The sequence below is a fragment of the Oncorhynchus keta genome, chromosome 13 (genome assembly GCF_023373465.1).
Source record: "Oncorhynchus keta strain PuntledgeMale-10-30-2019 chromosome 13, Oket_V2, whole genome shotgun sequence".
Classification (NCBI taxonomy): domain Eukaryota; kingdom Metazoa; phylum Chordata; class Actinopteri; order Salmoniformes; family Salmonidae; genus Oncorhynchus; species Oncorhynchus keta.
Window position 1 is genome coordinate 35,574,363 of NC_068433.1, and position 288,358 is coordinate 35,862,720.

Sequence of the window (288,358 nt, forward strand, 5' to 3'; positions counted from 1 at the left end):
AGGGTTGAAACCTGCCTCGTCCACATATATTAGCTCCATGACTCTCTGAAAGAGACAAGACAAAACAATGTAGCACAGTACAAAAAGGAAGGGATCAGTCAATATGATGTAGCACCATACACTTCCAGATCCAGAACCAATGACAAGGATACTATAGCTTTCCTGCACAAATTCATATCTCAGTTGTTTTACACGGTCTGAGTTTCTTTCGAAAGGGACTCTACAGCTGCTTCATCCTGATTATATTGCGTTTCAGTAGACAGTACAGTGCAGAGAGACTCACTCTGTTGACGTTTTGGGATATGGTGTTCTCTGAGTCTGATACAGTTATTTGCAATGACCATATTTACAATGTGGGTCTCCTGCTCTGGGGTGAACAGTCAACCTCTTCCACCAGATACAGGTTTTCTTGCAATTCTGCAAAAACATTTGAATGGTTTTAGTGATAGAGCCTTCTCATTATGAAAGTACAGTACATATTACTGTACCAGTAAAACTACAGCATTTACAGTTACTGACTGGTTCTCCTTTCAAAATATCCAGATGATACCTGCAACAGTATAGCGGCCCAGATTTGTTTGAACCCGTTGCCCAGCCTCCCTCATGCTCATCCCATGGTTGACAACATGGTCAACCAGTCGTTCTGATTTCATCAGTTATTGTGTTCTGACTCCCCTTCCTCTTCCCCGTCCTCGCCTTCTCTCCCGTCCTACTTCACCTCTTCCTTATCCTCCTCCTCCTCTTACTTTTTCACCTCCTCGTCCTCCTCTTCCTCCTCTAGTTCTCACCCTTCTTACCCCTTCTTACGTCCAATATTGGCCTCCATTGCTGTCCAAACCAAATGTTTACCTGTGGCCTATATATAGTGCTCAAGCTCTGATTTGTAATTTAAGTCATTAATTAAGTGTTTTCACATGTGTCAATGTGAAAAGGCAATTGGTGAAATAATGTTACAATGTAGAGACCAATGTTTACAGTTTTGCTAGAAGTGTGTTATAAAATTATAAACTGAGTGTAAAGCAGAGAACATGCATTCAGTTTGGCTCACTTGGTAAATGCATTGGCTACAAGTGTTAATGGTTTCAGAGATAGTGCTTCAAGAATCACTGTTAGTGTTTAAGCATTCAGAAAAAAACTGTAATCAATCCAGATTGCACAATTTTCTTATTTTTAACATTTACGGATAACTGATAGAGGAATTCTAAATTCCTGTATGTTTTATAGACAAAACCAATTCGCACTCATTTCTAATTCATTAATGAGTTGTAAGTTCATTAATTATGCATGAAGTAGATTGAGACCAGTCTTAAAAGCCAAAGGTAACAGCGTTTATTACAAGAGAGTACTAAACGCATACACATATTTCCACAGGTTATAAACTGAAAATGACATCATCAGTTTCCCACCCTCTCTCCGATTCTCACAAGAGCCCATTGTTTTTAGGTCTGGAACTCTCCTTCTACTCCCCATAAAACTACATTCCAAACTGTCTAAAATATATACTTTTCTCCACTAATGGAACACCACCCAAACATTTCTTATCTGTCTGAAAAGCTATAGCATCTCTCACCCTTAAACCACCCGAGAGGCACAGACAATTAATTCGTTCTGCTTACATTTTCAGTAACAGCCAAGAACCAAGAACCCATGCATTTCATATCATAACATAATAGTATCAGAATAAATGGTTTTAATCAGAAATGTATATATAATTAATCATTTCAACTATAATTTCCTCTATCAATAACCAGGGGCACTCTCCAATGCTCAGACATAATTTACAAGCAAAGAACCCCCTACAAAAACTATTATAATCATTTAAAATAATTTAAAAAATAAAGCATTCATTTTTAGTGAGTCTGACAGATCAGAGGCAGGGATTTTCTCTTGATAAGTGTGGAAATTGGACCATTTTCGTGTCCTGCTGAGCATTCAAAATGTAACAAGCACTTTTGGGTGTCAGGGAAAATATTAAACAAGTACATTCAATTTTTACCTTTATTTAATGCAACCGCTGTGTCAGATTTCAAAAAAACTTTACGGAAAAAGCATACCATGCAATAATCTGAGTACGGCGCTCAGACACCAAACAAGTCAAAAAGATATCCTTCATATTGTGCAGTCAACAGAAGTCAGAAATAACATTATAAATATTCACTTACCTTTGATCTTCATCAGAATGCACTCCCAGAAATCCCAGTTCCACAATAAATGTTTGATTTGTTCGATAAAGTTAATCATTTATGTCCAAATAGCTCCTTTTGTTAGGGCGTTTAGTAAAAAAATCCAAACGCACGTGCAAGTCCAGCCGAAAGGTCGGACAAAAAGTCCTAAATGTTATATTACAGGTCATAGAAACATGTCAAACGAAGTATAGAATTAATCTTTATGATGTTTTTATCATAAATCTTCAATAATGTTCCAACCGGAGAATTCCTTTGTCTGTAGAAAAGCAATGGAACGCAAGCTAACTTTCACATGACCGCGCATCACGAGCTCGTGGCTCTCTGCCAGACCTCTGACTCATTCCCCTCTCATTCGGCCCCACTTCACAGTAGAAGCATCAAACAAGGTTCTAAAGACTGTTGACATCTAGTGGAAGCCTTAGGAAGTGCAACATGACCAATATCCCACTGTTTCCTTGATAGGCTATGAGTTGAATACCTACAAAGCTCAGATTTCCCACTTCCGGGTTGGATTTTTCTCAGGTTTTTGCCTGCCATATGAGTTCTGTTATACTCAGAGACAAGATTCATACACTTTTAGAAGCTTCAGAGTGTTTTCTATCCAAATATACTAATTGTATGCATATTCTTGCTTTTATAGCTGAGTAGCAGGTAGTTTACTCTGGGCACCTTATTCATCCAAGCTACTCAATACTGCCCCGCAGTCACCAAGAAGTTAAGGGAGAGAAATGTGTGACAGGAAAACACAGAGGACAATTGGACTATACATGACCTGACCTGGTTGGAACTCTGAAAAAATTATGACAGGAAAGAGATCCTGTCAAGGTCCCTCTAATCTCGGGAGGGAGGGAACGGTATGGAACTGCCAGCTTGGTAGTGATAAACGAGGAATGTGGACTGTGGGGAAAGATACTGTAATGGTTTTCGTCTTCCTCTTCTGAGGAGGAGTAGGAAGGATCGGACCATTGCGCAGCGTTGTAAGTGTTTGTCATATTTTAATTGAAAAAACTGAACACTACACAAAATAACAACGAAGAGAAAATGAAACAGTTCTGCCAGGTGAACCGACACTAAACAGAAATTAAACACCCACAACCAAAATGGGGAAAACAGGCTAACTAAAGTATGATTCTCAATCAGAGGCACGAACAACACCTGCCTCTGATTGAGAACCATACTAGGCCAAACACATAGAAATATAACAGCATAGAAAAAAGACCCCAACTCACGCCCTGACCAACCTAACACAAAGACATAAAAAAGGAACTAACGTGACAGATACATCCCACTGACTGTTTATGTATCTGCGTGTACGTGTAATCCCCCTACTGTTTGTGTGTCTGTGTGTGAGTGTAAGTAGGTGGGGGGGTCTTTGCATTTTGTCTTTGCATTTTGGACTTTAGAAAGTTTTCTAAATAAACCTTACGGAGTCTTTGCCTAATTATGATTAAATCCAGGGTCTTACATATCTCGGGGATTGGTCATAGCTTAAATAATTGTTAGTTATAATCATTGGGATGGAAAATTCTTGTGACAGTTCCCATGTCCTAATATGAAATTAAACTTAGTGCAAGGAAATTAGATAACGGTGGCTAAATGCCAGAGGGGATGCGTCATTAAGAGGAGTTACTATGGGTGTGACGTAAGGAGGAATAATGTATAAAACGTGTGTGCCAAGACTGGAAAGGCAGTTGTACTCATGAACCAGCTCGGCTTTTGTTATGTTGTAATAAATGTATATTTGAACTCACAGGCTCCGGTATTTGTGAAATATGATTGACGAATATTTCCACGACATAAATGACGATCTAGCCAGGAGTGGGGAAAAGGGACCAGAGACGGTGAAAATCTGCAGCTGTGAATGGGCTTCCTGGATGGATTACACAAAACACAACTTGTAAATAGAGTAAGTCGAGTGCTTACTTATAGTAATAGAATATTTTGTGTGGTCCGCTCTAGGAACCTGTTTCAGCTGTAGGTCACCGAGTGAGTCTCTCCAAATTTGACAAACCAAAGAATTATTGGGTGCTTTTGAGTTCAATGAAATGCATGCAAAATATTGGGTGAATAATAAAGCTTTTGAGGGTTGCAACTGTGAATATATAGTATAGTAATTGGTGTGTGACCATTGGAGCACACAACTCTCCCTCTCCGTCTGTCTTGACTGGCTCAGTTGTGTGGGGTTATTCCTCTGATTTGTTCAGACGGTTCATCTGACCAGATGCTCAGTCTGTTTAAGGTATGACTATGTTGTCTGATTTTGTTTGGCCAGATATGTTTGATTAGACCTGTATGAGTTGCGTGCAAACGCAGCCCATTTGTCTGATTCAATAAGTCCGAGTTGGTGAGTCATTCAATTTGTCCCGCTCGTGCAGTCGCTCAGCTGGGGTGGGTGATGATCTCTTTCAGGTTCTGTCTGCCCTGTTGACTGTTCTGTTCAATCTAGTTTGGAGTGGCAACTGTCTGCATGGTTGAATAAAATTAAAGAGCGCTTATCGTGTTGAGGAAGTGAATCGATGAGTTCTGCTTGGTTGGGTTAAATTCCTGTATATTATTGCCTTTTCTGTGTTGAGGAAGTGAATCGGAAATTGCAAATGTTAAAATCCTGTATAATATTGCTTTTCTGTGTCGGAAGTGGATCAGAATATGCAAAAAATTCCAGGTCACATGTAGCGTATGAGAAATCCTATAAGATTACTTATCGTGTTGACAAAGTGTATCGTTAATTAATGAAATAGGTGCAAATCCTGTATACTCAGGTCGCTTAGGAAAAGTGTGAAAGGTGTGAGAGTGAGTGTGACAGTTCTCTGCTGTTGTGGGATAAAAAGGTTGCGCACCTCTCTTGGTCTGATGAGGGGATGCATCTCATCCTGCACTAGGGGAGGCGAATGTGATTGGTACATATACCCATTGAAGGGGTATGATACTAAACGTTTGAACAGTTAGGATAAATTGAAAAATACATGGACATTATAGTAAATTAGTAATAAATGTCAAGACGATATTAGCAATTGCCTGGTGAGGCCATTAAAAATTGTATACTTTATTGAAAGGTGGAAGGATATACAGTATATAGAAATTGGAACATTTCTAGTAAGAATATACCCAAAAAGAAAACAATTATAAAAACCTAGAAACAGGGGCAATAGTCAGAGTACAGAAATCATAGAGAGAAAAATAACGTGGATATAAATAGGAGAGTATAGTGTGGTCATTTAGGGCTTGAACAGACCGTTAAAGATTTTTGGTCCTGGATCTGTAGGGAGAAATATAAGAGTAAGATAGTGGTTTTGATAAAGGGAATGGCACAATAAAACAAAACTAGGGAGCAATGAATAAATATGAATATCACAGGGAAATAGGGAGAGGCTTGGAAAATAGTTATTTTTAATAAAACCATGGAGTCGCTGAAAGAAGTGCACACAAATTCTACCACTTCGGCTCAAATATGAAAGAGCAAAATGAAAAATATTGGGCAAACATTTTCCTGCTAACGAAGAATTCAAATCAAATAAAGAATTTGGGGAAGCAATAATTAATTGGAACAAGCACGTAAAACCAGAATCAGAAGCTGAATATACAAGCGTATTGAAGTTAGCGTTCTATCAGCATCATTGTGCTAACCAGACTTTTTTGAGAATGGATTATGTAAAACGGTGTTTCAAAGCACTAGTTTGGAGGTACCAGAGTGCAGAATAACTGATGAGTTTACAAATACTCAGTCGGATTGAATATGGTCGGTGTCAGTAAACATCAGGGAAATAACGTAATTTGTATTATTGCAAGCAGCACAGTTAGTCACCAATGTGTTTAGCAAACAAGTAAAGAGCCTAACCAGCTTTGCGAGGTGAGTAGAATGGAGAGTGAAGATGTATTATCTTGTTATTATCTGGAGACCTATATCCATCCTGCCCTGCCTATCTAAGGTCTTCGAAAGCCAAGTCAACAAACAGGTCACTGACCATCTCGAATCCCACCGTACCTTCTCCGCTGTGCAATCTGGTTTCCGAGCCGGTCACGGGTGCACCTCAGCCACACTCAAGGTACTAAATGATATCATAACCGCCATCGATAAAAGACAGTACTGTGCAGCCGTCTTCATCGACCTTGCCAAGGCTTTCGACTCTGTCAATCACCATATTCTTATCGGCAGACTCAGTAGCCTCGGTTTTTCGGATGACTGCCTTGCCTGGTTCACCAATTACTTTGCAGACAGAGTTCAGTGTGTCAAATCGGAGGGCATGCTGTCCGGTCCTCTGGCAGTCTCTATGGGGGTGCCACAGGGTTCAATTCTCGGGCCGACTCTTTTCTCTGTATATATCAATGATGTTGCTCTTGCTGCGGGCGATTCCCTGATCCACCTCTACGCAGACGACACCATTCTATATACTTTCGGCCCGTCATTGGACACTGTGCTATCTAACCTCCAAACGAGCTTCAATGCCATACAACACTCCTTCCGTGGCCTCCAACTACTCTTAAACGCTAGAAATACAAAATGCATGCTTTTCAACCGATCGCTGCCTGCACCCGTATGCACGACTAGCATCACCACCCTGGATGGTTCCGACCTTGAATATGTGGACATCTATAAGTACCTAGGTGTCTGGCTAGACTGCAAACTCTCCTTCCAGACTCATATCAAACATCTCCAATCGAAAATCAAATCAAGAGTCGGCTTTCTATTCCGCAACAAAGCCTCCTTCACTCACGCCGCCAAGCTTACCCTAGTAAAACTGACTATCCTACCGATCCTCGACTTCGGCGATGTCATCTACAAAATTGCTTCCAACACTCTACTCAGCAAACTGGATGCAGTTTATCACAGTGCCATCCGTTTTGTCACTAAAGCACCTTATACCACCCACCACTGCGACTTGTATGCTCTCGTTGGCTGGCCCTCGCTACATATTCGTCGCCAGACCCACTGGCTCCAGGTCATCTACAAGTCCATGCTAGGTAAAGCTCTGCCTTATCTCAGTTCACTGGTCACGATGGCAACACCCATCCGTAGCACGCACTCCAGCAGGTGTATCTCACTGATCATCCCTAAAGCCAACACCTCATTTGGCCGCCTTTCGTTCCAGTACTCTGCTGCCTGTGACTGGAACGAATTGCAAAAATCGCTGAAGTTGGAGACCTTTATCTCCCTCACCAACTTCAAACATCAGCTATCTGAGCAGCTAACCGATCGCTGCAGCTGTACATAGTCTATTGGTAAATAGCCCACCCATTTTCACCTACCTCATTCCCATACTATTTTTATACTGTTTTTATTTATTTACTTTTCTGCACACCAATATCTCTACCTGTACATGACCATCTGATCATTTATCACTCCAGTGTTAATCTGCAAAATTGTAATTATTCACCTACCTCCTCATGCCTTTTGCACACATTGTATATAGACTCCCCTTTTTTCTACTGTGTTATTGACTTGTTAATTGTTTACTCCATGTGTAACTCTGTGTTGTCTGTTCACACTGCTATGCTTTATCTTGGCCAGGTCGCAGTTGCAAATGAGAACTTGTTCTCAACTAGCCTACCTGGTTAAATAAAGGTGAAATAAAAAAAATAAAAAAATAAAATGTAGCATTAGCTAAATTAGCTAGCCAACTTTAGCCAGTTAGCTTGGGTGCTTGACTGCCTTGTAGGAAAAAATATTTGGGATTATGATTAATAAAGTTTGGATCAACCCTGTTAATTTGCGTATTTTGGGGTTGAACAATCCTTGTGAGAATCAAGGATAGTGGATATTAGGTAACAAAGGAGAGTTAGTCAATTGGAAAGTAAGAATTTCGACCTTTGAATTGTTTAAGAATTGGCTGATGTATTTTCTACATTTGGTGAGTTACAGGTTAATCTTAAACTAGTAGATGTTTAATGAGTGGGAGACAGTGGTTAGTGATAAAAATATAGTCATGTTGATAAGCAGGATTGGTGTAAACGTAATGAGTGTTGACAGTATGTGAACAGTAATATGTTATGCAATATTTTAGTAATTTGAAAAGTTGATGTTTCAATACAAGGTTAAATGATAGAGGGATTGAGCCTTGAGATTGTAAAAAAGATTAACTGCAGTTGAAGGCAAGCAGGTAGTGGGATATTTTAAGTAGAGGCATGAGAAACATTCTTTGACAGTTTCTGATTATCATCCTCTGCTCTCATCCTTCTAGACCTATCGGCTGCCTTCGATACTGTGAACCATCAGATCCTCCTCTCCACCTTCTCCGAGTTGGGCATCTCCGGCGCGGCCCACGCTTGGATTGCGTCCTACCTGACAGGTCGCTCCTACCAGGTGGCGTGGCGAGAATCTGTCTCCTCACCACGCGCTCTCACCACTGGTGTCCCCCAGGGCTCTGTTCTAGGCCCTCTCCTATTCTCGCTATACACCAAGTCACTTGGCTCTGTCATAACCTCACATGGTCTCTCCTATCATTGCTATGCAGACGACACACAATTAATCTTCTCCTTTCCCCCTTCTGATGACCAGGTGGCGAATCGCATCTCTGCATGTCTGGCAGACATATCAGTGTGGATGACGGATCACCACCTCAAGCTGAACCTCGGCAAGACGGAGCTGCTCTTCCTCTCGGGGAAGGACTGCCCGTTCCATGATCTCGCCATCACGGTTGACAACTCCATTGTGTCCTCCTCCCAGAGCGCTAAGAACCTTGGCGTGATCCTGGACAACACCCTGTCGTTCTTAACTAACATTAAGGCGGTGGCCCGTTCCTGTAGGTTCATGCTCTACAACATCCGCAGAGTACGACTCTGCCTCACACAGGAAGCGGCGCAGGTCCTAATCCAGGCACTTGTCATCTCCCGTCTTGATTACTGCAACTCGCTGTTGGCTGGGCTCCCTGCCTGTGCCATTAAACCCCTACAACTCATCCAGAACGCCGCAGCCCGTCTGGTGTTCAACCTTCCCAAGTTCTCTCACGTCACCCCGCTCCTCCGCTCTCTCCACTGGCTTCCAGTTGAAGCTCGCATCCGCTACAAGACCATGGTGCTTGCCTACGGAGCTGTGAGGGGAACGGCACCTCAGTACCTCCAGGCTCTGATCAGGCCCTACACCCAAACAAGGGCACTGCGTTCATCCACCTCTGGCCTGCTCGCCTCCCTACCACTGAGGAAGTACAGTTCCCGCTCAGCCCAGTCAAAACTGTTTGCTGCTCTGGCTCCCCAATGGTGGAACAAACTCCCTCACGACGCCAGGACAGCGGAGTCAATCACCACCTTCCGGAGACACCTGAAACCCCACCTCTTTAAGGAATACCTAGGATAGGATAAAGTAATCCTTCTCACCCCCCTTAAAAGATTTAGATGCACTATTGTAAAGTGGCTGTTCCACTGGATGTCATAAGGTGAATGCACCAATTTGTAAGTCGCTCTGGATAAGAGTGTCTGCTAAATGACTTAAATGTAATGTAAATGCAATTATTGTCGCTTGGTTTTATAGTTAGGTAACACCAGTGAATTTGAGCAGGAAGTTCATGTATTCTAAAATGATAATCTGTTTTCAATACATGGAACAGTAATAAAAGTAGAATGAAATTAGTATTGACTATTAAACTGATAAGACAGCTCCAACTTTTTGAAGGTTCTACATTTGTTAAACAACAGTTTTATATTTTACTTAATTAATGCAACAGGTTACATTTTCCGTATTACCAGAAAGGGGTCCTGTGATTTTTAAAATTTTAGATGGAGATGATTACACTTAGAACACTGTATTATCTATGTGTCTTGAGTAGGATTCTTGCTTCCAGGACTGAAGTCCAATACAGAATGTACAGTTGAAGTCGGAAGTGTACATACATTTTAACTCAGTTTTTCACAATTCCTGACATTTAATCCTAGTAAAAATTCCCTGCTTTAGGTCAGTTAGGATCACCATTTTATTTTAAGAATGTGAAATGTCAGAATAATATTAGAGAGAATGATTTATTTCAGATTATTTATTTTATCACATTCTCAGTGGACCAGAATTTTACATGCACTCAATTAGTATTTAGTAGCTTTGCCTTTCAATTGTTTAACTTGGGTCAAACATTTCGGGTAGCCTTCCACAAGCTTCCCACAATAAGTTGGGTGAATTTTGGCCCATTCCTCCTGACAGAGCTGGTGTAACTGAGTCAGGTTTGTAGGCCTCCTTGCTCGTACACGCTTTTTAAGTTCTGCCCACACATTTTCTATAGGATTGAGGTCAGGGCTTTGTGATGGCCACTCCAAAACATTGACTTTGTTGTCATTAAGCCATTTTTCCACAACTTTGGAAGTATACTTGGGGTCATTGTCCATTTGCAACCAAGCTTTAATTTCCTGACTGGTGTCTTGAGATATTGCTTCAATATATCCACACAATTGTTCCCCCTCATGATGCCATCTATTTTGTGAATTGCACCAGTCCCTCCTGCAGCAAAGCACCCCCACAACATGATGCTGCCACCCCCATGCTTCACGGTTGGGATGGGTGTCCTTCGGCTTGCAAGCCTCCCCTTTTTATCCAAACATAACAATGGCCAATATGACCAAACAGTTCTATTTTTGTTTCATCAGACCAGAGGACATTTGAGTCACTGACGTGATCTTCCTGTTTAGATTGGCGGATTGCCCCCCCCTTGGTTTGTGCCGTTGCGGAGATCATCGTGGGCCATATACTCGGCCTTGTCTCAGGATGGTAAGTTGGTGGATGTGGTGTGGGGCTGTGCTTTGGCAAAGTGGGTGGGGTTATATCCTGACTGTTTGGCTCTGTCCGGGGTATCGTCGGACGGGTCCACAGTGTCTCCCGACCCCTCCTGTCTCAGCCTCCATTTATGCTGCAGGGTGCTAGGGTAAGTCTGTTATATCTGGAGTATTTCTCCTGCCATATCCGGTGTCCTGTATGAATGTCAGTATGCTCTCTCTAATTTTCTCTCTATATATTTTTCTTTCTCTCTCTCTCGGAGGACCTGAGACCTAGGACCATGCCTCAGGACTACCTGGCCTGATGACTCCTTGCTGTTCCCAGTCTACCAGGCCGTGCTGCTCCTGCGGCTATGGAACGCTGACCTGTTCACCGGACGTGCTACCTGTTCCAGACATGCTGTTTTCAACTCTCTAGAGACAGCAGGAGCGGAAGAGATACTCTGAATGATCGGCTATGAAAAGCCAACTGACATTTGCTCCTGAGGTGCTGACCTGTTACACCCTCGACAACCACTGTGATTATTATTATTTGACCCTGCTGGTCATCTATAAACATTTGAACATCTTGGCCATGTTCTGTTATAATCTCCACCCGGCACAGCCAGAAGAGGACCTGCCACTCCTCATAGCTTGGTTCCTCTCTAGGTTTCTTCTTAGGTTCTGGCCTTTCTAGGGAGTTTTTCTAGCCACCGTGCTTCTACACCTGCATTGCTTGCTGTTTGGGGTTTTAGGCTGGGTAAGAAGGGCTTTATAAATACATTTGATTGATTGATACAGACTCTGCATTGACCACTTTGGGAGAACAAGTACAGGCCACTTGCAAAAGTACATGGCAGAACAGGCAAGCTTTAAATTGGCTCTTGGCAGAGAAAGGTAGAGTTTGTGTTATGTTTGGAGATGAACGCTGCACCTTCATCCCCAATAACACTGCCCCAGATGGTTCATTACTAAGGCAATGACCAAGCTGAAAGGACTACGACAGGAATTAAAGGACAATGCTGGACATGATTCCCATGCCTGGGACTGGTTGGACTCAATCCTGGGAAAATGGGGTGCAAATGTTTACAAAAATGGCAATCATGATAGGCAAAGCACTAGTGGTGATGGGTGTTGTATTGTGTTTTATTTTACCTTTACTGAAATCTCTCCTCATTCAAACCCCAGAAAAACATATGACTGTACAAACGGTCATCACCAACCCATTTGTGGAGATGTTCCCTGTTCTTGGAGCTCCTGAACAATACACTGACAAAAGTGGAAAATGCCTATTGGGGTAGCTCCAGGGGGAGGATGGGGTTGTCGTACCTATCAAGAACAACATAAATTGTTATGTTGTTCTTCCTGACATATATCCAATTCCGGACTATGTCGTGGATCCTAATCCTGATCACAGGATTCAACCAATATAAGTGGTGCTCAAAAGACTGAAGAGAAGGAGATGGACATTATCATCATATTGAAACTTTGACTGCATTGTATCATAGGGGTGATTGCCCACTGTGTTGTGATAAAGAGCGTGTTTAGTGAATATGTATGATACTGTAAATGAAGTTAGACCTTCTGTTTATATGACCTCCTAGACATGTAAGTGACATAGGGTTTTCTGGTTACGAGAATCCACAGACCATGCCCTTAATCCTCTAACAGGTTTTTTCATTATTGACCTAATAGTTGTTAGAGAGGTGTCTATGAGGGTGTGTGTTTAGGTGTCATATTCAGAACGACATAAGGGTTGATGAGGTTTGGTTTAGTATTTTTGATTTTTATTGTTTTATTTTATTTTACATAACTGAAACTCTCGGTCAAGGCTGAGATATGCATGCATATACTTTTATACTGTATGTTGAAGGATAAATAGGCTGATCTTGAACTTCTTTCAGGCTCTGTGAGGGGTCTTGTGTCAGTGTGGGGCTTTTTAGCCCCAGAGGAGGGATATATTGGTAATTTTCCAGTACATATGTGGCAATTATTTAATTCAGAAGGAGCCAGTAAACTAGTGCACTCTATATGTGCTCTGGGTCATTAGACATGCACCCGTCTGGGGTTGGACACGACTGGATATTCCTGTAACTGTGTTATGGCCTACTATGCACTGTTGCTATGGTTACACCTCTTGGGGTTGTCCAGAACATGGGTGTCCCTTTCAGAGGAGTTAGCAGGATGACATGTCTGGTTATTTTTGTAAAGTACCAAGGACTGTGGCTAGGGTCCTACATGTATGCACCTCTCTTAGTGGAGAACAGGTCTGTCTATTTCTGTGGCTCTACGGGTTCCATGTCCTAATATGAAACTAAACTTAGTGCAAGGCAATAAGATAATGGTGGCTAAATGCCAGAGGGGATGAGTCATTAAGAGGAGTTACTATGAGTGTGACATAAGGAGGAATAATGTATAAAACATGTGTGCCAAGCCTGGAAAGGCAATTGTATTCATGAACCAGCTCGGCTTTTGTTATGCTGTAATAAAAGTATATTTGAACTCACAGGCTCTGGAATTTGTGAAATATGATTGACCAAATATTTCCACGACACCGCCTGTCCAAACTGAGCAGCAATTGGGGTAAAGGGCCTTGGTCAGGGAGGTGACCAAGAACCCAATGGTCACCTGGACAGAGCTTCAGAGTTCATCTGTTGAGATGGGAGAACTTTCCAGAAGGACAACCATCTCTGCAGCACTTCACCAATCAGACCTTTGTGGTAGTGACCAGACGGAAGCCACACCTCTGTAAAAGGCACATGACAGCGTGCTTGGAGTTTGCCAAAAGGCACCTGAAGACTCTCAGACCATGAGAAACAAGATTCTCTGGTCTGATGAAACCAAGATTGAACTCTTTGTCCTGAATGCCAAGCGTTACGTCTGGAGAAAACCTGGCACCATCCCTACGGTGAAGCATGGTGGTGGCACTATCATGCTGTGGGGATGTTTTTCAGCGGCAGGGACTCAGAGACCAGTCAGGATCGAGGCAAAGATGAACGGAGCAAAGTACAGAGAGATCCTTGAGGAAAACATACTCCAGAGCGCTCAGGACCTCAGACTGGGGTGACGGTTCATCTTCCAACAGGACAACGACCCTAAGTACACACCCAAGACAACGCAGGAGTGGCTTCGGGACAAGTCTCTGAATGTCCTTGAGTGGCCCAGCCAGAGCCCAGACTTGAACTCAAACATCTCTGGAAAGACCTAAAAATAGCTGTGCAGCAACGCTCCCCATCCAATCTGACAGAGCTTGAGAGGATCTGCAGAGAAGAATGGGAGAAACTCCCCAAATGCAGGTATGCCAAGCTTGTAACGTCATATCCAAAAAGACTCAAGGCTGCAATCACAGCCAAAGGTGCTTCAAAAGTACTGAGTAAAGGGTCTGAATACTTATGTATATGTCATATTTCCGTTTTTAAAAATATAAATTAGCAAACATTTCTAACCTGTATTTGCATTGCCATTTTGTGTAGATTGATGGAGGGGAACAATTTTATCAATTTCATGATAAGGCTGTAACCTAACAATATGTGGAAAGGGTCAAGGGGTCTGAATTAGAGGTCAGCCGATTAATCGGCATGGCCAATTAATTAGGGCCGATTTCAAGTTTTCACATCAATCGGTAATCTGCATTTTTGGACGCCGATTATGGACGATTACATTGCACTCCATGAGGAGACTGCGTGGCAGCCTGACCACTTGTTACGTGAGTGCAGCAAGAAGCCAAGGTAAGTTGCTAGCTAGCATTGAACTAATCTTATGAAAAACAATCAATATTCATATAATCACTAGTTAACTACACATGGTTGATGATATTACTAGTTTATCTAGCGTGTCCTGCTTTGCATATAATCAATGCGGTGCATGTTAACCTCTTGCTCCTTCCTACCTGACATGCAGGCGTCCCATCTAGACATCTATTTATATATAAATAAATAAATCTGGAAATGCAAATGCGCTACGCTAAATGCTAATAGCACTCGTTAAAACTCAAACGTTCATTAAAATACACATGCAGGGTATTGAATTAAAGCCACACTCGTTGTGAATCCAGGCAACAAGTCAGATTTTTAAAATGCTTTTCGGCTAAAGCATGAGAAGCTATTATCTGATAGCATGTAACACCCCAAAAGACCCGCAGGGGACGTAAACAAAATAATCAGCATAGTCGCTACACAAAACGCACAAATAAAATATAAAACATTCATTACCTTTGACCATCTTCTTTGTTGGCACTCCTAGATGTCCCATAATCACTATTGGGTCTTTTTTTCGATTAAATTGGTCCATATATAGCCTAGATATCGATCTATGAAGACTGTGTGATCAACGGAAAAAAATAGCGTCTTATAACGTAACGTCATTTTTTTAAATTAAAAAAGTAGACGATAAACTTTCACAAAACACTTCGAAATACTTTTGTAATGCAACTTTAGGTATTAGTAAACGTTAATAAGCGATCAAATTGATCACGAGGCGATGTATATTCTATAGCTGTACGTCTGGAAATAATGTCCGGGTAAATCTCAACCAAAATATCTGGTCGGAGACCTGAAGAAATGGGCTGTCTCTTCTTCGTTTGACCAAGAAACAAAGCCTAGGCAAATGACAAGACTGTTGACATCGTGTGGAAGCTGTAGGAATTGCAATCTCGGCTCCAGGTAATTTGCTTTCCCATAGACAATACATGATATATTTTCCAATTTTCAGTGATCAGATTTTCCTGCGCTTTTCGATGAAACGCACGTTCTGTTATAGTCACAGCCGTGATTTAACCAGTTTTATAAACGTCTGAGTGTTTTCTATCCACACATACTAATCATATGCATATACTATATTCCAGGCATGAGAAGCAGGGCGCTGAAATGTTGCGCGATTTTTAACAGAATGTTCGAAAAAGTAGAGGGTCGACTTAAGAGGTTAATTTATCATCGAATCACAGCCTACTTCGACAAACGGGAGATGATTTATCAAGCGAAAAAAAGCACTGTCTTTGCACCAATGTGTACCTCACCATAAACATCCATGCCTTTCTTAAAATCAATACACAAGTATATTTTTTAAAATCTGCATATTTAGTTAACTTCTTGCGTCGAGCCATCCCGGATCCGGGATCGTGAATACAGCCTCAAGCTCATTACCTTAACGCAACGTTAACTATTCATGAAAATCGCAAATGAAATTAAATTAATCTGATTCCCGGGACCACCCATACGTAGAATGTATGCACACATGACTGTAAGTCGCTTTGGATAAAAGCGTCTGCTAAATGGCATATATTATTATTATTATTATATTATTTGCTCTCAAGCTTAGCCTTTTGTTAACAACACTGTCATCTCAGATTTTCAAAATATGCTTCTCAACCATAGCAAACTAGCATTTAGCATTTAGCGTTAGCATTTAGCGTTAGCATTTAGCATTAGCATTTAGCATTAGCATTTTGCGTTAGGAGCTGGCAACATTTCACAAAAAACAGCAAAAACATTCAATAAATAATTTACCTTTGAAGAACTTCGGATGTTTTCAATGAGGAGACTCTCAGTTAGATAGCAAATGTTCAGTTTTCCTGAAAGATTAGTTGTGCAGGAGAAATTGGTCCGTTTTCTGCGTCATGTTTGGCTACCAAAAAAAAAAAAATTCATTCATCCAAATGTCAAACTCTCTTCCACATTAACTCCATAATTTCTTCTGAAACATGGTAAACGTTGTTTAGAATCAATCCTCAAGGTGTTTTTCACATATCTCTTCATGATATATAATTCCTGGAAGTCTCCTCTCTGTCTCAATCACATGGATGAATGCGAGCAGCTTGGAGATTACGCAACAATTTCAACAAAGGACACTGACACCCTAGAGCCACTCCAATTTGCTTACCGCCCAAATAGGTCCACAGACGATGCAATCTCAACCACACTGCACACTGCCCTAACCCATCTGGACAAGAGGAATACCTATGTGAGAATGCTGTTCACTACAGCTCGGCATTCAACACCATAGTACCCTCCAAGCTCGTCATCAAGCTCGAGACCCTGGGTCTCGACCCCGCCCTGCACAACTGGGTACTGGACTTCCTGACGGGCCGCCCCCAGGTGGTGAGGGTAGGGAACAACATCTCCTCCCCTCTGATCCTCAACACTGGGACCCCACAAGGGTGCATTCTGAGCCCTCTCCTGTACTCCCTGTTCACCCACGACTGCGTGGCCACGCACGCCTCCAACTCAATCATCAAGTTTGCGGACGACACAACAGCGGTAGGCTTGATTACACCAACATCCCATGATTGCCTAGATGCAATCTCCCTCTTGATTACCGGCCATTCCACTGAGCATTCCCAAGTTCTCTCCAAGTGCCCCAGCTCCTCCGCTCTCTCATGCACCAATTTGTACGGGCTGTGAGTCCTCAGGCTGGACACCCAAACAAGAGGGCACTATCCACCTCTGGCCTGCTCGCTCTACCACTGAGGGAAGTACAGTCTGCCTTAAAGGACAGCGGAGTGTAAATGTAAATGGGTAAGTCGCTTTGGACGACGAGACGGCCTACAGGGAGGAGGTGAGGGCCCTCGGAGTGTGGTGTCAGGAAAATAACCTCACACTCAACGTCAACAAAACTAAGGAGATGATTGTGGACTTCAGGAAACAGCAGAGGGAACACCCCCCTATCCACATCGATGGAACAGTAGTGGAGAGGGTAGCAAGTTTTAAGTTCCTCGGCATACACATCACAGACAAACTGAATTGGTCCACTCACACAGACAGCACCGTGAAGAAGGCGCAGCAGCGCCTCTTCAACCTCAGGAGGCTGAAGAAATTCGGCTTGTCACCAAAATCACTCACAAACTTCTACAGATGCACAATCGAGAGCATCCTGGCGGGCTGTATCACCGCCTGGTACGGCAACTGCTCCGCCCTCAACCGTAAGGCTCTCCAGAGAGTAGTGAGGTCTGCACAACGCATCACCGGGGGCAAACTACCTGCCCTCCAGGACACCTACACCACCCGATGTTACAGGAAGGCCATAAAGATCATCAAGGACCACCCGAGCCACTGCCTGTTCACCCCGCTATCATCCAGAAGGCGAGGTCAGTACAGGTGCATCAAAGCTGGGACCGAGAGACTGAAAAACAGCTTCTATCTCAAGGCCATCAGACTGTTAAACAGACACCACTAACATTGAGTGGCTGCTGCCAACACACTGACACTGACTCAACTCCAGCCACTCTAATAATGGGAATTGATGGGAATGATGTAAATATATCACTAGCCACTTTAAACAATGCTACCTTATATAATGTTACTTACCCTACATTATTCATCTCATATGCATACGTATATACTGTACTCTATATCATCGACTGCATCCTTATGTAATACATGTATCACTAGCCACTTTAACTATGCCACTTTGTTTCCATACTCATCTTATATGTATATACTGTACTCGATACCATCTACTGTATCTTGCCTATGCTGCTCTGTACCATCACTCATTCATATATCCTTATGTACATATTCTTTATCCCCTTACACTGTGTATAAGACAGTAGTTTAGGAATTGTTAGTTAGATTACTTGTTGGTTATTACTACATTGTCGGAACTAGAAGCACAAGCATTTCGCTACACTCGCATTAACATCTGCTAACCATGTGTATGTGACAAATGCAATTTGATTTGATTTGATTTTGGGCGGACCCCTGGTAAATGTAGTCTCTTATGGCCAATCTTCCAATGATATGCCTACAAATACGTCACAATGCTGCAGACAACTTGGAGAAACGGTAGAAAGGGCAGGCTAATTCATGGCGCTTTCACAGCCATATAATGAGACAATGGAAAACAGAGCCTCAAAAATCCTGCTCATTTCCTGTTTGAGGTTGCATCTTGGTTTCCGCCTGTAAGATCAGTTCTGGGGCACCCACAGATAATATCTTTGCGGTTTTGAAAACGTCAGAGTGTTTTCTTTCCAAAGCTGGCAATTATATGCATAGTCGAGCATCTTTTTGTGACAAAATATTGCGCTTAAAACGGGCACGTTTTTTTTATCCAATAATGAAATTAGCGCCCCCCTAGCTTCAACTGGTTAATATTGCCTGCTAACATTCATTTATTTTAACTATAGAAATCATGTAACTTCTCTTGCGTTCTGTGCAAGCAGAGTCGGTGTATATGCAGCAGTTTGGGCCGCCTGGCTCGTTGCAAACTGTGTGAAGACCATTTCTTACTAACAAAGACTGTAATTAATTTGCCAGAATTTTACGTAATTATGACAACATTGAAGGTTGTGCAATGTAACTGCAATAGTTAGACTTAGGGATGCCACCAGGAACGTAAATGTTAGCTTTTTTACATGGCACATATTGCACATTTACTTTCCTCTCCAACACTGTGTTTTTGCATTATTTAAACCAAATTGAACACGTTTCATTATTTATTTGAGACTAAATAGATTTTATTTATGTATTAAGTTAAAATAAAAGTGTTCATTCAGTATTGTTGTAATTGTCATTATTACAAATATATATATAGTATATATAGAATCGGCTGATTTAATCGTTATCAGCTTTTTTTGGTCCTCCACTAATCGGTATCGTATCAGCGTTGAAAAATCATAATCGGTCGACCTCTAGTCTGAATACTTTCCGAAGGCACAGTATGAATAGTGTGTAAATTGTATTTTGTTGTCTCTTGGTGTTTTTCCAATATACACAGAGTATACCAAAGATTAGGAACACCTTCCTAATATTGAGTTGCACCCCCCACCCTTTTGCCCTCAGAACAGCCACAATTCGTCTGGACATGGACTTTACAAAGTGTTGAAAGCGTTCCACAGGGATGCTGGCCCATGTTGACTCCAATGCTTCCCACATTTGTGTCAAGTTGGCTAGATGTCCTTTGGGTGGTTTTCTTAAATTCTTGATACACAGGAAATTTGAGCGTGAAAAACCTAGCAGCACTTTGTTGTGGTTAATTTCTTTGTCTCTCCTCATTTGATATTAAACTTATCACACAAGTCAGAGGTATACATAAACTAAATCTTTAATCACTTATTAATAAGAAAGCAGGTCAATACAACGCACACAAAAAAGTGAATAGATTGAGTGCTCTACGATAATGATGGCTGGTTGACAATTCACGATCAAATTATTCGTTGAGAGCCCAGAGACATAAGTACAAAAGTATTTTATAGCCAAGATACACCCCTTTCAACATACATGACGAACAACGTTGTGTATGTTGAATGACCCATATAGAATGGGTCACAAGGTTAAAATGTGTACGAAAGATACCTATTATACATAGCAGACAGTATCTGCAGTGTCTGGCCCGCCGACTCCAAACTGGAACCATCTCTCCCTGGTACGGTATAGAACAGAAACATAAACTCATGATCTGGAATGCTCTTTAGGTTTTACCACCCAAAATACATTGTAAATCTCCTGTCAGTGTTATCTCCCAGAGGCTCATCCTCAGTAGAACACACACACAATAGTTATAAGAACCCTCTATTCTGTTGCATAAAACAACCATTTGATGCAATAAAAGAATTATAACATAGTATTGCAATTTTGCTCTCACTCGCTGCAGTTCTTGACACAAACCGGTGCGCCTGGCACGTACTACCATACCCTGTTCAAAGGCACTTACGTCTTTTGTCTTGCCCATTCACAATCTGAATGGCACACATACACAATCCATGTCTCAATTGTCTCAAGGCTTCCTTCTTTAACCTGTCTCCTCCCCTTCATCTACACTATTGAAGTGGATTTAACAAGTGACAGCAATAAGGGATCATAGCTTTCACCTGGATTCACCTGGTCAGTCTGTCATGGAAAGAGCAGGTGTTCTTAATGTTTTGTATACTCAGTGTATAACTCTTATTTTATTATTTTATTTTTTTATGTTCATTTATTTATTTAATGTCCTCTGCTATAACTGTTCTGTACTTTGTCATGTATTTGTACCTTTTATGTGGACCCAAGGAAGAGTAGCTGCTGCATGTGCAGTAGCTAATGGGCATCCGAATAAACTAAACTAAACATTGCCTACACTTGAAGCCTGACCTAAAGTTAATGTGCTTTTGAGTGACATCTGCAGAACGGTTGAGGCTAGAAGCAAAATTCAGGTATGGGATCGTTCAACAGACGCTTCCGATGAACGCAAGCCTACATCTCCCGATGTGAAATTAACTCTTCACTGTGAGTACAAAGAACAAGGCCTTTCTTCCATAGAAAAAAAACATTACCGACAGCCCTCACATAACTATGAAGCATCCGTCATGACCTTACAGAGATGCTCAGTGTTGAGGTTCAGCTTACTGTGTCAACAGGAAATGGCTTAATTCATCCTCAACATGGTGCTTCATTCTTTCCCTGCAGTTACACAAAAAACTGTCTTCCATCCTCTGTAGAACGGTCAATTATTTACGTAAAGACAGTGCATTGTTAAAGAGTGTCCCCAAGAGGTGGTACATTGAAGTACAGCTTCCTGACATTATAGGAAGTGACTTAAACGGGGGTCATATGGCGTTTTCGAAAGGTTAAAAAGGTTGTACCTTCCCAAATTTGACATATTTGTGACCGGGGACCGTCATGACCTGACATATGAAATTTGAAGTCAATCGACCGAAAGCATTTTTTGACCTCCATTGGACACAATGATCTTGCAGTTCTAGAAGCTTGTTAGAATGAATTCTGAAGAGGGTACTGGTCCATTTTTTTTTTTAGATTGGCTGTCTGTCTGCCTGTTTGCCTGTGTGTCTCTCTGTCTGCCTACCTGCCTGCATGCGACTTCCTGTCTGCATATGCCTGTCTGCCTGCCTGTCTGTTTGCGTGTCTTTCACCAATTTCCCCATTGCAGCTTTCACCAATTTCCCCACCCAACTTCTTTGCCTTGAATGCAATGCATTGACTTATGCGTCAATGTTCTTGACACATATTTATGAGTCAATAGCCTGTCTGTGGAGGTTGGAGAGAGAGGAGGGAGCGAGAGATGGGAAGAGGGGGAGGGAAAGAAAATGAGAGAGTTAATGGAGGGGGAGAGAGAGAAGAGGGAGAGTGAGAAAGGGAGAGGGTGAAGGGAGGAGAGAGAGGAGGGAGGGAAGAGAGAGTCTACATGTCTGCCTGCCTGCCTTCCTGCCTGTCTGTCTGTCTGTCTGTCTGTCTGTCTGTCCGCCTGTCTGTGTTTCTGTCTGTCTGCCAGTGGTTCTGTCAGTGTGTCTTGTCTGTCTGCCTACCTGTCTGTTTGCCTGACTACATCTGTCTGTCTGTCTGTCTGTCTGTCTGTCTGTCTGTCTGTCTGTCTGTCTGTCTGTCTGTCTGTCTGTCTGTCTGTCCCGGGAGAAGTGAGTGTGTGAGAAGAGGGAGAGAGAGAAGGGGGAGAATGAGGAAAGGGAGAGGGTGAAGGAGGTGAGGGAGGTAGGGGGAAAGAGAGGAAGAAGGGGAGAGAGAGAAAGAGAGGAGCGAGATAGAAAGCGAGAGATATGAGGGGGGAGGGAGAGAGAAGGGAGAGGTTGGAGGTGGTAAAAGAAGGGGGAGGGAGAGAAAATAAGAGAAAGGGGGATAAAGATGAGGTTGAGAGAGACAGAGGAGGCAAAGAGAAGCAGGGAGGGAGAGAGAAGAGAGATGGGGAAAAGGGGGATGCCTCTGTCTGTGAGTCTCATCTTTTCCATTGACTGGAATGTATTGGCATAAGCTTCAATTGGTTCATCACTCATCTTTTCCCCACTGACTGCTATGTATTAACATAAGTGTCAACCTTGTGACCCTCATCTTTCCCATTAACTGCCATGTATTGACATAAGCATAAACCCTTTGACACTCATCGATTGCCATTGAATGATGTTCAAACCCCTGAGCTGACAAGGTACAAATCTGTCGTTCTGCCCCTGAACAGGCAGTTAACCCACTAGGCCAGACATGGGAAAACTACGGCCCGCGGGCCACATACGGCCCGTTAGGCTTTTTAATCCGGCCCGCCGAACTTGTCCAAATTATAGTAAAAACCTCCTTTTTTCCCCTTTCCCTGCAATGCCCACGTTTCCCCAATAGATGGCGCACTCAAAACACATTGACCGTTGTTGGAGTGGCGCGTATTTCTCTTTATTTCACTTTAATTTTCACTTTGTTTCACGTCACCATTAAGCCCTTCTGTGAAAATGAGCGGACCAAAGAGAAGGAAAGTGGACAGCAAATGCCGAGTGTTTAATAAGGAGTGGACAACAAAATACTTCTTCACTGAAGTCCGATCAACGGCTGTATGTCTGATATGCCAAGAAGCTGTTGCGGTTTTCAAAGAGTACAATATCAGCCGTCACTTTGCCACGAAGCATGCAAACTATGCTAGCAAGCAGTCAACACAAGAACGGGCGGCTACTGCTCGTTTACCTACTGAGGTTGGCAGCTAATTTACAACAGAACTTTTTTCACCGACAAACTGCAATTCAAGAGTCAAGTACCAAGGCAAGTTATTTGCTGGCATTCAAATTAGCAAAGGCTAGCAAGCCTTTCTCCGAAGGCGAGTTTTTGAAAGAGTGCATGGTAGAGACAGCAGGTCTCTTGTGTCCGGAGAGCAAAGCCAAGTTTGAAAAAATCAGTTTAGCACGCAGGACAGTGACTCGCAACTGATTGATGAAGATATAGTCAGCGAAAACAAAAAGGCGGAGTCCTTTAAGTTATATTCACTAGCACTGGATGAAAGTAACGACATAAAGACACTGCTCAGCTCTAATTTTTATCCGAGGGATTAACGACAGTTTTGAGATAACGGAGGAGCTTTTGAGCATGGAATCACTGAAAGGGAAAACGCGAGGAGGGACTTATATGAACAGGTGTCTGCTGTCATCGAGAGAATGAAGCTACCTTGGAGTAAACTTGCCAATGTCACCACGGATGGATCGCCAAATTTAACTGGAAAAAACATCGGGCTGCTGAAAAGAATCCAGGATAAAGTGAAAGAAGAAAACCCTGACCAGGATGTTATTTTACTTCACTGCATCATTCATCAGGAGTCTCTGTGTAAGTCTGTATTGCAGCTTAATCACGTCGTGGATCCAGTTGTAAAACTTGTTAACTTCATACGAGCAAGGGGACTTAATCATCGTCAGTTCATTAAGTTCCTGGAAGAAACTAATGCGGATCACCAGGACCTACTTTACCACTCTCGCGTCCGCTGGTTAAGTTTGGGGAAAGTGTTTCAACGAGTCTGGGAGCTCAAAGACGAGATTCGCTCATTTTTTAATTTAATGGGGAAATCCGAAGAATTCCCCGAGCTGAGCGACACAAACTGGCTTTGTGACTTTGCGTTTGCTGTGGACATATTTTCACATGAGAATGAGCTGAACGTGAAGCCACAGGGGAAAGATCAGTTTGCGCACGACATGTACACAAATGTGAGAGCCTTCAAATCCAAGCTGGTTTTATTCTCCAGGCAAATGTCAAACAAATCTTTCGCACATTTCCCCACACAAGCCGTGCAGAAAGAGGCCACCCGAAATGCGAAGAAATACTGCAAATCACTGGACGATCTGCACAGAGAATTTTGCCTTCGGTTCTGTGATTTTGAAAAAATTGACAAGTCACTTCAACTGGTGTCCTGTCCCCTGTCACAAGACCCCGAATCAGCACCGCAGGAGCTGCAATTGGAACTGATCGATCTTCAGTCTGACTCTGTCTCAAAGGAGAAGTTCAAGTCTCTTAAACTGAATGACTTTTACGCTTCACTTAACGAGACCGCTTTTCCAAACCTCCGGAGGACGGCGCAGAAGATGCTGGTGTTGTTTGGCTCGACCTACGTGTGTGAGCAGACGTTTAGCGTCATGAAAATCAACAAAGCCCATCACAGATCCAAGTTAACTGACCAACACCTCAGATCTGTCCTGAGAATTGCCACAACAAAACTAACTCCAGACTTTGATGCACTGGCAAAAAAGGGAGACCAACAACACTGTTCCCACTGAAATGGTGAGTTTTTCTGCTGTGTTATGAAAAAATGCATATGGAAAGTTTGGAAGTGCGTCTTTTAATTAAGAGCAATGTGCATTTACGCACAGCAGCGGTACAGTAGCTTAATTAACACGCCGCACATCGCTCTTAATTTAAATTTAAATTTTCAGCTGCAGGTAGGATATTTAATACAGCCTATGTCTGTGTGCTTGGCAACGATACACGTGTACTGTTTGCCCGTGAAGGTCGAGGGCGTCCGTGGCGAGTTTGTAGAGCGCGCGGTCAGGACAATCCATCCATGATTTTGCGGAGTTTAACACAAGTAGATATTATTGAGCTTGAGTATTTCGTTGTGTAATATTATGTTTTGAATGTTGAAAGTGATTCCATTTTTCAATAAATGTTGATTTCTTTAACTTTGCACCTTCGATTGAAACTTATTAAAAACAGACGCAATCTTGATAAATCACAGTGCGTATGTTATTTTAATCTATTTACATTTCCTCCTCCCAGTATCTGCGAAATAGTATGTAAATGCCATATCTTGCATATTCCTTGAGACAAATGTATTAACTGATAAGGGCTATTTTTCACATTTGAAAGACAGTTAATAAATTGGGTTGTAGTGTTCTTACTGTGCTATGAGGTTTGAACACACTACATTTAATGCTTTAGTATATCCGGCCCAAACACTCCCTCCAAATGCTCCTGGCCCGGCCCCTCTGTCAAATTTTAGAACCCATTGTGGCCCGCGAGTCAAAAAGTTTGCCCACCTCTGCACTAGGCCGTCATTGAAAATAAGAATTTGTTCTTAACTGACTTGCCTAGTTAAATAAAGGTTTAAAAAAAAGGGTCATGAAATATTGTGTGGATGAAGGGTGGGTGAGTGGCATGTGGGTTGAATAATGAGAAAACAATACCTTAAATCTATAAATGTCTCATTCTTGTGCAATATATATCTATAGTCTACGTTGAGGATTTTCTTTCATTTACATTTACATTTAAGTCATTTAGCAGACGCTCTTATCCAGAGCGACTTACAAATTGGTGCATTCACCTTATTACATCCAGTGGAACAGCCACTTTACAATAGTGCATCTAAATCTTTTAAGGGGGGGGGGGTGAGAAGGATTACTTTATCCTATCCTAGGTATTCCTTAAAGAGGTGGGGTTTCCGGTGTCTCCGGAAGGTGGTGATTGACTCCGCTGTCCTGGCGTCGTGAGGGAGTGTGTTCCACCATTGGGGAGCCAGAGCAGCGAACAGTTTTGACTGGGCTGAGCGGGAACTGTACTTCCTCAGTGGTAGGGAGGCGAGCAGGCCAGAGGTGGATGAACGCAGTGCCCTTGTTTGGGTGTAGGGCCTGATCAGAGCCTGGAGGTACTGAGGTGCCGTTCCCCTCACAGCTCCGTAGGCAAGCACCATGGTCTTGTAGCGGATGCGAGCTTCAACTGGAAGCCAGTGGAGAGAGCGGAGGAGCGGGGTGACGTGAGAGAACTTGGGAAGGTTGAACACCAGACGGGCTGCGGCGTTCTGGATGAGTTGTAGGGGTTTAATGGCACAGGCAGGGAGCCCAGCCAACAGCGAGTTGCAGTAATCCAGACGGGAGATGACAAGTGCCTGGATTAGGACCTGCGCCGCTTCCTGTGTGAGGCAGGGTCGTACTCTGCGGATGTTGTAGAGCATGAACCTACAGGAACGGGCCACCGCCTTGATGTTAGTTGAGAACGACAGGGTGTTGTCCAGGATCACGCCAAGGTTCTTAGCGCTCTGGGCGGAGGACACAATGGAGTTGTCAACCGTGATGGCGAGATCATGGAACTGGCAGTCCTTCCCCGGGAGGAAGAGCAGCTCCGTCTTGCCGAGGTTCAGCTTGAGGTGGTGATCCGTCATCCACACTGATATGTCTGCCAGACATGCAGAGATGCGATTCGCCACCTGGTCATCAGAAGGGGGAAAGGAGAAGATTAATTGTGTGTCGTCTGCATAGCAATGATAGGAGAGACCATGTGAGGTTATGACAGAGCCAAGTGACTTGGTGTATAGCGAGAATAAGAGAGGGCCTAGAACAGAGCCCTGGGGACACCAGTGGTGAGAGCGCGTGGTGAGGAGACAGATTCTCGCCACGCCACCTGGTAGGAGCGACCTGTCAGGTAGGACGCAATCCAAGCGTGGGCCGCGCCGGAGATGCCCAACTCGGAGAGGGTGGAGAGGAGGATCTGATGGTTCACAGTATCGAAGGCAGCTGATAGGTCTAGAAGGATGAGAGCAGAGGAGAGAGAGTTAGCTTTAGCAGTGCGGAGCGCCTCCGTGATATAGAGAAGAGCAGTCTCAGTTGAATGACTAGTCTTGAAACCTGACTGATTTGGATCAAGAAGGTCATTCTGAGAGAGATAGCGGTAGAGCTGGCCAAGGACGGCACGCTCAAGAGTTTTGGAGAGAAAAGAGTGGTGAGGAGACAGATTCTCGCCACGCCACCTGGTAGGAGCGACCTGTCAGGTAGGACGCAATCCAAGCGTGGGCCGCGCCGGAGATGCCCAACTCGGAGAGGGTGGAGAGGAGGATCTGATGGTTCACAGTATCGAAGGCAGCCGATAGGTCTAGAAGGATGAGAGCAGAGGAGAGAGAGTTAGCTTTAGCAGTGCGGAGCGCCTCCGTGATACAGAGAAGAGCAGTCTCAGTTGAATGACTAGTCTTGAAACCTGACTGATTTGGATCAAGAAGGTCATTCTGAGAGAGATAGCGGTAGAGCTGGCCAAGGACGGCACGCTCAAGAGTTTTGGAGAGAAAAGAGAGAAGGGATACTGGTCTGTAGTTGTTGACATCGGAGGGATCGAGTGTAGGTTTTTTCAGAAGGGGTGCAACTGTGCATGTCTCATTGCTTGAGTGTATTCTAGCCTATGATGAGTCTAGCCTATGATGAGTCACATGTTCTATATGTTTAGGGATGTACCATTTTTGCATAGGTCGACATATTGTGTTGGTCTGGGTTTGTAGCCATTGAAGTAAGCATATGTGCCTTTGCCCACACACAGATGTGAACACTTGGTGGATCCTACTAAACACACACACACACACAAACACAAACATTTTAGTTGCAGCCTTATTCTAAAATTGATTCAATTGTTTTTTCCCCCCTCATCAATCTACACATAATAACACAATGACAAAGCAAAAACAGTTATTTATAAATAAATTAGTTGTCATCAGTAATCAAATATTACTACACTACCAACTACTCTCCAATCCTGAAAATCCCTCCTGCGCTGGCTGAGATAACTGGATGTCAACACCCAGATACTCTCCAACTACTACAACTGACATATAGAGTGTGCTGACTTTCTGTTTCCTAGCCTGGTATGGGGGCTGTCAGTATTTAACAAGGGCATCCTCAGGAGGTGAGGATATGAACCTGGGGTCCAAGCTCTGCGGGCTGCAGTGCAGGGGCCATATTCACTACTCTCTTGAACTAATCTCATCAAACAAGTTAGAAACTGTACAAAAATAAGATATGTTTCAACATGAACATTTAGACATGGCCTGTCTTCCCTATAGGCCTAGGCCTACTTTAAAATGCAACAAAATGCAAACAATACATTTGTTGTTCGTCTTATGTCAATCGCCCACTGGAGTTTATACAGTGCCTTGCGAATGTATTCGGCTCCCTTGAACTTTGCGACCTTTTGCCACATTTCAGGCTTCAAACATAAAGATATAAAACTGTATTTTTTTTGTGAAGAATCAACAACAAATGGGACACAATCATGAAGTGGAACAACATTTATTGGATATTTCAAACTTTTTTAACAAATCAAAAACTGAAAAATTGGGCGTGCAAGATTATTCAGCCCCTTTACTTTCAGTGCAGCAAACTGTTCAGCAAACTCTCTCCAGAAGATTGTTGACCTAAATGACTAATGATGATAAATTACAATCCACCTGAATCAAGTCTCCGTATGTTGACCTCAGAGGTAAATGACTAATGATGATAAATTACAATCCACCTGTGTAATCAAGTCTCCGTATAAATGCACCTGCACTGTGATAGTCTCAGAGGTCCGTTAAAAGAGAGCATCATGAAGAACAAGGAACACACCAGGCAGGTCCGAGATACTGTTGTGAAGAAGTTTAAAGCCGGATTTGGATACAAAAAGATTTCCCAAGCTTTAAACATCCCAAGGAGCACTGTGCAAGCGATAATATTGAAATGGAAGGAGTATCAGACCACTGCAAATCTACCAAGACCTGGCCATCCCTCTAAACTTTCAGCTCATACAAGGAGAAGACTGATCAGAGATGCAGCAAAGAGGCCCATGATCACTCTGGATGAACTTCAGAGATCTACAGCTGAGGTGGGACACTCTGTCCATAGGACAACAATCAGTCGTACACCACACCATCCCCACTGTCAAACATGGTGGTGGCAGCATCATGGTTTGGGCCTGCTTTTCTTCAGCAGGGACAGGGAAGATGGTTAAAATTGATGGGAAGATGGATGGAGCCAAATACAGGACCATTCTGGAAGAAAACCTGATGGAGTCTGCAAAAGACCTGAGACTGGGACGGAGATTTGTCTTCCAACAAGACAATGATCCAAAACATAAAGCAAAATCTACAATGGAATGGTTAAAAAATAAACATATCCAGGTGTTAGAATGGCCAAGTCAAAGTCCAGACCTGAATCCAATCGAGAATCTGTGGAAAGAACTGAAAACTGCTGTTCACAAATGCTCTCCATCCAACCTCACTGAGCTCGAGCTGTTTAGCAAGGAGGAATGGGAAAAATGTCAATCTCTCGATGTGCAACACTGATAGAGACATACCCCAAGCGACTTACAGCTGTAATCGCAGCAAAAGGTGGCGCTACAAAGTATTAACTTAAGGAGGGCTGAATAATTTTGCACGCCCAATTTTTCAGTTTTTGATTTGTTAAAAAAGTTTGAAATATCCAATAAATGTCGTTCCATTTCATGATTGTGTCCCACTTGTTGTTGATTCTTCACAAAAAAATACAGTTTTATATCTTTATGTTTGAAGCCTGAAATGTGGCAAAAGGTCGCAAAGTTCAAGGGGGTCGAATACTTTCGCAAGGCACTGCAGTTTACCCTTTCCTCAACTTTTTTTTACCATCACTGATGTGAATACAGAATCGTAAGTAATATTCCAATTTTATTTTTTATTATTTAACCTTTATTTAACAAGGTTGGCCAGTTGAGAACAAGTTCAAATTTACACCTGCAACCTGGCCAAGATAAAGCAAAGCAGTGCGGAAAAAAACAACACAGAGCTACACATAAACAAATATATAGTCGATGACACAAAAGAAAAGAAAAATAGAAAAATCTATGTACAGTGTGTGCAAATGTAAAAGAGTAGGGAGGTAGGCAATAAATAGGCCATAGAGATAAAACAAAAAAATTACAATTTAGCATTAATACTGGAGTGATAGATGTGCAGATTTTGATGTGCAAGTAGAGATTACCTAGCAAAGACTTATAGATGACCTGGAGTCAGTGGGTTTGACGACGGATATGTAATGAGGGCCAGCCAACGAGAGCATACAGGTCGCAGTGGTAGGTAGTATATGGGTCTTTGATGATAAAACGGATGGCACTATGATAGACGACATCCAGTTTGCTGAGTAGAGTGTTGGGGGCTATTTTGTAAATGACATCACCAAAGTCAAGGATCGGTAGGATAGTCAGTTTTACGAGGGTATGTTTGGCGGCATGAGTGAAGGAGGCTTTGTTGCGAAATAGGAAGCCGATTCAAGATTTCATTTTGGATTGGAGATGCTTAATGTGAGTCTGGAAGGAGAGTTGACAATCTAACCGGGTAGGTATTTGTAGTTGTCCACATATTCTAGGTCAAAACCGTCCAGAGTAGTGATGCTAGTCGGGCGGGAGGGTGCGGGCAGCAATCGGTTGAAGAGCATGCACTTAGTTTTACTAGCATTTAAAAACAGATGGAGGCCACAGAAGGAGTGTTGTATGGCATTGAAGCTCGTTTGGAGGTTTGTCAGCACAGTGTCCAATGAAGGGTTAAATGTATACAGAATGGTGTCGTCAGCGTAGAGGTGGATCAGAGAATCACCAGCAGCAAGAGCGACAACATTGATATATGCAGAGAAAAGAGTCGGCCTGAGAATTGAACCCTGTCCGGACAACAGGCCCTCCGAATTGACACACTAAACTCTATCTGAGAAGTAGTTGGTGAACCAGGCGAGGCAGTGTCAGGGAACAATTACATACTTACCTGATTTGTTTGATATTAATAGTAAACGGTTATATATTTAACTAAGAGTAAGACTGGCCTGCTAATGCTGAGTTTTTATGGTGTCCACTCTAACTTCCTGCAGTTAGTCTGGGCATCTGGTTAAGGAAATGGGTTTTGCTAGGGATAGCTTGAGCTGACAATGACTTGTTGATAAAATTCGAAAAGCTGTCACGATAGACAAGATGCTTGGAAGTAAAACAACATCCCGTGCAGATTATTATTAGATTTTTATTATTTTTTATTATTATTAGATTATTATTGCAATAATTAATCGATGTTGAATAAAGATGATTGTTTGAATAATTGTCTAAGTCTCTCAGTACTGAAATTTCCACTACAGCAGTAATTTGAGAAGCCAAGGCTATTGAGTCAGCCGATAAGAATGCGGTGATTGACAGAGTCAAAAGCCTTGGCCAGGTCGATGAAGATAGCTGCACAGTACTGTCTTTTATCGATGGTGGTTATGATATCGTTTAGGACCTTGAGCGTGGCTAAGGCGCACCCATGACCAGCTTGGAAACTAGATTGCATAGTGGAGAATGTACGGTGGGATTCGAAATGGTCTGTGATCTTGGCTTTCGAAGACCTGAGATAGGCAGGGCAGGATGGATATAGGTCTGTAACAGTTTGTGTCCAGACCGCGGCAGCTTTCCAATCCTTGGGGATCTCAGATGATATGAAGGAGAGGTTGAACAGGCTGGTAATAGGGGTTGCGACAATGGCGGCGGACAGTTTCAGAAATAGAGGGTCCAGATTGTCAATCCCAGCTGATTTGTATGGGTCCAGGTTTGGCGGGCGCTTTCAGAACATCTGCTATCTGGATTTGGGTAAAGGAGAAACTAGGGAGGCTTGTTTCTAGCCAGGAGTAGCCAAGAGGAAGGCATGGCCAGCCGTTGAAAAATGCTTGTTGAAGTTTTTGATTATCACGGATTTATCGGTGGTGACCGTGTTACCGAGCCTCAGTGCAGTGGGCAGCTGGGAGGAGGTGCTCTTGTTCTCCATGGACTTTACAATGTCCCAGAACTTTTTGGAGTTAGATCTACAGGATGCAAATTTCTGATTGAAAAAGCTGGCCTTTGCTTTCCTAACTGACTGACGGCGTGTATTGGTTCCTGACTTCCCTGAACAGTTGTATAGGCTGTTACAAAACTGCATTAGTGTGTTTAAACACCACGTCTGATTTGTTAAGACTTTAAAGCAAGTTATCTGCAGCATTACATTCTATTCCAATTCCAACAATTACCATGGATCTATGTGCACGCCAGAGAATGTTGGATTTCAAAGTTCAAAGTAAAGTGGTCATGCCACTTAATTAATATGTGCTCTGCCAGCATTCTTGTTTTGATTGAAAGGCATGATTTGCCAGATTCTCGAGGCATGATTGTTTTTAAGTTGAATTTGGTTTAGAATTTGAAATTTAAATCAATATTCACATATATTATTTCACTCTGTGAAAATTGCAATGGGGAGACACCTGGAGCACACATGATGGAACAGCATTTTACTGACTGAAGACAGCATCCTTTCCTCTCCTCACACCACCTGTATTGTTCTTCTTTTCACTTCTCTGTGGATTAACAAGATAACTCAGGAGCAGACACCATAGGAACAAAGCCAGTATCACTTCCTCAAAATAGTCAGAATGACTCTCAGATAACTCATGAAATCAATAATAAATGTTGATGTTTTTGCCAAGGAGGCTTTAGTTGCGCAATTTTAGCTTAGGTGTTTGGTGCAGTATAAAAAAAAAGTGAAAAAAAATTGATTTGCTGGTAGGCAGGTATGTCTCACCATCTGTGTGTTCTGCTGTACAATTGGATAGAGCGCAATCACCGCAGCTGTTAATCCTGTATTAGTTGGCAAGTGGGCTGTTTATCCTGTATTAGTGGGCATTGTCGAAATCAAAACCTAACCCTCAAGGAAGTCCTGACAAACTGTTGTACTGAAATCTCACAAAACTCAGTTTTGGAAGATACTGACTTTATGACCAAAATTAACCTACTTGCACCTTTTAGTCAATGTTGGCACTTGAATAAATGTTTCAGACTAATGGGGATATTCTTTATCCCCTTACACTGTGTATAAGACAGTAGTTTTGGAATTGTTAGTTAGATTACTTGTTGGTTATCACTGCATTGTCGGAACTAGAAGCACAAGCATTTCGCTACACTCGCATTAACATCTGCTAACCATGTGTATGTGACAAATCAAATTTGATTTGATTTGATTTGATGTCACGTGCAGTTTTCAACGACAGAAGTTGGTTCTCGAGTTCTTGAAAGTGTACATTTATAAATATTAGTTTTCTTCCACAGACCAGGCTGAATTGAAACCTTCACCTTGTGATCCACTGAAGTCACCGGCTAAGGGTCCATGCAAAGGTCAGGAATCTCTGATTCAGTCAGTTATGTACAGTGCCTTGCGAAAGTATTCGGCCCCCTTGAACTTTGCGACCTTTTGCCACATTTCAGGCTTCAAACATAAAGATATAAAACTGTATTTTTTTGTGAAGAATCAACAACAAGTGGGACACAATCATGAAGTGGAACGACATTTATTGGATATTTCAAACTGTTTTAACAAATCGAAAACTGAAAAATTGGGAGTGCAAAATTATTATTGTTATATTATTCTATAGCTGTACGTCTGGAAATAATGTCCGGGTAAATCTCAACCAAAATATCCGGTCGGAGACCTGAAGAAATGGCTTGTCTCTTCTTCGTTTGACCAAGAAACAAAGCCTAGGCAAATGACAAGACTGTTGACATCGTGTGGAAGCTGCCGGTATTGCAACCTCAGCCCCATTTATTGTGGTTTGCCTTTATCAATGGGTTGAAGTGGCGGATGGATATATATTTCCATTTTCAGTGATCAGATTTTCCTGCGCTTTTCGATGAAACGCACGTTCTGTTATAGTCACAGCCGTGATTTAACCAGTTTTATAAACGTCTGAGTGTTTTCTATCCACACATACTAATCATATGCATATACTATATTCCTGGCATGAGCAGCAGGGCGCTGAAATGTTGCACGATTTTTAACAGAATGTTCGAAAAAGTAGGGGGTAGGAGTAACAGGTTAACAGCTTGAGAGCTAGCATATTGATTTCATTTTATTTGCGATTTTCATGAAATGTTAACTTCTTGCATCGAGCCATCCCGGATCCGGGATCGTGACTACAGCCTCAAGCCCATTACCATAACGCAACGTTAACTATTCATGAAAATCGCAAATGTAATGAAATCAATATGCTAGTTTCAAAATATTCTTCTCAACCATAGCAAAACAAGCATTTGTGTAACAGTATTGATAGCTAGCGTAGCATTTAGCGTTAGCATTCAGCAGGCAACATTTTCACAAAAACAAGAAAAGCATTCAAATAAAATCAATTACCTTTGAAGAACTTTGGATGTTTTCAATGAGGAGACTCTCAGTTAGATAGAAAATGTTCAGTTTGTCCAAAAAGATTCTTTGTATAGGAGAAATCGCTCCGTTTGGTACCAAAAAAACCCGAAAATTCAGTCATCAAAACGCATTAAAACGGGCACATTTTTTTTATCCAATAATGAAATAGCGCCCCCATAGGTTCAAGAGGTTAAATAAAGGTGAAATAAAATTTAAAAAATACTACATGCATCTGTATCTGACTAATCAGACTCATCTTCAGAGTCACAGTTCTGGCACACATACATTTCCTGGCCTGACACACTTCACCCAAGTCTCGTTTGGAAGGCTGTATGAAAATGGCTCCACACAGACGAGGCAGAAGCACTCCTCTTCATCTGATGATGACTCTTCTACGATTTTTTTTTTTTTAGCTGCCTTCTTGTTCTTTGCATATCTAGACTTTGACTCCCCTCCTTGCTTCCTTTTCTTCGGAAACAGCCTTTTGCTAGATTGTGTCTTATCCTTTTCCATTTCTAGTGCCTGCTTCACTGGTGTGTCAGTTCGAATTGCTGTTTTGTGTTGTTTTCTTCCTCTGCAAGCTGGTTTTCAGGGGCCAGCTTTTGAATATGCCCGGATGTCCTCTAGAGTTGGTAGTCCGCTGTCAGCAATGGCATTGCTGGACAAGGGTGTCACGACTTACGCCGAAGTCAGTCCCTCTCCCTGTTCGGGTACGTTCTAGCCATCGCTGATCCATTTTTCATTTTCCATTGGTTTTATCTTGTCTTCCTTCACACCTGGTTCCAATCCCATCAATTACATGTTGTGTATTTAACCCTCTGTTTCCCCTCATGTCCTTGTCGGAGATTGTTTTATTGTATGTGATCTGTAATGACTATGTGTTGGTGTGCGACGGGTTTTGTACCCACTTTGTTATTTGTATATATTTCGGTTTTTGGAGTTTGGTCAGCACTTATTAACGACTCAGTTTATACCAAGTTCATTCTCCTGCGCCTGACTTCCCTGCCACCAACACACACCCATTACAGAATCTCCGACCACAACTATGGAGTCAGCAGGAGAAGGTACCGCGGCCATTGAGGTGGAGGAGCGTGTCCAGGAGAATGCTGTTATGCTTCACCATCTTGGCGTCGCCATGGATCGCATTGTCCAGACAATGGACCGCTGGGAGAGACAGGGAGTTCTTCCAGCGCCTCCACCAGCACAACCGGGGTCTCTCTTGAGCGCCCCTTTCCCGCCTGAACCCAGTGGGATCCGCCTCTCCTTGCCCCAGGAGTACGACGGGAGGGCTGCAAACTGCCAGGGGGTTTTGTTACAATTAAACATTTATCTGGCCACCGTCCACCCGGCTCTATCGGACCGTGAGAGGGTGTCCGCCCTCGTCTCGTGCCTCACCGGTAGTACCCTGGAGTGGGCCAACGCCGTGTGGAGAGAGGGAGATGCGGCGTTGGACCAGTTTAAGGAGTTCACCCGCCGTTTCCGGGCAGTCTTCGACCGCCCGCCCAAGGGTAGAGCGGCGGGTAAGCGCCTTCACCATCTGAGGCAGGAGATGAGGAGCACCCAGGAGTTCGCCCTGGAGTTTGGCTGCCGGCTTGGGATGAACCCTGGCTGCCGGCGCGGGAACAACAGGGCCCTGATCGACCATTATCGCTGCAGTCTGCGCAATGACGTTTGTCGGGAGCTGGCCTGCAGAGACACCACCCTCACATTTGACCAGCTGGTGGACCTGTCCATCCGGCTGGACAACCTGCTGGCTACTCCCGGTCGTTCAGATCGGGGTCTGGTTGTTCCATCCTCCCCCACCACCTCTCCAATACCCATGGAGCTGGTAGGGGCGGTGCGCAGGGAGACCGGAGGTTGCTGCACCATCTGTGGCCGCAGAGGTCACACTGCCAGTCGGTGCCAGGTTGGTTCCTCTGGGAATCGAGGCAGCAGGCAGGGCGCTCTGGCGTCACCCCAGGTGAGCCGACACCATTCTCACACAGAGCCCTCTGTTGTACCTATGTTTGTGTCTGTTACGTTCCCTGAATATTCCTGAATTTTATTGATAGTGCTTTAGCCTATAGTTTAGGGATCCCTATTGTTCCCGTGGATGTGCCCTTCCCCGTTCACGCATTAGATAGTCGACCATTAGGGTCAGGGTTAATTAGGGAGGTCACCGCGCCATTGGGCATGGTGCCTCCGGGGTGTGATACGGATAGAATTAGTCTCTTCCTTATTGACTCTCCTGCGTTTCCCGTGGTGCTGGGCCTACCCTGGTTAACTTGTCATAACCCCACTGTTTCTTGGCGACAGAGGGCTCTCACGGGGTGGTCGCGAGAGTGCTCAGGTAGGTGTTTAGGGGTTTCCGTTGGTGCTACTACGGTGGAGAGTCTAGACCAGGTCTCCACCGTGCGCATTGCCCCTGAATATGCCGATTTGGCTCTCACCTTCTCCAAAAAGAAGGCGACTCAATTACCACCTCATCAACAGGGCAATTGTGCGATAGATCTCCTGGCAGACGCTGCACTTCCCAGGAGTCACGTGTATCCCCTCTCACTCCACAGAGACGGAGGCTATGGAAACATACGTCTCCGAATCCCTGCGTCAGGGGTACCTTCGGTCCTCCACTTCACCCGCCTCCTCGAGTTTCTTTTTGTGAAGAAGAAGGAGGAAGGTCTACGCCGTGTATTGACTATCGGGGTCTGAATCAGATCACTGTGAGGTATATCTACCCGCTACCGCTCATAGCCACAGCAATAGAGTCAATGCACGGGTCGTGCTTCTTCACTAAACTAGATCTCAGGAGCGGTTACAATCTGATGCGTATCCGAGAGGGAGACGAGTGGAAGATGGCTTTCAGTACCACGTCTGGGCACTATTAGTACCTCGTCATGCAGTACGGGTTGATGAATGCGCCATCCGTCTTCCAAGCCTTTGTAGACAAGATTTTCAGGGACCTGCATGGGCAGAGTTAGTGGTGTATATAGATGACATTTTGATATACTCCGCTACATGTGCTGAGCATGTGTCCCTAGTGCGCAGAGTGCTTGGTCGCCTGTTGGAGCATGACCTGTATGTCAAGGCTGAGAAATGCCTGTTCTTCCAACAGTCCGTCTCCTTTCTAGGGTATTGCATTTCCACCTCAGGGGTGGAGATGGAGAGTGACCGCATTGCAGCCGTGCGTAATTGGCCGACTCCCACCACGGTAAAGGAGGTGCAGCGGTTCTTAGGGTTTGCCAACTACTACCGGAGGTTTATCCGGAGTTTTGGTCAGGCGGCGGCTCCCATTACCTCACTGCTGAAGAGGGGCTCGGTATGCTTGCAGTGGTCAGCTGAGGCGGACATGGCTTTTTGTCACCTGAGGGCTCTGTTTACCTCAGCTCCCGTGTTGGCCCATCCGGATCCCTCTTTGGCGTCCATAGTGGAGGTGGACGCGTCCGAGGCTCTCTCAGCACTTGGGTACGCCACCAAAGCTCCACCCCTGTGCCTTCTTCTCAAAGAAGCTCAGCCCGGCAGAGCGAAACTATGATGTGGGGGACCGGGAGCTGATGGCAGTCGTCAAGGCCTTGAAGGCATGGAGACATTGGCTTGAGGGGGCTAAACACCCGTTTTTTGAGCATGTGCTATGTGTCTATGTATACTGGGGAAAGTTGTTACATGTGAAGACTTGCCCCAAGGTCATTGAGACAACTTGCCCCAAACTGACATGTGTGCTAATGTTGGCTAAATCTCAAGGTTAGCTCGACATAGGACTGCAGCTAAAGTATCAAAATACACATTATTGTCTCCTCTACTCAGTGCAAAATTATAATTTTGAACATTCATACCTAATAAAGTTTCATTGCATAAAATGTCAATTGCAGATGTTTTACTTTTGAAGGAGAAAAATAAGAAAATTGTGCTCACCTCAGATTAGTGTCCTTGACCACATGTGAACAGGAAGTTGACCATAGAACATGTAGTCACCTAAAGTAGCTAATTGATTTATGAGATAGTGCCTCTAGTGTTGGAGTTATGAACAGTTTGACAATGTACCTCGCTCTCTCCTAATACCCACGTTCCCATTGCAATTGGAATATATTTTCTGATTAAAACAACTTGAAAATATATTTAAGATTACTTGAGTCTTTGAAAACCATTCTCTATTCTGGACCGCTGAGCGCTCCCGTCATTAAGGGGACAAAAGGAGAGAGTGAGTCGGCGTATAGGGAGGTCAGACAGTTTCTGAGAATCTCATGTATTGCAGTGGTGTAGCAAAACAGTGAGCATAATCTTGCTTTGGGGTATGGGGGATTGTAGGGCGTCATCTATCTCACTGTTGGTTTATTAGCCGATGTGGTGTCCATTAAAAACTCCAATTAACGCATTCCACGATATCTATGATATACAATTAGTGGCTATAGAGGTCAGTACACAGATATCAACTGAAGTAATGTACTCAAGATTTTGATTATATATTTTTTTACTACGTTTTCAGCATGTATTGGTGCTACCCAATGCAAATTATTTTTTCAAAGGACCTACTATGTGCATGACATGTTTTATAGGCCTAATATATTACTATACTATATATTACTATAGCAGGCTAAAGACATGTCATTTAACGGTTTTCATCTTATTGCCAAACAAATCACTTTCAAACATAGGCCACCTGAGCATGTTCATCCTCACCAAAATAATTCCAGCATCCAAACAGTGCATTGTGCACTTGTGCTATTTGATCAATTGAAACATACATCTTGTTACAAAACACCCAAAAGTGTAATGACATTCAATGATTGTAATTGGACCTACACTTTTGTAGCCTGAATTAATTCATAAGTTTTGCTGACATAAGGAACTTTTTTTTGTCACCGGAAAAAGGGTAGTGATATGGGACTGTCCCAAGATGAAAAGTGCAGCCACATGGGGATGTTTTTTTTAAACCATGACAGTAGTGTTATTCATTTAATTTGGAATAAGCTTTTATTTGTATATATACCACTGTAGAAGTACAGATTGCATTTTAAACAAATAGGAGAATGGTTAAAATAGCATTATTTAGAGACCCGCCAAAGTTTGACTTTGTTACATTCAGGGGGGCTCATGTCTCATAGGGGGCCTGAGACCCACCTGCCCCCTCTAATTCGTGCACTGATGCTACCATTTCACTGATAGAGATATTTGAGTATACAAGGTTGCATGATGCTCTGGTTTAAACAAGAAGTCTGGCTGCCTTACAACAGTGACTTGATAGGAACTGAATGGTCTCCTATCTCTACTTCAAAGACACTTATCAAGGAGGTTAAACAAGAAAACTAGCCTGACAACTCACGGTAAATTCTTCCGTTGCTCTGTCGTTTGCTACATACTTTAGTTTGAGGCTGCCATTATAGATGTGGTAAAGTGATCAATAGAACAAAATTAAAACAATGGAAATGCCATGGAAACGCATGGGGGAAGATGCAATGACATGAACATTGTTTATATGTGTATTTCACACTATGTTTGGGTAAAAATCTGAGTAAAATGCTTGTATGGATGTCAACCCCAGTACATGTTCATGTCATTGTCACCAATCAACTCCATTAGAGTTCAAAACAACTTCGACAAACACCATTGATTTCTCTGCTAGCTACTGTACCACAATAGCCCACTGTTTATTTGCTTAAATCACTGAACACAACAGGCGTCTATTTGAGCCAAGCTTCAATTTGAGCCAGGCATTCATTTCGCTAATGCACATAGCTTTTGCTCATTTGAATATTTGTTAAATTCCAGAATTCACTTCCATCATTTTAATACATTTTCTCATTTCCTACACTGTGTTATCATTTACTTTTGTCTTAGTATGCCTGTTAAAAAATATATTTAAAAAACATTTTATTTACAAAAGCAACATTCTCCTCTGACTGTGCATTTCCGGCGGTTCTTACTTTCGCCACTAGAAGGCAATCGGCTGATTTCTGGGGGTCTGTACTCCGGAAGTTGACTGTTTTTGGAAATTCCTGGTAACCTCTATTAACAATTCATGTAGACTCTGCATTTATTTGAAAGGGACATTTATTTTCTGAAATGTGGGCCATTACCCGGCTATTAAAACGGACAAGTGGCTATTTGAGACTCAGTGTTTAATTAAAGTTTTATTGTATGCTACCAGCTTATACCAACAGGAGTTAGCATTTAGCAGTCACGTCTAAACTTGAAAAGGGACTACTTCTAAATGTTATGCAGCGAAAACAGCCAAATCAGACTTTAGTAACCACAGTGGGCCTGTTACAATACATCAATCACGACGGATTTGACGAATATCCACTTTGTTAGATCAAATTTGTTGAATGGGCACCAACCTGGCATCCTTCTTCTATCCCCCCCAGTCTGCTTTCCAGTGACCTCTTTACAGCATCTATTGAAGTCTTGTGGTGGGGATGAGGGGCGTTGTACAAAACAAAGTCTTCATCGATTGGATCATCTCTATCCAATCAAGAGTATTAAAGTCAATTACACATTTTCTAACTGGACACTTTACCCACGTGTGTTCTGGCTCTGGCCCAACCCATCGGTCTCGGGACCAATCAGACGGCCCCGAATGTGTTCGCATTCGGTGAAGGGTTGGGGAGGTACTTAGATCCAGATTGATAGTGGAGAAGAAATTAACGTCCGTGGGTGTGGCGTAGTGTTCGGCAGACCAAGCCAGGGTAGCCAGGCAACAAGAAAACATGCAACAAGGAAAAGTGAGGGGAACAGTTTGGTTCTCTTTACATGCCAAAAAGCAATCAGCACCATTCGAGAACACTGCACGTTCATTCTGAGAAAAATATTTACATTTTGCATCCCTGTAATCTAGTGAACAGTCTTAAAGGTAGACTTTGCGAAATGACATTGCCACCAGCAGCACATCAGATATTAAGATGAGTAGATGCCAGGCTTCGCCCTCACACAGTATCTGCTCATGTGCACAGTTGGCTTCACGGTAGCCAGGGCACCAAAACAGCAGAGAAGTTGAGCCTCACGCGCTTTGTTGTCGCTGAAATTGACCCTCGATGCAGTTTACTTTTTGCATCTGTTATATCGCTGAGTCTACCTTTCAGAATACCTCCTTCACAAAAATTCTGAACAAGAGTAGCATATAATTTAACTAAATTATAACAAACACAACTACACATAAAAATGTCTGTTAAAAATAATTGACCAGAGTTAAGATATGATGTAGGGCTATGGTTTTCATGTAGTTCGGTCTTTGCAGCTATTTTTCCTTTAGAGTTGGATAAATAAACTTACATTATTAGAAATATACAGTATTATATGGCATTCATCTTTACAAAAGCCAACATGGAGAATTGCAGACAACTTATCAATAATGGACATTTGTGTTTTAAGATTGTTATTGTAGAAAGTTAATCAGTTACACCATGACTAACTTCTCAATCTCAGCAGACAGAACAGTCTGTGCATTATTAGTTCATACATGTAGCTACATTGCTTTGTAACAAGACAAACATTTGTGCATTCATTGTCCATCTCTGTACCCCGTTATACAACCTGGGTTTCTCGGTTTTATTTATTATTATTGCAAATCATATCAGAAAGTGTATGATGCAGCAAAGAGGTCTCCCTGTATTTTCAGACAACAGATCCTATAGATAATTCAAAAAGCTTTATTGTCCATCCAATTTACAGTGGAAGAACAAGAATCATTCCTCTTCTGCTTTGTCTCTCACTTCTTCAGTCATCCCCTTATTTTCTGTGGCTAAGCCTGCAGCAGGGCTGGTGTCCTGGGAGTCAGCAGTGCTGGTGCCCTGGGAGTCAGGAGGGTTGTCTGGGGTATCTGAGAGGGGTTGGGGGGCCTCCTCGCAGGGAGGGTTGTCTGGAGTATCTGAGAGGGGTTGGGGAGCCTCCTTGCTGGAAAGGCTGGGAGATGATGTACCCCTTATTGATGGATCTACTGGTTCAGTAGCATCAGAAGGTAGTGAGTCTTCTTTCACTGGAGAAGTCTCTTCCTCTTCCATGCTCTCTTCTAAAGGAGGTATCCCTTCTTCCTCCATCTCTCCTTCCACAGGATCCATCCCCTCTCCAGTTCCTTCTTTCTCCATAGAAGGCATCCCTTCTTCAACAGGTGTTAGGTCGTCCTCGACAGGGGGCATATCCCCTTCGTTAGGAGCCATCCCATCGTCTTCCATCCCTTCTTCCATCTCATCCTCCACAGGGGGTATCATGCCCTCCTCTCTGCCCCCAGGGAAGCTCCTGTCTTGGTAGAGGAACTTCAGCTGCTCCTCAAAGTACTCCTCCAGGCTTAGTCCTGCACCTCCCACCTCAGTGTCTGCCTGTCAATGAAACAAAACTTTTATGAAGTCTTTTTACATCAGTAGTAGTCAAAGTGCTTTACAGTTACCCGAGCTCAAAGACCAAGCAAAGCAGAAGCGAAAGCAGAAGCGAAAGCACTGTCGTAGGGAATAAAATAGGAAAACATGCACATTACTGTATGCTATGTATATCTATCTAATTAAACAAAACAGAAGTGTAGTGTCTTTGTCTGAATTCTGTTAACACATTTTGGGCTGGTTTCCCCAGACCTAAATTAACTCTTCAACTAGACATTGAGCATACTTTTAGTCCATTCTAAATAGGCTTAACTTGGGTCTGGGAAACCAGGGCATATTCAGTTGTGGTCCAATGCAAAAAAATTAAAAATAATAATTCTATTGTGGTACGCAAACACAATAATCGATTCCAAGTTTGTCATACTGTGTGTCGTGTAGTCTTGCCGTACCTGGTAATACTTTGCACAGTTCCTGAATATGAGCCTGACATCCTTGACAAACTCCTCAGCACTGCAGTAACGTGGGCTCTCCTTAGATTCCAGCCTGCTCTTCACTATGGACAGGTCCATTGGAGTCTCAATCAGCTCCTTATACTCTGGGATTGACTGGACATATCAGATGGAGGAACCATCATTACTTAACTGTGATAAATTAACCAAAATGAATGGCAGTTGGTAATTGCAGTCTTACCGACGGTGAGGCAGGCTCCTGGAAATCTGTACTGAACTCGTTGCAGTAGATGCAGAGCAACAGTCTCTCACATTTCCTTTTATCAACTGGAGGGAATCCCTCTGATCCTGGCTCCTCCTTCATGGCTGGCAATTCTCCCTGGCTATCTGGGTTATACTCCATCTCAGGACTGGTCAGGTCACGACAGAACGAACAGAACCACTCACCACTGGAAACATAGGGGGGTTAGTGAATTCACAATATTGCAGTCTCTCAATATTGCAATATATATAATATATATTACAAAGTACTGCTAAATAAATCACCCTTCAGAGACAGCTGTATTACATTTTTAATTATATATTTATTTATTTTGCCCTTTTTCTCCCAAATTTCATGGTATCCAATTGGTATTAAGTCTTGTTCCATCGCTGCAACTCCCGTACAGACTCAGAGAGGCGAAGGTCGAGAGCCGTGCTTCCTCCGAAACACAGTGCGCGATGGGACAAGAACATCCCTGCCGTCCAAACCCTCCCCTAAACCGGACGACCCCGGGCTAATTGTGAGCCGCCCCATGGGTCTCCTGGTCGCGGCCGGCTGTGACAGAACCTGAACTCAAACCAGGATCTCTCGTGGCACAGCCAGCACTGCAATGCAGTACCTTAGACCACTGCGCCACTTGGGAGGCCCAGGTGTATTACATTTAACAGGCAGAGCAGGCAGGACGGTGCAGCTGTGAGTGGCACATAAAAATTTAAAAGTAGGTGTTAATTACCTGGGAGATTCTCTAAGTGCAGGTATATGACAGTTCAGATGGAAGACTTTGGGACATCGGTCACAGCAGAGCAGTTCTCCCCCATTCTGACACACAGCGCACCAGTCTTCATTGGGGTCGTCTTCAGGGACACCTGGGGCCTTTTCTGGGTCTGGTTGGGGGTCTGCCTCTAGCTCTACCTGGGTCTCTGGCTGGGTCTCCGGCTGGGTCTCTGGCTGGGTCTCCGGCTGGGGCTCCGGCTGGGTCTCCAGCTGGGGCTCCAGCTGGGGCTCCACCATGGGTGCTGGGAGAGATTGCTGCTGGGGCTGGGGCTTGGGCTGGATTCCTGTACTGCTGTCTGGCAGGCTGGCTGAGGCTCCAACACTAGACTGCACCTGGAGGATGGAAGAGAGACTAGGGAGATTCTATCATCTTTCATACATGATTGTATACAATATACCTCTTTCAAAGGCAAACAGAGATGGACACACAGAGTGTGTGTAAATGTAGTCATACATACAAAGCTGACTTCGTCATCGTCCTCTGGTTCGTCCTTGATGACGATGATTGGTCCGGGGGATGACCTTCGCCGCCGCTTAGCTGAGGAGTGGGGAGCCGCCGCATTAGGCTCTGTGCGCTTCCAGGAAGCAGACCTTCAACACCGAACCACAGATATTACAACCAGGAACACATCAACCTAATGGTACAGATATTACAGCCAGGAACACATCCACCAAAAGGTACATACTGTGACCTTGGTGTGGGGTGTAAAGAGGACAGCACCCTGTGGTGTGGGAGTGTGGTTCACCTACCCTATGTTGGCTTCAGAGGAAGATTTGGACATGGGGGAATTCTGTCTTCCTTGTGCTGAGGAGAGAAAGAGAAAGGGGTTTTATTGAGAATAAATTATGATTGGGCATGAATAGCTCATTTAAATATATTTTATGTTTGTTTTAAATGTAACAAATGACGGAAGTGTGAGGGTGAGACGCCTACCATGTCTGTCTGTGAAGGCAGTAGCTAGGCTCGGAGCATAACTAGCTCTGGGGTTGGGCATGGATAATGATGATGAAGCTCCACTGGGGTCATTCCTCCTCAGTTGTGCGGCTTCCATCATGTTACGCTGAAAACAACCAGAGTATTCTATTTCTCGTTTGTGTGTGTGTGGCAAATACACAACCATAGAGACATAAAATACATGTAAATATATTAAATAATGAGTTTCAGCTTCAGTTTACAGGAAACCGCATGTACCTGGTGTATAGAGGCTTGAGTGCTGATGGGTCCTGTGTTGGGAGGGGGTGCATGAGAGTAGCGAGAGGTACCCTGTAGCACATCCATTGGTTTGGGAGGAAAGCTGGAGTTGTGGATGAGATCCCTCAGAGACTAGAATGGCACAAAAGTCAGAGGCAAGAATTTTTCACAAGTCTTGCAATTTGAAGGCGAATTATGACAAAAAAATACTAACCAAGGATTACTACAGACAATAACACAACTCAGTAAAAATGAATGCCCTGAATATATTCTACCATGCCCAGAAATCTGCTCCTTTTATTCTTTGTCCCCAACGCTCTAGGCGACCAGTTTTGATAGCCTTTAGCCGCACCCTCATACTACACCTCCTCTGTTCCGCGGGTGATGTGGAGGTAAACCCAGGCCGTGCATGTCCCCAGGCACCCTCATTCGTTGACTTCTGTGATCGAAAAAGCCTTGGTTTCATGCATGTCAACATCAGAAGCCTACTCCCTAAGTTTGTTTTACTCACTGCTTTAGCACACACTAACCCTGATGTCCTTGCCGTGTCTGAATCCTAGCTCAGGAAGGCCACCAAAAATTCTGAGATTTCCATACCCAACTATAACATTTTCCGTCAAGATAGAACTGCCAAAGGGGAGGAGTTGTGGTCTACTGCAGAGATAGCCTGCAAAGTAATGTCATACTTTCCAGGTCCATACACAAACATTTCGAACTACTAATTTTAAAAATTACTCTCTCCAGAAATAAGTCTCTCACTGTTGCCGCCTGCTACCGACCCCCTCAGCTCCCAGCTGTGCCCTGGACACCATTTGTGAATTGATCGCTCCCCATCTAGCTTCAGAGTTTGTTCTGTTAGGTGACCTAAACTGGGATATGCTTAACACCCCGACAGTCCTACAATCTAAGCTAGATGCCCTCAATCTCACACAAATCATCAAGGAACCCACCAGGTAAACCACCATCTGTAAACAAGGGCACCCTCATAGACGGCAACATGACCAACTGGCCCTCCAAATATACCTCCGCTGTGTTCAACCAGGATCTCAGCGATCACTGCCTGTATCCGCTACGGATCCGCAGTCAAACGACCACCCCTTATCACTGTCAAACGCTCCCTAAAACACTTCTGCGAGCAGGCCTTTCTAATCGACCTGGCCCGGGTATCCTGGAAGGATATTGACCACATCCCGTCAGTTGAGGATGCCTGGTCATTCTTTAAAAGTAACTTCCTCACCATTTTAGATAAGCATGCTCCGTTCAAAAAATGCAGAACTAAGAACAGATATAGCCCTTGGTTCACTCCAGACCTGACTACCCTCGACCAGCACAAAAACATCCTGTGGCGGACTGCAATAGCATCGAATAGTCCCCGCGATATGCAACTGCTCAGGGAAGTCAGGAACCAATACACGCAGTCGGTCAGGAAAGCCAAGGCCAGCTTCTTCAGGCAGAAATTTGCATCCTGTAGTTCCAACTCCAAAACTTTCTGGCACACTATAAAGCCCATGGAGAACAAGAGCACCTCCTCCCAGCTGCCCACTGCACTGAGGCTAGGTAACACGGTCACCACCGATAAATCTATGATTATCGAAAACTTCAACAAGCATTTCTCAACGGCTGGCCATGCCTTCCTCCTGGCTACTCCCCCCACAGGTACTCGCCCAAGCCTCTCCAGGTTCTCATTTACCCAAATCCAGATAGCAGATGTTCTGAAAGAGCTGCAAAACCTGGACCCGTACAAATCAGCTGGGCTTGACAATCTGGACCCTCTATTTCTGAAACTATCCGCCGCCATTACCAGCCTGTTCAACCTCTCTTTCATATTGTCTGAGATCCCCAAGGATTGGAAAGCTGCCGCAGTCATCCCCCTCTTCAAAGGGGGAGACACCCTAGACCCAAACTGTTACAGACCTATATCCACCCTGCCCTGCCTATCTAAGGTCTTCGAAAGCCAAGTCAACAAACAGGTCACTGACCATCTCGAATTCCACCGTACCTTCTCCGCTGTGCAATCTGGTTTCTGAGCCGGTCACGGGTGCACCTCAGCCACGCTCAAGGTACTAAACGATATCATAACCGCCATCGATAAAAGACAGTACTGTGCAGCAGTCTTCGTCGACCTGGCCAAGGCTTTCGACTCTGTCAATCACCATATTCTTATTGGCAGACTCAGTACCCTCGGTTTTTCTAATGACTGACTTGCCTGGTTCTCCAACTACTCGGAGGGCATGTTGTCCGGTCCTCTGGCAGTCTCTATGGGGGTGCCACAGGGTTCAAATCTCGGGCCGACTCTTTTCTCTGTATATATCAATGATGTTGCTCTTGCTGCGGGCGATTCCCTGATCCACCTCTACGCAGATGACACCATTCTGTATACTTCCGGCCCTTCCTTGGACACTGTGCTATCTAACCTCCAAACGAGCTTCAACGCCATACAACACTCCTTCCGTGGCCTCCAACTGCTCTTAAACGCTAGTAAAACCAAATGCATGCTTTTCAACCGTTCGCTGCCTGCACCCGCACGCCCGACTAGCATCACCACCCTGGATGGTTCCGACCTAGAATATGTGGACATCTATAAGTACCTAGGTGTCTGGCTAGACTGTAAACTCTCTAGACTCATATCAAACATCTCCAATCTAGAGTCGGCTTTCTATTCCGCAACAAAGCCTACTTCACTCTTGCCGCCAAATTTACCCTAGTAAAACTGACTATCCTACCAATCCTCGACGATGTCATCTACAAAATAGCTTCCAATACTCTACTCAGCAAACTGGATGCAGTTTATCACAGTGCCATCCGTTTTGTTACTAAAGCACTTTATACCACCCCCACCACTGCGACCTGTATGCTCTAGTCGGCTGGCCCTCGCTACATATTTGTCGCCAGACCCACTGGCTTCAGATCATCTACAAGTCCATGCTAGGTAAAGCTCCACCTTATATCAGTTCACTGGTCACGATGGCAACACCCACCGTAGCACGCGCTCCAGCAGGTGTATCTCACTGATCATCCCTAAAGCCAACACCTCATTTGGCCGCCTTCCGTTCCAGTTCTCTGCTGCCTGTGACTGGAACGAATTGCAAAAATCGCTGAAGTTGGAGACCTTTATCTCCCTCACCAACTTCAAACATCTGCTATCTGAGCAGCTAACCGATCGCTGCAGCTGTACATAGTCCATCGGTATATAGCCCACCCAATTTACCTACCTCATCCCCATACTGTTTATATTTATTTACTTTTCTGCTCTTTTGCACACCAGTATCTCTACCTGTACATGACCATCTGATCATTTATCACTCCAGTGTTATTCTGCAAAATTGTAATTATTCGCCTACCTCCTCATGCCTTTTGCATACAATGTATATACTCTTTTTTTTCTACTGTGTTATTGACTTGTTAATTGTTTACTCCATGTGTAACTCTGTGTTGTCTGTTCACACTGCTATGCTTTATCTTGGCCAGGTCGCAGTTGTAAATGAGAACTTGTTCTCAACTAGTAAATAAAGGTGAAATAAAAAAAAGAATCATAACTGGTGCCTTTGCATCAGCTTGTCTCCATTTTATCACAACTGAAATAGCATGTTCTCAGTGGCTCAGTCTCATTGTACACCGTCTGATAACAACAAAGAGCAAATCTACAACTTAAAAAGGGATAAGGAATATTTACATATTTTTTAAAGAATAACACAAATACCTGAGGAGGGAATCCTGCGTTTTGCAGCATAGAGGTGGGGCTCCTGGGGTTGGGATGGGTTTGGGGCCCGTAACTCCGGCCCGGCTGCTGGATCTGGACCATGTTGGGGGGACCTTGCGACGGAGAACCCCCCTGGTGGGGCCTCTGTGGAGGGGGGCCCCCTGGCCCTGGGAGCTTCAGGCCCTGCTGGTACCAGGACCAGTGGTTGGGAGGGGGCTGTCCAGCCCTGTTGGGGTGCTGGGCAAGCTTCTCTACCTGCAGCTGGAGCTGAGCCAGGGTGCTCCCACGCTGGTGGGCGGAGGAGCCTGGAGGGAAAGCCCCGGGAGGGCCCTCTCCTCTGGGGCCGGGCTGGCTGGGGTGGCCAGGAGGGAAGCCCTGCTGCATGGAACTGGGCTGCCGACCAGGGATTCTCTCTACTGCCAAAGACCCTTAGGAAATACACAGAAACATGAAAAAAAAATCAACAATTCAACAAAAATTCAACAATGTCTGCATTTAACATCATGGGGATAATTTTGAATTATGCCTACAGTATCTGTCAGAACTGAAGTTTTGGCGTTCTTACCAAGATCGACATTTGAGGCCCAGAAACCGGAGCGACACTGGAAGCGGACTGAGCTCTGAGGGACGATGGATGCGTTACAGTTGGCCCTCATTAGGTAATGGATTTGGCAAAGAATCTGAAAGAAAAGGTTTCTGAATCACTCAAATTGAAGTAGTCTAATGCTTATGAAAATAACAAATTCAGTTTTCAATGTGAATTTCTACGCAACTGTCTGAACAATTTAGGTCAACATTGGGATTAAAAGGTAGGCGAAAATAAATCAATCTCCCCAGTGAAAGTCATGGTTCCTACCAGTCTCTTGCAGTACAGGAGAGCTGTGCCACTGTGACTGGCTGTGGCCCACTTGGTGAAGTTGATGACGTGATCTAGATGTCTGGTCAGGTGGCTGACATCTTCTTGTTGTTTCTTTAGTCCGACCTCATGGTCCTTCGTCAGTGTCTGACACAACCACCATGATTAGCACAAAACTACTTACAAATATGCTTACAAAGTGTGATTAGCGCCATGTCAGCAGAAGTGTACATTATTTTATTATGTGTTGGAATGACGTGATTGCTCATGTCCTGTTTAACAAGCATACCTCAAGTTGATTGACCAAGATTTTTCCCTTTCTGTTGATCTCCATGATCAAGTTGCAAATTGACTTCTTTATCTCATTGGTGACAGACTTGCGGTTTTCATCGACTTGCTGGAGTCTGAAAGAATAAAGATAGTAGAAAAGCAGGAAATTATGAGTTTGCCTGTAGTCAGTCATGCTATTGAACATGTCTATGTACATAACATATGAGTTTAGTTCACGTGTTTAGTGTATGTAATAAATTACCCATTGTTGATGCAATTGGACACTTCTTCTATGGCTTTCCTCTTCTCCTGTAGCTGATGCGTCATGTTTTCCAGGTGTTGCCTGTGGTTTCTGTAGGCGTCTTCAAGGAACTGGTAACTGGAGAGAAAATATATGCAGAGTGTAATGGGAAATTACTTGAGTAATTATTTTTCTGTATTTGATTTACTGGTGATATGGATTGATGTGTAAAAAACATGACAGTATGTGCTGGGAGACAGACAGATGCGTTCCCTTGGGGAAGGGAAACAGGAGTTAACCACATATGTTTAAGTACCATATCTAATTAAGTCATGTTGCACCTGTTAGTCTATAATTATCTGTTGTAACAAATTTACTGAGTTAAAGCTCATATAAGGAAATCAGCCAATTAAAATAAATTAGGCCCTAATCTATGGATTTCATATGACTGGGCAGGGAGCAGAGCCAAAGGGAAATTGCTAGCTACCATCTGTACAAAGGGCTTTATTACAGGCAGAAATACTCCTCAGTTTCAGGTGAAGAAGCCGGATGCGGAGGTCCTGGGCTGGCGTGGTTACATGTGGTCTGTGGTTGTGAGGCCGGTTTGACATACTGCCAAATTCTCTAAAACAACATTGGAGGCGTCTTATGGTAGAGAAATGAACATTCAATTCTCTGGCAACAACTCTGGTAGACATTCCTGCAGTCAGCATGCCAATTGCATGCGATATCTGTGGCATTGTGTTGTGTGACAAAACTGCACATTTTAGAGTTGTCTTTTATTGTCCCTAGGACAGGATGCACCGGTGTAATGATCATGCTGTTTATTCAGCTTCTTGATATGCCACACCTGTCAGGTGGATGGATTGTCTTGACAAAGGAGAACTGTTCACTAACAGGGATATAAACAAATTTGTGCACCAAATTTGAGAGAAATAAGCTTTTTGTGCATATGGAAAATGTATGGTATCTTTTATTTCAGATCATGAAACTTGGGACCAACACTTTACATGTTACATTATATTTTTGTTAAGTATAAGTTGATGTTCCGACCTTTGACCTGTTTAACTGCTAGTATCAAATGTCTGCCCGTGTTGAATGTTATGGTTAAAGTTTGACTGAGCCTAGGGCACACTGATAATGTAATGTATCTATCTGAGAGACAGATTCTGTAGCAGTTGATGTGACTTCCTTTACAAGCCTCTTGGGCTGTGTTTACAGAACCTTCGGTGCTATGTGATTAACGAATAATTAGAGGTGTTCTCCCTGAATTCTTGTAATAAACAAGATAGATTTGTATTGATATTATCAACGACTGCTCTCCTTGTTGTTCACCTAAAAATTCCCACAGAGGATTAATACCAACACATGAAGCACAGGTACAAAAACAATACTTCAAAATATAGAACCAGTTTGAGCATAATATTGACTATTGAAGGTTTCAACCCAGGCCTCCGATAGCTAGGTCTCGTTACATTAAAGTCGTTTAGCAGATGCTCTTATCCAGAGCGACTTCCAGTTAATGCTAGCAGATACAGCATGCTAGCAGAAGCCCATAGACTTCCAGTCATTGCGCTTACACTAGTTAGCATTGGCTTGCAAAACTAACTTCCTTCCTTCATACTGGACACAGAGCCATAAGAATTGTATCCACTAGTTCATCCGACTCTGGGTAAGTAGATAAGGGGTCTCATCATCAAAATCCCAAAGTATCCCTTTAAGGTAGCTAAGCACGACAAAAGAGATTCTCTGACACTAACCTGGAAACAAAGGGTGAATAAATAATGTGGTCATACTTGTGGTCTTTGTGCTTGAGCAGCTGACAGTCCCTGCATGTGAGACGGTCACAGGTCTCACAGAACAGTTTGAGGGGCTCCTGCTTGTGGATGTCACAGAACACTGGCTTCTGTGAGGACGCACCCACAGCCTCTGGAATAAAGACAAGAATTTAGCATATAACAAAATAAATCACTATGCATTTACCTGTCTACACATTTGTGATTTGGTTTCATAGATTTTGTTGTACCTACCACCTTCCTTGGCCCTGGACATTATATTTTCTTACAGTATACAATTCAGAAAGCAACATATTTTCATAGAGTAGGCTACCTGGGGACATCTCCTCCTTCTGCCGTATGGTATGATCCCTGGTGAACTTGACCCTCTGGTGGGCCTCAATACACGTCACACACAGGAACTCCACACACTCCACACAGAACCCCGTGGCCTCGGTGTTGTCATCACAACTCATACACACCTGGAAATAGGGAAGGGAGAACATATGAGCAAGAACTGGCTTTTGCTTGAATCCATGATTTTAGTCCTATGCAAGGCAACGTTTCAGTGGTGACATGGTATACAGTGCCTTCAGAAAGTATTCACACTCAACTTTTTCCACATGTGTTACAGTCTGAATTTAAAATGGATTAAATAGAGATCTGTTGTCACTGGCTTCCACACAATACACCATAATGTCAAAGTGGTATTATGTGGTATTATATTAGGTTAAATGTCTTGAGTCAATAAGTATTCAATCTCTTGTTATGGCAAGCCTAAATAAGTTCAGAAGTAAAAATGTACTTAACATACGTTGCATGGACTCTGTGTTTAACATGATTTTTGAATGAATTCCTGTGTACCCCACAATTATCTGTAAGGTCCCTCAGTTGAGCAGTGAATTTCAAACACAGATTAAACCACAAAAAAACAGGAAGGATTTCCAATGCCCTGCAAAGGGCACCTCTATTAGTAGATGGGTAAAAATGCGAAGCTGACATTGAATATCCCTTTGAGCATGGCAAAGTTATTATTTACACTTTTGCCTGTCAATACACCCCATCACTACAAAGGCACAGGTGTCTTTCCTAACTCAGTTGCCGGAGAGGAAGGAAACCACTCATGGATTTCACCATGAGGCCGAAGGTGACTTTAAAAAACAGTTTGAGTTTAATTGCAGTGATAGGAGAACTCTGACGATGGAGCAACATTGTAGTTCCGCCACAATACCAACCTAATAGACAAGAGTGAAAAGGAAGCCTGTAGAGAACAAAAATATTGCAAAACCTGCCTTCTGTTTGCAACAAGGCACTAAAGTAATACTGCAAAATATGTGGCAAAGCAATTAACATTTCGTCTTGAATACAGTGTTTTATTTGGGGCAAATCCAATACAACGCATTACTAAGTACTACTCTCCATATGGTCATGCATAGTGGTGGTTTCACCATGTTATGGGTATGCTTGTTATAGTTAAGGACTGGGAAGTTTATCCAGGATAAAAAAATAAACCGAGCTAAGCATAGGCAAAATCCTAGAGGGAAACCTGGTTCAGTCTGCTTTCCACCAGACACTGGGAGATTAATTCACATTTCAGCAGGGCAATAACCTAAAACACTAGGAAAAATCGACACTGGAGTTTCTTATCAATAAGACATTGAGTGCCGAGTTCAAGTTATTACTTAAATATGCTTGAAAATCTATGGCAAGACGTGAAAATGGTTGTCTAGCAATGATCAACAACCAATTTGACAGAGCTTGAAGAATTTTGAAAAGGATCATTGACAAATGTTGCACAATCCATGTGTGGAAAGCTCTTAGAGTTACCCAGAAAGACTCACAGGTGTACTTGCTGTTTCTACAAAGTATTGACTCAGGGGTGTGAATACTTATGTTGTCACCAAAGCTCCATCCATATACTACCCACCACTGCGACCTGTATGCTCTCGTTGGCTGGCCCTCACTACATATTCAGCACCAAACCCACAGCTCCAGGTCATCTATAAGTCTTTGCTTGGTAAAGCCCCACCTTATCTCAGCTCACTGGTCACCATAGCAGCACCCACCCATAGCACGCGCTCCAGCAGGTATATTTCACTTGTCATCCCCAAAGCCAACACTTATTTTGGCCACCTTTCCTTACAGTTCTCTGCTGCCAATGACTGGAATGAATATTTCTGTTCTCTACTTGCACATCTGCCATTCCAGTGTTAATGCTAAATTGTAATTATTTCGCCTTCATGGCCTATTTATGGCCTGTACCTCCCTACTCTTCTACATTTGCACAAACTGTACATAGATTTTTCTATTGTGTGATTGACTGTACGTTTGTTTATGTGAAACTCTGTTGTTTTTGTCGCACTGCTTTGCTTTATCTTGGCCAGGTCGTAGTTGTAAATGAGAACTTGTTCTCAACTGGCCTACCTGGTTAAATGAAGGTGAAATAAATGAAAAATTGAGTTTTGTATTTAATTTTGAATACATTTGTAACAACTTCTAAAAACATGTTTTCACTTTGTCATTATGGGGTATTGTGTGTAGATGGGTGAGAAAAAACAGGCTGTAACACAACAAAAGGTGGAATAAGTAAAGGGGTATGAATACTTTCTGAAGGCACGGTAAGTGTCCTGGGTCTCGGTCAGTAAGCACTTACTACCTGACCTTAACAGACAAGGATTCACCATCTGAAAAATGTTTTCCCCACTCGAGTGTACCATTTGTCACCCTTTATCTGATAACCAATATTAACGCACCTGACTGGTCTTCTCCACTGTGCTGCTGGGAACCTCCACAGAGTCCTTCACAAAGAAGTTATCAAGCACCTCCACCTCCCAGCACTCTTGTCGACAAACTGGGCAGCGGATCACATTGACTGGAGCCAGGGGAATAACATACACAGGAATGAGTAAGATATCTTCTAATATCAAGTTACAAAAGACATCTGCATTTTAATGAAAAGTTGCAATGATCATCCTGCACTTCAGTACAGTTATCAACTTCCCGATAAACAAACTGACGGATCTCACGTGGTTTCGAGTTGTCCGCTTGAAGTTGCGGGTCGCGACGTTGTTCACTGTTGACTAAGTTCCTTGAAGGGGGTGGAAGACACTTCTTGCAGAAAGAGTGGAGGCACGGCAGAAGTTTCGGCTCTCGATTGTGGAAATTCAACTTACAGACAGGGCAAGTGTCCATGAGACCGATGCTACCTCCTAGCTGTTTCGCCCTCTCCTCTTCAGCTGGCAAGCTCTCTGCCTCGTTTTCCACTATAATAACAAGGTCATCGTTGTCCACAGCAGCTTCTGGGCTCTCATCCATTGTCTCTGTTTTTGCTTTGTGCCTATTCAAGATGGACTTGAGTGCTTGGAAACCAGTCACTGTTAGCTAGCTAGCGGATACTAGCTAATGTTAGCTAGTATCTCTGCAGTCTGTTACAGTCTAAATCAGTTGGGCATATGCCTTGCTTGAGCAAAGTTCATGGTTCCTACATAATACTACCTCCCGAAATTAAACACAGTGATGGCAGGTTTGGCCAACATTAGTATAAAATCACAAATTGAAAGTGTTAAACTCTGCGGTTGGGAAGCTAGATGGCTAACGATAGCTAGATGACACAGTTGCTACCACGAAGGATGACGTAATTTAGTTATTAAATAGCTGCCTAGTGTCAATGAAACTGAACAATAGTAGAGGACACCGAATAGTAATTTTGTACAATAAACGTGCAATACAAACTTCTATCAATGGAAATTGCTAGCTACCATCTGTACAAGCAACATTCTTTCCCCCCCAAAAAAACACACACGGAGTGCCCAGCATGCACTCCGATATTTTATGGTACAGCGACCATTTCAGGCCAAAATAGCTTGTGAACTTCGAAAGGCGTTTTTAATTGTTCAAGGCAATCAACACAAGCAAATAAATGTACCAAGTAAAAAAAAACTGTTAATTTATTTGAATTCTTTGAATCGCTCCCAAAGTCCCTGCCAGCAAAACCCAGTAGCCTGGGGAGGAGTTGATCTCCTCTCAAATGTCCTCTCTGGACTTCTGTACCTGGACTTCCATATGTTGTAATATAAAACATATCTTCTATCTTCTACTGTAGAAAGGTGAATATTTTAAGAACGTTTGAAAGGCATATACTCAAATGTCTGTTTTGGTCTAATGAAACCATTAAGTATTTGATCAAATGTATTTTAGTAGTGGGCAAGTTCATTGACTGTCTTATTTTGTAATCATTGAGCCTATGTCAATAATGTATTTATTCAAATGTTATTCAAAATATGTAGCTGTGGAATACCTTCCATCCTCTGGAGCTGGTCAGACCTGCTTTAGAGAGAACACTGAAGACCTTACAGCTTGACTATGTGGGCCTATACATTGTTGAATTGGACACTGCCTTCAAGGTACAGCAATGACCCATGTCCTAACTGAATATTGAATACAATTCTATCACTACATTTCTACCTAAAACGTGTAGTTTCGTGAAGCCAGGAGACACATTCTACCCCAAGGCTGGAATGGGAAGTACTTATACCATGAGACAGACCTCTGTGCCACATGGAAGGTAAGCCAACTAGACCTGCAAAACAACCCCTGATTCAAATGAGTTCAAGGATGATCCGTGTCAGTTACTGATATACATTGCGCCACACTTGGTAAAAAAATATATTAAAAATGCATTCACCATTGTATTTTAAATTCACAAAGTGTACAAGACATCTTCAGCTTGTAGAAATACAGTTTTGTAAAAGCTTTATAGCGTTCACCCAAAGGTCAAGGCCAAGGCCATAAAGGGTAGTAAAATCCATCCTGCTCACTTTGCAGTGAAGGGTAAAGTCTGGTTCCTGAGCCTCCTGAGGGCATTGCAGTGCTTGAGGCATCACTACAGACCCGGGTTTGATCCCAGGCTGTGCGTTGCCTCACAATGACACCAGTAGTTTTTTTAAATTAAGAATCGATGGGTTTGCCAAGTTAATTTTCAAACATGCTGCTGTCCTAAAATCAAGCCTCCTTATTTGGTAGCAACACAACATGAAAACAACATGGTAGCAACACAACTTGGCAGCAGCCCAGGATACAAACATTATTGGGCACAAACAACAGCACAAAGGGCAAGAAGGTAGAGACAACAATACATCACACAAAGCAGTCACAGCTGTCATTAAGAGTGTCCATTATTGACTCTTTGAATGAAGAGATTGAGATAACACTGTCCAGTTTGACTTTTTGTTGCAGCTCGTTCCAGTCGCTAGCTGCAGCGAACTAAAAAGACGAGCGACCCAGGGATGTGTGCACTTTGGGGACCTATAACAGAATGTGACTGGCAGAACAGGTGTTGTATGTGGAGGATGAGGGCTGCAGTAGATATCTCAGATAGGGGGAGTGAGGCCTAAGAGGGTTTTATAAATAAGCATCAATCAGTGGATCTTGCGACGGGTATACAGAGATGATGTAACGGATCTCGTCCTCCTCTTCTGAGGAGGAGTAGCGAGAAGGATCGGAGGACCAATGCACAGCGTGGTAAGTGTCCATAATGTTTAATCAAAACACAACAGAACACTGGAACTAAACAATAGATGTGAATAAACAAAACAGTCCCGTGTGGCAACAAGCACTGACACGGAAGACAAACACCCACAACTCAAAAGTGAAACCAGGCTACCTAAGTATAATTCTCAATCAGGGACAACGATTGACAGCTGCCTCTGATTGAGAACCATACTTGGCCGAACACAGAAATCCCAAATGATAGAAAAACGAACATAGACAACCCACCCAACTCACGCCCTGACCATACTAAAACAAAGACATAACAAAGGAACTAAGGTCAGAACGTGACAGATGACCAGTTTGCAGAGGAGTATAGAGTGCAGTGATGTGTCCTATAAGGAGCATTGGTGAAAAATCTGATTGCTGAATGGTAAAGAATATCTAGCCGCAAATGAAGGCATTTAAGTCAAAATGACAATATCTAGCTAATATATAACAGAGTATTATTGCTGTTAGTGACTGGCTGCGAGAGCTTAGAGCATTTGTACTACTGTTTTTCAAGGCGAGAGGAATTAGCTAGCTAAATTATATCAAGTTACAGTTGCTATTATGTAAACTAGCTAGCCAGCCAACATAGGAGTAGATAAATATAGCCAAGTCTGTGGGTAAGCAACACACCATCATGAACTTAGTAATAATATTAAAACAAAATGAACATATTTGGAATGGAAGAAAACATATCTAAATATTATTAAGGCATGAATTCAACAGAGTACAGTGGGGCAAATTGAAAGTGTTAAACTCTGCGGTTGGGAAAAGTATTTAGTCAGCCACCAATTGTGCAAGTTCTCCCACTTAAAAAGATGAGAGAGGCCTGTAATTTTCATAGGTACACTTCAACTATGACAAACAAAATGAGAGAAAAAATCCAGAAAATCACATTGTAGGATTTTTAATGAATTTATTTGCAAATTATGGTGGAAAATAAGTATTTGGTCACCTACAAACAAGCAAGATTTCTGGCTCTCACAGACCTGTAACTTCTTCTTTAAGAGGCTCCTCTGTCCTCCACTCGTTACCTGTATTAATGGCACCTGTTTGAACTTGTTATCAGTATAAAAGACACCTGTCCACAACCTCAAACAGTCACACTCCAAACTCCACTATGGCCAAAACCAGAGAGCTGTCAAAGGACACCAGAAACAAAATTGTAGACCTGCACCAGGCTGGGAAGACTGAATATGCAATAGGTAAGCAGCTTGGTTTGAAGAAATCAACTGTGGGAGCAATTATTAGGAAATGGAAGACATACAAGACCACTGATAATCTCCCTCGATCTGGGGCTCCACGCAAGATCTCACCCCGTGGGGTCAAAATGATCAAAAGAACGGTGAGCAAAAATCCCTGAACCACATGGGGGGACCTAGTGAATGACCTACAGAGAGCTGGGACCAAAGTAACAAAGCCTACCATCAGTAACACACTACGCCGCCAGGGACTCAAATCCTGCAGTGCCAGACGTGTCCCCCTGCTTAAGCCAGTACATGCCCAGGCCCGTCTGAGGTTTGCTAGAGAGCATTTGGATGATCCAGAAGAAGATTGTGAGAATGTCATATGGTCAGATGAAACCAAAATGTAACCTTTTGGTAAAAATTCAACTCGTTGTGTTTGGAGGACAAAGAATGCTGAGTTGCATCCAAAGAACACCATACCTACTGTGAAGCATGGGGGTGGAAACATCATGCTTTAGGGCTGTTTTTCTGCAAAGAGACCAGGACGACTGATCCGTGTAAAGGAAAGAATGAATGGGGCCATGTACCGTGAGATTTTGAGTGAAAACCTCCTTCCATCAGCAAGGGCATTGAAGATGAAACGTGGCTGGGTCTTTCAGCATGACAATGACCCCAAACACACCGCCCGGGCAACGAAGGAGTGGCTTCGTAAGAAGCATTTCAAGGACCTGGAGTGGCCTAGCCAGTCTCCAGATCTCAACCCCATAGAAAATCTTTGGAGAGAGTTGAAAGTCAGTGTTGCCCAGCAACAGCCCCAAAACATCACTGCTCTAGAGGAGATCTGCATGGAGGAATGGGCCAAAACACCAGCAAGTGTGTGAGAACCTTGTGAAGACTTACATAAAATGTTTGACCACTGTCATTGCCATCAAAGGGTATATAATAAAGTATTGAGATCAACTTTTGTTATTGACCAAATACTTATTTTCCACCATAAGTTGCAAATAAATTCATAAAAATCCTAAAGGACAAATGTAGCCTACATTTTACAGTTTGGATGATTGTGTTATGCTGTAGCTACTTCAGTGAATGTCTGAACATTGCATCCAAAAATGAACTGGTCACATTCACGACATAACTTTGTAAGGACTGTGTTTGTGCAAAATATTTCTATGAAAAACCTGTGTGGCCAGCTCAAATGCTGACTGTTGCGTCAATCGAAACTGGACATTCTAAATAAGCATTCTAATCACACCCGTTTGTTGGTACCTGTGGAAAGGTTGCCCAAAAAAATCCATACAATTATCTTTGGTTAGTGGAGATGGAGACTGAAATTAAAAAATATGCTTAAAGTACTTTGCATCCTCAATTTGTAACAAGTTTCAGTAAATTATTTTTGGTAGTATTTCTATGTTGAAGTTTAAAAAATAATTTGGTGCCATGTTCCCATATTCCATCCAGTTCTCTTTATTTTTTTTACAATATATTACACTTGATCTTTATTGAATAAGTTCATAGTTTTCTTTTTCCTTATTCTGTTCCTTTATGGTTGTAACGGTCCTCTGATGAAGAAGGATCGGACCAAAGCGCAGCGTGGTAAGTGTTCATGATTTTTATTAACACTGAACACTAGAACAAAATAACAAAGTGAGAACCGAAACCGAAATAGTCCTGTCAGGTGCAGAACACTAAACAAAAAACAACTACCCACAAAACACAGGTGGGAAAAGGCTACCTAAGTATGGTTTCCAATCAGAGACAACGATAGACAGCTGTCCCTCAATGAAAACCTTACCCGGTCAAAACAAAGAAATACAAAACTGAACATAGAATGCCCACCCAAATCACACCCTGACCAAACCAAAATAGAGACATGAAAAGCTCTCTAAGGTCAGGGTGTGACAATGGTTCAGGCGGGGCTCGGCAGTCGTCGTCACCGGCCTACTAGCCGCCACCGATCCCTTTTTCGTTGTCTGTTTGTTTTGTCTTATTAGTTGCACCTGTCTATTTTTGTGCTTGATTGACTTCCTTATTTATAGTATGTTTACTCGCCCTTGTTTCGTGCGGGATTACTCATATGTTACGTGTGTATGTTTTTTTGTTGTTCGTGCTCTGGACCTGGTAACCTGTTGTGTTGGGTTGGTCCACATTTTCCGCGCCCTGGTTTGTTGGGCATTATTTTTCGGTGCGATATTAAAAGTGCACGTCTTCCTATGGAACTATATGCTGTCTGCGCCTGATTCTTCCCTCACGCACCAAGTTACCCGTGACAATGGTACTGTTTTTATGGCTATCTGTACTATTAGTCCTTCCATTTCCTATGGACTCTTTTGACCTGAATTGCTTTTGTTTTAGAGAATTGCATGGCCTCTAACGGCACATTTAAAAGTATTCCATTGATTAAAGGAATCTGCTGTACCTATGTTATGTTGGAATAAGTCATTTATACATTTTCGGTACTAATTCAAAACAAGTTATCATCCAATAGGCTTTGATTTAATTTCCAATATCCTCGCCTATGTGAAAATTCTATAAGAATAATATATATGCCAATTATTTGATGGTCCAACCTCATTCTGTCCCCTATAAAAATAGCCCACATTAACATATGTAGCCTAAGGAACAAGGTTCATTAAATCGATATCTTGCCAGTAAGAGATGACATCCATATTGTGACTATCTCTGAAACTCACTTAGAAACTACTGATAATACCTACAGTGGTAGCGATACTTGGTTATAACATCTACAGAAAATATAGAAATGCCAATGGGGGCAGTGTTGCGGTCTATATTCCTAGCCACGTTTCTGTAAAGCTTAGAGAGGAGCTCGTGTTAAATACTGTTGAAGTAATAGGGCTACATGTTAATCTGCCTCACCTAAAGACCATTCTTGTAGGAAGCTGCTATAGACCACCAAGTGCTAACAGTCAGTATCTGGATAACACGCAAAACACCCGTCTCAATGTCAACAGTGAAGAGGCATCTCCGGGATGCTGGCCTTCAAGGCAGAGTTCCTCTGTCCAGTGTCTGTTATTTTGCCCATCTTAATCTTTCATTTTAATTGGCCAGTCTGAGATATGGCTTTTTCTTTGCAACTCTAGAAGTCCAGCATACCGGAGTCGCCTCTTCACTGTTGATGTTGAGACTGGTGTTTTGTGGGTAATATTTAATGAAGCTGCCAGTTGAGGACTTGTGAGGCATCTGTTTTTCAAACTAGAAACTCTGTAGTTTTCCTCTTGCTCAGTTTTGCACTGGGCCTCCCACTCTTTCTATTCTGGTTAGAACCAGTTTGCGCTGTTCTGTGAAGGAAATAGTAAACAGCGTTGTATGAGATCTTCAGTTTCTTGGCAATTTCTCGCATGGAATAGCCTTCAAGAATAGACTGATGAGTCTGATGACATTTTGAGCCTGTAATTGAACCCACAAATGCTGATGCTCCAAATACTCAACTAGTCTAAAGAAGGTCAGTTGTATTGCTTTTTTAATCAGAACAGCAGTTTTCAGCTGTGCTAACATAATTGCAAAAGGGTTTTCTAATGATCAATTAGTCTTTTAAAATTTGGATTAGCTAACACAACATGCCATTGGAACACAGGTGTGATGGTTGCTGAAAATGGGCTTCTGTACACCTATGTAGATATTCCATAAAAAAAATCTGCCATTTACAGCTACAATAGTAATTTACAATGAATTTGATGTTATTTTAATGGACAAAATGCTTTTCTTTCAAAACAAGAACATTTCTAAGTGGCCCCAAACTTTTGAATGGTTGTGTCATAGAGAGGTAGGAATAGTTCTACCTCTCCTTGGTCAGCATGCAAAGCTGCACACAGCACAGTTTGATTAAGCTACTGATATTGCCAGTGGTTGATCTGAATGCAAAATTACTCTCCATGAAAAATGACATCAACACTCAGATCAAGACCAACCACAACACTGCACTGACCCTGGAGCAAATAAAGATGACGAACTTAGGGCAAGGATTTCTTTCCAGAGAGACATCAGGGATTGTAACATACTATGTTTCACGGAAACATGGCTCTCTCTGGATTTACTGTCTGAGTCCGTCCAGCCAGTCGGGTTCTCAGTATATCGCACAGTAAGGAATAAATATCTCTCTGGGAAGAAGAAGGGTGTTTCATGATTAACGACTCATGGTGTGATTGTGATAACATACAGGAACTAAAGTCCTTTTGTTCACCCGACCTAGAATACTTCAATCAAATGCCGACCATATTATCTCTCAAGAGAATTATCTTTGTTTATAGTCACAGCCGTGTATATCGCCCTCAAGCCAATACCCCGACGGCCCTCAAAGGACTTTATGCAAACTGGAAACCACATATCCTGAGGCCGCATTTATTGTAGCTAGGAATTTTAACAAAGCAAATTTGAGAAAAAGGCTGCCGAAGTTCTATCAACACTTTGACTGTAGTACTCGCGCTACTTAAACACTCGACCACTGCTACTTTAACTTCCGCGATGCATACAAGGCCCTCCTCCGCCCTCCTTTCGGCAAATCTGACCGCGACTCATTTTGCTCCTCCCTTCCTATAGGCAGAAACTCAAACAGGAAGTACCCGTGCTAAGGACTATTCAACGCTGGTCTGACCTATCGGATTCCACACTTCAAGATTATTTTGATCACACAGACTGAGATATGTTCTCGATCACAAGATGGCGCCGACAGAGATGGTCATCTGGATTCACGTCCTTAGGAAACTATGCAGTATTTTGTTTTTTAATGTATTATTTCTTACATTGTTATCCCAGGAAATCTTAAGTCTTATTACATACAGCTGGGAAGAACTATTGACAGAGAACACAGGTATAAATACACAAGGGATAATGGGGAAGATGGGCGACACCTGCCTGGTGGGGGGTGGAGACAAGCACAAAGACAGGTGAAACCGATCAGGGTGTGACAGTCACCGCCTGGTACGGCAACTGTACTGCCCACAACCGTCTACCCAATGCATCACCAGGGACAAACTACCTGCACTCCAGGACATCTTCAGCACCTGATGTCACAGGAAGGCCAAAAAGTTCATCAAGGACAACAACCACCCGAGCCACTGCCTGTACTGCCCGCTACCATCCAGAAGGCGTGGTCATCAAAGCTGGGACCGAGAGACTGAAAAACAGCTTCTATCTCAAGGTCATCAGACTGTTAAATAGCCATCACTAGCATATTAGAGGCTGCTGCCTATATACATAGACTTGAAATCGCTGGCCACATTAATAAATGGAACGCTAGTCACTTTAATAATGTTTACATATTTTGCAATACTCATCTCATATGTACACTACCGTACAAAAGTTTTGGGTCACTTAGAAATGTCTTTGTTTTTGAAAGAAAAGCAAATTTTTTGTCCATTAACCTCTCTCAACCACCCATCCCGGATCCGGTAAAATTGTCATCAGCAACGCTGAATAGCATAGCGCCACTGTCAAATAATATTACGAGAAAATATTTATATTCATGAAATCACAAGTGAAATATAGTGAAACACAACTTACCCTTTTGTTAATCACCCTGTCATCTCAGATTTTGAAATTATGCTTTTGTGTACGTTTATCGATAGCCTAGCATAGCATTATGTCCAGCTAGCAGCAGGCAGCTTGGTCACGAAAATCAGAAAAGCAATCAAATTAAATCGTTTACCTTTGATGAGCTTCTAATCTTTTCACTCATGAGACTCCCAGTTAGAGAGCAAATGTTCATTTGGTTCCATAAAGAGGATTTTTTATAGCCAAAATTCCTCTGTTTGTTCTTCACGTTTTGTTGAGAAATCCACCGGAAATTGCGGTCATGACAATGCCGAAAAATATTCCAAATTAGATCCATAATATCGACAGAAACATGGCAAACGTTTTTTATAATCAATCCTCAATGTGTTTTTCAAATATCTATTCGATAATATATCAACCGGGACAATTCATTTTTCAGTAGGACCGATTGGAATAATGGCTACCTCTTTATTTTACGCGAGAATCTCTCTGGGAGAATCAGGTGACCACTTGTGCAATATAGCCGCTTATGGGTATTCTTCAACATATATGCGTAAACCTACGACACAATGCTGTAGACCCCTTGGGGAATACGGACAAAAAGTCATCTGGTTGATAGTCCATTCACTGCTCAATAGGGACGCATTGGAACGCAGGGCTTTCAAAACAGGAGGCACTTCCGGATTGGATTTTTCTTAGGCTTTCGCCTGCAACATCAGTTCTGTTATACTAACAGACAATATTTTTACAGTTTTGGAAACTTTAGAGTGTTTTCTATCCTAAGCTGTCAATTATATGCATATTCTAGCATCTTGTCCTGACAAAATATCCTGTTTACTACGGGCACGTTATTTTTCAAAAAATGAAAATACTGCCCCCTAGTCACAAAAGGTTTAATCTAACTGCATGTAGCTCAGCCCCAGAGGCAAGGATATGCATATTATTGGTATAATTTGAATGGAAACCTTCTGAAGTTTGTGGAAATGTTAATTTAATGTAGGAGAATTCAACACAATAGATCTTGTCGTGGAAATCTCCTCTATTTACCAAATCATGAGATCAAACCACACACAAGTCAGAGTTAGTTGTCAAAGTCCATCTTTAATTATATGAGCTCTATCACAACCCTGTGACTCTCAGATCAATTCAGTGTCTATCAATTAATTCTTTGAAAGTCCCTTCAACATTTCAACTGAGGTCCTTTATAGCAAAGACACACACAGGATAAGACAGCATCGGCATAATTCATCGTTCAGCTTTGTCTCCTTTCTCAAACTCAGAACCATAAACCACTACGCCATATCAACAGGCATATATCAAATCCATCCTATCTTGACAAGATCACAGAGACACACTGACTGGCACACAGACATTGTGGAGCCAAGAGATACACGCTTGACCTCTCCCCTCTCTCCGGCCCAAACAACTTAGTCTTGACATAGAACAGATACTGCAACCCCGCCACAGTATTATACAAAAATAACATTCTGATGAGAAGTAACTTACAAACATATGATGAATATAAAACATCTTACCTATGTTACCAACCAATTCTGATTATTCCCCAACAATCTGGTGGAAGAAAAGATAAAGAAAGAGCATACGTTTTCTGTTTTTTTATTGTTGTAGCATCATCTTTCACATGTACTAGAATAGCCACACAGTCAGATAGGATGCTGCAGATAATGTTGATGGATAGCACAAGAGGGCAGCTGTAGGTGTGCAAAGTGTCAGACTGATAACTTCAGGAATGGGTGAGCTACATGACATTTAGCATGAAGTCACCCAGGTGTCTCACACAAGTTGCCCACCTATAACTATATACAACAGTGCAAATAACTATATACAACATATCAAAAAGCAATTCTAACACAACATTTTTTAAATGAAAAACAGGGGTAGTGTAACGATCTGGGTGTCGTGGGTGTGAAGTCAGGCGCAGGAAACAGAGTTCAAGGTAGTGCTCTTTAATGCACACACGGCGAACATAAGCCACCCCACGAAACACTGGGAGCTAAAAAACAAATGCCCCAAGCACGGGGACTAAAACAGTCCAGCAAAAACCCACGAACAGGAACAAACACGTTCAACTCCAACATACACAAATGTTACACAAACAATCCCGCACAAAGAAACAGGCGGGCCCGGCTGACTAATAAAGCCCAACTAATCACCACAATCCATAACAGGTGTAACCAATGAACAGACAAGGAGGGGGAAGAAAGAATCAGTGGCAGCTAGTAGGCCGGCAACGACAACCACCGAGCGCCACCCGAACGGGAAGGGGAGCCACCTTCGGTAGGAGTCGTGACAGGTAGACCCTTTGGAAGTCCTCTACACAATATTTTGCTGCCTGTGCCATGTCCCATAGCAGTCTCTTTCTGATGTAAAGCAGAGGCAAACTGAACAAGTGGTGCAGGTGATGGGGGACTTCATGCGACACAGAACACAACGACGCCTACATGCTGTGCCCTTTTGGCCCTGAGGCACAGTCATGCCTGCAGCAAATGAACTGTGGCATATGAACACCACTGGAGGCAGGAGTAGAGCTGGCAGAGGTAGAGTAGGGCAGAATGTGATGCAGTGGACTTTTTGCTATAGCAAGCAAGCTCCCGGATGAGCAGCTCCCTGAAGGCTAGCTGTGAGATGGGGGGCTGTCCACAGCTCTTCGCCATTTCCTTCTGCAGGATGAAGGAATTCACCACAGCAATGTCAATGAAATGGTAAAACAATGTCTTGTACCATTTCTTTGTCTTATGTAGAACATTGTAGTACCCTATCAGTGCATCTGATAGGTCTACACCTCCCATGCTCTTGTTGTAGTCCTTGATAGCTGCAGGAATGGGGACATTTTTGGTGGTACACCCGCTTCGGTGGGGGTATGGGCACCTTGGCACCATGGGCTCCCAGTCGGAGTCGCTATCACTGTGAAAGAAAACATTAAAAAATATATTTGTATTGTATGAGCCTTTTATCATCACATAAAATAAACAGATATGTATTGTATAGAGCAGAGGGAACAGTCACTAAGGTGAAGTGCTGTTCCATTCAACTCTGGCCATTGTTGTGTGCCTGCCCTCCCCCCAACAGCATCCAATGGCAATTTCATATGGAAATGTGGAGGAGTAGCAGGCGCAGTGGCCATGTGTGTGTTTGCTGTTCTACTCCATTCCATTTGAATAAAAAATTGAAAATATATATATCTGACATGGAATATATATATATGTATACAGTGGGGAGAACAAGTATTTGATATACTGCCGATTTTGCAGGTTTTCCTACTTACAAAGCATGTAGAGGTCTGTAATTTTTATCATAGGTACACTTCAACTGTGAGAGACGGAAACTAAAACAAAAATCTAGAAAATTACATTGTATGATTTTTAAGTAATTCATTTGCATTTTATTGCATGACATAATTATTTGATCACCTACCAACCAGTAAGAATTCCGGCTCTCACAGAGTTTGTTTTTCTTTAAGAATCCCTCCTGTTCTCCACTGCACCTGTATTAACTGCATCTGTTTGAACTCGTTACCTGTATAAAAGACACCTGTCCATCAAACAGACTCCAACCTCTCCACAATGACCAAGACCAGAGAGCTGTGTAAGGACATCAGGGTTAAGATTGTAGACCTGCACAAGGCTGGGATGGGCTACAGGACAATAGGCAAGCAGCTTGGTAAGAAGGCAACAACTGTTGGCGCAATTATTAGAAAATGGAAGAAGTTCAAGATGACGGTCAATCACCCTCGGTCTGGGGCTCCATGCAAGATCTCACCTCGTGGGGCATCAATGATCATGAGGAAGGTGAGGGATCAGGCCAGAACTACACGGCAGGACCCGGTAAATGATCTGAAGAGAGCTGGGACCACAGCCTCAAAGAAAACCATTAGTAACACACTACGCCGTCATGGATTAAAATCCTACGGCGCACGCAAGGTCTCCCTGCTCAAGCCAGCGCATGTCCAGGCCCGTCTGAAGTTTGCCAATGACCATCTGGATGATCCAGAGGAGGAATGGGAGAAGGTCATGTGGTCCGATGAGACAAAAATAGAGCTTTTTGGTCTAAACTCCACTCGCCGTGTTTGGAGGAAGAAGGATGAGTACAACCCCAAGAACACCATCCCAACCGTGAAGCATGGAGGTGGAAACATCATTCTTTGGGGATGCTTTTCTGCAAAGGGGACAGGACGACTGCACCATATTGAGGGGAGGATGGATGGGGCCATGTATCGCGAGATCTTGGCCAACAACCTCCTTCCCTCAGTAAGAGGATTGAAGATGGGTCGTGACTGGGTCTCCTATATATTTTTTCTTTATTTTTCTTTATTTTATTTCACCTTTATTTAACCAGGTAGGCAAGTTGAGAACAAGTTCTCATTTACAATTGCGACCTGGCCAAGATAAAGCAAAGCAGTTCGACACATACAACGACACAGAGTTACACATGGAGTAAAACAAACATACAGTCAATTATACAGTATAAACAAGTCTATATACGATGTGAGCAAATGAGGTGAGTTAAGGGAGGTAAAGGCAAAAAAAAGGCCATGGTGGCAAAGTAAATACAATATAGCAAGTAAAACACTGGAATGGTAGATTTGCAGTGGAAGAATGTGCAAAGAAGAAATAAAAATAATGGGGTGCAAAGGAGCAAAATAAATAAATAAATTAAATACAGTAGGGAAAGAGGTAGTTGTTTGGGCTAAGTTATAGGTGGGCTATGTACAGGTGCAGTAAGCTGTGAGCTGCTCTGACAGTTGGTGCTTAAAGCTAGTGAGGGAGATAAGTGTTTCCAGTTTCAGAGATTTTTGTAGTTCGTTCCAGTCATTTGCAGCAGAGAACTGGAAGGAGACAAACAACACACACACACACACACACACACACACACACACACACACACACACACACACACACACACACACACACACACACACACACACACACACACACACACACACACACACACACACACACACATTTAAGTCATTTAGCAGACGCTCTTATCCAGAGCGACTTACAAATTGGTGCATTCACCTTATGACATCCAGTGGAACAGCCACTTTACAATAGTGCATCTAAATCTTTTAGGGGCGGTGAGAAGGATTGCTTATCCTATCCTAGGTATTCCTTAAAGAGGTGGGGTTTCAGGTGTCTCCGGAAGGTGGTGATTGACTCCGCTGTCCTGGCGTCGTGAGGGAGTTTGTTCCACCATTGGGGGGCCAGAGCAGCGAACAGTTTTGACTGGGATGAGCGGGAACTGTACTTCCTCAGTGGTAGGGAGGCGAGCAGGCCAGAGGTGGATGAACGCAGTGCCCTTGTTTGGGTGTAGGGCCTGATCAGAGCCTGGAGGTACTGAGGTGCCGTTCCCCTCACAGCTCCGTAGGCAAGCACCATGGTCTTGTAGCGGATGCGAGCTTCAACTGGAAGCCAGTGGAGAGAGCGGAGGAGCGGGGTGACATGAGAGAACTTGGGAAGGTTGAACACCAGACGGGCTGCGGCGTTCTGGATGAGTTGTAGGGGTTTAATGGCACAGGCAGGAGCCCAGCCAACAGCGAGTTGCAGTAATCCAGACGGGAGATGACAAGTGCCTGGATTAGGACCTGCGCCGCTTCCTGTGTGAGGCAGGGTCGTACTCTGCGGATGTTGTAGAGCATGAACCTACAGGAACGGGCCACCGCCTTGATGTTAGTTGAGAACGACAGGGTGTTTTCCAGGATCACGCCAAGGTTCTTAGTGCTCTGGGAGGAGGACACAATGGAGTTGTCAACCGTGATGGCGAGATCATGGAATGGGCAGTCCTTCCCCGGGAGGAAGAGCAGCTCCGTCTTGCCGAGGTTCAGCTTGAGGTGGTGATCCGTCATCCACACTGATATGTCTGCCAGACATGCAGAGATGTGATTCGCCACCTGGTCATCAGAAGGGGGAAAGGAGAAGATTAATTGTGTGTCGTCTGCATAGCAATGATAGGAGAGACCATGTGAGGTTATGACAGAGCCAAGTGACTTGGTGTATAGCGAGAATAGGAGAGGGCCTAGAACAGAGCCCTGGGGGACACCAGTGGTGAGAGCGCGTGGTGAGGAGACAGATTCTCGCCACGCCACCTGGTAGGAGCGACCTGTCAGGTAGGACGCAATCCAAGCGTGGGCCGCGCCGGAGATGCCCAACTCGGAGAGGGTGGAGAGGAGGATCTGATGGTTCACAGTATCGAAGGCAGCCGATAGGTCTAGAAGGATGAGAGCAGAGGAGAGAGAGTTAGCTTTAGCAGTGCGGAGCGCCTCCGTGATGCAGAGAAGAGCAGTCTCAGTTGAATGACTAGTCTTGAAACCTGACTGATTTGGATCAAGAAGGTCATTCTGAGAGAGATAGCGGTAGAGCTGGCCAAGGACGGCGCGTTCAAGAGTTTTGGAGAGAAAAGAAAGAAGGGATACTGGTCTGTAGTTGTTGACATCGGAGGGATCGAGTGTAGGTTTTTTCAGAAGGGGTGCAACTCTCGCTCTCTTGAGGACGGAAGGGACGTAGCCAGCGGTCAGGGATGAGTTGATGAGCGAGGTGAGGTAAGGGAGAAGGTCTCCGGAAATGGTCTGGAGAAGAGAGGAGGGGATAGGGTCAAGCGGGCAGGTTGTTGGGCGGCCGGCCGTCACAAGACGCGAGATTTCATCTGGAGAGAGAGGGGAGAAAGAGGTCAGAGCACAGGGTAGGGCAGTGTGAGCAGAACCAGCGGTGTCGTTTGACTTAGCAAACGAGGATCGGATGTCGTCGACCTTCTTTTCAAAATGGTTGACGAAGTCATCTGCAGAGAGGGAGGAGGGGGGAGGGGAGGAGGATTCAGGAGGGAGGAGAAGGTGGCAAAGAGCTTCCTAGGGTTAGAGGCAGATGCTTGGAATTTAGAGTGGTAGAAAGTGGCTTTAGCAGCAGAGACAGAGGAGGAAAATGTAGAGAGGAGGGAGTGAAAGGATGCCAGGTCCGCAGGGAGGCGAGTTTTCCTCCATTTCCGCTCGGCTGCCCGGAGCCCTGTTCACACACACACACACACACACACACACACACACACACACACACACACACACACACACACACACACACACACACACACACACACACACACACACACACACACACACACACACACACACACGTTATGGGTCGTACAAATACATACACACACGCACACTATGGCCAGGTAGTGCACAACTGAGCAAGAGGACAGGTACATTAGAGTGTCTAGTTTGAGAAACAGATGCCTCACAAGTCCTCAACTGGCAGCTTCATTAAATAGTACCCACACCAGTCTCAACGTCAACAATGAAGAGGCGACTCCGGGATGCTGGCCTTCTGGAGGCCAGGTCATCTGATGCATCACTCCATCACTCTCCTTCTTGGTAAAATAACCCATACACAGCCTGGGGGTGTGTTGGGTCATTGTCCTGTTGAAAAACAAATGATAGTCCCACTAAGCGCAAACCAGATGGGAAGGCTTCTCGCTGCAGAATGCTGTGGTAGCCATGCTGGTTAAGTGTGCCTGGAATTACAAATAAATCATGACAGTGACACCAGCAAAGCAACCCCACACCATAACACCTGGTTCTCCATGCTTCACAGTGGGTACTACACATGTGGAGATCATCCACTCACCCACTCTGCGTCTCACAAAGACAGCGATTTGAACCAAAAATCTAAATTTTGGACTCATCAGACAAAAGGACAGATTTTCACTGGTCTCATGTCCATTGCTCTTGTTTCTTTGCCCAAGCAAGTCTCTTCTTCTTATTGGTGTCCTTAGTAGTGGTTTCTTTGCAGAAATTTGACCATGAAGGCCTGTCTCCTCTGAACAGTTGATGTTAAGATGTGTCTGTTACTTGAACCCTGTGAAGAATTTATTTGGGCTGCAATTTCTGAGGCTGGTAACTCCAATTAACTTATCTTCTGCAGCAGAGGTAACTCTGGTTCTTCCATTCCTGTGGCGGTCCTCATGAGAGCCAGTTTCATCATAGCGCTTGATGTTTTTTGCGACTGCACAAAGTTCTTGAAATGTTCTGGATCGATTGACCTTCATGTAATTAAAGTAATGACGGACTGTCATTTCTCTTTGCTTATTTGAGCTGTTCTTGTCATAATATGGACTTGTTATATATTCTGTATACCACCCTCTACCTTGTCACAGCACAACGGATTGGCTCAAACGCATTAAGAAAGAAAACAATTCCACAAACAAACTTTTAACAAGGCACACCTGTTAATTGAAATGCATTCCAGGTGACTACCTCATATAGCTGTGTATCGGCGTTCGTCTGTTGAAGGAGAAGCAGACCAAAATGCAGCGTGGTGGTTACTCATGTTCTTTAATGAAGAATAGCGATACATGAAATAACTATAAATATTACAAAACAACAAACGGAATGTGAAAACCTATACAGCCTGTCTGGTGAATAACTAACACAGAGACAGGAACAATCACCCACGAAAACACTCACAGAATATGGCTGCCTAAATATGGTTCCCAATCAGAGACAACGAGAATCACCTGACTCTGATTGAGAACCGCCTCAGGCAGCCATAGACTACGTCGACGCCCCACAAAACCCCAAGACAAAAAACACCACAATAACCCATGTCACACCCTGGCCTGACCAAATATATAAAGAAAACACAAAATACTAAGACCAAGGCGTGACAGAACCCCCCCCCCCCTAAGGTGCGGACTCCCGGACGCACCTCAAAACCATAGGAAGGGTCCGGGTGGGCGTCTGTCCATGGTGGCGGCTCCAGCTCGGGACGTGGACCCCACTCCATAAATGTCATAGTTCCTCCCCCTCGCGTCCTGGGATAATCCACCCTCGCCGCCGACCATGGCCTAATAGTCCTCACCCAGAACCCCACTGGACTGAGGGGCAGCTCGTGACTGAGGGGCAGCTCGGGACTGAGGGGCAGCTCGGGACTGAGGGGAAGCTCGGAACTGAGGGGAAGCCCGGGACTGAGGGGAAGCCCAGTACTGAGAGGAAGCCCAAGACTGAGAGGAAGCCCAGTACTGAGATGAAGCTCAGGCAGGTAGTTGGCTCCGGCAGATCCTGGCTGGCTGGCGGATCTGGAAGAGTCTGGTTGACTGGCAGACCTGGAAGAGTCTGGTTGACTGGCAGATCTGGAAGATCATGGCTGACTGGCAGATCTAGCTGCTCTGGCTGCTCCATGCAGACTGACAGCTCTGGCTGCTCCATGTAGACTGGCAGCTCTGGCTGCTCCATGCAGACTGGCAGCTCTGGCTGCTCCATGCAGATTGGCAGCTCTGGCTGCTCCATGCAGATTGGCAGCTCTGGCTGCTCCATGCAGACTGGCAGCTCAGGCTGCTCCATGCAGACTGGCAGCTCAGGCTGCTCCATGCAGGCTGACAACTCTGGCTGCTCCATGCAGGCTGACAGCTCTGGCTGCTCCATGTAGACTGGCAGCTCTGGCTGCTCCATGCAGACTGGCAGCTCTGGCTGCGTTGAACAGGCAGGAGGCTCCGGCAGTGCTGTAGAGAAGGAAGGCTCTGGCTGTGCTAAACAGGCGGGAGACTCCGGCAGCGCAGGAGAGGAGAAAGGCTCCGACAGCGCTGAACAGGCGGGAGACTCCAGCAGCGCTGTAGAGGAGGAAGGCTCTGGAAGCGCTGAACAGCCTGCTGACTCCGGCAGCGCTGGAGAGGCGAGGCGCACTGTAGGCCTGATGCGTGGTGCTGGCACAGGTGGAACTGGATAGAGAACACGCACAGGAAGCCTGGTGCGGGGAGCTGCCACCGGCGGACTGGTGTTTGGAGGTGGCTCTGGATAGACCGGACCATGCAGGCGCACTGGAGCTCTTGAGCACAGAGCCTGCCCAACCTTACCTGGCTCGATGCCCACTCTAGCCCGGCCAATACGAAGAGCTGGTATGAACCGCACCGGGCTATGCACCCGCATTGGAAACACTGTGCGCTCCATAGCATAACACGGTGCCTGCCCGGTCTCTCTAGCCCCCCGGTAAGCACAGGGAGTTTGCGCAGGTCTCCTACCTGGCATAGCCATACTCCCTGTAAGCCCCCCCCAATATATTTTTGGGGCTGACTCTCAGGCATCCATCCGCTTCGTCGTGCTGCCTCTTCATACCAGCGCCTCTCCGCTTTCATCGCCTCCAGTTCTTCCTTGGGGCAGCGATATTCTCCAGGCTGTGCCCATGGTCCTTTTCCGTCCAATATCTCTTCCCAAGTCCAGAAGTCCTTTGATCGCTGCTCCTCACGATTAACAGGGGGAGTTGGCTCAGGTCTGTCTCCTGACTCTGCCACACTCTCCCTGAGCCCCCCCCCCAATACATTTTTGGGGCTGCTTTTCGGGCTTCCTTGCCAACCGTGTTCCCTCGTATCGTCGGCTCCTATCTCGGGCTGCCTCTGCTCTCCTAAGTGCCTCCACCTGTTCCCATGGGAGGCGATCTCTTCCGGCCAGTATCTCCTCCCAAGTGTAACAACCTTTGCCATCCAACACGTCTTCCCATGTCCATTCCTACTTTCGCTGCCTGTTACCACGCCACTCGGTCCGGGTGTGGTGGGTGATTCTGTAACGGCGTTCGTCTGTTGAAGGAGAAGCGGACCAAAATGCAGCGTGGTGGTTACTCATGTTCTTTAATGGAGAATAGCGATACATGAAATAACTATAAATATTACAAAACAGCAAACGGAACGTGAAAACCTATACAGCCTGTCTGGTGAATAACTAACACAGAGACAGGAACAATCACCCACGAAAACACTCACAGAATATGGCTGCCTAAATATGGTTCCCAATCAGAGACAACGAGAATCACCTGACTCTGATTGAGAACCGCCTCAGGCAGCCATAGACTACGTCGACGCCCCACAAAACCCCAAGACAAAAAACACACCACAATATCCCATGTCACACCCTGGCCTGACCAAATATATAAAGAAAACACAAAATACTAAGACCAAGCTGGTTGAGAGAAAATCAAGTGTTCAAAGCTGTCATCAAGGCAAAGGGTGGCTATTTGAAGAATCTCAAATACATTTTGATTTGATTAACACTTTTTTTGGTTGCTACATGATTCCATGTGTTATTTCATAGTTGTGATGTCTTCACTATTATTCTACAATGTAGAACATAGTCAAAATAAAGAAAAACCTTTGAATGAGTAGGTGTGCCCAAACTTTTGACTGGTTCTGTATGTTGTGAAATTGTTAGACATTACTTGTTAGATATTACTGCACTGTCGGAGTTAGAAACCCAAGCATTTCGCTAAACCCGCAATAACATTTGCATACATCAAGTGTATGTGACCAATAAAATTGTATTTGATTTGAATTATAATCATATATTTTGTGGTTTTTCTTGTTTTGTTGTAAACTGTTTCTATTTTGATATTGTATAATGCAACTGAATTGAAAACTATCAGGGGGGCGGATGGATAATATTAATATGCATTGGCATATGGACACTTCTGGGGCGATTCTTCTAATCTGGTGAAACACCTGCAGTATTGTTAGTTGCGGTCCAACACCTAAAAGACACATCCTGGTTTTATGCCCTTGGGGGAATCCCTGATTTATGGCAGTCCAAATGATTAGCCAAGAAAGTAAGTTTGCAACGTAAGCCCCCCAACCCTCGTTTTTAGTCGAGTTTGCGAGTGTACAATTATGTTCACTCAGGGCCTGAAACTCCCCACAATTCAATTCACGACAATTTTACATCCACTAAGAAAAGTCAGCCAAAATTTCAAAACAAAAATGGAGCAGTCAACATACAAGTGTAAGTAAAAACTAATATAAAAAGGTTAGAACTTGTGCAACTAATGCACATGACGGCACAAACACGTCTCGTAAAAGTAATGTTTTTGTTTGGTTAGCTTTTGGAAATTGTAGAAATAAAATATTTTCCTTCTTCAGGAGTTCCAGCTAGGCAGGCTAACATTAGTTAGCTAATTAATTTGATATCTAACATACAGTAGTCGTATATTAATAATGATATAGTTAATATAAGTAGACATGCAATCATAATTGACTGTAGCGCATATAAAGCACCCACAAACTGCCGCTGTCTGAAAATACAATCATCCCGGGATTAACGAGTAACGAATTTCCGGGCAAGTGCGGTCCATATAAAAATAATTCATTCCTCCCACGCCCTGCAAGTGAATACTCGTCAGACGTCATCAGAAGTGTCCACATCATTTGAGGGCTGAGGGAATAAGGGTGTGTTTTACGTGTATGCACTGTATTTGTATGGAGTTACCGTTTTTATTATCATTACACACTAATGCTGTATATGTGCTTTCGGAGTTATCGGAAGTTAGTTCCGACTGGGAAGTTTCACTTTAACGACCCTACATCATATATATATATATTTTGTTTAGCTAACCCTCAATTGTTTTATATCTGCATACAAGTTGGAATTTGCCTACAAGTGTGAAACAACCAGGACAATGTGCGAGTTGTGACGTTTTACCATAACTTTTCAAACAAATTAACAAATTCGTTTTTGACAGCTACAATAGGTCTATGGGTAATGTAGATAGTTTGACCATATTTTCAATGTTAAGCAAACTAGCTAATATTTATCAGCAACGTTGTTTGAAGAATTGTTCAGACCAAAAAGCACATGAATAAAACAAAGTCGTATTTTCAAAATCAAATAGGAATCTCCGACGAGTACAGGAACGCAGCATAACCAAATGGCAAGGTGGTAATTACGAGTTATGAAGTCGTAAATACAATTTAGATGCATACACATGCTTTGAACTCGTTGAAACGTGATTGACAAATGGCCAACAAGCTGATCAACCGTAAACTAAAAGTACAGCTATCAATCATGCTTGTAAACCAAATATAGTGTTAAACATAATATATTCCTTTTATAAATAATGTTTAATTGTTACACTTAACTGACAAAAATTATATTATGGAGATAATTTCCTGAGGTGATATCAGAGTACATCATGGGGAGAATTCGGAGTTCATGCCGCGTTGCATACAACTGGGAACTCGGAAATCTCCGACATCAGTGTGTTCAAAACAACTGGCAATTCCGGAAAAATGTTTCGAGCAGGATAAATTGTTTTGAACAGTCATCCTACTCGGAATTACAAGTCGGAAAACTCTGGAATCCTACACTTCCCCGATTTGAATATCGTTTTTGACCTCGTTCTTTCCCGAATCCCAGTTGTCATGAAAGCACCACTGGAGACGATGGGGTTTTTCCCCACTTGGTTATAAACGTAGTAGTTCCTTACAAAACTACAACTAATTTACCATAAATGCTGATGTACATATCGGGAGCCATATGATTTTGTATAGAGGGAAATAGTAAGTAAAAACCATGGTTCTAGTTTTCTTGAAGCGGATGTGGAGGCGGAAGTGGAGTATTGGTATATTATTGTTACATGGTAGTAATATGGTCATTGCTAGTAAAAGAAAGCTGGGAGATATATCAATATTTATATATATATAAACACAATGTTTGAAAGTTAATAGCGTCGAGCAACATATGCATCTACTGAACAATTTTATACGAAATGTTTATCCTGAAAAATGTATATTCCTGAACTGTGCTAGCCCACTAAAGAAAGACACCATACGAAGTTATTCGCCAGCAAGCAGTCACAGCACAGTGTGGCTAGGCTAACTTAGCTAGCTAGGAAGTATCGTCGATTTTAATGACAACAGCAACTAGAAAAGTACTCGGGTGACACGAAGCAAAAGAACCGTGTGCATGAGAATGGTTTAAATTAGCTCGTTGTCTGGTTTATTGTGGAGCAAATAACGTATGTTGCTGCATCGGGAATGTCGACCCTTCACCTCCACGGAACCCCACCGCCTGTTGTATAGCGACGAGCTAGCTAACGTTCTCCTTCAATTGAATGGACGTCGCAGTGGACGTGGTTTGATCAACAATGTGCGCTAATTGCTAAGCTAACTGCTCAGGTTTCGATGTTGATGGTCACGAGCTACTCTTCGGATGAAGAGGGTCGCACTCATTTAGGCTGAACCTACTGAAGAACGTCATATTTAGATTGGATGACCACTAAGGCGCAACTTTAAATTGATAAAATTGCGAAATCTGGATGAAATAATGCATTTTCCTGGCACATGAAGATGTCACAACCAATGGATATTCAAAAGTGAAATCGCACATGATGGGAAATGTTTATTGGGTTAATATGGAGCTTAGAATAGTTATACATTACATTTTTTTTGGGGCCGTTTTTATTTTGTTGCGGGATCATATGTCCACATTTTAAAGGGGAGTGATGGCGCTTTTGACTGATGTCCTGCGCCCCAGGTAGTTCTCAGGCTTTCAGTTAACGTTGCTGTACTGGAGTGGTGGGGTGGACGCCGCCTGGCTTGGCCCAGCAATTTCCTAAAATTGGAATAGGACTGGAAATGTATTTTTGATCTTTTACAGTTTTGTCTTTGAGACGTCAACTCAACAATATTGTCATGTCGCCCAGCTGTTGGCATATCAAGAAATTGTCTTCATTGAAATTATTTTTCTTGAGACTTAACAATCATGAACATGAAGGAGAAGTTCCCGAAGCAACAATATGTGTGCTAATTGAAAGATAACCTAATCATGGACTGATGTCACACACAGATGTCAACACAATAGATTTTAAACACAAGTACTATTGGCTTTTTAAAGAAAATATAATTTGTGATTTCATCATGTCTGGTTTTGCTGAATTCGTACCCCCTCCCGAGTGCCCAGTTTTTGAGCCGAGTTGGGAAGATTTTTCGGATCCACTAGGATTTATAAACAAGATTCGACCTATTGCAGAGAGAACTGGCATCTGCAAAATTCGACCGCCAGAGGTAACCTCACTGTTTATGCTTTTGGAATATAACACATTGCTTCCATTTTAAGATTTACGCCTGCATTGGTTTGTGCCCTTGTTGTCATCTATTTATGGTATTTTCGGCCTAGCCCACGCACATTTTTTGTCGAGTAACGTCATTTCTCGTTTAATTTTTTATGTGTGGAGGTAACATTTATTGTCTGTTAATCAGTTTATTTGAACAATGATTTTGGATGTTTTATTTAGCCAAACAGTTAAAGTAAAGTCGTAATTTAAAACAGCGGCCTGATTCCAGACTCCCGTCTGACTCTTTTTTGTGTTTTTTTTTGTGTGTGTGTGTCTTCTGGACAGATCGCAACTGTTACATTCGGGATATCAAGTAACGTCCCACGAATTAGATGTCTAGATATTTTTTTTAAACTATTAACAATTTTATATACCAATTCCGAGTTGCTTTTCATTTGATGGCCTAGATTTCCAAGTCTTTGCTACATCATATGACTACAATATGAGCAATATCCATGTATGCAGCTGTGAAGCGTTTTATATATATATATATTTATTTATTTTCATGGTTTGGGATAGGCCTACAGTGGCAGGAAGTTAAATTAGTACCCAAATGCTCAACTTTTCATGTTTTATTGTTTGGCCTTGTGCAAATCAAATGTATGTCTAATATTGGTCTTATTCTCTTTTATTCCCATTTCCCACACGGAACATTTGGGTGATTAGGCTAACCCTCTTAATTTGGTCAATTTTGCACCCACACTTAAACTTGACAGTTGCTTCTGGGAGGTTTTCTTTTATTGCACTGTGCTCCAGTATTATTTGTCATTTGGGGTTAAGTCTGTGCCCATTTTAAAGCAATTAGACGACAGGGACTTAAATTATTATTTGTGTCATATCCAGTATTCTGGTATTTTTGGGTGGATTTTAGATTTTAATTTTTTTTTTACATCCAATTTCCTGGGCTGACGCTTTCCAAATCTGTATCCACACGTCCCTATATTATTTATGTGAAAAGGGGATTTGAATAGTATTATGAAATGTTTATTTTGAAAAGTATTTTCTATTTTTGTTGTTGCTTTTACTTCCACATTACTTAGTCATATGAAAATCTGAACCAAAGTTGTTCATTTGGTTTCCATTGTTCTCTTTTGTCTTTTAGGACTGGACACCTCCTTTTGCCTGCGACGTGCGCAACTTCCGCTTTACTCCCAGAGTCCAGAGACTCAATGAATTGGAGGTAAGTATACTGCACCGAGTTACAACACTGTGAAGGCTATATTGGAAATGCAGTTAGGTACCATGTATGTAGTCGTTATAAGGTATAGGCCTAAATAGGCAGTCATTGTACATAAGAATTTGTTCTTAACTGACTTGCCTAGTTAAATAAAAATATTTATTGCCTAAGTAAGTAGTCAGTCAGTAAGTAGTCAAATAAGCTAGTTATTCAAATGAGTTTGTCAGTCATATTATATTATTATTATTATTCACTGATGTATGTTATTTTGTATGTATGTTATTATATGTTATGTTTTGGTAGTCTGAATAAACATGTTTTTTTTGTGAGGTAACCTATACGTTGGTGTGGCTTGACAGTGCAGACCTTATGTGCATTGACTGCAGCTGCCGTCACATTTTTGGGGCAGCACTCTTGAATACAATGACTGAGTTAACCTGTTACTCCTACCCCCTACTTTTTCGAACATTCTGTTAAAAATCGCGTAACATTTCAGCACCCTGCTACTCATGCCAGGAATATAGTATATGCATATGATTAGTATGTGTGGATAGAAAACACTCAGACGTTTATAAAACTGGTTAAATCACGGCTGTGACTATAACAGAACGTGCGTTTCATCGAAAAGCGCAGGAAAATCTCATCACTGAAAATGCGAAATATAAAATGCGCCACTAGAACCCATTGTTGAATGTGAACCACATTAAATGGGGCCGAGGTTGCAATACCTACAGCTTCCACACGATGTCAACAGTCTTGTCATTTGCCTACGATTTGTTTCTTGGTCAAACAGACACGAGGCAGCGCAGTTCTTCCGGTCTCCGACCGGATATTTTGGTTGAGATTTACCCGGACATTATTTCCAGACGTACAGCTATAGAATATACATCGCCTCGTGATCAATTTGATCGCTTATTAACGTTTACTAATACCTAAAGTTGCATTACAAAATTATTTCGAAGTGTTTTGTGAAAGTTTATCGTCGACTTTTTTAATTAAAAAAAATTACGTTACGTTATAAAACACATTTTTTTTCCTTGATCACAGTCTTCATAGATCGATATCTAGGCTATATATGGACCGATTTAATCGAAAAAAAGACCCAATAGTGATGTTTATGGGACATCTAGGAGTGCCAACAAAGAAGATGGTCAAAGGTAATGAATGTTTTATATTTTATTTGTGCATTTTGTGTAGCACCGACTATGCTAATTATTTTGTTTACGTCCCCTGCGGGTCTTTTGGGGTGTTACATGCTATCAGATAATAGCTTCTCATGCTTTCGCCGAAAAGCATTTTAAAAATCTGACTTGTTGCCTGGATTCACAACGAGTGTAGCTTTAATTCAGTACTCTGCATGTGTATTTTAATGAACGTTTGAGTTTTAACGAGTGCTATTAGCATTTAGCGTAGCGCATTTGCATTTCCAGATGTCTAGATGGGACGCCTGCGTGTCGGGTAGGAGCAAGAGTTTAAGTTAAAAAATGTATTGTCTCAAACAAATATCCAGTGACAGTGCAGAGAGCCACATCAAATGACTGAAATACTCATAATAAACATTGATAAAAGATACAAGTGTTATGCATGGAATTATAGATTAACCTCTCCTTAATGCAACCACTGTGTCAGATTTCAAAAAGGCTTTACGGCGAAAGCACACCGTGCGATTATGTTAGGTTAGCACTTAACCACAGAAAAACATAGACATTTTCCAAAGAAGGAAAGGTGTCAAAGTCAGAAATAGTGTTAGAAATATTCACTTACCTTTTTTTTATCTTCATCTGGTGGCACTCCCAGGAATCTCAGTTCCACAATAAATGTTTGTTTTGTTGGATAAAGTCCATAATTTATGTCCAAATACCTCCTTTTTGTTTGCGCGTTTAGCCCAGTAATCCAAATGCTCAATGCGCGGTCGCTTAGTTCTGCCGAAAAGTAAAAAAAGTTATATTACAGTTTGAAGAATATACATGTCAAACGATGTATAGAATCAATCTTTAGGATGTTTTTATCATAAATCTTCAATAATGTATCAACTGGACAATTCCTTTTAGAAATGAAAAGGAACTTCTCACGGCCGCGCGCATGATTCGGCTCATGGCATTCTGCCAGACATCTGACTGAAACAGCTCTCATTCGCTCCCCCTTCACAGTAGAAGCCTGAAACAAGGTTCTAAAGACTGTTGACACCTAGTGGAAGCCTTAGGTAGTGCAATATGACCCCATAGACACTGTATATTCGATAGGCAATCACTTCAAAAACGACAACTCAGATTTCCCACTTCCTGGTTGGATTTTTTCTCAGGTTTTTGCCTGCCATATGAGTTCTGTTATACTCAGACATCATTCAAACAGTTTTAGAAACTTCAGTGTGTTTTATATCCAAATCTATTATGCATATTCTATATATGCATATTCTAGCTTTTGGGCCTGTGTAGCAGGCAGTTTACTCTGGGCACCTTTTTATCCAAGCTACTCAATACTGCCCCCCAGTCCCAAAGAAGTTAAAGGATATCATTCACTGGTTTTTGTAGGCTGTCTTTACTTTGATTTCTCCAAGGCTACAGCACCCAAAGCCACCTCTTTATATTCCTGTTTAGAGTTAAGCATGCCAGATTTCACTTGGAATTGACTTTCATGTGTTTGTACTAGAGGTCGACCGATTATGATTTTTCAATGCCGATACCGGTTATTGGAGGATCAAAAAAGCAGATACCGATTAATCGGACGATTTAAAAAAAATATATATATATAATAATATATGTATTTGTAATAATGACAATGACAACAATACTGAATTAACACTTATTTTAACTTAATATAATACATCAATAAAATCAATTTAGCCTCAAGTAGATAATGAAACATGTTCAATTTGGTTTAAATAATGCAAAAACCAAAGTGTTGGAGAAGAATGTAAAAGTGCAAAATGTGCTATGTAAGAAAGCTAACGTTTCAGTTCCTTGCTCAGAACATGAGATCATATGAAAGTTGGTGGTTCCTTCAATATTCCCAGGTAAGAAGTTTTAGGTTGTAATTATTATAGGACTATTTCCCTCTATATCATTTGTATTTCATTAACCTTTGACGATTGGATGTTCTTATAGGCACTTTAGTATTGCCAGTGTAACAGTATAGCTTCCGTCCCTCTCCTCGCTCCTCCCTGGGCTCGAACCAGCAACACAACGACAACAGCCACCACATCGAAGCGTCCCATGCAGAGCAAGGGAAACGACCACCCCAAGGCTCAGAGCGAGTGAAGTTTGAAATGCTATTAGCGCAAGCTAACTAGCCAGCCATTTCACTTCGGTCACTCCAGCCTCATCTCGGGAGTTGATAGGTTTGAATTCATAAACAGCGCAATGCTTGACGCACAACGAAGAGCTGCTGGCAAATCGCACAAAAGTGCTGTTTGAATGAATGTTTACACGCCTGCTTCTGCCTACCACCGCTCAGTCAGATACTTAGATACTTGTATGCTTATATGCTCAGTCAGATTATATGCAACACAGGACATGCTAGATAATATCTAGTAATATCATCAACCATGTGTAGTTAACTAGTGATTATGATTGTTTGTTTTTTAAAAGATAAGTTTAATGCTAGCTAGCAACTTACCTTTGCTTATTGCATTTGCGTAACAGGCAATCTCCTTGTGGAGTGCAACGAGAGAGAGGCAGGTCGTTATTGCGTTGGACTAGTTAACTGTAAGGCTGCAAGATTGGATCCCCCCGAGCTGACAAGGTGAAAATCTGTCGTTCTGCCCCTGAACGAGGCAGTTAACCCACCGTTCCTAGGCCGTCATTGAAAATAAGAATGTGTTCTTAACTGACTTGCCTAGTTAAATAAAGATTAAATAAAGGTGTAAAAAAATAAAATAAATCGGCGCCCAAAAATACCGATTTCCGATTGTTATGAAATCGGCCATACTTAATCGGCCATTCCAATTAATCGGCCGACCTCTACTTTGTACCGTTCCCTCACCTCTCCCATTGCTTTCAGGCCCTCACTCGGGTCAAGCTCAACTTCCTGGATCAGATTGCCAAGTTCTGGGAACTGCAGGGGTCCAGGCTGCGCTTCCCTCATGTGGAGAGGAAGATCCTCGATCTGTACCAGCTCAGCAAGGTAAGACCGGAGTCGGACCATTCACCTGAACAGTATACTGTTTTTAGAAACATGTGGTGTGTTTGTAAGTATGCTGTGATTTATTTATATCTTAGGAGTAAGTAAATCAAATCAAGTCAAATTTTATTTGTCACATACACATGGTTAGCAGATGTTAATGCGAGTGTAGCGAAATGCTTGTGCTTCTAGTTCCGACAATGCAGTAATAACCAACAAGTAATCTAACTAACAATTCCAAAACGACTGTCTTATACACAGTGTAAGGGGATAAAGAATATGTACATAAGGATATATGAATGAGTGATTGTACAGAGCAGCATAGGCAAGATACAGTAGATGGTATCGAGTACAGTATATACATATGAGATGAGTATGTAAACAAAGTGGCATAGTTAAAGTGGCTAGTGATACATGTATTACATAAGGATGCAGTCGATGATATAGAGTACAGTATATACGTATGCATATGAGATGAATAATGTAGGGTAAGTAACATTATATAAGGTAGCATTGTTTAAAGTGGCTAGTGATATATTTACATCATTTCCCATCAATTCCCATTATTAAAGTGGCTGGAGTTGAGTCAGTGTCAGTGTGTTGGCAGCAGCCACTCAATGTTAGTGGTGGCTGTTTAACAGTCTGATGGCCTTGAGATAGAAGCTGTTTTTCAGTCTCTCGGTCCCAGCTTTGATGCACCTGTACTGACCTCGCCTTCTGGATGGTAGCGGGGTGAACAGGCAGTGGCTCGGGTGGTTGTTGTCCTTGATGATCTTTATGGCCTTCCTGTAACATCGGGTGGTGTAGGTGTAGAGTTTGTTTTGGATTTTGTTTTAGGACAGTAGAGGTGCTAAGTGCTGGTGTACATTTGAATGTCTCCTTACTATTCTGAAAATATGCTTTTTGTGTGTGAGTCAACTATAACCATCTTACTAAAACACATTGTATTTCAGATAGTCTCCTCCGAGGGAGGCTTTGATACCGTGTGTAAGGAGAAGAGATGGTCCAAGGTGGGCAGCAGGATGGGTTTTCCCCCAGGGAAGGGTATGGGCTCTCTGCTGCGGTCCCACTTCGAGAGGATCCTCTACCCCTATGAGCTCTTCCAGTCTGGAGCCACGCTCACTGTAAGTGCTATTGGTCGACACATGCACACAAGAACATGTAGGCTCTGGAGTGTGAGAAATGTTTTTGTGATGTCAATAGTGGTAGTAAATTGTATCAGCCCTCTATTGGAAAATGTTAGGTGTGGATCAGCATAGGTTTGTGCTATGTATTCACACTTCTACATTCTTACAACTCATGTCAAAATACCCTGTCATGTAGTTATTTCCTTTTGTGCTTTGCCATGCTACATTCACATTTGTAACAGTGTTCTGTACAGAGGAGGCTGGTGGGAAGAGCTATAGGAGGACGGGCTCATTGTAACGGCTAGGACATAATCAATCCAGCCATTACAATAAGCCCATCCTCCTATAGCTCCTCTCACCAGCCTCTTCTGGTTCTGTATCACAACATGTAAGGGATAATTAACAAGGGGCTATGCGTTCTATGGAAAATAATGAACTATGTGGAAGGTGTGTTCCACAACGTGCTAGTGGAATGGAACTAACCTTCCACCGAGTTGCATTATTTTCCAGAGAAAGCATAGAGCCTCGTTGATTATCCCTTTCATTCCATGGTTATAATTTAACGCCTTTACTGCTTTAATAGCTAGCAAGTTTACTAGATAGCTACAGTAGTTGCCTTGGTAACCAAACATACTTGCTAGTTTAGCTAATCAAGCCATCTGTCCTAGCTTGCTATTATGAAAATATGTTTTTAGTTAGAATTTTGCTTTCAAAAGCAGCTCAAACACAGAACATGTAAGAATGAATTATAGCCATTGAATGCTACTGTGCACATATACCGTGCCTTATAGGGAATTATACAACGGGTGGGTCTAATGCTGATTGGTTAAATGCTCACTCCAGCCGGTGTCTAATTCCACAAGTTACCACCGGCTAAATCTATATTAAAATGCCTATTTACTCTGTTCCGTCTGACTACGCAATCCACTGTCATCAGCCCAGCCAGGCAAATTATAAACTTGATCTCACTATAAAAAGCATCTAGACATCCTCATTTCTTTTAGACTAACATTTAGTTTTCAACCACTGAGATTAGCATAAACCTTGCTGTCTGTCTCTCTGACATTTGCAACATTGTTTCAATATTCAAATTCGATCTCCAGCTGTCCATAGTAATGAACGATTAGGAGTCAGGACGAGACAGACAGGCAGGCAGGCAGCATTTCTCTGTCAGTCTACATCTTGAATCGGCTGGCATAATTTTTGTGGATATATACAAAGAAATGTCAATAGGTAAAACGAAGTGCCGCTAGTTTGCAGTCTTTACAGTGTAAGAATATTAAAAGATAAATACACAACGCAGAGGACGAAATGACGACTATGTTTAACACATTACCCATAGGCCTATTGTAGTTGTGGGAGAAATTTCAGAACAGGACTCAAAGCTACATGTGGCAAGTTCTCATTGGTCCGAATTGTCTATACATTGAGCCTGAAACGAGATATTTGACTATTGGCCCAATTTTACTGCAAGGATTTATAATTGGTCAACCACAGGCTAGGTTTGGGTTATAAACTACTCTTGTCTCTTTGTTCAGTGGAGAAAACACTGAGGACAGGGAAGAATGAACATCTACCATCTACTTTCCAGCATAACAACTATGATTTGTTCTCTTTGAATAAATATATTTTTCTCCCCCTGATTTGCTTTGGGGTCTGTTATTGAAGAATAACACCAACTGCTAACAACAGCAGTGATTGTGTTAGCTATGTTTTTGGCTAGCTCAAGTGTCCTGACGGGAAAGCAATTTTCTTTTGCCTGGCAGAATCGCGCCTCATTAGCTCATTGTTATGGATGTATCCAAATAAATGTCACTAGAAAACAGCTTATGCAAATGCAGTCACTGTTGTTTTTGACGTGACTGTAAGTTAGCCGAGTTGGTTAGCTACTAAACAAGGGATAAGAATGTTGCCACCCAGTATGGTGTTATGATGTGACTCTTTAATGTGATGACTGTCATTTTATAAAACCAAGTAACTATGTTGAATTATTACGTGTTTAAATTAATCATGTAATAATTAACTCATTAGCAATCTTCGGGCCCCATAGAAAGTTTGTTTAACTTCTCTAGGATAGGGGGCAGCATTCTGAATGTGATGAAAAGCATGCCCAAATTCAACTACCTGCTACTCATCCACAGAAGATAAGATATGCATTTTGGATTTGGATAGAGAACACTCTGATGTTTCTAAAACTGTTTGAATCATGTCTGTGAGTATAACATAACTTATTTAGCAAGCAAAACTCCTTTTCAATGGGTTTTCATTGGGAATCCAGATTTCTAAGGGACCTTCTTGCAGTTCCTACCGCTTCCACTGGATGTCAACAGTCTTTAGAAATTGGTTGAGGTTTTTCCTTTGTGTAATGAAGTACGGCCATCCAGAACGGGGGTAACTTGTAGTGTACTGTTAGATAAAGGCGCGTGACCAGAAAGATAGCTACAGTTGGTTTTCCTCCTGTATTGAACAAATGTATCGATTATATTACGTAAAAAAGTTGTATTACAAAAGTAGTTTGAAATGTTTTGCCAAAGTTTACAGGTAACTTTTGACATATTTAGTAGTCATGTTGCGGAAGTTGGAACCAGTGTTTTTCTGGATCAAACGCGCCAAATAAATTGACGTTTTGGATATATATCAATGGAATTTATTGGAACAAAAGGACCATTTGTGATGTTTATGGGACATATTGGAGTGCCAACAAAGCTCGTCAAAGGTAAGGCATGAATTATATTTTTATTTCTATATTTTGTGTCGCGGCTGCAGGGTTGAAATATGGTTTCTCTTTGTTTACTATGGTGCTATCCTCAGATAATAGCATAATTTGCGTTCGCTGAAAAGCCTTTTTGAAATCTGACATGTTGGCTGCATTCACAACAAGAGTAGCTTTAATTTGGTATCTTGGAAGTGTGATTTCATGAAAGTTGGGTTTTTATAGTAATTTATTTGAATTTGGCGCTCTGCATTTTCACTGGCTTTTGGCCAGTAGAGACGCTACCGTCCCACATGTCCCAGAGAGGTTAATGAGTTAACGTTTCTCGAATGAATCAAGAATATATCAGAATATATCGTTATCCTACCAGTCATCCATTAATTATTATTACCTCATCAGTCTCATTCTGAATGTTGTTGACTTCAAATCTGCACGAACCCTAGTCTAAATGTGATTCAGCGATACATAAATTGTCTTAATAAATAAATAATTAACTCAATCACACAGAATTACATTAACACACACACATGATGGATGATATGTTGATTACTCACATAATGCACAAGTCCCTAGTGGACTAACTCGATGACACAATGAAAGGGGTGGGGAAAGAAAGAGCGGGAGAGACAGAGGGAACCCATTATACATACATGTTGAAAATACGCTCTTTGTAAATATGGATATTTAGCACCCTAACAACCACTCATTCTAAAATAATTGCAATGTATGTCTTTGTCGTCTCTCTGTTGAAATTGCCCTGTTCATCTATTGGGAGTCGTTCAAAGTCTCTGGTTTGTCCACCAGAGGTCACAATGTCCTTTGTAGTAGTAGGCTTTCTTTGGTCTGGAAGTGTTTGTTAGAATGGAAACATCAAAGGTACACAATGTTTGTCTGCTGAGATCTTCCTTGTATCTTTGGTCAAAGTTCTAGACTACTTTACATTATCCAGCTGCAGACTGAGAATGTTTGGTATAGTCTTCATCTTTCTTCACGTGTCGAGTTTCAGAGGGTCTGACCATTTTCTGGTCTGGTAGATTCTAACCATTAGTGACGTCCGGCTCAACACCGTCTGCCTGCTTGGTTTATATTTATATTGCAACCATTTCAATGTGTAGCTACCACTCCACATTTTTCTGGTCTCAATGGTTGATTATTCAGGGACCACTTTCCACACCGGCAGCAACCCGGCATGTTTTGGTCTATTATGTTAATTCTTTAGGAGTCCTTTATAAGCACTCTGGCAAAAGGGGTGTTCCATCCTTTTGCCATAATGTCTGTACTCACGTGGGCATGTTTACTGACTGGGAGAAATTTATATCAAAAACCATTCTCATTTAGAAAGCTGAAATCACATTTTGTCTTCTCACAAATTGTTTCATATTTAATCATACATGTTATACAACATTTAGATTTAACTGTGAAAAACATTGTGGAACCTCCTTAAAGTTACAATGTTTCTGTTATAACCTCTTTAATGATGTCACAAAACAAATGATCTAACGTGGTTGTTCTTTTAACCTTTCTAGGGTAGGTGGGATGCTACCTGGCCAACATCCAGTGAAAATGCAGAGCGCGAAATTCCAAAATACTAAATTCAAATATTTAACATTCTTGGAAATAATAATTAATAAAGCTTAACTTGTTAATCCAGCCGCCGTGTCAGATTTCAAAAAGGCTTTACGGCGATAGCAAAACCATGCGATTGTCTGAGGACAACGCCCTGCATACAAACACATGAAAATCATATTTCAACCAGGCAGGTGCGACACAAAAGTCAGAAATAGCGATATAAAAATGCCTTTTGATGATCTTCTTCTGTTGGCACTCCAAAAGGTCCCAGTTACATCACAAATGGTCATTTTGTTCGATAATGTCCTTTATATCCATAACTCATTTTAGCTGGTGCACTTAAGTCAATAATCCACCCAGTTTCCCTCCATCAAAATGAATCCCAAACGTTACTAATAAACTTTTCCAAACAAGTCAAACAACATTTATAAGCAAACCTTAGGTATCCTAATACGCAAATAAACTATAACATTTAAGACTGAGAATCGTTGTTGTCTTTACCAGAGAAAAATACCAAGAATGCGCTTTCTTCCACGAGCTTGGAAACACTACAGCCAAAATGGAGCCACCTAGAAAAACAACCATTTCTGGGTCATTTTTCCAAAAAACAGCCTGAAACTCTTTCTAAAGACTGACATCTAGTGGAAGCCCTAGGAACTGCAATCTGGGAGGACATGGCCTTAAAATTAAAGTAATGGCCATTGAAAAAAGTACTAAGCCTAACATATTTGGGGGGGATGGTTTGTCCTCGGGGTTTCGCCTGCCATATCAGTTCTGTTATACTCAAGACATATGTTAGACGTTAGTGTTTAATATCCAAATCTACAAATTATATGCATATCCTAGCTTCTGGGCCTGAGTAACAGGCAGTTTACTTTGGGCACGCTTTTCATCCGGATGTCAAAATCAAAATACTGCCCCCTACCCAGAGAGGTTAATTGTCCAACCAGGGGGGGGGGGGAGAAATAACTCTGGACCACCGTTACTCCACACACAGAGATGCGTACAAAGCTCTCAATTTGGCAAATCTGACCATAATTCTATCCTCCTGCTTACAAGCAAAAACTAAAGCAGGAAGTACGAGTGACTCGGTCAATAAAAAAAGAGGTCAGAGGAAGCAAATGCTAAGCTGTTTTGCTAGCACAGACTGGAATATGTTCCAGGATTCTTCCGATGGAATTGAGGAGTACACCACATCAGTCACTGGCTTTGTCAATAAGTGCATTGAGGACGTCGTCCCCACAGTGACTGTACGTACCCCAACCAGAAGCCATGGATTACAGGCAACATCTGCACTGAGCTACCGCTTTCAAGGAGTGGGACTCTAACCCGGAAGCTTAGAAGAAATCCTGCTATGCCCTCCGAACATTCAAACAGGCAAAGCGTCAATACAGGACTAAGATCGAATCGTACTACACCGGCTCCGACACTCGTCGGATGTGGCAGGGGTTGCAAACTATTAGACTACAAAGGGCAGCACAGTCAAGAGCTGCCCAGTGACATGAGCCTACCAGACGAGTTAAATGACTTATCTGCTCGCTTTGAGGCCAGTTACACTGAAACATGTATGCATCAGCTGTTCCGGACGACTGTGATCACGCTCTCAGGAGCTGATGTGAGTAAGACCTTTAAACAGGTAAACATTCACAAGGCCACTGGGCCAGATGGATTACCAGGACGTGTACCTTGAGCATGCACTGACCATCTGGCAATTGTCTTCACTGACATTTTCAACCTGTCACTGACTGAGTCTGTATTACCAACATGTTTCAAGCAGACCACCATAGTCCCTGTGCCCAAGAACACTAAGGTATCCTGCCTAAATGACTACCAACCTGCAGCACTCACATCTGTAGCCATGAAGTGCTTTGAAAGGCTGGTCATGGCGCACAACACCATTATTCCTGAAACCCTAGACCCACCCCAATGTGCATAACGCCCAAATAGATGCACAGATGATGCAACTCTATTGCACTCCACACTGACCTTTCACACCTGGACAAAAGGAACACCTATGTGAGAATGCTATTCATTGACATCCCAGCGTGCAACACCACAGTGCCCTCAAAGCTCATTACTAAGCTTAGGACCCTTGGACTAAACACCTCTATAACACCCTCTATAACTGGACTTCCTGGAGGGCTGCCCCCAGGTGGTAAGAGTTGGAAACAAGGCATCCGTCACGCTGATCCTCAACGTGGGGGGGGCCTCAGGGGTTTGTGCTCAGTCCCCTCCTGTACTCCCTGTTCACTCGTGACTGCATGGCCAGGCAAGACTCCAACACCATTAAGTTTGCCGATGACACAACAGTGGTAGGCCTGATCACCAACAAACGACGACACCTTATGGTGCCAGGACAGCAACCTCTCCCTCAACATGATAAAGGACATGATTGTGGACTACAGGAAAAGGAGGACCGAGCAGCTTTAAATTCCTTAGCTTCCACATCGCCAACAAACTAACATGGTCCAAGCACACCATGACAGTCGTGAAGAGGGCACGACAAAACCTATTCCCCCTCGGGAGACTGAAAAGATTTGGCATGGGTCTTCACATCCTCAAAAGGTACTACAGCTGCATCATCGAGAGCATTCTGACGGGTTGCATTACTGCCTGGTATGGCAACTGCTTGGCATCTGACCGCAAGGCACTATAGAGGGTGGTGCGAACGGCCCAGTACATCACTGGGGCCAAGCATCCTGCCAGCCAGGACCGATATACCCCATTCGGCGCATGTGACAAATACAATTTGATTTGAAATGTTACTACTCCCTGCTCTATTCAACCATTCTCAAAATCTATCAACCAACACCTTACATCTGCCACAGTAACACCTACCTTACACCAACATTGTTTTGAACTGGGTAAGTAGTAGAGGTTATGGACCGATTTATGATTTTTCAACGCCGATACCGATTTTATTGGAGGACCCAAAAAATCCGATACCGATTAATCGGCAGATTTTTATTGATTTATTTGTAATAATGACAATTACAACAATACTGAATGAAAACTTATTTTAACTTTATATAATACATCAAAAATCAATTTGGCCTCCAATAAGTAATGAAACATGTTCAATTTGGTTTAAATAATGCAAAAACAAAGTGTTGGAGAAATAAAAGTGCAATATGTGCCATGTAAAAAAGCTTGAGTTTGAGTTCCTTGCTCAGAACATGAGAACATATGAAAGTTGGTGGTTTTAACATGAGGCTTCAATATTCCAAGGTAAGAGGTTTTAGGTTGTAGTTAATATAGTATTTATAGGACTATTTCTCTCTCTACCATTTGTATTTCATATACCTTTGACTATTGGATGTTCTTATAGGCACTAGTATTGCCAGTGTAACATTATAGCTTCCGTCCCTCTCTTTGCCCTTACCTGGGCTCTAACCAGGAACACATCGACAACAGCCACACTCGAAGCAGCGTTACCCATCGCTTCACAAAAGCTGCGGCCCTTGCAGAGCAAGGGGAATAACTACTCCAAATCTAAAAGCTAGTGACGTTACGCCTATAGGCTTGAAGTCATAAACAGCTTGCGAAGAGCTGCTGGCAAAACACACAAAAGTGCTGTTTGAATGAATGCTTACGAGCCTGCTGCTGCCTACAGTCAGACTGTCAGCTCAGTCAGACTGCTATATCAAATCATAGACTTAATTATAACATAACACACAAATACGAGCCTTAGGTCATTAATATGGTCGAATCAGGAAACTATCATTTCGAAAAAACAAAAGGTTTATTTCAGTGAAATACGGAACCGTTCTGGTATTTTATCTAACGGGTGGCATCCCTAAGTCTAAATATTCTTGTTACATTGCACAACCTTCAATGTTATGTCATAATTACATAAAATTCTGGCAAATTAGTTCGCAATGAGCCAGGTTTCCCAAACTGTTGCATATACCCTGACTCTGTGTGAAATGAACGCAAGAGAAGTGACACAATTTCACCTGGTTAATATTGCCTGCTAACCTGGATTTCTTTTAGCTAAGTATGCAGGTTTAAAAATATGTACTTATGTGTATTGATTTTAAGAAAGGCATTGATGTTTATGGTTAGGAACAGTCGTCCAACGATTGTGCTTTTTTCCAGCGTTGCAACGCAGGACACGCTAGATGAACTAGTAATATCATCAACCATGTGCAGTTAACCAGTGATGAACAAGGCAGTTTACCCACCATTCCTAGGCCGTCATTGAAAGTAAGAATGGGTTCTCAAATCAAATTTATTTATATATGTCACGCCCTGGTCGAAGTATTTTGTGTTTTTCTTTATGTATTTGGTCAGGCCAGGGTGTGACATGGGTTTTTGTATGTGGTGTGTAGCTTAGTGGGATTGTAGCTTAGTGGGGTGTTCTAGGAGAGTCTATGGCTGTCTGAAGTGGTTCTCAATCAGAGGCAGGTGTTTATCGTTGTCTCTGATTGGGAGCCATATTTAGGCAGCCATATTCTTTGGTTGTATTGTGGGTGATTGTCCTGAGTGTCTTGATGTCCTTAGTCTGTGTTAGTTTGCACCAGTTAAGGCTGTTTCGGTTTTCACTATGTTTATTGTTTTTGTAGAGTTTGTGTTTTGGATTCGTGTTACGGTGTGTAAATAAACATGGATCACATTATACGCGCTGCAGTTTGGTCCGACTCTCCTTCACCATTAGAAAACCGTGACAATATAGCCCTTCATACATCAGCTGATATCTCAAAGTGCTGTACAGAAACACAGCCTAAAACCCCAAACCACAATCAATGCAGGTGTAGAAGCACGGTGGCTAGGAAAAACTCCCCAGAGGGGCAAAAACCTAGGAAGAAACCAAGAGAGGAACCAGGCTATGAGGGGTGGCCAGTCCTCTTCTGGCTGTGCCGGGTGGAGATTATAACAGAACATGGCCAAGATGTTCAAAATGACCAGCATGGTCAAATAATAATAATCACAGTAGTTGTTGAGGGTGCAGCAAGTCAGCACCTTAGGAGTAAATGTCATTTGGCTTTTCATAGCCGATCATTAAGAGTATCTCTACCACTCCTGCTGTCTCTAGAGAGTTGAAAACAGCAGGTCTGGGACAGGTAGCACGTCCGGTGAACAGGTCAGGATTCCATAGCCGTAGGCAGAACAGTTGAAACTGGAGCAGCAGCACAGCCAGGTGGACTGGGGACAGCAAGGAGTCATCATGCCAGGTCGTCCTGAGGCATGGTCCTAGGGCTCAGGTCCTACGAGAGAGAGAGACAAAAGCCCCCACACCACTAGAGGGATATCTTCAACCACCAACTTACCATCATGAGACAAGGCCGAGTATAGCCCACAAAGATCTCCGCCACAGCACAACCCAAGGAGGGCGCCAACCCAGACGGGAAGATCACATCAGTGACTCAACCCACTCAAGTGACACACCCCATTGACTCAGCCCCTGTAATAGAGTTAGAGGCAGAGAAACCCAGTGGAAAGAGGGGAACCGGCCAGGCAGCGTCAGCAAGGGCGGTTCGTTGCTCCAGAGCCTTTCCGTTCACCTTCACACTCCTGGGCCAGACTACACTCTACACAGACTACACACACACTACACATATGACCCACAAGGTTGAGGCTGAGTCTGCATCTCTCACATGGGTAGGCAGACCATTCCATAAAAATGGAGATCTATAGGAGAAAGCCCTGCCTCAAGCTGTTTGCTTAGAAATTCTAGTGACAATTAGGAGGCCTGCATTTTGTGTACGTGTAGGTATGTACGGCAGGTCCAAATCAGAGAGACCGGTAGGAGCACGCCCATGTAATGCTTTGTAGGTTAGCAGTAAAACCTTAAAATTCGCTAGTGTAGGGAGGCTAGCACTGGAGTAATATGATCAAATTTTGGGGTTCTAGTCAGGTTTCTCGCAGCCATATTTAGCACTGAAGGTTATTTAGTGCTTTATCCGGGTAGCCGGAAAGTAGAGCATTGCAGAAGTCTAACCTAGAAGTAATAAAAGCATGGATACATTTTCCTGCATAATTTTTTGGACAAAACGTTTCTGATTTTTTTTCAATGTTACGTAGATGGAAAAAAGCTGTCCTTGAAACAGTCTGTATATGTTTGTCAAAAGAGAGATCAGGGTCCAGAGTAACACCGAGGTCCTTCACAGTTTTATTTGAGACAACTGTACAACCATCAAGATTAATTGTCAGATTCAACAGAAGATCTCTTTGTTTCTTTGGATCCGAGTTTAAAAGTAGGAAGTTTGCAGCCATCCACTTCCTTATGTTTGAAACACAGGCTTCTAGCGAGGGTAATTTTGGGGCTTCACCATGCTTCATTGAAATGTACAGCTCTGTGTCATCCGCATAGCAGTGAAAGTTAACATTATGTTTTCGAATGACATCCCCAAGAGGTAAAATACAGTGCCTTGCGAAAGTATTCGGCCCCCTTGAACTTTGCAACCTTTTGCCACATTTCAGGCTTCAAACATAAAGATATAAAACTGTATTTATTTGTGAAGAATCAACAACAAATGGGACACAATCATGAAGTGGAATGACATTTATTGGATATTTCAAACTTTTTTAACAAATCAAAAACTGAAAAATTGGGCGTGCAAAATTATTCAGCCCCCTGAAGTTAATACTTTGTAGCGCCACCTTTTGCTGCGATTACAGCTGTAAGTCGCTTGGGGTATGTCTCTCAGTTTTGCACATCGAGAGACTGAATTTTTTTCCCATTCCTCCTTGCAAAACAGCTCGAGCTCAGTGAGGTTCGATGGAGAGCATTTGTGAACAGCAGTTTTCAGTTCTTTCCACAGATTCTCGATTGGATTCAGGTCTGGACTTTGACTTGGCCATTCTAACACCTGGATATGTTTATTTTTGAACCATTCCATTGTAGATTTTGCTTTATGTTTTGGATCATTGTCTTGTTGGAAGACAAATCTCCGTCCCAGTCTCAGGTCTTTTGCAGACTCCATCAGGTTTTCTTCCAGAATGGTCCTGTATTTGGCTCCATCCATCTTCCCATCAATTTTAACCATCTTCCCTGTCCCTGCTGAAGAAAAGCAGGCCCAAACCATGATGCTGCCACCACCATGTTTGACAGTGGGGATGGTGTGTTCAGAGTGATGAGCTGTGTTGCTTTTACGCCAAACATAACGTTTTGCATTGTTGCCAAAAAGTTCAATTTTGGTTTCATCTGACCAGAGCACATTCTTCCACATGTTTGGTGTGTCTCCCAGGTGGCTTGTGGCAAACTTTAAACAACACTTTTTATGGATATCTTTAAGAAATTGCTTTCTTCTTGCCACTCTTCCATAAAGGCCAGATTTGTGCAATATACGACTGATTGTTGTCCTATGGACAGAGTCTCCCACCTCAGCTGTAGATCTCTGCAGTTCATCCAGAGTGATCATGGGCCTCTTGGCTGCATCTCTTATCAGTCTTCTCCTTGTATGAGCTGAAAGTTTAGAGGGATGGCCAGGTCTTGGTAGATTTGCAGTGGTCTGATACTCCTTCCATTTCAATATTATCGCTTGCACAGTGCTCCTTGGGATGTTTAAAGCTTGGGAAATCTTTTTCTATCCAAATCCGGCTTTAAACTTCTTCACAACAGTATCTCGGACCTGCCTGGTGTGTTCCTTGTTCTTCACGATGCTCTCTGCGCTTTCAACGGACCTCTGAGACTATCACAGTGCAGGTGCATTTATACGGAGATTTGATTACACACAGGTGGATTGTATTTATCATCATTAGTCATTTAGGTCAACATTGGATCATTCAGAGATCCTCACTGAACTTCTGGAGAGAGTTTGCTGCACTGAAAGTAAAGGGGCTGAATAATTTTGCAAGCCCAATTTTTCAGTTTTTGATTTGTTAAAAAAGTTTGAAATATCCAATAAACGTCGTTCCACTTCATGATTGTGTCCTACTTGTTGTTGATTCTTCACAAAAAAATACAGTTTTATATCTTTATGTTTGAAGCCTGAAATATTGCAAAAGGTCGCAAAGTTCAAGGGGGGGCGAATACTTTCGCAAGGCACTGTATATAGTGAAAACAATAGTGGTCCTAAAACGGAACCTTGAGGAACACCGACATTTACAGTTGATTTGTCAGAGGACAAACCATTCAGAGTCAAACTGATATCTTTCTGACAGATAAGATCTAATCCAGGCCATAACTTGTCCATGTAGACCTATTTGGGTTTCCAATCTCCAAAAGAATGTGGTGATCAATGGTATCAAAAGCAGCACTAAGGTCTAGGAGCACGAGGACAGATGCAGAGCCTTAGTCTGACGCCATTTTAAAGGTCTTTTACCACCTTCACAAGTGCAGTCTCAGTGCTATGATGGAGTCTAAAACCAGATTGAAGCATTTTGTGTACAATGTTTCTCTTCAGGAAGGCAGTGAGTTGCTGCGCAACAGCCTTTTCTAAAATTTGAGAGGAATGGAAGATTCGATATAGGCCGATAGCTTTTTTATATTTCCTGGGTCAAGGTTTGGCTTTTTCAAGAGGCTTTATTCCTGCCACTTTTAGTGAGTTTGGTACACATCCGGTGGATAGAGAGCCGTTTATTATGTTCAACATAGGAGGTCCAAGCACAGGAAGCAGCTCTTTCGGTAGTTTATTTGGAATGGGGTCCAGAATGCAGCCTGAAGATTTAGAGGCCATGATTATTTTTATCATTGTATCAAGAGATATAGTACTAAAACACTTGTCTCTCTTGATCCTATGTGCAGAATCAGGACAACTGAGCTTTGAAGGAATACGCAGATTTAAAGAGGAGTCCGTAATTTGCTTTCTAATAATCATGATCTTTTCCTCAAAGAAGTTAATGAATTTATTACTGCTGAACTGAAAGCCATCATCAACGGACTTGCCTTGTTAAATAAAGGTATAAACAAAAAACAACTGTCGCCCAAAAATACCGATTTCCGATTGTTATGAAAATTTTAAATCGGCACTAATTAATCGGCCATTCCGATTAATCGGTCGACCTTGAGTAAGCAGGCCTTCTCCTTCCTCTTGCTGATTTTTAACTACCCTACCCTCTCTCTCCCCCTCAGGGTATCCACCATCTGTACGAGGAGGGAGATGACGAAGAGGTGCAGGACGAGGGCATGGGGGAAGAGGAAGAGGAGGAGGATGAAGAGGACCGAGAGAGGGACAGCCTGAGTGACGGGACTCAGAATAAGGACTGCCTGCTCCCTGAGCGCCGCTCCCGCCGCCTGAAGTCCGAGGTCGGTGATGAGGTGATCACTGGAGACTGTTTTTATATTTTATTTGATCAGTTTTATTTTGATTTCACATGGTGATTTACAAAACATTATCTGCATTTTTACTCTTCTGTTTGTGGACTTAATGCACTGGAAATGCAATTGATGGAGATAGGTTCTCATTAGCAAGAGGGCCTTTGCAGCCTGTTTGCTGGCTCTGGATGCATTAGCTACATTCTCAATAGACAGAGAGCCTTAGCCTTGTGTGTATTGTCTGTCCATAACATCAACAGATACCTCTCTTCTTGGCAAGTCTGCTTGTCACCCTGTGTCATGGGGTGACATGGTTACTGTAATGGCATTATCTTTTCCTCTTATGTAATTCAGAACAGCCTATTTCTTATCACAAGTGCTTTAGAAAGTTAGGTTGGGGGTTGTAGTTTTATATGCTTCTAACTGAGATACTGTACCCAATATTGATCTAATGTATGGATATGCCAGGGTTTCGGTTTGGAAAATGTGACGCCGGACATTTGACCAGTAGCATTTTAAAACGTCTTAGGGAGGATGGTGCCCTTTTTTTTTTTTTTCAATTTTCGCCTAAAATGACACACCCAAATCTACCTGCCTGTAGCTTGGGCCCTGAAGCAAGGATATGCATATTCTTGGTTCATTTGAAAGGAAACACTGAAGTTTGTGGAAATGTGAATTCAATGTAAGAGAATAGATCTGGTAGAAGAAAACACAAAGGAAAAAAAAATCTTTTTTTTCTCCCCTACCATCTTTGAAATGCAACAAAGGTCCCATGTCTAGCCATCACTTTGGTTGTAAATCCAATGGTGTCCACAGGATGGCAGCAGTGTATGTGCAAAGTTTCAGACGGATAACTTGAAATATGAGCAAACTACATGACATTTAGTGTGAGTTCACCCAGGTACATTTGAGCAAATCGTGAAGGAGACATTTACATTCATATTACATTTTTCGGCAAGAATTACGTCAAATCTGTATACTTTGATTGAGCTTTTCCAGTAATAGTAGCCATATTATAGGCTCCACATTTCATAACTCTCATAATTCTTGTCATTTTTGTTCAAAAAGAAAAGACTGGCTGTCGCACAAGGTTAGCAGCTACATTTTGCGACAGATACGGGGTTCTGCTCATTGGCTATCTAGCTAGTTTTGTTTGACCCCGATTGGTGCTTATTTGACAAAGTCACAGTCCATCAAGTGAAGGTCCTTGAAATGCTTCTTACGAAGCCACTCCTTCGTTGCCCGGGCGGTGTGTTTGGGATCATTGTCATGCTGAAAGACCCAGCCACGTTTCATCTTCAATGCCCTTGCTGATGGAAGGAGGTTTTCACTCAAAATCTCACGATACATGGCCCCATTCATTCTTTCCTTTACACGGATCAGTCGTCCTGGTCCCTTTGCAGAAAAACAGCCCCAAAACATGATGTTTCCACCCCCATGCTTCAAAGTAGGTATGGTGTTCTTTGGATGCAACTCAGCATTCTTTGTCCTCCAAACACAACCAGTTGAGTTTTTACCAAAAAGTTATATTTTGGTTTCATCTGACCATATGACATTCTCACAATCTTCTTCTGGATCATCCACATGCTCTCTAGCAAACTTCAGACTGGCCTGGACATGTACTGGCTTAAGCAGGGGGACACGCCTGGCACTGCAGGATTTGAGTCCCTGGCGGCGTAGTGTGTTACTGATGGTAGGCTTTGTTACTTTGGTCCCAGCTCTCTGCAGGTCATTCACTAGGTCCCCCCGTGTGGTTCTGGGATTTTTGCTCACCGTTCTTGTGATCATTTTGACCCCACGGGGTGAGATCTTGCGTGGAGCCCCAGATCGAGGGAGATTATCAGTTGTCTTGTATGTCTTCCATTTCCTAATAATTGCTCCCACAGTTGATTTCTTCAAACCAAGATGCTTACCTATTGCAGATTCAGTCTTCCCAGCCTGGTGCAGGTCTACCATTTTGTTTCTGGTGTCCTTTGACAGCTCTCTGTTCTTGGCCATAGTGGAGTTTGGAGTGTGACTGTTTGAGGTTGTGGACAGGTGTCCTTTATACTGATAACAAGTTCAAACAGGTGCCATTAATACAGGTAACGAGTGGAGGACAGAGGAGCCTCAAACCTCTTGGAACTCTAGGGGCAGTATTGTCATTTTTGGAGAAAAAAAACGTTCCCGTTTTAAACGGGATATTTTGTCAGGAAAAGATGCTAGAATATGCATATAATTGACAGCTTCGGGTAGAAAACACTCTGACGTTTCCAAAACTGCAAAGCTATTGTCTGTGAGTATAACAGAACTGATGTTGCAAGCGAAAGCTTGAGAAAAATCCAACCCGGAAGTGCCCCAGGTTTTGAAAGCACTGCGTTCCAATTACTCCCTATATGGCTGTGAATGTACCATCAACGAGCTTACGCTTTCTACGTATTCCCCAAAGTGTCTACAGCATTGTGACGTAGTTTTACGCATTTCTGTTGAAGAATAGCCGTATGGTGGCACATTGCGTAAGTGGTCACATGGTGTTTCCTAGAGAGATTCTCGCGTAAAGTACAGAGGTTGCCATTACTCCAATCGGTCCTAGAGAAAAAGTAATTGTCCCGACGGATATATTATCGAATAGATATTAGAAAAACACCTTGAGGATGGATTCTAAACAACGTTTGCCATGTTTCTGTCGATATTATGGAGCTAATTTGGAAAAAAATTGACGTTGGGGTGACCGCAATTTCCGGGCGATTTCTCAGCCAAACGTGAAGAACAAACGGAGCTGTTTCGCCTACAAAAATAATATTTTGGGAAAAAATGAACTTTTGCTATCTACCTGGGAGTCTCGTGAGTGAAAACATCCGAAGTTCATCAAAGGTAAACGATTTAAGTTGATTGCTTTTCTGATTTCGGTGACAAGGTTGCTTGCTGCTAGCAAGGCATAATGCTAGGCTATTATAAACCTACACAAATGCTTGTGTAGCTGTTGGCTGTAAATATAAAATATTGACAGGCTGATTAACACAATGCGAAGCTGTGTCTCAATATATTTCATTTGTGATTTTCATGAATAGGAATATTTTCTAGGGATATTTATGTTTGCTGCGTTATGCTAATTCGTTTCAGGTGATGATTACGCTCCCGGATCCGGGATGGGTAGTATCAAGAGGTTTTAAAGAAGAAGTTACAGATCTGTGAGAGCCAGAAATCTTGCTTGGTTGTAGGTGACCAAATACTTATTTTCCACCATAATTTGCAAATAAATTCATTCAAAATCATAGAATGTGATTTTCTGGATTTTTTTTCTCATTTTGTCTGTCATAGTTGGAAGTGTACCTATGATGACAATTACAGGCCTCATCTTTTTAAGAGGGAGAACTTGCACAATTGGTGGCTGACTAAATACTTTTTTGCCCCACTGTATGCACTGACATTTGTTGTTTCTCTAAAATCTGCAATCGTGACACAAGGCGATTTACAACTGTCTCGTTGACGGGACACCTATCCCTTGTATTTCGACGGCCATTTTAGAAATTTACCGGAACCATATGTGATGGGTGCGTAACCTGATTAGGACGTTCACCCATGGTGTTCAGAATGACAGAAATCTCGTTTGGATTGTTGTACTTCATATTAATTGAACATGAAAGTCTAGGATTCAACGATGTGCAATCCTTCTTGCCGAATTCTGATGTGCTCTTTGAAGATGTTAGAATAAATATCCACCTTTCCTCTGCCAACAAGACGGGTAACGAATAGCAAGATTCCTAGCCTATTTCTTTCTCGACAAGATGACCAATAGAATAGGTAAAATTTTATCTTATGGGGGATAGCAGCAATATGATATTCCGCATAGAAAAGTTTACCTATGCTATTGGTCAGCTTGTCGAGAAAGAAATAGCCGATTCCAATCTGACTTTCGGACAGTTGTGGGATGATAGAACCAGTTGGTCTAGGCTACATAGGGAACTTTAAAAAGCAATTAGTCTGATGCAACAGGTCAGAAAATGTTGATAATCTATTTCTCGCAGATGACTCCGCGAGACTGTTCGTTCAATAGTTAATGCAATTGGCAAGAAAACACTGCTGTCAAAAAGGCACATGTGAATGGTTTGATGTGACAGAGATGAAAATATCCATTAGAAAGAGGGGAGATCTAATATGCAACAACGAGCTTGGGATGCTAATGTGACTACTATTGTGCCTTTGGTTACTGGACAATGAAAGAAAGTTGATATAAAATAATTGCCTTCATGGATATGGTCTGATTTTTGGCTAGGCTACTTTGAAGCAAGGTAAGACATGCCTCGTATTAAAACATACAGGTTTCAAACAATTAAGTATATTTTTTCAAAATGTATACTGCCCCCAGCTTATTGCAAAGTTGTGTGTGACACGCTGATGAAACCTGCCTTCCATTGCATATGCATTTGCTGTTTGAGATGCTGTAGCAGCTGCTCTCGTACTCTCTTGACTGATTTTTCCGCTCAAATGCTCTATCTACTAGAGGTCGACCGATCATGATTTTTCAACGCGGATGCCGATTATTGGAGGACCAAAAAAAGCCAAAACCGATTGATCAGACTATTTTTATATATATATTTGTAATAATGACAATTATAACAATACTGAATGAACAATGAACACTTTTTTTTATTTTAACTTAATATAATACATCAATAAAATATATTTAGTCTCAAATAAATAATGAAACATGTTCAATTTGGTTTAAATAATGCAATAAAGTAAAAGTGCAATATGTGCCACATAAAAAAGCTAACGTTTAAGTATGTTGCTCAGAACATATGGTAACTCGTGGTTCCTTTTAAACATGAGTCTTCAATATTCCCAGGTAAGAAGTTTTAGGTTGTAGTTATTATAGGGCAATTTCTCTCTCTACAATTTTGTATTTCCTGTACATTTGACTATTGGATGTTCTTATAGGTACTTTAGTATTGCCAGTCTAATCTCGGGTGTTGATAGGCTTGAAGTCAAACTGTGCAATGTTGCTGTTAAACGCAGTAAAGTGCTGTTTGAATGAATGCTTATGTGCCTGCTGCTGCCTACCACCGCTCAGTCAGACTGCTCTATCAAATAATAGACTTAATTATAATATAATAACACACAGAAATACGAGCCATTAATTTGGTCAAATATGGAAACTATCATTTTGAAAACAAAATGTTTATTCTTTCAGTGAAATACAGAAACGTTCTGTATTTTACCTAATGGGTGGCATCCATAAATCTAAATATTCCTGTTACGTTGCACAACCTTCAATGTCATGTCATCATTATGTAAAATTCTGGCAAATTAGTTTGCAATGAGCCAAGCGGCTCAAACTGTTGCATATAGCCAGACTCTGCGTGCAATGAACACAAGAGAAGTGACACAATTTCACCTGGTTAATATTTCCTGCTAACCTGGATTTCTTTTAGCTAAATATGCAGGTTTTAAAAAGAAAATCTGTGTATTGATTTTAAGAAAGGTATTGATGGTTATGGTTAGGTACACTCGTGCTTTTTTCTGCAAATGCGCTTTTGTTAAATCATCCCTCGTTTTGCGAAGTTTGCCGTCTTTGAAAGGAAGAAATAGTCTTCACACAGTTCGCAACGAGCCAGGCGGCCCAAACTGCTGCATATCCCCTGACTCTGTTGCACAGAACGCAAGAGAAATGACACAACTTCCCTAGTTAAAATAAATACATTTTAACAGGCAATATTAACTAAATATGCAGGTTTAAAAATATATACTTGTGTATTGATTTTAAGAAAGGTGTTGATGATTAGGTACACATTGGTGCAACGACAGTGCTTTTTTCGCGAATGCGCTTGTTAATTCACTCGTTTGGCGAAGTAGGCCATGATTCGATAAATTAACATGCACCGCATCGATTATATGCAACAAGCTAGATAAACTAGTCATATCATCAACCATGTGTAGTTAACTATGATTGTTTTTTAAAAGATACTTTTAATGGTTGCTAGCACCTTACCATGGCTCCTTGCTGCAATCGCATAACAGGTAATCAGCCTGCCACGCAGTCTCCTCTTGGAGTGCTATGTAATCGGCCATGATCAGTGTCCAAAAATGCCAATTACCGATTGCTATGAAAACTTGAAATCGGCCCTAATTAATCGGCCATTCCGTAATCTGTACGCATGTGATGGATAAGATGCATAACGAATATACTGTACACGTGCCAATTTTAATTCCACAACAGTATGCCAATTAACCTATAGACCGACAAGCATTTTTTTTTATTCTCCCGGACAATTGGCGCCGGCAAATTTATCCGCTTTTACATTTTTTTTTATCTACCGATAAAAAGAGAACTTACTGTATAGCAATTGTTTTGTGTATTTTGGCATAAAGACATCCAAATGACATCCAATACACAGCAACAAACATAAAGCCTACAGAGGTATCACCATTGATTCAATGATTATCCAGGCCCAATATCACATTACTGTTGTTGGCTACATTGTTATTTGAACAGCGACCCAGCTTCTGCACCTTCATCATTTCCAAGATTCCCCAGCTGCAGTCAATAGAACTAACTATCCATGGGGTCAGTGGTTGATGTTTGTCATTCCAACAGGATCTAACTGTTTCCTGGACATCTCTCCAGACTCTGCATCTGAAATAGGGAATAGGGTCTATGTAGTACACTACTTTGGGGCCTGCATAATGCTCTGGTCAAAAGTAGTGCACTATATAGGGAAAGGGTAACATTTTGGACTCATCCCAGGAATGTTCCCTGATGTTGTATTATGTTTTTGTCTCCTCTCCTAGCGGGAAAACAAAGAGCCCAAGACCATGCAGATCTTTGGCAGTGGTCCCAAGATGGTTGGTTTAGAGATTGTACCGTCTGGTAAGGAATTTATGCTGCAACGACAAGTGTGTTCAGGGATTTTTCGACGATAGAAACTTTAGGGCAGGCCGCCTAAGCAGTTTATCGGGACGCCTAAGTCCAAGCTATATTTTTTTATATACATTTTCGCATGTTAAAACGCTTTGTGTTTTTAAACAACTTAGACCACATATAAATTATGTCGGAAAGATAAATGCCCTATACAATGCATTTAGAATGTATTCAGACCCTTCACTTTTTCCACGTTTTTTGTTATGTTCCAGCCTCATCAATCTACAAACAATTCCCAATAATGACAAAGCGAAGATAGGTTTTTAACGTTTGCTTATTTACCCATAGTTATGAGAACAACAAGCCCCGTTAGCGGGACAACTTCCGGTGAAACTGCAGGACGCACAATTCAATTAAATAACATGGATTTGAAACATTTATGTACGTATAAATGTACATATAAATTCTTGTTAATCTAACTGCACTGTGCGATTTACAGTAGCCTTTACAGTGAAAACATGCCATGCGATTGTTTGAGGACGGCGCCCCAATATTTTTTTCATAAATTCACAAATAACATTTACATTACATTACATTTAAGTCATTTAGCAGACGCTCTTATCCAGAGCGACTTACGAATTGGTGCATTCACCTTATGACATCCAGTGGAACAGCCACTTTACAATAGTGCATCTAAATCTTTTAAGGGGGGTGAGAAGGATTACTTTATCCTATCCTAGGTATTCCTTAAAGAGGTGGGGTTTCAGGTGTCTCCGGAAGGTGGTGATTGACTCCGCTGTCCTGGCGTCGTGAGGGAGTGTGTTCCACCATTGGGGAGCCAGAGCAGCGAACAGTTTTGACTGGGCTGAGCGGGAACTGTACTTCCTCAGTGGTAGGGAGACGAGCAGGCCAGAGGTGGATGAACGCAGTGCCCTTGTTTGGGTGTAGGGCCTGATCAGAGCCTGGAGGTACTGAGGTGCCGTTCCCCTCACAGCTCCGTAGGCAAGCACCATGGTCTTGTAGCGGATGCGAGCTTCAACTGGAAGCCAGTGGAGAGAGCGGAGGAGCGGGGTGACGTGAGAGAACTTGGGAAGGTTGAACACCAGACGGGCTGCGGCGTTCTGGATGAGTTGTAGGGGTTTAATGGCACAGGCAGGGAGCCCAGCCAACAGCGAGTTGCAGTAATCCAGATGGGAGATGACAAGTGCCTGGATTAGGACCTGCGCCGCTTCCTGTGTGAGGCAGGGTCGTACTCTGCGGATGTTGTAGAGCATGAACCTACAGGAACGGGCCACCGCCTTGATGTTAGTTGAGAACGACAGGGTGTTGTCCAGGAGGTTCTTAGCGCTCTGGGAGGAGGACACAATGGAGTTGTCAACCGTGATGGCGAGATCATGGAACGGGCATTCCTTCCCCGGGAGGAAGAGCAGCTCCGTCTTGCCGAGGTTCAACTTGAGGTGGTGATCCGTCATCCACACTGATATGTCTGCCAGACATGCAGAGATGCGATTCACCACCTGGTCATCAGAAGGAGGAAAGGAGAAGATTAATTGTGTGTCGTCTGCATAGCAATGATAGGAGAGACCATGTGAGGTTATGACAGAGCCAAGTGACTTGGTGTATAGCGAGAATAGGAGAGGGCCTAGAACAGAGCCCTGGGGGACACCAGTGGTGAGAGCGCGTGGTGAGGAGACAGATTCTCGCCACGCCACCTGGTAGGAGCGACCTGTCAGGTAGGACGCAATCCAAGCGTGGGCCGCGCCGGAGATGCCCAACTCGGAGAGGGTGGAGAGGAGGATCTGATGGTTCACAGTATCGAAGGCAGCCGATAGGTCTAGAAGGATGAGAGCAGAGGAGAGAGAGTTAGCTTTAGCGGTGCGGAGCGCCTCCGTGATACAGAGAAGAGCAGTCTCAGTTGAATGACTAGTCTTGAAACCTGACTGATTTGGATCAAGAAGGTCATTCTGAGAGAGATAGCGGGAGAGCTGGCCAAGGACGGCACGTTCAAGAGTTTTGGAGAGAAAAGAAAGAAGGGATACTGGTCTGTAGTTGTTGACATCGGAGGGATCGAGTGTAGGTTTTTTCCGAAGGGGTGCAACTCTCGCTCTCTTGAAGATGGAAGGGACGTAGCCAGCGGTCAGGGATGAGTTGATGAGCGAGGTGAGGTAAGGGAGAAGGTCTCCGGAAATAGTCTGGAGAAGAGAGGAGGGGATAGGGTCGAGCGGGCAGGTTGTTGGGCGGCCGGCCGTCACAAGACGCGAGATTTCATCTGGAGAGAGAGGGGAGAAAGAGGTCAGAGCACCGGGTAGGGCAGTGTGAGCAGAACCAGCGGTGTCGTTTGACTTAGCAAACGAGGATCGGATGTCGTCGACCTTCTTTTCAAAATGGTTGACGAAGTCATCTGCAGAGAGGGAGGAGGGGGGGGAGGGGGAGGAGGATTCAGGAGGGAGGAGAAGGTGGCAAAGAGCTTCCTAGGGTTAGAGGCAGATGCTTGGAATTTAGAGAGGTAGAAAGTGGCTTTAGCAGCAGAGACAGAGGAGGAAAATGTAGAGAGGAGGGAGCGAAAGGATGCCAGGTCCGCAGGGAGGCGAGTTTTCCTCCATTTCCGCTCGGCTGCCCGGAGCCCTGTTCTGTGAGCTCGCAATGAGTCGTCGAGCCACGGAGCATAATAATAATAACGATGAAATATTAACTTTTGAAAATCTTCCTCTGATTTGTCATCCAAAGGGTCCCAGCTATAACATGTAGTGTCGTTTTGTTACATAAAATCCTTCTTTATATCCCAGAAAGTCTGTTTAGTTGGCGCCATCGATTTGAGTAATCCACTCGTTCAACATGCAGAGAAAGAAATCCCAAAATCTACCGCTAAACTTTGTTGAAACAAGTCAAAATACGTTTCTATTGACTTCTCAGATACCCTAAAATGTAATCAAACTGTAATATTTCAAACGGAAATAAGTAAGTTCAATACGAAAACGATATTAGCAGGTGCGTCTTCTCTTCATCACACGCGCATACACAAATTTCCAAGACTGTGTCCCTGTCGTAAAACGTATTATTATTATTATTATTATTATTATTATTATTACTTATTTTGGAAGAAACAAGCCTGAAACCTTGAACATTGAGTGCTGACACCCAGTGGATGCCATAAGAATTGCAAACTGGGAGCTAGATATCATTATTTCCCTATTACTTTCCATTGTAAGAGCATAGGCTCTCAAATCAGGTTGGTTTTTCTTTGGATTTCTCCTACCATATCTATTGTGTTATAATCTCCTACATTATTTTAACATTTCTACAAACTTCAAAGTGTCTTTCCAATGGTACACATTATATGCATATCCTGGCTTCAGGGCCTGAGCAACAGGCAGTTTACTTTAGGCACGTCAGTCAGGTGGAAATTGAGAGAAAAAGCCCCTAGCCTGAAGAAGTTAACCTCTGGCGCAGGCGTTCCGCTAGCGACCCACCTGGCCAACATCCGGTGAAATTGCAGAACGCCAAATTCAAGATACAGAAATACTCATTATAAACATTCATGAAAGATAAGTGTTATACATCGGCTTAAAGTTGAACTTCTTGTTAAGCTAGCCGCTGTGTCAGATTTTAAAAGGGCTTTACGGTGAAAGCATTCCATTTCGATTATCTGAGGACAGCGCCCTGCTTACAGAAGCATACAAACATTTTCAAGCCAAGGTAGAGGAGTCAGGAAAGTCAGAAATAGCAATACAATTAATCACTTACCTTTGAGCTTCTTCTGGTTGCAGTCACAAGAGTTCCTGTTACACAAATGTTTGTTTTGTTCGATAAAGTTCCTCTTTATGTCCCAAAAACTTTTGTTCAGTAATCCACTGGCTCAATGGCGGTCACAACATGCAGATGAATATATCCTAATAGTACCGGTAGAATTCGTCGAAACATGTCAAACGCTGTTTCTTCCTCGTTTTTCAGAATACAAGCCTGAAACAATGTCTATAACGACTGTTGACATCTAGTGGAAGCCATAGGAACTGCAATCTGGGTCTTAACCCAACACATACTGTATAGGCAGGCAGTTGAAAACGACACACATCAAAAATAAAAGTCAAGGGCTTGTAACTAAGCATTTCATGGTAAGGTCTACACTTGTTGAAATCACTGCATGTGTCAAAGTTTGATTTGATACCATTCCTACACTGAAGCATGGTGGTGGCAGCGTCATGCTTATGGGATGTATTTCAGCGGCAGGAACTAGTCGACCAGTCTGGGTTGAGGGAAAGCTGAACGGAGCAAAGTGCAGAGTTTCTTGACAACCTGTGACGGTTCACCTTCCAACAGGACAATTATCCTAAGCACACAGCCAAGACAATTGCAGGAGTGGCTTCAGGACAAGTCTCTGAATATTCTTGAGTGGCCCAGCCAGGGACCCCAAATTAGCTTTAAAACGGCAATATTTCCTTTCAGCTCCATGGCAAAATGTGTAGAATTGCAGAAAATGAACTTTTTAAAACTGCAAAAATCTATCTTGTGCGGCTGCTCGGCCATGGAAGCCCATTTCGTGTAGCTCCCGACACAGTTACTTTGCTGACGATGGCGTGCTGCATAAGATTTATTTAATACAAAAATACATATATTTAACCTTTATTTAACTAGGGAGGCAAGTTGAGAACAAGTTCTCATTTACAACTGCGACCTGTCCAAGATTAAACAAAGCAGTTAGACACAAACAACAACAGTTACACATGGAATAAACAAACGTACAGTCAATAAAACAACTGGATTTAATTTTGGATTGGAGATGTTTAACTTCTTATGGCTGGGGGGCAGTATTGAGTAGCTTGGATGAATAAGGTGCCTAAAGTAAATGGCCTGCTCCTCAGTTTCAGTTGATGATATATGCATATTATTAGTATTGGATAGAAAACACTCTGAGGTTTCTTAAACTGTTTGAATGATGTCTGTGAGTAAAACAAAAATCATATGGCAGGCAAAATGAGCTTTGTATGTACACACCAGAGTCCCCAATGAAATCCCCTTGAGATCTTAATGTTGCACTGTCTAGGGGTTCCACTAGATGTCAACCATCAATAGAAATTATAATGAGACTTCTATGGTGTTGTGGGGGTGAATGAGAGCAGAATCTGCAGTCAGATTGGCAGTCAGCCATTTTCTGATCATGCTTATTCTTCATGGTAAGAAGGAGAACTCGGGTTGGAACTTTATTGAAGCTATATGTTAAAAACATCCTAATGATTGATTCTGTACTTAGTTTGAAATGTTTCTTGTAATATAACTTTTTAACGTTTTTGTCGGATATAACGCTGACCAGAATGAGCGTTTGGATATGTATATCAAACGCGCTAACAAAATAAGGTATTTGGACATTATCGAACAAAACAAACATGTATTGTGGACCTGGGATTCCTGGAGTGCTTTCTGATATAGATCATCAAAGGTAAGGGAATATTTATCATGTCATTTCTTGTTTATGTTGACGTCAAGATGGCGGCTATTGTGACAAATATTTCTGAGCGCCGTCTCAGATTATTGCATGGCTGGCTTATTCTGTAAAGTATTTTTGAAATCAGACACAGCGGTTGCATTAAGGAGAGGTATATCTATAATTCCATGTGTATAACTTGTATTATCATCTACAATTATGATGAGTATTTCTGTTGAATGATGTGGCGATGCAAAATCACGGGTTGTTTTTGGAACTAGTGAATGTAACGCGCCAATGTAAACTCATATTTGGATAAATATGAACTTTATCAAACAAAACATACATGTATTGTGTAACATGAAGTCCTATTAGTGTCATCTGATGAAGATCATCAAAGGTTAGTGATTCATTTTTATCTCTTTCTGCTTTTTGAAACTCCTCTCTTTGACTGGGAAAAAAATGGCTGTGTTTTTCTGTGGCTATGTGGTGACCTAACATAATCGTTTGTGGTGCTTTTGCTGTAAAGCATATTTCAAATCGGGCACTGTGGTGAGATTAACAACTAGAATAGCTTTAAAATGGTATGAGATACATGTATGTTTGAGGAATGTTAATTATGAGATTTTGTTATGTTTTGAAAATGGCGTCCTACACTTTGACTGGTTGTTGTCAAATCGCTCCCGTTAACGGAATTGCAGCCATACAAAGTTAATGTGAGTCTGGAAGGAGAGTTTACCGTCTACAAATACCTAGGTGTCTGGTTAGTTGTCCACATATTCTAAGTCAAAACCGCCCAGAGTAGTGATGCTAGTCGACCGGGCAGGTCTTGGCAGCGATAGGTTGAAGAGCATGCATTTAGTTTTTCTTGCATTTAAGAGCAGTTGGAGGCCACGGAAGGGGAGTTGCATGGCATTGAAGCTCGTCTGGAGGTTAGTTAACACAGTGTCCAAAGACGGGACAGAGGTATACAGAATGGTGTTGTCTGCGTAGAGGTGGATTAAAGAATAACCAGCAGCAAGAGTGACGACATTGACGTATACAGAGAAGAGTCGTCCTGAGAATTGAACCCTGTGGCACCCCCATAGAGACTGCCAGAGGTCCGGACAACAGACCCTCCAATATGACACACTGAACTCTGTCTGAGAACTAGTTGGTGAACAAGGCGAGGCAGTAATTTGAGAAACCAAGGCTGTCGATAAGAATGTGGTGATTGACAGAGTCGAAAGCCTTGGCCAGGTCGATGAAGACTGCTGCGCAGTATTCTTTTATCGATGATGGTTATATCGTTTAGGACCTTGAGCGTGGCTGAGGTGCACCCATGGCCAGCTCAGAAACCAGATTGCATAGCGGAGAAGGTACGGTGGGATTCGAAATGGTCGGTGAGCTGTTTGTTAACTTGGCTTTCGAAGACCTTAGAAAGGCAGGGTAGGATAGATATAGGTCTGTAACAGTTTGGGTCTAGAGTCTCCCCCTTTTGAAGAGGGGGATGACCAGGGCAGCTTTACAATCTTTGGGCAACTCAGACGATACGAGAGGTTGAACAGGCTAGTAATAGGGGTTGCAACTATTGCGACGGATAATTTTAGATGGAGTGAGTCCAGACTGTCTAGCCCAGCTGATTTGTAGGTATCCAGATTTTGCAGCTTGTTCAGAACATCAGCTATCTGGATTTAGGTGTGGGAGAAATGGGGGAGGCTTGGGAAAGTTGCTGTGTGGGGTGCAGAGCTGTTGACTGGGTTAGGGGGTAGCCAGGTGGAAAGCATGGCCAGCTGTAGAAAAATGCTTCTTGAAATTCTCAATTATTGTGGATTTATCAGTGGTGACAGTGTTTCCTAGCATCAGTGCAGTGGGCAGCTGGGAGGAGGTGCTCTTATTCTCCTTGGACTACAGTGTCCCAAGACTTTTTGGAGTTTGTGCTACAGAATGTAAATTTCTGTTTGAAAAAGCTAGCCTTTGCTTTCCTGCCTGTGTATATTGGTTCCTAATGATCCTGAAAAGTTTCATATCGTGGGGGCTATTTGATGCTAATGCAGTACGCCACAGGATGTTTTTGTGCAGGTCAAGGGCAGTCAGGTCTGGAGAGAACCAGGGGCTTTATCTGTTCCTCGTTCTAAATTTAACGGGCATGCTTATGTAAGATGGTGATGAAAGCACTTTTAAAGAATAGAGGCATCCTCTACTGACGGAATAAGGTCGATATCCTTCCAGGTTACCCGGGGCAGGTCGATTAGAAAGGCCTGCTCGCTGAAGTGTTTTAGGGAGCATTTGACAGTGATGAGGGGTGGTCATTTAACCGCAGACCCATTACAGACGCAGGCAAGGAGGCAGTGATGGCTATGGTCCTGGTTGAAGACAGCAGAGGTGTATTTAGAGGGCAGGTTGGTCAGGATGATATCTAAGAGGGTGACCGTGGTTACGGATTTAGGGTTGTACCTGGTAGGTCCAGTGATAATTTGTGTGAGATTGAGGGCATCTAGCTTAGATTGTAGGACGGCCGGGGGTGTTAACCTTTCTAGTGCTGGCGTTCCGCTAGCGGAACCCATCGACAACATTCCGCTGAAAAGACAGCGCGCGAAATTCAAAATATATTTTTTAGAAATATGTAACTTTCACACAGTCCAATACAGCAAATGAAAGAAACGTCTTGTTAATCTACCCATCGTGTCCGATAAAAAAAAATGCTTTACAGCGAAAGCACAAGTCAAAATAACACAGCCAAAAAGCAGAAATATAGATTAAATTAATCACTAACCTTTGATGATCTTCATCAGATGACACTCATAGGACATCATGTTACACAATACATGTATGTTTTGTTCGATAATGTGCATATTTACATCCAAAAATCTCAGTTTACATTGGTGCCTTACGTGCAGTAATGTTTTGATTCCAAAGAATCTGGTGATTTTGCAGAAATACTCATAATAAACATTGATAAAAGATACAAGTGTTATTCACAGAATTAGAGACTTCTCTTTAATGCAACCACTGTGTCAGATTTGAAAAAAACTTTACGGAAAAAGCATAATCTGAGAACGGCGCTCAGAGCCCAATCCAGCCAGAGAATTATCCACTGTTTTGGAGTCAACAGAAGTTAGAAATAACACTATAAATGTTCACTTACCTTTGATGATCTTCATCAGAAGGCACTCCCAGGAATCCCAGTTCGACAATAAATGACTGATTTGTTCCATAAAGTCCATCATTTATGTCCAAATAGCCACTTGTTCACGTGTTCAGCCCAGTGATCCATCTTTATGAGGCGCGAGCACTTCGTTCAGACAAAAACTCGAAAAGTTCCGTTACAGGTCGTATAAACAAGTCAAACGATGTATGGAATCAATCTTTACGATGTTTTTAACATAAAACATCTAATGTTCCAACCAGAGAATTCCTATGTCTGAAGAAATGCACTGGAACGAGAGCTGTCGGGAGCGCGCGTCACGAGCCTGAGACACTCTGCCAGTTCACTGACTCAAACAGGTCTCATGTGCCCCTCCTTTATAGTAGAATCCTCAAACCAGTTTCTAAAGATGGTTGACATCTGGTGGAAGCCGTAGGAAGTGCAACTTGACTCCATAGACATTGTGTATGCGGTACGACAAGCTTTGAAAAACTACAAACCTCAAATGTTCCACTTCCTGGTTGGATTTTTCCAGTTGTGTTATACTCACAGACATTCAATTAGTTTTAGAAACTTAGTGTTTTCTATCCAATACTACTAATAATATGCATATATTAGCATCTGGGACAGAGTAGGAGGCAGTTCACTCTGGGCACGCTAATTCATCCAAAAGTGAAAATGCTGCCCCTTATCCCAAAAAGGTTAAACACTGTTTCTCATGCTTGTTCAATGAACCATAAACAATTAACGAACATGCACCTTTGGAACGGTCGTTAAGACACTAACAGCTGACAGACGGTATGCAATTAAGGTCACAGTTATGGAGACTTAGGACACTAAGAGAGACCTTTCTACTGACTCTGGGGAAGAAAAAAAAATAAAGATGCCCAGGGTCCTTGTTCATTTGCATGAATGTGCCTTAGGCATGCTGCAAGGGGGCATGAGGACTGTAGATGTGGCCAGGGCTATAGATTGCAATGCACGTACTGTGAGACACCGAAGATCAAATGTATTTATATAGCCCTTAAGACAGCGCTACAGGGAGACAGGACGGACAGCTGATCGTCCTCGCAGTGGCAGACCATGTGCAACACCTGCACAGGATCGGTAAATCTGAACAACACACATACAGGATGGCAGGTGTATGTAAACTTCTGAATTCTACTGTACATGCTTGAGGTCGACCGATTATGATTTTTCCACGCCAATACCGATTTATTGGAGGACCAAAGAAGCCGATACTGATTAAATCGGCTGATTTAAATATATATATATATATATATATATATATATATATATATAATTATTATTTGTATTAATGACAATTACAATAATACTGAATGAACACTTTTAGTTAATATAATACATCAATAAAATCAATTTAGCCTCAAATAAATAATCAAACATGTTCAATTTGGTTTAAATAATGAAAAAACAAAGTGTTGGAGTAGAACGTAAAAGTGTAATATGTGCCATGTAAGAAAGCTAATGTTTAAGTTCCTCGCTCAGAACATGAGAACATACGAAAGCTGGTGGTTCCCTTTAACATGAGTCTTCAATATTCCCAGGTAAGAAGTTTTAGGTTGTAGTTATTATAGGAATATTTCCCTCTATACCATTTGTATTTCATATACCTTTGACTATTAGATGTTTTTATAGGCACTTTAGTATTGCCAGTGTAACAGTATAGCTTCCGTCCCTCTCCTTGCCTCTACCTGGGCTCGAAACGGGAACTCACGGACAACAGCTACCCTCGAAGCATCGTTACACATTGCTCCACAAAAGCCGCGGCCCTTGCAGAGCAAGGCGAACAACTACTTCAAGGTCTCAGATCAAGTGACGTCACCGTTTGAAACGCTATTAGCGCACACCCCGCTAACTAGCTCAGGAGTTGATAGGCTTGAAGTCATAAACAGCTCAATGCTGTTTGAATGAATTGAAGACTGTTATATCAAATCATACTTAACCTCTCTAGGGTAATCTGGCCAACATCCAGTGAGATTGCAGAGCGCCAAATTCAAATACAGAAATACTCATAAAAATTCAGAAAACAAAACAGATTTTACATAGGGTTAAAGATGAACTTCTTGTAAATCCAACCACGGTGTCAGATTTAAAACATGCTTTACAGCGACAGCATACCTTAAGATTATTTGAGAACATAGCCCAGCTGACAAACAGTAAGCAGCCAAGCAGAAGCGTTACAAAACTCAGAAATAGAGATAAAATTAATCCCTTACCTTTTGTTGATCTCCATATGGTTGCGCTCAGAAGACATTAATTTACTCAATAAATGTTCCTTTTGTGCGATAGTCTCTTTATATCCAAAAACCTCAGTTTTGCTTGCGTGTTTTCTTCAGAAATCCACAGGCTCAAACGCAGTCAAAACAGGCATCCCAAAAAATCTAAATTGTATTCGTAAAATTCATAAACATGTCAAACGATGTTTATATTCAACCCTCCGGTTTGTTTTTTAGCTCAGATTATCTATAATATTTCAGGCGGACAATAACGTTGTCAATATAAAAGGTAAACAAGAAATGCACTCTCTCGGGATTGCGCATGAAAAAGCTCTGTGACATGTCAGGGTCCACTCATTCAAACTGGTCTTACTCCCTCATAAGAATACAAGCCTGAAACAAATTCGAAAGATTGTTAACATCTAGTGGAAGGCATAGGGACTGCACTTTGAGTCCTAAGTCAATAGATACTGTAATGGCATTGAGTAGAGGACAAAAAAACAAAATACTTCCTGAATGGATTTTCTCAGGTTTTCGCCTGCCAAATCAGTTCTGTTATACTTACAGACATTATTTTAACAGGTTTGGAAACTTGAGTGTGTTCTATCCAAATCGACCAGTGATATATATATATATATATATATATATTGCTTTTCATCCAAAATTCCTAATGCTGCCCCCTACCCTAGAGAAGTTAATTATAACATAATAACACACAGAAATACGAGCCTTAGGTCATTAATATGGTAAAATCCGGAAACTATCATTTCGAAAAGATAACGTTTATTCTTTCAGTGAAATACGGAACCGTTCCGTATTTTCTAATGGGTTGCATCCATAAGTCTAAGTATTCCTGTTACATTGCACACCCTTCAATGTTATGTCATAATTAAGTAAAATTCTGGCAAATTAGTTCACAACAAGCCAGGCGGCCCAAACTGTTGCATATTGCCAGACTCTGCGTGTAATGAACAGAAGAGAAGTGACACAATTTCCCTAGTTAAAAGAAATGCATGTTAACATGCATGCATGCATGTGTTCGTGCGTGCATACATACGTGCGTGCGTACATCCTTGCATGCCTTCGGAAAGTGTACGGACCCCTCGACTTTTTCCACATTTTTGTTACGTTACAGCCTTATTCTAACATTGATTAAATTGTTTTTCCCCCCTCATCAATCTACACACACAATATCCCATAATGACAAAGCCAAAACGGTTTTAGAAATTGTTGCTTAAAAACTGAGAATAAACATTTTATATAAGTATTTAGACCCTTTACTCAGTACTTTGTTGTAATCACTTCCTTTGGCAGTGATTACAGCCTTGAGGCTTCTTGAGAATGATGTTACAAGCATTGCACATCTGGATTTGGGGAGTTTCTCCCATTCTTCTCTGCAGATCCTCTTAAGCTCTGTCAGGTTGGATGGGGAGAGTTGCTGCACAGCTATTTTCACGTCTCTCCAGAGATGTTTGATCGGGTTCAAGTCCGGGCTCTCCCTTGGCCATTTAACTTCTTTCGGGTAGGGGGCAGTAATGGGTAGCTTGGATGAATAACGTGCCCAAATTAAGCTGCCTGCTACTCAGCTGTAAAACCTGGAATATGCATATAATTAGTACATTTGGATAGAAAACACTCTGAAGTTTCTAAAACGGTTTGAATGATGTCTGTGAGAACTCATATGGCAGGCAAAAACCTGAGAAAAATCCAACCAGGAAGTGGGAAATCTGAGGTTTGTAGTTTTTCAACTCAGCCCCCATTGAAGATACAGGGTGATATTAGTTTTGTTTCACTTCCCAAGGCTTCCACTAGATGTCAACAGTATTTAGAACCTGTTTTGAGGATTCTACTCTAAAGGAGGGGCTCATAAGGGCTCTTTGAGTGAGTGGTCTGGTGCCACAGCCTCGGTCTGGTGCGATCACTTGAAAGGTAGCTGCGTTCCACTTCATTTGTACAGACAACGGAATTGTCCGGTTGGAACATTAATGAGGTTTTATGTTAAAAACATCCTAAAGATTGATTCCATACTTAGGTTGGCATGTTTCTATGGGCTGTAACGGAACTTTTTAAACTTTTGGTCCGACGTTCGGCGCCACCTGAATACGCTTTTGAATTTGTTTACCAAACGCCCTAACAAAAGAAGATATTTGGATGTAACTGATGGACAGTATCGAACATATCAAACATTTACGGTGGAACTGGGATTCCTGGGAGTGCATTCTGAAGATCATCAAAGGCAAGTGACTATTTAAAATGCTATTTCTGACTAATGTTGACTACCCAATATGGCGGGTATATGTTTGGCTGCTTTGTTGTCTAAAGGCTGTACTCAGATAATTGCATGGTTTACTTTCTCCGTAAAGTTTTTTTGAAATCTGACACAGCGGTTGCATTAAGGAGAAGTTTATCTAAAGTTCCATGTATAATAGTCATATTTTTATCAATGTTTATTATGAGTATTTCTGTAAATTGATGTGGCTCTCTGCACAATCACTGCATGTTTTAGAACTACTGAACTTAGCATGCCAATGTAAACTGAGATTTTTGGATATCAATATGAACTTTATCAAACAAAACATGTATTCTGTAACATGAAGTCCTATGAGTGTCATCTGATGAAGATCATCAAAGGTTAGTGATTCACTTTTTCTCTTATTTCTGCTTTTTGTGACTCCTGGAATAATGGCTGTGTTTTTCTGTGGCTTGGTGGTGGCCAAACATAATAGTTTGTGGTGCTTTCACTGTAAATTATTTTTGAAATCAGACACTGGCTGGATTAACGAGAATTCTATCTTTAAAATGGTGTAAAATACTTGTATGCGTGAGGAATTTTCATTATGAGATTTTTGTTATTTTGAATTTGGCACCCTGCACTACGCTAGCTGAACCCCAGTCCTAGACAGGTTAAGGACATTCAGAGACTTGTCCTAAAGCCACTGATGCATTGTCTTGGCTGTGTGCTTAGGGTCGTTGTCCTGTTGGAAGGTGATCCTTCGCCCCAGTCTGAGGTCTTGAGCTCTTTGGAGCAGGTTTTAAAGAAACTCTGTACTTTGCCTTGATCCTGACTAGTCACCCAGCCCCTACCACTGAAAACATCCCCACAGCATGATGCTGCCACCATGCTTCACCGTAGGGATGGATCCAGGTTTCCTCCAGATGTGATGCTTGGCATTCAGGCCAAGGACTTCAATCTTGTTTTCATTAGACAAGAGAATCTCGTTTCTCGTGATCTGAGAGTCTTTCGGTGCCTTTTGGCAAACTCCAAGTGGGCTATCAGGTGGCTTCTGTCTGGCCACTCTACCATAAAGGCCTGATTGGTGGAGTGCTGCAGAGATGGTTGTCCTTCTGGAAGGTTCTCCCATCTCCACAGAAGAACTCTGGAGCTCTGTCATTGACCATTGGGTTCTTGACCAAGGCCCTTCTCCCCTGATTGCTCAGTGTGGCCAGCTCTAGGAGGAGTCTTGGTGGTTCCAAACTTCTTCCATTTAAGAATTATGGAGGCCACTGTGTTCTTGGGGACCTTCAATGCTGCAGAAATGTTTTGGTACCCTTCCCCAGATCTGTGCCTTGACACAATCATGTCTCAGAGCTCTACGGGCAATTCTTTCGACCTCATGGCTTGGTTTTTTCTCTGACATGCACTGTCAACTGTGGGACCTTTTTATATAGACGGGTGTGTGCCTTTCCAAATCATGTCCAATATAATTTACCGCAGGTGAACTCCAGTCAAGTTGTAGAAACATCTCAAGCATGATCAGTGGAAACAGGATGCACCTGAGCTCAATTTCAAGTCTCATAGCAAAGGGTCTGAATACTTATATAAATATGTTTTTATATATATATATATATATAAATATAGTCATTCCAAAACCTGTTTCTCTTTTTTATTATGGGGTATTGTGTGTAGATCGATTTTATTTTTATTTAATACATTTTAGAAAAGGCTGTAATGTGATAAAGGTGTCTCAATACTTTCCGAAGGCACTGTCTCTAGTGGATTTTTAGTCAATTGTTTGGCCAATAGACATGTTTAACTGAGATTTCTTTTGTCGAGGAGTCACAAATTTATATATATTTTTTTATGGTGCACCAAACACCTGTCTGATTCATATGTCTCAGTGGACTAATCCATTGCGGAGGCCTTGGGGATCTCACGGTCCATCACTCTAAGACGTGGTACTGAAATTGTAAATGGTTATATTATGCAAGAATAATGGTGCAACACTAACAGAGACATTTATCATAAAGTAATATTTTTTTCCCATAATGGATAGTGGTCACGAACAGTTCTGAAACAATCTTCAGTGCAGCGTTGAAATGGCGCCATTCCCTGTATGTTGCTATGTGCATAATAGCAAGTTAACCAGCATATTGGTGTTGAGAACTATGCGGCAGAGACAGTGGCGGAGTGAGGCGATGAGGAAACAACCCGTGCCTTAATTGACTTAGAAAATTGAGGCGAGAGGAAACCCCAACTTAATTGGGCCAATACTCAATAGCCTAACTGTTAAACATGCCTTAATTTATAAATAATCCATATATATATATCTACCAACAGAAGACAGATCCTGCTTTTGTTGCCTGTTTGAATGTTTGTTTAATATCCTTCTCTGATTTATGTGAGCACCAAGCCTCACACAACGCAAAATGTTGGGTAAAGCAATTTCACAATTTCGTCTGTTTTTAATATTTGTATTAAAGGTTTTAAAGCAGACTCTGGTATTACTTCATTTATTTAATGTTTACATTGTTCCAAACGGGCAGAACAATTATATTGTAATCTAACGGCACCTGTTTGGCATTCCCCTGTTCCCAAGTTTCTTTTTCATGTCCTCCGCATCCATTTTGCTGTTATAATGCTGGGCATTTGTTATAACCAGTTTATTGATGTGATTATGGTGGTCTGTAGGTCAGGCCCTATTGGTCATGTGGATGCATTGCACACATATTTCATGTAAAGAGAGAAAGGGTTGATGGAATAGGGAAGGAATGGTTTTCCTAAACAATTTCGGTAACAGAACTTCTCAGAGACAAGTAAGAAAAAAGAAAATTGACTGTACTTATGTTGCAGCTTCAGCGTGGACAGCACTATGAACACTTGCTGTGCTGTAGTGCCTGCTGGGAGAGGGAGAGAGTGATTTTAACACAGCGTGGACATCGGGTTCCCTTTTGAGTTGTTTGTATCTTAATTATTTCAACAAACACAGGGTGTGTCTATACACGTAAAAGTACACAGCTTAAAAAGTTTGAAAGAAAAGACCACTCTCGGTCGACCAAGATTTTAAATTATATCTGATCGTGTTGGCATAAGATGTTGAATACATGGGGCAATTATTTACATCTTGACACGCTGTATAATCTTAGTTTTTTTTAACAGTTCCAATTTTTTGTCCCTCATTATCTTAATTACAATGATACTCTCCTCACTGTGTTCATTAGCTGAACTAATTGCACTGTTTGTCTACATAACCTGGTTCAAGCATTTGCCATTTAACCCTGAAGAAGGCACTTTGTGCCGAAATGTTGGTTGCTATACCCATTTAAATGTTTTGGAGCATAATTAGTGTGCAATGTTCTTTGTGAATTTTTTGGGAAAATGCAAGTTGTGGAATGTCAATTCCCTCAGCTCCGTATTGGAGCAATTCTGTTCTCTTATGTTACATGAGAAGACGATGGGTTCAATAAGAAGCAGCGTCACCTGAAGGCCCAGGCCTTCGCCATTAAGATGCGACCACGCAAAGAAACCCTGGAGGTCAACTTTGTGAGTATCACCAGTTAACTTCCTCATTTGTGTCGGTCTAATATTCTATAATTAAATCTAGATTTTTTTTGTTGTAAGTATGAGTTGATTTAAACTTTTCTTCACTGTCTGTGTTGTCCTGTTCTAACTCACTAGAGTGCTTAGAAACAAATGAATCACTAGTGGACAACAGCTCAAAATATATTTTTTGTTTCATGGACCATTTTTTGAACGTAATCATTTGATTTATTATTATTCTGTATTTCCTGTTATAGATACCCCAGATTGACCTGTACATGTGCCTGATGTGTGGGCGGGGTGACGAGGAGGACCGCCTCCTGCTGTGTGACGGCTGTGATGACAGCTACCACACCTTCTGTCTGATTCCGCCCCTACAGGATGTCCCTAAGGGGGACTGGCGATGCCCCAAATGTGTTGCTGAGGTATGGAACTCTGGTGACCCTACCACTACCCAAGCCGAAGCTGATTTCTCACTTAAGAAACCCACGACAGTTAACTTGAATTTTCATGCTTGTCATGCATGTATTCTATATCAATGGAAGATTTTTGCAGAAGTTGTGAATTATAATAATTTATTTCTTGTATTGCTTTCGGAAAATGCATCTCAAATAGCACAACATCACCACATATAGTGCATAAATACATACAGTTCACACCTGCCTACCACGTGTTATAATTTTGGCTCCGTATGAATAGGTTGTAGTGTTTGTTAAGCTGTGATGATATACAGAACCGGTCAGGTTTTGACACACCTACTCATTCAAGGGTTTTTCTTTGTTTTTACAATTTCTACATTGTAGAATAATACTGAAGACATCAGAACTATGAAAAAACACATATGGAATCATATAGTAACCAAAAAAAGTGTTAAACAAATCAGCATATATTTGAGCTTCTTCAAATAGCCACCCTTTGCCTTGATGACAGCTTTGTACACTCTTGGCATTCTCTCACCCAGCTTCTTGAGGTAGTCACCTGGAATGCATTTCAATTAACAGGTGTGCCTCAATGCATTTGAGCCAATCAGAAATTGTGACAAGGTAGGGGGGTATACAGAAGATAGCCCTATTTGGTAAAAGACCAAGTCCATATTATGGCAAGAACATCTCTAATAAGCAAAGAGAAACGACAGTCCATCATTACTTTAAGACATGGAGGTCAGTCAATACGGAAAATGTCAAGAACTTCAAGAACAGTCGCAAAAACCAAGCACTATGATGAAATTGGCTCTCACGAGGACCGCCACAGGAAAGGAAGACCCAGACTTACCTCTGCTGCAGAGGACAAGTTCATTAGAGGTACCAGCCTCAGAAAATTCAGCCCGAATAAATGCTTCAGAGTTAAAGTAACAGACATCTCAAAATTTCTGAGGGGGATGTGTGAATCAGGCCTTCAGGTTTGAATTGCTACAAAGAAACTACTACTAAAGGACACCAATAAGAAGAAGAAGAGACTTGCTTGGGACAAGAAATACGAGCAATGGACAATCGACCGGTGGAAATCTGTCCTTGTCCAAATTTGAGAATTGTGGTTCCAACCGCCGTGTCTTTCAGACGCAGAGTAGGCGAGCAGATGATGGTTCCCCATGTGTGGTTCCCCATTTAACCAGCATGGCTACCACATCATTCTGCAGCAATATTCCATCCCATCCCATCTGCTTTGCGCTGAGTGGGACTATCATTTGTTTTCAACAGGCCGATGACCAAACACCTCCAGGCTGTGTAAGGGTGGAGTGCTGTAATGGAGTGCTGCATCAGATGACCTGGCCTCCGCAATCACCCAACCTCAACCCAAGTGAGTTGGACCGCAGAGTGAAGGAAATTTAGCCAATAAGAGCATATGTGGGAACTGCTTCAAGACTGGAAAAGCATTCCAGGTGAAGCTGGTTGAGAGAATGCCAACAGTGTAAAATTGTCAAGGCAAGTGGTGTCTGCTTTGAAGAATCTCAAATATGAAATATTTTTTGATTTTCACCCTACAGGAGTGCAGTAAGCCGCGGGAGGCGTTTGGCTTTGAGCAAGCCGTGAGGGAGTACACCCTCCAGAGCTTTGGAGAGATGGCTGACCACTTCAAGTCAGACTACTTCAACATGCCTGTGCACGTACGTTTCAAAATCAAACGGTCACCTTGAGTAATAGGCAAAATTCTAAAGAAAACGTTTTTATTTTGGAATACATACAGTGGGGCAAAAAATTATTTAGTCAGCCACCAATTGTGCACGTTCTCCCACTTAAAAATATGAGAGAGGCCTGTACTTTTCATCATAGGTACACTTCAACTATGACAGACAAAATGAGAAGAAAAAAAATCCAGAAAATCACATTGTAGGATTTTTTCAAATGAATTTATTTGCAAATTATGGTGAAAAATAAGTATTGGGTCAATAACAAAAGTTTATCTCAATACTTTGTTATATACCCTTTGTTGGCAATGACAGAGGTCAAATGTTTTCTGTAAGTCTTCACAACGTTCTCACACACTGTTGCTGGTGTTTTGGCCCATTCCTCCATGCAGATCTCCTCTAGAGCAGTGATGTTTTGGGGCTGTTGCTGGGCAACACGGACTTTCAACTCCCTCCAAAGATTTTCTATGGGGTTGAGATCTGGAGACTGGCTAGGCCACTCCAGGACCTTGAAATGCTTCTTACGAAGCCACTCCTTCATTGCCAGGGCGGTGTGTTTGGGACCATTGTCATGCTGAAAGACCCAGCCACGTTTAATCTTCAATGCCCTTGCTGATGGTAGGCTTTGTTACTTTGGTCCCAGCTCTCTGCAGGTCATTCACTAGGTCCCACTGTGTGGTTCTGGGATTTTTGCTCACTGTTCTTGTGATCATGTTGACCCCACGGGGTGAGATCTTGCGTGGAGCCCCAGATCGAGAGAGATTATCAGTTGTCTTGTATGTCTTCCATTTCCTAATAATTGCTCCCACAGTTGATTTCTTCAAACCAAGATGCTTACCTATTGCAGATTCAGTCTTCCCAGCCTGGTGCAGGTCTACAATTTTGTTTCTGGTGTCCTTTGACAGCTCTTTGGTCTTGGCCATAGTGGGGTTTGGAGTGTGACTGGTTGTGGACAGGTGTCTTTTATACTGATAACAAGTTCAAACAGGTGCCATAAATACAGGTAACGAGTGGAGGACAGAGGAGCCTCTTAAACAAGTTACAGGTCTGTGAGAGCCAGAAATCTTGCTTGTTTGTAGGTGACCAAATACTTATTTTCCACCATAATTTGCAAATAAATTCATAAAAAATCCTACAATGTGATTTTCTGGATTTTTTTCTCATTTTGTCTGTCCTAGTTGAAGTGTACATATGATGAAAATTACAGGCCTCTCATCTTTTTAAGTGGGAGAACTTGCACAATTGGTGGCTGACTAAATACTTTTTTGCCCCACTGTATGTTCTGGCTAGGTCCATCTCAAAATCAAGTCTGACGTATTCAACACACTTTTTTGGGGTGATTTATCTTCTTTTTTTTTCGTCCTTCATGCTGTTTGAAGTTGATCACCTTACCTTTCTCTCCCACTAATGCACAATCGCATCTAAACAATGCATGTGTGCGTTCTCCTTTCTCTGCACCCCCAGATGGTGCCTACAGAGCTAGTGGAGAAGGAGTTCTGGCGTCTGGTGAGCTCCATCGAGGAGGATGTCATTGTGGAGTACGGAGCTGACATCAGCTCTAAGGAGGTGGGCAGCGGCTTCCCCATTAGGGATGGCAAGAGACGGCTACTGGGAGACGAAGAGGTAACTATGCACCACCTGGGACAAATGACCTCGACTCTTTCTCGTTAGTCTTTCGCCACCTTTTCAAAACGCATTGGAGGTGAAGATCTGTTCCTACATTCGGACCTTCTCTAATGCCTTTTATGGAATAGAGAGAGGACAGGACACAAGGAATCGTGGAAAGATTAATTGAGAAAGAGCCCCAGTATGAAATCCACGCCCTTAATGGCTTGCTTTTGTGATTTACGATCAATAAGTAACTTTGATCACCTCTGTCTTGTTCTTCTGTAGGAGTATGCCAATTCAGGCTGGAACCTGAATAACATGCCAGTCCTGGAGCAGTCGGTCCTTACCCACATAAACGTGGATATCTCTGGCATGAAGGTGCCCTGGCTCTATGTGGGCATGTGCTTCTCCTCCTTCTGCTGGCACATTGAGGACCACTGGAGCTACTCCATCAACTTCCTTCACTGGTAAAGTAACAAACATTAATTTCTTGTCTTAAATCAGCCGCTTACCCAAGTATTTAGTAATACTATATTTTTTTGTTCAAAGGACACAAATAACGTTTTTTTTTAAGTCCTCAGTGGGAAGAGACAGACAAAATTCACAAAACAATGTAAACCGTATACAATGTTGCTGTTGTGGAAAAATTCTTACACAGGGAAAGTAAATCTTAAATTAATCTTTGTTTATTGTCAGCGCGCTGGAGAGGTTCCAACTCAATACACCATAGTACACATGTCAATCAGGAGCTCTCCCTGGGCCATTCCCAGCAGTTGTCTTATATATGGCTATACACAGACAAGTTATATTTGCATGATTTAGCATAATTAATTAATCATTACTGTTTCGTTTCATTCATGTGACTGACCAATACTGTTTCATAACATGACAGACCAACACCGGAGATGGTGAGGGACAGACCAACACCTCACGAGGCTTCTCCTCTCCTCTCTGAAACCTTGAAACAGAACTTTTGTTCGTTCTCAAAACAACATCTGGGCGTACTGCCAAATTGCAGCTACTGATAAGTGAGGATTTGTACAGTCACTTGAATGAACACAAACATTGGCTTATAACAGCCCTCTATTTAATCTTCAAATAATATTTTTGCAGGAATGTCCTTGCGAATGATTTTGCCGAAGATTGTAATAGAACACAGAAATTAGTTATAAGCAAAGCACCAACATTAAAATTCCCATTACATTGCAATGGGTCGTAGATACAATTGTTGTCCTTATCTTCATTTGTCTGATTGGTTAACCATTTTCTCTCTCTGCCTGTCTCTCCAGGGGGGAGCCTAAGACTTGGTATGGTGTCCCGGCCCACGCGGCAGAGCAGCTGGAGTCAGTGATGAAGAAGCTGGCCCCAGAGCTGTTTGACTCTCAGCCTGACCTGTTGCACCAGCTTGTCACCATCATGAATCCCAACGTCCTCATGGAGCACGGAGTGCCCGTATGTAGTGTGTGTTTCCATCAGTAGCTGTATGTATCAACTGTTTCATAGGAGGAGTGCTGATCTAGGAACAGTTTTCCTGTTGGATCACAATGAATAAGTTTATAGATCTCAAGGGTCGAGATCTGACCCTCGATCAGAACTCCGCCTCTGAGATGCTTGATACATACGGCCCCTGGCCTCTTTTACGCAGTGGTGTGAAGTACTTAAGTAAAAATACTTTAAAGTACTGCTTGAGTAGTTTTTTTTGGTATCTATACTGAACATTACTGTTTTATATTTTGGACAACTTTTACTTAACTACATTCGCCAGACATTTTACCTGACACCCAAAAGTTCTCGTTACATTTACAATGCTTAGCAGGACAGGAAAATTGTCCAATTCACAAATTTATCAAGAAAACATCCCTGGTCTACCCTATTGCCTCTGATCTGACGGACTCACTAAACACATGCTTCATTTGTAAATGATGTCAGAGTGTTTGAGTGTGCCCCTGGCTATCCATAAATTGAAAAAAAGAAAACTGCCATATGGTTTGCGTAATATAAGCAATTTTAAATAATTTTTACTTTTAGACTTTTACTCAAGTAGTATTTTACTGGGTGACTTTTACTTGAGTCATTTTCTAGTAAGGCATCTTTACTTTTACTCAAGTATGACAATTGGGTACTTTTTCCACAGCTGTTTTTACAAGACCAATTCTGCATCGTGTCTTTTACTGGTGTGTGTTTGTGCCACTTAGGTTTTCCGCACCAACCAGTGTGCGGGGGAGTTTGTGGTGACCTTTCCCAGAGCCTACCACAGTGGCTTCAACCAGGGATACAACTTTGCTGAAGCTGTCAACTTCTGTACTGCAGACTGGGTGAGTTTAAAGTTTTAGCAAGTGTTTGTGTGTAAACACATATAACCAGAATGTTTAATTGGAATTTTGAAATTTGGAGTAGGTTTGGGCAGTATATCAAGATTATCATACCGATTTTGTGCCATAACGGAATATTCGGTAATACCGGCACTGTTTTCAAACCCAATTGATAATCCGTAATCTAAAGGTTAACAATGTTAACAAGAACATGTCAAATCCCATATTGAATGCTAACTAAATGCTAACAAGCGCATTGCGAATATATAGTAGTCACTGACCTAAACTATACAAGTAACTCAAATGCTGCACGCACAAAACAAATATTAGACAGCAAGGCTTTGGATCCAGAAGGGGATTATCTGAATGCTTGATTTTGGAAGAAGCTAACCACTTAGCTAACTAACTACTAAATTAGCAAACCAAATGCAGAACTTCAGAGCATTTACCACATTTTAGACAGTTATAAGATATCTTGCTGGCAAACATTTAGTTGTGAATTCCATACTGTAACTAGATCACCTGGCGCATGCTGCACAACTGTGAGTGACTCATAAGGCTGTGGTCTCGGTAGTTCTGTGCTTGTAAACAAAAGCAACGTGACTGGGGACTACCGTTAATTTTTCATTATGAAGCTTATGTTACTGGTGAAATGGAAGATCGCAGGTATTTACTTGAGTAGCAACAGATATACAAATTAATTAAAAAATACATCAAATAAGTAGTTTCAACGCTATTGACGGTATTGGAAAACCATCCCGTGGCTATTTCCAAATGCCCCGGTATACCGCCCAAGCCTAGTTGGGAGCTTAAAATCATTTCGTAAAATGTTTTATACCGTTCTTACTGTCTGCATTGTTGTCTTGGTGAATCAATCATCTTAGATATTCCCGTTCCATTGCTTTCTTTGCTTCTCCTTGATGTTTTGAGGAGAAAAGATCCAAGGAATCGATTAGACTTTTGATTGTCTCTGTTTGTCCATCCCCTTCAAGCTCCCGATAGGTCGTCAGTGTGTGGCCCACTACCGGCGGCTCCACCGCTACTGTGTCTTCTCCCACGAGGAGTTGCTGTGCAAGATGGCTGCCGACCCCGAGAGCCTGGATGTGGAGCTGGCTGCTGCAGTCTTCAGAGAGATGGGAGAGATGATGGAGGAAGAGACACGGCTCAGACAGGACTTGCAGGAGATGGTGAGGGACAGGGCCCAGGGTGATTTCTATATAAACAACTTTTTGTTACTTTAGGAGAACTTGACAGGAGGGCCAGGACAGAGAGGGTGAAGTAATGCAAGCAGGGTTTACTTGGGAATACATTATGATGATACACTATCTAACAATATGTTGACATCGCACAATCCCAAAGATATGTTTCAAATGATTTCCTATCACCCCAAAAGTGAATCAATTCTGTAATTTCACATTTGTCCTTCCAGTCTAGTTGAAGTGGATTGTTTTCTGGTTGTGATTTTCCCTCTGTCTGCAGGGTGTGCTGTCCTCGGAGCAGGAGGTGTTTGAGCTGGTCCCTGATGACGAACGGCAGTGTCAGAAGTGTAAGACCACCTGTTTCCTGTCAGCTCTGACGTGTCCCTGCAGCCCAGAACATCTCGTCTGTCTGCACCACGCCAAGGAGCTATGTGACTGTCCCCTGGGAATCAAGTGTCTACGGTTAGTTACTACAGCTGTGTGATATGGACAAAAGTCCATCTGGAGCAATAACTTCATAACAATGTGCACTAGTTTTTAATTTATTATCCTTTAAACTACTACTAGCTTAATGGTTGTAGCTATCAATTGTCCTATTAACAATCACCCATGTTAACAAACATTTCATTTCAAACTTCAAACACATTTATCTAAAATAGGCTACTTATCGTAATGATCGCTAAGTGATTTGTCTAATCAAATTTGATCAAAATTGTATATGTCACATGAGCGAATACAAGCCCTTAACCAACAATGCAGTTTTAAGAAAATACCAACAACAAAGAAAGTAAGAGTTAAGAATAACAAATAATTAGTCTGGGAGTCTTATGGGGTAGAAGCTGTTTAGAAGCCTCTTGGACCTAGATTTGGCGCTCTGGTACAGCTTGCTGTGTGGTAGCAGACAGAACAGTCTATGACACTGGAGTGACAATTTTTGGGTCCTTCCTCTGACACTTTCGTGTACAGAGGTCCTGGATGGCAGGAAGCTTGGCCCCGGTGATGTACTGGGCCATATGCACTACCCTCTGTAGTGCATACGGAGGCCGAGCAGTTGCCATACCAGGTAGTGATGCAACCAGTCATGCTCTCAATGGTGCAGCTGTAAAATCTTCTGAGAATCTGAAGACCCAAATCTTTTCAGTCTCCTGAGGGGGAATAGGTTTTGTCGTGCCATCTTCATGACTGTCATGGTGTGCTTGGACCATGTTAGTTTGTTGGTAATGTGGAAGCCAAGGAACTTGAAGCTTTCGACCTGCTCCACTTCAGCCCAGTTGAGAATGGGTTCATGCTCGGTCCTCTATTTCCTATAGTCCACAATCATCTCCTTTGTCTTGATCACATTGAGGGAGAGGTTGTTATCCTTGCACCACACGGTCAGGTCTCTGACCTTCTCCCTACAGGCTGTCTCGTCGTTGTTGGTGATCAGGCCTACCACTTTTGTCATCAGCAAACTTAATGATGACGTTGTTGGAGTCATGCCTGGCTCTGCAGTCATGAGAGAGAACCGTGAGTACAGGAGGGGGCTGAGCACGCACCGCTGAGGGGCACCCGTGTTGAGGGTCAGCGTGGCGGATGTGTTGTTACCTACCCTTACCACATGGGGGCGGCCCGTCAGGAAGTCCAGGATCCAGTTGCAGAGGGATGTGTTTAGTCCCAGGGTCCTTAGCTTAGTGATGAGCTTTGAGGGTACTATGGTGTTGAACGCTGAGCTGTTGTCAACGAATAGCATTCTCGCATAGGTGTTCCTTTTGTCCAAGTGGGGAAGGGCAGTGTGGATTGCATTAGAAATTGCGTCATCTGTGGATCGGTTGGTGCAGTAATGCAAATTGGAGTTGGTCTAGGGTTTCTGGGATAATGGTGTTGATGTGAGCCATGACCAGCATTTCAAAGCATTTCATGGCTACAGATGTGAGTGCTATGGATCGATAGTCATTTAGGCAGGTTACCTTAGTGTTCTTGGGCACAGGGACTATGGTGGTCTGCTTGAAACATGTTGGTATTACAGACTCAGTCAGTGACAGGTTGAAAATGTCAGTGAAGACACTTGCCAGATGGTCAGTGCATGCTCGGAGTACACGTCCTGGTAGTCCGTCTGGCCTAGCGGCCTTGTGAATGTTGACCTGTTTTAAAGTTCTTACTCACATCGGCTGTAGGAGAGCGTGATCATGCAGTCGTCTGGGACAACTGATGCTCTCATGCATGTTTCAGTGTTACTTGCCTCGAAGCGAGCATAGAAGTTATTTAGCTAATCTGTTAGGCTCATGTCACTGGGCAGCTCTCGGCTGTGCTTCCCTTTGTAGTCTAATACTTTTCAAGCCCTGCCACATCCGTCGAGCGTCGACGCCGGTGTAGTACAATTCGATCTTAGTCCTGTATTGTTGCTTTGCCTGTTTGATGGTTCGTTGGAGGGCATAGTGGAACTTCTTATAAGCGTCTGGGTTAGAGTCCCGCTCCTTGAAGCGGCAGCTCTACCCTTTAGCTCAGTGCGAATGTTGCCTGTAATCCATGGCTTCTGTTTGGGGTACAGTGGGGCAAAAAAGTATTTGGTCAGCCACCAATTGTGCAAGTTCTCCCACTTAAAAAGATGAGAGGCCTGTAATTTTCATCATATGTACACTTCAACTAGGACAGACAAAATGAGAAAAAAAATCCAGAAAATCACATTGTAGGATTTTTTATGAATTTATTTGCAAATTATGGTGGAAAATAAGTATTTGGTCGCCTACAAACAAGCAAGATTTCTGGCTCTCACAGACCTGTAACTTGTTTAAGAGGCTCCTCTGTCCTCCACTCGTTACCTGTATTAATGGCACCTGTTTGAACTTGTTATCAGTATAAAAGACACCTGTCCACAACCTTAAACAGTCACACTCCAAACTCCACTATGGCCAAGACCAAAGAGCTGTCGAACGACTCCAGAAACAAAGTTTCCAGGCTGGGAAGACTGAATCTGCAATAGGTACGCATCTTGGTTTGTAGAAATCAACTGTGGGAGCAATTATTAGGAAATGGAAGACATACAAAACCACTGATAATCTCCCTCGATCTGGGGCTCCACGCAAGATCTCACCCCGTGGGATCAAAATGATCACAAGAACGGTTAGCAAAAATCAGAGAACCACACAGGGGTACCTAGTGAATGACCTGCAGGGAGATGGGACCAAAGTAACAAAGCCTACCATCAGTAACACACTACGCCGCCAGGGACTCAAATCCTGCAGTGCCAGACGAGTCCCCCTGCTTAAGCCAGTACATTTCCAGGCCCGTCTGAAGTTTGCTAGAGAGCATTTGGATGATCCAGAAGAAGATTGTGAGAATGTCATATGGTCAGATGAAACCAAAATATAACTTTTTGGTAAAAACTCAACTTGTCGTGTTTGGAGGACAAAGAATGCTGAGTTGCATCCAAAGAACACCATACCTACTATGAAGCATGGGGGTGGAAACATCATGCTTTGGGGCTGTTGCCCAGCAGGGTATATAACAAAGTATTGAGAAACTTTTGTTATTGACCAAATACTTATTTTCCACCATAATTTGCAAATAAATTCATTAAAAATCCTACATTGTGATTTTCTGGATTTTTTTTCCTCATTTTGTCTGTCATAGTTGAAATGTACCTATGATAAAAAATTACAGGCCTCATCTTTTTAAGTGGGAGAACTTGCACAATTGGTGGCTGACTAAATACTTTTTTTGCCCCACTGTGTGTACATACAGTCACTGTGCACTTATTGATAAAGCCAGTGACTGATGTGCTGTACTCATCAATGCCATTGAAAGAATCCCGGAACATATTGCAGTCTGTGCTAGCAAAACAGTCCTGTAGTTTAGCATCTGTTTCATCTGACCACTTTTTTATAGACCGAGTCACTGGTGCTTCCTGCTTACATTTTTGCTTGTAAGCAGGAATCAGGAGGAGAGAGCTTTGGACGTGTCTCTGTGTGTGGAGTAAAGGTGGTCTAGAATGTTTTTCCCTCTGGTTGCACATTTAACATGCTGATAGAAATTAAGTGAAACTGATTTCCCTGCATTTTAATCACCACCCACTAGGTGCGCCGCCTCGCGTTTACCTGTTTGCTTATGACGGTATACAGCTCATTGAGTGAGGTTTTAGTGCCAGCATCGGTCTGTGGTATGTAGACAGCTATGAACAATACAGATAAACTCTCTAGGTAGATAGTGTGGTCTACAGCTTATCAAGAGATACTCTCTCAGGTGAGTAAAATCTTGAGACTTTCTTAAATATCGTGCACCAGCTATTGTTTACAAATATACTTAGGCCCCCACCCCGTGTCTTACCAGAGACAGCTGTTCTTTCCTGCTAATAGTGCATAACCCACCATCTGTATTTTCTTATTGTCGTCGTTCAGCCACAATTCTGTGAAACCTAACATATTACAGTTTTTAGTGTCCCGGTGGTATGATATACATGCTTTCAGTCTATCCCATTTATTTTCCAGCGATTGAACGTTAGCTAGCAGAATGGAAGGAAACGGCAGATTAGCCACTCATCGCCTGATCCACACAAGGCACCCTGATCTCTTTCCGCAAAAGCTCAGTTTCCTTTTCCAGCGAATCACGGGGATCTGGGCCTGGTCGGGTGTCTGTAGTATATCCCTCGCATCCGACTCATTGAAGAAGAACTCCTCGTTCAATTTGAGTTGAGTAATTCCATTTCTGATGTCCAGAAGCGTTTTGGTCATTAGAGACAGTAACAGCAACATTATGTACAAAACAAGTTACGAACAACGCGAAAAATCAAACAAAATATCATGGTTGGTTTAGAGCCGATATGACGGCAGCCCTCCCCTCCGGCGTCATCATCATTGTTATGGTCAGTGTCGATAAAAATGTTCTTATTGTCCCAGCTCTACTAAGGAGGGGGGGTGGTTGTTGGGGTGGGAGGGCAGCTCTACTGAGGAGAGAGGGGTGGGTGAGTGAATAAATTAATTTAGGGAGTTACAAGTGTCTTTGCTGAGAAGGAATGGATAAATGGATGGATGAATGTAGTAGAGGTGTTAGGAACTCTGTACTGCTCAGATGCCCCCATAAGAGCCCACTGATTAATGATAGTTGTTTTACCTGTCAATGCATCAGTGATGACTTGGATTTCACTGACCCAAAATAAATCTAATCTCCATTGAAAGTAGCTTTTTAATGATTCAATAGTACCCTCTTGAAGCTAGGGGGCAGAATTTTCACTTTTGGATAAATAGCGTGCCCAATTTCAACTTCCTGCTACTCATGACAAGAATATAAGATATGCATATCATTCGTAGATTTGGATAGAAAACACTCTGAAGTTTCTAATTGTTTGAATCATGTCTGTGAGTATAACCACATTTATGTAAGAGGCAAAACCCTGAGGACTAACTGTTCAGATTTTTTATATTTTTTCCCCTCTCTGTTCCCTGAAATGTCTTTGCCATGGGATATTTCATAGGAACCTATTTTCAGTTCCTACAGCTTCCACTGGATGTCACCAGTCTTTGGAATTTGGTTGAGGTTATTCCTTTGTGCAATGAAGAAGTGGGGATACTTTTGTGAGTTGCGCAAGACGTGAAAAGCAGTGCTGGTTTGTTTTCTTTCCTGTATTAAATACAGATTGCCCTGTCTGCAATTTGTTCGATTATTAACGTTTAAAAATACCTAACGTTGTATTAGAAAAGTAGTTTAAAATATTTTGGCAAAGTTTATAGGCATCTTTTGAAACATTTTGTAGTGACGTTGCGTTTTTGTAAGCTGTTTTTTTCTGTATCAAATGTGCTTTATAAATGGACATTTTGGATATATATGGACGGAATTAATCGAACAAAAGGACCAATTGTGATGTTTATGGGACATATTGGAGTGCCAACAAAAGAAACTTGTCAAAGGTAATGCATGCTTTATATTTTATTTCAGCGTTTTGTGTAGGGCCTGCAGGGTTGAAATATGCTAGCTCCTTTGTTCACTGCTGGTGCAGATGGTGCAGGCTATCAGATAATAGCTTCTTATGCTTTTGCCGAAAAGCATTTTTATATTCTGACATGTTGGCTGGATTCACAACGAGTGTAGCTTTAATTGAGTATCTTACATGTGTGATTTAATGAAGGTTTGAATTTTATAGCATTTTATTTGAATCCCCCGCTCTGCATTTCCTCTGGCAATTGGCCCGTTGAGACATTTGCGTCCCGCCTATCCCTAAGAGGTTTTAATATGGGTCAATTTGACCACGTATAGCAATCAATATTAAATAGATTCTGACGCTCTTCTGTCTCTTTGTATTCCAGCTACCGGTATGATCTGGAGGAGTTTCCCTCCATGTTGTATGGGGTGAAGTCCAGAGCTCAGTCCTATGACACCTGGGCCAAGCGGGTCACTGATGCCTTGGCTGCTGACCACAAGAACAAGAAAGGTAGGAGGACAATCTGTACTGTAAAGGTGGAAATACTCTAAATATTATAACAATTGTACTATGATGCCTCATGTCTTTCTTCCCTGTCTGTGTCTCTGTCAATCTTCCTTTGTCAGACCTGATAGAGTTGAAGGTTCTTCTGGAGGATGCAGAGGACAGGAAGTATCCAGAGAACAGTCTGTTCCGTCGGCTCAGAGAGATGGTGAAGGAGGCCGAAACCTGCTCTTCTGTGGCCCAGGTACTGCTCAGCCGCAAGCAGAGACACAGGTCAGTAGAGTACAGATACACACACTGCTGTTATGTCACACTAAAGTGTATATCCCTATTCTCTACCCATCTCCTGAATTGTGCACTTGCACACTCCACACCATAGAATTAAAAGCATTGGTTTGGTGCCAGCATTCTCCTTTATTGTTTTTACACCATAGAATCTGTGAGGGAGAGTGTGCTAGTGCACACTTTGGGAAAAGGGTAGCAAATCGGGACATAACCTAAAGCACCATTTAACATGTACACCTCTACCTGTGAGTAATAAATCAACTCAAAGTATGTGTCTCTGTATTCCAGTACCAGGCAGCATCCAGAGTGCAGCAGGACTCGTAACAAGCTGACAGTGGAGGAGCTGAAAGTCTTTGTCGAGCAGCTGTTCAAACTGCCCTGTGTCATTGGACAGGCTCGACAGGTCAAAGTAAGTCCCACACCTAATACAGTCACTGGCCTCTCTTAAGAAATTTTCTTTTTAAGATTTTTTTTCTTCTTATATCACTGAAGTTGACCTGTCCCCAAACCACTATTAGTTGATTAGTAGTCCTTGATTGTTAGTATTTAACACCATATCCCTCAGCCCTTCATCCCTGTCTCCCTCCCTCCACAGGAGTTTCTAGAGAACGTGGAGGACTTCCATGAGAGAGCCCAGGTAGCCCTGGCTGACGAGCTGCCTGACTCCTCCAAGCTGCAGGCCCTGCTAGACCTGGGTGGAGGTCTGGATATGGAATTACCTGAGCTGCCCAGGCTCAAACAGGAGCTGCAGCAGGCCCGCTGGCTGGATGAGGTGATGACTGATGATTATTGTACATTAGCGTAGTGTTTTACCTCATTTTGTGCTTTCTTCAGCAGTCTAAAATGTATGTTTTATGGGAGAGGAAAAATATTTAATTGAAACATTTTGTTATCATTAGGTACGTGTGACGCTGGCAGAGCCCCACCGGGTGACCCTGGAGCTGATGAAGCGGCTGATAGACTCTGGGGTGGGGCTGGCACCACACCATGCTGTGGAGAAGGCCATGGCTGAGTTGCAGGAGATACTCACTGTGTCAGAGAGATGGGAGGACAAGGCCTTCGCATGCCTACAGGCCAGGTAATGATGAAGTTACACATTACACACCTATGGAACAGTTCTCTCATCTGCCTAAAGGCCAGGTAAATGAGAATATGACAATGCTTTTCTAAAGTCACCTCAAATCAAATTTTATTGGGCACACACACATGGTTAGCAGATGTTATTGCGATTGTAGGGAAATGCTTATGCTTCTAAAGCCGACAGTGCAGCAGTATCTAACAATTCCACAACAAAACCTAATACACACAATCAAATCAATCTAGTAAAGGAATGGGATGAGAGTATGTGTATATATATATTATAATATATATATATATATATATATATATATATATATATATATAAGTATAAAATATATGGATAAGCAGTGACAGAGCGGCAAAGATTTGATAGTGAAGGATACTGTAATGGCGTTCTTCGTTTGTTGAAAGAGTCGGACCGAAATGCAGCGTGGTGGTTACTCATGTCTTTAATGAATGAAATGACGATACATGAAAATAACGTAATATACAAAAACAACAAAACGGAACGTGAAACCTAATTACAGCCTATCTGGTGAACACTACACAGAGATAGGAACAATCACCCACGAAATACACAGTGAAACCCCGGCTACCTAAATACGGTTCCGAATCAGAGACAACGAGAATCACCAGACTCTGATTGAGAACCGCCTCAGGCAGCCAACCTATGCTACACCCCTACTCAGCCGCAATCCCAATACCTACAAAACCCCCAATACGATAACACAATAAACCCATGTCACACCCTGGCCTGAACAAATATATATCGAAAACACAAAATACAATGACCAAGGCGTGACAGATACAGGTTCGACCGATTTATGATTTTTCAACGCCGATACCGATTTATTGGAGGACCAAAAAAGCCAATACTGATTAATCGGCCAATTTTCTTTTTGATTTTTTTAATGTTTTTTTCAATGTATAAGTAATTATTTTTTATTTTTTGGTAATAATGACAATTACAACAATACTGAATTAACACTTATTTTAACTTAATATAATTAATCAATAAAATCAATTTAGCCTCAAGTAAATAATGAAACATGTTCAATTTCATTTAAATAATGCAAAAACAAAGTGTTGGAGAAGAACGTAAAAGTGCAATATGTGCTATGTAATATAATATTATTATATTATATATTTATTATTATTATTATATTATATTATATTATATGTAAGAAAGCTAATGTTTCAGTTCCTTGCTCAGAACATGAGAACATATGAAAGCTGGTGGTTCCTTTTAACATGAGTCTTCAATATTCCCAGGTAAGAAGTTTTAGGTTGTAGTTATAATAGGAATTATAGGACTCTATACCATTTGTATTTCATTAACCTCTGACTAATATATGTTCTAAAAGGCACTTTAGTATTGCCAGTGTAACAGTATAGCTTCCGTCCCTCTCCTCGCTCCTCTCTGGGCTCGAACCAGGAACACAACGACAACAGCTACCATCGAAGCAGTGTTACCCATGCAGAGCAAGGGGAACAACTACTAGAAGCGAGTGACGTTTGAAACGCTATTAGTGTGCGCTAATTAGCTAGCTATTTTACATCGGTTACACCAGCCTCATCTCGGGAGTTGATAGGCTTGAAGTCATAAACAGCGCAAGGCTTGACGCACAACAAAGAGCTGCTGGAAAAACGCACTAAAGTGCTGTTTGAATGAATGTTTACGCGCCTGCTTCTGCCTACCACCGCTCAGTCAGATACTTAGATACTTGTATGCTTGTATGCTCAGTCAGATTATATGCAACGCAGGACACGCTAGATAATATCTAGTAATATCATCAACCATGTGTAGTTAACTAGTGATTATGATTGATTGTTTTTTATTAAATACGTTTAATGCTAGCTAGCAACTTACCTTGGCTTACTGCATTCGCGTAACAGGCAATCTCCTTGTGGAGTGCAACGAGAGAGAGGCAGGTCGTTATTGTGTTGGACTAGTTAACTGCAATTGGAACCTAACCCTGGCCCCGATATGCAAATGTCTCAAAACCCCCTCTGATTTTAAATCTAAATCTGGTTTTGGTATTTTTAATTTAAGTGTTGTCAAAAATGGACGGGGTTAGGATTTGGGCTAAATCAACTGATACTGATGTAATTGTGTTTTCTGAAACCTGGCTCAGCAAGTCTGTTTTTGATAAAGATATTTGGATAAGTGGTTACAATGTTTATCACACTGATCGGGTTAAGAAATGTTAATGAATTACCGTCATGTGTTTTGAAGGACTCTGTTGTTATATATGACAACTGAAATGATGAATTGTTTCAATGAGCACTTTGTATCATCTGGTAGACTGTTTGATTCAGTGTCCTCTGTCTCTGTATAACCCTGTGTGGATGAACCAGTGAGAGCTGGTCAAACTTTGAGCTTTTTGCCATTCTCAGTGCAGGTTGTACATAGAGGTACACGGGGTGAGATCTTGCGTGGAGCCCCAGATCGAGGGAGATTATCAGTGGTCTTGTATGTCTTCCATTTTCTAATAATTGCTCCCACAGTTGACTTCTTCAAACCAAGCTGCTTACCTACTGCAGATTCAGTCTTCCCAGCCTGGTGCAGGTCTACAATTTTGTTTCTGGTGTCCTTTGACAGCTCTTTGGTCTTGGAAATAGTGGAGTTTGGAGTGTGACTGTTTAAGGTTGTGGACAGGTGTCTTTTATACTGATAACAAGTTCAAACAGGTGCCATTAATACAGGTAACGAGTGGAGGACAGAGGAGCCTCTTAAAGAAGAAGTTACAGGTCTGTGAGAGCCAGAAATCTTGCTTGTTTGTAGGTGACCAAATACTCATTTTCCACCATAATTTGCAAATAAATTCATAAAAAATCCTACTGGATTTTTTTTTCTCATTTTGTCTGTCATAGTTGAAGTGTACATATGATGAAAATTACAGGCCTCTCATCTTTTTAAGTAGGAGAACTTGCACAATTGGTGGCTGACTAAATACTTTTTTGCCCCACTGTATATTTGTCATATCACCAAATCCAAAAAGCACAAAGCCATTTTTCCCAGCCAAAGATAGTCACAAAAGCAGAATTAGAGATAAAATGAATCACTAACCTTTGACAATCTTCATCAGATGACACTCATAGGACACCATGTTACACAATACATTTGTTTTGTTCGATAATATGCATATTTATATCCACACATCTTGGTTTACATTGGCGCCATGTTCAGAAATGCCTCCAAAATATCTGGAGTAATTACAGAGAGCTTCGTCAAATAACAGAAATACTCATCATAAACTTTGACGAAAGATACATATAATTAAAGATACACTGGTTCTTAATGCAACCGCTGTGTCAGATGTAAGAAAAAAAAACTTTCGGAAAAAGCACACCATGCAATAATCTGAGACGGCGCTCAAATAGAAATAACATTTCTCCGCCATGTTGGAGTCAACAGAAATACGAAATTACATCATAAATAATCCCTTTGATTATCTTCATCAGAATGCAATGCCAGGAATCCTATTTCCACAATAAATTTAAAAAAAGGTTTGATAATGGCCATGACTTGTGTCAAATTAGCAACTTTAGCTAGCATGTGTAGTACATGTGTCCAAACACTGGTACAAGTGAAGGCAAACGTTGGACGAAAACTTCAAAAAGTTATATTACAAGTCGAATAAACTGGTCAAACTTAGTAGAGAATCAATCTTCAGGATGTTATCATATGTATCCAATAACGCTCCAACCGGAGCATTTCGTCATGTCTGTATAAGTAATGGCACACATTGCCATTCCATGACTAGTGTGCGTGACCAGGAACCGGCCCCACATCACACTGGAGGCTTCATTCCATGTTTTACTGACTGTTGACATCTAATGGAAGGCGTATGAAGTGCAAACAGATCCATAAATTACAGGGAATTGAATAGGCGATGACTTTCACATCGAGCCTTTTCAGAATTCTCACTTCCTGTTTGGAAGTTTGCCTGCCATATGAGTTCTGTTATACTCACAGACATAATTCAAACAGTTTTAGAAACTTCAGAGTGTTTTCTGTCCAATACTAATAATAATAATACGTATATATTATCATCTGGGACAGAGTAGGAGGCTGTTCAATTCGGGCACCAATTCATCCAAAAGTGAGAAAAAATTTTTTTTTCCCATTCCTCCTTGCAAAACAGCTCGAGCTCAGTGAGGTTGGATGGAGAGCATTTGTGAACAGCAGTTTTCAGTTCTTTCCACAGATTCTCGATTGGATTCAGGTCTGGACTTTGACTTGGCCATTCTAACACCTGGATATGTTTATTTTTGAACCATTCCATTGTAGATTTTGCTTTATGTTTTGGATCATTGTCTTGTTGGAAGACAAATCTCCGTCCCAGTCTCAGGTCTTTTGCAGACTCCATCAGGTTTTCTTCCAGAATGGTCCTGTATTTGGCTCCATCCATCTTCCCATCAATTTTAACCATCTTCCCTGTCCCTGCTGAAGAAAAGCAGGCCCAAACCATGATGCAGCCACCACCATGTTTGACAGTGGGTGTGTTCAGAGTGATGAGCTGTGTTGCTTTTATGCCAAACATAACGTTTTGCATTATTGCCAAAAAGTTCAATTCTGGTTTCATCTGACCAGAGCACCTTCTTCCACATGTTTGGTGTGGCTCCCAGGTGGCTTGTGGCAAACTTTAAACGACACTTTTTATGGATATCTTTAAGAAATGGCTTTCTTCTCGCCACTCTTCCATAAAGGCCAGATTTGTGCAATATACGACTGATTGTTGTCCTATGGACAGAGTCTCCCACCTCAGCTGTAGATCTCTGCAGTTCATCCAGAGTGATCATGGGCCTCTTGGCTGCATCTCTGATCAGTCTTCTCCTTGTATGAGCTGAAAGTTTAGAGGGACGGCCAAGTCTTGGTAGATTTGCAGTGGTCTGATACTCCTTCCATTTCAATATTATCGCTTGCACAGTGCTCCTTGGGATGTTTAAAGCTTGGGAAATCTTTTTGTATCCAAATCCGGCTTTAAACTTCTTCACAACAGTATCTCGGACCTGCCTGGTGTGTTCCTTGTTCTTCACGATGCTCTCTGCGCTTTTAACGGACCTCTGAGACTATCACAGTGCAGGTGCATTTATACGGAGACTTGATTACACACAGGTGGATTGTATTTATCATCATTAGTCATTTAGGTCAACATTGGATCATTCAGAGATCCTCACTGAACTTCTGGAGAGAGTTTGCTGCACTGAAAGTAAAGGGGCTGAATAATTTTGCTCGCCCAATTTTTCAGTTTTTGATTTGTTAAAAAAGTTTGAAATATCCAATAAATGTCGTTCCAATTCATGATTGTGTCCCACTTGTTGTTGATTCTTCACAAAAAAATACAGTTTTATATCTTTATGTTTGAAGCCTGAAATGTGGCAAAAGGTCGCAAAGTTCAAGGGGGCCGAAAACTTTCGCAAGGCACTGTATGTGTGTATATATATGTGTGTATGTGTGTATGTATATATGTATATGTATATATGTATGTGTATATATATACATATGTATGTGTATATATATATATGTATGTATGTATGTGTATATATATATATGTATGTATGTGTATATATATATATATGTATGTATGTGTATATATATATATGTATGTATGTGTGTGTATATATATATGTATGTATGTGTATATATATATATGTATGTATGTATGTATATATATATGTATGTATGTATGTGTATATATATATATGTATGTATGTGTATATATATATATATATATATGAGCCGATTTCAAGTTTTCATAACAATCGGAAATCGGTGTTTTGGGCGCCGATTAAAATATATATATATAAAATATATATATTTTATCGCCGCCAAAAATACTGATTTCCGATTGTTATGAAAACTTGAAATCGGCCCTAATTAATCGGCCATTCCGATTAATCGGTCGACCTCTGATTTACACTACCATTCAAAAGTTTTGGTTCACTTAGAAATGCCCTTGTTTTCCATGAAAACATATATGAAATGAGTTGCAAAATGAATAGGAAATATAGTCAAGACGTTGGCAAGGTTATAAATAATGATTTTTAATTGATATAATAGTGTCCTTCAAACTTTGCTTTCATCAAAGAATCCTCCGTTTCCTCCAGGAATTTCAGCCTTGTAGACCTTTGGCATTCTAGTTGTCAAATTTGTTGAAGTAATCTGAAGAGATTTCACCCCATGCTTCCTGAAGCACCACCCACAAATTCGATTAGCTTGATGGGCACTTCTTACGATCAAGCTGCTCCCTCAACAGGGTTGAGATCCGGTGACTGTTCTGGCCACTCCATAATAGACAGAATAGCAGCTGACTGCGACTGCTTCTTCCCTAAATAGTTATTGTGTAGTTTGGAACGGTTGTCCTGTTGTAGGAGGAAATTGGCTCCAATTAAGCGCCATCCACAGGGTATGGCATGGCGTTGCAAAATGTAGTGATGGCCTTCTTCAAGATCCCTTTTACCCTGTACAAATCCCCCACTTTACCACCACCAAAGCAGCCCCAGACGTCACATTGCCTCCACCATTCTTGACAGATGGCGTCTTGCACTCCTCTTGCATCTTCATTGTTTTCTGCATCTCACAAATGTTCTACTTTGTGATCCCAACACCTCAACTTAGATTTGTCAGAGCATGACACTTTTTTCCTATCTTCCTCTGTCCAGTGTCTTGTGTTATTTTGCCCATTTTTCCTTTTTTTGGCCAGTCTGAGATATGGCTTTTTCTTTGCAACTCTGCCTAGAAGGCCAGCATCCCGGAGTCACGTCTTTACTGTTGACATTGAGACTGGTGTTTTGCGGGAACTATTTTATCAAGCTGCCAGTTGAGGACTTGTGAGCCGTCTGTTTCTCAAACGAGAGACACTAATGTACTTGTCCTCTTGCTCAGTTGTGTACCGGGCCTCCCACTCTTTCTATTCTGGTTAGAGCCAGTTTGCGCTGTTCTGTGAAGGGAGAAGTACACAGCGTTGTACTAGATCTTTAGCATCTTGGCAATTTCTCGCACGGACTAGCCTTCGTTTCTCAGAACAAGAATAGACTGAGTTTCAGAAGAAAGTTCTATGTTTCTGGGCATTTTGAGCCTGTAATCGAAGCCCCAAACGCTGATGCTCCAGATACTCAACTAGTCTAAAGAAGGCCAGTTTTATTTCTTCTTTAATCAGGACAACAGTTTTCAGCTGTGCTAACATAATTGCAAAAAGGTTTTCTAATGATCAATTAGTCTTTTAAAATGATAAACTTGAATTAGCTAACACAACGTGCCATTGGAACACAGGAGTGATGGTTTCTGATAATGGGCCTCTGTACTCCTATGTAGATTTTCCAGAAAATCTGTTTCCAGCTGCAATAGTAATTTACAACATGAACAATGTCTACACTGTATTTCTGATCAATTTGATATTTTAATGGGCAAAAAATGTGCTTTTCTTTAAAAAACAAGGACATTTCTAAGTCACCCCAAACTTTTGGACAGTAGTGTACATATGAGATGAGTAATGTGAGATGTAATATCTACATTCTTAAAATGGCATTATTAAAGTGGCCAGTGATATTAAGTCTGTAGGTTGGCAGCCGCCTCTGTGCTAGGTCTGGCTGTTTAACAATTTGATGGCCTTGAGATTGAAAAACAGCTTCTATTGCTCTGTCCCAGCTTTGATGCACCTGTACTGACCTTGCCGTCTGGATGGAAGTGGGGTGAATAGGTAGTGGCTCGAGTGGTTATTGTACTTGCTAATCTTTTTTACCTTCCATTGACATGTGTTGTAGGTGTCCGGGAGGTAGTTTGTCCCAGGAGATGTGTTGTGCAGACTCGCACTACCCTCTGGAGAGCCCTGCTATTGTTGGTGGTGCAGTTGCCGTACCAGGCTGTGATACAGCCCGATAGGAAGCTCTCGATTGTGCATCTGTAAAAGTTTGTCACGGTTTTGGGTGAAAAGCCCAAAAAATGTCAGCCTCTTGAGGTTGAAGAGGGGCTGTTGCACCTTCTTCACCACACTGACTGTGTGCGTGGACCATTTCAGTTTCTCTGTGATGTGTACACCGAGGAACTTAACTTTCCTCCTTCTCCACTACTGTCGATGTGGATATGGGGGATGCTCCCTCTGCGATTTCCTGAAGTCCACGATCATCTCTTTTTGTTTTGCTGACATTGAGTGCGAGGTTATTTTCCTCACACCGCCCTCCAAGTGCCCTCACCACCTCCCTGTAGGCTGTCTCGTCGTTGTTGGTAATCAGGTCTGCCACTGTAGTGTCGTCTGCAAACCTGATGATTCAGTTGGAGGCGTGCTTCGCTACGCAGTCGTGGGTGAACAGGGAGTACAGGAGAGGGCTGGGAACACACCCTTGTGGTGCCCCAGTGTTGAGGATCAGCGGAGTGGATATGTTGTTTCCTACCTTCACCACCTAGGGGCGGACTATCAGGAAGTCCAGGATCCAGTTGCACAGGGCGGGGTCGAGACCCAGGCTCTCAAGCTTAATGATGAGTTTGGAGGGTACTGTGGTGTTGAGTGCTGAGCTATAGTCAATGAACAGCATTCTTACATAGGTATTCCTCTTGTCCAGATGGGATAGGGCAGTGTTCAGTGTGATGGCGATTGCATCGTCTGTGGACTTATTGGGGCTTTAAGCAAATGGTAGTGGTGTGAAAGGTAGGGTGGAAGTGATCATGATGAAAGAAGTAAGTGCTACGGGGCGATAGTCATTTAGTTCACTTAGCTTTCTTGGCCACCATTGTTCCTGTTCCCATCTTGAAACATGTGGGCACAACAGACTGGTCTGAGCATGCTCTGAGGATGGGGCTAGGGATGTGGTCTGGGCCGGCTGCCTTGCGAGAGTTAACACATTTTTTTACTCACGTAGGAGTGCCCACAGTCTTTGGTAGTGGGCTGTGTCGGTGGCACTGTATTATCTTCAAAGCGTGCAACGAAGTCGTTTTAATTTGTCTGGGAGCAAGATGTCGATGTCCACGACGGGGCTTGTTTTTTTTGTATCTGTGATTGTGAACCCTGCCACATACATCTCGTGTTTTAGGCATTGAATTGCAACTCCACTTCGTCTCTATACGGACTCTTTGCTTGTTTTATTGCCTTAGGCATTGACTTAACTATACTGTTTGTATTCAGCCATTTTCCAGTCACCTTGCCATGATTAAATGCGGTACGTGTCTTCAATTGTTGCGCGAATGCTTCCATCAATCCATGGTTTCTGGTTCGGGAAGGTTTTAATAGTCACAGTGGGTATAACATCTCTTATACACTTCCTTATAAACTCGCTCACCGAGACAGCGTATACGTCAATGTTGTTATCTGAGGCTACCCAGAACATATCCCAGTCCATGTGATTAAAGCGATCTTGAAGCGTGGAATCCGATTGGTCAGACCAGCGTTGAATAGACCTAAGCACGGGTGCTTCCCAATGGACTCATGGTCAGATTTGCCAAAAGGATGGTGGGGGATGGCCTTGTATGTATTACGGAAGTTAGTGTAGCGGTGATCGAGTATGTTACTCACTTGTTTACTGCAATCGATATGCTGATAGAATTTAGGTATCCTTGTTCTCAGCTTTGTTAAAATCCCCAGCAACAATAAATGCAGCATCAGAATATATGTTTTCCAGTTTGCATAAAGTCCAGTGAAGTTCCTTTTTGGCCGTCTTGGTATCTGCTTGTGGGGGGATGTACACGGCTGTTACGATAACCGAGGATTTCTCTTGGGAGATAATACGGTCGGCATTTGATTGAGGATTTTGAGGTTAGGTGAACAAAAGGACTTCCTGTAAGTTGTTAGAATTACACCATGACTCGTTAATCATGAACCATACACCCCCGCCTTTCTTCTTACCAGAGAGATGTTTGTTTCTGACGGCACGATGCACTGAAAATCCCGTTGGCTGTACGGACTCCGACGGCATGTCTCCAGCTGGCCATGTCTCTGTGAAACAGTGTTAAAATCCCGGATATCTCTTTGGAAAGTAACTCTTGCCCTAATTTCGTCGACTTTGTTAACTAGGGACTGGACATGAGCGAGTAATATACTCTGACGCGGTGGGTGGTGTGCGAGTAATATACTCTGAAGCGATGGGGGTGTGCGAGCAACCGAAGCCTCACAAGAAGACCGCTCCGGCACCCTCTCCTCTGTCTGTGTTGTTTTGGGTCGGCCTCTTGAATCAGTTCAAATGCCCTGGGAGATGCAGACAAAGGCACTGATTTGGGAAAGTCGTATTCCTAGTCATAGTGCCGGTAAGTTGACGTCTCTCTGGTATCCAATAGTTCTTCCCGGCTGTATATAATAACACACAACACTTTCTGGGCTAACAATGTAAGAAATAATACATATCAATACATATAATACATGCCCTCTCTCGTTTACAGCATATGCCTTTAGCTTTGCTGTCATATGCTTGGGTCGTGTTCAATAGGGTACACCTTCGCAAAAATGTTGGGCAAATCCAATTCCTGTTTAGCATATTGCATCAAAGGATGCCTGTAACTGTGAGATGATGAATTTCTCCAAATCCATTATTTCTTGTCGCTTTCCTCCCCCAGGCCTCGGCACAGCATGCTAACCCTGGAGAGCATCATGATAGAGGCCAGGAACATACCAGCCTACCTGCCCAACGTCCTGGCCCTCCGAGATGCTCTGTACAAGGCCAAGGAGTGGAGTGCCAAGGTGGATGACATTCAGGTAGTGTCGCGTCGCACGGTAATTACTAAGTATAGATTCAATTTGTGATGTATATAGATGTAGCTACAGGATAGACGGGCATCTTTCAATATTTGTCTTTGATGCGCTCGGCTCTGTTTATACGCAACGGAATGGCCTGATCATTTGTTAGAAGCTTACATTAGCTATGTTTCCATCAATTTATCGAAAGATTTTCAAGCGGGGGCATCCCTAGTGGCACTGCAGTTGCAGTTCTTGAGGCCTTACTACAGCCCCGGGTTTGATCCTAGTTAACTACGGACTGGACATTAGCGAGTAATATACTCTGAAGCGGTGGGTGGTGTGCGAGTAATATACTCTGAAGCGATGGGGGTGTGCGAGCAACCGAAGCCGGCTGCCCGTGACAGGGAGAACCATGAGGCGGCACACAATTGGCCCAGTATCGTCGGGTTTAGGGGAGGGTTTGCCCGGCCGGGATTTCCTTGTCCCATCGCACTCTAGCGACTGACTTCGGTCGCCAGCTGTACAAAGTCCGTACAGGAGTTGCAGCGATGAGACAAGACTGTAACTACCAATTGGATATCACGGAATTGGGGGACGACGACTAATATTCTAATATTGGAACACCAAAATATATGCACATTTTACCAGCAAAGGTCTGTTTCCAGCAAACTGGCTTCTTGGGAGTCAAAAGCTGTGCTTAATGACGTAGTGCAAATAAAAAGCACAACTTTTCATTCACAGTTGAAGTCGAAAGTTTACACACACCTTAGCCAATTACATTTAAACTCAGTTTTTCACAATTCCTAACATTTAATCCTAGTAAGAATTCCCTGTCTTAGGTCAGTTAGGATCACCACTTTATTTTAAGAATGTGAAATGTCAGAATAAGAGTAGAGAGAATGATTTATTTCAGCTTTAATTTCTTTCATCACATTCCCAGTGGGTCAGAAGTTTCCCACAATAAGTTGGGTGAATTTTGGCCCATTTCTCCTGACCGAGCTGGTGTAACTAAGTCAGGTTTGTAGGCCTCCTTGCTCATACACGCTTTTTCAATTCTGCCCACACATTTTCAATAGGATTGATCAGGGCTTTGTGATGGCCACTCCACCAATACCTTGACTTTGTTGTTCTTAAGCCATTTTGCCACAACTTTGGAAGTAAGCTTGGGGTCATTGTCCATTTGGAAGACCCATTTGCGATCAAGCTTTAACTGATGTCTTAAGATGTAGCTTCACGAAATCCACATCATTTTACTACCTCATGATGCCATCTATTTTGTGAAGTGCACCAGTCCCTCCTGCAGCAAAGCACCCCCACAACATATGATGCTGACACCCTGTGATTCACGGTTGGGATGGTGTTCTTCGGCTTGCAAGCATGCCCCTTTTTCCTCCAAACATAGCGATGGTCATTATGGCCAAACAGTTCTATTTTTGTTTCATCAGACCAGAGGACAATTCTCCAAAAAGCACGGTCTTCGTCCCCATGTGCAGTGGCAAACCGTAGTCTGGCTTTTTTTATGGCGTTTTTGAAGCAGTGGCTTTTTCCTTGCTGAGTGTCCTTTCAGGTTATGTCGATGTAGGACTCATTTTACTGTGGATATAGATACCTTTGTGACTGTTTCCTCCAGCATCTTCACAAGGTCCTTTGCTGCTGTTCTGGGATTGATTTGTGCTTTTCACACCATAGTACGTTCATCTCTAGGAGACAGAATGCGTCTCCTTCCTGAGCGGTATGAACGCTGCATGGTACCATGGGGTTTATACTGTGTACTGTGTACTATTGTTTGTACAGATGAACGTGGTACCTTCAGGTGTTTGGAATTTGCTACCAAGGATGAACCAGAGGTCTACAATTGAATCCTACAGATGAAGAACCATATATGCGACAGTTTTTCCATTTTAAGATAATCAGTTATTTTTATATTATTAATTGTGTGTACCACATTAGGTGTTTTATGGTTGACAAATAATTCACCATACCCATATCTTCCAATAACAATTGATATTATTTTGTTATTTCAAAAAATGCTTTTTTTATTGCCGTTTTAATTTTAACAGTATATCTCCAGTGATGATTTCAGTTTGTGGAAGAACAGTATATGTGACATTTTGCATGACTCTTGTAAGATGTCCTTTTTTAACACCTGATATGATGTTTTAAGTACTTTCAAGTACAAATGCCCTTCATGTAAATAACTTAAATGCAATTTGTAGTTAATTAATTTATATAGAGGTTCATTTAAAGGTGCTCTATAAACTTTAGCACCTATGACTTTATTTTGTGTCATGAAATCTTAGTCTCATTTAAAATGAAGCCCTCAATGTGAACATACCATAGAATAACTACAAAAATAGAATACAATTAAATCAATTCAATCAAAATAAGCACAACTTGTAAATATCAAATATGGATCAATGTGATGTACCAATATGCAGGTCCCTAAGGTCAATATTACAAAACGTTCAGAAAACCATTCTCTTTGCGTTTAACACTATGATCAGCAATTAAGTTTTGAATTGCGTTAAACCCACGCTAAAGGAAAGAAATGTCCTTCTGTACTGAGGTGACAGCAGTAAATAAGTATTAACTGCTTAGAGTTTATGCTAAATGTGATGACAGTACTGTATATTGTAATGATTAAAAAAGGCAATCAAGATCAAATGAATACTCACATACTGTATGTGATGACTTATTTGTTTTTAATTAATTCAGATTAAAAAAGGTTCAAATGATCACACACAAAATAATTATCAACAGAACACATTGTACATAACATTTTCTACACTAGGAACATCTTAAAATTAAATTAATTCAATATATTGTGCTGGTTCAAATCATACACAAATTGATTCACATAGAAAACACCTACTATACATTTAATTTCCTACAATAGGGGTGACATGTCTCCTGAAATGTATTCAGATTCAACACACTATACAGGTTCAGGGGATCATAAACTCACAAAAAAAACGGTTAATTATGTAGCTTGTTAACAAATTATTCACTCTGCAGTGATTTATAAAAAGAGCGTGATGCAGCTGGCAAGTAGTTCAGCATGGTCATCAGATCTTGGTACTTGTTTTTTTTGATGGGCAGAGGACTCGTATGCTCTAGCGTAGTGGCTTGCAAAATAGGGAGGTTGAGGTGTAACTCCTTGTTTTGGTTTGGAGATCAGCCACGATTTCAATCCCTCAAATAGGGATTAAATGTGGCTCTGTCTGGCGTACAGATTCCAAGGATCCTCAACTGAAATTAGAACAGAAACATTTTAAGTTCCTGACATCAATAATCAGTCAAGCATTAGGATATTTTATTGTTAGAACAACATGTTGCATGTTGATGGGATGTTAGTAAACTATTCTCTGTGCAATACCTGTGACTTTTAACCACCTCACTGAGGTGATCTGTAGTCCAGCTGGTCGCTTGAGGACAGAATCAGGGAGGTGCCTGAAGTCTTCACATTGCATCCTCATCACCTTGAATGGTTTTGCTGGTTGTGCTTCAAATATCATCAGCAACCAATTCAGATCAGGGCTGAGGTATTCTCTGTGTACATCCCCCTTCATCCGAGAGTAGTGGTTCTGGGTTCTTGGGAAAGATGGAATGTGCTCCTTGATGCCCTCTTTCACTGTAGCATGTATCCGATGTGGCCTGTAAGGAGACACGATGTTGTTGAACTTGTATTCTTTCAATGGTCTAGGGACCTGTCTTAGAGTGCAACTGTGTCGCTATAACCGGGGTACAAATCCCGGTCACGCCATTGCCGTTTGTGGCCGGGGGGTCCTGTAGGGCGGCGAGAATTAGGCCAGTGCTGTCCGGGAAGGTAATTGGCACTCAGTCCTCAATGCTCAGGTGGTAGTTGGACAGCTTAGTTACCATCATTTTGTTTAAAAGTAATAAACATATGTATATTTTTGTTTCAGAATTCGCTATTCATCCATTCGATACTCTATGTTAATGTTTAGAAGATTGTTTAGAGTACTGATATAGTGAAATAATCCAGGCTGGAATCCATTGCGCATTACCTATTGCTATGCTTCCCTCTTCCATCTTCTAAAGGAGACCTAGCCTCAGTAGCCTGATCTGGAGACCCTGCAACCTCACCTGCCTCAGCTAACTTTTCCTGAATAACCTGACCAAAACAATTACATTTCAATTAGCAGGTTATTAAAAACTAGTACAGAGAATACAATATGTTTGTAATTGATATTCATATAGACATTAATTCATATTTTCACTTGCCTGAAGATGGCTGTTGGTTAGCTGGAATATAGACATCAAAGTGACCTTGCACACATTCAATCTCTGGCCTGCTTGCTGTACATAGTATTTGAAGGTTTGTTTCCGTCATTTGTTCTCCTCAGGTTTACGTCTCCGTTTCACCTCATGCTGCAATAAAAATTGACAATGATGAATTCAGAATTTAATATACTGTAGCACATTCAGGATATTGCTTGATCAGGATCTCCATCTTTCACACACTCCCAATCTATACACAGAATGAGTTTGTATTGCACCATTGTGTAACACTGCACTTTTAGAGTTAATGTTAATGTACGTATCATTACTGTCAAAGTTAAACTATGCAAGTGTTCAATATAGCCATTATAATAATAGGCGTTTTGTCTTATTTCTAACCTGTTCTGAGCCGGAGAGAATCAACGCTTGTTGTTTCTCGCATGGGACCGTGTAGAAACTGTTGAACAGATGCAGCTTGCACTCATCATCAGTCAACTTTCCACAATCCTTTCTGCACGTCGTGGAACATGCTCTTCCCTGCAGGATACAGTGTAACTAGCTAGCTACTGTAGCCATGTCGAATCATCCGGTGGATGGAGAAAAAGTAGCTAGCTATGTTTCTTCTATAATCTAGCAATAACATTTGTAACGATAATGTATGAGTTAGTAGCCAAAGACTTTAGCTAATATGTTTTCTCTATAGTTACAAATTAGACAACCCAGAACATACATGTTAGTTACTGTACTCCTATAGCTAGCTAGCTTGATTGTTTGATATACGGTTCTTCCACATACCTCTTTTGGACAGCTTTTCCCTGTTTTTTTTATTGACCCTTACGATTTGTATAGGGTTTTCCCGCATCCCGTAAGACCTTCCTTTGCCTGTCTTTCCATTATTTTAGTTTTGTTTTACGTTTCTTTCCCACATTTCTGCGATTTTCATCAGCAACAGAAAGGTTGCGCGCTTGTCCGTCCATTCTGAGTGGTGCACATAAACGGTTATTCCACGAGAGCCTATTTTTAAATTTAAAATTATTGTTAATTAGCGCGTGGAAAGCTTGTGAAACCGGTTTACTATAGAAAAGGGGTGTCCAATAATGATTTTTCATGTATATCTCTTATTTTTTTTATGTCACATATATGGTTCTTCGTCTGTAGGATTCAATTATATTTCTGAGGACTTGGCTGCTTTATTTAGATTTTCCCATGGTGTCAAGCAAAGAGGCACTGACTTTGAAGGCAAAGGCCTTGAAATACATCCACAGGTACACCTCCAATTGACTCAAATGATGTCAATTAGCCTATCAGAAGCTTTAAAAGCCATGACATAATTTTCTGAAATTTTCCAAGCTGTTTAAAGGCACAGTCATCTTAGTGAATGTTAACTTCTGACCCACTGGAATTGTGATACAGTGAAATAATCTGTCTGTAAACAATTTTTGGAAGAATTACTTGTCATGCACAAAGTAGATGTCCTAACCGACTTGCCAAAACTATAGTTTGTTAACCTCTAGTGACACTCCATCCCGGATCCGGGAGCGTAATCATCGACTGACACTAATTAGCATAACGCAACGTACATAAATATTACTAGAAAATGTTCCTATTCATGAATATCACAAGTGAAAAATATTGAGTCACAGCTAAGCCTTTTGTCAATCACCCTGTCATCTCAGATTTTCAAAATATGCTTTACAGCCAAAGCTAGACAAGCATTTGTGTAAGTTTATCGATAGCCTAGCATAGCATTTTGTCCAGCTAGCAGCAGGTAACTTGGTCACGGAAATCAGAAAAGCAATCAAATTAAATCGTTTACCTTTGATGAGCTTCGGATGTTTTCACCCACGAGACTCCCAGTTAGATAGCAAATGTTCCTTTTTTCCAGAAAAATGTTTGTAGGCGAAATAGCTCCGTTTGTTCTTCACGTTGGGGTAGCCTAGTGGTTAGAGCGTTGGACTAGTAGCCGAAAGTTTGCAAGTTCAAATCCCTGAGCTGACAAGGCACAAATCTGTCGTTCTGCCCCTGAACAGGCAGTTAACCCACTGTTCCTAGGCCGTCATTGAAAATAAGAATTTGTTCTTAACTGACTTGCCTAGTAAAATAAAGGTAAAATAAAAAATAAACGTTTGGCTGAGAAATCGACTGGAAATAGCGGTCACGACCATGCGGGAAAAATATTCCAAATTAGCTCCATAATATTGATAGAAACATGGCAAAAGTTGTTTATAATCAATCCTCAAGGTGTTTTTCAAATATCTATTCATAATATATCAACCGCGACAGAGCTTTTTTCAGTAAGACCGGGTGGGAAAATGGCTACCTCCTGTATTTTACGCGAGAATCACTCTGAGAGCCATCAGGTGACCACTTACACAATGTAGCTGATTACAGGTATTCTTCAACATATAGGCGTAAAACTATGTCACAATGCTGTAGACACCTTGGGGAATACGTTGAAAAAGTTATCTGGTTGATAGCCCATTCACTGCTCAATAGGGACGCATTGGAACGCAGAGCTTTCAAAACATGAGGCACTTCCGGATTGGATTTTTCTCAGGCTTTCGCCTGCAATATCAGTTCTGTTATACTCACAGACAATATTTTGACAGTTTTGGAAACGTTAGTGTTTTCTATCCTAAACTGTCAATTATATGCATATTCTAGCATCTTGTCCTGACAAAATATCCTGTTTACTTTGGGAACGTTATTTTTCCAAAAATGAAAATACTGCCCCCTAGTCACGAGGTTTTAACAAGAACTTTGTGGAGTGGTTGAAAAACGAGTTTTAATGAATCCAACCTAACTGTATGTAAACTTCCGACTTCAACTGTACCTAATAAAAAATCAGATCTGCGATGTGTTTCCATCCCAATTTTTAACGCTGTCAATGGTTTTGCCACAAAGTCTGAGAGAAACAGCAAATGTGCCCCATCTGTTTTTTGGCACGTGCTCTCTTGTCAACAGCTCGCAGATACAGAGCAGAGGGTAGGCTTTATGATGAAGTTATGGATAAGAGCGAGATCATTTTTATCTATTGACAGCCAAGCTCAGATCATGCCACCAGCATAAAATTAAGACCCTCAATATTTATTGGAAAGAAGCATCAAGCTCATCACTGTGCACTTTCACCACCCTCTGAAGTTCATTATTATTCTACAGATTAAATAAATTAACTTTGCAGTGTGCATACTTTTCCAAGTCATAGTGGGAGGACCACAGAACCATATTATTTACTGTGACAGCATTTCCACTGAATTTGTCCCATTTATCTATTTTACCGACAAAACAATTATCCCGTCTAGTGTATTTATGTTCTGTCGACATTTGGAAAGTTTACAGGCAATGATACTGTTTCCATCAGGCCTGTCGTGAGTTTTGAATTTTTTATCCAACCGGAAATGGACTTGCATTTAAATAGTTGGTTGGGAACATGGTTATTGTTACTAGATAGGTTTGTCATTAATCTTGTTGTCAGAACATGAATGATACATGTGAATGGGAAGGGTCATACTGTGCGATGCATACATTTTTATTTTATTTTTTATGATGATAATGATTAATTTCCTTGTATGTTTCCCCCATATGTCTCACTGCCTTCAGGGTGGCAGTAACTATGCATACCTGGAGCAGCTGGAGAGCCTGCTGGCGAGGGGTCGCTCCATCCCCGTCCGGCTGGACCCCCTGCCTCAGGTCGAATCCCAGGTGGCCTCAGCCCGCGCCTGGAGGGAGAGGACTGCACGCACCTTCCTCAAGAAGAACTCAACCTACACCCTGCTACAGGTAAGAAATGATACCCTGGGTTGGGTTGTACCTAGGCATTGGGAAATCATGGATGAGTATGTCGCTGTGATGGTGGTTTGAAAGATTTTTCTAACCAAGCAGCCCTTTCAGACTATGCTGACCCCAAAGTGCAGAAGTTGGCGGACCACCATATGCAGATTGTTGTGAATTCCATCTGTCTATACTGTAGGTAGAATAGGACCAATATTATCATAGGACTAGTAGTTAGATAGCATGTGTGCTAATCTCTATTCTCTGTGTGTTGTCTCTCCTTAGGTCCTTAGTCCGCGTGTGGATATTGGTATCTACGGCAACAGCAAGAGCAAACGCAGACGAGTCAAGGAGCTCCTTGAAAAGGAGAGGGGTCTGGACCTGGAGGGTCTCAGCGACCTTGACGAGAGTTATGAAGATGCCTGTGACCCGGCCATCGTCGTAGCAGCATTCAAATCCAAGGAGCAGAAAGAAGTTGAGGCCATCCACTCCCTCCGAGCTGCCAACCTGGCTAAGATGGCCATGTCTGACCGCATCGAGGAGGTCAAGTTCTGTCTGTGTCGTAAAACTGCCAGCGGGTTTATGTTGCAGTGTGAACTGTGCAAAGACTGGTTCCACGGAGCCTGCGTGCCATTACCGAAAGCGGGCTCGCAGAAGAAGCTCATGGGCTCGGCCGGGTGCCAAGGCAACAGCAAGGAGGCCAAATTCCTGTGCCCGTTATGCCAGCGGTCACGTCGCCCGCGTCTGGAGACCATCCTGTCTCTCCTGGTGTCCCTCCAGAAGCTGCCGGTGCGTCTGCCTGAAGGGGAGGCCCTACAGTGCTTGACTGAGAGGGCCATGGGCTGGCAGGTAGGCAGTTGTGGAAAAAGTACTCAGTTGTTATACTTGAGTAAAAGTAAAGATGCCTTAATAGAAAATTACTCAAGTACAAGTGAGTCACCCAGGAAAATACTACTTGATTAAAATTGACATATACTTAGGTATCAAAAGTATATTTTAATTGCTAAAATATACACTACTTGTCAAAAGTTTTAGAACACCTGCTCATTCAAGCATTTTCTTTATATTTACTAGTTTCTGCCATTGTAGAATAATAGTGAATACGTCAAAACTATGAAATAACACATATGTAATCATGTAGTGGCAGGGTAGCCTAGTGGTTAGTGTTGGACTAGTAACTGGAAGGTTAGCTGACAAGGTACAAATCTGTCGTTCTGCCCCTGAATAGGCTGTTAACCCACCTTTCCGAGGCCGTCATTGAAAATAAGAATTTGTTCTTAAAACCTCTTGCAGCTCCCCCCCTACTTTGTGCAATTTCCGCCTGAAGACCAAATCTAACAGCCTGTAGCTCAGGCACAGAACCAAGGATATGCATAATATTGGTACCATTTGAAAGAAAACCCTCTGAAGTTTGTGTAAATATGAATTGAATAGATCTGGTTTAGATAAAACAATGGTAAAAAAAAACATACGTTTTTTCTTTTTGTATCATCTTTAAAATGAACAAGATAAAACAAACATTCAGATAGGATGATGGGGACAATTTCAGTGAAAAATATAAGAGGGCAACAGTACTTGTGCAAAGTTTCAGAATGATAACTTCCAAAATGAGTGTGCTACATGACATTTATCATGAAGTCACCCAGGTGTCCCACACAAATAGCCCAAATGTACCCAAGTGGCCAAATTAGTGAAGGTATACATTTTGAAACAAATAACTATATACAAAATGCCAAAATGGTATTCTAACCCCCCCCACCAAAAAAAATTTGAAAAAATATGGGAAAATTAAAATATATACATTTACAAAATAACATGGGTATCTAATTTACACACTTTCAATATTTGGATGACCCTCAGTCCTCTATCAAATCTATTTATATAGCCCCAGCCTAAAACCCCAAACAGCAAGCAATGCAGGTGTAGAAGCACGGTGGCTAGGAAAAACTCCCTAGAAGGGCAAAAACCTAGGAAGAAACGTAGAGAGGAACCAGGCTATGAGGGATGGCCAGTCCTCTTCTGGCTGTGCCGGGTGGAGATCACAGTGGTTGTAAGAGGGTGCAACAGGACAGCACCTCAAGAGTAAAAATGAACAGTTTAGGGTTCCATAGCCGCAGGCAGAACAGTGGCAAGGCCAGGTGGACTGGGGACAGCAAGGAGTCATCATGCCAGGTAGTCCTGACGCATGGTCCTACGGCTCAGGTCCTCCGAGAGAGAGAAAGAGAGAATTAGAGAGAGCATACTTAAATTCACACAGGACACCGGATAAGACTCCCATTCTGAGTTAATGTTCAGTTAGAATAGTTTCACATATGAGCCCTGTATCAACAGGTATAATAAACAGATATATATAGAGAGTTGAAGGTTGAATATATTATTATATTATTATTACCTGCTAGATCTACTGTCTCTTTTATATTATGACATTTCAGCTAGATCTACTGTCTCTATTATATTATGACAGACCAGCTAGATCTACTGTCTTTATTATATTACAACAGACCAGCTGTATCTACTGTCTCCATTTCACTTTGGCCATTGTTGTGGTCCTGCCCTCTCCTCAACAGCCTCAAATAGGCTATATCATGTGGGTTGGGGTGGGGCGGCAGACACACGCATCTCGCATTTCATGACACTAAATGTTTATATACTGCTTCTAAAATAAATAAAAAATCACAAATAATATTATAATATTATTATTAATTTCAAACAAGGGCATTAGCATGATAAGAGCTTACCAGTCCAAAACGATGTCCTCTCCCGTTCAAAAAATATTCCTCCACAATCGCTAAATGAAGCGTCCTACAACAATCTCTGTCTCACCTTCACAATCAATTTATTCTAAAGTTGTGTGTACATCTGTATATCTAGACTTAAATTTAGCTTTCCCTGACTTAGTCACCATAATGATTGATAGATAAACAGCTGAATCTGCGCATTCACCAAACAATGCAGTGCATAATATGCGTCGCTTCTTCCGGTATGAAAATTCAATAGCGCATGACTCTTTAAGCTGGAGCTTACTACATGGGTTGGTCTTGCAACACATAAACATGGCGTATTACCATTTAGCCCAGCTCATTGGCTATCTACTCAGCTAGATTTCAAGACGATCAGTGGTCATTGGATTAAAAGACAGTCAATCAATGAAACAGCGGGCAAATCATTGGTGCACAATGATGTCATTACTTGTTGTCTTCAAATCGGTTTCTTTCAGTCAATACGTCCGGTGAAATGGCCCATCAGGTTTGATTGTGTTACAAACAAACCAGTTGATTGCAGTGAAACCAAACATGACTGGAAAAGTCACGTTCTGTGTGGGTGATTTACCTGGAATGTGTCGTCGAAAATGGAATGAGACGGAATTCACTACACAAGCGGTTCACAAAATGTTTTGTGTTAAGTTTTTATAGCCTATTTTATCAAACAAAAGATCATTCTTTGTGTAACGATGAGCATTGGAATTGCAAACAGACGAAGATCGTCAAAGGTAAATGATGTATTTCAATGCAGTTTGTGATTATGTTACCATTTAACATTTACATTTAAGTCATTTAGCAGACGCTCTTATCCAGAGCGACTTACAAATTGTTACCCCTGTGCTGGTTAAAAATATATATATATATGGGGCTCTATGCTCAGATAATCGCATCGCATTCTTTCGCAATAAATTGTTTTTTAAATCTGACAACTCAGTTGGATTAGCAAGATTCTAGGCTTTCGATACATGTGAGGCACTTGTATTTTCATGAATGTTTAATATGACTATTTATGTAGCGATCACCGTATGTTGTGGAATATCAGCCAGCTAGCAGGTTCCGTGCGCAGAGAGGTTAACCTCTTGCTCCTACCCGACACGCAGGCGTCCCATCTAGACATCTGGAAATGCAAATGCACTACGCTAAATGCTAATAGCACTCGTTAAAACTCAAACGTTCATTAAAATACACATGCAGAGTACTGAATTAAAGCTACACTCGTTGTGAATCCAGGCAACAAGTCAGATTTTTAAAATGCTTTTCGGCGAAAGCATGAGAAGCTATTATCTGATAGCATGTAACACCCCAAAAGACCTGCAGGGGACGTAAACAAAATAATTAGCATAGTCGGCGCTACACAAAACGCACAAATAAAATATAAAACATTCATTACCTTTGACCATCTTCTTTGTTGGCACTCCTAGATGTCCCATAAACATCACTATTGGGTCTTTTTTTCGATTAAATCGGTCCATATATAGCCTAGATCTATGAAGACTGTGATCAAGGAAAAAAATAGCGTTTTGTAACGTAACGTCATTTTTTAAAAGTAAAAAAGTCGACGATAAACTTTCGCAAAACACTTCGAAATACTTTTGTAATGGAACTTTAGGTATTAGGAAACGTTAACCTGTTAACTCCCTTGCCAAGTTAAATAAAGGTAAAATAAATAAATAAATGTAGTAACCAAAGAAGTGTCAACCTGTCTGGTACAATCTAGCGTCCCACCTCGACAACAGCCAGTGAAATTGCAGGGCGCCAAACAACAGAAATGCCATAATTCAAATTCCTCAAACATACAAGTAGTATACACCATTTTTAAAGATAAACTTCTTGTAAATCCAGCCACAGTGTCCGATTTCAAATAGGCTTTACGGCGAAAGCACACTTTGCGATTATGTTAGGTCAGCGCCTAGTCATAGAAAACCATACAGCCATTTTCCAACCAAGGAGAGGTGTCACAAAAGTCAGAAATAGCGTTAAAGTTAATCACTTACCTTTGATCTTCATCTGGTGGCACTCCCTGGTCTCCATGTTAGACAATAAATGTTTGTTTTGTTTGATAATGTCCCTCTTTATGACCAAAAACCTCCTTTTTGTTCACGCGTTTAGTCCAGTAATTCAAATGCACAAGGCACGGGCACAAGTCCAAACACTTTTTTTATTTTTAAGTATAATAAAAGTTAGCAGAAACATGTCAAACGATGTTTAAAATCAATTCTCAGGTTGTTTTTGTCATAAATAATCTAATATTTCAACTGGACAAAAGCTTTGTCAATAGAAAAGGTAAACAAAGGCGGCTCCCAATCATGCGCTTGGCTCATGTCTGGAAATTTCCACTGTCCACTCATTGAAGGTGTTGTATCTCCCTCAATTTTTCAGAGTAAAATCCTGAAACAATGCCAAAAGACTGGCCACAAGTAGAGGAAGCCACAGAGATCATGAACTGGGTCCTAAGTATGATGGATAGGCTTTCATTGGAAAAACAGCCTTTCAAAATAATAGTACTTCCTGGTTGGATTTTCCTCAGGTTTTTGCCTGCCAAATCAGTTCTGTTACACTCACAGACATTATTTTAACAGTTTTGGTAACTTTAGTGTGTTTTCTATCTAAAGCTACTAATTATATGCTTATACTAGCTTATGGGCCTGAGTAGCAGGCAGTTTAATTTGGGCACGCTTTTCATCCGGAGGTGAAAATACCTCCCCCTTCCCAAGAGAGGTTAAACAAATCAAAATATATTTAATACTTGAGATTCTTCAAAGTTGCCTCCCTTTGCCTTGATGACAGCTTTGCACACTCTTGGCATTCTCTCAACCAGCTTCATGAGGTAGTCACCTGGAATGCATTTCAATTAACAGGTGTGACTTCTTAAAAGGAATGTCTTTCCTTAATGCGTTTGAGCCAATCAGTTGTGCTATGACAAGGTAGAAGATGACCCTATTTGGTAAAATAAAAAGTCCCTATGGCAAGAACAGCTCAAATAAGCAAAGAGAAATGACAGTCCATTACTTGAAGAAAAGGTCAGTCCATGTGGAAAATTTCAAGAACTTTAAAAGTTTCTTCAAGTGCAGTTTCAAAAACCATCAAGCACTATGATGAAACTGGCTCTCATGAGGAACGCCACAGGAATGGAAGACCTATGCTGCAGAGGACAAGTTCATTAGAGTTACCAGCCTCAGAAATTGCAGCCCAAATAAATTCTTCAGAGTTCAAGTAATAGACACATCAACTGTTCCGAGGAGACTGTGAATCAGGCCTTTGTGGTCGAATTGGTCTGGAGTCCAAATTGGAGATTTTTGGCTCCAACTGCCGTGTCTCACACACTGCCGTGTGAGACGCGATCTGGGTGAATGGGTGATTTCTGAATGTGTGTTGCCCATGTGAAGCATTTAGGAGGTGTTATGGTGTGGGGGTGCTTTCTTGGTGACACTGTCAGTGATTTATTTAGAATTCAAGGCACACTTAACCAGCATGGCTACCACAGCATTTTGCAGCGATATGCCATCCCATCTGGTTTGCACTTAGTGGGACTGCCCTTTTATTTTTCAATGACCCAACACACTTCCAGGCTGTTTAAAGGCTATTTGACCAAGAAGGAGCGTGATGGAGTGCCTCATCAGATGACCTGGCCTCCACAATCACCCGACTTCAACCCAATTGAGATGGTTTGGGATGAGTTGGACCACAGAGTGAAGGAAAAGCAGCCAGCAAGTGCTCAGCATATGTGGGAACTCCTTCAAGACTGTTGGAAAATAATTCCAGTTGAAACTGGTCTAGAGAATGCCAAGTGTGCAAAGCCACACTTTGCCTTGATGACAGCTATTTGAAGAATCTCAAATGTAAAATATTGTTTTATTTATTTAATACTTTTTTAGGTACTACATGATTCCATATGTGCTGTTTCATAGTTTTGATTTCTTCACTATTATTGTACAATGTAGAAAATAGCAAAAATAAAATAATAACCCTTGAATGCGTAGGTGTTCTAAAACCTTTGACGGGTAGTGTACTTAAGTATCAAAAGTATACATTATTTTACTTTCCTTATATTAAGCAAACCAGACGGCATCATTTTCTTGTTTTTTTTGTTGTTATTTACCGATAGCCAGGGGCACACTCCAACTCATTTACAAAAATAGCATTTGTGTTTAGTGAGACTGCCAGATCAGAGGCAGTAGGGATGACAAGGGATGTTCTCTTGATAAGTGTGTGAATTGTACAATTTTCCTGTCCTACTAATCATTCAACATGAAACAAGTACTTTTGGGTGTCAGGAAAATATATGGAGTAAAAAGTACATTATTTGCTTTAGGAATGTAGTGAAGTAAAAGTTGTCCAAAATATAAACAGTAAAGTACAGATAACCCAAACAACTAAAATGTACTTTAAAGTATTTTTACTTAAGTACTTTGCACCACTACAGGTAGGGATGTGTTCAACACAAGTTTTCAGAATCAATTATTTGATGGTTGCTAGGTTCGATAAATCAAATTTTGCAAAACATAGTAAGAAGTGTATGTGGTGAAAAGCCACATATTCTGAGTCAAACACAAGTCTTGTTTATTTAAACTCCTCTCTATTCATTAATGGAATCGATTAATCAAACTCCTCTCTACTTGCAGGACCGCGCCAGGCAGGCCCTGGCTACAAACGAGCTGTCCTCGGCCCTGGCCAAGCTGTCGGTGCTCAGTCAGAGGATGGTAGAACAGGCTGCCCGGGAGAAGACCGAGAAGATCATCAACGCCGAGCTGCAGAAGGCTGCCGCAAACCCTGACCTGCAGGTAAGAGATTACTGATGCCATATGCTACTAAGAGCCATCCATGTATAGAGTTTGTAGGCGCTAACATGGCGTCCAGTGTAAAAGTTGGCCGTTATCTCTCTATATGGCTCTCGTGGCCAGTCATTCCTCTAAACAAGATGCTCAGAGATAAGGTAAGTAAGATGAACAGACTGAAGTGTTTTTTTCCAGGTCATATCCTTCTCTTCCTTATTTGTTCAGTGCATTCGAGAGCTAAAAACAGAGATTGGTTCCAAGGTAGTGTTATTACTACTGATGAGAAGTAACAGAATGACTGTGACGTCTGTTCTCCATAGGGTCACATCCAGACGTTCCAGCAGGCAGGGTTCAGCAGGGCAGCGTCGCCACGCCAGTCTGTCGACTACGATGACGAGGAGACGGACTCTGACGAGGACATCAGGGAAACATATGGCTACGACATGAAGGTACTGTGGTGTGGCTTGTTAACTCGAAATTACACCACGACAAGGTTCCAGTTTAACAGCGTTTACTAAACCATATTAGCACACTACATGTTCGCCATTTCACTCAGGCCAGGTTCATCAACCCCGTGACTCCTGCGCAGGTGCACTAATAACAGAGTGATAGCCCGTAATAACAGAAATATAGGGATACTTCAAACATGAACTTAACATGGCCAATGGAGAGTTTTCTGAAGTATTCAAGTTTTAAATATCGAAAACACCTGTTGAATCAATTAAAAAAGAACCAAATACTACTGTATAGCTGCTATTATTCTATAGACAATGTTTCAACAGAAGTAGTAACAAAACCAGTAAAACATTGCTATTCAATACATCTTATGCAAAGACACAGCACTTAGCAAATCCTGCTTTTCTAGCATTGTCCTCACCTGCCCCACTTTCTCGCTGTCACTCGAGCTCTCTGCCTCGTGTGTGTGTGTGTGTGTGTGTGTGTGTGTGTGTGTGTGTGTGTGTGTGTGTGTGTGTGTGTGTGTGTGTGTGTGTGTGTGTGTGTGTGTGTGTGTGTGTGTGTGTGTGTGTGTGTGTGTGTGTGTGTGTGTGTGTGTGTGTGTGTGTGTGTCAGGACCCAGGTGAAGTGAAGCCGTACCTGTTTTGTGATGAGGAGATCCCTGTCAAGTCAGAGGAAGTAGTCAGTCACATGTGGCCCACCACACCCTCTTTCTGCGCTGAACACGCCTACTCCTCTGCATCCAAGTCCTGCTCTCAGAGTAAGACATGGCATTATAATCTATGGCTACGCAAACTCTCTCTCCCTGTTATACTTAAAAATAGTAATTTATAAATGTGTAATTAATTTTATGTTCTGGAGTATTGTTTCCTTGTGTGTATTATCTTTGGGACCTTATTTAGAAATGAGAATTTCAAGTTACTTACATTAAACTATACATGTAGATATTGAGTAAATGTGTATTTTCATTGGTTGATTGATGAATCATTCTCTCCCTCTAACCTCCAGACCAGAGTACCCCCAGGAAGCAGCCCAGGAAGACGCCCCTGGTGCCTCGCTCCCTGGAGCCCCCTGTGCTGGAGCTGTCCCCCCCGGCCAAGGCCCAGTTGGAGGAGCTGATGATGGTGGGGGACCTGCTAGAGGTGTCCCTGGACGAGACCCAGCACATCTGGAGGATCCTGGAGGCCACACACCCTCCCTCCGAGGAGAGGTTCCTACAGGTCATGGAGGTAGGAGAGAGGCATTGGTTTATACACTTATTTTTATACTGAACAAAAATATAAATGCAACATGTAAAGTGACAGGTGTGGCATACCAAGAAGCTGATTTAAAAAGCATGATCATTACACAGGTGCACCTAGTGCTGGGGACAATAAAAGGCCAGTATAATGTGCAGTTTTGTCACACAACACAATGCCACAGATGTCTCAAGTTTTGAGGGAGCACGCAATTGGCATGATGTCTGCAGGACTGTCCACCAGAGCTGTGCCAGATAATTTAATGTTCATTTCTTTACCACAACCGCACAACCAAAGAATTTCTGCACAAAATGTCAGAAGCCGTCTCAGGGAAGCTCATCTGCATGCTTGTCATCCTCACAAGGGTCTTGACTTGACTGCAGTTTGGCGTTGTAACCAACTTCAATGGTCAAATGCTCACCTTCGAATGCCACTGGCATGCTGGAAAAGTGTGCTTTTCGCTGATGAATCCCGGTTTCAACTGTACCAGGCAGATGACAATATGGTTTTGTGTGGGTGAGCGGTTAGCTGATGTCAATATTGTGAACCGAGTGCCCCATAGTGGCGATGGGGTTATTGTATGGGCAGGCATAAGCTACTGACAATGAACACAATTGCATTTTATCAATGGCAATTTGAATGCACAGAGAGACTGACGAGATCCTTAGGCCCATTGTTGTACAATTAATCCACCACCATCACCTCATGTTTCAGCATGATAATGCACGGCCCCATGTTGCAAGGATCTGTCCACATCCTGGGAGCTAAAAACGCCCCAGATCTTCCATGGCCTGCATACTCACCTGACATGTATCTCTGAAACTGGAAACACTTATCTCCCTCACTAGCTTTAAGCACCAACTGTCAGAGCAGCTCACAGATTACTGCACCTTTACATAGCCCACCTATAATTTAGCCCAAACAACTACCTCTTTCCAAACTGTATTTAATTTATTTATTTATTTTGCTCCTTTGCACCCCATTATTTTTATTTCTACTTTGCACATTCTTCCATTGCAAAACTACCATTCCAGTGTTTTACTTGCTATATTGTATTTACTTTGCAACCATGGCCTTTTTTGCCTTTACCTCCCTTCTCACCTCATTTGCTCACATTGTATATAGACTTGTTTATACTGTATTATTGACTGTATGTTTGTTTTACTCCATGTGTAACTCTGTGTCGTTGTATGTGTCGAACTGCTTTGCTTTATCTTGGCCAGGTCGCAATTGTAAATGAGAACTTGTTCTCAACTTGCCTACCTGGTTAAATAAAGGTAAAATAAATAAATAAAAAACATGTCTCTCATTGAGCAAGTTTGGAATGCTTTGGATTGACGATTGCGTGTTCCAGTTCCCGCCAATATCCAGCGACTTTGTACAGCCATTGACGATGAGTGGGACAACATTCCACAGGCCACAATCAACACTATGTGAAGGAGATGTCACGCTGCGAGCATGAGGCAAATGGTGGTCACACCAGATACTGACTGGCTTTCTGAATCATAACTCTATGCATATGTGTATTCCCATTCATGTGAAATACGTATATTTAAGGCCTAATTTATTTATTTCAATTGACTGATTTCCTTATATGAATTAACTGAAATGTTTGCATGTAGCATTTTATATTTTTGTTCATTGCATGTTATTTTATTTGGACATGGCCAAGAGGGCAGCTCCAGTAAAGAATACGCAGTCACTGGCTGAAAACACATGTTTACATTTACATTTAAGTCATTTAGCAGATGATGTATGATGATGATGTAGCAGACATTTATGATCTGAACTGAACATGGGTGATGCGAAGGCTGGTTACCTGGACATACTTAATGGACATAAAAGCACTTTCAGTAGGGATTATTAATTGAGCAATTGTGTCCATCCCTCTTTACTGTCTTCCCTTCCCAGCATGAGGATTCTCCGTTTGAGAAGCCAATGAAGATCAAGATGAAGGACTCTGAGAAGAAGAGGAAGAGGAAGCTGGAGAAGGCGGAGCACCAGCTTCTCATGGCAGCTGTCTCCGGGGTCGGAGACATGATGCGGTCCCCCAAGTCCTCAAAGGATCCGAAACTGAGCCTCTTAGACCCGCTGGGGAAACCCAAGAAGAAGAAGCTGAAGCTGAACCCGGATAAGAACCGTGAACTGAAACAGCTGTCCAAGCGCCTGGCTAAAGAGGATAAGGAGAGGAAGAGGAAGGATAAAGCTGTGGTCAAGTCTGAGGCTGTCAGGGAGGGGCTGGAAAAAAGGAAAGAGAAGAAGATCCTGGATATACCGTCGAAATATGACTGGTCTGGAGCTGAGGACTCCAATGATGAAAACGCTGTCTGTGCGTCCAAGGACTGTGCGAGACCCTGCAAGGACAAGGTGAGAGCGACACGAGAAGCATGTACACAGTTAGTGTGTGTGTATTTAGTCCAAAATCAACCCTCTCTCCAGTATACACTACTTGATGCACATTTCAAAATTATTGGAGGGGTGTAAGGAATATTGTGTCTATGGGTACAACCTCAGCCAAGGGATTGACTTCTGCCCTGGTATTCCAGACTGACTGATTGAGACCATTAATTTGCCAGCAGAGGGCAGTGCATCTTCTGTAGTTGTCATCAGACCTTGAATAAAAAAAGCATTTTTGGATTAGGGGAGAGGGGCTCATTTGAGAGAGGATGTAGCTACTCTGAATCATTCTGACAGATGATTCCCATAGATGATTGATAGGTGTGAGGGTTTCTTGGTTAACGGTGCAACAGAGCTCAGTGAAAGCCTGAGATCTGTTCAGTGTGTGGCCTGAGAGGGCGGGCCCTATCAAAAACACAAGTCAGGTTTTGACCTAAGTACAACTAGAGATGCGTAGGCAAAATTTCAATTTCTGGAGGTTTGGATACTTTAATTTTAGGAGGTTTAAGGATATTAGCTCTTCGGAGCAAAAACTGATTGTCTCACTTTGTATTTTTGTTTGCTGACTATTATGCAGAGCTAAGTATGTCGAGTTAATATTGAACACTGTGAAGCAAACATCTTTGGATCATGGAACAATTGAATATCAACAGCTGATAACAGCACTGGAACACAGAGTTACACAACGTATTAACATGACAAGCTACAGTGGGGAGAACAAGTATTTGATACACTGCTGATTTTGCAGGTTTTCCTACTTACAAAGCATGTAGAGGTCTGTATTTTTTTATCATAGGTACATTTTAACTGCGAGAGACGGAATTTAAAACAAATATCCAGAAAATCACATTGTATGATTTTTAAGTAATTAATTTGCATTTTATTGCATGACATGTATTTGATCACCTACCACCTACCAACCAGTAAGAATTACAGCTCTAACAGACCTTAGTTTTTCTTTAAGAAGCCCTCCTGTTCTCCACTCACTACCTGTATTAACTGCACCTGTTTGAACTCGTTACCTGTGTAAAAGACACCTGTCCACACACTCAATAAAACAGACTCCAACCTTTCCACAATGGCCAAGACCAGAGAGCTGTGTATGGACATCGGGGATAAAATTGTAGACCTGCATAAGGCTGGGATGGGCTACAGGACAATAGGCAAGCAGCTTGGTGAGAAGGCAACAACTGTTGGCACAATTATTAGAAAATGGAAGAAGTTCAAGGTAAGTACAATCCCAAGATCACCATCCCAACCGTGAAGCATGGAGCTGGAAACATCATTCTTTGAGGATGCTTTTCTGCAAAGGGAACAGGACGACTGTACCGTATTGAGGGGTGCAACAACCTCCTTCCCTCAGTAAGAGCATTGAAGATGGGTCATGGCTGGGTCTTCCGGCATGACAACGACCCGAAACACACAGTCAGGGCAACTAAGGAGTGGCACCGTAAGAAGCATCTCAAGGTCCTGGAGTGGCCTAGCCAGTCTCCAGACCTGAACCCAATAGAAAATCTTTGGAGGGAGCTGAAAGTCCGTATTGCCCCGCGACAGCCCTGAAACCTGAAGGATCTGGAGAAGGTCTGTATGTAGGAGTGGGCCAAAATCCCAGCTGCAGTGTGTGCAAACCTGGTCAAGAACTACAGGAAATGTATGATCTCTGTAATTGCAAACAAAGGTTTCTGTACCAAATATTAAGTTCTGCTTTTCTGATGTATCAAATACTTATGTCATGCAATAAAATGCAAATGATTTACTTAAAAATCATACAATGTGATTTTCTGGATTTTTGTTTGTCTCTCACAGTTGAAGTGTACCTATGATACAAATTACAGACTTCTACATGCTTTGTAAGTAGGAAACACTGCCAATTTTGCAGGTTATCAAATAACTTGTTCTCCCCACTGTATGTGCTGTTGGACGTGACTGTAAATTAGACACTTAAGTCAATGAGTAGCCTAACCACCCTCCCAGTTCTTCCCAGCCATGTGCTCTCAGAGCACAACAGAGGCATGGGGATATCCTCCATCTAAACAGAACTTGAAGGGGGGCTGGATTGGATTAGGCTTAAATGCACCATAATAAAATGCAACATAAATATCATGCTTATTATACATCAAGTACGTAATGGTATATTCCTTTTTAAAAACACAAACTATCTACAAATATGACTCTTGTGAATCTGAAGGGCAGTGACCTTTTCTGAGCACTAGCTGATATTATATCCTTATTTAAGCAGAAGGTGTGATCGCCTGTATGTTTACGTCTCTCTTCCCTCTGTCAGGTGGACTGGGTTCAGTGCGACGGCGGCTGTGACGAGTGGTTCCACCAGGTGTGTGTGGGTGTGACCTGCGAGATGGCCGAGAACGAGGACTACATCTGCATCGACTGCACCCGCAAGTCGTCTATCTTGAGTCGGGCCGTAGTTGGAAGTTTGGGCAGAAGCATGAGCATAGGAGGAGGAGGGGTGACAGCAGTGGTGAAGTTAGAGCGTGTTTGTGAGGAGCCGGTGGTGCTGGAAGCACCAGTCTACAGCGGGCTGAGCCAGATCATTATGCCCCCCTCTACCTCCCTCCCCCAGCAACAGCAGCAGCCGGATACTCGGGAGAGCAGCTAGCGCAGACCCAGGACAGAGACGCACATGCACAGCCACCACACACAAACCCATTCACCCGGTAAACTCGCATCAGACCATTTGAGTCTGGTTCTGACTGACATATTTCCCTCTTGACTTAATGGTAGAGGAGCTTCAAATTAAGGGGTATCCTCAAGACTAGATGATGATACTCCCATGAGAATAATACTACAAAGAAATGAGACAATCAGCTCCTTTGAGGAGGAGAGAGATGTATTTTATGCATCACAGATAAACTCCAGATTAACTATTTTGCCGTTCCCCCTCTCCTCTCTCTCCTCTCATGGGAACCAATTGTTGATGAGGATTTGTTTCTCTCGAATTCAGAACTGTTAAATAAGGCCTTATAATCCAGAGAACACTGTGTGCACAGAGTGGTTTTTACTGCACGACTTGGAATGACCATGGGCCGTTTTGTCGGTTTCTTGAGTTTTAGGTCTGTAACGTCCTCTATCCCCGTCTGGCACCAAATAATTTTCAATCTGCCTCAGTTCTACTACAGTCAGAAACTTCAGTACAGTCATTATCAATCTGTGGAGGTGTAAATAGGTGTCCCAAATGGCACCCTATTCTATATGTAGTGCACTACATGGGATCTGGTAAAATGTAGTGCACTATAAAGGGAATAAGGTGCCATTTGGGATTGGGTGTTACACCTCCACATATTCTTGATAACTGTACTGAGTCGGCAGGTAGCCTAACTTTTTAAGTGTTGGGCCAGTAACCAAAAAGTCTCTGGTTCGAAACCCGCGGGCTGACTAGGTGAAAAATGTATCGATATTAAGGTACTTAACCCTAATTGCTCCTGTATGTCGATCTGGACAAGAGCGTTTGATAAATGACAAAAATGTAAATGTGAAAATTTGGGATGCACATTCAGTATCCTCTCCTCTCTGCCTTTCTCCAAACAATAAATAACAGCTCCATGTAGGATTAGGAACAATGGTTGTATGTAGTGATACGTATTTATAATGTGTAAATAGGTTTTAAGCAATAAAGTGATTGAATGTGGCTGTTTTTGTTTTCTCACCTTTAATAAACAATTCCTAGTGAAATGAGTAAGGAGCAGAATTTATGGTTTTATTTTCAATACCATTTTATACAATTTCCTGTTTGAGATTATTTGTTATGTAATTTAATGTCAATAGCAATGTCTGACATCAGATGTCTAAACTCCCAACTACCTCAGATAGATAGATTTGAGTTTGGGGTGAGTCATCAGGAGGCCTGACTGTTTTAGGAGCCGTGGGTTTTGAATGTGGGATCTATGAATTCAGGCCTGTCTGTCAACTTCTGGTGGTCATTAAACCATTAAGGTAGGCCTGAACCTGATTGTGTAAAGCTCTGCCTGTTTTTGAGTACATTAAGTTCTTCAGATGGCAGTTTGAGAGAGCCACAACCTTTTTTTTTTGAGGAATCATTAGGCAAAAGATAATATGGTGCAGTATCAATGTACCTGGCATGTACTTACTTACAAATCTAGAACCTGTTTTGCTAACTTTCCACTCCTTGGCAAACGTGGCATGACATGGAGTGGAATAATAACTCAAACGGACGGGTACCCAGGCTACTGACATGTTACGTTATATTTTAAATAAATACATGTGTATATGCATAACGTATTTGGATCACTACATGTAGCTACTTGTCTTGAAAATAGCCAAACTGTTTTTTATTGCTTGAAATAGTTAAAGCAGCCCTCTCAAATGGGAAGAACAGCAGCATGTTGAAGGACCTGGTCCCTGTCCCTCAGCTCCAGTCAGAGGAGAAGATGCAAGAGAGGGGCCAATGCAGCAACAAACTAGAGTTCATCCCGTCTTTGATGGGATCCATCATCGGCTTGGGTAACGTGGCACTTTCCTTAGCTCTGCTTCAAGAAAGGAGGAGGTGAGTTCTAAAGGATGGGACCAGAGTAGGTCACAGACATTTTAATTGTCGCTGCTTCTAAAATAATAGTTCATTTAGCAGTGAGAAGTTCCGGCTAGTTCAGTGACAGAACATGAATAAAACATTTTTTTTAAAGGTTACTTTGAGGCAGAAGTATCACAATAAATTTAAGTGACAAACTTAAAGTAGACAGCCAATCTACATGCAAAAACAGAAACATTTTTAAAATACATTGAATCTATTACTGAATGTGTACATACGTACTGTTCCATTTTTAATATTTTAGAAAATGTTTACTTTTTAACGGAACTTCAATGTTCTGCTCTGAATTAGTTTGTGTATAGTAGAAAAGGGCTGCTGTCAAATACCTATATCGACATAACCTGAAAGGCCGCTCAGCAAGGAAGAAGCCACTGCTTCAAAACAGCCAGACTAAGTTTTGCAACTGCACATGGGGACAAAGATTGTACTTTCTGAAGAATTGTCCTCTGGTCTGTTGAAACAAAAATAGAACTGTTTGGTCATAATGACCATCAATATGTTTGGAGGAAAAAGGGGGACGCTTGCAAGTGTTGTAGTTATTGTTACATATAGAGACAGATATTGAGTAAAGATAGGTGTACATTAGACCACAAACAGAAAGCGGACAGGAAACCAAAGATTAAACAGACATAAGTATAATGGCCGAAGCCATACGTGCTTTACTGTGCATAAGGGCAAAGAGGAGGAGGTGACACTTAAATACATTATCTATTATGGAAAGAGCAGGACACCATTATACAGATTAGATAGAGAGGAATAAACATAAGTGCTTCGGGTGAAGGCAATAAGTGCTTAGGGTAAGATAGACATATATTAATTTTAGGACACGAGAGGGTCCTGCCACCATTGTAATCTAATCAAGAGCGGATACAGGCGTTATTGGGCATGAACAAGCTGGAAGACTGGACTGAAAGATAATGGTGGCCGATGACCTGAGGGAAGTAACTCCATTAACATATGGAATGGACTCATATACCGTGTGTGTATAAATACAGAGCCAGTGCTCTGGGAAGGTGTGTGTTCCACGGACCATCTAGGCTTCTGATATGTTTGTATTAAAAGCCTATATTGAATTCACAATTTCTTGTAAGTGTTATATTTTGAAACGATCCTCCACGACACAAGCTGAAGAACACCATCCCAACCGTGAAGCACGGGGGTGTCAGCATCATGTTGTGGGGGTGCTTTGCTGCAGGAGAGACTGGTGTACTTCACAAAACAGATGGCATCATGAGGTAGGAAAATTGTGGATATATTGAAGCAACATCTCAAGACATCAGTCAGGAAGTTAAAGCTTGGTCGCAAATGGGTTTTCCAAATGGACAATGACCCCAAGCATACTTCCAAATTTGTGGAAAAATGGCTTAAGGACAACAAAGTCAAGGTATTGGAGTGGCCATCACAAAGCCCTGCCCTCAGTCCTATAGAAAATGTGTGGGCAGAACTGAAAATGCGTGTGCGAGCAAGGAGGCCTTACAAACCTGACTCAGTTACACCAGCTCTGTCAGGAGGAATGAACCAAAATTCACCAACTTATTGTGGAAGGCTACCTGAAACGTTTGACCCAAGTTAAACTATCTAAAGGTAATGCTACCAAATGCACTCAATTAGTATGTAAACTTCTGACCCACTGGGAATGTGATGAAAGAAATTAACGCTGAAAAACCATTCTCTCTACTGCTATTTTGACATTTCACATTCTTAAAATAAAGTGATGATTCAAACTGACCTAAAACAGGGAATTTTTACTTGGATTAAATGTCAGGCATTGTGAAACTGAGTTAAAATGTATTTGGCTTTGGTGTATGTAAACTTCCGACTTCAACTGTATGTGAGAATGCTGTTCATTGGCTACAGCTTAGTGTTCAACACCATAGTGCCCTCAGCTCATCACTGAACTAAGTACCCTGGGACTTAAACACCTCCCTCTGCAACTGGATCCTGGACTTCCTGATTGGCCGCCCCCAGGTGGTAAGGGTTGGCAACAACACATCTGTCATGTTGATCCTCAACACGGTGGCCTCTCAGGAGTGGTTACTTTGTTCCTGCCATCCAGAACCTATATACTAGGCGGTGTCAGAGGAAAGCCCAAAATATTGTGAAAGACTCCAGTCACCAAAGACTGTTGTCTCTGCTTTGCACGTCAAGCGGTGTCAGAGTCTTGGTCCAAAAGTCTCCTTAAGGCTAGGGGGCATAATTTGGAAGTTCGGATGACGGACGTGCCTGTTACTCAGGCCCAGAAGATATGCATATAATTGGTAGCATTGGATAGAAAACACTCTGAAGTTTCTAAAACGGTTAAAATAATGTCTGTGAGTATAATAACCAAACTGATATGGCAGGCGAAAGCCCGAGGAGAATCCATCCGTATGTTTTTTTTTGTGGTCAAAGTCCATTCAAATGCTATTCAAAAGGAATTCTTCCCAGATTACAGTTCCTATGGTTTCCACTAGATGTCAACAGTCTTTAGAAAGGGTTCCAGGCTTGTTATTTGAAAAATTAGTTAGTAGTTGTAGTTTTTCAAGGTGGCTCTTTGACTGGTCTTGTGGTGGGCACGGATGAGGGCGCGCACTTCGTTTTATATCTACGGTATTGAACATACTACATTACGTCTTAAAGTTTTTAGTTTATTTACATATTAGAAATGTTGTTTGACTTGTTTGGATGAAGTTGATTTTTTAATTTGATTTTTTATTTATTTTTACCCCTTTCTTCCCAATTTCATGGTGTCCAATTGTTGTAGTATCTATCTATCATTGCTACAACTTCCGTACGGGCTCGGGAGAGACGAAGGTTGAAAGTCGTGCGTTCTCCGATACACAACCCAACCTAGCCGCACTGCTTCTTAACACAGTGCGCATCCAACCCGGAAGCCAGCCGCACCAATGTGTCGGAGGAAACACCGTGCACCTGGCAACCTTGGTTAGCGCGCACTGCGCCCGGCCCACCACAGGAGTCGCTGGTGCGAGATGAGACAAGGACATCCCTACCGACCAAGCCCTCCCTAACCCGGACGACGCTAGGCCAATTGTGCGTCGCCCCACGACAGAGCCTGGGCGCGAACACAGGGACTCTGCTGGCACTGCAATACAGCGCCCTTAACCACTGTGCCACCCGGGAGGCCTAATAGTTGTATTTTCATCAACAATTATTATTTCTTATTTCGTTCTTCTTCTTATTATTATCTCATTATTTCTTATTATTATTTCTCTGATATCACTGCATGTTTTGGAACTACTGAACGTAACACGCCAATGTAAAATAAGATTTTTGGATATAAATATGAACTTCACGGAACAAATCAGACATGTATTGTGTAACATGAAGTCCTATGAGTGTCATCTGATGAAGATCATCAAAGTTTTATGATTCATTTTATCTCTATTTTTATCTCTCTTTGGCTGGAAACTGTGAGTTGGTGGTGACCTAACACAATCATACATGTATTGTGTAACATGAAGTCCTATGAGTGTCATCTGATGAAGATCATCAAAGTTTAATGATTCATTTTATCTCTATTTTTATCTCTCTTTGGCTGGAAACTGTGAGTTGGTGGTGACCTAACACAATTGTTTGTGGAGCTTTCGCTGTAAAGGATTTTGTAAATCGGACACTGTGGCTGGATTAACGAGAATTTTATCTTTAAAATGGTGCCTAATACTTGTATGTTTGAGAATTTTGATTTATGAGATTTCTGTTGATTTGTATTTGGCGCCCTGCAATTTCATTGGCTGTTGGCGAGGGGTTCCGCTAGCGGAACAGGGTCCTAGACAGGTTAACCTGTTAAGTCGACCCTCTACTTTTTCGAACATTCTGTTACAAATCGTGCAACATTTCAGCGCCCTGCTACTCAGGCCAGGAATATAGTATATGCATATGATTAGTATGTGTGGATAGAAAACACTCAGACATTTATAAAACTGGTTAAATCACGGCTGTGACTATAACAGAACGTGCGTTTCATCGAATAGTGCAGGAAAATCTGATCACTGAAAATGGAAATAAATATCCTTGCGCTACTTCCAGGATTTGTTCAAAGTGAACCGAATTAAATGAGGCCGAGGTTGCAGTGCCTACAGCTTCCACACGGTGTGTAGAGTCTTGTCATTTGATTCAGCTTTGATTCAAACCGAATCAAGGGAACCGATTCCACATTTTTTCGAGACGGATGATTTTTGTGAAAGTTTATCGTGGATTATGGGACATCTATGCCAACAAAGAAGATGGTCAAAGGTAATGAATTTTTATATTTTATTGTGCGGTTTGTAGCGCCCCGAATATGCTAATTATTTTGTTTACGCTCCCCTGCGTTCTTTTTGGGGTGTTAATTTTCAAAAGGGAACGCCTTGCCAGGTAGGAGCAAGAGGTTAATGAACATGACCCTGATCTGTTGGAATCCGTCTAATCTACAGGTGTTGTAAGACTACACACTCAAACGATCCGTCTACCTGGCTAGCTGATGCTGATAATTCTGCTGATCATTTACCTGGATTCTACCCATACCCTGACACAAGACTAGGGTAGGTACCACAACAACAATATTAACCCTGGCCCCTGCTGTTACAGAACATAATGAAGTATTATCTTGTCTTTCCAAACTAAATTTGAAGTTTACATTTACATTTACAAAGATCCAGAGCGAACAGTTTTGACTGGGCTGAGCTATGTAGCTGGTCTTGTAGCGGAACACCAGTGGAGAGAGCGGAAACACCAGACGGGCTAATCAATGGCACAGGCAGGGAGCCCAGCCAACAGCGAGTTGCAGTTCAAGACGGAGATGAAAGTAGGACTAGGCAGGGTATACTACATGATGCATAACCTACAGGAACGGGACACCGCCTTGATGTTAGTTGAGAACGACAGGGTGTTGTCCAGGATCACGCCAAGGTTCTTAGCGCTCTGGGAGGAGGACACAATGGAGTTGTCAACCGTGATGGCGAGATCATGGAAGGGCAGTCCTTCCCCGGGAGGAAGAGGAGCTTTGATTGCTAGGTTCAGCTTTGAGGTGGTGATCCATCAAACTGATATGTCTGCCAGACATGCAGAGATGCGATACCTGGTCAAAATTGTGTGTCGTCTGCATAGCAATGATAGGAGAGACCATGTGAGGTTATGACAGAGCCAAGTGACTACAAGAGAGTCCTAGAACAGAGCCCTGGGGACACCAGTAGCTGAGGAGAATTATGCAAGGACGCATCTTGGGCCGCGCCGGAGACAACTCGGAGAGGGTGGAGAGGAGGATCTGATGGTTCACAGTATCGAAGTAGCTAGGTCTAGAAGGATGAGAATGAGGAGAGAGAGTTAGCTTTAAGTTGATACAGGTCTCAGTTGAATGACTAGTCTTGAAACCTGACTGATTTGGATCAAGAAGGTCATTCTGAGAGAGATAGCAGAGCTGGCCAAGGACGGCACGCTGAGTTTTGAGAGAAAAGAGAGAAGGGATACTGGTCTTAGTTGTACATCGGAGGGATAAGAAGGGGTGCAAATGTAAGACGGAAAGTTTGAGTTGATGAGCTCCGGAAATGAAGTTGGGCGGCCGGCCGTCACAAGACGCGAGATTTCATCTGGAGTCAGAATAGGTAGGGCAGTGTGAGCAGAACCAGCGTGTCGCTTGGATTAGCCGAGGATCGGTGTCCCTGTTACCTCTTTTTCAAAATGGTTGACCATCTGTCATCTGCAGAGAGGGAGGGGGGATTCAGGAGGGAGGAGAAGGTGGCAAAGAGCTGGGTTAGAGGCAGATGCTTGGAATTTACTTTAGAGCAGAGACAGAGGAGGAAAATGTATGCCAGGTCCGCAGGGAGGCGAGTCTGCTCAGCTGCCCGGAGGTTCTGTGAGCTCGCAATGAGGGAGGATAGGGGACATAGAGAGTCAAAGGATGCAGAAAGGGAGGAGAGGAGGGTTGCAGAATCAGGAGATAGGTTGGAGAAAGTTTGAGCAGAGGGAAGAGATGATAGGATGGAAGAGGAGAGAGTAGCGGGGAGAGAGAGCGAAGGTTGGGACGGCATACCATCCGAGTAGGGGCAGTGGGGGAAGTGTTGGATGAGAGCGAGAGGGAAAAGATACAAGGTAGTGGTCGGAGACTTGGAGGGAGTTGCAATGAGGTTAGTGGAAGAACAGCATCTAGTAAAGATGAGGTCAAGCGTACCTGCCTTGTGAGTAGGGGGGAAGGTGAGAGGGTGAGGTCAAAAGAGGAGAGGAGTGGAAAGAAGGAGGCAGAGAGGAATGAGTCAAAGGTAGACGTGGGAGGTTAAAGTCGCCCAGAACTGTGAGAGGTGAGCCGTCCTCAGGAAAGGAGCTTATCAAGGCATCAAGCTCATTGATGAACTCTCCAAGGGAACCTGGAGGGCGATAAATGATAAGGATGTTAAGCTTGAAAGGGCTGGTAACTGTGACAGCATGGAATTCAAAGGAGGCGATAGACAGATGGGTAAGGGGAGAAAGAGAGAAAGACCACTTGGGAGAGATGAGGATCCCGTGCCACCACCCCGCTGACCAGAAGCCTCGGGTGTGCGAGAACACGTGGGCGGACGAGGATAGGAGTAGCAGTGTTATCTGTGGTGATCCATGTTTCCGTCAGTGCCAAGAAGTCGAGGGACTGGAGGGAGGCATAGGCTGAGATGAACTCTGCCTTGTTGGCCGCAGATCGGCAGTTCCAGAGGCTACCGGAGACCTGGAACTTGGGTTAACCACCAGATTAGGTCAAACCGGCCACGCGGTGTGAGCGTTTGTATGGTCTGTGCAGAGAGGAGAGAACAGGGATAGACAGACAGATAGTGACAGGCTACAGAAGAGGCTACGCTAATGCAAGGGGATTGAATGACAAGTGGACTACACGTCTCGAATGTTCAGAAAGTTAAGTTACGTAGCAAGAATCTTATTGACTAAAAATGATTAAAATGATACAGTACTGCTGAAGTAGGCTAGCTGGCAGTAGCTGTTGTTGACACTACACTAATCAAGTCGCTGCTGAGTGTAATAGTTTCTACAGTGCTACTATTCAGGGCTTGCTGGCTAGCTAGCAGTGTTGTTTACGTTACGTTGGTGCGTTAAAAGAACGACAATAGCTGGCTAGCTGGAAATCCCTAGACTACACAATTATCTTTGAAACAAAGACGGCTATGTAGCTTTGTAGCTAGCTACGATCAAACAAATCAAACCGTTGTACTGTAATGAAATGAAATGAAAATGTGATACTACCTGACCGGGTTGTTGAATTCCAGTAGACGTGTGTGTGGTGACGTTGGCTAGCTGTTAGCTGTTGGCAGCTAGCAGAGTCTCCTATGTTAAGGACGACAAATAGCTGGCTAGCGAACCTCAGTGAATTAAGATAATCACTCCAAGACTACACACTCTAAACTACACAATTATCTTGGAAACAAAGACAGCTATGTAGCTAGCTAACACTAAACTAATCAAGTCGTTCAGTTGAGTGAATAGCACTATATACTACAGTGATGCTAATCTGTGGGCGTTAGCTAGCGTTTGCTAGCTCCTGGGCGAATAGCAGTAAGGCTACGTTAGGGCGACGAAATACGATAATTATGCAATTATCTCTGATACAAGGACGGCTATGTAGCTAGCTAAGAAGAAATTGCTAAGATTAGACAAATCAACCGTTGTACTATAATGAAATGTAATGAAAAAGTTTGGAAGAAGGTCCTTGGGTGAAGGTCCTCCAGGTGTGAGTGTAGATATCCCAGGGTTCCCTGCTATCTGGAATGCTATTTTCTGCTCTGTCCATCTGTGCTCCATGAGAGAGTCTGTAGGAGGGTGAGTGGTGGGGTTGCACAGAGGGGCAGGACACTGCAGTGAAGGTAAACACTGACCTCCAGGACCCTCCAGCTGCTCGACTCTCACTCAGTCTCAGGGCTCAGCCCTCAAGTGGCATAGCCTGGTCTGGACCAAAACCTGGTCTTTTCAGGTTCAGCATCAAAGTGCTGTTTTCCACATGGTGGGCTGGCAAATTTGGGAATTTTGACTCACTGGTGGGCCGCAGCATGGCTGATGCCATAGATTTAGAGTTAGGCAAACTCCGTACCAAAACCTATTGTGTTTGTCTGCAGGGGGTTTTAGCCTGTGGGATTGATGGCATTGACCCCACAGCTTTCGCCTGCCCTTTCTCGAAACCCACCCATCCACACCCTAGCGGGGCAGATATTTTGATTGCATCCTCCCATGGCCTTTTGATGCCCCCATTCTCACCTTTCAGATCTTCCGTCACTGGTTGTAGATTGAGAGATGGGGAACATTAATCAATGATTAGACCACAAGACGTTTAACTGACTGGTGAAATTATGAGGGACAACTCTTTGGGTTAAAGGTTTAACAAGCATGCAATATGGTCCACATGAGGCTGCTCTTAAACTCTCACATTCTCAAAACACACATGACTAGAGGTGTTTTTTTATCAACGTGCATTTGGGACATGCTTTGGGACATGCTTTCAGGAAACCTGCCAAAACAAAAACGGGCCACTCTCCATGACTTTTTAAAAGGAGGCTTGGATTTGCACTGTTTTATTCATGAGCTTAGGTGCTATCCAATAGCATCCCTAGATGACACACCTTTGCCTTTTAGTCCATTTTCTTCTACAGTAGTTGCTTGACTGGCTTCTGTTTTTATGCCTTCACCTCTCTCTGTATAACAGGTATGGATGGATCTTGTCCTATTCCATCTGTCTAGGCTCCCTCATAGCATTGGGGCATCACAACAACAACTGTGTCTGTCTCTGTGTGTGTTTTAATGTGACCTACTTGTTAATTAAGAACTTCAATAATTTGTTCAAATGCAAGTATGTTATTTCGCTATTATACGGTTGGAGTCATTAAAACTCGTTTTTCAACCACTCCACACATTTCTTGTCAACAAACTATAGTTTTGGCAAGTCAGTTAGGATATCTACTTTGTGCATGACACAAGTCATTTTTCCAACAATTGTTTACAGACAGATTATTTCACTTACAATTCACCGTATCACAAGTTTACATACACTAAGTTGACTGTGGCTTTAAACAGCTAATTTACAACATTTGAGTCAATTGGAGGTGTACCTGTGGATATATTTCAAGGCCTGCCTTCAAAATCAGTGCCTCTTTGCTTGACATCATGGGAAAATCACATATCTGTCAAGACCTCAGAAAAAAATTGTAGACCTCCACAAGTCTGGTTCATCTTTGGGAGCAATTACCAAACGCCTGAAGGTGCGACGTTTGTCTGTACAAACAATAGTACGCAAGTATAAACACCAAGGGACCATGCAGTCGTCATACCGCTCAGGAAGGAGACACGTTCTGTCTCCTAGAGATGAACGTACTTTGGTGTGAAAAGTGCAAATCAATCCCAGAACAACAGCAAAGGACCTTGTGAAGATGCTGGAGGAAATGGGTACAAAAGTATCTATATCCACAGTAAAATGAGTCATATATCGACATAACCTGAAAGGCTGCTCAGCCACTGCTCCAAAACCGACATTAAAAAGCCAGACTACGGTTTGCAACTGCACATGGGGACAAAGATTGTACTTTTTAAAGAAATGCCCTCTGGTCTGATGAAACAAAAATAGAACCGTTTGTCCATAATGACCATCGTTATGTTTGGAGGAAAAAGGGGGAGGCTTGCAAGCCGAAGAACGCCACCCCAACCGTGAAACATGGGGGTGGCAGCATCATGTTGTGGGGGTGCTTTGCTGCAGGAGAGACTGGTGCACTTCACAAAACAGATGACATCATGAAAAATGATGTGGATACATTGAAGCTACATCTCAAGACATCAGTAAGTTAAAGCTTGGTCGCAAATGGGTCTTCCAAATGGACAATAACTTCCAAAGTTGTGGCAAAATGGCTTAAGGACAACAAAGTCAAGGTATTGGAGTGGCCATCTCAAAGCCCTGACCTCAATCCTATAGAAAAATTGTGGGCAGAACTGAAAATGAATGTGCGAGCAAGGAGGCCTACAAACCTGACTCAGTTGCACCAGCTCTGTCAGGAGGAATGGGCCAAAATTCACCCAACATATTGTGGGAAGCTTGTGGAAGGCTACCCGAAACATTTGACCCAAGTTCAACAATGTATAGGCAATGCTACCAAATACTAATTAAGTGTATGTAAACTCCTGACCCACTGGGAATATGATGAAAGAAATAAAAGCTGAAATGAATCATTCTCTGTACTATTGTTCTGACATTTCACTATGGGCCATCTTCTTTATCATGATCATCCTACTAGGGTTGGACAGTCAAGTAAGGCATCTTAAGTTATTTACAATGTTTTGAACGTACTGTCAAGGAAATTGTCGCGGTTCAGGATAGAAGGATAGAATGGACCACTTCTGTACAATGAGAACTGATGATCCAAGAGCACCACGCTCTATGTAACCAAACATACCTAGCCTAACATGATATCAGTGATGCTCACTATTTGTTACCAAACATGCCTAGAACTCGTCGTTGTTGGTAATCAAGCCTATCACTGTTGTGTCGTCCGCAAACTTGATGATTGAGTTGGAGGCGTGCGTGACCACGCAGTCGTGGGTGAACAGGGAGTACAGGAGAGGGCTCAGAACGCACCCTTGTGGGGCCCAAGTGTTGCAGATCAGCGGGGTGGAGATGTTGTTGCCTACCCTCACCACCTGGGGGCAGCCCGTCAGGAAGTCCAGTACCCAGTTGCACAGGGCGGGGTCGAGACCCAGGGTCTTGAGCTTGATGACGAGCTTGGAGGGTACTATGGTGTTGAATGCCGAGCTGTAGTCGATGAACAGCATTCTCACATAGGTATTCCTCTTGTCCAGGTAGGGTGGAGGTGATATGGTCCTTGACTAGTCTCTCAAACACTTCATGATGACGGAAGTGAGTGTTACGGGGCAGTAGTCGTTTAGCTCAGTTACGTTAGCTTTCTTGGGAACAGGAACAATGGTGGCCCTCTTGAAGCATGTGGGAACAGCAGACTGGTATAGGGATTGATTGAATATGTCCGTAAACACACCGGCCAGCTGGTCTGCGCATGCTCTGAGGGCGCGGCTGGGGATGCCGTCTAGGCCTGCAGCCTTGCGAGGATGAACACATTTAAATGTCTTACTCACCTCGGCTGCAGTGAAGGAGAGTCTGCATGTTTTCGTTGCAGGCCGTGTCAGTGGCACTGTATTGTCCTCAAAGCGGGCAAAAAAGTTATTTAGTCTGCCTGGGAGCAAGACATCCTGGTCCGTGACTGGGCTGGATTTCTTATTGTAGTCCATGATTGACTGTAGACCCTGCCACATGCCTCTTGTGTCTGAGCAGTTGAATTGAGATTCTACTTTGTCTCTGTACTGACGCTAAGCTTGTTTGATAGCCTTGTGGAGGGAATAGCTGCACTGTTTGTATTCGGTCATGTTACCAGTCACCTTGCCCTAATTAAAAGCAGTGGTTCGCGCTTTCAGTTTCATGCGAATGCTGCCATCAATCCACGGTTTCTGGTTAGGGAATGTTTTAATCGTTGCTATGGGAACGACATCTTCAATGCACATTCTAATGTACTCGCACACCGAATCAGCGTATTCGTCAATATTGTTATCTGACGCAATACGAAACATATCCCAGTCCACGTGATGGAAGCAGTCTTGGAGTGTGGAGTCAGCTTGGTCGGACCAGCGTTGGACAGACCTCAGCGTGGGAGCCTATTTTTTTAGTTTCTGTCTGTAGGCAGGGATCAACAAAATGGAGTCGTGGTCAGCTTTTCCGAAAGGAGGGCGGGGCAGGGCCTTATATGTGTCGCAGAAGTTAGAGTAACAATGATCCAAGGTTTTTCCACCCCTGGTTGCGCAATCGACATGCTGATAAAATTTAGGGAGTCTTGTTTTCAGATTAGCCTTGTTAAAATCCCCAGCTACAATGAATGCAGCCTCCGGATAAATGGATTCCAGTTTGCAAAGAGTCAAATAAAGTTCGTTCAGAGCCATCGATGTGTCTGCTTGGGGGGGATATATACGGCTGTGATTATAATCGAAGGTTAGATAATGTGGTCGACATTTGATTGTGAGGAATTCTAAATCAGGTGAACAGAAGGATTTGAGTTCCTGTATGTTTCTTTCCTCACACCATGTCTCGTTAGCCATAAGGCATACGCCCCCGCCCCTCTTCTTACCAGAAAGATGTTTGTTTCTGTCGGCGCGATGCGTGGAGAAACCCGCTGGCTGCACCGCCTCCGATAGCGTCTCTCCAGTGAGCCATGTTTCCGTGAAGCAAAGAACGTTACAGTCTCTGATGTCCCTCTGGAATGCTACCCTTGCTCGGATTTCATCAACCTTGTTGTCAAGAGACTGGACATTGGCGAGAAGAATGCTAGGGAGTGGTGCACGATGTGCCCGTCTCCGGAGTCTGACTCCTTTCCCTCGTTTTCGGAGTCGTTTTTTGAGTCGCTGCATGGGATCCATTCCGTCCTGTTTGAAAGGCAGAACACAGGATCCGCGTCGCGAAAAACATATTCTTGGTCGTACTGATGGTGAGTTGACGCTGATCTTATATTCAGTAGTTCTTCTCGACTGTATGTAATGAAACCTAATATGACCTGGGGTACTAATGTAAGAAATAACACGTAAAAAAACAAAAAACTGCATAGTTTCCTAGGAACGCGAAGCGAGGCGGCCATTTCTGTCGGCGCCGGAAGTGAACCTAGCTTGCCAATGAGCTAACACTCTCAAACGTGCCAGTATCAAACAGTTAACTGCTGACATAATTGATGTTTCGTGACAATCAAGTGTCCCAACTAACTCACTTTTGGCTAGCTCCCACTGTTAGCAAGCATCTGTTTTATGATAATTCTAACATTCCTTATATTATTTAATAGGGATGCACCAATGGCGTTTTTGGCTAAACCGATATCCAAATATGATCCTTGCCCCAAAAAAATGTCAACGGATATTTAAAATGATCGTCCCTAATTAAGCATTCTAGTACAGTTAAATAGTTGACACAAACTGACCAAAAAGTTATTTTGTTGGCATTTATGTGTCCCAATTACCAGTAAAACATAATCAAAACTTATTTATTACACTAACTTGCTGTGCTGTTTTGTTGTTCAGTCTCAACCAGGATTTCATGATACATGTCAAGCAGTGAAGTTGCTGCTCTGTCTGTCCGTGGCCTCTTCCCTGGTTGTCACTGTCTGTTTCCATCTTGTCCAGCTGTATCTAACATTTCACGTAAACCTTGTTTGTCTAAATCGAAGTAGTGGTCCTTGTACCTAGCTTCGAGCATGGTGGCTACACCGTAAAGAGGCTGAGAGAATGCCACCGAATCGCTTATTCACAGCCCCTTGTAGAGTACTTTTACAAGTTTTAACCCCAGGTTCTGTGTCAGCAGTTGAGCAGGTGTTTCAATGCCACGACAAAGGGTATTGCGTCTGCTGCAGACGCAGTTGATTAGTTTATTTCTCAGTCAGTTCGAATGGAGCTTGTTTGTGTGTTCAAGTTTCAAATATGTTCTCAAATGTCATTGAAATGTCAGTAGCCTTATGAGAACCAACACATTCTTGAGCATGCAATACGGCTTTCCTCAGGATGAAATCCTTGTCCACCCACTGTGCTGGCAGACTCAGCATGCTCATGGGGCTGACATTTCTGGTCCAAATGTCAGTCGTGAAGCCCATAGCAAGTAGCTCAGGGATGTGCGTTTCAACAATACTGTGTAACTCCGGTAGGGCAACATCTGAAAAATAGCACCTACTTGGTAGTGTGTACCAGGGCTTGAGGTGTTCGACCAGTCGGCGAAAGTCAACATCATTGACTACAGAGAATGGTTGATTGTCAAGGGCAATGAATTCCATTGTCTTGGCATTAATGGATTTCGCCTTTGAGTTATCTCGTTCAAATTTTCTTACTCTTTCAAATGCTGCTCGACTTGAACTTGTTTAGTTGTTGGAACTGTGCGCTTAGTATTCTTCTGCTTTTGTTTTATGTAGAGCTGTATTTTTCGTGGCGTCCTTACTTAATCTACCTACGTTATATAGGTATGCAACGTCAGCTTTGACATCAGTTTTGCACAATGGCGTTAAACTAGACATCGGGCGTTGTTGGCATTTTTAGCTAATATCGCCCGATATGCTTACTGATATATTGTGCATCCCTATTGTTTAACGTTACTCCAAATGAATGTCAGTGAATGTTATTTAACTAATCAAACCAAATAAGCTGCTGATAACCTCTCTCCACTTCTGCTCTCCTCTAACAAATATACTTTTGTAACCTGAGGCCTGTACTTTGGAGCTTCACACTTATTTTAAAAAATAAAATAAAGTACTTATCAGATACAATCTATCACCCCAAACGTATTAGATCTAATCTAGCGTCATCTCAGATCTAAATAATCAGTGCTCTCACTCTTTATACATAGGTACCTAGTGGACAGCCACTGGTTCAAACAGTGGAAAAAATATGTGGTCTTTGACAGCTGGGACAAATATCAGATGGGAGACCAGAACGTGTACCCCGGATCAGTGGAAATCTTGGGGCTCCTTACAAGTGGTAAGATGCACCACACTCAGACCTCTTGGAAGCAATATTTGTCAATCTCTGGTGTGATTAGGGGAAATGGAGGCTTCATAACATGCTCTTTTACTCATCCCCAGTGTATCTGGATGAACCCACCACTGTTTTGCACAGTACAGGATGTTTAGAGTGAACAAGATGTACCTTAACTAATATATCAAACTAAAGGCTGTTATACATGCAATGTCTATAGGCTAAGTATGACAGAAAAAGTAGGTCTATAATTGACTCTGTAAACATCAATGAAAATGGACAAGGGTAGCCTGCCTCTGGTCTATAGAAAGCTGTCTGTTGCTTTGTTTTATTGTATGAGAAAATGCCATTATGAGTAGGCTAACACCATTGAAGCTGTCCCAATTGAATGACCCCATTATAACCCCCCTTTAGTAAACCACTAAACCTGGGTCATATTAATTATGGCAAACAAACAAAAATGAATGTCTGTTATTGGCCAGGTTTGGGTAGTCCTTCCATCATGTCAGTCCATTTTCTTCTGTTGGTTGCCTAACGAACATGACCCTGTTCTTTCTAGCGTGAGTAGTTGGGGATGTTCTAGCCATCAAGGAGCACCTCATTGATGATCTGGACTACATCCTGATCCCACCAGAAGGCTGGAATAAGCTAGTGAGCTGGTATGCACTGATGGAGGGACATGAGGCCATCTCACGCAAGGTAAGGATGGGTGACATTAGTGGCTAATTATGGCTGGTGTGGTCCAATATATTGTTTTAAATGGTCAAATAAGTAAAATAATGTTCAGCAACTGTATGGGTGAAAGAGCTGATTGGGAACAGTGCACGTAGCGCCAGTGCCTCAGCGGTAATCAGATGAAAGAGAAGCTCCGTAAGATCACGGCTCAGGTACTTTATGATAAAATATAATGGTCAGTACACACTTACATTTCAATGGTTGCTGTTAGGCCTGTTTGTTGATAACCTACTTGTAGCCGAAGAGCTTATTGTGGTGCGAGAGGAGTAATTGAGAAGTTTCACTGTGTCAAAATCTTGTGTTCTATAGGGTTGGATACACTTCAACACAGGTCAGATTGGGACGATTGTGAAAAAGGAAAACTTTGATTTCTAGATCAATATTAAAGCCTACCCAGCTAGTAACTGAATCTCAAGCGTAAGATATGTCAATGTTTAGGCTGTCTCTCTCATGGTCTTCTTCAAGAGAAACACAGCTGGACTGGTCATGTGATTTTGATACAATTTAGCTACCGGTATTCCAAATATGCTAGCTATTATTTGTAATACATGCTCTGTAAGGACTTAATTGGTTTTTAAACGTAAAGTGGACCCGAGCACAGATGTTTACTGATGGAATGTTGTCCTCAGAAGATCTGTTTTTATAAAGTGGAAGTAGGCTACATTAATATTATTTAGTTGCTTTTTTATTCAGTGTGCTTTGGGTTTAACTCTTGACAACTGACTACAAGTTAAGCCAGTAGCTCACATAAAGATTTGTTCTGCTAACATTTGTTTGGCCATTTCTAACTGCCAGCTGGGCCTACTGTACATCCGTGAGCCCAGACATGGCTTTCTGCATCTTCAAATCTAGCCAGTCATGGCATCATGACTGCTGCAGTGCTTTCTCTTTATCCCCCCATCGATCCTCCCCTTTTTGCCATGTATGTTGCTGGAGGTATCGAGTGGCCCTGTCCATTTCTATTTTCAGAAAGCGCTCTGGATGACTTAAACGCCGCTACATGGAGCGAACTACGAGATACAATATGCAGGAGGTTTTCCTTTCTTTCTTACTTTTGGGGGTTCTTTTACCGTGTTGTCAGACGGTTGGAATTGATTTTCTGGGTTCTCTTGCTGTTCCACTCAGGTTCTCTGTGTTGAGGCTATCACCTGGGGAGTGATTCTAGTGTCCTTGTTTTTTGAAATGGAGGAATGCTGACTGAGGTCAAACTGAGAGAGCATCAGTCTTTTTAAGAGTGGGGGGAGAGATGTCCTAGCCTAAGAAGAAAGGAGTGGGTGGGGTATATCTGGTCTCGTTGGTTCTTAGCCTAGCTGTTTTAGAACTTTGTAACAGTTCTGTTCTGTCAGTTTGTTTCCTGTGAGACTTGCAACTTGCCTTTTATCTCTGTGTGATGTGGAACACATGGCTGGGCATTCATTTTATAAGGAGGGCAGTGGGTCTTGTCTGGTAGTGGGTGAATCTGACCCATGCCTATAGCTGACCCATGCCATTTCCTGGGGCAAGGGCAGGTCTGGACCCTACGGTGTGGTGTAGGGCCAGCCACCAGCGGAGTTGCTGTGTGAAATGAATAGGAATGGACCCTTCAGCTGTCTCTACGCTCTGGGGCTATATTAAGAGTCTCTGTGACTCGCTCCTATTAATGGAGTTAGAAAGTGTAGCTTTTAGTTTATACACTTACAATGCTTTCGGTGTATAGATAGGCCTATTAACTGGGTAGCCAAATTCTTAGTTTGTTTATGTTTTGTTGTTGATTTGTCCCAAATAATGAGCTTGACTAATCTAATGCCAAATGCTGTTCTTTATTTCTTCTTTCCTTGGTGATGTTGGTGAATGCTTCTCTGTTCAATGTTGAAGAGTTTTAGCACGTTTTAATCAATCAGCAATGCATATCTTGCCCGTATTGGAACAATGTCATGAGTTTAATGAATCATTCATATGCCATGTACAGCAAATGCTTTGAACAAAATGTAATCTGTCATGTAAGACAACTTTAACATTGTCAAGTGTTTAATTTGCGAAACAAACATTTTGTTAATATTTGAGTTGTTTTTTTTTGTGCCATCTTCCATGATGTAAGACACTCTATCAACATATTTCGACAGGTGGTAGAACAGGGTATGTTTGTGAAGCACTGCAAGGTGGAGGTGTACCTCACAGAACTGAAGCTGTGTGAAGACGGCAACATAGGCAACGTGGTCACCAGACGCTTCAGAAAAGCAGAAACGATAGGTAGGAAGACACTTTTCTTCTCCCTGACAGAATGAATGGAGCAGTTTATCTTTATTTTGAAGAAACTCTGATCTCTCTTCCTCATGTACAATTTCCACCGGATTTCTGCCTGCCATTATAATGTAACAGTATGCCATTTAGCCTACGTGTTTATCTATAGCGACTTATAGTCATGCGTGCACGTATGGGTATGCCTAGTCCTGGGAATAGAACCCATGCTCTACCAACTGAGCTATAGAGTACCATTATATTAATTGTACAGTCAACCTGACAAAAGTAGCAACTGGCTACTTCTCCCAGCCAGAGAATGAATTAATAAATAATTCCCGTCCATTAGCCACCAGTCATAGTGATTGTACAGGGGCACTTCACCTCTACATGACAGAGAATTAATGAGTAATATATTTGTTTTGAAATGCACAGAAGTACTCCTTTGTTCCTCTTTGGATCAATTCCACAAATGTTTAACCTGACATTAGGATTGTATATTTATAACCTGATGTGTTCTGCATTTCTTATTTTGACTTGTTGATTGTATACTCTGGTTCACTGTGCCCCATTGCTCTTACTTATTTGACTGATAATACTAACATCTTTTGTTCAATTTATGCAAATCGGATGCATTGCCATGCCTTTTAATGGTCAATTTAAAAAGTGAAATCACAGGGGAAGTTCACTGATAACTCTGTTCTGTGTTTGTCAACTTATGTAAAATAACTATGCTTTTGGCTACTGCAAAATTATGCGCTCCCACAAGAACTGCCAAAACTCTATTCTCTAAAGCACGCACACACACAAGTAATCAACAATTACATGAGGAGTTTTACTATAAAGTAATTAATTCATCTGCTGCCTATTTATCAGAGCATGAGATTTATACACTCAATTATTCTCTGCCTTAAGTATGCAGGTGCATGAGTGTAGTTTTGTCAGTTTGTCATCTACACTGAGCATACAAACATTAAGAATACCTGCTCTTTCCATGACAGACTGACGAGGTGAATTCAAATGAAAGCTATGATCCCTTATTGATGTCAACTGTGAAATCCACTTCAATCAGAGTAGATGAAGGGGAGGATACCGGTTACAGAAGGAGTTTTAAACCTCAAGACAATTGAGACATTGATTGTGTATGTATACCATTCACAGGGTGAATGGGCAAGACAAAAGATTCAAGTGCCTTTGAACGGGATATGGTAGTAGGTGCCAGGTGCACTGGTTCGTGTCAGGAACTGCAACGCTGCTGAATTTTTCACACAAGTTTCCTACGTGTATCAAGAATGGTCAACCACCCAAAGGACTCCCAGCCAACTTGACACAACTGTAGGAGGTATTGGTGTCAACATGGGCCAGCATGTAAAACGCTTTCGACACCATGCAGATTCCATACCCTGACAAATTGAGGCAGTTCTGAGGGCAAAAATGGGGTGCAACTCAATAGTATGGTGTTCATAATGTTTTAAATAATCAATGTATGTGGCATGTTGCTTATTTGTTACCTTTGTCCTATAACCTCCCGTGATGCAGACACCATTGAGAAGGAGATGCGAAAACTGTTCAGTATCCCAGACGAGAAAGAGACCAGGTTGTGGAACAAATACATGAGCAACACTTTCGAGCCTCTGAACAAACTGGACAGCACTATACAGGACGCAGGACTCTACCAAGGACAGGTATGAAATAACTCTTGGATACCAGGCTATTTATACCTTAATGTCTCTATTTCCTGTCCTGTCATCGTAGCAGTTATATAGGGTCTAGATTATTCCAGACCATGCAAACTGACAAGGAAATTTTCTATGCTCTTGTTTACGAGGAATGGTGCCGGAGGGAATAACTGCTGTTTTACTGGCTGCTAACCAATTTATTACATTTTTTTCACTTTGATTCTAACTTATTTTGTACATAATCATAAGTCTTATGACCGAAAATAGCTTCTGGATATCAGAACAGCAAATAATCACCTCGTACTGGATGTAGATTTTCTTCTTTAATGAGTCGCACCTGAAGGATATAATGTTGCTCTCAGACGAGGCCCAAATGCTTAAAGCAAATCCAGGGAGAGGAGATCAGGGAGAATTCATTGGCGAGTGGGGAACCTCGCTCTCCCATCCGTTATATTAGCCAATGTGCCATCATTGCCATCACTGGATGAGCTCTGTTTGAGACGATCCTACCAACGGACATTAACTGTAATATCTTATGTTTCACCAAGTCGTGGTTGAACAACAGGGAAAATATACAGTTGGCAGGGTTTTCCGTGCATCGGCAAGTCAAAACAGCTACGTCCAGTAAGGGGTGGGTGTATTTGTCAATAAACGCTGGTTCGCGAAGTCTGATATAAAGTTAGTCTCGAGGTATTGCTCGAGCTATAGACCACACGATCTACCAAGAGTTTATCAATATTTTTCGGAGCCGTCTATTTACCGACACAAACAAAGCTGCTCCTAGTGGTTGGGGACTTTAATGCATGCAAACTTAAATCCGTTTGACTTAATTTATACCACAGGGGGGAAAAAAACTCTTGACCACCTTTACTCCACACAGACATACATCCTCAAAGTTCTATAGCTGCACCCTCGAGAACATCCTGACCGGTTGCATCACTGCCTGGTATGGCAACTGCTTGGCATCTGTCCGTAAGGCGCTACAGAGGGTAGTGTGTACAACCCAGTACATCATGGGGCCAAGCTTCCTGACATCCAGGACTTATATACTAGGCGGTGTCAGAGGAAGGCCCAAAAAATTGTCAAAGACTCCGTTCATTGACTGTTCTTTCTGCTACCACATGGCAAGTGTTACCGGAGCGCCCAGTCTAGGTTCAAAAGTCTCCTTAGCCATAAGACTGCTGAACAATTAATTAAATGACCACCTTTACTATATGCATTGATACCCCCTTGTTTTTACAATGCTGCTACTTGCTGTTTTATTATTACATTACATTACATTACATTTAAGTCATTTAGCAGACGCTCTTATCCAGAGCGACTTACAAATTGGTGCATTTACCTTATGACATCCAGTGGAACAGCCACTTTACAATAGTCACTTTACCCCTACCTACATGTACAAATTACCTTGACAAACATGTACCCCCGCACATTGACTCATTGTTATTTTATTTTTTACTTTAGTGTATTTCTTAATTCTATTTTCTTAATTGCGTTAAGGGCTTGTAAGTAAGCATTTCACGCTAAGGTTGTATTTGTTGTATTTGGCGTATGTGACAAAATTAGATTTCATTATAGTCTATAAGTAGGTTCTGGAGTTTTTCCTGGTCAGGTGAGTTCACATGCTTGGTGAAAATTCAAGGAACGTAAAAATAGTGTAAGTCAGTCTTCAGGTGTGAAGCCTAGTATTACTTGTCATTTGTTTGTCCATTTAACAAGCTCAAATTTCAGCTTCATGGTTTTGTACATACTGAACAAAAATATAAACAAAACAATTTAAATTATTTTACTGAGTTACTGTTCGTATGAGGAAATCCGTAATTTTGAAGAATTCATTTGGGCCTCATCTATGGATTTCACATGACTGGGAAAACAGCTATGCATCTTTTGGTCACAGATACCTTCAAAGAAATGGGCCTCAGGATCTCATCATGGTATTTCTGTGGTCTGCGGTTGTGATGCTGGTTGGACGTATGGCCAAATTCTCTAAAACAACATTGGAGGCAGTTTATGGTAGAGAAATTAACCTTAAATTCTCTGGTGGACATTCCAGCAGTAAGCATGGCAAAACTACACTTAAAAAAAATAAAATGTGTTGTTTATGGTCCCCAGCACAAGGTGCACCTGTGTAATGATCATACTGTTAAATCAGCTTCTTGATATGCCACACCTGCCAGATGGATGGATTATCTTGGCAAAGGAGAAATGCTCACTGACAGGGATGTAAACAATTTTGTGCACAAAATTTAATTTGTATCTTGTGTGAATTTTTGCTACTTTTATTTCAGCTCATGAAACATGGGACCAACTTTACATTATGTTTTTGTTCAGTTTAGTATCCACTGTAATTCTAATAAAGTACCTAAATATAGCCTACACATCTTAAGTGTCTGGCTCCAAAGAACAATGGCATCCGCAAGTGTCCTGCCCCCCCACCTGGGGGAGTTTACCAAAAGTAGCCTGGGCCTAAACATACAGTTACAAGCAGGGATTAATCAAGACAGTGGGCATTCCGCTCAATGGCAACAGCTGTTCTAGAAGATTAACAGGGATGTGTCCCAAATGGCACCCTATTCCCTACATTGTGCACACAGGACTAAAAATGAATGTCATTGGTGGTACTTACTGGTAGCTCCTTACTTAAAGTTCAGAGCAAAACATAAAATCAAAGACCTACTTTTGAAGCACACCTATTGATTGCGTTACATTACATTTACATTTACATTTACATTTACATTTAAGTCATTTAGCAGACGCTCTTATCCAGAGCGACTTACAAATTGGTGCATTCACCTTAAGACATCCAGTGGAACAGCCACTTTACAATAGTGCATCTACATCTTTTAAGGGGGGGGGGTGAGAAGGATTACTTTATCCTATCCTAGGTATTAACATAATAATTTACAAACCAGGTAGATACCATGGGAATGTTGATGCTCTGAGTAGGCTGCCCGTTCCAGAAAACATCATTCAGGAAGAAGAAAATGACCAGGTTTTGATGATCGATGTGTTGGATGATGCACCGCCCAAATCAAGCAATGGACTTCAAAGGATGTGACATTATCACAAGTGCATGAATTTATCCTGAGAGGATGGCCTACAGTGACTGAGCCTCAGATCATGCCTTACCACACTCGCCGCTTGGCATTGAGTGTTCGAGATGGATGTGTTCTGTGGGGTTCAAGAGTAGTTATCCCACCACAAGGGCGGGGATTGCTACTGAATTTGTTGCATCAGTCGCATCCAGGTATGTCGAGAATGAAAGGCCTTGTGAGGTCATATGTCTGGTGGCCAAAGATGGACCATGATGTGGAAAATGAGGTTAGCCGGTGTGCAGATTGTCAGAGTCACCCCCCACCGCGCCATTACATCCATGGGAATGGACAGAAAAACCATAGACACACCTACATGTGGACTACGCTGGACCTTTCCTCGGAAAATGTTTCCTTGTGCTGACTGATTCTCATTCAAAGTGGATGGATGTTTACTCCATGAACACGTCAACACGATTAAACAGCAATTGCAACCAACTTTCTATGGTTTGTTTTAAAAATAGCAATATTTTGGAGATGATTTCATTTTCAAATACCTGAAAGTGAGACATCGTAACCTGAATAAAGGGGAAAAGGCCATTGTTGAACATGGGGACAGATATTCTTACTCATCTGCAAGAGCACCAGTTTGGTTTTAAGTATAATTTTTGTTATACATTACATTTTACACAGTCACTTTAAGAGCCTCAAGTTTGAGTGATGACATGCATGAGATCAGTCCTTCATTAATTGCTATGATCATTTATCTTCAATATACACTATCCCTTTTCCTTTTTTCTGTGCCCCCAAATGTTTAATATGTAGTGGTAAAGTAACCAGGTTGTCCCGTGACTGAACAAGGTGTTAGCAAATAATGTGAGTGGTTTTGTAACCACCACAACATAGTTCATAAACTAACTTGATGAAGAAGAAAAAATCTACCAGCCAATACATTTATTTGGCATAACGCCAAAAACAATTATCGGCTTTGTTTATCCAGGTTTTGGATTTCCCCTATTTTTTATTTATTTTACTTTTTGTAAATCTCTTTTTCTTCAGGTTTTCATCCTCAATCACACTTAATAGAACATCCAATTTTGTTGTTTTTCCCACAACAATGCTCAAATCACATCATTTTGCGATCTGGGAAAGACAGTAAAACATATTTTTGCGTGTAGTTGGCCTTTTAATTTCAATGTCAAGAGACTGGTGGTGTTTCTGCATGGCAATAGTAGAGTTTGAAACAAAATACCACCCGATAGATACAAATCATTTTGCCAGGTTAACTTTGCTGTTAATATTTCATTTGGAAAGTTTAATGAGAGAGCGATGTCGAAACATTCAATTATAAAGGCTAACTGGCACAGTGGTAGGCCCAGGCATTCCCATGCAGTTATGTCTTGAGAAAGTTGCAAGAAATACATCATATGTCACCTTTATTTAACCAAGTAGGCCAGTTGAGAACAAGTTCTCATTTACAACTGCGACCTGGCCAAGATAAAGCAAAGCAGTGCAACAAAAAGAACAGTTGCACATGAACAAACGTACAGTCAATGACACAAAAGAAAAATAGAAAAATATATGTACAGCGTGTGCAAATGTAGGGAGGTAGCCAATAAATAGGCCATAGAGGTGAAAATAATTACAATTTAGTGTTAATACTGGAGTGATGTGCAAGTAGAGATACTGGGGTGCAAGAGGGTAAGTAATATGGGGATGAGGTAGTGGGGTGTGTTATTTACAGATAGGCTGTGTACAGTGATCGGTAAGCTGCTCTGACAGCTGATGCTTAAAGTTAGAGCGGGAGATAAGGCTTCAGATTTTTGCAATTCGTTTCCAGTCATTGGCAGCATAGAAATGGAAGGAAAGGCGGCCAAAGCAAGTGTTGGCTTTGGGGATGACCAGTGCAATATACTTGCTGGTGCTATGGTGACCAGTGAGCTGAGATAAGACGTGGCTTTACCTAGCAAAGATTTATAGATGACCTGGAGCTAGTGGGTTTGGCTAAGGATATGTTGTGAGGGCCAGCCAACGAGAGGATACAGGTCGCAGTGGTGGGTAGTATATGGGGCTTTGGTGATCAAAAGGATGACTCTGTAATAGACTACGTCCAGTTTGCTGAGTAGAGTGTTGGGGGCTATTTTGTAAATTACACCGCAGAAGTCGAGGATCGTTGGGAATAGTCTGTTTTACGAGGGTATGTTTGGCAGCATGAGTGAAGGAGGCTTCGTTGCGAAATAGGAAGCCGATTCTAGATTATACTTTGGATTGGAGATGCTTAATGTGAGTCTGGAAGGAGAGTTTACAGTCTAACCAGACACCTAGGTAGTTGTCCACATATTCTAGGTCAGAACCGTCCAGAGTAGTGATGCTAGTCAGGCGGGAGGGTGCGGGCAGCAATCGGTTGAAGAGCATGTACTTAGTTTTACTAGCATTTGAAAAGAGTTGGAGGCCACGGAAGGAGAGTTGTATGGCGATGAAGCTCTATTGGAGGTTAGTTAACACAGTGTCCAAATAAGGGCCAGAAGTATACAGAATGGTGTTGTCTGGGTAGAGATGGATCAGAGAATCACCAGCAGCAAGAGCGACATCATTGATGTATACAGAGAAATGAGTCGGCCTGGGAATTGAACCCTTGGCACCCCCATAGACTTCCAGAGGTCCGGACAACAGGCCCTCCACTTTGACACACTGAACTCTATGTGAGAAGTATATAACATTTTAGGTCTAAAGTGTCTCCCCCTTTGAAGAGGGTAATGACCGCGGCAGCTTTCCAATATTTGGGGATCTCAGACGATACAAAAGAGTAGATGAATAGGCTAGTGATAGGGGTTGCAACAATTTCGGCAGATCATTTCCATATTGTCTTGCCCAGCTGATTTGTAGGGGTCCAGATTTTGCAGTTCTTTCAGAACATCAGCTGTCTAGATTTGGGCGAAGGAGAAGCGGGTGGGGGGGTTTCGACAGGTGGCTGCAGGGTGGTGCTGAGATGTTGGCTGGGGTAGCCAGGTGGAATCATGGCCAGCCATGGAAAAATACTTATTGAAATTATCGTAGATTTATCGGGTTGGCAATGTTTCCTGTCCTCAGTGTAGTGGGCAGCTGGGAGGAGGTGCTCCTATTCTCCATGGGCTTTACAGTGTCTCAAAACGTTTTGGAATTAGTGCTACAGGAAGCAAATTTCTGTTTGAAAAAGCTAGCCTTAGCTTTCCTAACTGACTGAGTATATTGGTTCCTGACTTCCCTGAATAATTGCATATCGCGGTGGCTATTCGATGCTAATGCAGAACGCCACAGGATGTTTTTGTGCTGGTCAAGGGCAGTCAAGTCTGGGGTGAACCAAGGGCTATATATTCTTAGTTCTACAATTTTTGAATGGGGAATGTTTATTTAAGATGGTGAGGAACGTGCTTTTAATGAGCAACCAGGCTTCCTCTACTGATGGAATGAGGTCAATATCCTTCCAGGATCCCCGGACCAGGTCGATTTAGAAAGGCGTGCTCGCTGAAGTGTTTTAGGGAGCGTTTGACAGTGATGAGGGGTGGTCGTTTGACCGCGGGCCCATTGCCCACGCAGGGAATGAGGCAGTGATCGTTGATCCTGGTTGAAGACAGCAGAGGTGTATTTAGAAGTCATGTTGGTCAGGATAATATCTATGATGGTGCCCATGGTTACGGATTTAGGGTTGTGCCTGGGAGGTTCCTTGATAATTTGTGTGAGATTGAGGGCATCTATCTTAGATTGTAGGATGACCGGGGTGTTAAGCATGTCCCAGTTTAAGTCACCTAACAGTACGAACTCTGAAGATGGATGGGGGGCGATCCATTCACATATGGTGACCAGGGCACAGCTGTGGGCTGAGGGGGGTCTACGGTGAGAAACTTGTTTCTGGAAAGGTGGATTTTTAGAAGTAGAAGCCCGAATTGTTTGGGCACAGACCTGGATAGTATGACAGAACTCTGCAGGCAGTCTCTGCAGTGGATTGCAACTCCGCCCACTTTGGCAGTTTTATCTTGTTGGAAAATGTTATAGTTAGTGATGGAAATTTCAGGATTAAAGCCAGGATTCAAACACGGCTAGAACATCCAGCGGAGTGCGCTAAAGCAGTGAATAAAACAAACTTAGTGATGAGGCTTCTAATGTTAACCTGTCTAGGACTCTCGCCAACAGCCAATGAAACTGCAGGGCGCCAAATACAAATCAACAGAAATCTCATTAATCAAATTTCTCAAACATACAAGTATTAGGCTACATTTCAAAGATACAATTCTTGTTAATCCAGCCACAGTGCCTGATTAAAAAAAAAAATTAATAATAATAATTCTTTACAGCGAAAGCTCCACAAAATATTGTTAGGTCACCACCAACTCACAGAAAAACCCAGCCATTTTTCCAGCCAAAAAGAGGAGTCACAAAAAGCACAAATAGAGATAAAATAGATCTTAATCAGATGACACTCATAGGACTTCATGTTACACAATACATGTATGTTTTGTTCGGTAAATTTAATATTTATATCCCAAAATCTTATTTTACATTGGCATGTTAAGTTCAGTAGAACCTGAGACTCTACGGCTTGCTAGAGGTGGAGAATGAAGATGTGCGAGGAGAGGCTATCCGTATCTGCCAAGAAGTTTTGCCTGCAGAGAAGAACAAAGTTGGTGATACCATCGACGTTGTACATCGCCTCGGCAAGAAGCAACAGCAAAGCGATTCAAGACCCAGGGGTATCCTCACCCTATTCACTACCAGATTCTACAGGGATGCTGTCTGGAAAGCTGCTAGGTAGAACGCCTTCCTTCAGAGCCATGGTATGCGTTTCGCCGAGCATCTCAGCCCGGAAGACATAGAAAGAAGGAACAAGTTGTGGCCAACGATCAAGATAGCACGAAGTGAGGGGAAGGCTGCTTACTTCGTCGGAGGACGAGGTTTCATCAACGGTTCAGAAATCCATATTCCTCCCTAAAATCTCACCAGAAGGAACAGGTTGATGGTTTCAGCCATGGTATTCTCATTTTCCTTATGTTGTTTACCTAACAAGTATCAGGTGACTATTTTAAAGGAATACTCTGGTATTTCAATTCATTCGTTTGTTCTTGTATGACCAGAAGTCCTATTTTGTTTATAAACTTACGAAGAAGATTGAAAGCTGAATTTATTTTTTATGTATACAGTAACTAAGATACTGTTTTAAATGGCATACAGGTCTGCTCTGACTTTACACGGTTATTGTTCTATTTAGTTATTAATACTTATTTCCAAAAAAGGTCTTAGGAACGTTTATATGTAAAACATTTTGTTATTCAATTATTTTATGATCAGTTTTCATATGTACTTAAAATAGTAGGTACCCTTTTATTTAAATTATTATTTGTTTGATTTCTCAGAATAGTTCCTGATTACACTAAAGAGGGTTTGTAGTCTCTCTTACTACAAGAACCCTTGGTTTGGTCTTGAACATAATTTCCAGTTGAGTTGAATTTCAAAGGTTGGAATAAGCTATTTTCACTTTAAATTGACTTAAATGGTGCAGATCTCGGTTCCTTATCGTTTACGTTCACTGCTCCTACGTCTTTGACTCATCCTACTACAGTTTATACTTTTATATAATCTTTGTTGTTTTGTCTTTGTCTATATTATCTCTTAATGCTAGGGGGTTACGAAACAGTGTGAAGCGCAAGGCATTATTTTTATTTGCTAAACAATTTCGAACAGATTTTTGCTTTTTTCAAGAGTCTCACTCAATTTCTGCTGATGCCAACTTCTGGAGGTCACAGTGGGGCAACGATATTTGGCTTTCCCATGGATCTGAACGCTCTGCTGGTGTTACTACAATGAAAAATACCTTTGGTGGTAATATTCTACACTCGGAATGTGACCCCTTTGGTCACTTTATTTGTCTTGTGATCAGTTACAATGACATTACACTCATTACTGTAAACTTCTACGGGTACAACACCAAACATGAGAATGATGAGTTGCTTGAATCTATAGAGAAACATAGATTGGAAACATTGGTTATCTAAATTTCCCAATTCGTTTTTATTGATAGGAGGGGACTTTAACATTACAATAGATAATTCAACTGATAGATGGCCCCCAGGTAGGCCAACCAATCAGAATTTGGGTTTAATACTTTTTATGGAAAAGTTTGATCTTACTGATATATGGAGAGAGAGGTTTCCGGCTGACAGATCATTCACTTGGAGTAACAAAACAGGCTCCAGACAATCCAGAATAGATTTTTGGCTTATATCCAAATGTATTGATAGTGAGTGTGTTACTACAAATATTTGTACTACTCCCCTCACAGACCATACGGCTATTTACATTGATATCAAAATATTTACCCCTGATACGAACCTTGGTAGAGCATCCTACTGGAAGCTAAATAGCTCATTATTAAATAATGATATAGTTACATTTGAGGTTAAAGATCTGCTCTCACACTTTTGGGAAAGGGCTTGTGAAGAAAAATCTTATTGCAAGAACTGGGAGCTCTTTAAATTTGAGGTGTCCAAATATCTTAGAAAATATGGTAGTAATCTTGCTAAGACCAGAAGAGCTGAGGAGGAAAAGGTGATCATTAAGATAACTTCCCTTTCTCAGAGGTCCCCAGTTGACCTCTTGGGGGAGGAGAAGATGGAACTAATTGAGTTACAAAATAAACTGGATAATATATATAAATTAAAAGCAGAAGGAGCCTTTATTAGATCTAGGAAAAAATGGATTGAGGAGGGAGAACAGAATTCATCCTATTTCTTTAGACTTGAGAAATTTCACTCTAAAAATAACACTATCCATAAGTTAAACATTGATGGTATTATTACAGATGACCAAAAATTAATCGCTAAATACTGCAGCAATTTTTACAGAAAATTGTATAGCTCTACGTACTGTCAGGAATCCACAGATATGTTTTTTAACTCACTGAATAATGTTCACTCTATCAGTGATATAGAATCTAAACAGTGTGATGAACCCATCAAAGTTGAAGAGATTATAGAGTCTATCAAACATCTAAAGAACAATAAATCACCAGGTGTTGATGGAATTACATCAGAATTTTACAAATTATTTTCTGAACAAGTAGCTCCCTTCCTATTTGAAGTCTTTTTTAGAGAGTATTAAAAACAATGTTCTCCCTCCTACAATGAGTCAGGGGTTAATAACACTGATACCTAAGCCTAACTGGCGATAACTGGCGTCCAATTTGTCTTCTTAATAATGACTATAAGATATTAGCCTCACTACTTGCAAAAATAATTAAAGAAGTTCTGGATGCAATCATTGATGAAACACAGTCTGGCTTCATGAGGAACAGACATATTTCTAACAATGTCAGACTAGTATTAGACGTACTTGACTACTCAGACCTAATAACTGAGGATAGCTTCATATTATTTTTAGATTTTTATAAAGCATTTGACACAGTAGAGCATGAGTTTCTCTTCCACTCCCTTGAGAGACTTGGCTTTGGGGATTTTTTCTGTAAGGCTATTAAGACTCTCTATGCAAATGGTAACAGCTCTATCAAATTGAAACATGGCACCTCACCTAGATTTGAGTTAAAGAGAGGAATTAGGCAAGGTTGTCCTATCTCTCCGTACCTGTTTTTATTAATCACCCAAATTCTTGCAAATTCTTTAAATAATAGTCCTGTACAAGGTATTTCCATAGCTGGTAAATAAATTATTATAAGCCAGCTGGCTGACGATACTACACTTTTTCTGAAAGACGCTAACCAAATTCCCATATCGATCAATGTGATTTCTTTCTTAACATTAAGAAATGCGAACTCATGGCTGTCAAAGATTGTGTGACACCTTCATATTATGGTATTCCAGTAAAAGAAGAACTTACATATTTAGGCATAACCATTACAAAGGATCAGAAGTCTAGAGGCTTACTAAATTTTAACCCTCTTATTAAAAAACCCCAGAAGAAACTAAATCAATGGCTACAGAGGGACTTATCTTTAAAAGGTAGAGTCCTAATAACCAAGGCTGAAGGTATCTCTAGACTAACATATGGTGCTCTATCTTTATATCTTGACCGTAAAATAAGCAAGGAGATAGACCAGATGCTTTTCAACTTTCTTTGGAGAAACCGTACCCATTACATTAGGAAAACTGTTGTAATGAACACTTATGAGAATGGTGGACTGAATTTTCTGGATTTTACTACTTTAAATAATACTTTCAAGATCAATTGGATAAAACAATTCCTAAGAAGACCCACTTCTATCTGGAATTTTATTCCTCATCATGTCTTCTCTACTTTTGGTGGCCTTAACTTCATGTTGTTTTGCAATTATAATATTGACAAAGTTCCAGTGAAACTTTCTGCTTTTCATCTGCAGGTTTTCTTATCATGGTCCTTAATTTATAAACACAATTTTTCTCCACACAGATATTATATATGGAATAATCGGGATATATTGTATAAAAATACCTCTCTGTTTTTAGAATATTGGTTCAGAAATAATATCCTATTGGTGAGCCAACTGGTAAATGCAGAGGGTCTTTTACTCAGTTATAAAGAATTCTTATCACTTTACAAGGTCCCTGTAACACCTTAAGATTTTGCAATTGTTTTAGATGCCATTCCCTCAGGTGTTGTTCAGGAACATGTCAAGACCTGACCCTCAGAGCCTACCTTCTATTGACCCTGTTGACTCATCAGTAGGAAAGATTTGTTTCTCTTTTGGTCCATTCAACAACAGAGCGATACGATCCTTGTTTCAGCAGGATGTTGTATCTATCTATACCTTATGTCATGCCTTATTGGAATGGATTTATTGATAATATCTGTTGGAAAAAAGTTTGGATGTTGCCACAAACATACCTACTTGTTAACAAAATTAAGGAAGTTTCCTTTAAAATTATTCATAAATATTATCCTGCCAACCACTATATGAAGAAGTTTAAAGAAAACATCAACTCAAATTGCTCCTTTTGTAATGACCACCCAGAAACAGTTGTGCATCTTTTTTGGCATTGTATGCATGTAAGAAAACTGTGGCAAGACATCAGTAGGTTTATAATTGAACACATTTATGACGATTTTATACTATTGTGGAGAGATGTACTGTTTGGATTCTTTACATACAATAGAAATAAGCGGAATCATTTTTATGTAATTAATTTCATTATTCTTTTGGCCAAATTTCATATACACAAATGTAAATTTACAAACAGAAAACCACATTTTCGTATCCTACAAAAAGAAATTGAACTGTATTTTAAGACGGTTAAATGCTCTACTAACAAAAAAGCTGTTAGAATTGTAAGTATATGCATGGCCCTTAAGGTCCTTGTGTAATTGTAATGTGATATTGTACCCCCTAGCTCGATTGTCCATTGTTTGTAATCTATGTATGCTTGTGTTCCCTCATGTGCTTTATGTATTGATTTGTTGTTAATAAAATAAAAAATAAAAAAATAAAAATCTTTGTATTTCTCACGCAAAAGACAGAGGTAGCCATTTTTCCCCCCAGTCTTACTGAAAAAAGCTTGGTCCCGGTTGATATATTATGAATAGATATGTGAAAAACACCTTGAGGATTGATTATAAACAACGTTTGCCATGTTTCTGTCGATATTATGGAGCTAATTTGGAATATTTTTCAACGTTGTCGTGACCGCAATTTCTGGTCGAACAAATGGAGCTGTTTCGCCTACAAAAATAATATTTGGGGAAAAAATTTACTTTGGCTATCTACCTGGGAGTCTCGTGAGTGAAAACATCCGAAGTTCATCAAAGGTAAACGATTTAATTTGATTGTGTTTCTGATTTTCATGACAAGGTTGCCTGCTGCTAGCAAGGCATAATGCTATGCTAGGCTATCGATAAACTTACACAAATGCTTGTCTAGCACTGGCTGTAAAGCATATTTTGAAAATCTGAGATGACAGGGTGATTAACAAAAGGCTAAGCTGTGTTCCAATATATTTCACTTGTGATTTTCATGAATAGGAATATTTTCTAGGAAGATTTATGTCCGTTGCGTTATGCTAATTCATGTGTCACTAGCGGTTAACAAAAAATAATGTATGTCATGTAAATTATATTCATCCCGCCCAGTATTGTAATCAAGTCTTTCCAGAAAGCATGTAGTCCTTGGCTCAGACAGTGTAATAGTGTGGGCTCAATAGCATTTCATGAGTGCTATTGGCCCACACTACTACACTGATGAAAGAATGCACTGTGTATGCAGAGGGTTGCAATTCCATTGCATTTGCGATAGTTTAACCAAGACACAAGACCTTGAATTGACTTATGTGTACCCCACAAAAAAAGGTTCACTGTAATAAGATAACTTAGAATTTTGAAGCAAAATTCCCCAAATTCCCAGGCTTAAGTTTCCGACCCTTTGTAACCCTAGACAAGATGCATTTGTTTTGGGCCACTGTCCCTAGACTCCCTGTGTGCAGTGACAGTCCTCTCACATGCTCTCACTTCTTCCCCTCTCTCTCTGAGCTCATTGTGATGCATATTCTGCAGTCCCTGTGTGACCTTCAGAATGCATTTCATCTCCCTCCCCCCCTTTCCCTCTCTCTACCTCCACACCCTCTCTCTTGCCTGGCTGCGACACACAATGCAAACTTCACTATTCTTATCACATCCTCCTCCAGCTATACTCTCTAATCAGGCTACAGCAGATTTATAAGGAGACCCAGCTACAGTGGGGCAAAAAAGTATTTAGTCAGCCACCAATTGTGCAAGTTCTCCCACTTAAAAAGATGAGAGGCCTGTAATTTTCATCATAGGTACACTTCAACTATGACAGACAAAATGAGAAAGAAAAATCCAGAAAATCACATTGTAGGATTTTTAATGAATTTATTAGCAAATTATGGTGGAAAATAAGTATTTGGTCACCTACAAACAAGCAAGATTTCTGGCTCTCACAGACCTGTAACTTCTTCTTTAAGAGGCTCCTCTGTCCTCCACTCGTTACCTGTATTAATGGCACCTGTTTGAACTTGTTATCAGTATAAAAGACACCTGTCCACAACCTCAAACAGTCACACTCCAAACCCCACTATGGCCAAGACCAAAGAGCTGTCAAAGGACACCAGAAACAAAATTGTAGACCTGCACCAGGCTGGGAAGACTGAATCTGCAATAGGTAAGCATCTTGGTTTGAAGAAATCAACTGTGGGAGCAATTATTAGGAAATGGAAGACATAAAAGACCACTGATAATCTCCCTCGATCTGGGGCTCCACGCAAGATCTCACCCCGTGGGGTCAAAATGATCACAAGAACGGTGAGCAAAAATCCCGGGAACCACACAAGGGAGACCTTGTGAATGACCTGCAGAGAGCTGGGACCAAAGTTACAAAGCCTACCATCAGTAACACACTACGCCGCCAGGGACTCAAATCCTGCAGTGCCAGATGTGTCCCCCTGCTTAAGCCAGTACATGTCCAGGCCCGTCTGAAGTTTGAAGGTGTGGCTTCGTAAGAAGCATTTTAAGGTCCTGGAGTGGCCTCGCCAGTCTCCAGATCTCAACCCCATAGAAAATCTTTGGAGGGAGTTGAAAGTCTGTGTTGCCCAGCAACAGGCCCAAAACATCACGGCTCTAGAGGAGATCTGCATGGAGGAATGGGCCAAAATACCAGCAATCGTGTGTGAAAACCTTGTGAAGACTTACAGAAAACATTTGACCTCTATCATTGCCAACAAAGGGTATATAACAAAGTATTGAGAAACTTTTGTTATTGACCAAATACTTATTTTCTACCATCATTTGCAAATAAATTCATAAAGAATTCTACAATGTGATTTTCTGGATTTGTTTTTCTCATTTTGTCTGTCATAGTTGAAGCTTACCTATGATGAAAAGTACAGGCCTCTCATCTTTTTAAGTGGGAGAACTTGCACAATTGGTGGCTTACGAAATATTGTTTTGCCCCACTGTATATGAATACCTAATTGCATGTTAAAGTAGCTGTCTATTTGGACAAGATGCATTATGCAGCCTCAGCAGGAATTCTCTGCTGTCAGGCCCCCTCTGTCACCCCCGCTGCTATTTTCCCTCTTTTCTCTTGAGCTCTCCATCTGTCTTTCTTGCCTGTACATCCCCTTTCTTTCTTTTACCCATCTGTCTCTCTCCTGTACCCCTTCCTCTCACCCTATATCTCTTTCTCCTGTACCACTCTCTGTTCTCCCTCTATTTTCCTCTCCTTTGCTCTTGTCTCCCCTCTCCCTTTCCCGCTTTCTCTGTCTGTGTACCTCTACTTCCTGAATCGTATTCTTGCACATCGTTGTTGCTGCTGCTATAAATAGGCTATCCTGTGGTAGCAGCAGTACAGAGCACACGTCAGGGCAGGAGCAGGGTGATGCTAGGAGACAGGGCAGGGGATGGCACTCAGCAGGGCCCGGAGAGAGTGAGGGGAGGCACTGCATAACTTCAACTGTGACTGAGGGAAGAGGCTTCTCGTTAGCTCTGTTTGACTGTGTTGCGCTCGGAATGGGAAGGTCCTCGCTTACTGTTCCCTCTCCTGCATATCTGAACTGGGACTGAGATCTGGGACCAAGGCCTGGGCAAGGAGTGAGCTGAGCTACAACTGGGCTAGATCTAGGCTCTGGTTTGAGGTGAGATGCTGCTGGTGGTGGCTGAGACCGATATGGATTTTGATGAATGATGGTTGTTGAAAGCCTGGGCAGAGGATAAGTTAAGGCAATGGCAAATATTTGTGGAGCAGTAACTGTATGAGCTGTCTTACTGTAGTGAGCTAGGTTACAGGCTAAATCAATCTACTTCCTTAGCGCTATGGCAGGCTGTTGGTAATCACGCTAAATTCTGGAAAACAGATAATTCACTGAAGCCGGGCAATTCCTCCTACTTCCCTGCTTAAGCAGTTTTCTGCATCATTACTGAAAAAGTTACGATTTATGATGCTATTAATCAGCATTTAACTCTGCTGCTATCCTATTTGAAATAAATGTATATCATACTGGTTTTGGCCAGTCAGTTGACTCGATGGATAATCAGTCACCCTTACGTGTCTTGGTAAATGGTAGTCTCGGTTTTTATTTATTGGCAACTCACAGAAACCAATGTTATTGCTGCCTTATTAGCAATTGACACCAAGAAGTCCATTAGCAGCTGACAATGTGGACCCGTCTTTGCTTAATGACTTGTGAGGCATCTGTTTCTCAGACTAGACACTAATCTACTTGTCCTCTTGCTCAGTTGTGCACCAGGGCCTCGCACTCCTCTTTCTATTCTGGTTAGAGACTGTTTATGCTGTTCTGTGAAGGGAGAAGTACACACCGTGGCACAAAATCTTCAGTTTCATGGCAATTTCTCACATGGAATAGCGTTCCTTTCTCAGAACAAGAATAGACTGACGAGTTTCAAAAGAAAGGTCTTTGTTTCTGGCCATTTTGAGCCTGTAATCAAACCCACAAATGCTGATGCTCCAGATACTCAACTCGTCTAAAAAGAACAGTTGTATTGCTTCTTTAATCTAATCAGACAACACTTTTCAGCTATGCTAACAAAAAGGTTTTCAAATGATCAATTAGCTAAGTTTATCATTTTAAAAGGCTAACAACGTGTCACAAATACAGGCGTGATGGTTGCTGATAATGGGTCTCTGTACACCAATTAGAATCATAAAACACGGGACGAGATGTTAAAAACTGTCCATTGTGCCAATAGATGGAATCCACTCACATGAGATTTGCCGTGATGTTAACAGAGGGGCATAGGAGGTTTATTTCTTAGACTGGGTTAAGATGTCAATTTTGGGACACATCCTCAGTAGTGTGCCTTCGAATCAGTGGGTGTTTCGGCCTAATCACTAAACACCCTCATCAAAGGTGGCCAGCTAAAGGGTGATCAAGCCTTAGCTTGTGTCCCATGCCCAATGAAGATGTCCCACAGGACTATGCAAGGCAGGGGTGTCCTCTTCCCTGAGCCAGCCCTACAGCTGACCGCATACCTCATATGCCTCCTCAAGTTGAAGGTATCTGAATTGGGTTCTCAGGTGGGGGTGGGGGGGTCATGAAGTTATAGCCCAGCAAGGGTCCTTCCGTTTGATCCAGATCCACTGGCTGCCTCTTTCAGCTGCTTGAGAAACTGCTCTGACGGTCTGCAGCAGAGCCTGTCCATGGATTCCAAGTTCTTTCAGCAACATGATGGTGGAAGAAGCCACAAATCCTCTGCATCCCACTTCAACTGGCCAGACTTTTGCATTCCAGCCACGCTGAGTTGCATCTGCTGCCAACTCTGTGTAACGCAGTTTCTTACGCTCATAGGCCTCTTCAACAGAGTTTTCCCACGGGACTGTGAGCTCTATGATGTACACAGCCTTTCGTGAAGGGGACCAGAGTACCATGTCTGGCCTAAGGTTGGTAGAAGCAATCTCAGGTGGAAAAATTAGTTGTTGGCCAATATCGACAAGCATCTTCCAGTCCCGGGCCATGGCTAGGTGTCCAGTTTCTGGCTTCGTAGGAGGATGCTTGGGCCTTTTCTGTCCCTCCCGGATGAATGTTGTTGTTTTGACGGGATTGCTTGTTTTTGGAGGTAATGTATTGGTTGCACTCCTCTTGGTCTCAAGTGCTGCAGCCAGGCTTTTGAGGACCTGATTGTGCCTCCAAGTGTAACGGCCTTGTGAGAGGCTGGTCTTGCAACCTTATATGACTGAGAGTCGCTGGAGTAGAGGGTGCAGGTCGAGTCCTCACCATACCATTGATGTAGATTTTTTGGTGATGGAAGCACATCATAAACAGCTCTTATGATGAAGCTGATGTTGCTTGCCTCCATTTGCCAAAGCTCACTCCAGTTGATCTTTCTCCTCTCCAGGCCTTCCCACCGCGTCCATTGCCCTTGTTTAGCAAGAGACAGCCTTTGCACTTCTTGCATTCTCCTCCTGTCTGCGCACCTCCTCGACCACCAGCTTCCTGCATTCAGATGTTGTTGCTTTATGGAACGTTGGTTTGCTTGCTGCCAGGCCAAAGCCTCCTCTTCCATGTTGGATATTCCCCACAATGTCTTGGTGTCTCAGGGCTGATGTTGCTTGCTGCACAGCCTTGGATGATGTCCATTTCCGTCCAGTTTGTAGGGGAGGTGCAGCCTTGCTAATGGTCTGGTCTTTGAAGTCCTTCAATGTCATCTGAAGTCTTACTTTAGAGCACTTGTACTCCGTTAGACTTGTAAGAGGTAGTTCAAGGACCCCTTTGCCATAGAGGCCGATGTTACTCAGGCATCGTGGGACACCCAGACATTTCTTCACGTATGAGGTAATGGTTCGCTCCATCTTCTCCACTGTTGTTATTGGGACCTCATAGACGGCGAGTGGCCACATTACCCGGGGGAGAAGTCCAAACTGTAGGCACCAAAGCTTGAGCTTCCCAGGCAGTAGGGTCTTGTTGATATTCTCAAGACCGTCGGCGATGTCCTGCCTTACTTGCTGCACTTGATCTTTATCCTGGAGGCTTTCGTTGTACCATCTACCCAGGCTCTTGATGGGTTGCTCAGACACCGTTGGTATCGGGTCATCTCCAATGCAGAACCTCACATCTTTAAGCTGTGGAGATGCTTCGAGATTTGCTTGGCTTGATTTTCATCTGGGCCCACTTGATGTTATCCTGCAGCTCTGCAAGTAGCCACCTGGTGCATGCTGCAGTGGTGGTCAGTGTAGTCATGTCATCCATGTATGCTCGGATAGGTGGGAGACGGAGCCCTTCCTTAGTTCTCTCACCGCTGACCACCCATCTCGATGCCCTGATGATGACTAGTGAAGGCCAGTGGAGAAATTGTACAGCCTGCCATTATGCCTACTTCCAAGCGCTGCCATGTTGTTGTGAAGTCAGGTGTTATGAAACACAATTGCAGGTCTTGGAAATAGGCCTTTACCAGTGTAGTGATGGGTTCTGGTACGTGGAAAATGTTGAAGGATTCCCAGAGGAGTTCATGGGGAACTGAGCCAAAGGCATTGGCCAGGTCGGGGAAGATGACCTACCTCTCTTGTCCTTCTTAGCTGTTTGGATCTGGTGCCAAATCATACTAGTATGTTCCAGGCAACCAGAGAAACCACGAATGCCTGCTTTCTGTACAGATGTATCAATGTACTTGTTCCTTTCCAGATAAGTGGACAGCCTCTGTGCTATTATACTGAAAAAGATCTTCCCTTGGTCGGAATTGACTGCATCCTTCTCTTTCGGGATTAGCACACCACCAGCCCTTCGCCATGCCTTTGGTATTATTTCCTTCTGCCACACTATCCTTATGAGCCTCCAAAGAAAGTGTAGAACATCCGGGGCATTGTTGTAGAGCTTGTATGGTACTCCATTAGGCCCAGGAGCCGAGGCCGCTCTTGCTCTTCGGACAACGTTCTCTAACCCTAACCCTAACCCTTCTCCATTTTGAAGGGTCAGTGTCCAGATTGAATTCTGGTGGTTGAATAGGTGGGATGTCATGTGGGATGATTATCTGCTCATGCCTTTTCATGTCCTGGTGGACCTTTTCCAGATGTTCCTCCAGTTCTGGCTTTGGAATTTTTAGGATTCCTCACTTTTCCTTTACGAAGAGGTCTTTGACAAACTTAAAGTTTTTTTATAGAACCGTGTTCTTGAGTGTTCCTTCTTCCTACAAAGTTTCCTTAAGTTTTCCGCTCTTCGCAACGTTGCCAGCCGACATTTAATGTCTGCTTGGAGTAGCATGAGACCTTCTCTCTCTGCATCAGAGGCCTTCTTCCACTGCTTCCTCAGCTGCCTTCTCTCTCTGACAAGTATCTCGATCTCCTGCTGCCTCCTAGATTTGACTGGCGCGGGTGGTGTCTTGCCACTTCTCCTTTCGTTTACTCCAAAGCGCTCTTCTCCGTAGTGGTAGATAATATCTCCCATCCTTTCAAGCTTTTTCTCTGCTGTTCCTACCTGTTGTTCCAAGATTTTTGTCAGGTCGTTGTTGATTGTTTCCCACTCTCTCTTTTCAACAGCTTTGGGCCACTTCACACTCGGTCTGTGCCCTTTGATCTTTTCCTCTTTTAGAGGTCTCTGTGGTTGGGTGAGTTCATCCACCGGAATTTCTGTGCTTGTGTTATCCTCCTCCGTTATAGGGGTGCTGATGCTGTGCGAACTTTGGTTTGCGTCCCGTCGCTGTGCTTCATTCGACTGATTTGACTGGCTGCTTCTTTGACTGGCTGACCCCAAACATTTGAAAGGTAGTGTACACATACTAATTAATTTTCTTTCAAAACAAGAGAACACACATGGTTGTAGTTTCGACCCAATGATTCTTCTGACAAATAACTTTGCGTGCTGCAGGCCCAGGAATGGATCAAAGCTGGCGAGACATTCAATGACGTGATCTTCACAGACAAATCAACTGTGGCCCTTGAGCAATCTGCTCAAAATTACTACAGAAAGGTCAAGCAAGCCTAGTCCCAAACATTCCCTCAAACTCCATGTGTAGGAGGGCAATTTCTCACCAGGGACCAGGCCCATTTTTGCATTTTGATGTTAAGTTTGGCCATTTACAAAGCAAAGGGTATCTCAAATATTTTAGCCTACACCTCACGGACTGCTATGTTTTCCACAATAATTCACAGTTGGCTCCTTTTTCAGGTATCATGGCTTGAGATTGGAGGGGAAAAAATCATCAAGAGATTTGCTGGACCCTATGTCAGAGAGGTGTTTCAGGGACCACATCGTTTCTTTCAAGGTAATATTTTGTTATGTTTAGGCATATTTACATGTACATTTCTAGAATTGTACCTAATGTTGGCTGTTAGGCTAAATGTCTTTTTTTCTCCTCCAAATGCAGACAATGACCCAAAACACACTTCTGCCCGGGTTTGCATTGGAAATGATAATCTCAGCAAGAGATTATGGTCGTGGAGCTGGGGGGTAAGTGCAACTGAAATGTATGTAGTTGAAATAAACATCTGCATTTTGAAAGTATTTTTTTTCCTCGTTATTTTATTAATATGACTCCCCATCCCGGATCGGGGATCGTGACTACGGCTCAAGCTCATTACCATAACGCACAATGCGAAAAAATATTCCTACAAATATTTAACCTCCACACATTAACAAGTCCAACAGCTCAAATGAAAGATAAACATCTTGTTAATCTACCCAGCAAGTCAGATTTCTAAAATGTTTTACGGCGAAAACATAGCACATATTTATATTAGATAACCACCGAAACAAAAGGCAAGCGGCGGCCATTTTGTCCCAGAAAAAATCAAATTTAAAAGTAGGATTAAAAAATATATCATTCACTAACCTTTTGAAAATCTTCATCAGATGACAGTAATATTACATGTTACACAGTACATTTAATTTTTTTTCAATAATATGCCATTTATATCCATAAATCTCGGTTTACAATGACGACATTTCAAAAAATGCTACTCAAATGTCAGGAGAAATGATGATAGCTCCGACAGATAACGTCAGATAACAAGCAATAAACATGACTAAATATACATGTTCTACATATATTTACAAAGATACACTTCTTCTTAATGCAACCGCTGTATTACATTTATTTTTAACGTTACAGACATCGTTCACTGGGCTATACTATGAGTCAGCGCTCAGATATTAGCAGTATGTCTCCTCTATGTTTGGAGTCCACAGAAACACCAAATAACCACATAAGTATTCCCTTACCTTTGATGTTCTTCCATCAGAAGACGTAGAAGGAGTCATACTTACCCAATACATCGTTTGGTTTCACGTTGTGTATCTCTGTATTAGCACATGTTAACAGGTTCGGCTGAAATGCATCCAAAATGACTTCTGGTCCAGCACTCTTGCGCATCAAAACTTCCAATTTACATATTATATGTCCACTAAACTGGTCAAACAATGTGAAAAATCGAGCTTTATGGTGTTTTTAGCATGTAGAACAAAGATCAGCGAGAACAGACAATCCGGCTTCAAATGCTGGATCATGGAAAAAGACGTCCTCCAAATCGGCCGCGCGCAAAAGAGTGCCTGTTTTTCAGAGGGACACGAGCAATTTCGCCCGCCAAACGTGCAGGGCTCGTGGGATTCCCGCAATGAACGTGCCATTTGAAAGCTGACATCGCGCTGAACAGATAAAGACTGTTCCTGGATCCGTAGCTGCCTGGGAAGGGTGGGGGCCATGACGTCAAAGTTGACCCAACTTTTCTCTTCACAAGAGAGAATTTGGGAGAAAGGCTGCCCTGAGAGTTCTGCTTTACATACAAACATAATTTAAACGGTTTTAGAAACTTTAGAGTGTTTTCTATTCAATAAATATTTTCAGTTTACTATGGGTACGCACTTTCTCCAACGGGGGCAGTATAGAGGGGAAGCTCTAAGAGGTTAACGACAGCATAAGATGAAGATGTTGAACAGATACTGTACACTATACTTTAACCATCATTTCGCAGTTCCATGAGGTTTTGAGTTAGAAAAAACACAACTTGAGTGCTCAAGCATCGAATACATTGCAAGTTCGGGGGGTTCACACATACAGTCGACGGGCTATGAAGAGTGTATCGTCCTGCTTATATTGTTTGCATGATGGACTACACCTGCTACAGATAAATCGCCTGTCTTGGATCTACCCATCCCAGATCCGGGAGAATTGTCATCAACTGACACTAGTAGCATAACTCAACGGACAAAAAATCTTACTAGAAAATATTCATATTCATGAAATCACAAGTGAAATATATTCAAACACAGCTTAGCCTTTCGTTAATCACCCTGTCATCTCAGATTTGGAAAATATCCTTTACAGCCAAAGCAAGACAAGCATTTGTGTAAGTTTATCGATAGCCTAACATAGCATTACACCTCGCTAGCAGCAGGCAGCTCGGTCACGAAAATCAGAAAAGCAATCAAATTAAATAGTTTACCTTTGATGAGCTTCGGCTGTTTTCACTCATGAGACTCCCAGGTAGATAGCAAATGTTCCTTTTTTCCAGAAAAATTATTTTTGTAGCAAAAAATAGCTCCGTTAGTTCTTCACGTTTGGCTGAGAAAACGACCAGAAATTGCGGTCACGACAACGCCAAAAAATATTCAAAATTTAACTCCATAATATCGAAAGAAACTTGGCAAAAGTTGTTTATAATCAATCCTCAAGGTGTTTTTCAAATATCTATTCATAATATATCAACCGGGACAGAGCTTTTTTTCAGTAAGACCGGGTGGAAAAATGGCTACCTCTGTCTTTTGCGCGGAGAAATACAAACAGCCATTAGGTGGACACTGACGCAATGTTGTTGTACACGCTCATTTTTCAAAATAAAAGCCTGAAACTATTACATTTACATTACATTTAAGTCATTTAGCAGACGCTCTTATCCAGAGCGACTTACAAATTGGTGCATACACCTTATGACATCCAGTGGAACAGCCACTTACAATAGTGCATCTAAATATTTTTAGGGGGGTGAGAAGGATTACTTACCCTATCCTAGGTATTCCTTGAAGAGGTGGGGTTTCAGGTGTCTCCGGAAGGTGGTGATTGACTCCGCTGTCCTGGCGTCGTGAGGGAGTTTGTTCCACCATTGGGGGGCCAGAGCAGCGAACAGTTTTGACTGGGCTGAGCGGGAACTGTACTTCCTCAGTGGTAGGGAGGCGAGCAGGCCAGAGGTGGATGAACGCAGTGCCCATGTTTGGGTGTAGGGCCTGATCAGAGCCTGGAGGTACTGAGGTGCCGTTCCCCTCACAGCTCCGTAGGCAAGCACCATGGTCTTGTAGCGGATGCGAGCTTCAACTGGAAGCCAGTGGAGAGAGCGGAGGAGCGGGGTGACGTGAGAGAACTTGGGAAGGTTGAACACCAGACGGGCTGCGGCGTTCTGGATGCCAGGGGAGTGGGTTCGATTCCCGGGACCACCCATACGTAGAATGTATGCACACATGACTGTAAGTCGCTTTGGATAAAAGCGTCTGCTAAATGGCATATATTATTATTATTATATTATGAGTTGTAGGGGTTTAATGGCACAGGCAGGGAGCCCAGCCAACAGCGAGTTGCTGTAATCAAGACGGGAGATGACAAGTGCCTGGATTAGGACCTGCGCCGCTTCCTGTGTGAGGCAGGGTCGTACTCTGCGGATGTTGTAGAGCATGAACCTACAGGAACGGGACACCGCCTTGATGTTAGTTGAGAACGACAGGGTGTTGTCCAGGATCATGCCACGGTTCTTAGCGCTCTGGGAGGAGGACACAATGGCGTTGTCAACCGTGATGGCGAGATCATGGAACGTGCAGTCCTTCCCCGGGAGGAAGAGGAGCTCCGTCTTGCTGAGGTGGTGATCCGTCATCCACACTGATATGTCTGCCAGACATGCAGAGATGCGATTCGCCACCTGGTCATCAGAAGGGGGAAAGGAGAAGATTAATTGTGTGTCGTCTGCATAGCAATGATAGGAGAGACCATGTGAGGTTATGACAGAGCCAAGTGACTTGGTGTATAGCGAGAATAAGAGAGGGCCTAGAACAGAGCCCTGGGGGACACCAGTGGTGAGAGCGCGTGGTGAGGAGACAGATTCTCGCCACGCCACCTGGTAGGAGCGACCTGTCAGGTAGGACGCAATCCAAGCGTGGGCCGTGCCGGAGATGCCCAACTCGGAGAGGGTGGAGAGGAGGATCTGATGGTTCACAGTATCGAAGGCAGCCGATAGGTCTAGAAGGATGAGAGCAGAGGAGAGAGAGTTAGCTTTAGCAGTGCGGAGCGCCTCCGTGATACAGAGAAGAGCAGTCTCAGTTGAATGACTAGTCTTGAAACCTGACTGATTTGGATCAAGAAGGTCATTCTGAGAGAGATAGCGGTAGAGCTGGCCAAGGACGGCACGCTCAAGAGTTTTGGAGAGAAAAGAGAGAAGGGATACTGGTCTGTAGTTGTTGACATCGGAGGGATCGAGTGTAGGTTTTTTCAGAAGGGGTGCAACTCTCGCTCTCTTGAAGACGGGAGGGACGTAGCCAGCGGTCAGGGATGAGTTGATGAGCGAGGTGAGGTAAGGGAGAAGGTCTCCGGAAATGGTCTGGAGAAGAGAGGAGGGGATAGGGTCAAGCGGGCAGGTTGTTGGGCGGCCGGCCGTCACAAGACGCGAGATTTCATCTGGAGAGAGAGGGGAGAAAGAGGTCAGAGCATAGGGTAGGGCAGTGTGAGCAGAACCAGCGGTGTCGTTTGACTTAGCAAACGAGGATCGGATGTCGTCGACCTTCTTTTCAAAATGGTTGACGAAGTCATCTGCAGAGAGGGAGGGGGGATTCAGGAGGGAGGAGAAGGTGGCAAAGAGCTTCCTAGGGTTAGAGGCAGATGCTTGGAATTTAGAATGGTAGAAAGTGGCTTTAGCAGCAGAGACAGAGGAGGAAAATGTAGAGAGGAGGGAGTGAAAGGATGCCAGGTCCGCAGGGAGGCGAGTTTTCCTCCATTTCTGCTCGGCTGCCCGGAGCCCTGTTCTGTGAGCTCGCAATGAGTCGTCGAGCCACGGAGCGGGAGGGGAGGACCGAGACGGCCTGGAGGATAGGGGACATAGAGAGTCAAAGGATGCAGAAAGGGAGGAGAGGAGGGTTGAGGAGGCAGAATCAGGAGATAGGTTGGAGAAAGTTTGAGCAGAGGGAAGAGATGATAGGATGGAAGAGGAGAGAGTAGCGGGGGAGAGAGAGCGAAGGTTGGGACGGCGCGATACCATCCGAGTAGGGGCAGTGTGGGAAGTGTTGGATGAGAGCGAGAGGGAAAAGGATACAAGGTAGTGGTCGGAGACTTGGAGGGGAGTTGCAATGAGGTTAGTGGAAGAACAGCATCTAGTAAAGATGAGGTCAAGCGTATTGCCTGCCTTGTGAGTAGGGGGAAGGTGAGAGGGTGAGGTCAAAAGAGGAGAGGAGTGGAAAGAAGGAGGCAGAGAGGAATGAGTCAAAGGTAGACGTGGGGAGGTTAAAGTCGCCCAGAACTGTGAGAGGTGAGCCGTCCTCAGGAAAGGAGCTTATCAAGGCATCAAGCTCATTGATGAACTCTCCAAGGGAACCTGGAGGGCGATAAATGATAAGGATGTTAAGCTTGAAAGGGCTGGTAACTGTGACAGCATGGAATTCAAAGGAGGCGATAGACAGATGGGTAAGGGGAGAAAGAGAGAAAGACCACTTGGGAGAGATGAGGATCCCGGTGCCACCACCCCGCTGACCAGAAGCTCTCGGGGTGTGCGAGAACACGTGGGCGGACGAGGAGAGAGCAGTAGGAGTAGCAGTGTTATCTGTGGTGATCCATGTTTCCGTCAGTGCCAAGAAGTCGAGGGACTGGAGGGAGGCATAGGCTGAGATGAACTCTGCCTTGTTGGCCGCAGATCGGCAGTTCCAGAGGCTACCGGAGACCTGGAACTCCACGTGGGTCGTACGCGCTGGGACCACCAGATTAGGGTGGCCGCGGCCACGCGGTGTGGAGCGTTTGTATGGTCTGTGCAGAGAGGAGAGAACAGGGATAGACAGACACATAGTTGACAGGCTACAGAAAAGGCTACGCTAATGCAAGGAGATTGGAATGACAAGTGGACTACACGTCTCGAATGTTCAAAAAGTTAAGCTTACGTAGCAAGAATCTTATTGACTAAAATGATTAAAATGATACAGTACTGCTGAAGTAGGCTAGCTGGCAGTAGCTGCGTTGTTGACACTACACTAATCAAGTCGTTCCGTTGAGTGTAATAGTTTCTACAGTGCTACAATTCGGGGGCTAGCTGGCTAGCTAGCAGTGTTGTTTACGTTACGTTGCGTTAAAAGAACGACAATAGCTGGCTAGCTAACCTAGGAAATCGCTCTAGACTACACAATTATCTTTGAAACAAAGACGGCTATGTTGCTAGCTATGTAGCTAGCTACGATCAGACAAATCAAACCGTTGTACTGTAATGAAATGAAATGAAAATGTGATACTACCTGACCGGGTTGTTGAATTCGAATCAGTAGACGTGTGTGTGGTGACGTTGGCTAGCTGTTAGCTGTTAGCTGTTGGCTAGCTAGCAGAGTCTCCTACGTTAAGGACGACAAATAGCTGGCTAGCGAACCTCAGTGAATTAAGATAATCACTCCAAGACTACACACACTAAACTACACAATTATCTTGGAAACAAAGACAGCTATGTAGCTAGCTAACACTAAACTAATCAAGTCGTTCAGTTGAGTGAATAGCACTACAGTGATGCTAATCTGTGTGCGTTAGCTAGCGTTTGCTAGCTCCTGGGCGAATAGCAGTGAAGGCTACGTTAGGGCGACGAAATACGATAATTATGCAATTATCTCTGATACAAGGACGGCTATGTAGCTAGCTAAGAAGAATTGCTAAGATTAGACAAATCAACCGTTGTACTATAATGAAATGTAATGAAAAAGTTATACAACCTGCAGAGCGAAGTGCGAATGCGACCGCTCGCTCCAACCCGGAAGTGTCTTGTGATACTACACACATTAAGGAAGCCATAGAACAAGGAATCTCGTTGATATCCCATTCACTGCTCAATAGGGAAGCATAGGAAGGGACTCTTATTTAGAAACCACTGCGTTCCTGATGGGATTTTTCTCATTCTTTTGCCTGCAATATCAGTTCTGTTACACTCACAGACAATATCTTTACAGTTTTGGAAACTTGAGTGTTTTCTATCCTAAGCTGTCAATTATATGCATATTCTATTTTCTGGTCCTGAAAAATAGCCCGTTTACTTTGGGAACGTTATTTTTCCAAAAATAAAAAAAATGACCCCTAGATTCAACAAGTTAATGAGTTGAGAGCCGAGCTGTTATCCAACGGTTATCCATCCTGCATTATAAAAGCCCCTTAGGTATTCTCCCAGACCAGATTTGCTCTAATGAAAAATGCCCCTTTGATATTGAGAATCCTCTAATTCTGGAAACGTTGTTTGCAGTATTCACAGCCCTCTACGTTTGTGAAAAACAAAATACATCCAGCTGTCCATCACTACTGTAAATAAAAACACAGAACATCTAAGGGGATTCTATATAAAGCAGGTTTAATAATATTTAAGTCGTTGGATACCATTTTGACGCCATTTCCGGTCACAACTTGCAGACTTGTTTGCGTGTTGCTGTGCGTTTTGTTGCCAACCTTGCTCTGCTACCTGACAACTTTACGGTTTTTACTTTTTAATTACCGTTTATATTTTTGGTTTTTCCCTCAACTTTTTTTTTTTTCATTCAACTTTTTCACTCCGGACGCTTTATCTGGACATGGTTCGTCAGGACCTCCAACAGCTAAAGCTAAGTAGTAACATTAACATGATGCCTTCTAATTGCAGTCGCTGTACTCATAATATACAGGAGAACGACCGCCTTACAGCGAGGATAGCTGTGCTACAAGCCCAGCTTCAGACGCAATCGTTAGGCAAGGGTAATTTCAGTGTAGGAAAGAATGAAACAGCATCTGTGCCACCAGTAAGTACAGATAGTAACGTTAGTATAAATCCCCTCGCACGGTCCCTGCAGCCGGACAACTTTCTCACGGTTTCTGAAGGGAAATGCTGTAGGAATGCTCAACCGGTGTCGCTCATTCAGCCGACAGAAACTTTCAACCGGTTTTCCCCATTAAGCAACTAGTAGGAGTCTGAGGCCGAGTCTTCTCTTGTCTCTACTCCTCCCGTTACAGTGTCTGAAACGCCGAAGCTTCCCACCATTAGCTCTGACAAATGGAAAACTCTAGTCATTGGCGATTCCATTACCCGCAGTATTAAACTTTAAACGAATCATCCAGCGATCATACACTGTTTACCGGGGGGCAGGGCTACCGACGTTAAGGCTAATCTGAAGATGGTGCTGGTTAAAGCTAAATCTGGCGAGTTTAGAGAGTATAGAGATATTGTTTTCCACGTCGGCACCAACGATGTTAGGATGAAACAGTCAGAGATCACCAAGCGCAACATAGCTTCAGCGTGTAAATCAGCTAGAAAGATGTGTCGGCATCGAGTAATTGTCTCTGGCCCCCTCCCAGTTAGGGGGAGCTCTACAGCAGTCTCACAACTCAATCGCTGTTTGAAAACTTGTTGTTTTCTGACCCTCCCAAAGCTAGAATTTGTAGATAATTGGCCCTCTTTCTGGGACTCACCCACAATCAGGACCAAGCCTGGCCTGTTGAGGAGTGACGGACTCCATCCTAGCTGGAGGGGTGCTCTCATCTTATCTACCAACATAGACAGGGCTCTAACTCCTTTAGCTCCACAATGAAATAGGGTGCAGGCCAGGCAGCAGGCTGCTAGCCAGCCAGCCAGCTTAGTGGAGTCTGCCACTAGCACAGTCAGTTTAGTCAGCTCAGCTATCCCCATTGAGACCGTGTCTGTGCCTCGACCTAGGTTGGGCAAAACTAAACAAAGGCAATTATAGTCAAGGAACTAATCACTGATCATAATCTTGATGTGATTGGCCTGACTGAAACATGGCTTAAGCCTGATGAATTTACTGTGTTAAATGAGGCCTCGCCTCCTGGCTACACTAGTGACCATATCCCCCGTGCATCCCGGAAAGGCAAAGGTGTTGCTAACATTTACGATAGCAAATTTCAACTTTCAGCTTCTAGTCATGAAATCTATGCAGCCTACTCAATCACGTTTTATAGCTACTGTTTACAGGCCTCCTTGGCCATATACAGCATTCCTCATTGAGGAATACTCTGGACCAAGTTTTGTCCCATGGAATAAATGTTGTGGATCGTAATGTTTTTCCTCATAATCCTGAACCATCGGACCACCATTTTATTACGTTTGCAATTGCAACAAATAATCTGCTCAGGCCCCAACCAAGGAACATCAAAAGTCGTGCTATAAATTCACAGACAACACAAGAATCCTTGATGTCCTTCCAGACACCCTCTGTCTACCCAAGGACGCCAGAGGACAAAAATCAGTTAACCATCTAACTGAGGAACTCAATTTAACCTTGCGCAATACCCTAGATGCAGTTGCACCCCTAAAAACTAAAAACATTTCTCATAAGAAACTAGCTCTCTGGTATACAGAAAATACCCGAGCTCTGAAGCAAGCTTCCAGAAAATTCGAACTGAAATGGCGCCACACCAAACTGGAAGTCTTCCGACTAGCTTGGAAAGACAGTACCGTGCAGCATCGAAGAGCCCTTACTGCTGCTCGATCTTCCTATTGTTCCAACTTAATTGAGGAAAACAAGAACAATCCGAAATGTATTTTTGATACTGTCGCAAAGCTAACTAAAAAGCAGCATTCCCCAAGAGAGGATGGCTTTCACTTCAGCAGTAATAAAATCATTAACTTCTTTGAGGAAAAGATCATGATTATTTGAAAGCAAATTACGAACTCCTCTTTAAATCTGCGTATTCTTTCAAAGCTCAGTTGTACTGAATCTGCACAACTCTGCCAGGACCTAGGATCAAGAGAGACACTCAAGTGTTTTAGTACTATATCTCTTGACACAATGATGAAAATAATCATGGCCTCTAAACCTTCAGGCTGCATACTGGACCCTATTCCAACTAAACTACTGAAAGAGCTGCTTCCTGTGCTTGGCCCTCCTATGTTGAACATAATAAACGGCTCTCTATCCACCAGATGTGTACCAAACTCACTAAAAGTGGCAGTAATAAAGCCTCTCTTGAAAAAGCCAAACCTTGACCCAGCAAATATAAAAAGCTATCGGCCTATATCGAATCTTCCATTCCTCTCAAATTTTAGAAAAGGCTGTTGCGCAGCAACTCACTGCCTTCCTTAAGACAAACAATGTATAAGAAATGCTGCAGTCTGGTTTTAGATCCCATCATAGCACTGAGACTTCACTTGTGAAGGTGGTAAATTACCTTAAAATGGCATCAGACCGAGGCCCTGCATCTGTCCTCGTGCTCCTAGACCTTAGTGCTGCTTTTGATACCATCGATCACCACATTCTTTTGGAGAGATTTGAAACCCAAATTGGTCTACACGGACAAGTTCTGGCCTGGTTTAGATCTTATCTGTCGGAAAGATATCAGTTTGTCGCTGTGGATGGTTTGTCCTCTGACAAATCAACTGTAAATTTCAGTGTTCCTCAAGGTTCCGTTTTAGGGCCACTATTGTTTTCACTATATATTTTACCTCTTGGGGATGTCATTCGAAAACATAATGTTAACTTTCACTGCTATGCGGATGACACACAGCTGTACATTTCAATGAAACATGGTGAAGCCCCAAAATTGCCCTCGCTAGAAGCATGTGTTTCAGACATAAGGAAGTGGATGGCTGCAAACCTTCTACTTTTAAACTCGGACAAAACAGAGATGCTTGTTCTAGGTCCCAAGAAACAAAGAGATCTTCTGTTGAATCGGACAATTAATCCTAATGGTTGTACTGTCGTCTCAAATGAAACTGTGAAGAACCTCGGCGTTACTCTGTACCCTGATCTCTTTTGATGAACATATCAAGACTGTTTCAAGGACAGCTTTTTTCCATCTACGTAAAATTGCAAAAATCAGAAACGTTCTGTCCAAAAATGATGCAGAAAAATAAATAATGCTTTTGTCACTTCAAGGTTAGACTACTGCAAAGCTCTACTTTCCGGCTACCAGGATAAAGCACTAAATACACTTCAGTTAGTGCTAAATATGGCTGCTAGAATCCTGACTAGAACCAAAAAATTGTATGATATTATTTCAGTGCTAGCCTCCCTACACTGGCTTCCTGTCAAGGCAAGGGCTGATTTCAAGATTTTACTGCTAACCTACAAAGCATTACATAGGCTTGCTCTTACCTATCTCTCGGATTTGGTCCTGCTGTGCATACCTACGTGTACGCTATGGTCACAAGACGCAGGCCTCCTAATTGTTCCTAGAATTTCTAAGCAAACAGCTGGAGGCAGGGCTTTCTCCTACAGAGCTCAATTTTTATGGAATGGTCTGCCTACCCATGTGAAAGACGCAGACTCGGTCTCAACCCTTAAGTCTTTACTGAAGACTCATCTCTTCAGTGGGTCATATGATTGAGTGCAGTCTGGCCCAGGAGTGTGAAGGTGAACGGAAAGGCTCTGGAGCAACGAACTGCCCTTGCTGTCTCTGCCTGGATGGTTACCCTCTCTCCACTGGGATTCTCTGCCTCTAACCCTATTACAGGGGACGAGTCACTGGCTTACTAGGGCTCTTTCATACCGTCCCTAGGAGGGGTGCGTCACTTCAGTGGGTTGAGTCACTGATGTGATCTTCCTGTCTGGGTTGGCGCCTCCCTTGGGTTGTGCCGTGGCGGAGATCTTTGTGGGCTATACTCGGCCTTGTCTCAGGATGGTAAGTTGGTGGTTGAAGATATCCCTCTAGTGGTGTGGGGGCTGCGCTTTGGCAAAGTGGGTGGGGTTATATCCTTCCTGTTTGGCCCTGTCCGGGGGTGTCCTCGGATGGGGCCACAGTGTCTCCTGACCCCTCCTGTCTCAGCCTCCAGTATTTATGCTGCAGTAGTTTATGTGTCGGGGGGCTACGGTCAGTTTGTTATATCTGGAGTACTTCTCCTGTCCTATCCGGTGTCCTGTGTGAATTTAAGTATGCTCTCGAATTCTCTCTTTCTTTCTCTCTCTCAGAGGACCTGAGCCCTAGGACCATGCCTCAGGACTACCTGGCATGATGACTTATTGCTGCCCCTAGTCCACCTGGCCGTGCTACTGCTCCAGTTTCAACTGTTCTGCCTGTGAATATTATTATTTGACCATGCTGGTCATTTCTGAACATTTGAACATCTTGACCATGTTCTGTTATAATCTCCACCCGGCACAGCCAGAAGAGGATTGGCCACCCCACATAGCCTGGTTCCTCACTAGGTTTCTTCCTAGGTTTTGGCCTTTCTAGGGAGTTTTTCCTAGCCACCGTGCTTCTACACCTGCATTGCTTGCTGTTTGGGGTTTTAGGCTGGGTTTCTGTACAGCACTTTGAGATATCAGCTGATGTACGAAGGGCTATATAAATACATTTGATTTGATCGGTTCTCGGAAATCATTAAGAGACGGCTTCTATCTTCAATATAAATCATCAAATCAGAAGATTAAACCCATAGGTTTTAGGCCTGCAGTAGGTTATAATAAACTGAAAAATTGTGTGTCAATTCATAAACCATGGAATTTGTACATCGAAAATCTATTCCCAACTATTTTGCAATCTATTTAAATTTTCTTTAACCAATTTTTGGTCTTTAATGCAGGGCCTACAGACAAGTTCCTTACTTTTACCCCCTGATTTTAGAGGAAGAGTAACCAAAAGCCCATTGTGCCTGTTGTTTCCAAAATCGTCAGTCCACACATCAAGTGAAATTCCCCCAAGTTCTCTCTTAACTCCAGGACCAATGACAGTTTTTTTGTTGTTGCCTGATGCAGGTCTCGTGCCAGAGGAGACTCGACTGAAACCGCCTCCATTAAATGCCAGATTAGACTACCGATCGATCAGTATTCTAACTCCCCCTTGTTATAGTGTAGTGCAATGACAGAATCCAACCACATCTACCACTAACGGTCGTGGCATAAGCTCTTAACGTTTAAAGGAATAACCAATGTATATATTGAAGTATTGTTGTCCATTAGTTTACTCTAATTATGGGAGGGGTGGTAGGGTTAGGGGACAATAATGAAGAAAAATATATTTTTATAAAATATGGGCGATTGGAAATTATGCAAACACTCATTGATAATCTGTCTGCAATATTAAAGCTGATCACTATCTGCATCTAAATAAATGTATATATATTTTTTAAGCGTTACCAATTTTATTTATTTATATACACTGTAGATTGTAAAACATCCTTTACGTAAGTCAAGGAACTCCGATTTGTTGGCCTGAGTTGTCATTGAGATAATGAAACCATCGGCAAGCATCAGTACCCTATCGAGGACAGCTTATTCAACAGACATGGCAACAATTCTTATTTATTATTGTAATATAATTTACAACCAGCATGGTAGTGCTATGTTTAGGTCTGAATCCGATTGATTAACATTAAGAAAACAATTTACAGAAAATAACAGCTGTTTGTGGACCACTGATCCTAGAATTTTTGAAAGACAAGGGAGGCTGGAAATGGGTTGATAATTAAAGATCACTACTATCCCCACCCTTATGGAGTGGTAAAAACAAAGCTGCTGTCCACACTTCTGGAATATATTAAAACATTTGTGTTACTGTCCCAGTAATGAGAGAGGCACTGCATACTTAAATAGTACCCGCAAAACACCAGTCTCAAAGTCAACAGTGAGGAAGCGATTCCGGGATGCTGGCCTTCGAGGCGGAGTTCCTCTGTCTTTTGCCCATCTTAATCTTTTTATTGGCTAGTTTGAGGTATGGATTTTTCTTTGCCACTCTGCCTAGAAGGCCAGCATCCTGGAGTCGCCTCTTCACTGTTGACGTTGAGACTGGTGTTTGCCGGTTCGTGGTAGGGCCCTTATTTCCAGGTATGGGACATTTTAATGCTACAGCATACAATAACAAACTAGACGAATGTGCTTCCAACTTTGTAGCAACAGTTTGGGGAAGGCCCTTTCCTGTTTCAGCATGACAATGCCCCTGTGCACAAAGCGAGGTACATCAAAAAATGGTTTGTCGAGATTGCTGTGGAGTAACTTTACTGGCCTGTACACATCCCTGACCTCAACCCCATCGGACACCTTCAGAATGAATTGGAGCGCTGACGGGAAGCCAGGCCTAATCGCCCCGACCTCATTAATGCCCATTGTGGCTCAATGGAAGCAAGTCCCCACAGCAATTTTCCAACATGTCGTGGCAAGCCTTCCCAGAAGAGTGGAGGCTGTTATAGCAGCAAAGGGGGACCAACACTGTATTAATGCACATGATTTTGGAATGAAATGTTTGACGAGCAGGGGTGTGTGTGTGTGTGTGTGTGTGTGTGTGTGTGTGTGTGTGTGTGTGTGTGTGTGTGTGTGTGTGTGTGTGTGTGTGTGTGTGTGTGTGTGTGTGTGTGTGTGTGTGTGTGTGTGTGTGTGTGTGTGTGTTTGTGTGTGTGTACACACTACAAGACAGTGTGTCTCACTCACTGAACAAAAATATAAATGCAACATGTAAAGTGTTTGCCCCATGTTTCATGAGCTGAAAAAATATGCCCCAGATATCTTCCATACACACACAAATTGTATTTCTCTTTAAATTTTGTGCACAAATTGTTTACATCCCTGTTGATCATTTCTCCTTTGCCAAGATAATCCATCCACCTAACAGGTATGGCATATTAAGAAGCTGATTAAACAGCATTTTCATTACAGAGGTGCACCTTGTACTGGGGACAATAAAAGGCCACTTCAAAATGTGCAGTTTTATCACACAACTCAATTGACCCCAACCCTGTACTGTGCCCATACTAACTTCTGAAATTCACATGGTCTGAAAGTTGTTTCCTCACTTCTGCTTTGATTCTGCACCAATGTGCCCAAACCCAAATTGACCCTTAGATCCACTAGCCACAACAACTGAGTCTCTTGAGCAGTGATGATGTGGTAGAAAGAATGGGTGGGTAAACACTGATTTCCGTTTGTGGTAAATAAAGTAATGCTCCATATACTTTCAATGTGGTTTTCCGCAATAGGTGGGTCAACGTTCATGCAAAATAGAAAAGGTGCGTGAACAGTGTTTACGTGAGTTCACCTTCGATTACACCACTGCTCTTGAGTAGATCAGAAAGTATCACAGATATAAGAAATATGGCAATAGTACTACTTTGTTAACTGACAGGCTACAGGTTGGTGGAATCTGCTATTTTGCTTCCACTCATTCAATCTCCAAATGTTCCCTAGGGGTGAAGTGTCAACTTGGAATTTCCTATATACCTGTTGTGTGTGTGTGACTCTGTTCTCCCCTCCGTCCAGACCCAGGTGGGTTGTTTTGCTCCCCAGTTCTCAGGCTACCAGCAGCAGGACTCTCACGAGCTGCTGGCCTTCCTGTTGGACGATCTACACAAGGACCTGAACCGTATCAGGAAGAAACCCTACATCCTGCTTAAAGATGCCGAGGGCGGCCTGACAAGGTCTGTTACTGCTAACTTACTGTCACTCTTTATTTCATTAGTTTAATTAGTTTTACTATTTGTCAGGCACCATGCATAACAAATACTCCATAGCTACAGTACAGTACACAGCAATTTGTCTCTGTAGTCGCAGGTAGTCTTTGCGCTCTTTCTGGCACTCAACACTCATTCGGTTAATGTTGTGCGTTGATTTCTTTCAAATCAAATCCATTTAAATGTTATTTGTCACATGTGCCGAATACAACAGGTGTTGACCTTACAGTGAAATGCTTACTTACAAGCCCTTAACTAACAATGCATATATATTTTTTAAGTAAAAAAAAAATAGCAAGAGATAAGCGAAACCAATAATTAAGGAGCAGCAGTAAATAACAATTGTGGTTCGGAGTCAATGTGTCAATGTGCGGGGGCACCGGTTTTGAGGTAATATGTACATGTAGGTAGGCTTATTAAAGTGCAGGAGGGGACTGAGCACGCACCCCTGAGGGGCTCCAGTAATGCGGATCAGTGTGGCAGATGTGTTGCTACCTACCCTCACCACCTGGGCACGGCCCTTCAGGAAGTCCAGGATCCAGTTGCAGAGGGAGGTGTTTAGTCCCAGGATCCTTAGCTTGGTGATGAGCTTTGAGGGTACTATGGTGTTGAACGCTGAGCTGTAGTCAATGAACAGCATTCTTACATAGGTGTTCCTTTTGTCCAGGTGGGAAAGGTTAGTGTGGAGTGCAATAGATTGCATCATCTGTGGATCTCTTTGGGCGGTATGCAAATTGGACTGGGTCTAGGGTTTCTGGGATAATGGTGTTGATGTGAGTCATTATCAGCGTTTCAAAGCACTTCATGGCTATGGACGTGCATGCTACGGGTCTGTAGTCATTTAGGCAGGTTTCCTTCGTGTTCTTGGCTACAGGGACTATGGGGGTCTGATTGATGCATGTTGGTATTACAGACTCAATCAGGGACATGATGAAAATGTCAGTGAAGACACCTGCCAGTTGGTCAGAACATGCCTGGAGCACGCGTCCTGGTAATACCTCTGGCCCTGCAGCCTTGTGTATGTTGACTGTTTAAATGTCTTACTCACGTCGGCTACGGAGAGCGTGATCACACAGTCGTGCGGAACAGCTGATGCTCTCATGCATGCCTCAGTGTTGCTTGCCTCAAAGCGAGCATGTCTGGTAGGCTCGTGTCACTGGGCAGCTTGTGGCTGTGCTACCTTCTTAGTCTGTAATAGTTTGCAAGCCCTGCCACATCCGACAAGCGTATTGACACTTTGCCTGTTTGATGGTTCGTCGCAGGGCATAGCGGGATTTCTTGTAAGCTTCCGGGTTAGAGTCCCGCACCTTGAAAGCCGCAGTTCTACCCTTTAGCTCAGTGCGAATGTTGACTGTAATCCATAGCTTCTGGTTGGGGTATGTACGTACAGTCGCTGTGGGGACGACGTCCTAAATGCACTTATTGATAAAGCCAGTGACTGATATGGTGTATTCCTCAATGTCATCGGAAGAATCTTGAAACATGTTCCAGTCTGTGATAGCAAAGCGGTCCTGTAGTTTAGCATCTGCTTCATATAACCATTTTTTTATAGAGCGAGTCACTGGTGCATCCTGCTTTAACTTTTGCTTGTAAGCAGGAATCAGGAGGATAGAGTTGTGGTCGGATTTACCAAATGGAGGGCGAGGGAGAGCTTTGTAAGTGTCTCTGATCTAGAATGTTTTTCCCTCTAGTTGCACATTTAACATATTGATAGATATTTGGTCCCTGCATTAAAATCTCCGGCCACTAGGAGCGCCGCCTCTAGGTGAGTGGTTTCCTGTTTGCTTATTTCCTTCTTCAGCTGACTGAGTGCGGTCTTAGTGCCAGCATCTGTCTGTGGTGGTTAATAAACAGCCACAAAAAGTATAGCTGAGAACTCTCTCGGCAAGTAGCCTGCAGTTTATCACAATATACTCTACTTCAGGTGAGCAAAATCTAGAGACTTCCTTAGATTTCGTGCACCAGCTGTTGTTTACAAATATGGAACTTTGGTTTTCCTAGATATGGCTATTATATTGTCATCACTACATCCTATAAAGTCTGTCTCGGCTATGTTTCTGATTTCATTGCTTTGCTTCCCTTCTGTAAGACTGTAGGCATGTTTCTAGAGTATTAACAATAAATAGAAACTGTGTACCACTCCATAGTGTTCCCTAGGTTTATGTCAAAATGGTTTTTCAGCCATACCCCTCCCCTCTGTGTGACCACTGTAGGTGTTTCCCTTCACCCTGTATCTAAATAGTTTGTCTTTCCCTTCCCTTCTGTGTAACTTTAGGTAGTAGAAGAGAAAAAACAGTAGTGGGAATAAACGGTGTCATAGCAACACTAGAGTGTCTGAAGAAGGTACAGTACTATCTCACCCTGTGTCTCACTAACCCCCCAAAAGCTTTTGCCACTGAAAACGTGTGTGTCTTATTGGATAGCACCTCCCTGTTTTGGCCTGTTTGCCTCTGATTTGTACATTTACATTTAAGTCATTTAGCAGACGCTCTTATCCAGAGCGACTTACAAATTGGTGCATTCACCTTATGACATCCAGTGGAACAGCCACTTTACAATAGTGCATCTAAATCTTTTAAGGGGGGTGAGAAGGATTACTTTATCCTATCCTAGGTATTCCTTAAAGAGGTGGGGTTTCAGGTGTCTCCGGAAGGTGGTGATTGACTCCGCTGTCCTGGCGTCGTGGGGAGTTTGTTCCACCATTGGGGGCCAGAGCAGCGAACAGTTTTGACTGGGCTGAGCGGGAGCTGTACTTCCTCAGTGGTAGGGAGGCGAGCAGGCCAGAGGTGGATGAACGCAGTGCCCTTGTTTGGGTGTAGGGCCTGATCAGAGCCTGGAGGTACTGAGGTGCCGTTCCCCTCACAGCTCCGTAGGCAAGCACCATGGACTTGTAGCGGATGCGAGCTTCAACTGGAAGCCAGTGGAGAGAGCGGAGGAGCGGGGTGACGTGAGAGAACTTGGGAAGGTTGAACACCAGACGGGCTGCGGCGTTCTGGATGAGTTGTAGGGTTTTAATGGCACAGGCAGGGAGCCCAGCCAACAGCGAGTTGCAGTAATCCAGACGGGAGATGACAAGTGCCTGGATTAGGACCTGCGCCGCTTCCTGTGTGAGGCAGGGTCGTACTCTGCGGATGTTGTAGAGCATGAACCTACAGGAACGGGCCACCGCCTTGATGTTAGTTGAGAACGACAGGGTGTTGTCCAGTATCACGCCAAGGTTCTTAGCGCTCTGGGAGGAGGACACAATGGAGTTGTCAACCGTGATGGCGAGATCATGGAACGGGCAGTCCTTCCCCGGGAGGAAGAGCAGCTCCGTCTTGCCGAGGTTCAGCTTGAGGTGGTGATCCGTCATCCACACTGATATGTCTGCCAGACATGCAGAGATGCGATTCGCCACCTGGTCATCAGAAGGGGGAAAGTTGTACCTCGTGAATATGACCAAAAGTCAGTCTGGACCCCCTGGCCAAACCCACACAGGTAACTGAGCTGTTACCGCCTACCTAGAAATGAGTCATCCTTCATATTGTCACGCCCTGGTCGAAATATTTTGTGTTTATCTTTATGTATTGGGTCAGGCCAGGGTGTGGCATGGGGTTTTTGTATTGTGGTGTGTTTTGTCTTGGGGTTTTGGTATATAGTGGGATTGTAGCTAGTGGGGTGATCTAGCAGAGTCTATGGCTGTCTGGAGTGGTTCTCAATCAGAGTCAGGTGTTTATCATTGTCTCTGATTGGGAACCATATTTAGGCAGCCATATTCTTTGGTTGTGTTGTGGGTGATTGTCCTGAGTGTCTTGATGTCCTTGTTAGATGTTAGTTGACACATGTATAGGCTGTTTCGGGTTTTGTTTTCGTTTATTGTTTTGTAGTATTCGTGTTTAGTCGTGTTTTACGTTTGTTTAAATAAACATGGATCGCAATCGACACGCTGCAGTTTGGTCCGACTCTCCTTCAGCATTAGAAAACCGTGACACACATATTGTGGTCACCCACAATATTCTCTGCTTTTGAATGGATGTCCTCTGAAGTGGATATTAGTGTTTGTAATCAGTTTATGCTCTGAATAGGGACAGATTGAATCTGCAGGGAGGTCCTTTTTATTAATACCTTTTGAAGGCTTTGTGTATATTTAATGAATCTTCAGCTATTCATTCTTCATGGGGCTTGGGGAAATTCTTCTCCTGTGGACTAAGTGATGAGTTAATCTTAGGACCCGGCTTAATGGGTGTTTGTCTTTCTTTGTGTTTCAGTATAAACTGACTGTGCCCAAGGTGGGCTACATATCAGACCTCTGTACCTCGCTCTCTACTCCATCCGGTGTTCCTGCTGAGAAAGTAAGATATATAAACACACACACACACACCTGTCCTGCTCTTAACTAAATCAGTTCTCCCTCAAAAAATAGGTTTTTAATCTCCCAAGGGATTTGATACATTGTTAAATAGAGGCTAAATGAAAATGTATGCTCTGGAATTGGTGTACAGTGCATTTGGAAAGTATTCAGACCCCTTCCCTTTTTCCAGATTTTGTTACGTTACAGCCTTGTTTTAAAATGGATAAAAATATGTTTTCCTAATCAATCTACACACAATACCCCATAATGACAAAGTGAAACGTTTTTGGGAAATTTCTGAAAATGTATTACAAATAAAAAACATACCTTATGTACATAAGTATTCAGACAGACCCTTTGCTATGAGACTCAAAATTGAACTCTGCTGCATCCTGATTCCATTGATCTTCCTTGATGTTTCTACAACTTGGAGTCCAAATGTGGTAAATTAAATTGAATGGACATGATCTGGAAAGGCACACACCTGTCTATATAAGGTCTCACAGTTGACAGTGCATGTCAGAGCAAAAACCAAGGCATGAGGTCGAAGGAATTGTCCGTAGAGCTCCGAGACAGGATTGTGGGGCACAGATCTGGGGAAGGGTACCAAAACATTTCTGCAGCATTGAAGGTACCCAAGAACACAGTGTCCATCATTCTTAAATGGAAGAAGTTTGGAACCACTAAGACTCTACCTAGAGCTGCCGCCCGGCCAAACTAAGTAATCAGGGGAGAAGGGCGTTGGTCAGTTGAGGTGACCAAGAACCCGATGGTCACTCTGACAGAGCTCCAGAGTTTCTCTGTGGAGATGGGAGAACCTTTCAGAAGGACAACCATCCCTGCAGCACTCCACTAATCATGCCTTTATGGTAGAGTGGCCAGACTGAAGCCAATCCTCAGTAAAAGGTACATGACAGCCGCATGGAGTTTGCAAAAAGGCACCTAAAGGACTCTCAGACCATGAGAAGCAAGATTCTCTGGTCTAATGAAACAAAAATTGAACAAATTTGGCCTGAATGCCAAGGGTTACGTCTGGAGGAAACCTGGCACCATCCCTACGGTGAAGCGTGGTGGCAGCATCGTGCTGTGGGGATGTTTTTCAGATACAGGGAGTGGACTGGAAAACTAGTCAGGATAGAGGGAAAGATGAACGGAGCAAAGTACAGAGATGTTTGACGAAAACCTGCTCCAGAGTGCTCAGGACCTCAGACTGAGGTGAAGGTTCACCTTCCAACAGGACAATGACCCTTAGCATACAGCCAAGACAATGCAGGAGTGGCTTCGGGACAAGTCTCTGAATGTCCTTGAATGGCCCAGCCAGAGCCCGGACTTTAACTTGGTGCAGTCGGTTTGTGCATCCTGTCGTTGAGGAGGACGACACTGAGGAGACAACCCCCTCTTCTAAACAACACACTGTCAATGGCAATGCTACTAATGGGATCCTGGAGGAGGGCTCGCCCAGGTAGGTAACACACACGCTCCAGAACATGCACTCAAACGGACACACTTACACATGTGCTCACCTAAGACTGAGGAATGTTTCATATGATTGTGTATTGTGTTTCCCTTTGATGTGTTTTGTAATTGATATGTAAATAGATATGTATAGTGTAATTGTTTTATTGATATTACGCAGGGCTCATCTGCGAAAGAGACTGTGGTCTCAGCATTAAATAAAGGTTAAATAAAAAATGTATTCCCTGTCAATAAAGCTATTCCAGAAACTGATCGGCTGATCCATTCCAGGCGAGATGGAGACTGACGAGCAGGATGGAGACGACGAATCCAGTCAGGACCAGGAGCTGCCCTCTGAGAACGACAACAGCCAATCAGAGGACTCTGTGCGTGGCGGGGACAATGAGCTGGAGAACGGGGTTGGTCCAGGGGGAGATAATTCGGGGACCAAAGGTCACCAGAACCAGATGTCTACGACGATGGAGGACAAGAAGAGATTGTTTACATTCCAATATGGGGAAGACGGACTTCAGCTTAATCAAGGAGGAACCGCGGCAGATCTGGTTCAACGAGGGACACCTCAGACTCAGTGGTAAGATGGGCTTTTTGCATACAGTATGCAGATGAAGTCACAATCCTCCAATAAAGATAAAAACATGGTAACGTTCTAATAACATTATACTTATTGTAAGCACTAAGCAGTGCCTCTACTAGTTGTTAATGCACAATCCACCTTTCTCTTTCTGTTATATTCTCACCTTTACAATGAGTCTTAAAGGGTATATTGCTCTCTCCCTGTAACAGACCGGTCCTATCTCTCTTTGGACTGGGAACCAGAGGTTAAGAAGAAACACTTTCATGAGGGTATCACAGAGGTAAGGCTTTCTACTCTCCTCTAACACTAGAATCCGTTTTACCTACACTACCCTCCTTGTTTATTTGGACAGTGAATATAAAATGTGATTTATTTTATTTGAGATGATAAAATGTTTCATATAAGGGGTGACAGTACATAATGTCACCTTTTTATTTGAGGATATAGTCATACATATGTTTTACCATTTAGCAATGAAGTCACTATATATCTAGTACCCCCATTGGAATACTTTTTTGTATTTGGACAAACTAAAGTGTATTAAAGTCAAAGTCAACAGTTTAGTATTTGGTCCCATATTACTAAACATCAACCTTGTGACTCTACAAACGTGTTGGATGCATTTGCAGTTTGTACTGGATACTTTTTTTCCCCAATAGAAACTGAATGGTGAAAAATGTATTGTCATTTTGGAGTCACTTTTATTGTAAATAAGAATAAATGTTTCTGAACACTTCTGCATTTAAAAAAATATATATATTTATTTAACCTTTATTTAACTAGGCAAATCAGTTAAGAGCAAATTCTTAATTACAATGACTGCCTGGCTTTAGGTCTCCTGTGGGGATGGGGGCAGGGATTAAAAATATCTACTATGAAAGTGAATGGTACCATGATTATGGATAATCATGAATAAAGATACATGAGAAAGTTACAGAGCAACATAGATCATACTCCCCCCAAAAAAACCATGCCGTTATTGGTAATGGTGAGAGGTTAGCACTTTTTATTTGGGTGGGGGGGGGGTGATTTTTGTTCCTCTTTCTCACTCATCATTATGACAGGTACTGTTCTGTACTGTCGACTCATATGAAACATTTGATTTCAAAATCCAAAATGCTGGTTTATAGAAACGAGTTTACATATTTTTGTGTCACTGTCTAAATAATTACAGATGGGTGTATAGTATCTCAATTCATGTCTGACTCCTCTGCATGGATGTCTATGTCTGTCCTAGAATAGTGTTTCCCAAACCTGGTGTGCTAGTTTATAGATCAAATAGTTGGAATGGCTGGAGGTATTTGAGAAGAGGCTTGATAAACATTGTTGTAGAAATAATGTCTCTCTTTAAGCCTTGGATGGTAATAATTGAACTAAATAAGTAATAACCAAAATCTTGCTCTGCCTGTGAACAGGACTTTGAGATGCATGGAGTATAAGCCTCAGAAGAAAGCCTTCTTCAAGCTGAAAGACTGCATCGAGTTGTTCACCACCAAAGAGAAGCTCGGCGCTGAGGACCCATGGTGAGACTTAACTTCATATTGTCAAGGCTAATAAAGGAAATAATGAACATTTAAAAGAATAGTTCACTCAAAATAAAAATACATGTTTTCACATGATATTAATCTCCATTAACCCAGAACTAAAATATTCTGTAATTTGGTCAGATGTGTAATTTATCCTGTCTGTCTCGGGTAGTACATGCTTTTTAAAAGAAAATGTTTTATTGTCAAATCAAATATAATAATTAATCTATCCCAGGTACTGTCCAAAATGCAAGGAGCACCAGCAGGCCACTAAGAAGATGGACCTGTGGTCTCTGCCACCTGTCCTGGTGGTCCATCTGAAACGCTTCTCCTACAGCAGATACATGAGGGACAAGCTGGATTCACTAGTTGATTTCCCACTCAGGTACGGTTTTGACCAGACAGCCATACTTTTCTGTCAAAACAATCTATAATGTCAATGAACAAGTATAATTGTGAAAGTAAAAACACTCAGCTGTTCCCTATGATTTAGAGGGTTACTTCTGGATTTTGTTCTACCTTCCCAGAGTAAGATTAACTCGTGGATACCATTTGTATGTCTCTGTGAGCAATTTGAAGGAAGTTGCTAACATGCATGCCCATACACTTTGTCATTGTGCTGACACAAGTTAGCATTGGCTCGCGAAACTAGCTCTAACATCCTTCATACAGGACACAGACATCATATTTTTTATCCACAAGTTCATCTAACTCTTGGGAAGTAGTTAAAGGGCCTCATTGCCAAAATCCAGAAGTATCCCTTTAAGTTGTAAATCACTTATACAAATGTTATATATCTCTTGAAGAGAAAACAAGGAATTCTCCCCCCCATGAATGGTTATTTGTGTGATTCTTTCTCCAGTGACATGGAAATGTCAGAGTTCCTGATCGACCCTAATGCTGGTCCCTGTCGCTACGATCTCATTGCGGTCTCCAACCACTATGGAGGCATGGGACGAGGACACTGTAAGTCTGATTATTATAGTATTTTTATTTGACAATTTAGTCATCAACACTAGAAGTGCAGACAACTTTATTTGAATGTAACAGTCTTATCCGAGTTGATTCAAACAATGAAGTTGAACGAACAGTCTTAATTCCACGCTTGCTTTTAGCAGACAAATGCTCATCTTCTCATCTTGTCTTTGGGACACCTTAGATACTGCTTATGCGAAGAACAAGGATGATGACAAGTGGTACAACTTTGACAACAGCAGTGTCTCTCCAGCCAACAAAGATCAGATAGTGGTGAGTTCCATGGTCCTCTATCATCTTGTCAGATACACAGCACTGCCCAGTGTGAATTGAATGTGCACTTCATGTGTGTGTCTGTTCAGTCCAAAGCAGTGCTGTTCTACCAACGCCAGGACACAGTGAATGGAACAGGCTACTTCGATCTGGACCGAGAGGAGGAGAACAGAGATGGGGAGGAGGAGAGGAAGAGCGTCGCTTTATCCCAGGGGGCCTCTGCTTCAGTCCAGAGCAACGAAGATGTAAACGACAATGTCACCATGAAAACCAACTGAGCTGGAGAAACAGAGACAGAGCGAGAGACAACAATATCCATCCTAAGCCATATCGACAGACACCGAGCAGTGGGCCAGGCCTGAGGCTGTGCACTGACCTCTGACCCCATCCAGCCCTATGAAGAGTAGGCTACAGGGGAAAATAAAAACTGAGAGGTTTGTCAGTGCTGGAACACCCAAGCAACATTACTAAAGAAATCAGGGCCTATAGATGTCTGTGGCCTGACTGACCGGTCTTATTCGTGTCGCAGTGAGTCTTCTCCATGTCCATTCTACATGAATCATCCACTCTGGAGGAAAAATAAGTCAAGCTCTGTTCTGATTCTGAACAATGACATAATCCTGAAATCTAATGGATCCATTAGAAGTGTTAGGAAGGCCTGCATTACGAAGTTCAGTTCGTCATAGAATCAAGCACAGAATTTCACAGTGCAGTGGTGTCGCTGCTTTGGCACTTCGAACCGATACTCCCACCCACCTGCTTTAATTTTGTTACGTTTTTATATTTTTGAGAGCGCAATGCATTACCATACCATTTTACCATTCTTTTTAAGCTAGGCTTTGTAAATATATATTTTTTAATGAACACTGAATTATTATTTTTATTAAGTTTTAATGATGCGCTGAAGCCTTTTTGGGAATTCGTCCTAATACTTTTATTTTGTTGCACAATCACCTCTACCCTCATTTAAAAAAAAATATGAGTCTTATATTAGTGTCATGTACTGCAATTGATTTACAAATTACTCTGAGCCAGGGTCTTCTCAGTTAAAATGCTTTGAATGCCTTTTTAAACACTGGTCAACAGAACACACATCCACACATAGTGACTGCTCTGTGTAGAGTAGGAGTGCTGATCTATGATCATTTTTGCCTTTAGGATCATACTGAATACGGTTATATGGACAGGGAGGGACCTGATCCTAGATCAGTCCTCCTACTCTGCTTTGTATATGTGAGGAGGAAGAGCAAAATACATTTCATAATGTAAAACAGCCAAACCAGTCATGTGGTGAACTTGCATTTTAGACACAACTAATGTACACAATATGAGCCTTATGATTTAAGTGTTTTATTCTGCTGGTCCTTACATTAAGTATCCTCCTAGCAGCATGAAGTCAAGTTCCAGAAACAACCCCTAGACACTTTTGTAGATCTGAAATGATCCGATAGGTATGCGAAATGGGGCGAAAAATTCACCTATCACATGACAAGGTGGAGCTACTACCATATTGCTCACACCCAATTCTTTCAGATCTGCATAAGTGATTAGGAGACGTGCATATTAGGTAGGGGCTTTTCTGGGACGGACCCACCACTCTTAGGCTGTATGTTGCATTACGAGCTTTACATGGCGTCTCCTACGCTACCTGCTCCCTCTAGAGGCTTTTTGAGATTATGAATATTGGTGATACATTAGATTTCTGTTTCTTGGTTGGATCACCTCAGCCTTAACTAGTCTTTAGCACATTATTACGTCACGCTGTTTGTGCATGGCCCCGAAACACACACACACACACACACACACACACACACACACACACACACACACACACACACACACACACACACACACACACACACACACACACACACACACACACACACACACACACACACACACACACACACACACACACTTAAACAGGACACAGATACGAGCTGAAACTCATTCATACACTCACAGGAACACTTACGTTCACACCCTCAACTCTACCTTTGCTGTTCCCAACAGAAACATACACGAATAGCAACCGCTGCTCCCGGAATTCAAACTTCTTTTTTTTAATCAAATGCGAGAGCCCGAATGTATGCTGAATGACTGACTTGAACTGATCCACTTGTAAGGCCAGGTTGTTTTTTTGCCTCATCTTTTCTTGCTTTGGTTAAATGTGAGGGGGGAAATAGTAGAGGGTTCATTACCTTTGATAGAAATACCTGGGTACTGCTGTATGTGTCCACTCTTCCAAGGGAAAATAATGCTTTATTGTGGTTTGAGCATGGAGTAGGGTCTTTCACTGTCGAGGGCGGGAGGGATGGGTGAAGGGTAGTATTACTACAGATCAGTCTGAGTGGGTGAGATATGGTGATTACATATAGGATATATAATACTGTACATAAGAGTTCACTCTGTGAGTGCACATTTGATAATATTTATTTATTTATTTATATGTAAGCATTGATAAAACATTGGCAAGACCGACAAATTTAATAGGGATTTGGCTTTATAGTCCACAAGTTCAGGGTTGTGTCCGAAATGGCGCCCTATACATCGTGCTCTATATTTTGAACACACACCCAGAATTCTTGACTGTGCTCTTCTCTTCTGGGGGATTGAATATTTTTTAAAGAGCTATTGTTCTGACTTTTTTTGTAAAGGTGAATACATTCAGTCATCCTTGCATGACAGGGTTTCCAGGTTTGGCTGCGTTTGAGTTCACTTGGGTTTACATTTGAAAGGTGCATGTGTATTTATACACAAACTTCAATAAAGCTGTGTAAAGCCTATTACTGATTTTATTCTGTAAACTATTCAGAATTGCCAACCTTAAGGTTGTGTATAGATGTAGATATAGATGTAACTTGATTGATGACTCTGATTGGGTATTCGTGCCCTAAGGAGGTTAACGTATAACAGGAGCATTCCTGGCTCAACAGAGAATTTGGAAATGGAGGCCCTCTTGTGGTTGAAGCTGGACCATGACTGGATATTATGGTCTATTCATACTATACTAAACATATTTTGTCGGATATTCTTAAATGTTGAAGTTCAGCGCAAACATGGATGACCATTTGTCTAACTTTATTATTTTTTTAGAGACTTCAGAATGCGTCTGGCTCATTTTAGAATTTCACCCAAAATCGCAATGGCCAGCATTTTGCGCATGAATTGAAATACTCCCTTTCCCACAACCCAATACGAATGGAGCTGGTGTGCGGTGCTTTACGCCCAGTTTGACGTTAACCGGGAATTTAATCCCCAGTTGATAGCATACTCCTTAATTTTCCACACGGATCGCGGGAAGGAGCTGGGACATACTGATAGACTATGCGGGTGCGCGTGGCTGTGCCAGACTGAATTGCACGTGTATTTTTCTTAAAAGCTCAACCGCACGGATAATTGTTCTGCCTTTATGTTTTCTTTACAGCGGAGATGGTTGGCTGCTTCTTGCACCGACAATACGCACGAGAGAATATTGCATTGCTGGGCTGGATCAACCAATCACAATTATAAGGTTGTTTTGTGTGTATGCCAACTGTAATTAATTATCGGATTGTGATATAGCTTTGTTGTAAAATATTAATAAGCTATAACTGTATTAATTATTCTCCCTGTATTAATTCCTACGGTCTGTGATTTGACGTATCTTTCATTCGGGAACCCAGGTAGGTTGACGCGGTTGAAAACGGTACGTGGATGTTCAGTAGCCTATCAAATCAATCGTTGATAATGAAATCTACCTCTTTGGATAAAAAAAAGAAATAACTACTGCTGTTAATACACAGTCAAACGCTGTGTAGTCTAGGTCTAAAATGAGAACTTGGCCAAGACATGATGCAAAGTACAGCCAGGTCATTTTAGGGGAAGGGCAGTGAAGTCAGGAGACTGAGTTGGTCGGGGACTTGGGTGGGGTTTCAATTGCGTTTTACGCATGGGACGTGTTGAACGACACAGGTACTGTATATGGAACAGTTCATTCTCATGGTCATTCTGAACCATTTGGACAGGAGGCAGACACACGGATGACACAGCTGGTTTGTTCCTTTCCACTGTGCTCCGGCTGAGGTAGTAGTTTGTGCTGTTGGTCGGGTTGCGACATGGCCCGCTGTGGAGATAACTGTGCAAACTACTGCCTTGCTGGCGCGGGTGATATGCACATCAAGAAACCTGGATTATTATTTTTCTGGAGCAAAAACATGTTTGGATTAAACCAATCCAAGTTACTTTTTGGCATTCTGAGTAACTGGACTTGTGCCATTGTAACTTCATTACCATTCAATTAGGCCTATGTGTGTAATTTGTAGGCATTTTCATGACAGAAGTGTTAGCCTATAGATAGGTACACTATATATACAAAAGTATATACACCCCTGTAGCTGACTGGTGTATAAAATGTAGCACACAGCCATGCAATCTCCATAGACAAACATTGACAGTAGAATGGCCTTACTGAAGAGCTCAGTGACCTTCATTGTGGCACTGTCAAAGAATGCCACCTTTCCAACAAGTCAGTTCGTCAACTTTCTGCCATGCTAGAGCTTCCCCGGTCAACTGTAAGTGCCGATATTGTTAAATGGAGATGTCAAGGAGCAAAAGCGGCTCAGCCCTGTAGTGATAGTTCACAAGCTCATAGAACGGGACCGCAAAGTGCTGAAGCTCGTAAAAATGATATCCTCGTTTGCAACACTTACTACCGAGTTCCAAACTGCCTCTGGAAGCCATGTCAGCAGCTTCATGAAATGAGTTTCCATGGCCGAGCAGCCACACAAAAACCTAAGATCACCAAGCGCCACGCCAAGCGTCGGATGGAGTGGTGTAAAGCTCACCGACATTCGACTCTGGACCATCTGGCAGTCCAACAGACATCTGAGTTTGGGCGATTCCAGGAGAATACTACCTGCCCCAATGCATAGTGCCACCTTTAAAGTTTGGGGGAGGAGGAATAATGGTTTGTGGCTGTTTTTCATGGTTCAGGCTAGCCCCCTTAATTCCAGTGAAGGAAGATCTTAACGCTTCAGCATACAATGATATTCTAGATGATTCTGTAAGGAGATGGTTTGTCAAGATCTGTGTGGAAGAACCCCATCGAATACCTTTGGGATAATAATATAATAATAATAATAATATAATAATATACCTTTGGGATAAATTGGAACGCCGACTGCGAGCCAGGCCTAATCGCACCAAATTCAGTGCCTCACTAATGCTCTTGTGGCTAAATGGAAGCAAGTCCCTGCAGCAATGTTCCAACATCTAGTGGAAAGCCTTCACAGAAGAGTGGAGGGCTGTTATAGCAGCAAAGGGGGGACCAACTCCATATTAATGCCCATGATTTTGGAATGAGATGTTTGACGAGCAGGTGTCCACATACATTTGGTCATGTAGTGTAGGTGGTTGTCATCATCAGCAACTTGAGCACTTGTTTTTTTTGTTCCATTCTAAATAAAATAAAAAATATTCAAACTTGCCGTTAATTTAACATTTATAGTATTCTATTGCATCATGTATAAAGACTAAAAGAGCCATTTTTATCTAAGCCTACTGGAGTTGTAGCCTAGACCTATAAGCACCCATTTGTTTTGATCTGACTGCCAGAGTTGTTTTAATAATACAAGTTCTTCATGTTAGTCATGATTCTCTCATGCAGTGTCTCTTCAGGTCTTTGTCACGCCAATAGTAGGGGAATAATCACATCACAGATGTGGAGGGGAGTCACGCTGTGTGCCGTCAGGAAATGCCATTAGAGAGGAGATAGTGTTACCCTCCATTTAGGCAGCCTGTGTAGTATTTCTCATTCACCCAGGTGCTCTAATTATTCACGGAGAGTGAGAATTAATGAAATAGCAATACTACTACTAAGCCTACTACACATCAAATCACTTTATTTTACAGATTACAGAGAGTCAATCCTGTCAGTGCATTGCCTGTTCTCATAGAATAGACATAACATAGCAAATGTAAATTTGGGACACTCAAAATAGTATGATTTGTAACCATGCCAATGGCAAAAACTAAAGTAGGGTGGTTGGTCGGGGCGGATGGATGGGTGTAAAACATGAACATCAAGCAATCAAAAGGTTGTGCGTTCGAATCTCATCATCATGGACAACGTTAGCATTTGAGCTAATTAGCAGCTACTCACTACTTTGGGCTACTTTACAACTACTACCCATCCCCTTACCTAACTGTTAACCCCTAGCCTAGCTAACGTTATCCTCCCTGCTAACAGTGTTCGTAACATATTGCACGAATACCTCTACGGCCCTGAAAGAACTTCATTGGATATGTAACCTTGAAACCATATATCCCGAGGCTGCATTTATTGTAGCTGGGGATTTTAACAAGCTAATTTGAGAACAAGGCTACCTAAATTCAACCAGCACATTGATTGTTGTACCCACTCGAGCAAAACACAACCACTGCTACTCTATCTTCTGCGATGCATACAAGGTCCTCCCCCGCCCTCCCTTCGGCAAATCTGACCAAGACTCCATCTTGTTGCTCCCCTACTATAGGCAGAAACTAAAACAGGAAGCACCTGTGCTTTGGTCAGACCGGCGTTGGATAAACCTATCGGATTCCACACTTCAAGATGAATTTGATCATGTGGACTGGGATATGTTCCGGGGAGCCTCCGACAATAACATTGACGTTTACGCTGACTCTGAGAGAGTTTTTATTAGGAAGTGCATTGGAGATGTTGTACCCACTGTGACTATTAAAATCTTCCCTAGCCAGAAACTGTGGATTGATGGCAGCATTCACGCAAAACTGAAAGCGCTAACCACCACATTTAATCATGGCTAGGCGACTGGAAACATGACCGAATACAAACAGTGTAGTTTTCCCTCCAAGGCAATCCAACAACCGATGCGTCAGTATAGAGACACAGTTGCAATTCAACGGCTCAAACAAAATACGTATGTGGCAGGGTCTACAGACAATCACGGAAGAAAAAAGAAAACCAGACCCTTCGAACATCGACTTCTTGCTCCCAGACAAATTAAACAAATTCTTTGCTCACTATGAGGACAATACAGCACCACCGACATGGCCTGCTATCAATGACTGGGCTCTCCTTCTCCGTGGCCAACATGAGTAAAATATTTAAACGTTTTAACCCTCGCAAGGCTGCCTGCCCAAACAGCATCCCTAGCCGCGTCCTCAGAGCACGTGCAGACCAGCTGGCTGGTGTGTTTAGGGACATATTCAATCAATCCCTATCCCAGTCTGCTGTCCCCACATGCTTCAAGAGGGCCACCATTGTTTTTGTTCCCAAGAAAGCTAAGGTAACTGAACTAAATAACTATCGCCCGTAGCACTCACTTCTGTCACCATGAAGTGCTTTGAGAGACTAGTCAAGGATCATGTCACCTCCACCCTACCTGTCACCCTAGACCCACTCCAATTTGCTTACCGCCCCAATAGGTCCACAGATGATGCAATCGCCATCACACTGCACACTGCCCTATCCCATCTGGACAAGAGGAATACCTATGTAAGAATGCTGTTCATTGACTACAGCTCAGCATTCAACACCATAGTACCCTCCAAACTCATCATTAAACTTGAGACCCTGGGTCTCGACCCAGCCCTGTGCAACTGGGACCTGGACTTTCTGACAGATGGTGAAGGTAGTAAAAATCTCCACCACGCTGATCCTCAACAATGGGGCCCCAAATGGATGCGTTCTCAGCCCTCTCCTGTACTGCCTGTTCACCCATGAGTGCATGGCCATGCACGCCTCCAACTCAATTATCAAATTTGCAGACAACAAAACAGTGGTAGGCTTGATTAGCAACAATGACGAGACATTCTACAGGGAGGAGGTGAGGGCCCTCGGAATATGGTGTCAGGAAAATAACCTCACATTCAACAAAACAGAGATGATCGTGGACTATATAGGGAGCACTCCCCTATACACATCGATGGGACAGTAGTGGAGAAGGTGGAAAGTTTTAAGTTTCGCGGTGTACACATCACAGACAAACTGAAATGGTTCACCCACACAGACAGCGTGGTGAAGAAGGTGCAATAGCTTGTCACCGAAAACAGAGGTAGCCTGACTGCCATTACGTACCGAGATGAGATCCTCAGACCCCTTGTGAGACCATATGCTGGTGTGGTTGGCCCTGGGTTCCTCCTAATGCAAGACAATGCTAGACCTCATGTGGCTGGAGTGTGTCAGCAGTTCCTGCAAGAGGAAGGAATTGATGCTATGGACTGGCCCGCCCGTTCCCCAGACCTGAATCCAATTGAGCACATCTGGGACATCATGTCTCGCTCCATCCACCAACGCGGTGGATGGGTTGCACCACAGACTGTCTAGGAGTTGGCGGATGCTTTAGTCCAGGTCTGGGAGGAAATCCCTCAGGAGACGATCCGCCACCTCATCAGGAGCATTCCCAGGCGTTATAGGGAGGTCATACAGGCACGTGGAGGCCACACACACACTACTGAGCCTCATTTTGACTTGTTTTAAGGACATTACATCAAAGTTGGATCAGCCTGTAGTGTAGTTTTCCAGTTTAATTTTGAGTGTGACTCCAAATCCAGACCTCCATGGGTTGATAAATTTGATTTCCATTGATCATTTTTGTGATTTTGTTGTCAGCACATTCAACTATGTGAAGAAAATTTAATTTGATATAATTGATATAATTGACTGCCAAGTGGTCAATTGCATTTGTTCAAAAGAAAGGACTAAGCTTTTTGCTAATGCACTTGAAAATCTAAATTTATTTTATTCTGTGGTCTTGAACGCCGTTTGGATCTTTGCGTGTCAAAAAAGTTACGTCAAAGCTAACTAAGCTTGTTGACAAATCAGGACCTGAATATGACTGCACGTCACATAATAATTTATCGCGTTTTACCTAGTTATTACACATTGATTACACTATCACTCATCTTTCATATGTCACTACGATTCACCGATACGTATGCTATGAGGCTGGTAAAGTTTTGTCACCTTCCACACCAGCACAGACACACTTCCCCAAGCTCTGGACAGTGCTGGTCATAAAAAAGCTAGCTAGCTGATGGATGCAAACAATGTTCTTCCCCCAAAACGACTGTTTCAGTAGCTATAGTTAGCAAGCTAACTTAACTCACTGGCAACTGCGTTTTATTTTCAGCAAACTTAAAATATGTAAATATTTGTATGAACATAACAAGATTCAACAAATGAGACATAACTGAACAAGTTCCACAGACGTGACAGAAATGGAATAATGTGTCCTTGAACAAAGGGGGGGTCAAAATCAAAAGTAAGTCAGTATCTGGTGTGGCCATCAGCTGCATTAAGTACTGCAGTGCATCTCCTCATGGACAGCACCAGATTTGCCAGTTATTGCTATGAGATTTTACCCCACTCTTTCACCAAGGCACCTGCAAGTTCCTGAACATTTGTGGGGAAATGGCCCTAGCCCTCACCCTCCGATTCCACAGGTCCCAGATGTGCTCAATGGGATTGAGATCCGGGCTCTTCGCTGGCAATGGCAGAACACTGACATTCCTGTCTTGCAGGAAATCACGCACAGAACGAGCAGTATGGCTGGTGGCATTGTCATGCTGTCATGGATGAGCCTGCAGGAACGGTACCACATGAGGGAGGAGGATGTTTTCCCTGTAACATACAGTGTTTAGATTGCCTGCAATGACCACAAGCTCAGTCCGATGATGCTGTGACACACCGCCCCAGACCATGACGGACCCTCCACCTCCAAATCGATCCAGAGTACAGGCCTCGGTGTAATGCTCATTACTTCGACAATAAACGTGAATCCGACCATCACCCCTGGTGAGACAAAACCGTGACTCGTCAGTGAAAAGCACTTTTTGCCAGTCCTGTCTAGTCCAGCGACGGTGGGTTTATGCCCATCGGCGACATTATTGCTGGTGATGTCTGGTGTGGACCTGCCTTACAACAGGCCTACAAGCCCTCAGTCCAGCCTTTCTCAGCCTATTGCAGACAGTCTGAGCATTGATGGAGGGATTGTGCGCTCCTGGTGTGTTCCTGATGTAACCCGGGCAGTTGTTGTTGCCATCCTGTACCTGTCCCACAGGTGTGATGTTCGGATGTACTGATCCTGTGCAGGGGTTGTTACATGTGGTCTGCCACTGCGAGGACGATCAGCTGTCCGTCCTGTCTCCCTGTAGTGTTGTCTTAGGCGTCTCACAGTACGGCGTTCCTGGTGTAACTCGGGCAGTTGTTGTTGCCATCCTGTCCCTGTAAAGGGAAACAGTGTTTAAACCCGTTACAATGAAGATCTGTGAAGTTATTTGGATTTTTACTAATTATCTTTGAACGATAGGGTCCTAAAAAAGGGACATTTATTTCTGACTTTATATATCTCTGTGTCATCTCAAATACCCCTAATTTATAAGACAGTTCTTATTTGATTAATGGTGGTCGGACCTACCTATGTGAAGCTAGCCACAATAAGGATTAGCCACAATAAAAGTCTGACATTGCCAGTGATGAAAATTAATACAAATAGCGGATTTATACCATAATTCAATAGATCATGCTAAACGAGTTTGGAATGTTATATAAATTCAACAAAAGACAATTTGCTCATTTGAAAAAATCTGTTGAAATCACACTGGATGTATTAAGACTTTAGATTTGCATTGGGGGAATACTTATTTCACTGTACGGCTTTACCTATGGATTGTGGATCAATGACATGGGGTATCAGTCTACTCAGTGACACACAGAGAACATTAGCATCGTAGCTCTTATTGCGGGACTCTGACACCACTGAATTGAGCCACATTTATTGTACCAGTCAAACTACTATATGTTTTGAACACTATTCCAGAGGAAAAACAATACAACGTGGATGTTATAGAGTCTGATAACTCTGAGGAGGACATTGGGAAAAAAACACTTGGGTATTGAATTGACTGATACCCCATTTCATTGATCCCCAATCCTTGGGTAAGGCTGTACAGTGCAATATGATTGTCAGTACGCACAATAGGCTGACTGGGGAGGTGATTTCCCACAGTCAGTCTCTTATAAGAGCTATGACTCTAATATTTGCGTAAGCTCTTCAGTTGTGTTCTGTGGGTGTCCCCGAGTAGACTGATAGCCCATTTCATTGCTCCACATTACAACACTCCAACCTTGTTTAATAACATCTGTTCTAAATATGGCATGATTGCACCAAAAGTAACCTTCTTCGTCACTTTCAAAAAGGGTCTTTTATTTTGAAGGCCAACCGCAAATTCTACTATTGTGGCTGGCTTCACAACACAACGTCAAGCCTCACTAGCAGGAGGAGGCTAGCTAGCTGCTCATAATGTTAGCCTTGGGCAACAGGGTTAACAACCCGTGGCTACTTAGCTAATACTTGCTCACATGGATTCCTAAATCATTGTTAAGAATATTGAAAATGACTGCATTTTCCACTGGTCATTGTTTTCAGGCTGGTTGCATTGGTGCTAGCTAGGTACCAAGCTAAAGGCAAAGCTTGCTAGCTACCGCAGAAGTTGCTAATAACATCTGTACCAAAAATATTTGTTAACATTTTTTATCCTGACCTTATTTCAAATGCTCACACAGACGTTTTCCCATTCGGTCTAACAAATAATTCCTTATTACCAACGCGGTATTGTAAACACATCGTTTGCGGCCAGTGTGTGCTTGTGTGCAGACTTATATTTCGTACAGCTTTGACAGTGTTACTGATCGTAGTGGTAGAGCATGGCTTGCAAGTGCAAATTCAGCACACACAACATTCTATAATACAATTGTGTTATTTGACATCTCAAATTAAAAGCTTATTTGACGTGTCAAATAGTGTTGTTTGACATGTATCGTTTTTGACATGCAAAGACCCAAACGGCGCTCCACAGAAAAGCTGTATCTCATGTTTTACAGGTGTAGACGGATTGGCTCAAAATTGGATTAGACCCGTTACACTATGCAACCCAACCAACTGTGACATGTTTGGTTTAAGTTTGGTGCTGGTAGTAAATACACTGTTGCAGTCAGACATGAGTTAGCTAGTACCCCCATAGCTGCATCCAATATTTATCTGTGCCTTATTTTTTTAATTTAACCTTAATCTAACTAGGCAAGTCAGTTAAGAACAAATTCTTATTTACAATGACAGCCTACCCCGGCCACACCCTGGTGACACTGGGCCAGTTGTGCGCCGCCCTATGAGACTCCCGATCATGGCTGGATGTGATACAGCCTGGATTCGAACCAGGGACTGTAGTGAAGCCTCTTGCACTGAGATGCAGTGCCTTAGACCGCTGCGTCCATGTGTGTGTGTTAACTATTTAACTGTACTAGAATGCTTAAAAGGTCGCAACATTTTTTTATATCGATATCGATTTTCTTTGGGCAAGGAAAATATTGGATATCGGTATCAGTCAAAATGTCGTATCGGTGCATCACCAGAACAGAGGGATAAGGCCAACAAGTGATATATGTTACAGTAAGATTGGATTTATAGCAATGGTTATCAACTGTACTGCAGGGATGGAACGTATGCCGCAGAAAATGTAGGTTGTGGTGGCAGCTGCAAATAAGTATTTGACATCAGAAGAGTTACAGGGTGTGTTAAGTGGTGATGTCCCATCCTTTCACGCTGTTGGCATTAAATCTATTTAAATAATGGAGAAGGGTGGTGTTATTTTATTTAAAAAAATAATAATTTTATGAGTGTTGTGTTATGGTATTTGTTAATTTACTATTATAATTTTTTCAGGCAAAGTATAAGGGAGTTGTACTCCAGTCTAGTAGGTGTTGGTAATGTAGCATATTGGATACCAACCGCCGGTAAACCTCATCGAAGAACTATAACATAGCATGGCAGCAACACATGACAATATAGCATGCTAGCAACACAACATGGCAACAGCACAACATTAGCAGCATAAAACATGTTAAAAAAGCACAAAGGGCAAGAAGCCGACCCTAAGCAGCCGGCCCTAGTGTCGTGTCTTTACTATCATTAACTGAAGACTGATAGTTTTTATCAAAGATTCTCTGTAATTGGTTATTATGCGATTAGACTGATTAATCGTGTAACCGTAATTACTAGGAACTCGGGGCACCAAGGAAATATTTTCAGATTACAAAGTTATAATTTCCTAAAATATATTTTCAGATATTTTATCTGATCAATTAGTCTTCGAAATAATTCATTATTTACTTTACCTCACGTTAGTCTCATTCCAAACCTCGTAAATTGTTGGTTATCTGCACGAACCCAGTCTTCACTATGAGTCATCCATACATCAATTGTCTTTATATAATTTATTTATTACTAAGTAATTCACAGAAATGCATAAACAAACAAACAAACAAACAAACAAACTAGGTAAATGTGGTTACATGAAATGATAGGCGAATGTGCCCTAGTGGGCTAATCCGGCATTGCGGCTTGTTCGACAAAAGGGAAGTGGGGGTCGACTAAGAAGTAACTACAGAGTGATAATTATAACAATTGAAATGCTAATCCTTTGCACATGAATGCTCACTCATTCGGGAACAATTGCAATCAATATATATATTTACACTCGTCTTGATCGCTGGTGAAAAGTTTGTTGTGGGTTGTGGTTAGAGTGGATTGTTCAAAGTGACATTCATTAGTTTCGTTATAGATAGATTTTTCGGCGGTTGTCGTTCTTCGCGTTCAATGATACCGAATTCCTAGCTGCAGACTAGTAATTAATATCAAAGATTTGTTCTTATTCTGTTGGTATCGATAGTCTATGAGTTTAACCACGTGGTATGGTTAAAAGATTCAGCAATGGTCTACAACCTTTGTCTCATCCTAATGGAGAACAACATGGTCTGCAACCTTTAGCCATCTCATAATTGAGGTAAGCTCGGTCTGCTGATCGAAAACCGAGTGGGGTTTTTATTCGGAAGGGCCGAAGAGGGCTGTCCCAGGATGTCTGACCCTAACTAGGCTCAGGGGCGGTCCTCTGATTTAGTTCAAATCAAAAAGGAATTGTATTTTTCTTCATTAAACAGTCCAAAATCATATTACACAATTATACAAACAGTATCATACTCACTCATTCATCTTATACAACAATTAGATGTAAAACCTCATATCTGAGGCTATTATATAAACAGCGTTATGGTAATGTGGCCACACCATCTCCCATGAGCTTCCCAAGTTGTGACAAACGGACCAGTTCGCAGCTGGATTCTTCACCAACCTTTTATACTTTCTCCGGAACATGAAATTTGTTCTTACCTCAAGTTCTGTGAGGTGGAAGAAATTCCTTTGTGCTCCATGAAAATCTACTCTCTATTAGAGGTTGACCGATTATGATTTTTCAACGCCCATACTGATACCGATTAATCAGCCAATTTAAAAAAATGTAAATAAATAAAAAATATGTATTTGTAACAATGACAATTACAACAATACTGAATTAACACTTATTTTAACTTAATATAATACATCAATAAAATCAATTAAGCCTCAAGTAGATAATGAAACATGTTCAATTTGGTTTAAATAATGCAAAAACAAAGTGCGATGAAACAATGGAGCCCAATCAATGAAGGCAAGCGACGTGTGAGGAGGGTCGATTTGCATGTGGAGCTTGGCAAAAGGGGGCATGATTTGTTGACATACTTGTTATCCAAACCCAACCTTCATTTACTCGTTGTGACGCGCTAAGGTTTCAAAATATTAGATGCAACTGACTTTATGACCAAAATGATCAGATTTACACTTTGTAATCAATTTTGACACTAGAAAACATATTTCTGACTCGCATTGATGCCACATAGGCCGTTTTCAAAGGGATTAGTTGTTTTTTAGGGGCAGTATCTCTATAAATGAATCCCTACCTAATATAAACATGGCGTTTATTGGTGGTCTATTGTACAGAACAAAACAGCCACCCCTTTTCTCTTTTTGTTTAATTGTATTATTTATTTAGCTCAGTTAGAGGGACCTTGTCACGTCTGCTCTCGCTCTTCCCTTCCCATGGCGCTTGAGGGTGCCAGATTACCCTGCATCACACCCTCCTGCCCTCCATCACTCGCATCAGCGTTATTGGACTCACCTGGACTCACTTATCACATGTACTTTTCCTCCCCTATATTTGTCTGTTCCCTTGCTCTGTTCCCCGCTGCTGCAATGTATTGTTTTTGTCTTTTGAATTTGTTCTGCCGCTGTTCCTGTCTCGTCTCTCTCCGTTATAATTAAATGTTTTACTCCCCGTACCTGCTTCGTCTCTACAGCATCATTCCGTGTGACAGAATGCAGCAGCCATACATACGAAGCATTGGGGAGTACTGGCGTTCCGGTTGGAATGGTGGCAGCGGCTCTGGGTCGTCACTGATGGAACCGGGGATGCCTAGCCAGCTCGTCGGGCTTTCACGCCCTAGCTGGCTCAAGAAGTTTCCTTGCCTCGGCTGGCGCCCATCCCACTTTGGGCCTCAGCCGGATCGTCAGTTCTTGTTCGCCCCGCTGGTCCAGGAGTTTTCGTTTTGTTGGTACCGTCGGGGTGGATCCCGTCACCGATGGCTCCGGGGGTGCCTAAAGCCAGCCCGTCGGGCTTCCACGCCCTGGCTGGCTCGAGAGGTTTTCCTGGCTCGGCGGCTTCCCATCCCACATCACACTTCACTGGATCATCGTGCTTCACCTTCCCCTTCTGCTGCGGGATCGACAGGCGTCTTGCCTCAGCCGGATCGTCAGGCTCTCATGCCTCGGCCGGCTCGCCAGACTCTCACGCTCCTGCCGGTTCGCCGGGCACCAGATTACCCTGCATCACACCCTCCTGCCATCCATCACTCACACCTGGCCTCCCTCGTCACTCGCATCAGCGTTATTGGACTCACCTGGTCTTACTTATCACTTGTTATTTCCTCCCCTATATTTGTCAGTTCCCCAGCTCTGTTCCCCGTAGCTGCATTGATTGTCTTTTGTCTTAGGCACAGCATCAGCAAACAGAAACTGTCTCGTTATATGTCCGTCATTTATTAAATGTTACTCTCTGTACCTGCTTCGTCTCTCCAGCGTCATTCCACGTGACAGACCTGCCAATATCCATTCAGCAGATCGAACTTGTTAACCTACTTAGCAGTGCCAACATGGTCCACATAGTCCTCAACCCTGGGCGAAGGGTATGAGTCTGACAATGAGCTTGAGAAAATCGGAAACAAAAGTGCAGAGACCCATCCGGCTTTGCAATATGCAGGGTGAACTCCACAGACTGTTGCCAAGTTGTGCAGTGCTCAAGCATACATTTTACCTCACTACAGTTTCTCTCTTTTCAGGATTCACTCGAGTCCCCAACGTGTCATGCTCTAGTACATTTGATTAAGTTGGCACATCTGAAAATAAACCCTAATATTCTAAAAGCAGTCCCACAATGTCGCCTTTCTCCTCCGGAGACAATTGTGCCAAAAAGCCCTCAAGGTTTTCCAGAATCTCTGCGTTACTCAACCATCCCAAAAAGCACAGGCTGTATTGGGCTTTCCTCATGCTGTCAAGGAAGTATTGGGCTTTCCTAATGGTCCCGAGGAAGTATTAGGCTTTCCTCATGCTCACGAGAAAGACTATAGACAACACCGACTTCTCCACCCAATCACAGCGGGAGATGTATGGTTTCAAAATGTTGACATAACACAGTCGTTTTTGTGGCGATGAGGTAATCCAGATATATATTTATTTATCTTTATAGGGGTAAGGGCCTGAAAAGAGAGCTTACAACGGTGACCTCAGATTCTTGAACAACCTCCCGTGCTACAAATAGCACTAGAGGGACCCTTTCATCCCAGTCTTTCTCAAACTCAAAGCCGTAAACTCTCAACATAGACTTCAAAGTCTGATGAAGTCTCTCAGGAGCACCTTGAGACTCTAGGTGGTAGGCACTAGAGGGGCAATGGGTAGCAACCAACTTCTGTAGCACTTGCTGGAAGACCTTTGGCATGAATCAAATCACATACACATGGTTAGCAGATGTTAACTTCTTCGAGATAGGGGGCGCTCTTTTAATTTTTGGATAAAAAACATTCCCGTTTTAAACAAGATATTTTGTCACGAAAAGATGCTCGACTATGCATGTAATTGACAGCTTTGGAAAGAAAAAATTCTGACGTTTATCTGTGAGTGCCCCAGAACTAATGCTACAGTCGAAACCAAGATGAAGTTTCATACAGGAAATGCCCCAGATTCTGAAGGCGCTGTGTTCCAATGTCTCCCTATATGGCTGTGAATGCACCAGGAATGAGACTGCCCTTTGTGTCGTTTCTCCAAGGTGTCTGCAGCATTGTGACGTATTTGTAGGCATATCATTGGAAGATTGACCATAAGAGACTACATTTAACAGGTGTCCGCCCGGTGTCCTGTGTCGAAATTATTGCGTAATCTTTAGGTCCATGCTCCGTTCCATTTCTTCAGAAGAGAAAGTCAACTGCCACGATGGATTTATCGCCGATAGATATGTGAAAAACACCTTGAGGATTGATTCTAAACATCGGTTTGCCATGTTTCTGTCGATATTATGGAGTTAATTTGGAAAAAAGTTTGCGTTTTAATGACTTAATTTTCGTTTTTTTTCTTACCCAAACGTGAAGAAAATGGAGCGATTTGTCAACACAAATAATGACAGTATTGTTAACAAAAGGCTAAGCTTGAGCGCAAATAGATTTATTTCATTTCATTTGCGATTTTCATGAATAGTTAACGTTGAGTTATGCTAATGAGCTTGCGGATAGATTTACACAATCCTGGATACAGGTTTTTTTCGTAGCTAAACGTGACGCAGAAAACGGAGCGATTTGTCCTAAACAAATAATATTTTAGGAAAAACTGAACATTTGCTATCTAACTGAGAGTCTCCTCATTGAAAACATCCGAAGTTCTTCAAAGGTAAATGATTTTATTTGAATGCTTTTCTGTTTTTTGTGAAAATGTTGCCTGCTGAATGCTAACGCTAAATGCTACGCTAGCTATCAATACTGTTACACAAATGCTTGTTTTGCTATGGTTGAGAAGCATATTTTGAAAATCTGAGATGACAGTGTTAACAAAAATCTAAGCTTGAGAGCTAGCACATTGATTTCATTTCATTTGCGATTTTCATGAATAGTTAACGTTGTGTTATGGTAATGAGCTTGAGGCTGTATTCACGATCCCGGATCCGGGATGGCTCGTCGCAACAGGTTAATGCAGGTGTAGCGAAATGCTTGTGCTTCTAGTTCCGACAATGCAGTAATAACCAATGAGTAATATAACGTAACAATTCCACAACTACTACCTTATACACACAAGTGTAAAAGGATAAAGAATATGTACATAAAGATATATGAATGAGTGATGGTACAGAGCGGCATAGACAAGATGCTGTAGATGGTATTGAGTACAGTATATACATATGAGATGAGTATGTTAAAAGAAAGTGGCATAGTTTAAAGTGGCGAGTGATACATGTATTACATAAAGATGCAGTAGATGATATAGAGTACAGTATAAACATATGAGATGAGTAATGTAGGGTATGTAAACATAAAGTGCATAGTTGAAAGTGGCTAGTGATACATGTATTACATAAAGATGGCAAGATGCAGTAGATGATATAGAGTACAGTATATAGATATGCATATGAGATGAGTAATGTAGGGTATGTAAACATTATATTAAGTAGCATTGTTTTAAGTGGCTAGTGATACATTTTTTACATCAATTTCCATTATTAAAGTGGCTGGAGTTGAGTCAGTATGTTGGCAGCAGCCACTCAATGTTAGTGGTGGCTGTTTAACAGTCTGATGGCCTTGAGAGAAGCTATTTTTCAGTCTCTCGGTCCCAGCTTTGATGCACCTGTACTGACCTCGCCTTCTGGATGATAGCGGGGTGAACAGGCAGTGGCTCGTGTGGTTGTTGTCCTTGATGATCTTTATGGCCTTCCTGTGACATCGGGTGGTGTAGGTGTCCTGGAGGGCAAGTAGTTTGCCCCGGGTGATGCGTTGTGCAGACCTCACAACCCTCTGGAGAGCCTTACGGTTGTGGGTGGAAAAGTTGCCGTACCAGGCGGTGATACAGCCCGACAGGATGCTCTCGATTGTGCATCTGTAGAAGTTTGTGAGTGCTTTTGGTGAAAAGCTGAATTTCTTCAGCCTCCTGAGGTTGAAGAGGCGCTGCTCCGCCTTCTTCACGATGCTGTCTGTGTGGGTGGACCAATTCAGTTTCTCTGTGATGTGTATGCCGAGGAACTTAAAACTTACTACCCTCTCCACTACTGTTCCATCGATGTGGATAGGGGGGTGTTCCCTCTGCTGTTTCCTGAAGTCCACAATCATCTCCTTAGTTTTGTTGACGTTGAGTGTGAGGTTATTTTCCTGACAACACACTTCGAGGGCCCTCACCTCCTCCCTGTAGGCCGTCGTTGTTGGTAATCAAGCCTACCACTGTAGTGTCGTCCGCAGACTTGATGATTGAGTTGGAGGCGTGCATGGCCACGCAGTCGTAGGTGAACATGGAGTACAGGAGAGGGCTCAGAACACACACTTGTGGGGCCCCAGTGTTGAGGATCAGTGGGGTGGTGATGTTGTTACCTACTCTCACCACCTGGGGGCGGCCCTTCAGGAATTCTAGGACCCAGTTGCACAGGGCGGGGTCGAGACCCAGGGTCCCGAGCTTGATGACGAGTTTGGAGGGTACTATGGTGTTAAATGCTGAGCTGTAGTAAATGAACAGCATTCTCACATAGGTATACCTCTTGTCCAGATGGGTTAGGGCAGTGTGCAGTGTGGTTGAGATTGTGTCGTCTGTGGACCTATTGGGGCGGTAAGCAAATTGGAGTGGGTCTAGGGTGTCAGGTAGGGTGGAGGTCATATGGTCCTTGACTAGTCTCTCAAAGCACTTCATGATGACGGAAGTGAGTGCTACAGGGCAGTAGTCGTTTAGCTCAGTCACCTTAGCTTTCTTGGAAACAGAATGGTGGCCCTCTTGAAGCATGTGGGATTGATTGAATATGTCCGTAAACACACCAGCCAGCTGGTCTGCGCATGCTCTGAGGACGCGGCTGGGGATGCCGCCTGGGCCTGCAGCCCTGCGAGGGTTAACATGTTTAAATGTTTTACTCACGTTGGCTGCAGTGAAGGAGAGTCTGCAGGTTTTGTTAGCGGGCCGTGTCAGTGGCACTCTATTGTCCTCAAAGCGAGCAAAAAAATTATTTAGTCTGTCTGGGGGCAAGACATCCTGGTCCGTGACGGGGCTCGTTTTCCTTTTGTAATCCTTGATTGACTGTAGACCCTGCCACATACCTCTTGTGTCTGAGCCGTTGAATTGGAACTCTTTGTCTCTATACTGACGCTTAGTTTGTTTGATTGCCTTGCAGAGGGAATAGCTACACTGTTTGTATTCGGTCATGTTTCCGGTCACCTTGCCCTGATTAAAAGCAGTGGTGCGCGCGAATGCTGCCATCAATCCACGGTTTCTGGTTTAAGAATGTTTTAATCGTTACTGTGAGTATAACATCGCTGATGCACTTTCTAATGAACTCGCTCACCGAATCAGCGTATTTGTCAATGTTGTTGTTGGACGCAATGTGGAACATATCCCAATCCACGTGATCGAAGCAGTCTCGAAGCGTGGAATCAGATTGGTCGGACCAGCGTTGAACAGGCCTGAGTGCGGGAGCTTCTTGTTTTAGTCTCTGTCTGTAGGCTGGATGCAACAAAATTGAGTCCTGGTCATCTTTTCCGAAAGAAGGGGGAGGAAGAGCCTTATATGCGTCACGGAAGTTAGACTAACAATCATCCAGGGTTTTACCAGCCCTGGTTGCGCAATCAATATTCTGATAGAATTTAGGGAGTCTTGTTTTCAGATTCGCGTTGTTAAAATCCCCAGTTACAATGAATGCAGCCTCACGATATGTGGTTTCCAGTTTACCTAGAGTCAAATAAAGTTTGTTCAGGGCCATCGATGTGTCTGCTTGGAGGGGAATATATACGGCTGTGATTACAATCGAAGAGAATGCCCTTGGTAGATAATGCGGTCGACATTTGATTGTGAGGAATTCTAAGTCAGGTGAACAGAAGGACTTGAGTTCTGTAACGTCGTTCTTCGTTTGTAGAAAGAGAGTCGGACCGAAATGCAGCGTGGTTGTTACTCATGTTCTTTAATGAATGAAATGACGATACATGAAAATAACGTAATATACAAAATACAAAACAACAAACGGAACGTGAAACCTATTACAGCCTATCTGGTGAACACTACACAGAGACAGGAACAATCACCCATGAAATACACAGCGAAACCCAGGCTACCTAAATACGGTTCCCAATCAGAGACAACGAGAATCACCTGACTCTGATTGAGAACCGCCTCAGGCAGCCAAGCCTATGCAACACCCCTACTCAGCCGTAATCCCAATAATACAAAAACCCCAATACGAACCACAACATATAAACCCATGTCACACCCTGGCCTGACCAAACATATAACGAAAACACAAAATACAATGACCAAGGCGTGACAAGTTCCTGTATGTTGTTATGATCACACCACGTCTCGTTAACAACACTGTAATCTCAGATTTTCAAAATATGCTTTTGAACCATAGCTAAACAAGCATTTGTGTAAGAGTATTGATAGCCTAGCATAGCATTAAGCCTAGCATTCAGCATGCAACATTTTCACAAAAACAAGAAAAGCATTCAAATAAAATCATTTACCTTTGAAGAACTTCAGATGTTTTCAATGAGGAGACTCTCAGTTAGATAGCAAATGTTCAGTTTTTCCAAAAAGATTATTTGTGTAGGAGAAATCGCTCCATTTTGTTCATCACGTTTGGCTGAGAAACCCCCCCGAAAATTCAGTCATTGGAGATAGGGCTGAATACTGCCCCCTTTGGAGGAAGTGCGTGCCCATAGTAAACTGAAAATATTTTTTTCCAAAATTGCTAATATATGCATATAATAATTATTATTGAATAGAAAACACCCTAAAGTTTCTAAAACCGTTTACATTATGTCTGTATGTAAAGCAGAACTCTCAGGGCAGCCATTCTCCCAAACTCTCTCTTGGCAACAGAAAAGTTGGGCCAACTTTGACGTCATCGCCCCTACCCTTCCCAAGCAGCTAGCGATCTGGGAACAGTTTGTATGTGTTCAGTGTGATGTCTGCTTTCAAATGGCACGTTCATTGTGAGAATCTCGCGTGCCCTCGTCCTTTGGCGGGCAAAAACGTTCGGGTCACTCGAAAATACATGCACTCTATTGCGCGCGGCCAATTTGGGGAGCTTTCTTTTCCAAGAAACACCAATTGATGTCGGTTTGTTTGTTCGCGCTGATCATTGTTTTACATGTTAAAAACATCATAAAGTTCGATTCTGCACTTAGTTTGACCTGTTTAGTCGACATATAATATGTAATTTTGAAGTTTTGATGCGCAAGAGTGCGGGACCAGAAGTCATTTTGGGTGCATTTCAGCTGAAGCTGTTAGCATATGCTAATACAGAGACACACAACTTGAAACCAAACGATGCATTGGGTAAGTATGACTCCTTCTACGTCTTCTGATCAAAGAACATCAAAGGTAAGGGAATATTTATGTGGTTATTTTGGGTTTCTGTGGACTCCAAACGTAGAGGAGACATACTGCTAATATCTGAGAGCCGTCTCGGTATAGCCTAGTGGACGAATTCTGTAACGTTAAAAATAAATGTAACACAGTGGTTGCATTAAGAAGAAGTGTATCTTTGTAACTATATGTAGAACATGTATATTTAGTCATGTTTATTGCTTGTTATCTGACGTTATCTGTCGGAGCTATCATCATTTCTCCGGACATTTGAGTAGCATTTTTTGAAATGTCGTCATTGTAAACAGAGATTTATGGATATAAATGGCATATTATTGAAAAAAACATAAATGTACTGTGTAACATGTCATATTACTGTCATCTGATGAAGATTTTCAAAAGGTTAGTGAATTATTTATTTTTTAATCCTACTTTAAATTTTATATTTTCTGGGACAAAATGGCTGCCTCTTGTCTTTTGTTTCGGTGGTGATCTAATATAAATATGTGCTATGTTTTCGCCGTAAAACATTTTAGAAATCTGACTTGCTGGGTAGATGAACACGGTGTTTATCTTTCATTTGAGCTATTGGACTTGTTAATGTGTGGAGGTTAAATATAAATATAAATATTTTTTTGCATTTTGCGTTATGGTAATGAGCTTGAGCCGAAGTCACGATCCCGGATCCGGGATGGGTCGCCGCAAGAGGTTAACCTGTTACTCCTACCCCCTACTTTTTCGAACATTCTGTTAAAAATCGCGCAACAGTTCAGCGCCCTGCTACTCATGCCAGGAATATAGTATATGCATATGATTAGTATGTGTGGATAGAAAACACTCAGACGTTTATAAAACTGGTTAAATCACGGCTGTGACTATAACAGAATGTGCGTTTCATCGAAAAGCGCAGGAAAATCTGATCACTGAAAATGCGAAAATATATCCATGCGCCACTAGAACCCATTGTTGAATGTGAACCACATTAAATGGGGCAGAGGTTGCAATACCTACAGCTTCCACACGATGTCAACAGTCTTGTCTTTTGCCTACGATTTGTTTCTTGGTCAAACGGGCACAAGGTAGCGCCTTTCTTCCGGTCTCCGACCGGATATTTTGGTTGAGATTTACCCGGACATTATTTCCAGACGTACAGCTATAGAATATACATCGCCTCGTGATCAATTTGATCGCTTATTAACGTTTACTAATACCTAAAGTTGCATTACAAAAGTATTTCGAAGTGTTTTGTGAAAGTTTATCGTTGACTTTTTTAATTAAAAAAAATGACGTTACGTTATAAGACGCTATTTCTTTTCGTTTATCACACAGTCTTCATAGATCGATATCTAGGCTATATATGGACTGATTTAATCGAAAAAAGGACCCAATAGTGATTATGGGACATCTAGGAGTGCCAACAAAGAAGATGGTCAAAGGTAATGAATGTTTTATATTTTATTTGTGCGGTTTGTGTAGCGCCGACTATGCTAATTATTTTGTTTACATCCCCTGCGGGTCTTTTGGGGTGTTACATGCTATCAGATAATAGCTTCTCATGCTTTCGCCGAAAAGCATTTTAAAAATCTGACTTGTTGCCTGGATTCACAACGAGTGTAGCTTTAATTCAATACCCTGCATGTGTGTTTTAATGAACGTTTGAGTTTTAACTAGTACTATTAGCATTTAGCGTAGCGCATTTGCATTTCCAGATGTCTAGATGGGACGCCTGCATGTCAGGTAGGAGCAAGAGGTTAATGGCACCTGTTTGAACTTGTTATCAGTATAAAAGACACCTATCCACAACCTCAAACAGTCACACTTCAAACTCCACTATGGCCAAGACCAAAGAGCTGTAAAAGGACACCAGAAACAAAATTGTAGACCTGCACCAGGCTGGGAAGACTGAATCTGCAATAGGTAAGCAGCTTGGTTTGAAGCAATTATTAGGAAATGGAAGACATTTCCTAATAATTGGGGTCAAAATGATCACAAGAACGGTGAGCAAAAATCCCAGAACCACACGGGGGGACCTAGTGAATGACCTGCAGAGAGCTGGGACCAAAGTAACAAAGCCTACCATCAGTAACACACTACGCCGCCAGGGACTCAAATCCTGCAGTGCAAGACGTGTCCCCCTGCTTAAGCCAGTACATGTCCAGGCCCGTCTGAAGTTTGCTAGAGAGCGTTTGGATGATCCAGAAGAAGATTAGGAGAATGTCATATGGTCAGATGAAACCAAAATATATATTTTTGGTAAAAACCCAACTAGTCGTGTTTGGAGGACAGTTGCATCCAAAGAACACCATACCTACTGTGAAGCATGGTGGTGGAAACATGCTTTGGGGCTGTTTTTCTGCAAAGGGACCAGGACGTCTGATCTGTGTAAAGGAAAGAATGAATGGGGCCATGTATCGTGAGATTTTGAGTGAAAACCTCCATCCACCAGCAAGGGCATTGAAGATGAAACGTGGCTGCGTCTTTCAGCATGACAATGATCCCAAACACACTGCCCGGTCAATGAAGGAGTGGCTTCGTAAGAAGCATTTCAAGGTCCTGGAGTGGGATAGCCAGTCTCCAGATCTCAACCCCATAGAAAATATTTGGAGGGAGTTGAACGTCCGTGTTGCCCAGCAACAGCCCCAAAACATCATTGCTCTAGAGGAGATCTGCATTGAGGAATGAGCCAAAATTCCAGCAACAGTGTGTGAAAACCTTGTGAAGACTTACAGAAAAGGTTTGACCTCTGTCATTGCCAACAAAGGGTATGTAACAAAGTATTGAGAAACTTTTGTTATTGACCAAATACTTATTTTCCACCATAATTTGCAAATAAATTCATAAAAAATCCTACAATGTGAATTTCTGATTTTTTTTCTTCTCATTTTGTCTGTCATAGTTAAAGTGTACCTATGATGAAAATTACAGGCCTCATCTTTTTAAGTGGGAGAACTTGCACAATTGGTGGCTGACTAAATACTTTTTTTGCCCCACTGTACACCATTTTAAAGATAAACTTAATCCAGCCACAGTGTCCAATTTCAAAAAGGTTTTACGGCGAAAGGCGACTGTTAGGTCAGCGCCTAGCCACAGAAAACCATAGAGCCATTTTCCAAAGAAGGAGAGGTGTCACAAAAGTCAGAAATAGCGCTAAAATGAATCACTTACCTTTGATGATCTTCACCGGATGGCACTCCCAGGACTCCATGTTACACGATAAATGTGTGTTTTGTTCGATAAACTTCATCTTTATGTCCAAAAACCTAATTTGAAATTGACGTGTTATGTTTGGAAATGCATTGTCTCAAACAAACATCCAGTGAAATTGCAGAGAGCCATATCAAATTGCAGAAATACTCATCATAAACATTGATGAAAGATACAAGTGTTATACGTAGGATTAAAGATAAACTTCTTGTTAATCCAGCCGCTGTGTCCGATTTCAAAAAGGCTTTACGGCGAAAGCACACCATGCTATTATGTTAGGTCAGGGCATAGCCACAGAAAACCATACAGACATTTTCCAACCAAGGAGAGGTGTCAGAAAGGTCAGCAATAGCGTTCAAATGAATCACTTAGCTTTGATGATCTTCATCTGATGGCACTCCCAGGTCTCCATGTTTGTTTTGTTCGATTAAGTTCATCTTTATGTCCAAATATCCTGTTTTTGTTAGCGCATTTAGTCCAGTAATCCAAATGCACAAAGCCCAGACGAAAAGTCAAAAAAGTTCCATTAAAGTTCGTAGAAACATGTCAAATGATGTATATAATCAATCTTTAGGATGTCTTTATCATAAATCTTTAATTGTCCAACCGGACAATTCCGTTGTCATTAGAAAGGAAAGAGGATGAGCTTAGCACTCACGTGTGAGACTAAACTAATGTCTTTCAGCTTGACCACTTAGGGAAACAGCTCTTATTCAATCCCCTTTCACAATACAAGACTTCCAATGACTGTTGAAATCTACTGAAAGCCTTAGGAAGTGCAATCTGACCCCACAGACACAGGATATTGGATAGGCAATCCATTTAAAAATTACAAACCTCATATTACCCACTTCCTGGTTGGATTTTCTCAGGTTTTTGCATGCCATATGAGTTCTGTTATACTCACAGACATTATTTTAACAGTTTTGGAAGCTTTAGAGTGGTTTCTTTCCAAATACTCTGGGCTTTTCATCTAAACTTCCCAATGCTGCCCCCTATCCCAATGAAGTTAAAGAACACCCTCTGTGTTCTGTTAGTCAAGTATCTTTTTATCCACATTATAGCAGGGGATGTAAAGCCATAACACATACATTTTTCCAGCAGCAGACTATGATTGATAATGTCAAAAGCTGCACTGAAGTCTAATAAGACAGCCCCCACAATCATTGTATCATACATTTCTCTCAGCCAATCATCAGTTGTTTGTGAAGTGCTATGCTTGTTGAGTGTCCTTCCCTATAAGCGTGCTGAAAGTCTGTTGTCAATTTGTTTACTGTGAAATAGCAATGTATCTGGTCAAACACAATTTTTTCCAGAAGTTTACTAAGGGTTGGTGAAAGGCTGATTGGTTGGCTATTTGAGCCAATAACGGGACTTTACTATTCTTGGGTAGCGGAATGACTTTAGCTTCCCTCCAGTCCTGAGAGCACACACTTTCTAGCAGGTTTAAATTGAAGAAGTGGCAAATAGGAGTGGCAATATCGTCTCCCAGTGGCTTGTCATTGTTTATAGACAACAATCATTTTTTCACCTCTTCCACACTGACTTTACGGAATTCAAATGTACAATTCCCGTCTTTCATAATTTGGTCTGATATACTTGGAAGTGTAGTTTCAGCATTTGTTGCTGGCATGTCAAGGCTAAGGTTCCTTATCTTACCAATGAAAAAGTCATTAGTTGGCAACATCAGTAGACTTTGTGATGAATGAGCCATCTGATTCAATGAATGATGGCGCAGAGTTGGCTTTGTTCCCCAAAATTTCATTTAAGATGCCCCAAACCTTTTTTCCTATCATTGTTTATATAATTTATCTTTGTTTCATGGTTTAGTCACATGATTTCTTGAATTTGCAATACGTTTGCCAATCAGTTGGGCTGCCAGACTTAATTGCCATACCTTTTGCCTCATCCCTCTCAACCATACCATTTTTCAATTCCTCATCAATCCAAGGGGACTTTACAGTTTTTACAGTCATTTTCTTAATGGGTGCGTGCTTATTAGTAACTGGAATAAGTAATTTCATGTGTCAAGTGCAGCGTCTGGTTGCTCCTCATTACACACCATAGACCAGCAAATACTCTTTACATCATCAACATATGAATCACTACAAAACTTTCTAAAAATTGTATGACCTCTTATACACTATATTAGGACCAGCCTTTGGAACTTAAGTTTTCCTGGGTATGGCTATTATATTGTGATCACTACATGGATTTGGATACTGCTATAAAGCCGATTTTTGCAGCATTAGTAAACATGTGATTAATACATGTTGATGATTTCATTCCGGTGCTGTTTGTCACTACCCTTGTAGGTTGACTGACAGCCGGAACCAGGTTGCAGGCACTGGTTACATTTCAACGTTTTTTCTTGAGTGGGCAGCTTGATGATAGCCAGTCAATATTTAAAATCAGTCAATATTTCAATCACCTAAAAAAGATAGTTCTCTGTTTATGTCACATACATTATCAAGCATTTCACACATATTATCCAGATACTGTCTGTTAGCACTTGGTGGTCTATAGCAGCTTCCCACAAGAATCGGATTTAGGTGAGGCAGATGAACCTGCCTCATGTACATTTGATGCAGCATTATGATGACTCACTGTCACAATGGTAGGGATTAACTGAGCTGGTCTTGGCTCATTGAACAGTCATTGTTTCAGCGCAGCCTTGAAATGCGTGGACAGAGTCCAGGAGCCAAGATTATTTGGATGGACTCCGTCATTCCTGTAGAGTATCTTTTGTTTCCAGAAGGTGTCAAAGTTATCTATAAATGTGACTCCAGCAGAGCTACAGTAGTCTTTTAGCCAGATGTGTAATGCCAGCATTCTGCTGAATCTTTCACACCCGCGCCCCAACGATGGTACTGAACCTGAAATTATTGGCTGGTTTTTAGTCTTTTAGTGCTAAAATCAGTTCTTTAAAATCCCTTTTCAAATGTTCCGAGCTAGCCCTCCTGATGTTGTTTGTCCCCACATGGACTACGGCAGCGGCAGCTCCCGGCATCTGTCAAAGATCAGTCGGAAGCAGTCTTGTGATGTCTTGTGCTCCTGGGTAGCCCAGGGTTTTTGCCTTGGTAACTGAGATGTTTCTCACCATAGAGCTGTCTATGATGAGAGCTGGTCATGTTGAATGGGTCGTTCTCTCAGGCAGCCTCACGGTCTGATGAGGGTGCGAGCTCCGAGGTTCTGAACCCGAGGAAGAAGCCAACGGAGAAGGAGACCGAACAGAGGACGAAGACGCCGGTACCTCCAGATCCAATCTTGAATGGGAAGAAGGCGCCGGAGCCTCTGGATGCAGGGCGGCAAAGCTATTTCTGGTCTGTGTCAGATCAGGGGTCAACATCTCCATGAGACCACCGTTGCCAGAGGACGCTTTCTTCGACTTCCACAGCGAATGATGTACCTCCATGGCTGGTTGGTTGGGTCGAGAACACCTCTGTTCTCTAGGGAAGGGGGAGACCCCTTCAGGGATGGAAACCTGCCGAGCTGTGGAGAGCCGATACGGCGGCAAAACTTTCACCAGACCAGAGAGCCGTCCGTCTACTGGGGTGGAAGAAAAATAAGTACGTGGTCGTGGGTTCCCCAGTAGCTTGTGTAGGTTTGCTACTTCCTCCTGTAGTCCTCTGTAAGCAAGCAGTTGCTACATTGAAAGTCAGAGCGGTCCACATTGTCCCGGGAACAAAGCAAAGTAAATACAGCTCCTGCAGCGCTAGAAACGTTCAATAGCGGCCTCCATTTGAGTCCGCCGAGCCAGCTAGGCTAGCTGGGCTTTCCTGTCTCTCACCCTATGCTGAATCTGTCAGACAGCAACCCAGACAGACAGCAACGCTCACAGCAATTTAGCCCAACAGAGCCGTAGGATCCAAAATACAATACAAGTATATAAAAACACTGTCAGCTTTCGTCTTTAGTTCAAGTTTTTGCGTTCAACACTGTTCAACCACCACATTTTAAACATTGGTAAACCTACACAAAGGAGGTGAATTGAATTCTAGTCCTCTGAATGGTCTTTCTACACCTACAAACATGACTTTGCTAAATCCAAGAGTACTTCTCAATAGTCAACCGTGACTTCATATAATTTCCTTTCCTTCATCTATTAAAGTGAAGGAACAGGTGACAGCAGATGCCCAGTCAGCATCCAACATGTTGCCTTCTCCTGTGATTTCCTTCTCCTGTGATTCTCTGAAAACAGGAAGTTAACTCATCTGTTTCTCCGTCTTCCCTGAGATTTGCGAAGGCAAATGAGTGATACATGCAAACTAGGGTCCACCTAACCTGGATACCAGGAAGAGAGCAGGTGAAAATGCACCTGTTTTTTTAAAAAACTCAGACGTATGTGCCCCTGTCACGTGTGCTCCCTCTCTGGCCTCTGGTCACCAGGCTGCTCGTTATGGCGCACACCTGGCACCATCATTACGCGCACCTGCACGTCATCAGACTCACCTGGACTCCATCACTTCCCTGATTACCTTCCATATGTATGTCACTTCCTTTGGTTCCTTCCCCAGGCATTATTGTTTCTGTTTGTTTCATGTCTGTGTGTTGTTCTTGTGTTGTATTATGTTACATTTATTAATTTATTAAAATACTCACAGCTTGCTTCCCGATTCTCAGCGCACTCCTTACAGCCCCCTGTAATTGGCCGTAGATTCTCAATGTCTGATGGTAAAAAATGACTAATCATGTGATTGGGAAATACATTTTGACAGATTGCAATATTAGTGACTTATCAATGATAACAGAGTTTAAATGTAAGTTACTGAATGAATGATTCTGTGATGATTAAAACATATCAGAGATAAGACAGACAGTAGGCCTAGCATACTATATGTGGAAGCATAGGAATAACTATTCATTCGTTGCCGAGGAGGAAGCTGACTATATTTTCAGCTTATGTTTGTTTCCTGTACTTTCAAGAACATGAAGGGTCAAATGTAAAATAGGGGGAGAGAGATTCTTTAGTGTCTAGAAGATTATACTGGGAAAGGGGGGATACCTAGTCAGTTGTCCAACTGAAATATGTCTTTTAACCCCACCCCTCTTAATCAGAGAAGTGTGGGGGGCTGCCTTAATTGACATCTACGGCGTCCGGGGAACAGTGGGTAAACTGCCTTGCTCAGGGGCAGAACAACATATTTTTATCTTGTCAACTCAGGGATTCAAACCAGCAACCTTTCCCGTTACTGGCCCAACGCTCTAACCACTAGGATACCTGGTGCTTCATATGTCAGTGAAATGTGAAACACAGTAGTGAAAGGTTTCAGCAAGGAAATTGTGAACAGTTTACATTTTCCCGACACCCTTAAAAAAGTTGTGGTTACATTGGATAGATAGGGGATATACTTGAGTGAAGTTGTAATAGAGATGTGCCACAGGGTTTAATTCTCGGGCCGACTCTTTTCTCTGTATATATCAATGATGTTGCTCTTGCTACGGGCGATTCCCTGATCCACCTCTACGCAGACGACACCATTCTATATACTTTCGGCCCGTCATTGGACACTGTGCTATCTGACCTCCAAACGAGCTTCAATGCCATACAACACTCCTTCCGTGGCCTCCAACTGCTCTTAAACGCTAGTAAAACCAAATGCATGCTTTTCAACCGATCGCTGCCTGCACCCGCATGCCCGACTACCATCACCACCCTGGATGGTTCCGACCTTGAATATGTGGACATCTATAAGTACCTAGGTGTCTGGCTAGACTGCAAACTCTCCTTCCAGACTCATATCAAACATCTCCAATCGAAATTTAAATCAAGAGTCGGCTTTCTATTCCGCAACAAAGCCTCCTTCACTCACGCCGCCAAGCTTACCCTAGTAAAACTGACTATCCTACCGATCCTCGACTTCGGCGATGTCATCTACAAAATTGCTTCCAACACTCTACTCAGCAAACTGGATGCAGTTTATCACAGTGCCATCCGTTTTGTCACTAAAGCACCTTATACCACCCACCACTGCGACTTGTATGCTCGAGTCGGCTGGCCCTCGCTACATATTCGTCGCCAGACCCACTGGCTCCAGGTCATCTACAAGTCCATGCTAGGTAAAGCTCCGCCTTATCTCAGTTCACTGGTCACGATGGCAACACCCATGCGTAGCACACGCTCCAGCAGGTGTATCTCACTGATCATCCCTAAAGCCAACACCTCATTTGGCCGCCTTTCGTTCCAGTACTCTGCTGCCTGTGACTGGAACGAATTGCAAAAATCGCTGAAGTTGGAGACTTTTATCTCCCTCACCAACTTCAAACATCAGCTATCTGAGCAGCTAACCGATCGCTGAAGCTGTACATAGTCTATTGGTAAATAGCCCACCCATTTTCACCTACCTCACCCCCACACTGTTTTTATTTATTTAGTTTTCTGCTTTTTTGCACACCAATATCTCTACCTGTACATGACCATCTGATCATTTATCACTCCAGTGTTAATCTGCAAAATTGTAATTATTCGCCTACCTCCTCATGCCTTTTGCACACAATGTATATAGACTCCCCTTTTTTTTCTACTGTGTTATTGACTTGTTAATTGTTTACTCCATGTGTAACTCTGTGTTGTCTGTTCACACTGCTATGCTTTATCTTGGCCAGGTCGCAGTTGCAAATGAGAACTTGTTCTCAACTAGCCTACCTGGTTAATTAAAGGTGAAAAAAAAAAGATATTGACAAATTTGCCTGTTTATTAATAAATGGCGCCATCTATAAGCTATTATGGGAATAGTTAGAATTGTCTTACAACTGCAAAGATCTACCACAAGGTGGCAGTGTTGATTACGATTTGACAGGGAGAAAATGGTACACAAATGCTTTGCCTTCTGTTTTTTTGTGTAAAAAATACTCTTCCAGCCATTTATGTTTGTATAGCACATGTCAACGGTTAATTAAATGGAAACGTACAGGCTGGAACAACTAATATGTAATGGCAAATGAGTGATACATGCAAACTAGGGTCCACCTAACCAGGATACCAGGAAGAGAGCAGGTGAAAATGCACATAGGGTAATCAACGACAAGAAGGCACTTAGACTATTGACATGTAGTCATTGAATCATCTTTGTGGGTTCAGTCAGATGACAAGAAGACACACTTTACATATTGAAATATTGTTTGGATTGAGGCTGGTCAGTGGGCAGAGTTCAGGGTTTAGTGTTTTGTATTTAGGATTTAGTGGGTGTGTGCCCTCAATTGGCCATGATGTCCTAATCCCCAAACAAACTCTACAAATTGAAATGAACACTATGTTTGGGATATGGTCAATGGTCTACAGCAGCCTGCCTTAAAGTATGGGTCGGGACCTGGTAATGATGGGTCGCGACATGTCAGAGTAAATGTTCTAATTATTTCATTAATTACTGGAATTGATTTGGCCAAGTGCATCTGCTCTCTCTGCTTGGTTTGGCAGCTACGCAAATGTAAGCGGGAGATGACTGAGTGCTTCACGGTTTACCTGATTTTTTCCCCCCCAGCAGTTTTCTTGAAGATCACTCCACGACACACACGACGCAGCTCTGTCGTTCAGGTAGCAGATGATGCACTGTCTGCCACTGACTTGTCATTCCCACATGCCATTACTCACAGCTGTCATCAAATGGACTCATGCTAGCCACAAGTTCTGACTGAGCTCAATTGTCATGAAACTCATATACATCGATGAATTTCTGAGCACCCACAGTGTGTTTTTTGTGTGGAAGTGCTTAGTAATGAGTCTTTCATAACGAACAAATCAGTAAGACGACACATCCTGACCAAACATCCACAGCATGAAGGTAAACCCAGGGAGTTATTTCAGAACAGGGCAGAATGCTTCTGGAAACAGTGCTTCGACAATGGAAAAGTAGCAAGGCATTGTTGTCATTTTATAAGAAGAAATAAGGGAGGACTAAATAACTCTCATAGTAGTAACGTTAGATGAGTTTATCTTTCAAACAATCCCCTGGCCTTGTACACAGCTAATAGCTAACATTCGCCAAAGCAAGCTCTCTACTGATATGCAACCCTAGTAACAGTACAGAAGAAGATGAAAAATGATCAGGCCTACTGTACATCTTACTGTAGAAACTATTGTTGAAAACTAGTCTAGTTTGGAACTGTTGCTGTTAAAATACAATAATAATTGTTAGTCTTAACTGGATGAAATTGATTGAGGCAAACACACAGTTCTGGGCTGCTCATTTACAGCAGGAAGCGGTTTCCTGCCTGACTGAGACAGCAGTAGATGTTCTGGTCGTTTGGCACCACATACCTATGCGATTCAGGGTTCTCAACCCTGACACACTTTTAAAAAAAAGAACAGAAACAGTTTCAAGGCTGAGCATGACCTCAGTATTGCGCTGTCAAAAACAGAGCCCAGAATAGACATGCTCTCATTCGGACTGTGTGTGTGTTTTCTGGTCCACATCTGTGTGATGTGACAAGTTGTATCAAGTTTATTCCAGTTCAAAATCAAAAATATGTATTGTATTTTAACAGCAACAATTCCAACCTAGGCTTTCTTTCAACAATAATTTCTACAGTAAGATGTACAGTAGGTCTGATCATTTTTCATCTGTACTGTTACTTAGGGTTGCACTATCAAAAAGCCTGTGTGTGTGTTCTGTTATTCATCTGTGTGATGTGATGAATCTTATTATTCCAGTTCAGAATGATTTTTAACATTTTAATTTAAATTTAACAGCAACAGTTCCAAACTTAGACAGATATGTAAGAGTGTTTTTAATGTGGAAAATAAACAATAATATATATTTATATGGATAATTAATTTCATTGTGATTTGTTTTTGTCTATATTGCATTTGTTTCAGGCATAACGGCAATGACATGGACCGATATTTATGTGTAGTTGCATATTTCCTAATCTTGGGTCTCAGGAAAACACAGAATTTCTCATTTGGGTCCCAGGCTGAAAATGTTTAAGAAACCCTGGTCTACGGTTTAGTGTTTAGGGTTCATGGCCTGTGGCCCAACACTCCGGGCCCTGAGTTCGGCCATGACTAATTTCCTAAGCCCTGAGCACCACACAATAGAGTTCGGAATCACAAGCCCATCCACTTCAGTCCAGAGATAACAAAACAGGGATGAGCTAATCTGTGTTTTTCAGCATTCCAGGCATTCTGACCCCTGTCGTGTTGTTCCAGACTGGAAATTCTGGAATCTGTTCTGATGCTAAACGCTAGCGCTAAAAGGAGAGCTGTACACAAAAACAATCGAACAAACAAGGAGATAGATCATAGCATAGTGGATTGTCACTCATGTTGCTGCATGGAGACATTGATGTCATACAGCAGGAATTCAGCAGATGATGAAATTAGGGTAGGGGTGAAGGTTTGAGGAGAGGATGAGGATGGCTGAATGGGTAGGGGGAGCTGAAGGGGTTAGGGCTAGAAAGAGAGGAGAAAGGGATGAGGGCTGAAAGGTTGAGGTGATTGAGGAAGAGAGTTGACAAGATTATTGGGATTGGAGGAAGTGGGAGGGTTGAGAAGGGATGAGGCAGTGGGGGAGAATGTGTGTTGGGGGGGGTGTTGACAGGGATGGGAATGCTCCACACAAGCAGAGAAAGCTTTGTCTTACTGTCTTAATGTGAGGCACTCAGTCAATAAACCACAACACAATAGACAAATTGAGTGAGTTGGCCCACAGGTAAATCCTAAATCCTATTACTGTATATCCAGACAAATAGAGCTAAGGAAACCTCTGAGTCATCCCCATGTAAACAATGCAGCCAGATTTGTGTGTGTGTGTCTCTTCAGTGGATAGCATGAAGAGATGTGGATACAGACATATTGGCAAGAATACATTCCTGCACTTTGCTAAAAGCTGCCCAGAATCAAGTAAATAATTGTCCAATTATCATCATCAAAGGTACATCAACGTAAAACTAGCAGCACTCTTTTCTATAAAAACACATGGATGTGTGTGAAACGGAAAAGCAAAAACGTGAGATTTTGTCACATGTTAAAACTAGCCTTTTGAAGTGAAGGGAAAAAAAAATAATCCTTGAATTTGGAGGTTTAAAATATCTCTCTGGTGGCCAGGTTTACCTATTTTAAGTAATGCCATTCGTTCCAGGAAATAATCACTACCACCTGGTTAGGTTAGCATAGGGCTAAATGTGCCAGGTTATGTAATGGGAACAGCTAACGTGTACCATTTCATCACATACATGAGGGAGGCAGTGGGGAAAGTAGCAGGGGGGCAGCGAGGGGAAGCGGAGGTTGCCGGTTGGCATTGTGCGTTCACATGGCTAACTTGACAACAAACACAGCTCAGGGGTCAGGAGTGTGTGGCATGTACCGGGGTTACACAAAGGTCAGGGGTTGCTGTGGCCACAATGCTGAGCTCCACTGACGTCAGCTGCCGAAAAGGGCCACGTTCTCTCATGGCCTTTTATTGATCAGCATGCGTGTGACCTGGCATTTATTAGACAATAACTGAACATTTGACTGACTGACTGACTCAGTGGGCTGACTGAGGGGATAAATAAGCTGATAATTTAAAACCAAACCCTGGGCCAACATAAAAAGGTTAGCTTTTCTCTAGCAGAAGGTAGATAGGCTTTGACTGAGGAGGTTATAGTGTGTGTGTGTGTCTGTCTGTCTGTATGTTTCAATGTGAGTATTTGAATGCGTGTGAGCGCAACTATGCATGTGTGTGTGTGCCGCTGGTAAGAAAGAGGATAAGAGGCGGTATAATATGAGGTGATTATGCTGCTGAGGGCGGCTGACAGCGGGCAGAGTTGCCCCCCACTGAGTTATAAGACGAGCTGGGTATAAGAAGTCTTCGGCTGAGGCCTAGCTGGGCATGTAATGGGTACCAGAGCTAGCTCTCTGCCAGCCAACTCTCCATAAGCCCCATAGTTATCATCAGGGCTGGGCTTTGGTCAAAAGTAGTGCACTATACAGGGAAGAGGGTGCCATTTGTGATGCAAACCAGACCCTGTGCCAGCTCTCCATAAGCCCTGTGGTTATCATCAGACCCAGGGTGATAATGACTGCCTGGTGCTGGGCTTGGCACAGCTTCACACAGCTCTTTGAGCCCTCCCAACACAGGCAGCACAATGGCATTCTGTGCCAACACACACTGCTAGGCTACTGCACCAACACACACATTTGATGGAGAGAGAGAGAGAAAGAGAGGGGAGAAGGAGATGGGGAGAGGTGGAAAGAGAGAGAGTAGAAGAGAAGTGGAGAAAAAAAGAAGAGAAGAAACGAGTTGATTGAAAAAAATTGCCATTTGGAAGCTGGGTGTGATTATGAATAGGTGGCCTTAGAGGATGTATTCCTGTATATGGAGACACACATGGCTCAGATATTTCTTTATAGCCGTATACACTTTTAGAAAAAATGGTTCCAAAAGGGTTATTCAGGTAGAACCCTTTTGGGTTCCATGTAGAACCCTCTGTGGAAAGGGTTCTACATGAAATCAAAAGGGTTCTTTCTACCTGGAACCAAAAAGCGTTCTTCAAAGGGTTATTTGACGGGGACAGCCAAAGAACCATTTTAGGTTCCAGATAGCACCTTTTTCTATATACATAATTGTCTCCTTTCATCATAATGATATTTATGATGTAGTATTTCTCATAGGTTCTGGCCCAAATGGCACCCTATTCTCTATATAGTACAAACGGGCCCTGGTCAAAAGGTGTGCCTTTTGGGATGCAGCCATACACTAGTAGGAATACCAGCAGCAGGAGGAGGAGGATGAAGAGGAAGCTTGGCAGCAGATACTTTACTGAGGATGGAGAACAGAACAGCAGTAGCAGCACAATCTTATAGTAGCTGAACTCAACGGCCCCTTGGTGCAAAACCGGCTTCCAAGAATCATATGAAGGAGTGATGCTGCACATAATAATGCTTTCTCCAATATCCGCATACAACTGCCTTGTGTGGGTCTTCTTCTCAAACGTGCGATATTCATACCATTGCTTTGAGGATCGCAATGTACGAAAGTACTGAAAGTACTGAAATAAAGTTTTCATTATATCTTAATTGATTAACATTTAAACTAGGTAATTCAACTAATAAAAAGTATCATAAGAAATTATGAACATCATTTGGCCATCAAAGCAGATGTGATTGGTTGATTGTAAAACCTTTTTCCCTCCTCCTTTTGATTGTCATACCCTCATTCGCCTGTCACCTTTTGGACGTCGTGGCCCCGTGGCTATTGGACGTTACGAGGAGCACGACCTCTGGGACACCTCTGTGCATTGGATATTTCAGTAGTAGTCCCTCTGGGGAAATGTTTTGTAATTATCCTACAACTCCCATGGGGCCGTGGGGTAGGACCATTAATGCCTGCTTGCTGACTGGTAATTGCTGTGGAAACTGAGGGTTGAACCATCATGGGGTGGAGAAGGAGGAAGAAGTGGAGGAGGGTGTTCTTTTTGGGTTTATAGTAATATACAATACTACTGTCCTTCAGCTGCTGTGCTGCTGCAGCTGTTATGTGGCTTTGTTCCAATATTCACACTATTGCATACTCCTCTCCTGTCACTAGTAGAGTATATAGGAGGATATGGAGGGCTGCGTCTTGTCATCATCAGGGTGACAGGGGGTTGAGGGTGAGTTAGAGGGAAGGGAGGGCAGTGAGTGAAGGATAAGAAGTGCTACAGGGTGAGGAAAATGGAGGAGGTTTGAGTGACAGGTGACACCTTGCACCTGTCTCTGGTGGGTTAATGGAGCTGTGAGCACCACTGGGTGGAAACGGGGAGGGGGAAGGGAGCTGCTCTTTATCCCCCTGGAGGAGTGGCCCTCTGTGACTGTAATGCCTGCTGCTAATGTGTCATTGTGTGTGTACTGTATGTGTGCCTCCCCCTCCTCTGCCCTTTCTGCCACTAATTGCCCCTGCGCAACATTTCTGAGTTGCCAGGAGGGGGAGGAGGCTGCCTGGCCTGCCATCTGTTCCGACTCCTGAACCCCTCCCCCCTCACCTCGCCATCTCCGAGGGGTCCATTGGGGATTTTCCCTTCACTTCATTCTTTCCCTCTCTTTCTTTCACAGTAAAAAGGATCCCATGTGCCAAGGCCTGCCGCCCCCCTTCTAGGAACACACCCCTCATTATATTCACCTCCCAACTGATGCATGCCACATGCACTTGACATACACACACACGCAGGCACACACACATACCCTGAGGGGTGTGTTCCTAGAAGGGAGATCCTTTCCCTCCTGAGTAGCTTCTTCAGGGGGACTGAGATTTGTAATGCATCAAAGATTATTGATAATAGTCCTTTGTTCATTGATAGCAAACCACTCTTGCTGCTTTACTTCTCTCTCCCTCATCATAATTTCCCCCTCTTCATTTCCTCTCGTCCTCCTTTCTCTCCTTCCCCTCTGCAGTCCCCCAGCACAGGCTGTAATGTAGAGATTATGATTAGGATAATAGGGCTAACTTAATCCATATTGCCTGGCCTCTCTCTCTAGGAACACATAAGCATGTGTTAGTGTTTATATTTTCCATCCAGAATGTGGGACTGACACAGTAGTAACACAGCTCCCCTTCCCAGGGGCATCTTTTGGGTTTGGCAGTTGCCATAGCCTTGCTCAAGACCCACAATTTAAAGTAGGCAAAAAAAGTAGATTAAAATCATGCCAATCCAGATAAAACGCAATGAAAATAAGAAGTGTAGGCTATAACAAGTGTACATTTTCATGTAGTGACAGAATGAGAATGCAAATCATTCAGACAGATTTTGCTGCAAAAAGACAATCATTCGATAATTTGTTTTGGTACTGTCCATACGTAGCTTGTTTTTGGTCGCAGGTCCAGGAATGGCTGAAGAATTGCAACATGTTGTCACATGGAGCGAGGTGCGGAGGCTGAGTCTTGAGTGAGGGGAGTTGGGATTAGGTAAGCAGGTTCGGAGAGGAATCCAAGGATGCAGTGGAGGGTCCAGGACAGAGTAGCAGACTGACGAGATGTGGGACTGGAGACAGGGACCTGTAGCAGAGAGGAAAACGGAGTCAAGCAAGGGAAAACAAGCATAACACAAAAGCAGGATCTAAGCAGACAGACTTAGCAGAGATTACGATCTGGCAGCGTGGAAGTGGCAGGGCGGCGTATTTGTAGAGGTCTTGATTATGCAACAGATTGCAGCTGGTGGGGATCTGCTGTTTCTAGCACACCTGTCTCCACACACACACACACACACACACACACACGCACGCACTGCAAAAAGACAATCATTCGATAATTTGTTTTGGTACTGTCCACGTAGCTTGTTTTTGGTCACGCACGCACTGAGTCTTGACGCACACGGACACAGGACTGACGAGATGTGGGACTGGACAGGGACCTGTAGCAGAGAGGAAAACGGAGTCACAGGAAAACAAGCACTAAGCAGACAGACTTAGCAGAGATTACGACTGGCAGCGTGGAAGTGGCACACTTGATTATGCAACAGATTGCAGCTGGTGGGGATCTGCTGTTTCTACACACACACACACACACACACACACACACACACACACACACACACACACACACACACACACACACACACACACACACACACACACACACACACACACACACACACACACACACACACACACACACACACACACACACACACACACACACACACACACACACACACACACACACACACACACACACACACACACACACACAGACAGATGAAGAGGGAGAGAGCATTGGGGCTGCAGGTTAGGGAGACAGGATGAGAAGTAGAGGGAGTGGTAGGAGCAGATGTAACACATTTACCTGGAGCTAACTCTGGAAATAGCACTGTTGGTTGATTTAAAAAGTCAGTCAATCGATCAATAATATAATAATACACTTAGCAACATTTTTTCTTTAATTTACAATATGTAGAAACTATGAGAATTGAACGTTTTGTGAAACATCACAGCACTTTTGAAAAATGTATGGCAAATAGAAATCAAAACTGTATGGTGTTCAGAGGTGGATGGGAGGGGTTGAGTGGAGCTGAAGGATGGGACTAAAAACAAACAAAAGATAACTATTGTAAAATATACTGTGTCTAAAATGTATATAGTATGTATGAGCTGGAAGTAAAAGCCTAAGTGTTGTTGTTCATTAGTTTACTTCAATTAGGGGAGGGGTGTTAGGGTTGGGGTGTTAGGAGTCATTAAATATTGCGAGTGCTGTTTAAAAAATATATAATCACCACCCTGGTAGTGCAACTACTGTGTAAGCAACACAATAATAAACAACAGAGACAAGCTGGCCCAGGGAAAAATGCACGAGCCACCCCTCGTTGGCTACTATGTTGCAATAAAAATTCTCGGAGCCGCCTTGTTGATACAAAATGTTTCAATCTTCTCCATGCTGCCTCATTCGTTGATACATTTCAATATTCTCAGAGCGAACTTGTTGATACGATGCTTCCATATTTACAGAATATTTCCCTTCCCTGGCAAATAATGCGGACAGGCAAATGCAAACATTAGCGTGAAGTACCGGAGGCAATGCTGGATGGAAGAGCAGGAGACAATGACACTGTCATAGTACATCGTATGCAACATTCCATAAGGGTGGCTTCATAAAGCCTATAGTAGGTGGTCGGCAGCTTTTTTCATGTGGAGTGCCAATTTACAATTGAGCCTACAACTTCGAAAGATCTGCGTGAAAGTTATGATTTTCAAATCAAATTTTATTGGTCACATGCACATGGTTAGCAGATGTTAATGTGAGTGTAGCGAAATGCTTGCTTCTAGTCCCAACAGTGCAGTAATATCTAACACGTAATCTAACAATTCTACAGCAAATACCTAATACACACAAATCTAAAAGGGGGGAATGAGAATATGTACATATAAGTATATGGATGAGCGATGGCCGAGCGGCACAGGCAAGGTGCATTAGATGGTATAAAATACAGTATATACATGGGATATGAGTAATGTAAGAGATGTATACATTAGTGGCATTATTTAAAGTGGCATTGTTTAAAGTGACGAGTGATCCATTTATTAAAGTGTCCAGTAATTGGGCCTCAACGTAGACAGCAGCATCTCTGAGTTAGTGATTGCTGTTGGTGGCGGTGATATGATACTTGACTAGTCTCTCAAAGCACTTCATGACAGAAATTAGTTCAGTTATCGTTGCCTTCTTGGGGACAGGAACAATGGGAGCCATCTTGAAGCATGTAGGGACAACAGACTAGGATAGGGACTGATTTAATATGTCTGTAAACACACCAGCCAGCTGGTCTGCGCATGTTCTCTGAGGCTGACCGGAACATATTTCAGTCTGCGTGATAGTATAGTATTAGCCCTGCGTGTTGTGCAATCAATATGCTGATAGAATTTAGGTAGCCTCGTTTCTCAAATTTGCTTTGTTAAACTCCCCAGCTACAATAATTGCAGCCTCTGGATATATAGTTTACATAGTCCAGTGAAGTTCCTTGAGGGCCGTCTTGGTGTTCCTTGAGGGAATGTACACAGCTGTGACTAACTGACGAGAATGATCTTGGTAGGTAAAAATAGCCAGCATTTGATTGTAAAGAATTCTAGGTCGGGTGAGCAGAAGAACTTGAGTTCCTTCCTGTATGTTGTTATGATTGTCGGCGCGATGCATGGAGAAGCCCGGTGGCTGAACCGATTCCGACAACATATCCTGAGAGAGCCATGTTAGAGAATGTTACAATCTCTGATGTCTCTCTGGAAGGAAAACCTTGCTTGAATTTTATCAACCTTGTTATTAAGAGACTGAACATTGGTGAGTAGTATACTCGGGAGAGGTGAGCGATGAGCATGTCTACGGAGCCTGACCAGAAGGCCGCTCTGTCTGCCCCTTCTGTGGTATGGGTTGTTTTGGGTCGGCTACTGGGATCAGATCCATTGTCCTGTGTGGTGGTCCAAACAGAGGATCCCTTTTGGGAAAGTCGTATTCCTGGTCGAAATGTTGGTAAGTTGACGTTGCTCTTATATCCAATAGTTCTTCCCGGCTGTATGTAATAAGACTTAAGATTTTCTGGGGTAACAATGTACGAAGTAATACATAAAAAATCTAAATACTGCATAGTTTCCTAAGAACGCGAAGCGAGGTGAACATCTCTGTCGGAGCCATTATAATAAACATATAGGCATTGTAGGCCATCTAACTGTGCCGAAAACATTTCTAACTGCCCACAAACAAAATAAATCTATAGCTGGCTACTAGACAGAGGCACTGTCCATTCAGCACCACAACACAAAGCCCCACTATGCCTACCTGTAGGCCAGGGTTTCCCAAACTCGGTCCTTGGGCCCTCCCTAGGTGCACATTTAGATTTTTCTAAATAACCAACTCATCATCAATCTTTGATTATTTGAATCAGCTGTGTAGTGCTAGGGCAAAAACCAAAAGGTACACCGAGGGGGCATCCCAGGACTGAGTTTGGTAAACCCTGCTGTAGGCTACTGAGGCGCTGTCCATTCAACAGTTCTGAATCATAGGCTCGGTCTTAGCTCCCTTTAAAAAGGGATGTGGTGCGTCCCGAGTGGCACAGTGGTCTAAGGCACTGCATCCAGTGCTCGCTGTGCCACTAGAGATTCCGGGTTTGAGTCCAGGCTCTTTTGCCATGACCAGCCACGACCAGGAGACCCATGGGGCGGCGCACAATTGACCCAGCGTCAGTGTTAGGGGAGGGTTTGGCCGGCAGGGATGTCCTTGTCCCCTCGCGCACTAACGACCCCTGTGGCGGGCCGGGCGCAGTGCATGCTGACATGGTCGCCAGGTCTACTGTGTTTCCTCCGACACATTGGTGCTTCTGGGTTAAGTGGGCATTGTGTCAAGAAGCAGTGCGGCTTGGTTGGGTTGTGGACGGTTCTCGACCATCACTTCTCCCGAGTCCTTACTGGACTTACAGCAATGAGACAAGACTGTAACTACCAATTGGATACCACGAAATTGGGGAGAAAAAGGGTATCAAAAAATGTCTGCAGCATTGAAGGTCCCCAAGAACACAGTGGCCTCCATCATTCTTAAATGGAAGAAGTTTGGAACCACTAAGACTCTTCCTGGAACCACTAAGACTCTTGGCTGGCCACCTAGCCAAACTGAGCAATCGGGGGATAAGGGCCTTGGTCAGGGAGGTGACCAAAAACCTGATGGTCATTCTGACAGAGCTCCAGAGTTCCTCTGTGGAGATGGGAGAACCTGTCGGAAAGACAACCATCACTGTAGCACTCCACCAATCAGGCCTTTAAGGTAGAGTGGCCAGACGGAAGCCACTCCTCAGTAAAAGGCACATGACAGCCCGCTTGGAGTTTGCCAAAAGGCACCTAAAGGACTCTCAGACCATGAGAAACCAGATTCGCTGGTCTGATGAAACCAAGATGGAACTCTTTGGCCTGAATGCCAAGCGCCACGTCTGGAGGAAACCTGGCACCATCCCTACGCTGAAACATGGTGGTGGCAGCATAATGCTGTTGGGCTGTTTTTTAACAGCAGGGACTGGGTTACTAGTCAGGATTGAGGGAAAAGATAAACGGAGCAAAGTACAGAAAGACCCTTGATGAAAACCTGCTCCAGAGCCCTCAGGACCTCAGACTGGGGTGAAGGTTCACCTTCCAAAAGGACAACAACACTAAGCACACAGCCAAGACAACGCAGGAATGGCTTCAGGACAAGTCTCTGAATATCCTTGAGTGGCCTAGCCAGAGCCCGGACTTGAATCCGATCGAACATCTCTGTAGAGACCTGAAAATAGCTGTGAAGCGACACTCCCCATCCAACCTGACAGAGCTTGAGAGGATCTGTAGCGTCATAGCGAAGAATAGTCTAGGCGGTAATTGTTGCCAAAGGTGCTTCAACTAAGTACTGAGTAAAGGGTCTGAATACTATATTTCTGTGTTTTATTTTTAATAAATTTGCAAAAATGTACTCAAAACCTGTTTTGCTTTGTCATTATGGGGTATTGTGTGTATGTTGAGGGGAAAAAACAATTTAATCAATTCGAATAAGGCTGTAACGTAATAAAATTTGGAAAAGGTCAAGGGTTCTGAATACATTCAGAATGCACTGTGTATTGGGAAACTCCTCCATGGAGATTTTTATATATGGACCAAAATAAAAGGACACCGTTTCTCTTCACAAATAGAAAAGAAAGGACAAACTACCACAGCAGGTTATAATATAATAGGTTATAATATCAACAATTAGGTTTGAATCACTCACCTCACTTCAAAACATATAATTTCCCCACACAGCTAACAACCCATTCCGATTTCACTCAAAGTACTGGCAGGCCCTTTAAATCCATCTGTGGAGCAGCAGTAGCTGATAGCCCCATTGCAGCAGAGGAAAGGAAGGGTGCATATAGAGTGGCCACAATCAATATGGGGAATCAATCTGTGAGATATAGGGATGTGATTGGATGGATCTAGCAGGAAGCAGCGTGTGTGTGTGTGTGGCAGGATGCAGCCAGAAATGAGTGGTGCACTGGAGATGGGGATGATGAGGCTGGGATATGGAGATGTGGCGAGGCAGCAGAACACTGGCAAAGAGGGCCTGGGTGTGTGTGTGTGTGCAAAGCTTCCTCCACAGGATTGATAGAAGTGTGTGTGTGGGGTGGGGTGATGCTCGGGCATCGTGATCGTAAACATTTGTGTGCGTGTCTGTGTGTGTTCCCACCGGTCTGGTCTGATCTGGACTGCAAGGTAAAACAAGGAGAGAAGCACAGCTCAGTTCTGTGACATACAAACTCTACTGGCACTATACACCATTTCCAGCAGTTTCCTCATCTAGCAGCAGAAGATTTTATCGTCTCTCTCCTTTCATATCTCATTGATGCGATACTCCAGTCTTCCAGGGTGACCCACAATCTGGGTTATGGCTATAATGGGATAGAAGCCAGAAAAGTAAGGATCCAAGTGTTACGTACAGTGTGTGTTAGGGGTTGGATGAGGTGAATATATCTGTTGTTGACAGGATACAATTGTACAGCCAGGGATTATTAGTGTACAGTTGTATGTGCCATTGGGCTTGATGTGCACAGTGTGTGCTATGGGTTAGATAAGGTACTGTAGCTTGGACTTTTCCTTCGAATTAGGATTGCTCTCAAAGTGTTTGTGAATGCTAGGGTCAGATGTGTGTGTGCGATGTGATTGTCAGTGGTATAAAGTACTAAAGTAAAGTAAATACCACTTAAGTAGTTTTTTGGGGTATCTGTACTTTACTATTTCAAATTTTTACAACTTTTACTCTACCACATTCGTAAAGAAAATAATGTACTTTTTCATCCTTACATTTTCCCTGGCACCCAAAAGTACTCATTATTGGTCTAATTCACACACTTATCAAGAGAACATCCCTGGTCATCCCTACTGCCTTTGATCTGGAACACTCACTAAACACAAATTATTTGTTTATAAATTGTGTCTAAGTGTTGAACTGTGCCCCTGGCTATCGGTAAATAAAAAATAAAATAAAAATTGTGTCATCTGTTTTGCTTAATTTAAGACACTTTTAAATTATTTATACTTTTACTTTTTATACTTAAGTACATTTAAAACCAAATACTTTTAGACTTTTACTCAAGTAGTATTTTACTGGGTGACTTTCACTTTTAATTGAGTCGTTTTAATTGAGTAAATTTACCGCAACACCCAATTTGAGAACCACTGATGTAGTGTGTACTCATTTTTTTCTCGTGCACAAAACTCTTACACCCTAACAAAACCATTAACTGCCCATTTCTAGTGTATTTTTCTTACAAGTAACCATAAAGCACATAGGTTTATACATAATATCAACCTATAAAACAGGAGAAATTATGAGACTGGAAATAAGGTGTCTGGTTGGTGGACAGCTTCGCTCTGAGTGAGGAAGTAGCGCCAAGGTCAAAGTACATCACCAACCAGAGCTCCCAAATGTCAATCTCCCCCTTGTGGTGACACTTTGTATAAATTACTTCCAATGTAACATCTGGAAGACATATGTTCTTAAACAGAATATTTAGTTGGAAATAAATGATGTGCGCCACATCAGCGCAAGAAATGTTGGTCGGGAGCTTCATGAAATGGTTTTCCAAGGCCGAGCAGCCGCACACAAGCCTAAGATCACCATGCGCAATAACAAGCGTTGGCTAGAGTGGTGCAAAGCACACCGCCATTGGACTCTGGAGCAGTGGAAATGCGTTGTCTGGAGTGATGAATCACACTTCACCATCTGTCCGTCTGACTGGCGAATCGGGGTTTGGGGGATTCCACGAGGACGCTTCCTGTCCGAATGCCTAGTGCCAAGTGTAAAGTTTGGTGGAAGAGGAACAATGGTCTGGGGCAGTTTTTCATGGTTCGGGCTGGGCCCCTTAGTTCCACTGAAGTGAAATCTTAACGGTACAGTATACAATTACATTCTAGATGATTCTGTGCTTCCCAACTATGTGGCAACAGTTTGAGGATGGCCCTTTCCTGTTTCAGCATGGCAATGCCCCGGTGTACAAATCGAGGGCCATACAGAAGTGGTTTGTTGAGATCGGTGTGGAAGAACTTGACTGGCCTGCACAGAGCCCTGACCTCAACCCCATCGAACACCTGGGATGAATTGGAACGCCGACTGCGAGCCAGGCTTAATCGCTGAATGGAAGCAAGTCCCTGCAGCAGTGTTCTAACATCTAGTGAAAAGGCTTCCCAGAAGAGTGGAGGTTGTTATAGCAGCAAAGGGGGGACCAAATCCATATTAATGCTCATGATTTTGGAATGCGATGTTCGACGAGCAGGTTTCCACATACTTTTGGTCATGTAGTGTATTTACCATAGTAGTAGTTACAGGAGCCAGCGTACTAGTTCTCTCACATGATGCAGCCATAAGTGGAAAACATTTTCACATCTTAGCAGAGAACAATATTGAGAGGGGCTGGTGAGTAAGTGAGTGAGTGAGTGAGTGAGTGAGTGAGTGAGTGAGTGAGTGAGTGAGTGAGTGAGTGAGTGAGTGAGTGAGTGAGTGGGTGTGTTTATAGTGTGAGGTGCCTACTGATAGCTCAGGCGACAAAGCATAAAGAAAGCTGAGTGGGATGGAAGTAAATAATGCATCAAGTTTGTGTAAGAATGTTGTCTTAAACTTTATGTCCCCCTCCCCCCACCACCCCTCTGTAGCTTAGGTTTTATCTTACATTCAAGGCTCGAACCTTCCCAAAGGTTTGAGTAAGGTCCATATGTAAACACAAGCCCATAGAGATGTAAACAGTGCATTCAGAAATTATTCAGACCCCCTGACTTGTTTCACATTTTGTTACATTACAGCCTAATTCTAAAATGGATTAAATACATGTTTTCCCTCAATCTACACACAATACCCCATAATGACAAAGTGAAAACAGGTTTAGACATTTTTGAAAATGTATTACAAATAATAAACATGAATACCTTATTTAAGCATTCAGACCCTTTGCTATGAGACTCGAAATTGAGCTCAGGTGCATCCTGTTTCCATTGATCATCCTTGAGATGTTAATACAACTTGACTGGAGACCACTTGTGGTAAATTCAATTGATTGGACATGATTTGTAAAGGCTCACACCTGTCTACATTAGGTCCCACAGAGAGCAAAAAACAAAAACAGATCTGGGAATGGGTACCAAAACATTTCTCCAGCATTGAAGGTCCCCAGTGGCCTCCATCATTCCTAAATGGAAGAAGTTTGGAACCACCAAGACTCTTCGTAGAGCTGGCAGTCCAGCCAAACTGAGCAATTGGGGGAGAAGGTTCTTGGTCTGGGAGGTGACAAAGGTTTATTTTTTTATTTCATCTTTATTTAACCAGGTAGAACAAGTTCTCATTTACAACTGCGATCTGGCCAAGATAAAGCAAAGCAGTGTGACACAGACAACAACAGAGAGTTACACATGGAGTAAACAATAAACAAGCCAATAACACAATAAACAAGTCAATGACACAGACGAAAAAAGAAAGTCTATATACAGTGTGTGCAAAAGGCATGAGGAGGTAGGCAATAAATAGGTCATAGGAGCGAATAATTACAATTTAGCAGATTAACACTGGAGCGATAAATGAGCAGATGATGTGCAAGTAGAGATACTGGTGTGCAAAAGAGCAGAAAAGTAAATCAAATAAAAACAGTATGGGGATGAGGTAGGTAGATTGGGTGGGCTATTTACAGATGGACTATGTACAGCTGCAGCGATCGGTTAGCTGCTCAGATAGTTGATGTTTAAAGTTTGTGAGGGAAATAAAAGTCTCCAACTTCAGAGATTTTTGCAATTCGTTGGGGAGGGGGGCTGTTGGCAGGGGATGGAGTAGCCAGGAGGAATGCATGGCCAGCCATTGAGAAATGCTTAATGAAATTTTCGATTATCGTGTATTTATCAGTGGTTACCGTGTTACCTAGCCTCAGTGCAGTGGGCAGCTGAGAGGAGGTGCTCTTGTTCTCCATGGATTTACAGTGTCCCAAAACGTTTTGGAGTTAGAGCTACAGGATGCGAATTTCTGCTTGAAAAAGCTAGCCTTTTTGCTTTCCTGACTGACTGCATGTATTGGTTCCTGACTTCCCTGAACAGTTGCATATTGCGGGGACTATTTGATGCTATTGCAGTCCGCCACAGGATGTTTTTGTGCTGGTCAAAGGCAGTCAGGTCTGGAGTGAACCAAGGGATATACAGTGGGGCAAAAAAGTATTTAGTCAGCCACCAATTGTGCAAGTTCTCCCACTTAAAAACACAAGAGAGGCCTGTAATTTTCATCATAGGTACACTTCAACTATGTCAGACAAAATTATTTTAAATTAATTTATTTGCAAATTATGGTGGAAAATAAGTATTTGGTTAATAACAATAGTTTATCTCAATACTTTGTTGGCAATGACAGAGGTCAAACGTTTTATGCCTGCTCGCAGAAGTGTTTTTAGGGAGCGATTGACAGTGATGAGGGGTGGTCGTATGACCATGGACCCATAGCGGATACAGGCAATGAGGCAGTGATCGCTGAGATCCTGACTGAAAACAGCGGAGGTGTATTTGGAGGGCAAGTTGGTCAGGATAATGTCTATGAAGGTGCCCATGTTTACGGATTTAGTGTTGTACCTGATGGGTTCCTTGATGATTTGTGTGAGATTGAGGGCATCTAGCTTAGATTGTAGGACTGCCGGGGTGTTAAGCATATCCCAGTTTAGGTCACCTAACAGAACGAACTCTGAAGCAAGATGGGGTGTGATCAATTCACAAATAGTGTCCAGGGCACAGCTGGGAGTGGAGGGGGGTCGATAGCAGGCGGCAACAGTGAGAGACTTATTTCTGGAGAGGTTCATTTTTAAAATTAGAAGTTAGAACTGTTTGGGTATAGACCTGGAAAGTATGACAGAACTTTGCAGGCTCTCTCTGTAGTAGATTGCAACTCTTCCCCCTATGGCAGTTCTATCTTGATGGAAAATGTTGTAGTTATGGAAATCTCCGAATTTTTGGTGGCCTTCCTAAGCCAGGATTCAGACACGGCAAGTACATCAGGGTTGGTGGAGTGTGCTATAAAGCAGTGAGTAAAACAAACTTGGGGAGGAGGCTTCTGATGTTGACATGCATGAAACCAAGGCTTTTTCGATCACAGAAGTCAACAAATGAGGGTGCCTGGGGACACGCAGAGCCTGGGTTTACCTCCACATCACCCGAGGAATAGAGGAGGAGTAGGATGAGGGTACTGCTAAAAGCTATCAAAACTGGTCGCCTAGAGCATTGGGGACGAAGTATAATAGGAGCAGATTTCTGGTGTAGAATAGATTCAGGGCATAATGTGCAGACAGGGGTATGGTAGGGTGCGGGTAAGCCCAGGCACTGTGTGATAAGAGAGGTTGTATCTCTGGATAAGCTACTTATAATGGGTGAGGTTTGGGAGGTGAGACAAAGGAGGTATCAGAGGTATGATGAGTGGAACTAGGGGCTCCATTGTAAACTAAACAATGATAACTAACCTAAACAACAGTATACAAGTCATATTGACATATGAGAGAGACATACAGCGAGGCATAAAGTGTGTTGATTGGGAGAGCTAGCTAAGACAACAACAGGTGAGACAACAGCTAATCAGCTAAAACGGCGATGACTGGGCAGAGAGGGTCGCTGAACTACACACAGAGCCTGAGTTTGTGGCTTTTCCGACAGACAAACAAAAAATAAACAGAATGGAGTTCCGTGATTAATGGACAGTCCAGCAGGTATCAGCTATGTAGTCAAGTGATCATAGGGTCCAGGGGGCAGCAATAGAAGGAACGTAGGCGACATGGCGTTTAAAGTAAGTAGCCCGGGGCTAGTAGAAGCATCTGCTCCGACGTCCAACGGAGGTCGTATTCGTCGGCAGACCAGTCGTGGTGGTGCGGCGGGACGCCGTGTCGACTAAGGATCCAAACCAGATTGCGAAAGAGGTATGTAGTAATTTAGTTTTCTAGCCGGGAGAGGCGCCTGGCTCACGGCTAATTGGTGCTAGCTCAGGGGCAGGGGCGTTAGCCACTATAGCCATTCGGTAACAGTGGTGTTCCAGTGCCAAGGTCCAGAGCTTACGGCAAGGATCCGGTGGAGCCCTAACCCCCCCCCAAAAAAAGGGCTGGTATCTGTGCAGAAGGTAAAGGCCGCTATAGCAGTGGCTAACAATGACTAAATAGCTTGTAGCTAATTAGCTGGTTATCTTCTGGGGGCTCGGTGGTTCTTGCTATAAAGGTCTAAAAATGTAAAATAATAGCGATTCCGTATCACATCGGGTGAAGCAGGTTACCAGAAGGTATAATTGAACTAAAATTGAGAAGAGATTGAAAATAAAATTGAAATATATACAAAAAAAGACGAAAAATACAGAAGTCCCCGATT

The 288,358-nt window shown here is 42.6% G+C and overlaps 3 protein-coding genes, 1 long non-coding RNA gene and 1 pseudogene across 14 annotated transcripts; 4 read left to right on the forward strand and 1 right to left on the reverse strand.

Moving 5' to 3' along the window:
• Positions 1 to 9,520: 9,520 nt before the first annotated feature.
• LOC127906788 (uncharacterized) lies at positions 9,521 to 13,359 on the forward strand. Its single transcript, XR_008062852.1, has 2 exons — positions 9,521 to 10,869; positions 11,138 to 13,359. It is a non-coding gene; the product is annotated as an uncharacterized LOC127906788 (long non-coding RNA).
• Positions 13,360 to 40,052: 26,693 nt separating this feature from the next.
• Positions 40,053 to 56,096, reverse strand: LOC118372487 (transcription intermediary factor 1-alpha-like). Its single transcript, XM_035758408.2, has 17 exons — positions 55,300 to 56,096; positions 55,027 to 55,145; positions 52,608 to 52,755; positions 52,295 to 52,427; positions 50,520 to 50,636; positions 50,277 to 50,391; positions 49,988 to 50,134; positions 49,697 to 49,811; positions 49,132 to 49,559; positions 45,432 to 45,563; positions 45,174 to 45,300; positions 44,990 to 45,044; positions 44,698 to 44,830; positions 44,199 to 44,572; positions 43,445 to 43,652; positions 43,204 to 43,359; positions 40,053 to 42,757 (listed from the first exon to the last, which is right to left on the reverse strand). The coding sequence occupies exons 1-17, from the start codon at positions 55,586 to 55,588 to the stop codon at positions 42,128 to 42,130; spliced, it is 3,426 nt and encodes a 1,141-aa protein (XP_035614301.1). The 5' UTR covers positions 55,589 to 56,096; the 3' UTR covers positions 40,053 to 42,127.
• Positions 56,097 to 77,896: 21,800 nt separating this feature from the next.
• On the forward strand, positions 77,897 to 171,678 carry LOC118372493 (lysine-specific demethylase 5A-like). 10 transcript variants are annotated; one of them, XM_052460052.1, is made up of 30 exons: positions 77,897 to 79,335; positions 80,488 to 80,565; positions 84,204 to 84,303; positions 84,562 to 84,684; positions 85,635 to 85,805; positions 99,107 to 99,292; positions 106,061 to 106,139; positions 122,583 to 122,677; positions 122,932 to 123,099; positions 124,659 to 124,778; positions 126,264 to 126,422; positions 126,693 to 126,874; positions 127,697 to 127,859; positions 128,603 to 128,722; positions 129,712 to 129,906; positions 130,199 to 130,380; positions 136,194 to 136,318; positions 136,435 to 136,585; positions 136,886 to 137,006; positions 137,193 to 137,369; positions 137,497 to 137,675; positions 148,224 to 148,380; positions 156,187 to 156,366; positions 156,643 to 157,206; positions 163,742 to 163,900; positions 164,215 to 164,343; positions 164,966 to 165,110; positions 165,359 to 165,579; positions 167,500 to 167,955; positions 170,270 to 171,678. In XM_052460052.1, exons 5-30 carry the CDS (start codon positions 85,704 to 85,706, stop codon positions 170,600 to 170,602), a joined length of 4,848 nt encoding a protein of 1,615 aa, XP_052316012.1. In that variant the 5' UTR covers positions 77,897 to 79,335; positions 80,488 to 80,565; positions 84,204 to 84,303; positions 84,562 to 84,684; positions 85,635 to 85,703; the 3' UTR covers positions 170,603 to 171,678. The 10 variants fall into 10 exon arrangements, with proteins under 10 accessions (XP_052316012.1, XP_052316002.1, XP_052316006.1 ...); XM_052460051.1 differs by lacking the exon at positions 77,897 to 79,335 and adding an exon at positions 83,738 to 83,899 and having other exon boundaries at positions 80,549 to 80,565; XM_052460042.1 differs by lacking the exon at positions 84,204 to 84,303.
• A 665-nt stretch (positions 171,679 to 172,343) lies between these two features.
• On the forward strand, positions 172,344 to 194,731 carry LOC118392766 (ubiquitin carboxyl-terminal hydrolase 15-like). Its single transcript, XM_035784789.2, has 6 exons — positions 172,344 to 172,507; positions 186,912 to 187,042; positions 187,608 to 187,738; positions 189,877 to 190,003; positions 191,531 to 191,676; positions 194,666 to 194,731. Exons 1-6 carry the CDS (start codon positions 172,344 to 172,346, stop codon positions 194,729 to 194,731), a joined length of 765 nt encoding a protein of 254 aa, XP_035640682.1.
• A 39,041-nt stretch (positions 194,732 to 233,772) lies between these two features.
• Positions 233,773 to 239,180, forward strand: LOC118392247 (ubiquitin carboxyl-terminal hydrolase 15-like; annotated as a pseudogene). The gene is made up of 7 exons (XR_004827334.2): positions 233,773 to 234,068; positions 234,281 to 234,351; positions 235,487 to 235,594; positions 235,833 to 235,982; positions 236,460 to 236,563; positions 236,757 to 236,845; positions 236,935 to 239,180. The product of XR_004827334.2 is annotated as a ubiquitin carboxyl-terminal hydrolase 15-like (transcript).
• The last annotated feature ends 49,178 nt before the right edge of the window (positions 239,181 to 288,358 follow it).

Bases quoted from the DNA above. Each gene is read 5' to 3' on its own strand.
- LOC118372487 (XM_035758408.2), bottom strand. From the start codon at position 55,588: ATGGATGAGAGCCCAGAAGCTGCTGTGGACAACGATGACCTTGTTATT. The intron at 45,301-45,431 runs GTACATGCGGTT...GGTTGTTTTCAG, and splicing joins CTCAAGCCTCTATACACCAG to CGTAACATGATGGAAGCCGC. The intron at 43,653-44,198 runs GTAATTAACACC...CTATGTTTCCAG, and splicing joins GCACTTAGAGAATCTCCCAG to TGGTGAGTGGTTCTGTTCGT.
- LOC118372493 (XM_052460042.1), top strand. From the start codon at position 79,105: ATGTCACACACAGATGTCAACACAATAGATTTTAAACACAAGTACTAT. The intron at 123,100-124,658 runs GTATGGAACTCT...TTCACCCTACAG, and splicing joins GCCCCAAATGTGTTGCTGAG to GAGTGCAGTAAGCCGCGGGA. The intron at 126,423-126,692 runs GTAACTATGCAC...GTTCTTCTGTAG, and splicing joins GGCTACTGGGAGACGAAGAG to GAGTATGCCAATTCAGGCTG.
- LOC118392766 (XM_035784789.2), top strand. From the start codon at position 172,344: ATGTTGAAGGACCTGGTCCCTGTCCCTCAGCTCCAGTCAGAGGAGAAG. The intron at 172,508-186,911 runs GTGAGTTCTAAA...CTTTATACATAG, and splicing joins CTGCTTCAAGAAAGGAGGAG to GTACCTAGTGGACAGCCACT. The intron at 191,677-194,665 runs GTATGAAATAAC...GAAAATGACCAG, and splicing joins CAGGACTCTACCAAGGACAG to GTTTTGATGATCGATGTGTT.